Below are 288,358 nucleotides of genomic sequence, written 5' to 3' on the forward strand. Positions count from 1 at the left end.
TTAATCCTCCATGTAAATTAAAAAAAAAACATCACCATTGCGATAACACAGCATCCATCCCAACTATCCCAGTTGAAAATATCGGCAATTAAACGATGATCCCGGTCGTCCGTGCATTACATCATACATCTAGCAAATCTAGTAAATCATCACCTGTAGCCTAAAACATCCAACACCGCCAGTTTGTTATACCCAACATAGCCGTCACATTGAATATCGAGCAATGTAAACTTGTATCCTACCTTCATTTGCTTACAAATGTAATTGTTTTGAAATTTGATATTTAGAAACTTCAAACTTTCTCATCGTAGTAAACGAATGAATACTTTACACTTGTGTTTATACTTTAGCCCGAGTAGTGCTGCTCGTATATTCGATCGCGAACGCTTTACACGCTGAATTATAATGGTATGTGCATGTAAAGCCTATCTGTGTAACTAAGCGTTCGATGTAACGTGTAAAGAGCCTTTGTTTTTACCATTTCACATTATAATAATTATTCATAAATTTGAAGAGACAACCTTATACAATAACTTTGCTGGTCATATTATTTAAGTTGTATAAAATAATATGCCAGCTTTTCACCATTGCTCTGGGGGGTGTTATTCGAAGTGCGGGACTAGACAACGACATCCGTGACAAGATCTTCTATCGGTCTCTGGTGGCAGCATTGGACTCAAACGCGAAGCAGCAAGAATTTGATTGAGAATCGAATACGAAGATTGATGTAACGAAGACAAAATACCTGCTTGTCGGAGGCTCAGTCCAACTGGGAAGCAATGTATTAGTTGATGCCAACAATCTCGAGGTAGTAAAGGATTTCTGCTATCTCGGGACGGTCGTTACTTTGGACAACTACAATAGCAGCGAAATCCGGAGACGCATTGAGTAGGGGTATTGTGCATACTATGGCCTTCTCCATCTGCTGAGATCCAGAATACATTATACATTGATCCTCCCGGTAGTCCTCTATGGACACGAGTATTGGGCCATCCGAGCGGAGGAAGCAAACGCTCTGGACGTGTTTGCCGACGTATCTGCCGGATCATTTTTGGAGGTGTTTTCGAGCATGTAGTGTGTAGGAGAAGGATGAACCATAAGCTTGCTAAGCTGTACGGCGAACCGAGCAGCCTTATAATGGCGAAGGTTGGCAGGATACGATGGCTAGGGCATGTTATGTGGTTGCCAGACTCATGACCCACCTAGAAGAACGTCAGCGACCCTTAGTGCAACATGAGGCGCGGAAGATCACAGCCAACTCGAAGGCTTGATCAGGTGAAGCGAGACCTGTCGCAGATCGGGTGTTTACGTGGATGGGAGGGTTCAGCCAGGGCCTAAGCTTCATGTATATTAATTGTTGACCGGGCCATGTTACGACGAGGTGTCTTGTAGTGAGCAGGCCAACGAAAAAGAGAGATAAATTGATGTATTGAAATTAATGCACTAAATTTTTAAATGAATTGTCAAGTCAATTCAATTATTATTATTATTATTATTATTATTATTTATTTAATCTTCAACGGGCCGTATGGCCTAATTAAGATATAACAGTTCAATTGAGAAAAAAAAATACATAGCAAAAATTAGATTTACATCGCAATTTTATTTATACAAATCGCGATTTTATACAAACAAACATTGAAGAAATCTAAAAATTAGTGACCATCTTTTGGCCCCATTTGATTTTAATCTCGAAACCGTAAAGATGTTTAGAACTTATGCCTTTCTTTTGGAACTAAACGCTAGAATATGAAAAATGTAAGTGATTGTATCAGTTTGAAATAAATAGAAATAAACTAAAAGTATGAAGAATTAAACAAAGAAAAATAAAAATGCATGGGTATTATAAAAAAAGAAATATGCGGGTAAATATAACGACGATACATTTTGTAACGCTCTGTAGTCATTCGTGTTCTGCGCTACGCATGCTCAGCTGATAAGCAAACGTAAGGAAGATATCAACAAGCAGGATCCGCTTGCCTAAAATGAGTATATAGTCACTAGTAGATCCCAAGAGCTCACTGAGTGTACATCTCAAAGTAAGTTTTCAAATCAAGGTTAAACATAGCTTTTGTTGCCCGAGTGAAGTTCGTTCGGATTGCCTGTGGCCAGTTTTTTTTTATCTAGAGTAAAAAAATTGCACGAGTAGCGAGCGAGGGAATGTGTATACCCTGTCTTTCAACGATGAGATTGTAAACAAAAAGGCTGCTCCTAGTCATGAGAGACATTATTTTCGGTTGAAGTGTGTTTTGTTATCTGCTTTAGGCAATTTGGTGTAGCAAAATGATAGCGTTCGCTTGGATTGTGTGAAAGCTATCCGGAAAAAGATTTGAAGCGTGGTAGCATTTGAATGTCTATAGTTAACGTGTGATTAGAGTGTAAGTGTAATGATGTGATCATCTTTTAGCTGGAAACGGATTCGAAAAATGCTAAAAAAAGAAATCCATTTACAAATCGTTTATTTTAACACAATTTGAATCCGTTTATATGCGATTTGTATCGTTTTTCCTACCCTGCACTTGTTTAACGAATTAATTATTCATCTCTTTGAAACAACAAGTGGCTGTTTGAATATTTAAACCTTGCCATGGCAACCATGCTTGACAACCGTCCAAACAGTTTGTGAGAGTGAGTACGCGCTACACGGTAGTGAAATATGAAGAATCGTTAGTTAAAAGGTTAAGTGGTATATGTAGGCTCAATGTAATGCGCCAAAGTATTTGTCTGAATATTGTTAACGAAGAGTAGTTTTGGAATTAGTTAGTTTTGTGTAGTAAAACTAGTCTCACCTAATCAGACTAAATTAAACTGATCTGAGATTTATTCTTTGGGTTTAATAAAACCAAACAAGCTAGCAACACATTTTGCGAAAAGAAGTGTTAAAATGCACTATAAATATTTAAAACAAACAACACACACAACACGCATTATGAACGAATTTTTAGGCTGCAATTCTGAAGACTTGTATTATCCAACGGATAAGCAACGATGACCACCGCATGTATTCCATGCGAACCCGGTAACAAAAATGCAGAAATTTCTTTCCGTGACCCAGTTTGGTTCTGGATCGGAAATAGTAAGATAATGTAAACGGTTCAGAAATAACGAAAAGGAACCCAACTTTGCACAACAATGTGCGATGGCACGATGATTGATGTCAGTAGGACAGTAAAGGTAGGATGATACCGATTGCTGCAGCAGATGCTGGACACGCTGAGTGGTTAAGGCGTCCATTGTAATTTAATTGGAATGACAGATGACGCCAGAACGCTTCGCGTGAAGAATGGGAGCAAGATTGTCTTGTTTTTTTGTGGTTTTATAAATTGAAATCGCTGGGGTATGGTATGAATCGCGTCATATAATGTTGACATTTTACGTATTATTGATTTTGTTTAGTTTCGGAATCCAGATTCATTTTTGACGATGTTATTTTTCCTATATATTATTATATTCTATCGTATGTAAAAATATGTAATACAATAATGAGTGGGACGGTCTCGTGGTATAGTCGTCCATACGTACGACTTAGCAACATGCCAGAGGTGGATTCAAGCCTGGTACAGGTTGTCCTCTGTAGCAAGGACTATTCCTTACTATTCAGCAGCGTGAAACTAAATATAATAATACAATAAAAATTTTATATACACATTAATAAGATGAATCTCATGAGCAATGTTGAGACCTTGCGCCTGTTTGAATTTATCTATTGACAACTTAGTAGGGTAGCAATGATTTTTTTTTGTTAATGGTGCACTTTGCCAAAGTCGTTTACAACACTATCACACTTTTAACAGCACTTATTAAAACGAAATTAAAGACGACATAAACTCTTTGATGCATCAATAAGCCCATGCATCAAGATAAGGTTTACATTGGTGCCGTTTCAAAGATAGTAGGATGTAAATTATTAAAACTTCCTGTTTTCGTCCAGACGATTGTAATGCAGAGCTGCTAACAAGTGTGCATATAATTTGATGTTTAAATACGATCCCTTGCAGCAATAGCAAACAGATCCACTTTGGCCAGAAAGGAACGAATTTACAAGGATATTGGAGTATGATTCTTGCTGAATCGAACTATAATGCAACAACGAAGCTACATGAACAACTGCACTTTAATTGTTGTATGCTAAAGGATCTATCATGAAATCTACTTAAGAAACGTACTGAGAGGTTTTCTATTATTTTCTCGGTTCGATTTAAAAAAAAAAAAGAGATACAAAGAGCCTTGGATCCACGAAACTCAGATTACTTGTTATGTTACAAATGACAAAGGAATGACCTAGGAATGACAAAGTCATACTATGAACCATTGAAAGCAATAGAATCATCACAGTTACATCGAACGACCCTGATTGATCATGCAAAAGAGTTTAAAAACTCTGTAAGAGAATTTCTTATTCTAATTATATTCGGAACAACGGATGTCATCGGTTTAGAGTCTTGCTCCGTGTTATCCATTTGTGTGGGTCTATAAGCAAACTGACAGATAATAAATAATAGTATTTCTTTATAAATAAATTATTGGTTTCTTAGTCAACCAACATTATAAATTATATGAGGAAATGCGCTACACGATATTAAATGTAAACGGTTTTTAGCTTACAATTTCTGCGAGGGAAATTCTTCCTATGCCAATATTTACCCTCGTTCGGCAACAGATACTCATTGAAATCCAATGCAATGCAAACAAAAGATTCTATTTTGTTCCGATTCTATGTCAACAGCATCAGTACGGCGGTTCTTAGATGCTCGCTGTGTCTTTGTTTGTTCGCTCATATTGACGTGGCCAACGCAAAACTCACAGGAAGGACGCAAAAGACAGTGGATGCTAGTACATTTCATCGTACATCAAAATTGTGATGCTAGTAATTCTATAAATAGTTTCAGTTTTATATCGACTGATAAATGTTTCAGCTTTAAAGTAATTCCAATGGAATGAAATCAATATGTTTTAGCAAAACGCGAATACCGATTATACTGCTATGTACCTGACAAAAAGACAAATTCTCCTGAGATACACATTCTGGAACCTGACATCGAATTATATTGCTTTTAAGGTTTTTATCGAACCACACGTCATTCATTTGATTAAAAAAAAAAATAGATTTGTCTTCATTAAATTGTTCTTACAATAAAAAAAAAATGCACCCAAAAACGTTTGCTGATCTCATGCAGCGACAGCGGAAAGCAAGAATTCAAGGCAAGAAACGTCACACCTTACTTAATCGACACAGTTCAACAATGAACGTTAACATAAACAATGGAATACTGTACTCGATTAAACACCAGATGTTTCAGTTTTGGACCGTATTTGATGATGAAAATGAATTTGCCTACTGCGTACGTCACTGTTGGCGCACATTTAGCAAGCAATATAATTGTTCAGGGAGCAAATAAAACTCGCCTGCCGTTGCAGGTGTTTGTTTATTGAAAGTAAATTTGTATTCCTCGGCTTACCGAAGCCGTTTAAAGTAGGTGTAACATTCTTCAAAACGCCGTCTGTAAAGGTTTTTTGTTCTTCTTTTTTCGTATTCGGTATACGCATGTAACGTACATCTTTAATTTGGTGCGTAGTGTGCAATTCCTCGTGAAACGCGTGCGAGGATTGCTCCTTTTTTACATCTTACATTTACGTACTTTTTCAACCTGCTTTAGTGATCGCAAATGGACAGTGTGTAAGACGCCAGATTCCCACGTGCGCCAGTGTGTAAACGCTATTTGGCGCCAGCATCTTTCATGAACAGCATGACATCAGCATGACAGCGATGATTGATCGCACGCGACACATCACGCGCGAAATCGTGCCGAATGATTCGCTATTTCGTCATCGTCGTGGAGGATCGGATGCACTGAGCGTACTTTTTGCACCATTAGGCAATTGGAGCTCGGTGCTTCGGGCGCAGTGATGCATTTGGTGGCAGCGTTCCAGCAGCTGTGCTTGAGAGCACAATTAGCGCGCGTTTGATTCGTGTTCTGTGCTACTGTGTGCCGTTATGAATTGAAAGGCTCGCAGCATTCGTTCTCTCTTTTCGTCTACTAATAGAGATGCTTCCAAATGCCAGCTGTCGGATGGATACGAAGATTGTGTTGGCACATTAGTGAAAGGCCGTGCAAGTAAAAAAAAGCATCATGAGTATTAATCGAGCCCGATGTGTAAAACATCTCATGAGACATCTCTTTCTAACACATGTGATCTTTTATGCGCTATTTGTTACAACCCCTTGATGCACTTTGCATTGAAACAGTAATACCGTTTTTGTGACCATATATATATATATACGGCCCATTTTATGATATACAATAAAATCGACCGATACATTTTTAAATTAAATCATAATTAATTCAATCAAAAACCAGATTTAGTAGGATTTCTACGTTCGCTAACTGGAGTGACGTTTTTATGGATTCATTGTTTTGATTGGCGTTGACTGCAATAAATATACCAAACTTGTTTTCATTTATGTTGATAAATGTGTTTAAAAGCGTTATATTGTTCGTCAGTAAGACCGATTTTAGAATACTGTGTTGTTGTTTGGTGCCCCAGCTCATTTACATCGATTGACCGCATAGAAAGAGTGCAGAGATCATTTACTCGGTATATTGTCAGCAAAATGCCCGGCTACACGTCAGATACCCTACCGGACTATGAGCAAAGATGCCATCTGTTGGGTCTGGACTCATTGGAGAAACGCCGTCACATTTCCCAAATAATGTTTGTTGCTTCGCTCATATCTCATGCTGTGGATTCACAAATCATTCATTCATCCCTGCATTTCTATGTTCCAATTCGTTCCTTGCGGCTTCGTGCTCCTTTATTTGTTCCAAATCGACCCACTTCAGTCGGTTTAAATGACCCTTTATTACGTGCTGTGGGATTGTTTAATTCCTGCGCACACCTGTTTGACTATCACCTCTCCTTACCATCCTTCCGATTCATCCTCCGAGCAAATATTTAATAAGTTTAGTTAATAGGTATGTTGTTAAAAATTCAATTCAGACAGCAGTTATGCAAATAAGTAAATAAAATAAAATAAAGTATAGTAATTCGTGTGGCATAAATTAATAGCAAGCGTGGGCAAAAGACCTTAAATTTGTGTGAAAAATGCACAATTGTGACAAATTTCTCTTCATGAGATTCTGGATGTTTCATGTTTTGGCGTTTAAGTGTTCTTTAACTGAGAATCACTCCAGCGGTCACCTACTGTATTTAACAACATGCCCGATCAATTCATTTGTTGAACGCTTTTAAGTTGGCATGTGTTTAAGTGGAACGCTCGATATTTGGCAATTGAAATTTCAACTCAAAAGCATGTCTTTGTATTCAATAACCTGTTTTAAAAAAAAAAAACAAAGAAATGTGAAGGTGGAAAATGAAATGGAGGTCTAATGAATAAATGTGCCAATTAAAAATCACAAACTCAATAGTTCGCAGGCAATCCAACTTCATCCTGTTAGGTTTGACTGTATTTGAACGGGTTTGCAATGACAACGTTTAACTTTGTATGTGATGTGTAGTAGTTTTTGTATATTTTTGTATGTTATTAAATTTCATTTTAAGACCCATTCTTCTTTCATTATTTCAACGCATAAATATTGATTTTTTATTTAATTGGGGAGTGATGAAAGAATGGTACGTGTTGCACCGCATTTGCAGGTTTGCAAATAATTATCAAAAATACAAATTGGCAAAGCCAATAGAAAAATAAGGAAAACCAATGAGGAGAGTATCCATACGGACCCATTGTAAAATTGTACAATGTAATAACATTTCATGTACGAACAAAACAATAAAGCTACAACAACTACTACTACTACTACTACGTGTTGCATCGTATTCAATGTCAACTCCAACGATATTATGTGGAATGTTTTCTGTGATATTCAGCATACCAACAACAAAGTTGAGATACGATTTTACGCATTGGAAATGAAGCTTGATAATGTGGCTAGAGGAGCCACATAACATAAGCCACACAACAAGACATAAGGGACACGAAGCGAAAAAATGAATGAAACACATCGTTTTTAATTTTATTTATTGAGTTTGATATTTAATTTTACATAAAAATAAAATACAGTCGAATATCATGAAACACCACTCAAACTAAAGACTGTTCTTTCCGAGCTAACCACATGCTCATCACAAACTCATAAAAAAGTATACGAGTTATTAAGGGTTAATTGAGGATGATGATTAATAGTAGCATATGTAAGATGTAGAGACTTGCTTTCTGGTCTTATATGCGGTTTCTTATCATTCAGGGTTTGCGAAAGACTGTCGACGATAAACTTTCACTTGTAATTGGGGTTAATTTTTAGATTGCCCCTTATCAAGCAGCTGCAGCAGTCCAAAAACACAGCTGTACACTATTATTGTCACCACAAGAAAAGAATGTTTTTCTACCATCTGCAACAAAAAAAATCATTTACTTTTTTGTTTGCGAAAACTGGCAAAAAAATCAAAATACTGTCACAAACGAGCCGGTAAAAATCACCATATGTTTGATTTTCTAATTTTAGTTTATTTCCAACCCCGGAACTAACCTTTCCGTTGAGCCGTATAGACGAAACCATGTGGTGAGAACATTTTTTTGCATTTGTTTGGTTGTCGACTGTGTGTGTATTGTGTTGAATGATTTTTGCTTTTCGTTTGCCATGTGCCTCATTCTACGTTTAGAAAAAGCGACGGGTGGATGTTGTAGTTTATTTTGCAAATGGCTTCAGCCACTTCCGAGTTTTTGCCATTATGAAGCGCCAGTTGTGGTAAAGGCAGAGGGAATTGTTTATTTGTTGATTGATTGTCTCAATATCTCGGTTGAACAAAACCCAAATCGTAGAGCAAACCATTTCAGCAATCTCCGTCCACTAAATGTGTCTATCAAATGTGATGTTTGATTCTTTGCTGCCGTTTAGTTTTGCAGCATCTGTGTTGATAATTAAATGTTATGATTTATTTACGTTACTGTTGATTAGTGTTTATCCTTCCACATTCTATTCTATCAAGTTTAGTTGTCGCAGAACGCTATGTAGCAATTGAATTTTGTTCAGCGATTTTGTGCATATTGTAGTTTGTATTTAGTTTAAAAAATACGTAAATTGTGTACAAAGAATAAGAGGACTTTTAAAACTATAAGCTGATGGTTTATAATAAAATAATCCCTCTCCTAGAGTTTGTTCTGTATAATCGTATATAGTCTATAAGCACTAATTTAAGTACATTCATGTAGGATCTTCAAGATACCGATGGATTAATCAATAAACATATTAAACATATTAAACATAATCTTTAAGAAGGTATGTTTGATTTTGTTTGATTCGCTGATTTATTTTCTCAGCGATTTGTTCAAACACATTGTATTACTGACATCACGATTGCTCAGTCTGCATTCACTTTTGTCTACATTTACGCTTTAAATGGTTTTTTTTAAAATTTAGTCGTTCATAGGCAAAGTCGCATAGAGGAGATTTAATGTAAAGACACAGACGATATTAAAAGGACGTTACAATTTTTTGTTGTAGTTATTTTGTTATATATTGCATTACCTCACTTTTTAACGAAACTGTTTCGTCTTCTTTATTTTGCAAGTTGTTACTGCTCTCTAACACGCTCCGAATCCGCTTCTACCTATGGTATGTGTAAAACGGGACGATATCTTACAAATATGTAAACAAAGATTTTCCCTGCGGCATGTCTTTCGTTCTTGGTCCGATAAATTAGCGTATGCAAACAATTATCGAAGCGATATATTTTTAATCAACTTTAACGAAGCGACCAATTACTCATCTGTTGGCTGCAGAAGCCCTCGGAAGCGAAAGCCGAAAAGAAAGACATTGTGAAAAGTGGTATAGGTAGCAATGGTGTGCTGAAAGAAACGTCTACTGACAGATCGGTACTGGCGGTAATTGAGTATTTAAAACATACATCCAACACGCCAAGCCGAGTGTGAAAACATGCAACAGAAAAATGGTGGGCCACAAAACATCTACTGTAAGCTATAGTAAATATTTAAAATGTATTTGAAGGACTTTATTTTTACCACAAAGTAGTAAGAGCGATACACATTTGAAAATGCGTTTAAGATCAAATATAATAATTGCATTCTTTTTGAATGATACTCTATACTCTCGAAATGTGAGTGAAATTACACAGTTAATATTTCGCATAGCTAATACGTTGCTCATATATTCAACAATGCGTAAAAATGAGCAAAGATAAATCGTTAGCACACACGGTAAAACAAACAAATTAATCGGTTGATTTTAGGCAACACACAACTAACGGTACGAAAACAATCGAATAAGTAGCATCGGCACACAAAACGTTTTGATACCAATTCCTTTGAAGTTATAAATAATACTGATGCAAAAAGAAGGCATAACACACTATTTGTTTTCCCAGGGGGCCAATTTGGCTGCCGCTGACCGATGATCACACATATCTCACCCAGATGCGTCCAGCATGGGACTTAACTGTGGCTAGCAGCAAAAGGAACAGAGAACGACGCCAACAGGAGCAAAGAGAGCACAATTTGCTGGAGCGAGTAACTATACACTAGAGTTTTTGGAGTTTCTCATTGTTTGGTTGAAGCTTAAGATGCTCTATTCAAAACTTTCTAGCGACTGGCGGCTGGGGACAAATGTTAACAATCCTCAATAATTTATCAGTTGCAGATCAGAGCATGTAGCAGGTTGTTGCTAATGTGTCGTTACAGTATTACTGTTTGGTAGTAATCAAGGAAGGGGAAATTAGAAAAGGAACGCATGTTTAAAAACCATTCCACCACTCGTGAGCACAGTTTCGCAGTGGTGAGTAACCATGAGTTCGGGTTTGAATTAGAAAAAAATGAGTTGCACATGCATGGAAAACGAGAAACACGATAGACGGGTTTCATCCCATCTGTAAGCGGTTGGCTTTGTAGATGATTATCTTTCACGAGAAAATCCGTCTTCTGCGCTTGAGTTACTACGATCTGACCGCTGTACCGGGTTCGTGGGTAGAACGCTATTTTCAGTTGCGATCTGGGCCACCGTGAGGGCAACAGCGTTCGACGCAGTCCGTCCAATGGGATTATGAGCAGTTTCGTACACGTATGGTGTGAATCCGTGAAAAAGTGATAATTTAGTGTTTTCAACATTGCTGTTAAAAGTTCTATTGATTTTAGAACCGTTTTCGTGTTTGAATTGCATCTTCTTTAGTGGCTGTGATTTACGTGAAAATTGGGCGCTAGTGGGCATATTATTGGCATTATAAACGAAAACATTAGCATACCGACAAACGTTAAAGGAAGTGATACTTCAGTTAAGAGATGCTAGATATCAAATACAAAAAATAGGTGCAGGTGTCGAACAGTTTCCTTAATCTTTCCTACAATTCTGCTTAAAAAATGTTATTGAAAAATGGCGAATCCATAAAAAAAATACAAATTATTCTATCAAAACAGATTACTGAGACCCATAAAAAACGTTCGATTGACCCATTCAAAATGCATTATAGCTGTGTTTGTTTGTTTAGAATATTACAATGCCTAGTGTATATCTAAACAGCTAAGTAGCACGGCCTCAATTCTACAGAGTGCAATAAATGCAATACTGCATTTTTGTGATGACGGCTTTCACTTCGAAACCTCATCCAGTCACAAAACATCATATTGGGTAAGGTTTGTCAAAATTTGTCATTCAAATTTCAACAAAACATGTGTATGCGTTTATGGTAGATTCGGCGATCGGTGTACATCGTTCGTCCCTTGTGGCCAGTGTGTCAACAGCGTGTGAGAAAGACCAGAAACAAAAGTTCATTCCCTTCTTTTTTCTTCTCAGGGGAGTGAGAATTATTTTTAAACACCCAAATCCCGTATTTCAAGCACCGTTGGCAGAGGGAAGGTGGCAAACATCAGAGAATTTTGGGGCCCATTTTGACAGTGTGTGCGTTTCTTTCGTTTGTTTAACTGTACACCTAGAGACACGATCGGTTTTGCCTTTCATCGGTGCTACCCACTGTGTAATGTTTCATGGTGGCGGTATTTCATGCACTGTCTAAACTTCCTGCTTCTAGCATCTTGTTTCGGACCCTGTTAGCCTTCATTGCGGGTGTGTTCTCAAAAGAAAAAAAAATCGTCTTATTCTTGCGCTGTGTCGCGTGGCGTTAGAAGCTGGAGCATAGCGGCTCGTGCTCTCGCGTAAACTGTTTTCAGCTGTGGGAATTTATCTTCGTCGTTCGCGACAACCGAGCCGCGAAAGCGAAGCTCATATTTTATCGGCACAGCGGGAAGTTCGACATTTTGCCACGATCTCTCCCGATCTTTCCCGACCTGGTTCGTAGTACCGTTAGTTCCCAGGATTGACAGGACTCGGTCAACACAGCCCTCGGGAGGCTGAGGCTCGCATAGTTTATTTTTACCCCGGTGATCGGTCCCTTCTGCAAGTACCCATAACGTACGCAATATTGACGAGCCGTAATCCGCGCCCGCACTGCAAGATAACAAACAACAGCGCGGTGAGAAATGGACCGAAAATACAACAGCCATCGTGTAGCGAGAACCAATTTAAAGCGATGCGATGCGGGATCCCTTGGTCGGGATTGATTGCAGTGCGAACCACCGTTTGAGAGACGAGGTGCAAAATGATTGCGTGCACGATCGCGATCAATTGTGCGACGCGGTGGGGCATTCATGAGTGACATCCGTACACAGCCGAACAGACACGGTTGACATTCTACCGAAGCAAATAGGAACGAAAAAAAGTGTAAAAAATAACCCGCATTTCCCGGCTCGTGTGCTCATTTGCCCGGGAGAAAATAATTGTACATCTAGTGAAAACTGCAGTGTTCATTTCTCGTAGATCGTCCGTGTGACAGCGAGCGTATGTGCATGTATTGGGAGAAATTTTCACGAAATTTAGCAATCGTACGTACCATAGTGATGCAGTAGATAAAAAATCGACAATGCTCTAGTGCTTCCCTGTACCGGACTGGTAGTGTAAGAAAATGTGAACTACTCGGTAGATATGGTGTGAGATTTTTTTTTGTCGAGTCATATTGTACGTAGCACCGATGGTGGTAGTGAAGTGTTCGAGTTAGCTAAAAGTTTCTTACAATGAAACACGAAAGTCAGCGGTGGTGATGAGTGCAGTGCGAACCAGCGTAGAATAGTGCATGTGTAAAATTAAAGCAGAGCAGTAGAATAGATACAGCAGGCATTGGGTGAAAATTGCCATTGGCGACAGCAAGGTGTGTGCATTTCGAGCGAAAAGAAAAAGTCACACAGCCGTGAGCAAAAGTGTACCGATCTCAGTGGTAGGGAGCTGATAGTTCTGATCAGCGATCGACAAAGTTCAAAACAACAGGGGCGAAGAACGAGCAACGGTCGATAATGTCGACTACTTCGATTTCACGAGAAGAAGAGCGCAAGCCGCTCATGGAGGAGTTTTACCGTCAGCGGCGTATTCTTCTTGGCTGCACAATTCTTATCGGGGTGGCAGCCGTCATATGGATTGTGGCCATTTCTACCGATCACTGGTTCGTCGTAACAGGTGGCCAAGGTAAGCAACATGTGGGGCACTTCTTACCTGCTTATTTCCCGATTCGATTCGAAACCCAGGCGAACGTAAACATTGATACATTCGGCGGGTTTATCGTAACAAATCGTTTAAAATCAGGAGGGAAAATAATGTTAACACGCACACACATTTGAACAAAAATGCCGGGCTCGCTAGGATAACCAGATAGAGGTTCTATAAATAAAGAATACAGATTCCATAGTGAAACTCGCGGAGGGAACGGCCAGTTCTGCTGGCATGGTATGGAGTAATCAGCGCAACAACCGTATTGTACTGACTAGTGTTGTAATTTATTAATTCCAACAGCGAATGATCCCACCGCTCATTCAACGGTACGCGGTGTTTTGAAATGAAAGAAAACGCGTGCAGGGGCACCAGGCACCTCCATCGGAGATAGTATTCGTGCCGCACAATCAACCAGAAGAGTTTTACTTAACAGGAACTTTTTTTTACGTTACATTGTAAACCGTCTCGTAGCCATTGTCGTAGAATTCATGGCGGTTTCATGTTTCCTCTGAGTGGTAGAAACAAAAGTCCAACATTTTTTGAATGATTGCCAACTAGTGAAATGATGAGATTTGGCATTCGAAAGTAGAAAAGACTGGGAAGCGAATCGACCAACGAAAATTATTTTCGTATAGGTAACGAACAATGAGTTATATCGGTAAAGGACAAATTTAATATAGTTCAATGACTACATGCATTGCGTTGGCTGAGATATTACTTTTGTTAAAATTATTGTATTAATAAAACATTGTTCCTATTTTTCATATAATATACTTAATTTACCTAAAACTTATATTACGATCGTGTGTTACAAAAGAGAAAACTTGTTAGTTATAATGAATAAAGCTTTGTTGATGTGTTGAAAATGAGTTATTGCATCCTTTGCATGTGTAGGCAAATATTCTGCAAACGTGTGGTTTGTCATGCATATGGAGTTCAAAAAAGAGAACAACGCTTATAATTTTAACGGCGAGCTGAACATGTGTTACAGTGGCTGTTTCGACAGCTTGACAAAACACGAAAAGGTCGTTTAATCTTCTGCACAGACAGCTCATAATGCGCTTTGAAACATATCATAATGATAAACGAAAAATGAGGAATAACTTCTTTGCCTTTGCTTTTCGTTTTGCATCAATCATTTCAAGCATCCATCTTGTTGTAATGTAAAATGTCAAAATGTGTATCAGCTTAGATTCAGGTTCCGGAACGATTGCAATATTTGGTCAGAATAATTACATGTTCGCCCTTATGGTTATAGGGTATGCGAATGTGTTAGCTGAAAGCAATATGGTACAGAAATGATAGTAAACTGGATGTGTTTGAAAGCTGTGTAGGGAAGATCAATAGGCGTGATCAGTTTGCATAATGATGTGTGTAAAGTTTTACAGCACTTTTTCATTTCGCACAACACATTTATTGTACATAAATGCAAATGCAAATGCATGAAAACTGTGAACAGAAGAAAACCCTGTACTGCCTAGAGCAGGGATCTTCAAACTTATTACTTCGCGTGCCGCATTGCTTCGCAAATTTTGAAGGCCCTTTTTGAGGGTCAATTTTTGGTACTTTTCACAAATGCGAGATTGTTTAAATCTCATTTTGATAAGAGAATACTAGAAGAATATATGTCCAATTTCTTCAGATTTATTCTGTTGAAACTTAATTTAATAAATCTAGCATTGAAATTTTAATTGAAGTACTCAAAATAATAAGCAAGTTCATTCCACGGGCCACTTTATTGATTATTGAAGGCTGCATGCAGCCCGCAAGCCGTACGATGGAGACCTCTAACCTATCATAATATAACCATTCACTATGAATGAATCATAACTCACTCAATATAAAACGATCGAAACTATAAGCACTCATGCTTACACTTCGATAAACTGTTAAGTAAAATTTAATATCTCAAAATTGCATAGCGTAACAAATTTCCACTTTTTGTAATCGGGGCATCAAGATTTTGTAAACAAAAGCGCACATTTAATAATTGAAGTAAATCAATATTGGCTCTCCGTCTTTGCTGAAATTTAATCGATCGAATCGAACGGGCTTCCGACGAGGTGCTGAGAATAGGACAAAATTGTTTGGTACATGTTTACTTTGCGTTTCACAAGCAACAGGGAAAGTTCACTGCGTCTGAAATGGTACGGTAGGTGGCAACGCTACTGTTCGTTCATACAACGTTGTGCGTGGCTACCGTGGTACAAAATTTCGGTGTAGAGCACCAACACAGTTGTCCGCAAGCTAGCTGTTGTTCATATTATAGCTAAATCAAATCGTAGGAAAAAAGAGACGAGGTTGTATTCAAGTTTCGCTAGCCAATACTCATTACGTTGGGTGAGAACATTTTGTAAATTGGCCAGATTAAAAATAAGACCTGTTTGCAGTGCGATTAAACTGCAGAAACTTTCGACTGCCCTGTTTTGGCCGGTACGAACGGAATATGTAGATGCAACGTTCAGCGAATGTAATTAACGCGGAAGACAAACAGCCATATGTCAGGATTAAGCGGCGAGCGACTAGCTCGTGGCGGTCGTCTCGGTCAGCTGTCACATTTATGCTTCGCTTACCTTCACTCTCGTCCATCACAAATCGCTCTCCTCACACCGCTGGGATCTTTCCACCGTTAATGATAATTATCATTTGAAGTTTGAACTTGTGTTTCTCCCTGGCAGGAATTTTCATACCGGAAACGCGACGATACTTCAAAACATCACACTCGGGCCTTTGGAAGATATGCCGCTACGGTGTCATTCCGGCCGTGATGGCTCAGTCGAATGCGACACGCAACTTTACGACATTGTCATTTGTGAACGAGAATCGCATTGCAACGATGCGTTCGACTATTGCGAAAGAACCATACATCAAAGATTTCCTTAGTGCCGATTTAAAAATGGAAAACCTGACCGAGGTGGACGACACCTTCCGGAGGCAACTGTTTGCGTCGTGGATCGTGAACGATGCGGACCGATTCCACGAGCTGAAGGGTCTGTTCCACGAAATTACGGGCAAGGTGCGCCAGCAGGACACGGTGGCTGTTCAAAAGCTCAAAAACCCACCGCTGATGATGCTTGATCCGACCGATTTAAACTCGGTGCGCGAGACTCTCAAAGAGCCGGTAGCCGCCGTGCTGACCACAGTCACCATCAACTCGACGGACATCAACGTTCTAATGCCTATCACGCTGTCCGAGGCCCTGTTCGACGACTGGGAGCACCGGCCGGGAGTGATTTATTTACTTTGGAGCTTCGCCAAAGCGATGAACATCCCGCCATTCATCGTCAGCCCAAATGGCACCAAGTATATCATACGACCGCCACTTCCGCCCAAGAAAGGCCGCATTGGCAATGGATATGAGTACACCCCGTTCAGTATGTGTGACCACAATGATACAAGCTAAGGCACATTTGAGATGTTAAATTATGATTGTCGTGTTTTTATTACAGAAAAATGTAAATTCCACAACCTTTTCCCATCGGACGACGAGATTCTCCAGGATCCTGCTATCGATGACGAGCTGCTCGGTGAGTACTAAACGATGAAGTTTGATTTATTTTGAGTATGGAAGTTTTATTCCTGTAATTAACAGCACGGGAGCTGCAATGCAATATTGCACAATTTCACAAGCATTTCATTTGATAAGCGGTTTGCTGTTGCGAATGAACCGATGATATATATAAAATGCATCCTACCCCGTAAATAACTACCCACTACACCCCATTGCTACATTACAATTACAATTAACGACATTCACCTCCTTCCCATTAAAACTTAAACTGCATTTATTTACATCAACACACCGACGAATGTGATGATCATCCACATTTTGTAGAGAAAGACGAAGCTTTCTACAATCCTGAGTTCGAAACCGAAGGTACGCATCGGCCACATACAGACACACGAACAGCGCCATTTACAGCACTTAAGCTTACCGATCAAACTAAGCAGAACCTAACATACAGTAGACGTGTGGAAATGGCTTAATACATGACCATTCTATTTCCATATCACCTGTGAAAGCACATTTAAGTTAGCTGTGGAGAGTTTTCTCACAGTACAGTTGAAATTCAATTGTTGAACGCTTTTTAGTTGGCATGCTTTTTAATTAAACTTAGGTTGACAGTTCAACTGAAAAGCATGCCTTTGTATTGGAAAACAATGCAATAGTTGGTAGACAATCGAAGTTCAACCAATATGCCCATGCTGTAGATCTTCATCTGTTTGTGATATTACTGTTTGTGATGTTTAATTAGTGTAGTTTGATTATGTGCTTTCGTTTCGAGTAGCGTAAAATACCCATATGTAACTTAGAGCATAGTTATAGTAGATAGTGTTTTGTATCCCAGTGATCATATATAAAGTAGCATTTGAAGCAATCAACACGATCAAGCAATACTCTTTTATTTATCGCATTGCTCCAGGGACTACACGCGGCTTAAGAAGCCTTCAAAAACCACATTTTAAAACCTCGCAGAAAACACGAAGAAGCGTAGTATGTTAACGATGAGATAATATACCGAGACCTGTGTGTTTGACAGACAAAAAGTGCATAAAACGATTCTGCAGTTTCTGTCAGCAGCTTGCACTAGTGGGGATATCCGGAGCGTTGCATGTGTGCCGTCATAATTCATGCTAGGTTAAGCATTTCGCTTTGGCTGTTAATTTTCTCTTGCCAGTCATAAAAAACGACCGTAAAACCAAAGTACAAGAGCAGGAGGACAAGGAAACTTGTCTGCAGACTGTCTCGTCAGTGAGTTTTCACGCCGCGTGCGTGGGTTACTAAAACATTGTGCTGCATCGTTGCATCGAGATTTGTCCATAATTCAAATTTTTATCACTACATCGTGTAACGAAATACTTCGATGCGCGGTAAACAGAATGTTTTAACTTCATTGTACGCTTGCTTTACAATACAACTTGTGGTGGTTTCGTGTCAAATCTTTTTAACAGAAAATATCCACTTCACTCAAAATTGAAATGCAAATGCAATTTTATGCTCTTTGATGATTAAGTTTAATTTTGTAACAGATTTTTTTTATAGATGTACAAAACTGTCAATAATACAACGATTACGCGCGTATTTTGCAGTCAAACCTACCTTAATAGAATAACAATGGTATCGTGTATCGACTGGTCATTGGTGCATGAGTATATGTAGTAACACCATTATTGCTATTCCTATTTCCTAATAAGTGTTTCTTGTGAATGTTGAAACCACCTCCAGTTTGTAAACTGGATTGAATACACCAGCGAGTGCAATTATTGGTCGGTAAAATAAATATTGTTTTTCGTTTCGCAGACTACAGCCGGACCGAAGCATCGTTTGCTTGCATTACAGTCTTTGTGATGGTGATGGGATTCATCTTTTCGATCTACACGTTTTTAAATCCACGCTACATGTTTAAACGGTTGGCCGGTGGAATACATTTCATATCAGGTACATTGACAATACTGTAATGTAAACCGCAACGCTTAGCTATGAGTATGTAGTATGAGTTTAATCATATCCTTTGCTTTCGTTATTTGCAGCTGCGACAAGCATTGTCGTTATTCAGGTGTTGGTAGCTTCCGTGGAGTACGAAAAGGAAAACATATCCTATACCTTCCCGAAAGGTGCCAAATATAGGTAAGTAAGCGAGACCGTTATTTGCCCACTTATCGCCAAGTAGCATTTTGGTTCACAATTTTCCCTAATCAATTCACACCTTTCTTTGTGGTTTGTTCACAACAGCTATGGGTACGGATTCTATCTGGCTTGGTTCGTATTTTTATCCAATATCTACGCTGGTTTGATGTTCATGTGGTATTCAAAGAAAAGGAAAGGCAATAAAGCAGCTACCGAAGAGCTGGGTATGGCCGATGAACCCATCAACATTGGGCGATAAGCAACGAACGGCTGTCATTTTCGAGCCAAAAACCAAAGACAACGCACGAATTAGGCAGAGATTGGTTCCGAATCCCCACAAAGAAAAACGTCCTTTGCGGTAAAATAAGTGGGTTAAATAAGTCTGTCAGAAACCTTCCTGATGGTGTTTTTAACGAAGAAAAAAAAAACGAAAGAAGCATTAAGACAATGTTTTTTTTTTAATTTTATTTCGTATTTTTTGTTGATCACTTCTGTTTTCTCTATTTGTGACTGTGTCGTGCGGATACATCATGGTTTGTTTTTATGTTTACAATTAACTGTTACATTAAGTGTTACGTGAACAATAAAGATAAGAAAGGTTGTTTCAATATTTTACGCGATACAATGAAATGGATGGAAAGAAAAAGTTGAAAAATGTTTAGTTTTATATCTAAAATATTCCTTAACATTGGAGAAAATGATTTTGTAAGAAAAACATAAAATTAGAAATGAGATGGGAGATGACTCACTCTAGTTCACTGACTATCAGTTATGGCGTCACATTTATAACAAAATAAAGGTTTAGAGCCAAAACCTGCGCAATCCTCTATTTTGTGTTTTAAAAATTGTGTTCTGTTTCTTTTTAAAGGTTGGTCAGCACATGAATATTGCTATTTCCCAAAACATCATCAATATTACATCTAATGTATAAGTGATTGAATGATTGTTGACAATGTTACAATGTTAAGGTTAAACTAAGCTTAAAAACGAGTAAAAATTGGAGTTAATTGCTAAACATTATTTGTCGCATGTGCTGTTGTTCTCAAAAATGGTATTTAAAAGACATTCAGTGTCGCCGTTGATCATCATCATCGTTTATGTTGTTTTATTAGTTTACTAGTTGTATACAATAAAGTTTTGTTATTTAGAGCAGGGGTCTCCAAACTTTTCAGTTCGCGGGCCGCATTGCTTCACAATCAACCTTGTTGAGGGCCATTTTGACGCTACCTTTAGAATGTGTGGATGTTCAAATCTCGTTTGAATAAGAAAATACTAATGAAATATGTCAAATTTCTGTAGCTTTCTTTTATTTAATCTTGATTGTCATCTTTCAGAAAAAAAATCAGTTATAAAAGAAAAGAAATTTAAACTTAACCCAGTCCTCGCGGGTCGCATTAAAGGCTTTTGAGGGCCGCATGCGGCCCGCGGACCGTAGTTTGGAGACCCCTGATTTAGAGGCTAATCTGCGTTGGTTTCTTTTTTTTGCATTTGGTGTAACGTCCTTCGCGGACATATGCTGGCCTATTATATATGCTTTCGCCAGTAATTATAATGCCAGTACCACGCAGCCGGATGGCCTTGCTACGAGGGGACGATCCATCCTAGGCTAGAACCCATGACGGGAATGTTATTGAGTGGTACGATTTAACGACAGTACCAACGGGACCGCCACGAGAGATTTATATGTAAATCTTTGGTTAACTTTAACTTCTCTTCTACTTCTTTGGTACAACAACCTGTATCACCAGTGGACTTGGCTTACAGTGACTTATTGACTACCCATAACAGGATAGTCAGTCCTACGTATGGGGGCACGGTACATTTGGGGCTTGAACCCACGTTGTTAAGTCCAGTACCAGTTGACGACTGTACCGCAAAAACGGCTATGTAATTACAATCAATTTAAATTAAATGTGCTCGTGACGTGGAGCGCATAAAATCCTCTGTTGTTGTGTAAATCGTTGGTAATTCGATCGTTTGTGTTAAAAGTTGATGTAGTAGCTTTGACTGCTGATGTTCCACACCCAAATTCAATGAGAGCATGAACCATTTCAACCAAAGTAACAATAATGTTTTACTAATGTCTAATCGTTTATCAAGAGATTTGTTTAAACAGTCGTTGAAGGATTGGTAAACTAATAACACTGTGTGAGAACTTCCACTTTAGAACATCTATCGCTTTAGATCGGTGAATTGAGACTATTGTGGCACAAATAGAATGCAAGGAATCGGAGATGCGTTTGACATAAGGTGCAATAGATATGACTTAAAAACTCTTTTACTATCTTCTACTTTGAAAATGCAGATGAAACATAGCCAAAAGGTAAGGAAATAATAAGGAAAACAAATATAAAGGACGATAATTTCCAAACAATTATAACGATATTTGACTAGTGTTGTGGACAGACCGTTGCCTCATCTTGAGGGCTCACTGTTGACAGCAGGGCTGTCATCCAGGGACGTCCTCAGTGAGGATCGCGGCGCGAGAGGGAACAGTCGTCCTCTCCCCGCATTGCGTGTAATATTTTGCGATTATATTTATAATGTATCAGTGTCCGTGTAACTAATATAAACCAAAGATAGTTTAAAATACATGTTCTGTTTGTGCCGTACATCGTTTTACGTTTCATTTGTGCGGACACATCAACTAGGAGCATGTTAGCTCTGCGTTAGCTCTTCCAATATTCTTCTTCTATTTGGCGTAAACGTCCTACGCGGACATTCCAGGCCTATATAGGCTTTCGAGGCTTTATTCAATACCAACCAGCCGAATAGTCAAGTCAGTCTTTGCTGCGGGAGGATGGTCTCCATTCTAGGCTTGAACCCATGACGGGGATGTTATTGAGTCGTTCGAGTTGACGACTGTATCCCCGGAGCTCTTCCAATATACTTCATAAAAAAAGGAAAGCATGGCTTCAGGAGAGTCAATTTTGTTAAAACCATTGACGAATCTGCGCAATAGATAAATTTTAATTCTATTAACAGTTGATATTTAATCTAATTAACACTTGAATCTCGTTAAGGTATGAACGGTCAAGTTTAAGTACAATGATTATGTTTACTGAGTTTACTGTAAATAATAGGAATCTTGTTTAAAGAGGTGAGAATCAAACGTTAAATTGCACTTTGTCCACTTTAAAACGTGTCAATTATGTTTTGTCTAGTACAAGGAGTAACTCACTGGAGGCCTAATAAGCGGTGTAATTGTTAAATATACTTAAAATTAACAAATATAATTGTTCGCTGTTTGGAAACAAACGTGGTGTATTTTCCAACAACGTCAGACTAACGTCTCTCTATGCTAATTTGCATGAGATATTAGGGAACAACTTTAATTTCTAACTCTGGGATTTTTTTTATTCAGGAGGCACGGCTTTGCCGTGTTGCTTAGCTCTAGGAATTTTAATGTTGTCCTAAGTAATGGCTTAAAAATCTTTCCTGTATTGCTCTTCAAGAAAAGCTTATTGAAGGAAAACTTCAACATAAATAACGCGTGTACGATACGATGGAGTTTGTCAATATTGAAAAAATAATTTTGGAAAATATACTACTATAAACAGGTGAAATAGCCGTATACTTTTTCAAGAGAATGGATCACAAATCATGACAAAGAAATACGGAATAACAAATGTCTTAACAATTATTAGCACTATGATGACATTTTAAATTTTTGAAATGCAAATATGCCCTTTTTACTAGTAAATTTGCGGTCTTTGAATCAATTATTTCACTTTTCACGTTGTTGGTGTTATTTAATTACAAAGACTTTCACTTATCGGCTGCATTTGACTGTATATATTTTCCGATGAATCTGAGTATACTTAGTTTTGCTGTAGTTTAAATTGAATAATGCATTGTTGGAATGGTTTATCCATTGTACATATTTGAAAATAATAAGTGTTTTTTTATTATTAATCATCTGAACAATGTACACATTTATTTCAAAGACTGTTCTAAAATTGAGGTCTCAAGATGGCGAATAGGCGTCAGCCATTATAGGCAGGATAACAGATTGGCAGACGAAGACGCGAGAACGGTGGGCGGCTTCGGACACTCCTGAGACAGGCCAAAGCACAAAGCGGTTGTAGCGCCGGATAAGCAAGTAAGTTCAAACACTGTATTAATTATTGATTTTTTTTTAAATAAGCTCGTTTAGAAAAATCTGAAACAAATTATTGAGTTGGAACCATTCACTCAATTAACAATTCAGTATACGCATAATTGTTCAATAGAGTATATGCAAACTCTTGAGTAGCCAATATACTTAAATATTTGTTTTATTGATAAATTTAGATAATTTGGTTAGTGATATATGGTAAACATTAATTAGATGTAATTCAAGTGTAGCCTAATTTAACAATAAATCAATGTTCTTTCGAGTTTATTTTTTTGTTGTAATTATTGAGTTATTTTTCTCTTTTAAGACAAAAATAGAGACGGATAAATTTGATTAAAGAGTATGAATTATTTATTTGTCATGGTACTTTGTTTACAACTTAAAAGATACATTGAAAAGACTCACAGCTTGTGCCATTTAAAATCTCAATATGAATATGAGCCATCTTTATTCAAGTATCCAGAAGAAATATCAACAGTTCTGAGCCTTCAGTTTCTGTATAAACCACACCAGCTGCACAGTGAGCCATTTACATTCGGATAGTTTACTAGTTAGATGGAAATGTGGAACTTACCGTTCTTCATTTGCACGAAGAGCATTTCTTTAAAACCCTGGCGTCTCTTGGATTTCAAGCAGTAGCAACCACCAGTACAGACTGAAAAGAGACTAAGCACAAAGACCAAGAAGTATCTTTTTCTCGCGATTGTTTCAAGGGTACGAACACATAACAACCTGATTCACAACGATACGTTGTACATAATTACTCGAAGCTATCATCTGTAATATGGTTGCATCTTTCATTCAGCTGTTCCAAATGTTGATAAGAACACCACTGCGACAAGACGAGTTTCTTTAAAATGTTGAACAATTGTTAAGCAAAGAAAAGTATTAACAAACTTTAATTTTGTTTTCATTAAACGAGTAAATAAATCAGATGCATGAAGTATTGAAAGACAATCCGATAACTAGAGTTCTACAGGACTTAACATATGTTGGTAATAGTTAACTTGCACATGTGTAAATAATTAACGAAACATTGGATAATTATTCACTACCTCTTAAGCACAGCTTTACAGCATCGAATTCCCGTGAGGGGCGTGCCGTGGGATTATTCCAAAAGAGACCTAATCCATGACGGGACGCATGCTTCTGTTTGACGTGCAGATCTTGTGGAGGATGATTTAAAAATATTATTAGTATTACCCATTCAGCATGTAATTGAAATATGTCTGATTGTGAAATGTTTACTTTTGTCAAATACTGGCTGGAATCCATTAAGGCATAGATTGCTTTCAAGCCTTAATTAATCGCTTGACGCTTACTGAGTAGGTCGTCCAACTGAGTAAATGTACTCATTCTCAACATCAGATGCTGAAATAAGATAGAACAATGTAATTAAATCTGTTTCATAGTAGATCATTTGTGATTGGATAAAAATGAAACTGTAATTTAGGCTAATCGAATTTCTCTATTTTTGATAGAGTTTGTTTTTATCCCCATGAGAAAGGATTTGTTTTATTATCGCGTTCTCTTGCTCGCTACGTTTTGCCTTCGCTCTAAACGAACCTATTTTCACATTTTCCATCGTTTAACAATAGCAGCTATTTACTCAAAAGAATTTAAACGAATGACTTAAAACAAAACTAAATAAAATAATTCATTTCTTCCAGTTTTTTTTTCTATCAGAAGAACAGATCCTTTACAAAAAGTTGCATCATGTTTTTGTATAGAAATTGTACACATTTTAGCAAAATCGTGCATCATGATAATTTAATACTTTACTCTGCAAAGGTCATAGAACACAAGTCAAATGATGTTATCTTAAAAACAAGGAACTGTGGTTTGTTTCCTTTTTTAACCAAGAACTGCTGTTAAGTCATAGTTTTACGATGGTTATTTTGTATCTGTTACTACCTCCGTTGCATAAGATAAATGGTTGATTAAAGATACTACATGAGTTGCATTCATTTGTTTACCTCTCTTATTTTTTCTTCGTGAAAAACAAGAGAAAATGTAGCTACAATTTCTCATCATGGGCTTCAGTATTACAATCACACACTTCAACTCCTACGAATGAATGATGATTGCATGATGGATTTGGGCTTCCTTCATCGATCGAAGAACATACGGGCGAGTGCAGATGTAGAAATATTTATCAGTGAAGTGTAAGTAAGAAAAGGATCGTTAATATGTGTATAGCTGACGTTGATTCGGCGTTGAACCATTACTTGGAAGGATAAAACTTCCGTTGCATACAGATAATTCCGCGGCAAGGTGAGTGCAGTATTCAGATCTTGTCCTGAATGAACGGATGAGCCAATGCATGATTCAATGAAATTCTTTTAGCAGGATCAAGTGCAAACACTTTGTCTAATAAGTCTTTCAGCTGGGACACTTTCCGTATCTGGTCGTCGGGAAGATTTTGACCAGCGATCAATTCCTGTTGCAGATCCCTCGTTGGTTTGATCATTGACACTACCACGACTTTTTCCTACATAAACATATAAGAGAAAAAATGAGTCAAAGTCTAAACATTTATTTGAATATACGAAATTGTGGAAGCAGTAGGATCTGGATGATTCTTTAAAGTGATTTCATTTAACTTTGTTTACATGTGTGTACATGGCGTTCTTACGAAAATGAAAAAAAATTGAAAATATAATTAATGACCAGTCTGTTCTTGTAAACATATTTAAACATGTACTGTAATGTCGGTGCTTTTGAGGTTTGTTGAATAAAGAAAATAAAACTAACCATAGCAAAAATTATATTATTTTGTTTCAATTAAAAAGTATAAAATACCACAATTACTTCGTTATCGAAAACCTATCAAAAGTTTCATGCATTCATTGCATTTTCACAATAGTAATGAATGGAACTCTAACAAACAAAAGTAATTAATGTAACTGTAATAAATGATACGGCCAACCAGGCCGTCATTACGAGAAAAAAAAAACTGTAACAACAGGTGGAAAACGATGAATTTCAATTTTAACTGTTGTTTAAACCTAGAAAAAAAAAACTCCGTTTTACTAAATTAATAAATTTAGTTTCAAACACTTATTCTATTTGGCCTAGTTTCAAATACATTTGCAGCAAAAACGACATGATTAAGCATGTGACTTTCTTATGCGTTTGTGTCTTCTTCTTTTTTTTCTTTTTTGGCACAACAGCCGTTGTCGGTCAAGGCCTGCCTGTACCCACTAGTGAAGTGAGCTTGCGAGTTCACGACTGTACCACCAGACCGGCTCGTTTGTGTATCAGTGTAAAAATTCACAGGGTAAATAATGATTCAATGATTTAAACATTTAATGACTAAGTAACATATGTAATCATGAAATAATCGCATTAAGTAACATTTTAATTGAACTCAAGCGATAAAAAATGCTTACGTTAATATCAGCATAGTTATTAGCATTGTTCAAGATAAGTGACAAGAAAAAAGGTGTACAAAATTAGTGCAATTTCACCGCAATGCCGCATAGCATTCCCGTTTTCTATGAAATATTACCTAAAGAAATGGGAATGTTATAAAAGGACACCACATAAACATTGAAATAAAGATATAAATTTTACCGAACCACAAGTTTTTGGAATGATGTAAATAATGTTGAAAGAATTTTTAGAACAAGACAGCACTGTTACACATGAAATAAAACTAGAATATTCTTACCAATGCAGATATGAAATTACAGTCATGAGGATATATTTTGTAGCTTGGATTACATGACACTTACCCTTTCGGTGATTTTATCTATCTCGTGAGATAGAAAGTTGCAATTCTGGTCGAAATGTTGATCCTTGAATTGTCCTTTGCGAATCAGCTTGTTTGGTATTTTGCCTTTCAGATCCATGAAACATTTAAGCATTTGATTATTGGACTGGCCACTAAACAGTATCTTGCCCGTGTACAGCTCATAGATCGAACAGCCGGCCGACCACATGTCGATACCATAATCATACGTTAGGCCAAGAATAATTTCTGGTGCACGGTAGAACCGCGAAACCAAGTACGGTGTAATTTCGTTATCCGTGATCGAAGATGCTGATCCAAAATCACACAGCTTAAGCACCAAGTTGTTTTCGTTCACCAAAATGTTATCCGGTTTAATGTCGGCATGAAGAATTCCCGTCTTTTTCAACAATTTCAGAGCAAGAAGTAGCTGTTGAGTATAGCTGCGCACTGCTTTAATATGCAGGCCTACATTTTTGCCATACTTTTTCAACACCTCGCGCAGGTTCATTGACAATGGCTCAAGAACCATGCACAGATGCTTTTGGTGTAATACGAAGAGAGAGAATAGGAAAAATATATAAATATATAAAAATCGAACAATATTGTTAGTTATCTATACATACTTGCTTATGGAAAAAGTGTCTGTACAAGCGAAGACAGTGGTACCGATCGCTGGGATCAGCGTCGTTCAGTTTCTTCAATATTTCCAGTTCTCTCAAGCCCGTTTTATGCCTGCATTTCACGTGATATAAAATATATTGTTGAGTAAACAACAAAACAACTTCTACTTTACAACAACAACTACTTTTACTTACATGATCTCGTTGTTGCGAATGATTTTGACAGCAACAAAAGCGTTACCACGTGCCTGGTCCCGCGCCTTCACGACCGTACTGAACACACCTTGCCCAGTGTAGTTAGCGACCACATAGCGGTTGTCCAAGATTTCACCGATGCGTACACGATAGTAGCCTTCCGCGTCGTCCCAGTTGTCCGTGAGGGCCGGATTCTCGTGCGCCTGTTTGTTTGCCACAACTGTGCCAGGTGAGTCGAAATTCGAGTCGATGTCCTGTTCGGCAAACATGTCCCATTCGGGACGTTTAGAATTTTCTTTCGCAGAAGTTTTTGGTTCCTTACTCTGCCTGTCCAGATCTTTCGGTGGTTCGGGTGATTCTTTCGGCTTACGTTCTACCTTATCCATCAGGGCTTTCCGCTCGTTCGGTATCGGTGGGGTGAGCGATTGGTCTGTTCCGTCGCAGTCGTTATCCTCTGCGCGCTGGCTAGTAGTTTCACGGCTCTCGTTACGGGATGACGGAGCTGTGCTAATCATACTGACCTGTTTAAGCTCGGGAGGCTCCACTTCCGTCATCGTATTACTGTCTTCATTCAACACACCCAGTTTCTGAAAATATAGTATTATTAAAGATGTATATCTAGATAATGCTGTACAGATTTAAAAAAATATTTACCTTGAGCAGCGCTTCACGTTCTTTTCGTCTTTTTTCAATAATCTTTTCTTCGTCCTCCTCGTCGTCGATATCAATATCTGCGATTTCACTTTCACTGCTTGACTCTTTTTGTTGCTTTAGTCCTTCACTTAGCGAGTCTTTAAAGCGATCGTCATCTGGCTTACGGCCCTTTCCACCAGCACGGCCATCGCGCCCATTTCGCTGCATGCCACGACCGTAATCTCGAGCTCGGTCTCTATCACGGAACCGCTCGCGATCCCTTTCCCGGTCCATCCTTGTTCCACCACCTCGCATATCCCTATCTCTGCTTCTACTACGGCCGCGAAAGCGATCACGCGAACCCATTCTTATAGGTCCAAGGCGGCCACGATCGCGCTCAATCGAACGTCTTTCTCGACTTCTCTCACGGGGAGAGTATCCTCGTCGATCACGTCGTCTCTCCAGTGAACGATCTCGCTCCCGTTGACGAGCTCGAGCCCGTTCCCTGTCCCGTTCCCGTTCCCGGTCTCGTTCTCGTGCCTTTTCCCGTTCATATCGCTCTTCAGCCATACGCCGTTTGTAATTATCCTCTTCTCGATTGCGGCGGTCGTCTCTGGTTCTGGTTTCACGATCGCGATCGCGGTCCCGTTCAACTTGACGGGCACGTGCCTCCGCCGGATGTATTTGCTGGTCTTTACTTCTCTTGGTGTCGGCATCCGCGTTGTTTCCTCTTTGTCCTACGTGAACATCCTCTTTATTACCTCGTGACATGCGGTTGGTAACAATCGACGACTTTTTCCGCAGCTTGTCATCATCCGGCGTCGAGTCACCGTCAATCGTGATGACCGTTTCGTTGGTATCGACCTTCTTTTTTTTCACCGGCCGTTCTCTGGAGTTCATTTCGGCTCTTGACACTTTGCTTTGCCCGTCATCTTCCTCATCGGTTGCATACTCACCGAGGCGCGCTTGTAGCAATGCTTTCTGTCGCATTAAGTCTTCCAGATTGAGCTCATCATCCTCAATGACTGCAACGTCTGGACTAGGAGCATCTTCTACCGCGGTACCATCGCTTTCGCTTTCTACCGACACTACGTCCTCTTTACGCTTTTCCAGATTTTGCGTCAACATTTGTACCAGTTTATCAGGATCGGTTGAAATATGCCCTTTTCGTTTTTCCACTATGTCCTTGGTGCTGCCGTTGTTCTTCGAGCGCGCAACATGCTCAGCTCTTTTATGTCGCTCATCGCTATGCTCGTCGTCATCGATGGATTGTTTTGCTCGAATCGTTTGCTCTACTTTACGGGGTTCCGCCGAAGCACCGTTTTTAGCATGTTCGCCTTCGGAGCTACTCTCTTGATCATCTTCCTCCCCACGGTGCTTCCGTTTATGTTTTTTGTGTTTTTTCGGTTTGTGCTGCTTGTCCCCTTTCTCAGATTTGGATGATTTTTTGTGCCGCTTGTGTTTCTTGTGTTTGCGGGAGCTGCTGTTATGCTTTTGTTCCGACAATTTGTTATGTGGGCTCTGGTCCTCCTCGGTGTCGCTATCATCAGACGCGATGCTGCTGGAAAGTGCACAATCATGTAAATATGGACCTCTGTAAACATTCACAGCATCGAGTTTATTCACTAAACTTACATCACTTCCCGGGACGCCATTTTTAAAGATGCAAAGTTTGTTGATAAATTGTTTATTTGCTGAACACTTTCTCTACCAAATCAACCAACGCTGTGAATCGTGTACGACGTGACGTTATGACAACGAATGAACAAGCGAACTAATAGCAGATGTTGAAGAAGTCGAATTGGATGTTAACTTAGTTTTCTGTAGGAATGAGGTGGATTTGATGAATGTTATCTTTAAACACACGAGTTTGCAGAAAGGCAGAAAAATATTTATAACGAATTGGCAAGGTGCGTTCATACAGGAATCAAGCAGCCATTTTGACAGCTCACTGATTAATATTGACACATGGCGTAGTTGTACGTCAAATTGATGGCGGTCGGGTTGGACAGTTTGTACTCGAAAATATTGTTCAGTGTCAAGTGCTCGAATTTTAAAAAAGCTGGTAAAAGTGTATGTTGTTTGTTAACGATCAATACGTGTTTCTTTCCACCGGATGATCGATTCACCTGAGCTGTTGATCGTTAAAAGTATAATTCACTTCGGTGACAAAGGATTGATAAAGCAAAATAATTTAAAGACATTACTGCATTTTATAATCACTTGCCGCATATAATACAACATTTGTGGTTAACCAAACCAGATGGTGCAATGTTTTGCACATATATTTGAACATTATCCTCTTGCTGAACAATGTTCCATGTTTTCCTGCATATTTTTGGCATATGGCTTCTCTTGTCTTTACGTTAAGTAAAATAGCCTCAAACAAATTCTTCTTCTTCTTCTTCTTTTTCTTTTTCTTCTTAGGCACATCAACCGTTGTCGGTGAAGGTCTGCCTGAACCACAAATGGGCTTGACTTTCAATTATTGATTTACTCATATCCGGATAGTCAAGTCCTACGTATATGGTCAAAGTCCATCCTGGGCTTGAACCATTGACGGGTATATTGTTAAACTTGTTCGAGTTGACAACAGTACCACGCGCCGGCCTAATTGGAAACAAATTGGATCTAATAATCCATTATATCCATTATATTTATGTTATAGGAGTCATGTATTCAATCATGTTGAGCAATTATATTGTCTAGTGTTCAACATCGGAATGCAATCCTAAGTGATTTTTTTTACATTCAACTTCATGAAAATCATTAACGAACTAATTTACGTCTGAATTTTAATTTGAAATATCCAAACAGTTATCGGCTACCGTAATGATCCATTAGGGTCAGTTTGATATGTGATTGATTCAATAAGTATAGGTTTTAAAGTTTTACAAACCAATCGAGATAACTTGGTTGAAACTTGATCTTCAACCCGCTACAAGTGAATCGTTAAGGGTGGCATTAGGCAAAACACTGGATTGGGACTGTAACCGCGTCGATTATTGTTGTTCCATTAAAAAGTTGCTCGGAAGGTTTCCTCGACAAGATGCTCCCGGCGATTGCCACGAGTTCCCGACCGGTACTGTTTCGGATACGCAAAGTAAACAAACAGCCGACGGGAAGCATGGTTTGTGTCGGGTGCAAGTGCCCGTTTCTCTCGTCCTATCTCTATTGCACACGCAAAACAAAACGTTTTTTGTATCATTCATCCTTCGGATGTAAACTTTTTTTTTTTTGGCTACTATTATTATTTCGGTTTCTGGTGGATAGCAACGCTATGTGTGGTCTCCGTTTTGTTCGCTCAATGATACGAGTGGCCACGAGAGCCAGCGTACGATGAAAAGGTGAGAGATGTTTGCGCTGAGCGTTTTTATATGCACGAAAACACTCTCCCTGATAACGGAAACAGATGTTTCTTCAACGCAGATCCATTAGCAAGGGAGCTGATGGAGACGCCTAGTGGCGCACATCGAGCAATGCAGGCGAGGCGACGTTGTTTCGTTGAATTTTATCGCTTTACTCGTTTGCATAAACATTCCAACCGGTGGCAGTATCAAGCAACTGGCAAGATTTGGCGGTGAGATCACACAACGGACAGAGAGCCAAAGAGAGTTTGTGAGAGAATGCCAGGCAGCGAATTCAAACGACGTAGCACATTCGATAAATAAAACGATCCGCACGTCCGCTGGATTCATTCAGTCTTTCTGAGTCGTTGGTAGCCCACGGAAGGAATTTATATAAATATTCTGCTCCTTTTTGCGTGCGTCTACGCCACGGAAGCATAAGATTGCAGAATTGTGTGTTTCTTCGCGATTCAAAGTTTACGGCAGCTAACTTTAAAGCGGTGCTGGAGGTTCAGCAAACGGTGTACCTAACCGAACCATTCGTATAGTAAGAACGTGGTGTATCGGCGAATCGTACATTTTTGTATATCATGCTTTCTCAAATGTTGTTTGGTGCTGTGTCTAGCTTTTCGAGTGTAATAAATTAGCTAGAATAGATTGGCCGTTGAATGCCTCTCTGTAGGTCGATGTTGTGCGCGAGTATGTGAGAAAGTGTGTGCTTGTTTGGTGGTCCGGTTGGACACCGCAGTGTTTTACATATTTTGTGAGTGCCAACGATAGGGTTGAACGCCAGTGCACTGACGGGTGGTTGGGATGAGAGTGTGTTTTGAATGTATTAAAAACATGCGGGCACAATTTCGGTGGAAAACAGTACAGTACTGATTGAGATAATAAATTTGAATGCATGCTTTTCGCGTTTGCTCAGTTTATTTCGGTCAAAGCACCATATCTGTACGATGTACTTATGGGAATAGTTTTGCATAAGTTTTACCGCTAATACCACTGGAGTTACCGCACTGTTTGCGAAGGGATTTTACACAGCAGCGATCGACCAGCATACGGCAGCAGCAAGTACGTACAAAGTGGTCCCGAGCTCGTTCATCATTTTTGGAGTACACTGCGGTTTGCCCTTCGGTGGCCATCATTATACGCTGCTGACGGAGTGAAATTTTATCCAGTGCAGGTAATGCGGAGGAAAGGTTTGGCTGTAGGGCGCAAATCGTTCAAGCTTAACACGTATGCTTACCATAAAGTCACCGAGTCGTCCTCTTCAGTGTCTTGTTCGCATAATTGCTCATATGAGGCGTCCATTGATGTGGTGTTAATGGCTTCTTATTCACTCGTGTTCTAATGTTGAACTAAACGATCAATTATTATAATTAATTTTCTTTATTTTTACTTTCGTCGTTGCAAAATACCATTCTTTAAAACGATCGTTCTACGAATAGCTAATTACCAAATGATTCCATACTAGAACTATAGCATGGTTTCCACAGTTTTGTGGTACGTGACTTAAAAAAAAGCTTATTTAGTAAATGAAGCGGATCGGTTACATGCCAATGCTGGACCAATCGAGGAACGGTAGTCGGTGGCAGGAAAAAGAGTGATTACGGTGATTAAATTTCTTGTCTGCAACAGTGAGAGATGCTCAAACTGTTGTATTGATGTAACAGCTCTAAGCGTTGCGATTTAAGATCGAATTCCTACGATAAATTCCTCGCAAATTTCGTCACATTGCTCTGTTGCTGACGCTTGTTTTAAATCTACAACACAATCAACAAAGCAGCTTTCAAACTGCAAGCAGTACTTTAGCAAATTACTTGAGTGAAATCGGTGATGAAAAAGCTGACTTATAATTACGATTAATCAAATATGTATGTTAACCAACGAATTGTTAGAAAACACAGTCACTCTACCAGGAAGTGTACCTATGCGGCAATCGTTTCTTTGAATAAACGATGAAAACTCGTTGATGGAAAAGTTAATATTTTATGCCACTGTTCAGACTGCTGGCTTGAAATAAAATCACGTTCGGATACACATAGATCCATACATCCGTACGTGATTTTTGTAATATTCTTGCGCTTTTGGTAGTTTTTACATTGCAATGGTTATCCTAAGCCACAATAAAAATCAGTTTAAAGTAGGAAAGCCCATAACCATATCGATGGATATGAAATATGTATGCAAAAGAGAAGACTAGAGCGACTAACTAACAAAACATTTAAATCGTCTCAGCGACATTCGCAACGAAATATAATCGTTGGTAATTGGAAGCTTGCAGAATGCTGACATTTAATCTAGCTCACAGGACTGTAGAGTGAGTAAATATAATATAAGTTATTTGTTAATGCTGTCCAACGGAGTTAATTATGCTGCAGATTGTTACGCATGACGTGTTTAGGTTGAGATTGTACAATCACCTTTGTTGTGAACAGCGTTTGTTTACAAATAGAAAGCCTGACAAATATTTTACGCTCGGAAACTGTTGTAGAGTTCCACTGCTCGACAGGAAAAAAAACTCCATCGCGATTGAATCGCGATGGCGGGAGGGTGAGAGGATAAAAGGGCCGGAGGACGGACTCCCGGCCTCTTTTCGCGCCAGTTACTCGGAGAATAAACTAATTTTGTGATTTTTCGCCGTTAGAAATATCTACTTAATTTTCTTTGAGTACCTTTTCGCAACATTTCACAAAATTAGTTCTTCACAGTGATAAATATACAAACTTTGGATTCGTTCACCACACTGAAACGTACATAAATCTTCAACCGAAGTAATACGAACAAACGCGCGGAATAACTCGTAAATCTTTCAGTTGAAAGTATAGTGAAGACGCCGCGAACGTGCAGTGACGAGTAATCGTTTATAGTATTCTGAAGTTACGCGCGCGATACGATCGTATATAAATCTCGCCACCGGGAGTAGTGCGAATCCGCGAGTGACACAAACCGTGAAGGAACGTTGTTTCGTTGCGATGATGAACGAAAGAGCAGTACAGGACGCAAGCTGTGTGGTGGTGGAGACGCAGCAGCAGCTAGGTGAAACGTCCAGCATCTCCCCGGAGAGGCGCGTGAGCGTCGTGGAAGATGCTGCAAACAAAGACGAGTCAGCCTCGCAGCCCGCGGGACTACCCCGCGACCTGGAGGTGAGGAGGAAGCGGCTTGAGATCCGCAGGAAACAGTTTGAGCTCGAGAAGGTTCAGAAGGAGCTCGAACTGGAACTATGTGAACTGGAACTCGAGGAAGAGATTTCAGATCGAGGCAGCCATGTAAGCGATTTTGTGCGGAAAACAGAAGTCTGGATGCAAAAGACGAATGATATTGGAACAAACTTGATGGTTCATCACGATGGCGAATGCATCGGTCATTCACCTTCGACCACAGTGAAACATAACTCGGCAACAACGGGCGCTACGCAGTTAGCCGCTGAAGCAACACCAACGTCATCACGAGAGGAATGCACGATGGCGGACGCAAGCCGGTGTCATCAACCATCGTCCCCAGCGATGTCCAGCTTCCCCCCGGATTACGACCGGACCTTGGCAGAAGACCAAGCCGCTGCCATGGAACGGGAATATGCACAGTTGAGACGCGCGGTGGAAGACTCCATCAAAACGCACCGTACCAAGCACTTTGGCCAGCCAAACCAGGTTGGCGCGATGGCGATGGCGGCACCATACGGCGTCAACTCGACGTTGAAGCCGACACCCGCGAATCAAAATGCCGTAATGGGGAACCTTTTGACGCCAAGTCAAAAGGCCGCGCGGGATAGCACACCCAAGGAGCTCCCTGTGTTCTCAGGGTCTGTGGAGCAGTGGCCGCTGTTCATAGCCGTTTATGAACGATCCACCAAGGCTTGTGGTTTCACTGATGACGAAAATCTCATCCGACTCCAGCAGGCACTACGCGGACCAGCTCTAGAGTCCGTGGATCATCTACTCTTGCTACCGGATGGACTAGCGGAAGTGCTAGATATTTTACGAACGGAGTATGGTCGGCCCGATCTAATAGTGGATAGCCTGGTGGAAAAGGTGAGAAGTTTGCCTCTAATTAGAACCGATCGCCTTGAAACGTTAGCAATCTTCGGGAAGGCGGTGCGTAAGATGTGCGCCACCATAAAAGCTTCCGGACTGAAAGAGTACGACTGCAACGTGACGCTGTTGAAGGAGTTGGTAGCAAAACTGCCGGCCGAACGACGATTAGAGTGGGCCCGCCACAAGGCGAAACTATCGAAGAGAACCGTAGGAGAATTCGGTAAATGGTTCACGGAAATCGCGGTAGCGGCAAGCACTGAAGTGAATCCCTTCGAAAAACACTCGCACCACAATGATTTGTCGCGATCACTACCCGCCCGCAGGACACTAGCAAACAACCATCACGTGAATGTTCACAGCACTAGGACTTGCGACCTGTGTCACGACTCATGCCGCACACTGGTCGACTGTACCCGTTTCCGTGAGCTTACGGTGCAGGAACGCCGCGCACACGTCAATAGACATCGTTTGTGTTGCACATGTCTTGGGACACATAGAGGCACATGCTTCGTACGAACACCTTGCGGTACTGAGGGATGTCGGGCGATTCACCACAGTTTACTGCACGCTGAAGAAGAAACACCGCGGCCCATCACTTCGAAACACCATACACAGCACTCGGTTAACACTCATTTGAGCACTAGCACTCGCCACCTTTTCCGATATGTCCCGGTAATAATTCACAACCGGGAGAAAACCGTAAACACCTTCGCTTTCTTGGATGAGGGTTCATCGGCAACGTTTGTTGATCGAGAGTTGATCGAAGAGTTGGGCATGGAAGGTACTGCCCATCCACTTAGCCTAAAATGGACTGACGGCACAACTCGCAAAGAAAACGACTCGCTGATGTTGTCGCTTCATGTATCAGGCGTACACAAAGGTGCTACTACGTACGAGCTACCCACCGCGTACAGCCTAAAAAAGCTTGCGCTGCCACCACAGACGCTATCGTTTGACGAGCTTGCCAGAGAGTTTCCGTACCTGCAAGGACTCCCAATTGCTTCCTACACTAATGTTGTGCCACGTATCCTCATCGGCGTGGACAATATATATTTAGGAAAACCATCGCGGTGCGTCGAGGGTACATTCAGCGAACCAATTGCTGTAAAGTCAAGGCTCGGATGGTCGGTGTACGGTACCTGCTCTGCATCCGCGCCCGTTAAACCCGAGGTGTACAGCAATTTTCATCTGTGCACCTACAACAAAGAGGAGAATGAGATGCGAAACATCGAGGTAATTGAATACTCTCCATCTGACGCCAGCGGTATCAACGCTTCCTGCCAGTCGGTTCCTGAACGGGGTGAGGGTATAAATTGGGCGATTTGTGCCACCGAACCGCGGGAGGGTCGTCGCCAGCTGGAGGTATGTGATGCGGTGCCGTTCCCTCCAAATCGCGTGCTGGATGTAGTACCTCTACAAGGAGAAAAGACGGATCAGAGATCGCATCGGGTAGTGGACCGGATTTCCAGCCGTAAAAGGAAGGTATCTTATGTGACCCTGTTAATCCGCAGCTTTGTTGCGCTGTTCGAAATATTTTCTCGATTTTTTAAGAATGTTTTGCAGGATCGTGAAATTTCCCATATGCATCTACGCAGTTCCGATATAAACAAGGCAGCAACTGATGATAATTCATCAAGACCGATACGACCATCGTGCGATGATGTATTTGTGAATACGGACACAGCTTGGAAGAGATGGAGAGGGAGAGATAATCTTCAACACTTAGACGTAAGGTTGCGTGGTATCACCGGGAGCCAAGCATCAAAGGAAAATTTGCGCGAAAACTTACCATGGAATCCTACTAGAGAAATGTGTGAGGAACCTTTTAATATTAGCTAATCTGGACATCAACGTAACTTCGCGGCATAAGACGATCGTATGGGACATAAACAAAAGAAATAGAACCTCGTGGGTTGATAATGACAAGCGTTACGGTCAAGACAGGAAACAAACGTCAGGGAAGTGTAACGCTCAGGAGCGTTACACTGGTGGGGAGAATGTTGTGAACAGCGTTTGTTTACAAATAGAAAGCCTGACAAATATTTTACGCTCGGAAACTGTTGTAGAGTTCCACTGCTCGACAGGAAAAAAAACTCCATCGCGATTGAATCGCGATGGCGGGAGGGTGAGAGGATAAAAGGGCCGGAGGACGGACTCCCGGCCTCTTTTCGCGCCAGTTACTCGGAGAATAAACTAATTTTGTGATTTTTCGCCGTTAGAAATATCTACTTAATTTTCTTTGAGTACCTTTTCGCAACAACCTTTGTTGCCTCTGCATGGAAAACGAACGGCTACACGAGAACCAATTAAGAGGGGGTTCAAGGCAAAATGTATAGGTTTGCATAAAAGGAGCATACACGGAGCGAAAACATGCTCACATACGCACGGTGCTTCGAGTTGATTAAAAAAGAGAAAAAATAAACATTAGAAAAGTATTCTCTCTTTGCAAATAGAATTCAGGCAAATACTTTACACGAACCGTGCTGATGTGTTCGCATATAGCAAAGCAAATATTTGAGAGTTTTTATTAGAAAAGCCAGCCAAGCAAATGAAAGTAGCAGGTAGTTTGACACTGAGATAAAAACAAACAGATGTTATGTTATTATTTTGTGAAATATGGTAGTGAACGTTGTGGGTAGATGAGGCCATAAATTGAAATGATATTTATTGATTATTGCATTGAGCTTACAGCGAGTAATTATGTGTACTTTTCCGCACACACTCGTTCTTTGCATATTGTTTTTGAGCTGTGAAAGTAATAATGTTGAGAATGTTGAATAAAGCACGTGGAAGCACGTTATGGTTGATAAGAGTTCAAAGTAAGTTGGAAGCACTACGTTAAGCCAGAATTGTACATCCTTGGTGCAATCGGTTCATTGATGTGGAATTGGACTGCCAAAAGGTGAACAGTAGGTGTTACAGCGAAAGTCATTTTCGATCATGTTGTTGACGCCGTCCGAATTTATTAGTACGAAGAATTGAAAAGCTTCCGTACCAACAGATGTTCGTGGAGAACGTATCGCGTTACTAGCGAATCAGATTTATGAGCGGGCGTATGCTACCAATGTAGCTAGCTACTTGTGGGTAGACAAAACCAGGAATAATGTGTCCGACAAAGTGGATCGGTGTTAAAGCTGAGAAGGTAAACAGTTACAAAGTTTACCTTGCTGATATTTTTTATTCTCATTCATCGTGAATGCCACTACTGACAAACATTGTTTGCGTTTAAGCTTATCTAAGAAAAACGGCACTTTATGTATTTCTTTTTTGCGATGTTTCCTGAACCGAATATGGAACCGTGTGACACTTCAAGAACTTTGCATTGTTGTATTTTGAGCTGGGATACAGTATTCAACAGATATACGATTCATATGACACAAGAATGATTGTGTGGTTTTGACGTCGGTCTGTTTGAATACGTCTTGTACGGAATAAAATGTATGCATAAACTGTCACCTCTGTACTGTTTGCCCTACTGCTCCCAAGCGAAGAACATAACGTAATCTTATCGTCAAGCGTTCAGCACGGTTATTTTCCACAGGGAACAGAAAGTGTAAACAGTGTATAATGTGAAAAATGTAGCTCATTTTCACTTACTTAAAATGCATTCATCATTAAAAATTCAGCAGCTACATTTTAAAAATAAGTTAGATAATTTAACATACGCTAGTGAGGATGCTTCATTTGAAATGCATAATAATTCTTAACAAAATATAAACAGAAACATCGTAGATCACAAAACACAGAAAAGATGGAGGACATTTCTTGAAGCCTAGAACAACTGGTTGCCATTGAGGCGTGGTATCGCCTGCATGCTTTCTGATGATGTGATGGATTTTATCGCTCTTTCTTGCAGCGGATTCGCATTGATACGCATCCTGTCGAACGGCTCACAATAAGGCACCCAAAAAAGCTACACATAGGCCCAAACCACATATGGTGTTGGCGTGTTTGGGGTACACCTACCAACTCTGACCATTAAGCCGTTCTTTCCGCTAGCTGAGCGTGAAAAATGGGAAAAGCTTCATCATTTTCCGGTACGAAAGCTGTGCCAAAACCAACATTTGCCGGATATTGACTTTTGTAGCCGTATCCTTTATCAAATAATCGCCCGAAGGCCACAAGTGGTCGTCGAGCCAGAGGCGAAAGGTTGGAAGTGAGGAACGCCAATCCATAATCCCTCAACTTTGGTCAGTCCGTTGGGAAGTAGGTGATACAATTGGTCATCAACCCGCTCACATGTATCGTAATCTATCCACGAACTGTTGCTAAACCTTGTGAGGTTTACATTCGATGGTCCGATCGGTGGTTCGCCAATTACATCAATCTTTTCCGACCGATAAGATGCTGGTTGGGGTGGGTGAGATTATAATGTTTGCTTTGTGTGTAGTTTGCTTTTACTGTAGATTTGGAGTTACGAAATCTCAAGATTATGTTAGCGTGATTTTTTTTCGCGTACCTTAATAAATGTAAATACAAGCAAATTCGTATGCTTGCATGTGTACATAAATGAATATCTGTATGGCTTTGACCCAACGGTCGGTTAAAAAAATGACTTTTTTCGGATGTCGATAAATAAAACTAAGACAGAAATGGTAAATTTCCCATGGAAAGCAGTTATTCGAGCTTACCTGCTAAAAAATCTATGACTTCCGGCAGTTATTCGGAAATTTCGCCATGGCGAACGAAGATATGCGTGTAGACATGTTTTTGAGTTCTATCTTCGTTTTTTATCAACTCCTCCTCAGTTTTCGCGACCAAATTTTCGATGGGACGACCAGCTGGCGGAAGTTGGGCCGGTTCGCTATTTAGGGTACCACATCAATATTCAGCCACTTCAATTCCTCAAATGATCCCTTCGAATTGTGGGGCATTGCCAACAGCTTTTAAACCAGTGAACGTGATCTGCCCCTTGATATATATGTTCAAGTTCTCCTGGTTTGGCTAGTTGCATGTTCACTGTTTGGCTAGTTGCACCGACCACCCAGCCAAGCGAACACAGCGATGTAGTCGTCAGCAGTTCGAAACCATGCTTCGATTGTTGTCTAATAGTGCCAAGATGTTGGAGATGTCCGTTTTCAACGCGGTAGGGTGCCGTTTTTTGATCACGCACGTTTCTGAACAAAGTTGCTTCATTTTTTTGACTATCACGGTAAGAGTTCGACTGATAGATGTGTCAAAATTTGTCTGCTGACTCATGTGTTATTGATTATTGTTAGTGCATTTAACGTTTCCTAACGGCGGGGATAAGCTAGCGCCACAAAAAATTGGCAATTTTTGTCCATTATTTAAACATTAAACATTACAGGGTTTCCCACGATTTATTGGTCAGTTCCCATGATTTTTTGGTGCGTTCCCACGATTTTTTGGTCGTATCCCATAGATTTTTGGTTCGTTCCCATAATTTATTGGTATTTTCCGATTGGATATCAATACAATTGGACCAAAAAATTCTGGGAAACGACCAAAAAATCGTGGGAACGCATCAACAAAATATGGGAACCCACCAAAAATTGATGGGAACCGACCAATAAATCGTGGGAAACCCTGTATTATAATAAAATAAAATAACAGACTCGTCATGCAACATTTTGGTCAATATGAAGTAAGCATAAATGTACATTTAGTTTAAGACTTTGGATTTATAGAAATTTTACAATACATAGAATTATCCTAGGCAATGGCGTATTTAACGGTAAGCAAAGTAAGCAATTGCGGGGGGCCCCGTCAATGAGGGGCCCCGGTATCTTTAGTCCATTATCCATAAAAGTGGACAGAATATGGCACTGTATTAGTAAGGAGGGCCCCGTGGGTGATGGAGGTTGGGGCCCGCGCTAGAAGACCCCTAAACAACCCGCCCCGTCCCCGGCAGCAACAAAATGTATGTTGAAATGTTACATAATCAAAGAAGGATGCCGAGTACCCTCCGGTTATCATGTACAATTCTTACTGCTTGGGGCCCCCGACACTGTAAACTCGCTACTGATCCTAGGTACTATTATCTCAAATAAACGGATTCCCTAAAAATATGTGTAGGAATTCGACTCGAGTGATAAATAGTAGCAAACTGATAAGCTAAGATGAATGGTGTTTTTTTTCTAACGACAATTTTTGTAGCAAAGCGCTGCTACAAAAACGATGAGGTTTGAAAAATGGTAATATAAAATTAAGAATATGTAACATTCAACACATATTATCAAAAAAACTAAAATCACCAGGTAACAAATTTGCGCAATTTATTTGTTGTATTTTTGTTACAAAGGCTAATTAGGGGTTTAAGTGTCACAATCAAATGAAAAAAAAATCATGAATGGTAGTGCAAGCTCCCTTGAATTGTTGAATGCTAAGGGTTTTAATGCAAAATGATTTTTACTCCAGAAAAATGTTGAGTTTGCTGTTTTTTTTCCAAATTTATAAACGGATGTACAAATAATTTGGTTGAAAGTAATGTTTTATGAATTTAGTATTCTTATTTGTCTAAATAATCGGATTAATTATACGATTAACACTAGTGGCTATCCACAACAAATTGTTTAAAATACATTTTGCCATAAGCTAATCAAACGCAATAAGTTTGGAAACAATAGAACCAACGCTTACACAATATTGATAAAGAAAATATTAAATTGTAGTTTTAGTCGAGACAAACCTCATCATTGAGATGGATTGAGTTAATTGTGTAAGGTATCACTGTTCGTCAAAACTCTTCAATTGCTTTTCGTCTATTCTTATTGCTGTTGCCCTAAACTGTTCTCTGATAGACGTGCGAGTAATGCAAAATGATAACGAACAGCTTAAATTGATGCTTTAGTTGAAGTACTTCCAGAAATTGGTCAGCTAAGCTGTATAAGCCATCATGGAGAAGTTTCTTTGTCTTTGCGTTAAAGTGACCACTCTCGTCTGAGTAGCCCACAGACGGGCCAAAGGAAAGTAAACTTTAATCTACTTGTTGTAGTCACACAATCTAATTATTCAATTTTCTTTCTTTGGGTTCCTTCGTAGATGTTTATTTGGGGTGAAGTTCTTGACCTTCTCAGTTGAGCAATCGGACGAGGCTGATGTGTTGAATGTTATAATATTATGGACACGGTGCATAAACGATCGAAGTTCTCTTTTGAAGACGCCCTTTGAAATATTTTTTTTCTTTATTTCATAAAATCAGATCTACCTTCTAATCAGGTTCGTTAAATAAGATCCTATCAAATATAATTATCAGTGCTGTTCGATTTTGTTTACATTCCTCAAATTACTTGGGGATGCAGATAAAGCTCAATGAAAGCTGTATTTTATTGTTGTTGTATAAATCAAACTAACAATACGATAAAAATATAGAGTGCATTAAAATAAAGAAAATCCTTCTTAAACAGTAAACGTCGAACTCTGTGCTTCCTAATGTAAGTCAATGTCCTTGGTAATTGAGCAGCAACAGGGTGATGAAAACTTAATCGTTCGAAGTATTTTTTATTGACAAAAACTCAATTTAATGGTAGAGCCCATTAACTCAAAACACGATCCAAACAAAAAGCATATTTATACTGCCAGAAGTTATGGCATGATGTTGAAAGTTTTTTTTCTTCAATATTCATGAGGCTTTCCCTCCAACGACAAACTGACAACATTCGTCACGTTTCGTTAACAAATCATGACCTCGGCCTACAGCATCGCTACGACGAGATTCGGCAGTTTTTTCGACGAATTCTTTTTCGTGCCAAAGCTTACTTACTGAGGCTAAAGTGATTTTACAAACAGCATCTTCTCGCCAATGCTGACTGAAAGTGAGCTGATTGTTGAGTGGAAGCAAGTGTCCGGCAATCGATGGTATACTTCCCGCTGTCTACACCGTTCAATCATTAGCCCCATTGGCTGCGAGATAAAATTCAGATGATGCAGAATGTTTGTGATTGATGAAGAACGCAAATTGAAGGATTATTTGGTAGAAAATGGCCACGTTAGGTATTTGGTTATGGGCAGTGATTATACGGAACGCATGACTACGAACAAACTAATTCTAATAACTAATCCATGATTACAAATTCTTACGGATAAGTCAGATATTTGTTTAATTCAGTGTATTATTTATTAAAGTGAGTGTTACAATACCACAGGACCGTAATAATAAACTAAATAACTAATTAATAAAGTGTATGGCCAAACGACTGGCTTTATCACCAGACACATACGAAATACAGGTGATAAAATAACAGCAATAATAAATAACGTAGGTATCATGGCGAACAAACTACATAAGCCACACATATTGTTCAAGCGATACAAATACACCCTGTTGTATACGTTGTTTGTCAGTCGAAATTGTTTCGCACCTGCAAAAATGTGTGCTATTTTTATTAGGTTTCTTTCATGACTTGTGCATGATCCGAAATGAAGAGTTATGCTATGGTTAGGAGAGGTAACAAATGAAACAAAAAAAAAAAACAACTAGCGAGTAACCTTATACCTACCCAGACCAAACACTCCTCTATATTGCTTTCGTTCGTTGAATTAGTTGTTGATTGTTTTATTTTTATAAACGAGCAAATGCTTTTATATTTATTGAGGAAAAAATTGGAAAGATAGGAGAATATAAGTTAAGACCATCTGGTTTTTATATACACAAAGTCTGTATTGTGTGTCTCCAATAATAATTCGATTCCATGTTCATTCCATGTTCGATAGCTCAAATTTCGTGTTCATTATCGTTCATTAATTAATGACAAGAACATTTAAAACACACTTTTATTTTACAATAAAAGTTTTTATAATCTATGTATGAGCTACTGCGTCTAACATTTAGTAATTGGAATCCATGCTCTATGATTTGTTTCCTTATTTACTCCTTTGTTATTACAATATATTGTAGATTGTTTTGCATTAATGTTGTTATAATTTTATGGTTGACATGCCATTGAATGGGATTTGCCGTACAATTTAAAGTACAATCAAAATCAAAGCTAAATACAATAATTGTCTAATTATAAGTCACTGAAAGCCAAGCCCACTAGTAGTACAGACAGGACTGGGTCGAAAACGCTTGCTAGTTCCATACAAGAAGAAATGCAAAAAGATATAAATATAAATGATGATACAGATAAAAAGAAATGGTAGTAACAACAGTCAGTCTACCAAAAGTTGAATTTGCGGTATCATAGGATTCGTTGGATCATGACCAGATTTGAAGAGCTTTTGAGGAACCAAAAACGTGACAAACAATTCCAAAAATGAACATCCCAATCATTGTACAATCTTGAAGCATTATCCATTAAATACGAAGTATTTGTCAAAAAGGTATGTATGTTGGATAATTGTTGAATGCGTCAACAGTTTCCAATATCTAACGAGGACATAGCGAGTGACAGCATCAGTATAACCACTCGAAATTTGCCCATGATCCCACAAATGATTCTGGGAAAGGTACTTTCTGGAGCTTTGTTTTCGTTCGTTATCAGAACAACAAACGTTTTATAACTAAAAATAGCCTTTTCAGATCTAAGTTTGCTGGACCATTTTCATAATATTAAAAGGTTTTGCAATACAGTTTGCTGCATATTGTTATTTTCTCATACATCCCCGAAGGGAGAAGTACAACTAAAACTACAGAAGTTGTGTTGTGAACATATTTATCATGCTTCGTTCAAACAACCTTCTGGAAAAGGTACCAATTGTCACAAAAGGACTACAGCTTTATTGATTCGGGTCTAATCCCATAACTAACAATCCCAAATCCTGCCCTCATATTGTCTAATGTGAAGAAAAATAGCACAACTCCACAATAAAGGACCGGAGAGTGCAGTAATGAAACTGCTGGTGGGATCAATTTGTGCAAGAACAGTGAAAAGCAAATGAACATATAATACGGTTTGCCTGATGAACTATCTCCTAGAAAAAAGCAAATCAAGTAACCGAATTACTAATGTTAATGTAATCACCTTTCACTGATTAGTTTGTAGAAGTGCGACAACCCGACATGCTCATCCAACATGAATTTTGTTTTTACCATCTAGCAAATAAGTAATTTATCATCAGTCTATTATGCTCGACTTGGTTTATTCTCGCTAACTAGAAATTGAGCAAACTGAGTTCTTTTTTGTTACCTAGCTGTATGACATAAAACAGCGGAAGCATTATTTTGTAAACATATTTATGATACATGTAATTGATACTCCTTTTTCGAGCCTATATAAATATTTTAAGTAACGTTTGAATATTATTTAACTGCAAGTAAACATTTTACGTTCAAATAAAATACTGACGCCTATCTGAACTTTACTCAATCGTAACTAAATATTTGGGTTCGCTAATATTGACGTACGTCTTTCAGGTTCGTTTCTTTGTTGTTGATTTTGTTGCACTTATTATTTTGGAACTTGATTTTAATTCATTGTGCTCTTATTTAATAGTCAATAATTAATCTTCTTCTATATATATAAAAATCTCGTGTCACGGTGTTGTTGCGAGCAACCTCCGAGACGGCTGGATCATTTTCAACGAAACTTTGCCCACCTTATGGTGGTATGAGAATAGGTTTTAAGACATAAAAATCATTCAGATGTTACTCTAAACTTAATTTAATAATGATTTCCTAACTACCATACAAAGAGCAGGATTGTTGTTGTGTTGTATACAGCACTTTGACACTTGGTGTAAGGTGCCTGACGGTTTACACTCGATGATTGGATCCTGAGAGGATACGGGCATGATACAACTATCCCAAGTAAAAAACCAATAATGGAATATTTTAGTCTTTTCGTAATAACTCAGTTTGTCGGGCCAGCTAGTATAAAATAATAAAATGATGGCATATAAATTCTAATCATTTTTGTAAGTGAAGATTCAAACGAAAGGCCTAACTCCATGAAGCAACCGGATAAACTTTGGGGTTTCAATTATTTAGTTACGATTGAATAAGGTTCAGGTAGGCTTCAGTATTGCAGTTGGACGTCAAATGTTTACTAAAAGTTGTAAAAATATTCAATAACACCTCAACATTGTTAACATGGGCTCGAAAACGGTGTAAAAAGTGACATAAACACATCGAAATCTTGTTCTATGCAAGGGAACGAATGTACGGACGGTTTAATGCTCAATGTAACCAACGCTTAGTTTACAAACAGTCGCTAATTAAATTGTTTTTTTTTTTATGTTTACGAATCTTACAGCAACGAAACCAACATTTTTTCTGCTACGCACATACGCATAACAACCACATAGCTATGTTTTATTATTTTCGGGTACTTGCCAATATTGCAACATTCGACACAAAAACGTTGGTTTAAGCTGCTACAGAACTAAAAGTCAATGGACTCTAAATCTGCATAGGACTGTTTTCGTTTATATGTATAAGTAAGGGCACGGCAGCTTTTTGATTACTACCGCCTCTTGCAGATGTTTCCCATTTAACGTGGTCCTCAAAAATGTGGAAGAGAAATTGGGCAAAATCAAACTTTTTCTTTCCACAATGTTTCGTCATGTTTTATGCAATGTTAGCACGTGATACTAAGTTTTCTTTTATTCGTTTTTACATAAACCACATCTTTTGTAGAACTGTCTAAAAGATACAGGTTGCGTGTCATTTTTTCTCCTTGATCGGTGGAACCTAAATATTTATGTTTTGCAGGGAATCATTCTATCGTGTAGGTTGCGTGTGTTTACGGTAGGAGTTTTCGGTTTTCCAAGCTTGAGATCTTAATGTCTTCATCCACCCAGAAACCACACAAAATCCACAAGGAGGAAACTCCATTCAACCCGTTTGCAGTCGGTTTCGGTTAAAAGTTTTATCAGATCTCGTCCTTTTCCGTGAGATTCTCGGAAGTGCGTATGTTGGTGCTTTACGTCGTGGATAGCAAGATGGTGGTTAAATGGCTGGTCGAAATTCTTGTCCATCGTGTTAGGTTAACCGTTGGATGTCGATGTTTGTTCATCGTAAAAAAAGAGCTTGAAAAGGAAGCAGACTAGAAAATGGTAGCTAGACGCATGTCATTTCGATTGTCCTTGGTTGATTGTTCGGACTACAAACAGTGAAAAGCTGAAGCGTTTACGTTTCTGAAAAGGGTTGAATATGTTGCGATCTCAGATAAGTTTCTAAAGTGCTAGACAAAAACTAGTGGTCCGAGATACTTAAGCATGAACATGAGGCTGGTTTCCCTTTCTGTGCTTTTTGAAACCAATGACGTATGTTGTTTCAATTGAAAAACTTTATTTTTCTGTACGATTCAATTAAAAAGTATTCATGAATTGGGTAAGTAGTCAACAAACATTTATATTGTCTGTGAGTTGGTATGCTTTATTTCGCCCACTGCTTGTTATCTTTTGTGGGAAGCTTGTAGCCGTGGCCTTTGAACCATTTTATTGTTTATTGAAAAAATAAAAAAGTGTGTATGGACTTACAAAAAATTGTATGTCGATATTTTCATGCTTCGCTGCATGCATTTTTCATACCGTTAGGTCATTTCATTGCTTTTCAAAACTATAGATGTTATTTTTTCAGATTTTTAAAAGTGTCTTTATAACTTGTTTTAAAGGTTTTATAAGTTTTATAAAAATAATAGTTGAATTTCATTTTTGAAGTACAAAAAACAGGTTATTGTTCTGAAATTGCTAACCAAAATATGTAGAAAGATTTTTCAAAAATCTATAATACAAATTTTAGTAACGACTCACGGTGCGTTTAAGTGTGTGCTACATTACATGAGCTTTATTCAATGTTTCAGCACTTAAAAATTATTTTATTAAAGTTTCAACGGTTCAGATAATTTTGCAAATTTAGACAAGGTGATGGTATAGGAAAAAATATACAAAGAAATGTATAATAGTGACATACTTTTAAATCCTTTCTCGTTACTTCTTCATCAATTAAGATTCTTTCTAGGGATTAAATTGCACAGGGTTGACTTCATCCTGTTAAGAATGTGGTAAAAAGCGCAAATTAGATTTCATGTCATCACGATGCTTCACAAGAAATCTATGAGAGTGAAGGTGGCGAGAAAATCGTCTCGTTTGTAACCAGTGTCAGCTTTTACTGCTGTTTCTTTTTTAATAGAGTAATGCCATAGCGAATCTTGGCGACCAAATCGAACGGCAGAGCTTGAACATTTTATTTTTTCAGATCGTGCCTTTAGCCGTGATTCTGCCATTGGAGAATTTTTCAAATTGGTCTCAACATACCATCCCACGTACTCGGGGGACTGGTTTACGAGTGTTTCGTTAGGGACACAAAAACAGTGCCAAATGGTTGCCGGGTCTGGTTATATCTTTACAATCTAATTTTGTGTTTTTATTACCAACTGGAGAATGGCATTGTTTTTCTTTTGGTTTGTTTTACGCAACATTTTATCTAGACCTTAGCAACAGGAAAAGGTAAGCGTTAATTATATTAATATCTGGTACTTTTGAAGTTTCATTTATTTACATTCTTCAAAGTTCCTCGCAAGATGAGAAAAAGTGTGAAGAGAATTGCACAATAAAGAAACAGCCGGGGGGATCAGGAACAGGAGGGTGGTAAGGTGTAAGAATAAACTTTTGTTTTACTTTTTTATAAATGTAAAAGTGATGCGTTGTCCAAAGGATTCTCTAAGTCTTCTTCTTCTTCTTCTTTATCGGCGTAACAACTGCAATCGATCTAGACCTATGTCCTATATTTAAATGTAAACATGTTATCCAATAAAGTAGCATATAATCTGGTTTTTGAAGAATATATGCAACTCCAGCGAGTACTTTCACATTTGAACTGTCTCGTGAATTAAGTTTGCCTTTATAACTAAATATATTTCAAACTGAATGTGACTTAATAATGTTATTTATATGGATGACCCTTGATACTGTGGATAGTATGTTTCTTTATTTTAATTCATAAAATGTAATAACATACTTGACCAACGATCATTAATCATCCCCTTTCTGATGGTTCAATCGTAATCATTATTATCTGGAATAATACACCTGAATTTGTCTTTATCGAAAATATGTGTTCACAATCTTCCTCACTTCACTGCGATTGAGTCATTGAGCCAAGCAAAAACATAGCGTGTTTTAAATAATATAATTTACCTATTCTGAGAGAATGGTTATTACAGGCTCGAACATTGCCCTACGCCTAGTCAAGCAGCTGCTGTTATGTGTTATTATTTTCAAAAAAACTATCCTTCAAATGCGGCATATCTCAGTAACACTTTCGCAAAGCGATAAAAAATCTATCAAATCAAAAAGTATTTAAAAACGGATTAAGCGTGTAGATACATGTATAAAACATATTATTTGTTAAATAAAGCAAATATCAAACAGCAATTCATAGATCATGTTAAATAAAATATTTCTATTAACTTTTGTTGATTTGCTCAACAATTTTCAAATAGAATAATGTAATTTACAAAACCTCTGAATGGTAAAGCGTTTTCTGTCGCACACTAATCAGTGTTTAGAGAAGAATATTCCTTGAACCAGGCATTACACGAAAATTGCTCATTTGGCCCCTAAGGTCAAGGGCAAATTAAAACCGAGTTGATTATTTTAACATCGCTTGCTAGCGATTCGATGGAATGCTATCAAATTTGGATGCTCTGATCGTTCATTCCCCAAACATCTGCTGTGATGGTGAGGTGTCTGGTACTGTTCGCAAAATAGGCCGCAAGTAGAATAACGAGGCCCTGGGGTAGCTTGCATAGGATAGCTCCCATCCAGGGATTTTTTTATTTCGATAAATCCCCACAACGCTCAGTGCAGGATGGAACTTTGTGGTGTGTTTCTGTGAGTAACAAGTTTCAGCGATTCCACGACCTCTACTCTCGGTAATTGTAATTTAATCCTCTGTTTCTGTGGTGTTGTTTCTACTCAGGCAACGGACGGCCATGCTGATCGCAGTTCTAATTACCGGGAGCTTTGTTCTGTCAAATTGTGCAACTATACCGTCAACTCTAAATTGTATTCACAACGTTGCAAGGTGCAAATTTGTCGGAGCTTCCGAGCGGATACTCAATGACCATCAGCTACCCACATACCAGCTGGCGATAAGTGGGTATGACGGGAAATCGAATATCACGGTTTCATTCATAGACAGTGTGCTGGAGTACGTCCCCGAATTGGTCTTTGCATCACTTCCAAATGTTACTGATATTCAGTTAACCAGGACGCAGACATGCATTCTGCATGAGAGAGCTTTTCACGGGTTAGAGCATGTTGACGCAATTATGATAGCAGAAAATCCAATACAGGCCCTGCCGCAAACCATCTTCCATGGATTATATACGCTACGAACACTAAAGCTTATCGATATCGGCCTGACAACAGTTGCTTCCGAATGGTTTCGTGATCTAACTTTGATGGATTCCTTGATCGTGTCAAACAATCGCATAACAACGTTAGAACCCAATGTGTTTCAATATTGTCCAAACATCCGGGATTTAGATTTATCAGCTAATTTAATTGAAAGTTTGCCAGAAACGGTATTTGATTCACTAAGTGATGTGGAGTCTATAAAACTGGATAGTAATCGCTTGGAGAATGCACCAGAAAATCTGTTCTCCAACACAGGCGATCTACGAACAATAACTCTCAGTAACAATTCCCTAACACTTATTTCGCCTATTTTACTGCGAAACCTAAGCAATCTAGAGGAGCTTAACTTGCGTTGGAATCAGATAGAAGATTTTCAGCTGCTGTTTTTCCCGTCGATTCAACCATTTGCCCTAGATCTGCGAAATAATTTGCTCACTTATTTTGATCGAACCATGCTCACTGTGCTAGAAAATCTTGATGCCATATGGCTCAATAATAATCGCATTAGTGGCATCGCGCCTGATACGTTTCATGACGCGGTCAACACGACGTTGATCGAACTCAATGATAACTATCTGGAAGAGCTACCAGTGGAGCTACTGGCTGGGCTCACCCATTTGCGGGTATTTGCGGCTAGCAATAATAAAATAAAGTCAGTCCCAGAGGAGCTATTCCTTGAGAATCTGGAGGTGAAGGAGATACACCTATCAAGCAATTTGATCGAAACTTTTCCATCGAAGTTTTTCGCCGAACTTCCCATCCTAGAGGCGTTGTATCTCGACCGAAACAACCTCATAGAGATACAGGAAGATGCTTTTGTGGATTGTCCGATTCTACGTGTTATAGAATTGAGCTATAATCACCTGGTCTCAATGCCACCGCGTATTTTTCAAAAACAGCAAGAAAGCATTGAATCGCTTGAGGCCAAGGCTAACCTTTTGTCAAGTATAGAGTTTGTGAAAAACTTAAAGCATCTCAAAACCTTAAACCTTGAAGGAAACCAAGTGAGCGAGCTGCAGGGAGGAGAATTCAACGGCTCGTCCAATATAACTCATTTGATGTTGGCGTATAATCATTTGCATCGGTTGTCGAATGAAAGTTTCCAAGGTCTCTATAACCTACAGGTGTTAAACTTGTCAAATAATACAATTAACTATATCGACCCTGATACATTCGTCGGGATACGAACTCTTCATGAGCTTTATCTTAACGGAAATGATATAGCCAGCCTACCAGAAGATGTATTTGTTTCTCTGGTGGCGCTCGAGAAGCTTTCGTTGCGAGACAATGGGCTTGAACAGATTTCAGTCAGGATAATACAAAACCTACCTCGTCTAAAACACCTCGATCTATCTAACAATCCGATAGCAAACATTCCAGACCAATTTCTTCAACGGAACATGAACCTAGAACGACTGTCGTTAAACGAGGTACGCCTGCAGCGACTCAGTAAAAAAATTATACCCGAACCAAAGCTGATGAAATATATCAGCCTAGAAAGGTGCTCCATCGTAGAGATTGACCCGGAAGCATTTTGGTTGTTTGGTTCGGTGTACTCATCGGAGGTATATTTGCGCGAAAACGAGCTAACTATTCTTCCGAAAGGATTGTTCCGCACTTCTCAGATGTTGTCAGTGTTGGATTTGTCGTTCAATCGTCTCACTCATTTGAACCCGGATACTTTTGCTTCCAATAGCTCGTTGCGTGAGCTTTACCTGGAAGGTAACAATATTCGCCAGCTGGCGGCAGGAGATTTAGCCATTTTCCATAGCCTCAAGATACTGAACTTGAGAAATAACTGTATTGAATGGATTCCCGAAGGTACGTTCGAGGGGTTAGATAATTTGGAAATCCTGGATATAGGCTACAATAAGCTGACACAGCTACCGTTACATGTGTTTGCCAACCTGATCAACCTGCAAATCATTAGCCTTGGTGGAATGCTGCTGCAATCACTTGACAGGGACTTATTTATCAACCAGTCCAATCTAGAGAAGGTTTTTCTACAAGATAATATGTTGTATAAATTAGAGAACGATTTGTTTCGGAACAATGTTTTAATGACGCATTTGAGTATCGCCAACAATTCTTTCGCCAGCTTTCCATTGCACAATTATAAACAACTTAATGAATCTCTGCGTTTCCTTCACATGTCAGACAACATGATTGATTCTTTCATTGTTACACCGGCATTAACTGAGTTAAAGGCATCACGCAACAACATCTCACTCATTTTGGCAATGGCCAATGTGGAACCGTCTCTGGTTAACATCGACCTATCATCTAATCGGCTTTCTTCGATGGAACAACTCAAAGATTTTAAGCATCTGGAGTCATTAAATGTAGCTCATAATCCGCTAGTTCTGTTTGATTTTACACAACTAGGTGTGTTCTACAAGCTTAATCATTTCAACGCTTCCTCTTTGGATGTGCCATCGTTAAATCTAACAACCGATGGTATGTTGCTACCAACATTAACCAGCCTAGATTTGTCCAACAATGGGTTACTTACGGTATCGGTAGAATTTTTAAGAAGTTTTCCACGGCTTGCAAGTCTCTATCTTCAAAACAATCCCCTACGCGATTTTAATTATCAATTCTTCTTTGAAGTGTTGCCATCGTTAAGCCTTCTTGGACTAGACCCATGAAAAAGAAATAGACGAAATAGCAAGAATCTAGGATGGTATACATTGTATAGTCTGTAATCGGGACATTATAATGAACACAAAGCTGGGTTTAAATGCTATCTATTGCATAAATCGCAAATAATATGAAATAGGTTTAAAAAACAGATACATTTGAAGAGCTATTGAAAGAATACTGGGATATTTGTAAAAGATTTAAACTGACTTAAAATAAAACAAAACTGCAGAAATATATGTATGTTATTTTATGACGAACATGGTAATAAAGTTTAACAAAAAAAAACGAAGTAAGCTTTTTAAAAAAAAATGTAGTTTAGTCGGTATGACTTTAAGTCTGGCGCAAGAAACATATTATATTTTTATACCTTGTTAAAGAACGTGATGCATTTTTACTAAATCATTTTTGCCGTCTTGACGTAAACGTGGCCGTCTTAACAATACGGCCCAAGTCGTTCCTAAATAAATCAAAGGATACATTATTCTTCTTACATCCATTTTCAATCTTATTTTGTGCTGCTTTTCTAGTTGTATACATGCACAGAAAGAGTTCATTATGAAATAAGAACAATAACATTTGATTGCCATACGACAAAACAAATTAAGCAGAAATGTAAAGATAAAAACTGTATATTATAAGTATAATTGGGTTAGTTACCCGAGAAAATTCGATTAACGTCTCTTCAAAGAGATTAATCAGAGTCTTCTATGGTGGCCATAGCTTCCTCAAACCTATCTCCAGACAAAAAAAAAAAGAAATAAAGTGAGACATGCACTAAAAAAAGAAGTAGATCTTATAATGAAATAATTTCATTTCATTGTTGAAAAATTTGAACACTGTAATATTTTAGATTAATTCTAAAAAATATGGCAATTAAATGTTGTTTCAAAAGATGAAATCTTAATTGAGAGCCACGTGCATTCAAATTGTTTTTTGTTTTTATTTGTCTTTTCAAGTATATGGTTTCAAAAGCATTTCTTGCTTTTGATTTGTAAAAAGAAGCTAATGCAAAAAATCAACCTGTAGAATTTAAAAGTGCAGTATGCTCCAGAGTTCCGTTTTCTCGTGGATTCCAAGATACGCTGTTTTCAACAATTGAAACATAAATTGATAAATTCGAATGAAATATCTTGTTACTGCAGTTTTAAAAGAATGAATAACTTGGCTTATTGTACACCATCCCCTCCTTGTCCATATTTATGTTATTCTACATAAAACCGGGATGTTCGACTCAAGCAGATATTTGAGTTTCGCTAATGTCTTCGGAACGCATTAACCGCGTAATTCGAGTGGAGACTGTAATCCATTCAACATTTAAAATTGATTTCGTTTTTCAATTTACATTTTCACAAAGCGAATCTAAACATCGTGTTTGAAACTTTACAATTATCCAGCGGGAAAAAGCGAAATAAATTACGGAGGTTATAGCAATTTCTGATGCGACCAACTACAAAATGGAATGCGTAATTCTTTCCATAATGGAGTCGTGTGTATGAAGATAAAACCATAAATCTTCCTTTTTCACGAGATAGCCTTTCGCGAGGTATCTAGAAAACGCGTGCTTGGTTTATGTCTGCATGGTTTGAATTGTGTATAGGTGTTAGTAGCTTCTCGCGGCAATATTCAACAGGAAACTATGCTCACGGGAAGTAAATGCTAAACAGGAAAACGTAGTTTACTTTTGGCAAGAGAAGAATATAAAGAATCAAATATACTATAACTTAGACAATATACAGGAAATAAAACATACAAATAAAAATATATTCATATTTCACTTTCTTCACGGGATGTATACATGTATTAGCAAGCTCGAACAGGCGCATTCGTAATAAGTTTATATAGTGCAAGGTCAAACAAATAAGAAAGCTATACATATTCTATGCATCGCTTTCCCTATAGAGCTCGGTCCGGCCCACACTGGACACCAATTAGTGACAAGACATTAAACGAATACTTGGAACTGTATAAACATCATTAGACACAAATCTGTGGGCGATAAATTAGTCGCACCTGGTGGGAAGCACTTATCATGCCTAATGCCTCTAATTAAGTGGAATAAAAGGCATAATTTCTAAAATTCGACTCGAACCTATAAGAAGTTAAATATTAATGAGCCATGAAGTGTGTGTTAGTAGATTAATGGACTTTAGAATCATATATCGAATAAGAGATAAATTTTATTCAGAAGGAAGAATTGTTTGTATAAATAATTATTTTTTATTTAGACGACGGTTCTCATATTTCAATTACCAACAACGAATCTTGTATACGCGAAACTCTGAAATAAACTGCATGAAAAGTTTGAAAATAATCGAAACAAAGGAATAGCGTTAAAAGTTGCATACAATATCAGACTTTCGGTAAAACTGTTTCGGAAGGTTTAGGTGGTATGTAAAATAAAATCGTTTCTCCACCGCGAGTTGTGTGAAGTGAAAAAATTCAAATGAATTCAGTTAATCGTTTTTTAATGCAAATACAGATAAATGAATCGTATGAAAGACTGTCACTACTCTAAAGAATGAATGTGAAATCAGATAGTCACTTATAAGCTCGGGATAATAAAAAATATTTATAAAGCCTGGCTTTGAGTTATGGGGTTTCAGTTGACTCAACTTCAAATATCATGCTGCTTGTTCAAGTACCAAAGCCTATTAAACGCTTGGAATGAGAAAATATTGAAATAAATCCATCAGCTCCATCTTTCATCGCCGTCCTTTGTGTTTGATAAATACCATTCCTGTACAGCTTTTTCGACGCAAATCACGTTTGAGAATTTAACGTTACAAATTTATAAGACTGGTATTTTAATCATCTAATTTGAATGAGTGCTTGCAAAAAAGCTTGAAGACAATAGATATTTTTTAAAACTTCAAAGACACTTTTTGAAGGGTATACTATAAGGAATTCCAATCCATAAGCCAAAGAAACATGTTTGAATTTCTAGATCATGTCCACAATCCCCATCATACTTTTACAACTTGAATATTTTTATTATTATTATTATTATTATTATTATTATTATTTATTTTAATCTTCAACCGGCCGTATGGCCTAATTGAGATGTAACAGTTCAATTGAAAAAAAAAAACACATAGCAAAAACAAGATTTGGATCGCAATTCACTGCGGCCACGGCAAAAGCCGGAGACGTTCCTTGAAGCACTGAGTTGAGATGTCGAAGTCGAAGCAATCCGAGACAGTGTTGAAGACAGCCGACATGCGGAACATAGGGTCCGACCGACTAGCACTGGAACGGGGTTGAGCGAGCCGTAGAGTTTCTCTAGACCTAAGTGTTCGGGATAGTGCATAGATATCGACTCGATGCAACAAAGGCGATGAGTCGATAGAGCCATTTAGCAATCCAGCGATGAAAGAGCACTGTGAATTGCGTCTTCTAACCGAAAGAGGTTCAAGGCCTAGAAGACGGCACCGCGCAGCATACGGAGGAAGATTATTGCGATCCTGCCAGGGAAGTAGGCGTAGGAAATATCGTGTTGTTGTTGAAATTTGTGGTAAAATAGAAATATTTGTACCCTTTTGTTCATTTTAATGCTTCATCTTCATAACTTTTACATTTTTACATATCATATCTGCAGTAAAGCATCAATCCCAAATAGATCAATAACAGTTTTCTTATTAGTCGTGCAATAGGGCAAATTATGGGTTGAATTTTACGTTTCATGAGACTGATACATCCACCTTAGAGAACTTTTAGGAACAATTTACATCTTCTTTAATTGAAAAATGACGGCACCACAGGAATATTTAACTAAGAAATCTAGTAGTAATCGATAAAATTTTAAAGAAGCAAACCAAAAATCCACTCTTGTTAACTCATTGCACTTATCTTATGCACTTATGCACTAGTAAAATAATTGACAAAGGTCGCACTATATCGTATTTATTTAAATTGTCTCATCCGGACCTTATCTCCTAATCAAAGACTGACTATCAGGCCTACTTACTTACTGATCCGACGCAACAACCGCTTTGCGGTCTTGGCCCGGCCCAGAAGTGTCCGAAACCGGTTACGGTCTCGCGCCGTCGTCTGCCAGTCCGTTATCCCGGCCCCAATGGCTGATGCCTCCACGCCATCTTGCCCCCTCAATTTGGGCCTACCACGCCTCCTCTGTCCTTGTGGACGGTCTAAAAAGACTTTACGGGCTGGATGGTCCGTTTCCATGCGTACAACATGACCAGCCCACCGGAGCCTGGCGAGCTTGATACGCTGCACGACAGTGAGGTCGCCGTACATCTCATATAGCTCGTCATTATAGCGGCTCCTTCATTGTCCTTCCACACATACGGGGCCAAGTATCCTTCTGACAATCTTCCTCTCGAACATCTCCTCTCGGTTTCATCAGATTTTTACAGTGTCCATGTCTCAGAGGCGTATACTATAAAGGTACTATATAGTCCCAGCTTCCTTCGTCGCGACTGGCTCTTTGAGGTGTACTGATTTCTCAGACTGTAGAATGATCGGTTGGCAGCCAGCATCCTTGCGCGCAACTTAGCTTCCATGCTATTGTCGTTGCTGATCTTTGAGCCAAGATGGATGAATTGTGGGACGAATTGTGTTTGAAATGATTATTTAAAAAATATGCATTTAAAAATGATCAAAAAATTCAAATAACATATTTTAAGAGGGTTTACAGTAATAAACAAAAATAAATAATTTGTAGAATAGAACTTATTTCGATGGAATTTAAATTTTTATTTACCCTATTAGTGACCCCATATTTCTTTGCAACCTTTGATATGACGTTGTCCATGTGAGGGCTTTAAGTAAGTTTATCATTGAAAATTATTCCTAGATCTACTCAGATTTTTAGATACACTTTTTCTGTTTGTCTTAATTGATACAAATTTAGAGTGGATTTTGCAGTTTGGATTGGATACTAGGCAGTTTTTTTTCATATGGAGTTTGACAGTTGGTAGCTGAAATCGTGTCAACATACCATATAAAACCACGCCAAACAGTCTAAGATTTGTAGCCTAGACTATTTTAACATGATAAATATGTAAACCAACACCGATTCTTGCCAAGCTCGATCAGGTTAGTTCATGAAGGTTTTTTTTGTTTTGCTGAGGTATAAATATTTTGTCAAGAAAGGTTAGAAATTTGTAGGCACTATTTTAAAACTTATTAAAAGTAGTATTACTCATTTCAAACAGAAACAACAGAAAACAAAAAGGATTTAAAAATATAACTTTGTTTGTACCCATATGCTGAAATCCAATATGGTTTCAATAACGGCTTTAACTACTGTGGTGGATTAACGGCATGCGATATCCTAAATCCGCCACTAATTCTAATATGATTTTCGAAAATGTAAAGAATGTTCATTTGACGAAATGTACCGGTCACTTTGGGAATTCGAATATCTTTGGACACCGTACCATTCGAAACACATGCTTTACTAATAATTCGTAAATGAAGGATTTTTTCTTTACTAAAACTAAAATAACGAAACTAAAACTAAAATAAAACTGATTTCCTTGCGTAAGGGATATTAAACATCAAGAGAAAATATTTTACTCTGATTTTTTTTACAAAACTCCCAAATGATGCAAATATATTCAAATGTATGGCAACTTATGCAGCCAATCTTATTAAATATATGTAGCACACATGGACACCATTTTCTGCTGCTGTCAATATCGAATTCGCTTTTTACCTGTGAATATTTGCATCTGCTGTGAACGCGTAACATGTGACACGGAAAATTAATTGTTTTTGTTTTGCCGAAATACGTATGAGATTCAGACGATGAATTCATTCAAAAATGCGTAGGTGTTCTTATATCTTTATCATTGCCTTCTTTGAAATCTATATCGTACACGAGCTAATTAATTACAAAAATGTTCCACCATGCCAACATACCATAAACCCAGTACGACCAGTTAGTTAAAAAAATCTGATCTTTGATGGATTAAAACTTCAATATTTAACACAGTTTTTTCTGTAAATGCCGGTAAAAAAATGGTATAAAAATAGTGTATATAGTTTTATGTGTGAACGTTACGAGCGATGCAATTAATGGGCAAAAAAAAACAAAAAAATCAAATTTGAATAGATAGAATCTGTATACTGATTTAGTTAAATTAAGTTTTTAGTTATACCCTGTACATGTCCCGAGATTTCATAAATAATTATATTGTGAATCAATATGTGAAACATATTAATCTATGGTACGCCTTGGACCGGCTATTGCAAGTAGGACATTCCTTGTAGGTTATCAATGGGAAGAAGCATTTTATAATTATGTGATACCGGTCTATTCGGTTTCATATAAAACCATACATATGACATTGAAATCCCATTATAATTCCCGAGTGAATTGGTTTGATGTCTTGAATGGACAACATCATTAACCTTCTATTAAAGAGGGTCTGTATTTATGACGTTTCTCCATAATTATGGAGCTCAATAAAAACGTACAATATTGTATGGATATCATTAGGATTATTTACGGACTTTGACGTTTATTTAAATGATGCTATAAATCATGTCTTTTTACTAAACGCTTTATGGTTTTACAATTTGATGTAGGGTTAAAAATTGAATTGATACATTTTTGAATAATAACAGAATAAAAACGTGCATATTTGTTTTCTTACGAATCGTTCGATTCCAAATATTGTAAAATAATTTAATAGTGCTTCACATACAATATAGCTTCACAGTTTCACAGATTCTTATTAGCTGCATATAAGTTATTCGATACTTTCAACCATTAAGAACCATCGGGTTGCATAAATTTTCACTCTAGCTATATGTAGAATCTAGACAATCTAGAGTGTTATCACGGCAAAAGTTGGATTGACAAACGATGATGCGTACGTAGTTTAAATACATATTAAAACGACATTTTACACAATTGTCCAAGTTCTTATGAATTATTCACACATAATAAGGAATACTTGCATACCCAGAAAACACATACGTTACACATACTTTATACGTTACGTTACAAGCGAATGAAGTGGAGCGGGAAGAGCTAAAAAGTTAAAATAAAGGAGAGAACGCACTACACCGTGGCAATATTGCGAATGTGTTAAAGATGGACTATTAATTTCCAAATTTTATTTATAGTACTATTTTGAGTTGCCTCAAACACAGATTTGTGAAATCATGCGATGTTTGCAACATACAGTGTACTTAAAGTTTGTAGATGTATTATAAAAAACATTCCATAAGTATAAAGACAAAGAGAAAAGTGTATGTCAAAATAAAATGCAACATTTTGTGATTGTTGTAATCTTCCGTACTGTATAACATTTAATACAAATTTGCTTTGAAGCAGTTTTATTGAATTTAAGCGCGCTGTAACAAAGTATAGTGCTAAATGTTAAATAATTGAGACATGTTTAATGATTAGTTTATTGAATTTCAATGAAATGGTTTTAGTTTTAAATTATATGACTGTTATAACAATAATTTTTCAATTAATTATATGAATTACAACTACAATTGTTTCATGCATTTAAGTTGGAGATGATTAGTTACCTAGCACATTGATTCATTTTTCCCATGTAAATAAACAAAAAAAGTGAAATGCAAAAGCAAAAAACTATAACGAAAGTGACAAGAAGCTTATCCTGATCATATTTTATACAATAAACGAATTCAACGAATCGCAATCCAACAGCTTTCCATCATTCCACGAAAAGAATTTAAGACACCTGCAGCATGTTGTTTCATCATCGTCTTATGTCCAAAATATGAAAGCAAAACCTCTAGCCCCTATGATCTAGCCCCTATGAAAGGTGCGTAAAGCAACATTAAGCATCAGCACTCACACTTAAAGGCAACGCTTCTCTTAACACATTGATAAATTGAGTGTCGGAACTGGCAAAACATCGTATTACACACTTCTTCGAAAATAAACATTATGGCATGATCATACCATGGAAAGGGTTTGACAGCAGTTTGATATGCTGTATATAAAATTGTATACATTGCATTCACGACTAACCCCAGTGCCCAGAGCCTGCGGCGTAGGCATACGGCGAAGGCGTAATCCATGCTTACATATGTTATGCGTCCAGATCAGGTAACATAATCATCATCGTTGTAAATCGTTCTCATGTTGACAATACATCAAGCAAACTGCTGTACATGACAGTACATAAAAAGTGCAATAACGTCACAAGGTTAAGGATAGTGTTCAGATAATACTGAATATTTTGATTGGTATTCAGATTTTATTTCCTATACCCTTTTCCGCAACAATATTTTTACCGAAGGAAAATTCCTTTAGATGCTGTTGCTATGCTGTGACAAGATCCACACAATCGTTCCCATGGTCGAGAGGGAAATGACCACTTGAAATTCAGCGGCTTCAAACTAACGAGAAGAAGAATGCTTCGCTTATGTGTGTGTGTGTGTGTGTGTGTGTGTGTGTGTGTGTGTGTGTGTGTGTATGTGTATGTGTGTGTATGTGTGTGTATGTGTGTGTGTGTGTGTGGTGTGTGTGTGTGTGTGTGTGTGTGTGTGTGTGTGTGTGTGTGGTGTGTGTGTGGTGTGTGGTGTGTGTGTGTGGTGTGTGTGGTGTGTGTGTGTGTGTGTGTGTGTGTGTGTGTGTGTGTGTGTGTGTGCGTGTGTGTGCGTGTGTGTGCGTGTGTGTGTGTGTGTGTGTGTGTGTGTGTGTGTGTGTGTGTGTGTGTGTGTGTGTGTGTGTGTGTGTGTGTGTGTGTGTGTGTGTGTGTGTGTGTGTGTGTGTGTGTGTGTGTGTGTGTGTGTGTGTGTGTGTGTGTGTGTGTGTGTGTGTGTGTGTGTCCGGAGGAAATCAACAGCAGTTAGCAGTGCATTACCGTACATTTTGACTAACTTCTTTTATTTCTTTCATTTTCAGACTGAGGTTCTGAATAAAAAATGTAAGTATTTTAGACTTATTTTCGCTTGCTTATGCTTAACGGATAATTTATTCACCTTCTGAAAAACACTTGTAAATAAACCAAATAAGATTAAATGCAATGTACATATTTATCTCTTAAGCACATATATTTGTAAATATTGTAAATAGCCCTTTTCCATATTGTTTTAGTTATTTTCATAATGAAGTTTCAACAATGCACTTACCAGAATGAAACAGTTAATCAACTACTTCGTCTTGCGTGGATAAAATGAATATCAAGTAGTTCCCAATTAAATCAAGTGCTGCCTAACCCCACGCTCATTGATAGTAGTTGGAGGTTAATTTTAAAAGCAATAAGCACCCGAGTGGGTCATTAGTACAAAAGGCGCAATCTAGTTTCATAATAAAACAGCCTTATTTACACACACTTGAATGAGCGAGACTTCTAAGGAGACATTTATTACACGAGTCAGCCTGCGATCCAGTTGCTAAACATTTTGGATGTTTGCCTGCTATTCCGATGCAAAGTACTGATAGGCTAGATCAGATACGCGATAGGCTCCGTTACCACACGTGTTGGTCGTGTCATCCAGGTCAAGTGTAAAGATTGCTACACCGCCCAGTGAGCTATCGAGTACATAGGTGAACTTCTGCACCAACGTGTCCTCCGTTTCGATTCCAATCCAACTTTTTCCCTTGAAGTAATAGGTTGTAGCCGTAACGCTATCGCTAGCGGAATTGTATTCACCAGCGATATTGCAAAATTCGTAACGAGCGATAAGTCCTGGGCGTTTTGTATTGAAACCTGCCTCGCCAGGTCCAGTGCTACGAGCGCCTACCGCACGCTGATCCTCGCTTGCCAGGACGTATGTGCGACCGAAAGTGGCTACCACGAGGTTCACTTTATTCCGGCGAGCACCAGCCGCCAGCCAAGATGTTACCGTTGAGTTCTAGGATAAGCATGATTAGTGGTTCAGGGAGCAAATGAACCATGAAAATTAAAAACAAAAAGTATAGTACCGACTTTAAATATTTAAAACATTGAATACTTACCACACTGACAGCATTGAATGGTGTACTCGAGAATAATGGTGCCAAATTTGCGACAGTATTAGCAGTGTTGGTCGTGAAATTATAAGCATGAAGATTTATCATATCAGCATACCTACACCAGGGTAAAGAACGTTTGTTTTGTCAGCTGTTTTATTTCTCGTAAGATTTTGTTGAAACATTTTTTTTCGTTCCAATTGGCATTTAGTCGGATCATCTCCGTTACGCACCAAAGCTACTTACAAGCTTAGCGAAGTGATATCGTACGCATCAGCGAATTGTGCCGAAACGGACACGGACAGTTGCTTGTTAATCATGTACAATCTCGAACGTAGCCTGTTGACAAACCTTGCCAAAGTACTCTGGAAAAAAAATGAAATGATGGCGCACCAAATTAGATTACATTGGGTGGGTGTTTTGATACTTCTCCCACATCCCTATAAGACAAGACAAGATCGGCGCTCTTTCAGCACGCCACCCAAATTGGCCTCCTATACCTTATCGAAATCAATGTTACGTCTGTCTATTTCCACGCCATCGAAGTTGTACTGTTCCAAAAAAATAGCGATACTGTTCACTAACTTTTTGCACCGTCCTGCAATGGCCTGCGTTGGTGGGAGGTGAGCAGGAAATAAACAAATGAAAAAGTTTTTTGTCAGATTTATGTTCACCTCTGCTCTTCTCTGTTCGCCCATTCATGAGGGATGCTAGTTCATGCATGACGAAATGGAAAACACGTGCTTAAATTTAATACAGCAATTGCAATACATTACGTTGGTCAAGTTTTTGCCACCGTCACGATCTGAACTCAGCAGCACGTACAGTTTTACATTTTTGGTCCTGCGTATGTTCTGAAACTCGTCAAATCCAGCTAGAGACAAATGAGGAAGAAATCAGTATAAGGAAGAATAAACGAGTGAGATACTTCTGAGTGTGTCGTTTAAATCTCGATATTACATGCTGTGTCGTAGTTGCTCAATATGCGAATATCGCCTTGCGCCGTTACACCAACCCCATCATAGACGTAATGAGTGCAACTTGTAGGACTGATGTTTTTGGGAAACGTTGCTGACACGTAGTTTGCTGCTCGGCTGTCGTAATAGCATACGATATCTGTAAAGATGTAAGGTAAAACAAAAGCCAGCAATAGCATAATTTCTTTACCGTGTGCCAGTCACGGCGTCTGATAAATTGATGCTAATCAGCATCGACTGGCACGTCTAACGCCAATCATCTGGACATCTCTTAATAATCATCTTATGCTCTCTTGATCCCATCGCTCGCCTGTCATTAAACATTTAATGGGCTCATTAGTACTAATCTTCTCGAACATTTCAGTTTTGCTTCCATTATCATATCCCACGACGTTTGCACCGTTCGACAATTACAGAAAATACCTCTAGATCTTGTTATATGAAAATCACCTGTGTCTATTCATTCTATTATTTAGCCATATTATGGAGCATACAACTAACACTTGGGATCATCATTACTTTGCAGTCAATTGAACTGAATTGTCCCATCAAATCAGTACTATTTACATTTGTCTTTTAACTATCATTGAATTGATGCTTAATTTGAACTTCTCGATGGTTTGACGAATAAAGCATTAACCAACTTGATGAATACTTGAATACACTCACTTTTTGTTGCACCTATTGTAATGCTAATCAAAACTAGGAATACAACGCTGCACAACATTTTCACTGCCAATAGTATTTGTCCGTATTCTTCGAGAGGCCTCAAACGACTAACGCTTATCACGCAGATTTATGGGCGAGAAAATCTTTCAAGCATGTGATGCTGCTTATGGCTTTCCTACCAGGCGATGCAACAATCTTTCCATCTTTATTGACACAGTCTGTTCATTGTTTGTTGAACGAACACGACACTCTTGAGACATTTTTCTGGAAAAAGAAATTATCAACATTAGGCAAAATTGATAGAAAAATGTCATCATTTATGGCAGATATGCCCTATATAATGCAGTGAGGGGTTAAATAAATTATAAACATCCACCTACACACACGTGTAAGCCGAAAAAAACAGGCAAACCCAAAGAAATATTTCATCGTATGCCTTTCACATGTTCAAAATGCAACAGAAAAAAAGCATTTCCCTTTGAAATTTACATCTGTATCCCTGGTTTTATAAAGAATATCTGTAAAATAAACAGCAAAATTATGACCAAACCATAAAAACCAAACGAACTACGAGCCACCTAAAACATGGAAATGCCATAATGTTGCTTGCATTTTTTACAAGTAGTGTTTTACCACTTTAAAAAGTTTTCAGTTGGCAAATTTGCTGCCGTAGTCAGTATAAATAACCCTTTTCTGCAGGCGAAAAAACCCAAGAACGATGAAAGTCTGTTAAGACTTTTGTCATTTTTTCTTCAAAATTTATTGTAGTTACTTAACTACGGAACTTTTTCTGGTAATCCTTTTCTATGTCTTCCTATCTTTTTATTGAGTGCTCACAATATATGTATATATGATTTTCCTGTTCCTCGTTGTTATCTTAGTTTTTGGTTATACCTTATTTATTGTTTTTTGTTTAAGTCCAACTGATGAAGAAACAGTTTTGATTAAGCAAATATAAGAAAATAATGAACTAATATTTAAGCGTTATAAACTAAACCATGCGTGTTGTTATGTTTTTCTAGGAATAAAGTTATTTGTAGTATGGACAAATAAACGTGTTTCTTTTTTTCCGAATAGAAAAATGTATTTCCAAATCGAACTGAGTGGATTGGATGAGTGGGGGTTATAACCCAGTGGTGAGACTGAAAGTCGAAGGGGAATCAGTTGTGTACAAAGCAAAAGTAAACGTGACATATGGGACTGGCACAGTGATACTTTGAGCTTTTTGTTGTTGTTGTAAAAGTAAGCTTTTTCCTAAGCGACTGTAATCAATTTTCGAATAGGTTCTCTCAGCTGTTCAATTGCTAATGAGTAAAAAAAGATAAAACCCATTGGCAATTTACCTATTGAAACGTTTGTCAATAGAACAATAAAATCGCTTCAATTTTGAGATACTTTTAAAGGCTTTATAAAAGGAATAATATATCTTTGGTAATCGATTATGGCATAGAGATTATCTAGCTGACTACGAGTGCATGGAAACACGCTAATTGGCAACGTGATATACATCTATGAAATATTGATTACATTTTGCTTCTTTCCTAAACCCATCTTCGAAAAAAAAGAATACGAAATAAAAGCATTGTGTCGTATTGCACATGCAAAAAATCAAACGGTTTAGATATTGAACAAAAACAAAAGCTTGGTACATGCACATTCCCATAGATCCATTATTATACATTTGTTGTAGTTTTTTTATTCCATTATTTTAGATCAATTCGATTCGCTGCCAGCAAAATAAATAAAAAAGGGTAATACAATTTTACAGTGATTTAAATTTTTAACGATAATTTGCTTCTTCTTCTTCTTTGGCACAACAACCGCTGTCGGTCAAGGCCTGCCTGTACCCACTAGTGAAGTGAGCTTGGCTTTCAGTGACTTATTGTTACCATAGCAGGATAGTCAGTCCTACGTATGGGGGCACGGTCTATTCGGGACTTGAACCCATGACGGGCATGTTTTTACGATAATTTGCTACAGCTATCAAACTTCTAAATAATTTGTCTAGTTCCAGCGGTTTAAGTTAGGCATGCTATATGACTGCTATGAGTAAACCATATATAGCCACATCATCTAAACGATACTATATGTCTTTAGCCTTCGGTTGTTGCGCCAAATGGGTAGAAGAAGAAACTAATCGTAATTTGAATAAATCGCTACCAGCAATCAAACCATCTGTCGAGAGCAGTATGGACCGATAAGATTATCTAGCTATAAATTTTGTTTGACAACATTCGAAAGTTGCTAGCATTTGATAAAATTATATAAATTTATTATAATATATAAAGCAAGTGGATTATAGAATGCGATTCGTGTGCTTGCTCTACGGTTGTGGTCTAATATGGCCCGGTTGTCACCCGATGTGTGAGTGTTTTTAGTCCATGACTGCATCGTTTCATTTTCAAATGTACATGATATCCGACAGGTTCATTATAATTTTCACTGAGGTTGCTGAACACTTGTCCCTAATGACAAACATAACAAGCAATAACTATCAAGACGAAAAAAAATAATGACAAACAAACATTTTTTTGCTCAGATATGCTTTCCACCACATTCTTCTGTTATAGAATGTATGTGTTATTATTGTCTATTGCACTTCGGAAGCATGTGCGATCAAATGCAACAGTAGTTATAAAAATCATAAAACAATACATGTAAAAAAAGTTACAGTGTTACAGTTACAGTGTGATATAATGAAGAAGCATTTGCGATATATATATATATATATATATATATATATATATATATATATATATATATATATATATATATATATATATATATATATATATATATATATATATATATATATATATATATATATATATATATATATATATATATATATATATATATATATATATATATATATACAGGGTATAATTCTAAAAAAAGAGTCATAAACATGTGAAGTAGGAGAAAATTCTAAATAGTGATAAAACAAATCATAAGCCTTCGACATAACTACTAGCTATGCTCTTCCTGTAATAGTGATACATATGTTGTCACTCAAATACAGTATTGTTATTCTTCTTTTTGGAACCGAAACTGATCGGGACGGTACGTTTGGGACTCGATGCTGACCTGTCCTATAGGAGCATAATCTAAAAAATCTGTCAAAAAGACGGCCCCAATAAAATCCTCAGCCGGTCAACGCTAACATGATCTGTTCTTTACGCACGGATTCAAACGAATAATTATTGCATTCTTTAAACTTATAAGTATCCCTGCTGATATAAACTAATTCCCCAAGATAAATTGTTTGAGCTAGCGATCAAGAGATATAATGATTGATTTATTTGAACTAAAATTTAATATAGCTTCAATATATAACCGGCGCTCAGGGAGGCTGTGCCTAAAGAACATTCAAAGAGCTTTAATGCTGCCAATGAACCAATGAAGCCAGAACAGGCACACATAAAAAAGGGATCGTGCGATTTGACAAAGTATCCTATACAAACAAAAAACACCAATAACCCTACATTCGTTTCATAACCTTAGCTGTGTGCTCAACTTTGGAGAAACCATGGCTGAACTTTGTAATTGGGTGGTCAAAGTTTGATCATCGTGCCTTTTACTAAGATATCGAAGCATAGCAGTGTAAATTGATGTGTGTCAGGAACTGGGTGCCACCACTGCTCCACGTGTTACAGGTGTATGTTGGCTTGCAAAGCGTAGGTTCTTTCGTGTAATGATTAGTAACTGTGTAACTTGCAGAATGTAAATGATGGAAAAAGTCGAACGCATTCTGTTGGTGCGAGCCAAGTGCAAAAACGTGATGAAAATAGTAAGTTTATGAGACAGTATGTGTACCGTAGCTGATTTGTGTGTTGATGTTTTACTAATTACTAATTAAGCTGTGCTAATAATATTATTCGTAATGTTTTCTTTTACTAGCTACCTTTACTCTGTTGTAACTTTTGAAATCAACAAAATTTCATACATTTCAATGTGATAATTCGTGTGTTCCACTGCCTCGTCGTACACCACTTCAATTGCATGATGACTTGTCTTTTGAAATTCTCAGTTATTGGATAAAATATATGTCCCTCTTTTTCAATGTACCAATCAGCCCACGATGCCCCGTATAAAATTGTTATATTCTATGTATCCTTATATCCCAGATTGAATGAACACAAAATTACGGAACCTTTTCCCACAGGCAACCGGTGTTGGACGTTTAGCAATGGTGTTTCAATGGTTTCGATGTACTTAGGCAGTAGTTTATTTGGTTCATTAATATCATCAAAATTGTTTTGCTCCGACAAACTTTCTTACAGGGCATCTCCTTCAAATATGATGAATGTAACATTAAATGTTGAAAGGTATGTATGCATAAAAACATATCTAAACGAATCTTCAGATGGGATACAACAACCACAAGAATTCATAGACATAGATGCCACCATGAATATTTGCAGCCATAAATTACTAGAATTTTGAGCCTGTAAATCATATTTGAATACCGTTTCTTCAGATGAGTAGTTAGTAATATGGTGTATTAATAAAAAATTTTTTAATGATTTTCCATTACATTATATGATGCAATTACCACCCAACCCACAATAATTGATAGTTTTATCATCTTAATTTTTATGGGAAATCAGTCAATCGTTGGATTGTATTAATAATTGAATCTGTTTTAATTTTTATTTGCGTAATGGAATTTGAATGGAATCTTAAAAATCAACCGTCATTAAAAATAATGCACTTGTTTTTAATGAGGTCGGATTGTTGATTGCTGAAAAAGTGTTGCACAATGCAATGCATAAATTCCAGTTCAATGAGCATTATACCGCTTAATTAAAATTTACGAATGAATTACTTGTACTCTGTGTAAGTTAACTGCATGCACTAAGAGCTGATGAAATCGTGGGCTTCACAAACATTTAATCAGTTAACTTCTGCTATCAGAATTTGCAATTGACTAGCACGAATTCAGACTGTGAAACTGAAAAACAAATCTGTGTTAGTGAAAAATTTTGCTTTTGAATTTAGAAAGATTTATAATGCCATGTTGTTATTAAAAATGGACTTGTCTTAAAGATAAATATTGCTTATAATTGTTGTTACATAACTTAACTTAATAATAAATGAAATCTACACAATATACATATATCAAGGCATTTATAGGATATGTATAAAATATAAAGCAGTATTTAAAGGTCATACGAGGCATACACCCATAATTTCCTATCACGTTGCGAAAAACATCACACGCATCTTTTTTTTTAAGAATGACTCAATCGTATTGGTAATAAGATCAAGAAGATGAAGATTTTTTTAATGTTTTTATACAACATAAATAAAACCAAAAATAATTTGAAATAATTGTTTTCCTACTCCAAACTTAATGCTACCTTAAATTTAATAACTGAAGTTTGAAAGTAATTTTAACTTTTTTTTACGAAAAGTTTGGACAAAATACGAGCGTTGTTTGTATTGGTTACATATCAGTCTGCCCTTTCATCGTAATGTGTCTTGATGGATGAAACACTTTCACCTCAGTCCCAATTTCATCAAGTAGAAGTTACAGACTATGGGAGAAGTAATTGGACTTTACGTTTACTTTTGCGAAGATGCACACCATATATGGTAGAAGACGCGATACGGTTAACCCATGACGGGTGTTGCGGTCCTTAAGTAAGTAAACCGTGATACAATGTTTGCCAACGGGTTGTGGTTTTTCTGAATAATTCACAACATTCCATTGATGGTATTCGCAATGTCCGTCCGGAATATAGCACTGTCAATTGCCTTCACCAAAAATGACTAATTTGCAGTTATTAAATCACTTTAGGTATGATTTAAGGTTTACTCAGCAACATCAAACGTGTCGGAGGGGCAAGTTTTGCACAAAACCACAAATTTGCCATACTCATGCGTGTTATCCCTTGACAAAGGCACCGTTGAGATACTGTTCAAAGGTAGAGCTGAACTAATTGTTTTGATGTTGACAGAAGTGAACATTTAAAGTGTTTCCCAGAGTGTCAAATATACATCACTTAATGATTATTAATGTTTGGTACCATTGCTTTTGGCTTTCGTAGATAAGGAGCTTTGGTTTAGACTCAGTTTTTTTTTGGTAAATTTCTATCACATTATGGTGATTAGCAAAACTTTCTGATAACTCGGGATGCAGTAGATTAACATGATTAAGTAATGCTTTTGAAGCAAATTGTTAGAAGGATTAATGGAGCATGCAAATTTAATCACCTCTGTTCCTTACTATTCAATAAGCGAAGCAGGGCATTTATCCCTCAAAACAAAGCTTTGCAAACTTCAGTAACTTACAAATTGACAAATAATTCAGTATGATATCAACGAGCCATATGTTTTAAAAAATGTGTTACCAGTTTTATTGGTAATATTTTTTCAGTTTAATGAAAATAATAACCATATTGTCATATAAATGAAATACTGGTTAATATTTATAAAAAGTAAGGTATGGCACAACAATAACGAACAAATATTTTAAACACGTTTAATTTGCCAAAAGTAGTTGCAAAGAGTTATGAAAACACAAGCACCGTAATATAGTCAATCAAATCGATGGACTTCACAACATACACACCATGCGCTCAAATCTCGAATTGAACGAGCTTCCCTTAGCTGCCATAAGCTCAATGAAGCAGAAAAAACGATCACATAGTGATGTCCAGATAGTTTTATAAACGAATCAATATTTATGATTATCAGTACATTTCAATTTTGCTATTATGAAATCAAATAATGAATATTATTGTTTTGATGAAATGAATGATCTAGAAAGTGCAATAGATATAAGAGTTTTTAGTTCTTAAAGAATGAAACAATTGAATTGTTACGTGAAATTAGCCATTCCAAGTGTTATTTGTGTAACATTGAATATTCTCCAAACGAATGTATTTTGCAGGAATAACAGGGTATTTTATCTCGTTGATGAGATGGTACTTGTCACACATCTGTTTCACACACTATAACCACAGACGTTGAATCGTTGACTTGTTTCAACTTGCTTGAATACACCGCCCTCAAAAATATCTTTCGAGAGGCATTTGGTTTCGCACGATGGTAGGCTATAAAAATTCTGCACATCGTCCATGATGAAAGCTAGAGCCATTCGGTTGTTGTCGTTGTCCCAATAGCATACCTTGCATATTTCCAGGTAAAACCGTTCGGCGACTATTTATGACCAAAATCTAAAACATTTTTTTAGCATCTTGTATCTGGCATCTAAACGAATGCTATCACTATGAAGATTTGTGTCCCTGTTCACCCACTTAACTAAAATCTATCTGATCATTTTGCACTCAATGTTTATAGCATATTCAATGTTTATAAAGCTGAAAAAATATTAATGTACCTAAATAAAAAATATGATTTAATTTTTTTTTGTAAAAAATCAGATTTTTTCAATAATGAGCAATGAAGTTTACAACAATACCTTTGCAGAAGTCTTTACCGTACGGTGGTAGCCGTTGCTATTGAATAAAAACTTGGCCTATGCTTGCACTGATTTCATATCCATATTAACAACCATATGTTATTGTAGGATTGCAAATATTTATGAGAGCTTCGACTATTGCTACGACATGTAAAATCAAAACATTCCAATCTGATACTCTCTTGATAAATTTAGTTTAGTTTATTTATTGACTTTATAGGTTTATTTGTATTAATTTGAAGAGAAAATATCGTATGAAACCTCTAGACATCTTATGATGCATAACCTTATTGATAATCTAGCTTAAAACGAGAAAAAACCATCATACAATATAACTAATTAACGGACTTTCAATTTTTTACTCCTTTTGTTGCTTACTCTTTTAACTAATTTGGATTTATATGATTATAATGTTTTCTTTGGAAATATGTTACAAATTTGGATTTTGTTGTTGGTACTTGGGGTAAAACTCTTTCAGCCGCTCTTAGTTAGATGAAGTTGTTATGGAACATTTTAACGTTACCTTTAGCCAATCGGCGAACATTTAAAGATTGGTTTTATAAGAAAATATAAACTTAAAATTTAAATCGTATGAAAGTTGACAAGCGGAATTGCCAAGCCGGAATTGAAAGTTTATTGGTTTCTGAAAATGATGATCCGTAATGATGACAAAACAATTATTTTAGCCTTTTAAAATAATGTTAATAGATGGTAGAAAGGTACATTGAATAATACACAGAATAATTATATTTTTGTTCTGCTTTCACAGGTCTGTTTAAAACATAGAAGTTAATGTTAGGAAAGTTCCAAGTTAAAATGGTAGCCTGCTATTTAAAATTATTATGTTACTCATTTAATTTTATACATTTTAGTCTACAGACTGCTGTGTGGTTATGAATTCATATGAAAGTCTCGAAACATTTCTTTTGTAAAACAATTCTTTACCAAAAGAAAAATAAAAGCATAATGAGAATAATAACATAATTAAGCGCGATTAAGCGCATAACGAAATAAGCACAATAGAACATGAATTATCTCGTATGATAGACATTTGGGTTCCCTACACATGCTTTTCTACATTTTTTTACTTTAAACTTTACAGAAAAGATATTCTGTAAAAGGAATGGTCCCATGGTACAGTCGTCAACTCGAACGACTCAATAACATGGCCGTCATAGGTTCAAACCTAGAATGGGAACTGTTCCCCCTTAGCAAGGATGGACTATCCGGTTGCGTGGTAATGAATTAATTCTCGAAAGCCTGTATAGGCCGGCATGTCCGCGTAGAACTTAACGCCAAATAGAAGAAGAATAAGAAAAAGAAAAGATATTCTATGTAGAAAAACCATAACCTTTACATGACAGTAATCAAAGTAAAGTATCTTACTTTTTACCCAAAGCAAACTTGAATAATGTATAGGTACTATACAAAATGTATAGGCCTACCCATGTAGGCAATTGTAGGTTTAAGGGGTACAAGTCGAATTATAATGTTTTTTTTAAATGATTTTTAACATTCTCTAGTGTAAAACATGTCCAGGATTTTCATGAATTTCAAGTCTTTTCGAATTTTCAATCAAAATATATTAAGGGATAAAAGTGCAAAAACTATCTAGACATGCGGATGTAGTACAACGTGTATTTTTTGTCGTAGACATTACAAACACAGTATTGATAAATGCCTGGTAATGAAATAATATTTAAATATTTTACACGGCCGTACAAAGCAAAAAATCAATAACTTAGCATTTGTTCCAAATCAATAAAAATACAAATACAATTGTTGTGTTGATGAAATTATCCAATCATTCGAGAAATGTTAAACATGCCTAATAAGAAATATGTTATTTACGGTTTAGTGTTTAAACGTAATACACTTTTGATAGATAATTTTAACATTATGTAAGCTTAGCATTTTAATTCAGTATTGTGACAATTTCGTTGGCATGAGTTGGGAGGTGAAATTGCAGATAAAAGTTTTGGCTTGTAGTTTCTTAACGTTCATTTTTTTAAGTTTGAAAAACCGTAAATAACTGCTCGAATGGACGAAACTGACAGCATCCGATTATTCGTGGCCTCCGGATAACGCGCATGCGTGTTGTAATGTCAGTCTGCAAATTTGACGCATTTTTCAATATGGCGGTGTTGAAACAAAAGTGAACTTTGTCGGGAAAGAAGCGCGGCATAAATTTTCCTTTACTTTCTACGAAAAGTGCTTCAAATATTGTGTTTTTGCTTCGTTGCAGGTGCAAAAGTGAAGTTTTGCACAAGAAACTTTAACAAAACTGTTTGTTAAGCCGTATTGATATCGTCCGCTTCGAGTGTTCTTACTGCGTTTGTTTGTAAACGCGTCTGTTTTTGATGTACATTCGCTACAAAAACGCAAAATTCAACATGTACAACAATTCTAACGGCAGCGTCGAGAATTCAGACTCGACCGCCAACGCTAATAAAGAAGATAGCGCTCACGCCGAAAGTGAAAGAGAGGTGATAAAGGTGGATAAATTGCATGATGCTGAAGGCAAGGAAGATTTCAGTGAAGAAGTGGAGCATGAAGAGGAAGAAGAAACGTTAGACCAATCTCAAGGTGACGCGGTGGAGACTGAGGAAATTATTACAGAAACGTTGGAAAAGGGCGCCGAAGATGCAGAGCATTTGGAAGAAGCTGAAGGTGACCAAGTGGAAGAAGATAATGTGGAACAACTGGAAGAAGTTGACGATGCAACCGGTGCAAAACCGTCAAATGTTAAACAGACGCATCAAGAACTGTCCGATGCGGAGGATGATAAGAAGATCACTATCGAGATTTTAAAAAGCGAGCCTAAAGAAAAGTTGGACACCACGGCAAACGTTTCCCGTGAAGAAAAATCCACCGTCGTCCTGGATATGTGCCGGGTGTGTATGGGTACCGAAGAGCTGTCAGATATTTTCCAATTCGATGGGCCTGTCCGTGTGAGCGATATCATAATGAAGGTTTGCACTAACATTCGTATCACGGCCCGAGATCATCTGCCGCACAAAATATGTGAACATTGTCTGGGACAGGTGCGTATCGTGAACGAATTCAAGAATCGATGTGAAGCGTCAGATAAAGAATTGAGGAAGAATTTGAAGAGAAGTACTAACAAAAGTCGCCGACAAAGCGAAGTAATTGTGGTTAATTGCCCAATGTCCGACTCGGATAAAGACGACGAAGAACCAGTCGATGATGACGAATATAAGGTGTCACAATCGGAGGTAGAATCGGAACCGGCCACATCGGATGACAGCTTTTCGCCACCCAACAAACGGAAACGCACTCCGAAACGAAGGGTCGGTCGTCCTCCCGGCAGAGGTAGACCGGGACGCAAGCCCAAGAACATGGTCGTTAGTACGCCAAAGTTTGGAGTGAAACGTGGTCCGGGTAGGCCTCCTAAGTATCCAAAAACATCTAGCCTGACAAACATTGTGTACATAGAAGCACCGGAAGACAGCTCCAGTTCAGGCGAGGAAGCAGAAGTGACACCTAAACGACGAAAGCGGGGAGACAATCCGTGCCCCAAATGTGACGAGGTACTTCCCAGTCAGCTTGCTCTCAAACAGCACTTGAAAACACATCCCGGCGATCGGTTCGATTGCGACCGATGTGCTCTTTTCTTCAGAACGGAAAAGGCGCTATCGAATCACATTGAGCGCCACAAAAAAGCGGATAAAATTCGGGAAGAAAAGCGAAAGGAGCGTGAACAACGCATCGAGCAGCGATCTAGATACACGCCAAAATCTTCGGATGCTGAGAAATCCAAATTGATCAGCCCACAAGGTTCGGCAACTGCGGAAAAGAAGAAAAAATCCGAGCCGTCGGCTGCCAGTAGCGGCAGAGATCTGTTCAAGTGCGTAGCACCTTTGACGTCCACCTATTGGAGTGATAGTTTCTCCGATTAATTACCCGTTTCGTTGTGCGAATAAATCATCGATTTTGACAGCGATTGGCCAGCGAATGAGGTAAGATTGTTTTGTTTTTACTATGTGTGATAATAAGATAAACACATACATTATTGATTTGATAGAATATTTCTTCATTTTTTTTTTGTAATTTATAATTTCTATTTTGTCGTAGACCATCAGTAAGCTAGTTTATAAAACGTTTTTTTTGAGCTCAACTTCTAATGGATTTATTTGTTCTTTTTTCAGGATCAGAACGTAATTTTAGTATATTGTGGAAATATATAAGGATTTTAGTCGTTATTCTTTAGTCTATTGTTCGTGCGATATCTTTCATTGAATGGTGCAAGATAATACAGAGCAAACTGTATTATGCACTATTTGCTGCAATATTTGATCATAAATTAGCTATACATTCGTTTAGCAACACTGTTAAAAATTAAAGTTTTTACACTAAAAAAATCAGTTTTTTAAACATAACAGTTTTTCTGTCTGATACATTTCATTCTAATAAAGAAACCAATCAAACTATACATTATAAAACGAGAGAAAATAATGAGTCAATCACATTAAAAAAAGAGATTTATTGGGTTTTTTCATGTTTGAGTTTTAATCCTGATTAAAAAAAAGTTGTATAAAACTAGACGGTTTTAGGGATGTAACACTAAGAGGAAGGATTTTTAATAGTAAAGTAAGTAAAACTTTCAAAAAGAAAGTTTGATCCTAAGGCAGATAAGAATAATAACTTCGAGAATGCTGCAGAAAATATAGCATAAAGTAAGAACAATTGTATTTTATATTCTTTTTGACGTTAGTACTTTTGATACATAATAAAACTGATTTTAATAATAGGATAAGGATTCAAAAGAGACACATATAAAAAGCTCTAATTTTGTTAACCGTCTATTTTTTAATGCAGGCTGCGTTTGTTCACAAAATTTTCAATTCAAATGCACGATTTGTGATCAGAGAAATGCAAATTGTTGTGAAGTGTCATACTACTATTACATTTGAAAAAGAAATATATGATACCACAATAAATCAAAAGTAAGAACCTATTTTGATTTAACACAAAAATACAGCAAATGGCATCGAACAAATAAGTAAGCTTATATTGATGAAAATGGTTTAAAAAAATTCATGTTTGATTTGCTATGTGTAATAAAATGCTTACAAGTCATTACTGATTGTATTCTTTCTGTTGCTTCTGTATCGTATGTAGAAAATTGGAAAGAAAAATAAACACACTTCCTTACTACTACACCCCATCAAGTTTAGTATCTAGGATAACAAGCTAACAGCAGACACACTTATTGTTGTTTTCCTATCATCTAACGTTGTGCTATTCTACATTGGTCGTCATTTACAAGGGTTAAAAATGTTTCTGACCTCGACAGGTTGATTGGTCTATCGTCAAGCAACTCATCCTAACAAATATTATTTTACCCGGTATGTTGATGGCAACAAATCTTCAAGGTTGTGCCGGTACGCAACATCAATTGGGGTTAAGATCATCATGGGTCCTATCTGCGGACTTCTGGTTCATTTGTTGCTCATTCTTGTAAGTTTCCATCGATAGGAGATGAGCGTTAAACGCTTCTGCCTACTCACAAATTACCTAAATAATGGCATTCTTGCAAACTTCAGATAAAAGTAAAAAGTACAATCAGAGAAATGCTCAAAATGCATTTTGTAACAGAATTTTATCGAATACGTTGCTCAGTGCTGTTCGTTTTTTGTTTGAGCTACTTGAGTTATGTTGTTTGGTTATTTTTTACAGACATTGGATTGATGTACCCTCTTTGGCTCTTAAAACAATCTGAAGTATAATTACCTATACATACCTATTCATTCCTATATTAAATATGTGCCTATTTTATACAACTTTGAAAACTAATTCCTCCTTGCAATTATTAAAATGCAATTGTAGTTTATCACTAGGACAATTTTCTCATTTATGGGTGATAATTTGTCGATCAATCTATTGTTGAGATTGGGTCCGTTTTAGATTCAATGAGTTTTAACCATGACTTACCATTAAATTTCCTGTGACTGACTAAATTAAAAAATCTTGCGTTATCCTTAAGTGCGCAAGCGATATTTGGCGTTCTTTACAGGGTTTCCCACGATTTATTGGTCAGTTCCCATGATTTTTTGGTGCGTTCCCACGATTTTTTGGTCGTATCCCATAGATTTTTGGTTCGTTCCCATAATTTATTGGTATTTTCCGATTGGATATCAATACAATTGGACCAAAAAATTCTGCGAAACGACCGAAAAATCGTGGGAACGCACCAACAAAATATGGGAACCCACCAAAAATTGATGGGAACCGACCAATAAATCGTGGGAAACCCTGTATTGCAAAATGTCGTTGCTTACTAACCGAAAAATTTGTGTTGAAGGTCAGGGAGATTATAGTAAGCCACTTTCCCAAACTCTATCGAAGAGGAACGATAATTGCCGTTGCCTAGATAAAACGCCATTACAATACAGCGCCTACCACAACTATATGGACAGCCGTTTTTCGCGATTTGCGGAAAATCCATGAGAGATAGATAAAAACAGTGAATGTATGAGTTGTGCAGAATACTATTTTACATCTTTGTATATTTTTTTCATTTTTTTTAACTCGTTTTGACACGACTTATGACGAAAAAACAAATTTATGGTCGTACCATAACTATAAAGACACTTCGAAAAACAGGTTTTATGTGCTAACTAACGCATTTAAAAATTGTTCAAAAATATAAATAACATATTCTAGAAAGGTTTTAAAGAAATATATTTTTGGACGATTTTTAAAAAGTGTTTTTATAACTTATTTTACGGTTTTATAAATTTTATAAGAGTTATTATCAAAATATATTTTTTAAATATAAAAAAAATCACTAACATATTTTTTTCGCCTGTAATTATAGTTTTAAAAATGCAAACCAAAATGTGTAAAAAGATTTTCAAAAATTAGTTTGAAACTGCTATGAGAACCTTATCAATTTTGTGAACAACGGTTCAAAACTGATCCGATCACACAAAAGCGACACAAAAACCTCACAAACGATTTTTAGCAGAATCTAAATATTTGCTGCTGTTACATACATAGTTGAGGAACGTAATCCTAGCCCGATATTTTTTTCCTCCCACCACTCACTTCACCATACTCTTATAAAACTTATAAAACCTTAAAATAAGTTATAAAAATACTTTTTAAAAATCGTTAAAAAATATATTTCTTTAATATCTTTCTAGAATATGTTATTTATATTTTTGAACAATTTTTAAATGCGTTAGTTAGCGCATAAAACCTGTTTTTCGAAGTGTCTTTATAGTTATGGTACGACCATAAATTTGTTTTTTCGTCATAAGTCGTGTCAAAACGAGTTAAAAAAATGAAAAAAATATACAAAGATGTAAAATAGTATTCTGCACAACTCATACATTCACTGTTTTTATCTATCTCTTATGGATTTTCCGCAAATCGCGAAAAACGGCTGTCCATATAGTTGTGGTAGGCGCTGTATATACAAAGCCGGTCGTGGTACAGTCGTCAACACGTACGATTTAACAACATGACCGTCATGGGTTCTAGCACTGAATGGACCGTGCCGCCTGGACGTAGGACTGACTATCCTGCTATGGGGAGAATCAATAAGTTACTGAAAGCCAAACTCACAAGTGGCACAGACACAAGCCTTGACCGACAACGGTTGTTGAGCCAAAAGAAGAAGAAGCATGTATGTAATCCCCCACTGCATGTATGTAATTAACCTTCGAAACTTATTAGTTATTTATTTGGCTCTACAATTGTTGTGCAATCTATACCTGCTGCGTGTGTCTGAAGCTGCCAATCTCAAGCCTTCGTCTATCTGAACGTTATCCTGGCCTTAATCGCGAAAGCTTCCACTTCATCTGGTAATTTTATCTTGGGCCTACTTTACACTATGGCCTTTTGGACGGTCAAAAGGACTTTACGAGCAGAATCGTACAGTTCCGCGAGTATAAAATGATCAGCTCACCGGAGCCTGACGAGCTAAATACGTTGCACGACAGTATTAACATCGTATTAGCTCATCATTGTAGTTGTTCCTTGATTGTCCTTCCTCACATACGTGGACCAAAATTCATAAGCATCTTCCTCTCAGAGGGATATTGACTCAGAGGGATACGTCAGATTTGGACTGTTTCCATGTCTCTGAGGTATATGTTATATTGTAGTTTTGGTACTTTAACTATTTTCAGCTTCATAATATTCACCACTGGTTCTTTGGGGAGGTGTGCTTCCTTAGGCTGTCGCAACAAGGATGGAGATCTGATTAGTAACCAGCCAGAGGTCCTATCACGGTGGGCTCTGTACTTTGATGAACTACTAAATGACCAGTTCAACGAACAGCTAGTGGGCTCCACTAGCAGATAGTGTAATGCTAGTGACACATAGCATTGAGGAAACACAAAAGGCTATCCGTCTGCTGAAAAATAACAAGGCATCCGGAACCGACGGAATCGCAGCTGAACTGGTCAAGAATGGAGGTGTACGACTAGAAAACGAGATTCATCAAATCGTTACTGAGGTGTGGGATAGCGAATCGATGCCTTGTGATTGGAATTTCGGCATCATCTACCCCATATACAAGAAGGGAGACAGGTTGAACTGCAACAACTACTGGGAGATTACAGTGTTGAATACCGCCTATAAAATATTCTCCATAATCCTTCAGGATCGTCTTGTCCTGCACGATGATGAGATAATCGGAAACTATCAAAGAAGATTCCGAAACGGAAAATCAACCACTGATCAGATCATCACCATGCGGCAGATCTTGGAGAAGATGGCTGAATACAGACACGACACATACCATCTCTTCATTGACTTCAAAGCCGCATATGATAGCACAGCCAGGGTAAAACTGTACGATGCTATCAACTCTTTTGGAATTCCGGACAAACTGAAAAGGTTGGTTAGAATGACTATGACCAATATCACTTAGCAGGTATAGGTTGATGGAAAGTTCGCAGGGCCTCTTCTTACCTGCAAAGGTCTGCGCCTGGAGGACGAGCTTGCCTGTCCCCTATTCAACTTGGCGTTAGGGAGGACCAGCCGCAACTCGAGGGTGGAGACTACGCGAACCATCTTTTATAAGTTAACCCAGATCCTGGCATGCGCTGGTGATATAGACATCATTGGTCTATGGCTTTCCTAAGGCAAAATCCTAACAAGGGATCAAGTAAGCGACAAAAAACCTTGGATTGCTTATAAACAAGGCAAATTAAAACCTAGGGTGGAAAAATTAACGACCATACCAACAACAAATCCAAACTTACAAAGGCGTAACGTATAGGTAGGTGAACGCACTTTTGAAATCGTCCCATAATTCACTTATCTTAGGTCAAAGGTCAGCAACGACAATAGCGCGGAAGCTAAGTTACGCAAGAATGTTGGCTACCAACCAGTTCTTCTGTAATGGGTTTGGCGATAGTTACAGTCGCCATGTAATATGTTCGGTTATAGATATGGTACATAGTGTACATGAGCCGAAGTGGAATAACACTTTGTTCGAAGCGGACTTTTCGGACACTTGATCGTCCAGGCGATCATAGAAACCCAGAAGGGGTTTCCCTTACTGGAAACATTGGAGTTTAGAAGCCTTACCTTGGGTAGGGGGACATTACTAAACTCTTGAAATAATTTGGAAGGCGAAGTATTAGGAAGCGTAACGTCCTATCTTGGCAGTCCGAACAAATCTGACTTACCACGGTCGGAATTGGTTTTATTTATACTCAATGGGTTTCGTACATTTTGGTTTTGGAATGTGTTTTTGTCCTAATTAAAGGTTATTGATATGAGGTGCGATTCATACTTTGTATTGAAGTGAGGTGTCTGTCAATTTGTGCCTATGCTGCGCTTTTAGTGTTTTTACAAAGGTTCTGGAAAGTTTCAACTGTTTTAGCCAAGGAACGAGTGCGTTGGTCGATCTTTGCCTACGCAGCGCTTTTAGCGTTAAGTTGCTATGCGTTCTCAGTTTGTCTATTTTGCTTCAGTAACGCTTGAATTGCTTTGGTTGCGCGTTTCGATTGTTTTCGATAAATGTGTCTCAATTGTTTTTTCTATGAACGGTATGGTCTGGGTGTGTTGCTATGGTGTGGATTGATTTGCTGATGTGTTATAATGAACGTATTGCAATGGTGTGATTTGGCTTTCCGAGGTGTGTTACAATGAGTCTATAGTTGATAGTGTGGTTTATAATAAGTTCTGTTTAGCAGATATACTACACTTCTACAGCTTGAGAAATCAGTTCACCTCAAAGAACCAGTCGCAACGGACGAAGCTGTATAGTGTACAGTGTATAAACTGTATAGCTGTATAGCTGTATAGACTATATAGCACTTATACAGTACCGGTAATCCCATACGCCTCTGAGACTTGGACACTGACCAAATCTCTCGAAACCCTCTTAGTTGCTTTGGAGAGGAAGATGCTCAGAAGGATTCTTGGTCCTGTATGTGTGAAAGGACAATGAAGGAGTCGATAAAACGACGATGTCTAAAATATCGTGCAGAATATTGACAGACGAAAGCGCCTTGAGCGGTTTCGGACACTCCTGAGGCAGGCCAAGACCGCAAAGCGGTTGTAGCGCCGAATAAGTAAGTAGGTAAGTAGCTTCCTCAGGCGAACGGCTAATGGTTCAAAATTACTGGTTTTATTTGTAGGTGGGAAAAATTACCGTATGGGAATTAATCAATTTTAGTTGGAACATTAACCACAGAAATGAAAATATTAAAAGGTAGTAAATAATACAATTTCTTGTATGATGTATGTGAAAAGAATAATCCAGAGTGAATAAAACAATATTGACCATTTTATAGTTACACAAGTATCTGAAGATTATCTTAAATTAAAAGCAACAATTACATGCCAATTTTGAGAGTTTTCAAAATCAAAATCCATGTCAAGTCATGCTTTAATACTGTTTATTAACATTTGAATTTTACAGCTTGCTCCATTGAATCAAACACGATATCAGCGTGAAACGTGTATAGACATAAGTATTTAGGTAATTTGATACGTACTCGAAAAGCTGGGCACGGCCACTTATCATTAAACTTTTATGTGAATGAAACGATTCCCACCAACACTGCAGGTAGTTGATATCGTTGAATTGGTAGCACTTTATGCTTTACTGCAATAGATTTAACGATGATGGCGGTTTATCAATCCGTCTAATGAGGGTTTGCTGCATACATCTCTTTACATGGGTCGGTATTTTATGTGCAGCTAATGTATTAAAGTGCGAGCAGAGATAGCGTGAAGTTCATTTTATTGAAATGCATGTTTATGGGTTTCATTTGTCTATCATTTGATAAATAAAAAACCTCATTTCTACTTTGTGTCATAGTGATCAAAATAGAAGAAAAATCAATTTTTTATTTTCACTTTCACGAAATCTCTTTATACATCTTTTATTTGATCATTGATGTATTTCATCGTTAGACGTTTTTCTTTACATCTCAGTAACACAGAATATAATGCTATTAGTTTCAGTTATAGTCTTTCACATAACATGGTGGACTTGGCTTTGCAAATATATTTGCCGCGGCCCACATCCAATGAGAGCATACATTTTTTGACTTAGTTCAAAGTTTTTGATAAAAATATGTTTTAATCTTATACTAGACATGCCTGTTGAAAATGTAATATTAATGGGGACAAAAATGCACAAAATATATAATAATAAGCTTTTCTTTTTTAAAATATATTCTTTCGCGAACTACCTCTGTTAATGCCAAGGGCCACAATTTTTATTTTTATATTTTATATATTTTTATAGAGACTGAGCCGGTTGGCATCATTCGCTTCTTAGGACCACAAGTGGTCCGCGGACCGGTTGGAGACCACTGCCCTAGAACGTTACAATTGATACAAGTAAAGTATCAATTCCCGTGCGAAACAGTCCGTAAAGTTTCAAAAACTGTTTGAACAGTAATATGAAATATTTTGTATGAGATTCAAAGCATATAAAATCGATCGTAATTCGATCTCTTCTTATGGAAATTTTTTGGAGAGTAAGCCCAACTTCTGTTTTTGAAATGACAAAACTGTGTTATTGTTATATTTCTTTTCATTTCAAAACTAATTCAAAAATAAGTAAGGTCAGACTGCCTAACAGGTTATATAGTTTTCGTTGTGTTACCCAAATTTAAAATACATAAAATCAGCGTTAGAGATTGGATTGAATGTTGCTATTTAAATAGCTTTTTATAAACGCAGCCTACAGGTTACTGTTACATTGTCATCTATTGATGCTCATTATGCACCACACATGGTGCAAATACAAGGATTTTGTTTCCTTTCCGCTTTACCGAGAACTGATGACTTTTTCGGTGGGGCTCGGTAACCATCTGTTATGTATACGGTCGTTTTTCGTATTCCATTTAAATTGTCCCCACCCATGCGCACTGAGCTGTGGATAAAATTAAAATTAAGGTTTTTAGTTGGAACAATCAAAGATATTGATTAAATTATGCGATAAGCATTTTAATAAAAAACATACCTCAAAAAAGTTGTCTAAATTCGTTGACTCTTTCACGCACTCTGTGTATCTCTGTCGCTTTCTTTCTTTCTTGTTTTAGCCTGCTCACGTCGTCGTGACATGGCCCGATCAACAATAATTCTTCAGGATGCTCATTCCCTCGCTACTGCCTCCCATCCATGTAGACACCCGATCTCCGACAGGTTTTGCTTCACCTGATCTAGCCAATAAACTCGCTGTACTCCTCTGTGTTGTGTCGAACTGGGGGTCGAAGACCTTCTTGGTGGAGCTTAAGTCCGGCATCCTCATAACATGCCTGAGCCATCGTATCCAGTCGGCCTTCGCCATCGTCAGGATCTCCTCCTCATACGGGGGTTTTTATTGATGTTGAACCAACTGTTACAATGAAACCATAATAAAATTTTGATGAAATTGCGCCAAAAATTTCGTCGACAATTTGCTTCCATCTTGATTGTGGGTGAAATGGCTCAGAACCTTAGAACAGAACCGTAATTTTTTTACGAACCGATAAATAAACTATGTTCCATAACCTTCCACATGTCCTCCATGAACGTTGTCCAGCGTTCATCTCCATCATAGTACATAAATTGAGGAAATCTCACCATAACCGGAACAGTTTCCATTCAATTGAGCTTTTAAAATACATACACCACTGCTTGGTTCTTCGAAGGAATGGCGAAAAACCTGTACAAAAGGTAAAACTGAACGACAATTTTCTGTTTCCTTTTATTGTGTGTCACGCATGGATGCATTCAGACAGTCTTCGGGTTAAACGACAACAGCCAAAGAACTTGTGTTTTCTTCGTGACGTGTCTTACCATGCGACGTTAACATTCGAGGCGCCACAATACATTTTTATTTCTTGAACGCTGGTATGCAATCTAACCAGCTGGTGCAAGGTTGGTTTTTGTTATTGGCAACTCCATATGCGAAAACATTACTGTTCCCTCAATATCAAGGTTAGAATCTCACAGTACTTTGCGAAATATGTGATATTTTTGCTACCTAAGAGACACTCATAAATGTATTATTTAAGTAACATTTTCAATTATATTCTATCACATTTGCAAGGCGCCCAAATAGTTGTGATTTTTTCCTACGCACAAACCGTCGAAAATGCATTTTTTACAATCACATAAAATAATAAAAACTAAACTTTGTATTGACATGGCATGTTGTTTAGATAGTTTATATTTACTTTCCTGCAATGTGCGCTCCCTTCATCCAAAATCAACAGAAATTTTCATACCAAGCACGACGAAAGAAGCGGAATAGGCATGCATAAATAGCTGGGCTGGGACGAGAGTTTCACTTGTTGGCGTGCAAAGTAAATTGTATCATGGCAAAAGGAAAAGCGTTGCTTCAGGTTTCCATGCGAACTATTCACGAACGATCTAAGGTTCAATTGCATGTCGCGTATTGAACGCAGGGCGGAATCCGTTTGATGTTTGTTATTTCATGTAAAACGGTCCTTATCGAAAAGGTGTGCTTCGAAAATAGGAAAACATATATACACATAGTTGCTTACCTTCAATTTCGGAAAAACGAAATTGATTTTCTTGTAAAGTTTCCTTTCGTGTTTTTTTTTTGTACAATTAAAAATGCAATTTAGAAACGCTGTTCATATGAAATGAGAAAGCATGTTTTGGAGCAGTATTTAGCGGTTTAACACATCACAGGTCGTGGCTACCAATTTGATACAAACTTACTGATCCTCTACTGTTCCATTTAGTGTGTGATAATAAGCTACGAAGCTACGGAGATTGCTGTAGGCAATTATACTTAGGTTCATGACATCTAATACATATCCTTGAAACATGTGAAAATAATGCGTCGCTCAAACACGCCCAGAGCGTGTGCATCGCTCATTCAGATGGCCCAGACTCCCGATAAAGCACCACCGGGCGAAATAATGTGCAAATCAATTTCTTTTGTAATGCAATAAGTTATAATAAGCAATAATAATGAAATAAGAACTTTAAAAAAATACTACAACATCTCCGTCGTCATGCAATTTGAAGTAAAATGCTCATTATTTACTTAGATTAGCGTATTGCTTTCCATCTACGTTAACTGTTTTATAGGTAGTTTAAAGCTAATCAATGAATCGATTCGTATTATAATCTCGTACATTTTTCTTGTGCTACAAAGTATGGTAAAATTTGTGAAACCAAATCGCGTGAAATTGTTATCAGAATACATAAAAAAATCAATTTATATCGCCAATGAAAATCTGTATTACTCTTCGAATTTTCAAATCGTTTTCCAATTATCCTAGTGTTTGACACGCTCCCTCTTTCAGAATTGAATTCACACTCTCTCTCTATGCGGTATTTCAATCGTTACAATTTCATTTCTTTTCAATTCGTTTGAAATGGTGGCTCCCTTGCTGGCTTATTATAGGGAGCTTTAAATGCATAGACTAAAACCCTCAAATTCCAGCATCCTGTGAGTTGATTGTGTGGGTCCCAGCTTTAATCCAGCACTTTGAAGCCAATTGAATTGAGTTGACCGAGCGCCAAGTTTATTATGGTTCTGCCAATTTCATTTCTTCTTTTCACCACTCGTTATTCAAACCCACAATCAAGCGTTGTTAAGAAGTGTTTTTTTGTATTTGCATTGCACGCTCGGATTAGCTATGAATACGAAAGGGCATGTCAATACGATTGCTTCCGAAAAAGAGGATTTTAGCTGGCTGTCAAAAGTACTTCCTAACAGCAGAGCCAAACTTGTGCTAATCGGGTTCGCTGAAATCAACCACTGGGTTTCTTGACCCATTTCAAAACGGATATAGTAACAGTGAAAGAAATCTATGTTCTATCCTGCTCCTGGCTCAGCACATATTCCCAACGGTCCGCTGATACGCGAATGAAAGTTATTCCCCTGGTGAGGGTTTTACTAACAGTTTGTTTCATTATAATCCTGTTTCCCATCGTGGTCTCATATGATTGTGATACTCGTTCAACCGAACCACGGTGCATACGGGATGGGTTTCTTTGCAGAAAATGGATTCAGACCTCGGGAACGGTTGGTACGATCTAACGCCGCCTGGCGGCGTTGATTGATCCTGGCAGTATGGAGCACCAGTGTGTGGAGGAACGTGTCTTAGAATGGTTGCACTACATCTACAGCAACGATTCCGCCAGGGCTATCGTGCTGAACGCCGCCGAGTTTAAACAACGGTTACTCTACATCCTCGCGACCCGATTCAACATGGACGAAACCGGAGCCAGTTACTATCTGCATGCGTTCGAGTATCAGAACATAACCGAGCACAACATCACCGAGGAGCATGTGAACGACTTCCTGCGAAGGGTGTTCCAATCCCTGAACTTCCTAAACCGTACGATTCCGGACCATGCCGACGTGGACGAGGTGGAAGCGACCAACTGTAGCGATTATTGTAAAGGGGCCGTTCGGGAAATACTGCTCGAGTACAAATTGCTACATGGCTACATTTCACTTGTGGTAAGTTGCTGATTATTTTCCTTTTGCTAATACATTTCTACGTCACCTAGTGAACTAAACCCGTCAATGTTTGTGCCAAACTATCCATACTATTGAAGACGTATCGGACTATCGTTTAACCTGGGCTACCTGTGGGGGAAAATGGGTTTGTTTAATAACATCAAATGAACATTGAAGCATGATACCCGATTTAACGATTGATCTAAGTTATTTTATTCGTGGAATGAAATTATCCTGGAACTACATCCTAATGTTTTTCATTAAACGAATATACTATGTAATTGGCTTCAGTTGGCACCATCCCAAAGCTCATTGCCATCTGGCCATGGCCAAACGAATCTACATATGGTGAAAACGCTAGCAAACAGATTTGCATTATAAGACAAGAGACCCACGCGGTTCCCTTTTCCATATGCTTTTGAGATCCGAGGGAAATGTGCTGAGCTCCTATCCCTGCCAAAAGCACTTGATGTATTGCCCTCCAGATAGTTCACAGATCTTGCCTTTATGATTACTTCTCTGGTAATCCATATTCCACTGGGGGGGGGGGGGGGGGGGGGGGGAAAGCAGCGAGCAATTTTGTATCCGAGCTGATGTTTACCTCTCTTCTCATCTAGTCCTCACAAGTTGTGTGTTTGTGAACATAGATACAAGAAAACACTATTGCATCTTTGGGTCTTAATATCAATTCTCATTTAGTTTACGTGTTAATTGCTCTTTAACATAATATATCTTTGCTTAGATCTTTGCAATAGTTCGTTACATTTTAGAATATTCCATGCTCTTTATTTGTTTATTTGAAAATGCATATGAAAATAAAATTCATGGTTGATATTGTATGTAAAGAATAATTAGTACTGCAAAACTCATCTTTAAATAAAAAAAGAAATTTACAAAGAAAATCAAAATAATCCTACCAGTAGACGGCTTGATCAACATTACATGCAGTAACATAAGTCTTTCTGTCATACGTGTCATACAAAGTTCACCTGCACTCTTGGGAAATAAAAACACGTGTGCTAAGGAACGCCTGTCTGGAAAGCAGCTTTTCTTTTCCGTATTTTTAGCCCTCGGGATGGTTAGCAAAAGTAAAATCTCATGCCGCCCGTTTCTGTAGAAGCCAAACACTTTAGCTTTCCATCCACACACACACACACACACACACACACACACACACACACACACACACTTTAGCATAAAACGCTCGCTATTCTTTCGCACACATTAAACAAGGATGATGTGCTTTTCGTTGGCTAATATTTGTCCCACGATAATTTCGGAACAGAATTTGTTTTTTGTATAGGTATAATTCAACCACGGTAGAAATTCATTCAATTTCATCTGTGTGTGTGCATGGTGCAAAACAAAGCTTCCTACAAATCAAGGCCGATAAAACTTCAGAAGTAAACTTTATTTCCAACGCAATTACTGTGCAACTTTTTTGTCATGCGACGACGGAGGTAATACAAATTGCGCTTGCGGTGGGGGTGGGTGATTTTCATCTAAATTATCATCAGCCGCAACAATGGTGCATTTATGCTACCAACACATCGGACGCTCATGGAATTTGGTTCGACATTTGCGGGTACAATTATTTCCGAAGCGTTAATGTTGTGGTCAGATAGTATTTAAGATCGGTGTGATATGTTGACCTATTTTTAAATAATGATACAGGATGCTTGTATTCCGAGTGTGTGGTTTGAGAAACGAAATAATTTTAAATGCTTATCAATTTTCATATGCATACTTTTGGTTGCCATTTTTTCAGATATGTTTCTTTGGCACAATAGCCAATATACTCAACATTGTAGTGCTGACTAGGAAGGATATGACCAAAGTGCCGATTAATCGTATTCTAAAATGGCTTTCCGTGACAGACATGTTTGTAATGCTCGAGTACATCCCGTTCGCATTTTATATGTATCTTATTCTTCCAGGTGAGTAATTATATTAAAAAAAAAACGATCTTTATATATATATATATATATATATATATATATATATATATATATATATATATATATATATATATATATATATATATATATATATATATATATATATATATATATATATATATATATATATATATATATATATCAGTCAACCGAGCACGAATAAAGTTAATTTTCAACGCAATCAAGCGTTTTGATTCGTTAGATTCTCTTTATGCTTTGTATATGTGAGTATATGTATGTAAAATGTGACGTTTCTTAAATCATGTTTTAAAGGAGTCTTTCACGTTTCAACTGCAACCTATTACATATTTTAAGAGATCTAATGGTTTGGCTCGAATATATGTAGGGTGTGACGAAACCTCATAAAACGACGTGAGTAGGATTAATGTTAATCGCTCGGAAAACCTGTCTAGAGTGCTGCCTAACAAACGCTTTTCTTTGTTTCGGTTCAATGCGCCTCCCTTTTCTAGGTAGATACGCATTTCGATTCATCTTAACACATTACACTTATGCTTATCAACAAAACAAACCGTATCCCTAAGGGCAAAGCTTTAGAATCCTTCATGATACAGCTTTTTGGAGAACATTTTTATACATGTCAGTGTATTGTTGACAACTTTACATTTTACTCCCATGTGCTTCAGAAATATACATTTCAATGAAAAGACGAGAGAACAGATATTTAGTAATGCTCGTTTTTTAACCAGCACAGTTGTCTCTTACAACAGCTGTCCTGGTGTTATTTCCCTATATTGATTTACAATTTTACACATAGCGACACATGGCAAATGAATTGGAAACATGACAATGATAAATGAATGAAATATAATGTATTTTGTATGTTACAGCTTGACAACATGCCCGTCATGATTTGAAATCTTGAATGAATAGAGCGAATTATATCATAGAATTATAGATAGTTAAACTGTGTATATGTTCAGTGGCAACATCAATCCGTTTATGAAAAAAAAAACTACTTTGTCCATGGAATTTGGCTAACAAATATTTCAGCTACAACAATTTCGTAGATTCAGATCTTAAGGGCGACCTAGATTTTCTAAGTTTGTCAAGCAAAATAAGACAAAAAAATAAGAAAGTTAAGACGATACATTTAAAGGATAGTGAAATCCATGCCAAATTCTTTGCTCTTCTAATCTAATGTCCAGATATTATAAATATAAAAGGTGAATGATGCTCAACAATGAAAAGCAACAGATGTCTGATGCCCATAGGGCTCATTTCCTGTAACGGGCTCATGTTACGTTCCTTAGCTGTGGCGATTATAACTTTCCAGCTCTATGAGTGCTGTTGTTTCCGTTGAAAGCTATTATTATGATATGCTTGTCATGTTCTTTCTACTGAATCGTTCCGAACAGTAGATTAGTGTGGTGAAGAAAATGCCTCGGGTCTGCCTCGAGGAATATGGTTCTTGCAAGCATGAAGAAAATATCGAAAACGATGAAACATCTGTCGAGTTTGATGAATTAATTATCTCATCCCATGGTTTTAGATGTAGATTTTTCTCATTAAAGTGAGCCTGCAAGAAAAAGTCTCAAAGAATAAAAGATGATTTCCGAGAAAACTTTCTTCTCTTTTCATTGTATTTTTGCTAAAGACAACTACATCAGTTAATCATATTACAACAAGCGTAATTAGGAACGCTATGTACAACAAATAAGTAAACTACAGAACAAAATAATTCAAGTCAACCTTTTACAAATTATGGCAAAATTTTTTATTGCAATTTATTCAAAATTCACCCAAAGTTACTCATTTTTGAAATATATAGGATATAAGATTATTAGGAATATAGTATATAAGATTAGGAATAAGATTATTGGGATTAAGAGATATCCTCGCCAATGAAGCGAGTCACAATCGTAGGATCTTTTATGTATGATGGGAAAATACGCTATGCGCATTGACCAAATTATCTAAATAGTAAAGCCCAAATATTTTTGTAGATCACCTGTTTTCAAGTAAAATATAGTTACTTTCACATAAATGTATATTGAGTTTTAATTGGTTAGATTACATTAAAGAACAATAAATTAACAATGTTATTTGAATGTATTTTTTTTCTTTCAAGTTTAAAAAACATAATTTTCTCTTTCTTTTCCGCAGATCGTCGAGACTATCCATATTCTTGGGCCGTTTATCTAATGTTTCACATGCATTTTACTCAAATATTACATACGATCTCAATACTGTTAACAGTTACGCTAGCAATTTGGAGATACATTGCAATCAAGTAAGTTAATTACCAGAATTAATTACTCATTCCATTATTCATGACCAGGAATAACATAAACCAGTCGCATGGATCTACACGTGTTGATAAAAGTCTTCATCGTCTCTGCAGGGTGTCCAAAACTCTATCAAAAAGCTTGTTTACCTTTTATTCACGCAGTATCACAGTCTTAGCTCAAGCGATACTTTTTTGCGACGTGGTAGGTAGCCATCAAGTTTGGGCTATTTTTACACGAACATCAAAGGCTTATACTAGTGATTCACTCTTTAGAGAGCATTAAAAAAGGTCGAAAGCTGTAGGCAATTGATTATTTCTTTAATGTAATTTTTCCTCAATTGACCGCAAACCGCCAGAAATTTTCTGGCATAAACATACAATAAATATTTTTTTTTTTTTATTCAGGAGTAACGGTCCAAAAAGGCCGTATTGCTACATACAATAAATATGTACGTGACCCTTTTCTCAACTTAACCAATTTTCTGAAAATATGTTTTGAGATTGATTCTAAACTGTATCGCGACAGAGGTACGAAAGTGTTTCGGAATCTTCCGGAAGCAACAAAGATGAAAGGGGCACCATTTGCTACAAAATTTTTGAATCATGTTTGACGCCCTACTTCTCAAAAGCTCTCACCATAAAATCGTTTCACACCGAGCGAATGAGGCTAATTGATGTCATCCCTTTCTTGGAATAGCATGCGCCTGTACTGGCCTGGTAATAGCAGTTAGCAGCATCATCTGCGGACGGCGCTTTACATTCCTTTTCCAGTTTTGAGATGATAATACATATTGTGCCATAAGAAATAGCGGTGAAGCAAAAAGCAACTAATGGTGTTGTTAAGAACAGTATTATGCTGCTCGTTAAAGCAGTTATTGTAGCTTAGAGATGCTGCTCGGCGTAAGAACAAAACACCTGATGCACGTTGCTGATGGCCAGTAGCTGGCTTAGTCATTGTCATTTGCAGATGCCCAATTGTTTTGCTCGTATGGTGCAACTGAGATCTATGGATATAATGGTACATGGATACAAGGGTTATATGTTACAAAATCATCTAACATCTTTTTACCTTACTCTAAATGTGCTCCTGTTTGTTATGAATTAATTAAAATCAAATAAAAAAAACAGTTAGTATTATTCCGAGTGTTCATAGCGTGATCAACACTAGGTTTACGGAACCCGTCAATTTGACGGAATTTAAACTTTGAAGTGAAATACTAAAAATACCTTTAGTTTAATGTTGATTTTTAATGTTCGTAAATTTATCATAATATACTAAGAGTTTGTAGCATAAGCTTAATTTTCATAACTTTCAAAGATTTTCAGATTCATATGTGATATACCTATCTCTACGGAACCCGTCAAATTGACGGATGGGTTAATCAACTTTTAGTTTATTTAGTTGAATTGTAACTTTTTTCAATAAAAGTTAATGTAGGAATGAGGGAGAACGATTAACCACTTATTACTATACATAACATCTTGACAAATGATATAAATAAAGTGGTCTCAAATGGAACTCCTGATCAACTTATTCATCGCGTTTTTCGAAACTTCCGCGGACATCTTAAAAAATGTGGCATCGAAAAGATGTCGGTTCATGTGTTCGCTGAAACAATAACGTCTATTACAATAAATTAGCATTGTGCAGACATTTATTTATTAAAAAAAAAACAAAACAAGTAAAATGATTTTTAATTTTAATAAAACAATTTTTTTCATGATTTTAACAAATCTAAAACTGTATTTTTATCCACCTTTCAAATTGACGAGTGTCCGTAGAAATAGGTATTTAAGAGACGCCTGTAAACCTAGTGTTAAAAACGAACCACTCGATGTTGTATGTTTCCATTTGGCATGAAACAAAGAATTTTAAACTACGAACACGGACCCAGTCTTAGTTTATAAAGAAGTGTATTCTACTGAAGCCGGTCTCGTAGTACAGTCGTCAACTCATACGACTTTAACAACAAGCCTGTCATGGGCTCAAGCCCCAAATGGACTGTGCCGCCATACGTAGGACTTGACTATCCTGATATGGGGGGATCAATAAGTCACTGAAAGCCAAGCCCACAAGTAGTGGTACAGACAGAGACAGGCCTTGACCGACATCGGTTGTTGAGCCAAAAGGAGAAGTATTCTACTGAAACATAAATAATCTTGGCTCTCATCGAACATCGAAGATCGGCGTACATCTCACATCGTATGTTAAGATCGCCCATACTTAATCCGCTCGCGAATGTTACGCATTTTTAACGTTGTTCGTTTACCATTATCCATAAATTTAACCTTCAATAGAAACCTAAGCTAAACCGTGATATCTCTATTCTTGTTCAAACAATGCTCTAATTTTCCAACCAATTTTATTCGATTGTTATCATCTTCTTTCTTTCAATGCCAGGCATCCACACGGTTCGCTCGCTATTTATGCTCAATCAAACTACGGGCAGGCTATAGCATTGTGCTACATCTTGGCGCCAATCCTGTGCTTTCCGACGTACTTTGTCTTTACAATACGACAGACATTCGTTTTCGACGGCGACACCCAGATGATACTGTTCCATTTGGATACGGATGAAAATACAATTGTCTATCGGTAAGCTGCACTCTAATTATAAACTGAACTGTCGTGAATCTTTCTTTCTACAGCATTTGAGGACTTTCATACCATTTCATGCTTTACCCGTACAGATACAATTTCTGGATCCATTCGGTAATTATCAAGCTGCTTCCATGCACCATCCTAACCGTCATCAGCTGCGTACTTATACAGGTACTTTGGAAGGCAAGCAAACGGCGCTTGAAATTGAAGCAAGGGGGAAATTATTCGAAAAATGGAGCTTCCTCCGTCACGCCACAAAGTGGAGGTGGAAGCAGTGGAGTTTTACCTCCGATTAGCAATGGAAATCGGTAAGTATGATAGTAAGGGCAGGTGATAAATCTGAGAAACAAACTTTTCGTAAACATTTTGTTATGCTGTAATAAAAATGCATAGTTTCTTTAGGTACACCATGAAGTGCTGGCAATGGTACAAATTAACTAACGAAAGGCAATGTAGCGCTAGTCCAAAATCTGAAAGGTTAAACTTGATGGTTTTGGCATCAAGTACTTTTCAACAGCTGGAAAAAGTATTTCGCTGTTCAAAAATTCTTTGATCAACTTTTTGCTAGTTAATGAGGTATGCTTTGTTCCTTGTAACTCGGCAACGGTTCGTTTGAGTTCAGCTATAGTTTTTTATTTCTTTTCAAAAATGTTCCTTTCATAAAGAAACTAACTTTGGTGTCTAGACTCGTTCTTTGAACAAAATTTGAATCATTTAGTCAACAAAACATCTATCTTTTGTCCCTTTTGTAAACAAGTATTTGTAGCTCGGGCCGGTCTGGTGGTACAGTCGTCAATGCCCGTCATGGGTTCAAGCCCCGAATAGACCGTGCCCCCATACGTAGGACTGACTATCCTTCGATGGTAACAATAAGTCTCTGAAAACTGAAACGAAAACTCACTTCATTGGTGGGTACAAGGCAGGCCTTGACCGACAGCGGTTGTTGTGCCAAAGAAGAAAAATAAGATTTGTAGCTAAATGAGTCACACAAATCTGAATACTGTACATATTTCTTCATCACATTTTGTAAGCTACAGGGAAAAATTATCAAAAAATACCTTTTTTACAGAAGAAGGTAAAATATGGGGTAAAATACCTGAGCATTCACATTCGAGCGATTTGGCTTAATGAATGTTTCCGCCGAATTGAACCAATAATTGAACCTTAAATTTTTGCTTAGCTTGAATCATTATTCGACCGTATATACAGAGTTTTTAAGCCGGTATCGTGATACATCAGTCAATTCACATGACTTAACAACATGCCCGTCATGGGCTCAAGCCCCAAATGGACCGTGCCGCCATACGTAGGGTTGACAATCCTGCTATGGGGGCAGGACTATCAATTAGTCACTGAAAGCCAAGCCCACAAATGGTACAGGCAGGCCTTGATCGACATCGGTTGTAGAGCCAAAAGAAAAATAATATACAGGGTTTTACTTGATTTCGCAAGCGCAACAACGTTGAACGCAACTGCAGCATTTGACAGGACAAGCGCATCAGTTGTTTTCAGAACGTCATCATGCTTAACGCAACCTTCGCACTTGATATCATAGGCGCGGTACACAAAATCACAATACCAGTGTTGTAGCTTCAAGTAAGTATTCAACTACATGTGTTTAAACGGATTCAGGTCAATGGAAAGCTTGAAAAATTGTTTGTTTACAAGATTTAGAGAAAAAAATTGACAATAATTTTCCACGTGAATTATAAGGGACGAAAACTTCTCCTAACTTTGTTCTTTCGGGTTTCAGATGTGTGGAGTACTTTGAAAACGTTTATAGGCGGTGGTTAAATTATTGCTTTAAGCCGCAAAACCCTTTGTGATATTGTGTAAGGCGCTTGTAACATAAAGTGCGAGGGTAGCCTTAAGCATGATAACGTTCCGTAAACAACTGATGCTGTTGTTCTGTCAATTGCTGCGGTTCCGTTAAATGTTGCTACGCTTGCAAAATCAAGAAAAAAATTATATCTGTAGTATCGTTAATACAATCTTGTGAATAATCAAAACCCTCGATTAGTTTGAATACATTTCATTCAAACATTTTTTTTTGCGAGCTTAATTTTGAATTTGATAATCTTTAAGAACTATTAACACTGAAGGATACTATTTTAAGCGTTCACTTTTGGCTCTTGGTGTCTGTGATAATACACTTGGAATACTCTGTTCAGTAGTTTAAATTGAAACACGTTTTATTTAATTCAATTAGATTTTCAATACACATACAGTGTCGGACAAATCAATAGAACCACTTATCAATTTATTATTCACTTATCATATTTCATGACTTAAAGTGAATAAATCTTTACCAAACTTTCATGAAAGCACTTTTCGGATGTTGACTTAAAGTCTGCTTTGAAAGTTTGTTGAAAAGTTAACAAACAAAAAAGTTATTATAAGAAATATTAAAAAAAACCCAAAAATCATGCGACAAAAAAATTGGACCAGTATATATTTTTTTTTATTTTCACCATTTATCATTATTAAATAACAGCTTTTTTAATTCCGGTTTTTAATTCGCAATGTGGCCAGGCCATACATTTGAAAAACTAAAGAAAATAACAAAACAGCCTTATCCTGGGCTAACTTGGTAGCATTTAATATTTTGTTGCATGCCTTTTGTTCCGGATGACAGCTCGCATCCTTTTAGGCTTGGACTCCACCAAACTTTTACAAGTCGATGGCGGAATGCTGTACCAAGCATTCTCTATATGCTTCCACAGTTTCTTATTAGTTCGAGAACCTGCCGGAGGAAGCTTAGCTTTAACAATCTTCCACAGGTTCTCGATCGGATTCAGGTCAGGCGATTGTGCAGGCCAATTCATGACGTCAATTTTTTGATCAACAAGCCATTTTTTAACTGCTTTTGCAGTATGTTTTGGATCGTTGTCATGCATGAATGGCCATTTCAATGGCATCTCCCACTCTGCATGAGGCAACATGACAGTTTGGATGATGTTTAAGTATCGGTGTACCAACACCGTGATATCTTTTATCCAAAAGATAGGACCGACACCGTACCAAGAGAAACATGCCCAAACCATTATGTTGCCTCCGCCGTGCTTCACGGTTTTTAAAGTGTACTGTGGCCGGTAGGCGGTATTCTTTGGACGACGCACAAAGCGTTTCCCATCCGAACCTACCAAGTTCACTTTGGACTCGTCCGACCACAGTACATTTCGCCACTTGTTCAGGTTTTCACCTGCCCAGTCGTAGTGCTCTCGAGCAAACTGCAACCGGGCTTGAACGTGGCACCGTCGAAGCAACGGAACTTTGCGGGGATTCCGACCGACCAGGTTGTTTTCAAATAGGCGATGCTGCACTGTCCGATCACTTACGGAAAGTTGCAGCTCGTCCCTAATTGCCCTGGCCGACTTGAAAGGATCAGCCTTGCACAATCGCGTCATCCGAGCATCATCCCTAGCGGATGTCTTGCGTTGCCGACCCGTTGGTATTTTCGTGCCCGTGCTATGCAGCGCGTTATACTCGAATGTTTTGGATCGGCCAAGTATTTCCGCGATTTTACGCTGGGAGTACCCAGCAGCGGACAAACGTTTGATATCTAAACGCTGTTGTTGTGTGGAGTGTGCACTACGGCCCATCGTTGGAATTCCTTCAATCAAGCGCTTGAAGTAGTGTACCCAAAAATACACGAGCTAATTGATCGTGTGAAGTGTTCTAGGCAACGGCTTAGAACACAGTTTAAGCGATCCTGCGCTGTGACGCGCTTTTATACCCATAGACGAAGGTACTCACCACTATTTCGTCTCTCAGTGCAAAGGGAGCTCAAAACCATCAAGCGAGTGCCGTAATATTCTCGCATTAGTAAATTAGATCATGTTAATTAAAGACACAGCGAATTTCCACTGCGCTAAGCGTTTCTACAAAAAAATGTATACGCATTAGTTCACTAATTTAAGTTAAGTTATTCGACAACTCAATAACATCAAAAACTGTTATTTAATAATAATAAATGATAATTATTTTAAAATTTTCTGAATTGGTCCTATAATTTTGGCACATGATTTTTGTTTCTTAACTTTTTACCAAACTTTAAAAACATTCTTAAAGTAAACAATCTAATAGTGCTTTCATGAAAGTTTCATAAAGATTGATTCACTTTAAGTCATGAAATATGATAAGTGAATAATAAATTGATAAGTAGTCCTATTGATATGTCCGACACTGTAAGAAGATACACAGGACAACATAAGATAAGAGAGCGCAATTCTAATTAGCAAATAGTTTTGTTTTTGTTCTCTTGACTTGTTTTGGTATGGCGGTTTGAAACGTTCCTCTTTAATGCTTTCATGAGTCACATGCATATCAGCACTAAATATTTTACGTAAAGGAAAAAATCTATTTGTACGCTTTGGTAATAATTTGTTAATTTTTCACATATCTTAGTATTAAAATTAGTTGCCTAACATCTTTTTTTCCATGGCCCAGCCCCCCGCGAACGGATCGTCGGGCAGATCGCACAACCACTCTGTTAGTGGCGGTGCTACTGCTTTTTCTCTTCACCGAATTTCCCCAGGGCATTCTGGGGCTAATGAGTGGTATACTGGAAAAGTGTTTCTTCCGCCGCTGCTACGGCCTTTTCGGCGAGGTGATGGACCTGCTCGCCTTAATCAATGCTGCCATCGGATTCGTGCTGTACGGGCTTATGTCGAAACAGTTCCGGACGAGCTTCAAGTCGGTTTTTTTCAAAACTCCAACCCATAGGGCCGAGATTACACGCATGACCGGCATCACAACCACCTGTGTCTGATCGTGTCACACCCGCCCCATGCACTTTCCCTTCCGTAATGTTCCCACCAAGCTTGAGTGATCGATGGGTTGCCAAGCACCTTCACCTTTCTGTCATAGTTGCCCTTTGTAGGGCCAGAGCTTTCGTGACACTTCTGTACAGCTGGACGGTGCAAAGGTTATCGCTAGGTTCAATTGCTAAACGAATTTTGTAGGTTAGGTCTGCGGAAAATTACCATCCTACAAGTAACGAAGTGCACAATGCAGTATTTGCAACACAAGCGACTGCTGCAATAATAGCCGATTGCAGTATTCATAGACGTAGAATACCTAGAAAATGAACCTGTTGTAGAGCTATTTTTACTGCTAAATGGGCTAGACGAAAAAAAATCAGCATAAAGTAACCATGGTTGCTATTTACTAGCCATGGGTTGGAGTTGTGATTTTATCAAAAACCAAAACACAAAACGAACAAGAAAATACGACTAAGGTGTATATAATACTCGTTAAATTGAACACAGGGCTTCCCCCTGTTGGTAAGAAATATAAAAAGGAATAACATGCGTAGAAAACAGCGATAGAACATGTACAGCACTAAGGTTAAATTAATTCATCAGATTAAACTACATATTCATCGGTTCATAGAGCGATACTCGTTTTTCATGCTCAGAAAAAATGTAAAGGGAACCATTTTTTTTAAAGAGAAATAAAAGTCTATATTGATAATCGTATTGAAACCTGATCAGCATGCAGCGTAGTGAATTGCGATTAACATTTTAAGTTCGAGTCTCCCGGGAATCGAGTTGGCTCGAGGATGGTTTCAATCTGAAAGTTGTAGCAATTATTTATCAATCGTCAAAACCCACCGTTACAATGCGAACCAACTTCACATCGAGAAAAGGAGCTGACGTTGCTCGGTGTGTAGAAATGTTTGCTTCGTGCAGGCTCACTGTTGAATGTAATATCCTGTGCAAGGTCCACTGAGCCCCAAACCTTCTTTAGGATATTCGTCGCATGTGGCCCGAATACACCATTACGGTTATTATGTTGATTTAAGGAAACTGCTGGAAGGAAAAGGTTATGCGACCCGCCACACTTTTAGCTTTGCGTTTAGATCGTAACGATTCTGGACCAAAGTAATGTGAGACCGGTATACTTATGTGCGCGCACTTCGAAACCCGTAGCATCGTTCCATTTCAATTATTTTCTGTATTAAGTTACGAGAATAATGTTTATTATCATTTTTTTAATTCAAAGTAATTGCTACAACTTCAGAAACTTAACGATAAGAATCCGTGATAATTGATCTATTACTCATCGAAGTATATATTCAAATATCATTCAAGTTACATATAGCTTTGAAAGGTTGAAATGACCTAATGTCAATCGTACAAAAACAGAAACCAAATTGTCACGTAACTATCAAGAATTTGTTTAACTAGTTGCGTACGTTGTAGGACCAAATGCAAAGCGGCACAACAATGGCATAAGAAATGTAAAAGGCACATCCAAATGCAAAAAATGAATGGATGTGCTTGTTAGAGCTTATGTAATGTGTAAACCTAGAAACTAAGCAAAACAAAAAAAAAAGAAAATAATCAAGAGAAATCCTAACAAAAATCGATTCCAATTAGTGAAAAACGAATTTAAAACGACGAACGTATTTTGCATTTAACAGAGTAGTGCGATTTTGTGACAAATATAGTCAAAATATAAACGAAGATACTAGGGAATGTGGTGTACGAAGGAATAAGAGTCACTGTATTTTGAATTGTAGCTGCCAAGATGTGGCGTAAAGAGGCGTAAAATTATTTATACATTCAAGGAACTATTGTTTGATTATATTTTGTATAGAACATGATGACAAACTAATTATTTTGTCTCCGATTATAATTCGTGGTAGGGTGTGTTATTTCCAATAGATTCGCTATAATTTAACTTTTGGTTTTGTTCGCTATTATGATTTTGTATCGTTTGATAAATGTTGTGTATAGAACGCTGCCTCGTCTTGTGGGTTCACCGGTGACAGCATGGCTAAAATAAAACATTAATAAAACGGCGTTAAATAAAACTCTTATACAGGGGCGGATTACGCACTATGCAAACTTAGCGGCTACATGGGGCCCCGTGTTCTCGAGGGGCCCCTAAAAAGGAACCTACTCTTTAAGTTAAATTGCTACTCAATCTTTTTCTGGTCGACAATCTTTGATGCAACCAACTATTCGACACTTCAACCAGACCTAATTCGTTTGACCGCTTAGGACCTCCACTTGTCTTAATCCGCCACTGCGCTAATACGCAAAGATATCCAGAATGGTATGATCGTGCATATGCATACATAATCTAAATACATAAATAACAGCAGAATATTGCACTGTTGTTTCAGCATGAAAAAACAACACATTTTAACGACGTTTTGTCTTTGCGCAACATGCCACGAAGATGAAATTTCGAGAGTCAAAAACATCACGCCTCAGATTCGGATTATTATCATCACCATCTCAGCAGATCATCATCACTTAGTGTTCATCATTTATTTATACGACGCGTACTGCGTTGTTTGTTTTCTGTTCTTATCTAACGTCAGTTTGTCTTCATTATACTGCATGCAACATTATATCTAGGACTAGTGTAACTGAAAAAAAAAACTACACGCCCAGTGGTGAAAGCTCCGCCAACGAAAGACGGGATAAAACAAAACAGTCCATCAGAAGCAGTTCAAGCTAGACGTTAAAATTATGCAACAACACAACGAGTTGACACTGCTGTCTAGATTTCAAGGAATCTGAGCTGGGCTATCCTTGGAATAATAGCGTGAAAGCATTAGCTTAAAAAAAAAAACAAGATAATAAAGTTCCAGCCATCAGTGGACCCTCCATTGCTAATCCTTTCAAGAAGTCTACATCTTTTCCTTTGTTGCAATGCACATCAGGGTAAATCACCGTCGGAGCCATCCTCTTCGACAGCACCCTCATTCCGCGCGTCCGCCAATCCACCACTGCACATGTTGACAACAGTTTCATCCTGCATCCGGTGATCCTTCTCGGTACGGTCAAGACCCCCGGTGTGCCCTCCTGTGTCTGGTGCGGCAGGAGCATGAATCTGCCCACCAGCAGCCACCGTAAGAGCTCCGTTAAGTCGGTCGGCCATTTTTAGGTACTGTGAATGAAAAGGGGTAAGCAATGATAATGGATAAGACCAAACCCAGAGCAGACGATGACATGAGGTCAGCAAAATAAAGAAAAAAATATTATGCGACGCACGGGTAAAAGAAAAAAAAATACTTCGCACAAAAACGACCACAATAAAACGCAGGCTCACTCGCCACGTAAGTGTGCCAAATTTTTCCTTTTCCTTCTGTTTAACGCGCTTCAAAGTGAATCATGGTTGTCGTTTAGTACCCCAGCATGCAATCAGTGTAATCATACTTGCCTCACGATGGACCGTAATGTGTTGAGTCATGTCGAGAAAGTTGCTCAGATACAGCACAGATTGGTCCGATTTTCCGACTTCGTAACAATAGAGTGCGAAGTTAAGATAGATTAGCGGGTTCTTGACGGCGTCCGGAAGCATGGTTGACTTCTCCAGCGAAAGGTAAGCGTTTCCGGGATCATTTAAATGCCGCAGACAAGCTGTAGTAGCGCGATGGCAGGGTAGAAAAGTTTTATCGAGGGTTTTATTTATTGATGTACTCTGGCGTTCGTTCTTAGAAAACATGATTTGAAACTCACTTCCCAACAACATGTAGCACTCGGCATGCTCTGGCCGTAGACTTATCGCAGCAGCTAGCGTTTGAAAGGCACTCACGTATTGTTGGGCTGTAATTTAAGTTCAGTAATGGGTAAGAGGGAAAAAAAACACAGACTTCCTTTCTCCAGCAATATCCTTTCTAGTTTTGGAGCCTACCTGTTACCAACACCAGTCCAAGATTGTAAAGCGCGTTAAAGTTCAACGGCGAAACCCAGGTTGCTTTCCTAAGGCATGAAATTGCCTGCGTAAAAATATGAAAAGTTTATTGAATGAAGGTTATAACTGTTCCAGTAATAAGTTTTGCTGTAGGAGTAGTAATGACAGCAACTTACAGCAATAAATTTCTGCTTCTTGAAAAAGCATAAACCGATATTACTCCAAACTTCCGAGCTTTCGTCTGTTAAGTTCGATATTCGTTTATACTTATTAAGTGCACCGTCAATGTCATTTTTGGACTGCAAAATATTTTAATATTAATTAATTTGCTTGCAATCCGAAAATATGCATAGAGTAAGAAAATATTTTATAAATCCCAGGCTGTAAACAAAGCAGTAAATTGTGCGTCGAATATTAAATGACAAACTTTAACAGCGTTAAAAAAGTTAAGGACATTGTTGAACCATGTTGTTGACCCGTATGCACCAGTTTTAAAGCTATTCACTCCGGTAAACTGAGTGCTAGTAAACTTATGAAACCATAACATTATGCTTGACCAGGAATTTATACTTGAAGGACTTTGCGACGGTGAACGTTCATAATCTACGTTTTGTTCGGTTGCCAAGCCTTAGATCGTAACCACGCAACTTAAGGACTGGTTCTATGAAATAAACGTCATATCTGAATCAAAACGGGCTTTGTTTCAGTTGAAAAACATATGGCTTCATTGGTAAATGGCTGCTTGCTTGTTTGAAATTTGAAAAATGTTATCTCAAAAAAGTTTTTTACCATAAAGATTTTACATAATTGAGAAGCGAATAGCTAACTTAGCTTGTAATATCACTACAAAACTACCAAACTGTAAACAGTTTTTTAAGTGTTGTAATTATTATAAAATCTAAGTTTATTATAAGTTTATATAAGTCCAGATAAGTTGATACATTTTTTATACAGAATGTTATTGTTCCTAAACTTTAGTATTTGCAGCAAATAAACCAGTACAGTCTTTGCCCGAGTTACGAGACACTCTTGATACGCAAATTTGAGTTACACAATTTTTTAATATGTTAAATCAGTACAATTTTCTCCAACAATTTCCAAATGTAAAATAAATTAAATTATCGTTGATTGTTTGAAGAAAAAAAAAAGACACTAAAAAGACAGAAATAATATAATCTTTTATACGATTTATATTAAAAATGTAATTTAGTGCATAAAAGCAACAAATTTAATCAAAATCAACCATGTATGAACAATAGTTTAGCTGACTTACGTGACATTTGACTTACGCGAAAATCCGAGTTACGCGAATGTCTTCGAGACGCATTATTCGCGTAACTCGGGGAAAGGCTGTACCTATCTATGATGGTTTGGTCCAATAGACTAGTGGTCAATAAAAATATAAAAGAAACAAGTAAAATTCTACGAAAATATCCAAGTTGAGCGAAATATTCAAAGGGACATCAAAATTAGAAAGAGCCACAAGCAAATCGTTAGCCGTACATTTCCGAACATTAGACAATTGATAAACACTAAATAGATTATTGCGACTAGAGCTTTGCAAGCGTGACAACAACAAATTTTCTTATTGCGTTTAATAGAAAAGCATTGACCTACATACTTGTAATATTGATCCCAATGCTAGTAGGGCGCTTGTATGCTTGGAATCGGTTGCCGTTGCATCAAGTAATTTTTCGAACGCCCGCTGGTACTCGTTGATTTTTAAGTACAGTATACCTATCTGCGTCATCAAGGATACGTCATCTTGCGTTATTCTGGAAGAAGTAAGCAAAGCAAATAAAGCCGTAAACCGCAACCAAACTAGTTTAAAAAAAGCCTTCGAACTTACTGCAAACAATTTTCTATCATTTCTATCGCTTTGATGCTGTCTCCTTCTTCGATGTAAATTTCGGCCAAAATCTTATAGCTTTCTACGTGCTTACCGCAAGTGACGGCTTGCTTGAGATATTCCTTTGCCTCACCGACACCCGCCTTTGGCTGTCCGAAATTTTTGTAATACATCTCACCAATGTGATGATAGATTTCGTGGTCAGGTCGTTCAAGTAGAGTTTCCGCTTTCAAAAATACTTCCAAAGCATTGCGAAATTTCCCCATCGAATATCTCCAGGCAGCAGGGAATAGAAAAAATAAACATTAAAGCCATAATGCATGTTTTTACATATTTGGTTTTCAATATGCGCCTTTTCGACACTCACAGTGTTTTGGCGAGTTCCTTGTAGTTTTCTAATTCATTTTTGTTCAGCGCAATCGCTTGTTGAAAGCAGTGCACGGCTTCGGTTGAGTTGTTTTCCTCTCGCAAAATAAGGCCCTTCATGTAGTATAAGTACTGCTTGTCGTAGCAAATGCTCAGCTGACGGTCAATCAATTTTTTGCACTGCTCAAAATGCTTCCTGGTATACAAACCGTGTATCAGCCAGTTCATGTGGCGATTTGTTACACTTTGAGGTTTCATTGCTGGAAGGCAAATAGTGACACAGTTTTTTGTTCAGTTTTGAGAATTCGTTACGGTATAGTACCTCCGTGTCATTCTTTTGCATAAAACTACTGTTTGGTTATGTTTTTGTAGATTGGAAGAAATGTGTTACCAAACAGCACTTACCTGCCTGTGAAGAAAGTTGCTTGTTAGTTGACACACTCATGGTTCCTTCGTGCGCTCGTCCGTTACAGTACACATAACGTTCCGTCATCTTCCTTTGCCTGCCAAAACGCTTGAATTGGTTTTGTTTGTATTCTTTTCTGAAAACAATCGTGGACAGCACAAAGCATCGCCAGGTGTCAATTGCAACTGATGGCAAATTTGTTTTGGTAGTGAATTTGGAATTTGTTTGGATACGTTGCCCCTAGCGACCACGTTGCGCAATGGCGGTATGAATGGTGACGTATCGTTCCACACCAGTAATGCTTTTAAAGAACGTATTCGAGTAATATACTGGTGCAAGTATGTTTTCCTTGTTTATTATTTTACTTGTTTATTTTTTCCTTGTTTATAATCTTATATTTCACACAGGATCCCCTCTCGATTCTGGCATTTGCATCTCGTCAATTGTGCTTCCGAACCATTATCATACGCAATGCAACTCCCCGCGATGGCCTTCTGAAAAATATAACATTTTCTTCGTTCCAGATACAACGGCGTTGTTCTTCCAAGTTTTAGACGATTTCTAGTTTTAACAGATTTTGCAGTTTTCAGTCAGAAAAGATGTCCTTATCGTATAGTTTTGCTGAAAGTGATTGGTTTTGCTACTTAATTAATTACATCATTTCTCTTTTTTTTAAATATTTTTAAAATACAAAAAAGTTATTATCACCATAAGTTTAATTATAAGATAAAATTAATAACATTTAAACCCTTTGACAGACGGAGTTTGATTTTAGAACCAGAATGGCAAAAAGTTAATAAAAGAAAATAATATTGGCCCATTCTGCAAACCGTTGCTTTAAACATAATATGATGAGCAAAATATGTCATTATCATTGTTTTATCTCCTTTCCGCTCCCCCCACGTGACGATTGAATCGAAACGGAGAGTCAAACCACAGTCTCACTCAGGCAAATCATTTAATGGGTTAATGATAGATTTTTTTGCAGATCTGCTTGAAGATATCTACCAACCTTACCTTCCGGCTGCCGAACTATCCGATAGTAAGGACTAACTACATATCCGGCTACGTGGGACTAAATAAGTCACGAAAGCTTGTATAGGCCGGCATGGCCGCGAATAAGAAGAAGAAATAGAATAAAAAAAGATAAATAATAAATATAACTGCTTTCAAGTATGCATCAGATGAGAAAAAAATCTGAGCTAACCTAGAATAGACAGGATGTAATTGAATGAACTTGGACAATATAATCGAAAAGTTACTAAAGTATACATATTGTAAACTTTGATCAATGCTTTATGAAGAAATATGTTTAATCTTGTTCTAGACATGCCAGTTTAAAATTAAATCTTAAATGTGGGGAAAATTCATTACATTTATTGTTGTAAGCTTTTATTAAAAAAATAAATTATTTTGTGGACCAAGTTTTTTCATGCTACGGACTATAAGGGGCTAATGGAAAAAATAAACTAGAGAACTCTCGTTAACTTTCATAGAATCACAGCTCTGTACAAATGTAGGGCAACTACTATTTGATCATCTGATCAATTCCACTGTTGTTCGTTTACTTTCACTAAGAATAAATTATTTTACGTTTTCGCTTAACGTTCTTTTGTTATAGTTTTCCGTGTACATTAACATGAACATGTTCGTTGCGTTGTGTCTTAACATATAAATATTATTTACAATATTTTTTTAATTTTATAGAAAATAGTTTCTGCCAGTAAAATTACCAGAGAATTTTGTTCTAATTAGAAAAGATTTCTTCCAGGTTTATAATACTATTAAAGGTTGGTTTTAAAAAAGAAAGATAAAACTTTTTTTTATCCAGTGTTGTATAACTGTCAATAAGACTTATTAAAAATTAAGTAAGTAACGTTTATATCATAATAAAAGCCGATTGATCGTAGGTTTATTGTCACCTCTATGAATGAAAAATCCCATGCTATTTGTTATTTGTTTATTTTCTTCAACGGACCACCGGAATTCACAGCCCTCTCGAAGCATTAAATACTATACATAATATTTAACATTTTCAGCGTCGGTAATAGCATATATGAGCCAGTAAACATAATTTGACACCTCTTTCGATCGAAATCTAACCTCGAAGGCTAAAAAAAAGCAACTTTGTTCAGAAGCGCGCGTGATCAAATAACGACGCTCCATCACGGCGAGAACGGACATCGTGCGGCAGGTTTTGAAAGTCGTATAAGTCCGTTCCGGTAATTTCAAAATGTTGGCACTATTAAACAACAATCGGAGCATCGATGGACAGCTCGGTACCGAACGAATGACGATTCTAAGCAACAAGAAGCTTCCAAGTAAGGCGTCATGCATCAATTACGTAACGAAAAAAGGGCAAATTTTCAGCTTTGCTTGAGAGATCCGGCGAATGACCGGCCCTGATGATGTGTGGCTCACCGATTGCTAGGCACTCCCGTGCTGCAACATACCTGTTCGTCAAGAGAACATGAACTGTAACTGCTGGTATGTGCAGATTAAGACCACCGCGCTTTGGTGGTAGTGCCAGCTGATGAAGTGGAATCCGGATTCGTCCATTGCCATGCCATAGAAAAGAACCAATAACACTAGTGACCTTTGCCATTTCCAATGCTCTGGCGCCACAAACTGACACCACGTACCACAGCTTCGGTAGCAGGAAGGTTTGGTTGAGAAGGTATACCTTCTGCACATGAGAGATTTAATTCTCTCATACGATGCAGCCACACTAGAGATCTAAAGTGCTGGATTACGACGTCCCAATTCTGTCCCATGTCGTCTCGGATATTATTCTAAAATAAAATTCCGAGCAGTCGAAGCCGTTGAACAGTGTGAGACAGTGTCGACGTTGAGACGAGCACCACAGACACTTGCAAATGCCTCAAATAGTTCTTGCACACGCTTGATTTTGTTAGGAGGTGTCACCACAGAGATGGCGTCAGCATATGCGTTGACCAGGTCATCCTGGCCGCAGCAAATGCCTTCAAGTCTTGTGATGAGCGGTTGAAGGTAAAGGATGAAAAGGTGCATGGAAAGAGGGTCATCATGTCGAACAGAACGTTGGATCAGGAAGGAAGGAGAGAGGTGACCATTAATGAGGATGCGGGATGCGGACCGCTCACCAATAGTTTTCAAAAGCCCTTCCAACCTCGGATTGAATCCCAAAGAGAGCATGGTTTTGAAAAGAAAATTCCTATTGACGCGATCAAAATCATGCGAAAGGTCAAAGGAGATGAGCTTATCACACTTTCGTTTCCTCTGCAAATCAATCACTCTTTGCTTAACGGAAAGAACAGCTTGAAAAATGTTGCGTGGTTTATTAAAACGATGATGCCATCAAGTCTGTGTTTGACCATCTGCGACAGAAGCTTGTAATCTGCATTAAGGAGTGATATAGGTCGAAATGCAGACATGGTACAGCCTCCTCCCCTTCTCCTAACCAGCACTATGACCCCGTCCACGAAACTTTCAGGAATCTCTCCTAAGAGGGCCTCATTAAGAACTTAAAAAGAAGCTCTCTATTTATGATGCTGAATGCACGATGATAAAACTCGTTTGGAATTCCACCCGGGCCAGGGGACTTTCTGGAAGGTTATTTTTTAATTGCATCGAAAAGCTCACCATAAGTAAACTCGTCCATGCAATTTTTGTTGCCTTCGTTGTCCTCGGGAATAACGCGTGTGCTTGTGAATGTTGTTCCTGTGGTTGTTGTGAATGTGTCGGTTGTTGTGTAAAGATTTCTGAAAAAGCCCTCAAAATGAACATTTATATCCTTTAGCTCAGTTAAGGACGATCCGGCATTGACCGTCGGCTTGTCGATCACCGTTCGCCTCCTCTTTTGCTCCCCTATCTGAAAGACCGACATACTCTTTCCGCATACGCGAGTTTCATGAATGCGGGTGAAGTCCTCGGAAAAACGTCTCTGAAGAAGAAGCATTTGTCCTTTTATATGATTTATATTCACTAACTCGTTAGGGTCAGTGACATATCGATTATAGGCGGACTTCAACCCCCTGTAGAGCAGTTCATGATGCAATCGAAAACTTTGATACCGTTCATTCGTTTTCCCACGGAACAACGACTTTATTTTAGGCTTCGCGAGCTCAACCCACCACTGCATCCACGAGTTGTAATTTCTACGCTGTCTGATCCAATAATTCCTCTTGCATCCGAACTCCTCCAGGTTTGCGTAAGTTAATACATGTGGCCTCAGTTGCCAATAGCCATAGCTATGCGAACGGAAGGCAAACACGAACGATAAGCGCCTTATCATCGGAAAAGGACAAGACATGCATACTGGTCGCTCTTAACTGTGTTTTAAGTGAAGAGGAGACATAACAACGATCGATACGTGAACCCGAACCACTTGTGACATAAGAAAACTCTACTGAGTTACCTCTGAGAAGCTCTTAGCTGTCACACATGCCCATGCTGCTTACGGCGTTTTGTAAAGAAAGGCTGAAATTTTTCGCCTCGTTACATCTTTTGGCTGTAACACGCAATTAAAGTCACCCGTGAGAATAACATGGTCACATGCATTCCGCAGATAGAAAGGTAACGTTTGCCCGAAAAAATCCACCCTTTCCGCTCTCTGCTGACAGCCCGAAGGAGCGTAAACATTGCACAGGGTGGCATTGTTCTCGAATCGAAGGCAAATCAGACGAGAGTCTAAGCTGCGTTCGACATAGGAAAATTTTAAATGTTGACGTAAAGCGAGCGCCGTACTCCTCCCCGTCACATAAACATTGCAAGATATACGAAATAAAACATTATATTTTTCAAAAAGAAAAGGAAAGGGAAAGGAAAAAGCTAATTTTGTCCCATGCAGCAATCAAATTCAAAAAAGATTCTATTCATCGTATCCTCAGCGCGGTTTGCAATGTTCTTGCATCACCATCATCAGAAGCGTTTTTCATCCAGCCATTTTCCTAGTCCTTCATAAATTTGTCAATTTTTCCAGAAATGTTTCTTTGCCTTTAGATGTTGTATCATGTAGTATCATAACATGTGATGTTTTATATGTCTTACGAATTACGAACAAAATCGGTAATGTTTGCAGAAGTTTCAGTTGCATTTTTATTGTATTTATACAATTACAACCAACGATAGACTCTGACGAAAAAACGGCTGACCGCATCATCTGCATCTCCAATTGGTTTGAAAGGAATTGCGTTTGAAAGGAATTGGGTTGGTATTAGATCTGTTTACAGCATTACAGATCAATCTCGTGCCTTTTGATTCGAACCTCCTGTTTAACTTCCCCTCTCCCTCATGTAACAAATCGTGACGTTTGACGATATCCCCCTCGCCCTATCATCGTTACGTTATTGATGGATGACGCCTAAGCTCAAGAGGAAGACCGAAGGAAAAAAAGCTACATCGCTGCGTTGCGCTGGTCGGGAGGCCAGTGTAACCGGCCAAATAGCGAAAAAATACCTGGTAAACTTGAACATGCATCTCAGGAAGCAGCAATATCTGCTTCTACTATCTGTCTACTGGAATCGGAGCTGCAGGCAATGGCACCACAACTTGAAGTGACCATGTGAAGAGATGGAGAGGAATGGAAGATGGAATATCGATGAGGTATCAGCGAACCGGCTCAACATACCCCTGCTGTTCGTCCCATCGGGTACAAACTAAAACTCAAAAACATGTCCACACGCATGTCTTCGTCCGCCATGCCGTATTTTCTGGATAACTGCCCGAAGGCAGCTGGTAAAAGCGTAGCTTTTTATTTAGGAAGTAATTATTGAATTTCAAGCTTTCATGGGAAATTTACCAAAAGCAGTAGTCTGTCGTAGTTTTTTGATAACCATCCAAGTCCATTTTGTAATGTAAACGTAAAAGTAATAAAATACATTAAAAATGCTCCAGTCCCATGGCTTCTGAGCTCTCTCCGATGATAACAGAGATAAACAACAACACCATAAGAACGTCACTTATTCGTCGTGAGAATTACCATGGCACCGATTGATGTCGGTTTGGTAACATAAATAATCAGCTGATTATATAAGGTTGGGTGCCTAATTTATTTGCGCTAAGACGGCGCGAGGAGAATAGAAGAAGAATGCAGAATGAAGTAGAGCATAGAGGCGAGAACGTATCATCCATGGCAGTGGTCTTCATCCTGTAGTTCGCGGACCACTTAGCGTGAAAAGGCTTGGTCCGAAAAATGAATCCTTTTTTTTACAAAAGCTTATAACAATACGCTTATCCATTCCCACAATCAAGATTAAATTTTTATCAGTCATGTCTAGAGTAAGATTATACATATTTGGTCATAAAGCTTGGAACAAAATCTACAACATACTACTGTGTCCGAAAAATAAAGCGACTTTGCGTTTTTTTCTTAAATGATTTTGTTACTAGGCCAAACGCAGGTCATCATCCCCTTCCGATGCAATGCACCTCTTCCACCTCTCTCTCCACTGCTCGAAGCAGGTGGAAAACGCGGATGCTGGGATGTCCTTTATTTCCACCGTCGCTGAGACTTATATCTCCTCGATAGTGTCAAAACGGTGTTCCCGAAGCGGCCGTTTTTGCTTGTTGAACAGTCAAAAGTCGGTTGGTGCCAAATCTGGCGAATACGGCTGTTGCGGAACAATTTGGGTGCCAGTTGTTGGGAAAAACTCCCTCAAAAAGATGGCCGTATGGAAGGGCGCATTATCGTGGTGCAAAAACTAGCTGTTGTTTTTCCACAAATCCGGCCGCTTTTGCCGGATGGAGGTCAGCAACATCCGTATTATACTTAAATAGTACTCTTTGTTCACCGTTTGGCCCTCCGGAAGTTGTTCCGTGTGAACCACCCCACGGTAATCAAAGAATACCGTTAGCATCACCTTGATTTTCGACCGGCTTTGGCACGACTTCTTGCGCCTCGACTCGTTCGGGGAACGGTACTAGCTCCACTGGTAAATCCACGTTTCGTTGCTAGTTATAATCGACTTCAGCTTTCCAGCGCAGTTTGCCAGCATCGTTTTAAAGACTTCGACGCGATTCCGCTTTTCGAGCAGTTCAATCATTTCGGCACCAGGCGAGACTTCACCCGCTTCAACCCCAAAACATCTTTCATGATGGTGTTGACCGAGGCTTTGGAAATCCCAACACTTTCTGAAAGGTCTCGTATCGTCAAACGACGAAAAAAAATGTCACTCCTAGCCGGGTTGATGTTGTGACTTGAAACGTGGCAGATCTGTCAAGAACATACATATTGACATACAAAAAATAAAAAAAACAAGGGGATTCTTTTAGCGCGGGAAATTTGTCATCCAATGTCAGCTTACTTTTCGGACACAGTAGTATATGCTTTCAATATATGGTGGATCGCGATGAATGTATTTACAAAGCCAAGTAGTCTATGAACCTAAAACTGTTGGAGAGCACTGATCGTATGTATTAGGCATGGGCAAAACGATTCTTTTCACCGAACGCGAACGAACTAGTTCGCTCACCAAAAAGAACCGAACGCTAACGACGATTCTTTCGTTCTTTGTTTCATGAGGTTTTTATTCACAAAGAACGCTCGTTATCTTTTTCATTTACCCCACATAGACGCATACTGTAGCCAAAGAAGTACTCATTCTGCGGTTGAAACCAATCATTTAAAAACATTAAACACTCGGCTGTCTGGTCAACACAATCCATCGCAAAACCGACCAAAAACTAGCATGTAAAAAACTAATACGAGCAAAAATGTCTCCTGCATATATTGTACCCCATGTCTTATACACATTTAAGGATTCTATTTAAAAAAAACTACTTAAATATGGATCAACATGATGAGCGCAATCAATTCAGTTCAGTTAGTTCGCGAACAATGACTAATCCGTTTGAACGGGCTCGATCTATTGAATTGTATAGGTATAATTTCCATACCAACAGAACACAGATCGAACACAAATGAGCCAGTTCGAACGCGTTTGATGAATTCAGTCGTATAGATACGATTTCCACACCAACAGCACACGTATCGAACACTAACGGATCAGATCGAACGCGTTCGATGAATTCAGTCGTATAGATACGATTTCCACACCAACAGCACACGTATCGAACACTGCTAGACAAATTCGACGGCGTTCGAGGAATTTAGTTGTATGGGTACGCTTTCAACACCAACAGGGTACATTTTGATCTCTGACGACCCGTTCGCACGGTGCGAGAAAGAGCGAGAAAGCAATATGATTTTGCACGTTTCATTACCACATTTATGTGTGCCGTCGAACACTGAACGGAACGTTCGAACGCGTTCGGTGTAGTCAGTTTCTTCCAAAAGTCCTGGTCGTTCTTTTTGTTAAGAACCTCGTTCGTTCGTGCACTTTACCGAACTGTTCGAACGGTGCGATTCTCGTTCATTTTACACATGCCTAGTATGTATCGTCGTAATGTAAGCCGGTCTCATGGTACAGTCGTCAACTCGTACGACTTAACAACATGCCCGTCATGGGTTCAAGCCCCAAATAGACCGTGCCGCCATACGTAGGACTGACTATCCTGCTATGGGGGGAAATCAATAAGTCACTGAAAGCCAACCCCAAAAGTGTGTTGGCAGGCCTTGACCGGCATCGGTTGTTGAGCCAAAGAAGAAGAAGAAGAAGTATGTATCGTATGAATGAGAGTACTGTATTGTGTTTTCTGTCACAGTGAGTCAAACACAGGGGTTTATTTTGAAAGATCAACTTATTTGGTGTGTATTGTGTAAAACGTATACTTAGTGTTTAGTTCAGTTTTTTAGCAAACCTCAGGTATTCTCCGATATACGCTATACTCGATATACGCGATTTCGTTATATGCGATTTATTAAATTTGACAACGCTCTAAGCAAATTGTATTGATTTCACACATCAATTGTAAAATACTAAATAAATTCATTTTTCGTGGAATCATAAAAACCATTTTCAAAGGTACAAAATTGTAACACTCAGTTGAAAATAGATCAATTAGATAATTGAGTGGCAAAAACCTACTGCCTAAAGCAAAATTATGCAAAAAATAGCTATAATTTGACTGAAAACCGCGAAATTCGACTCACGCTTATATTCGAGGTATGCTATTGCCTGCCGTCCGCATTAAAAGCGTATATCGGGGTATACCTGTATAATGGTTTCAAAACACCAACAAGTGAAAATTTGGCATTTTTAAGGCTTGAATAACAATCAGATTAGGCATGAACTGTTTCATCTCAATGTAAGTGCCGTCTACCGGATAATCAAATAATACGAAGCACGGTTGTTCCAAAAAATAAGCAGGGCTAAAAACGGAGTTTCCGGACTACAGCGGTGATCAAAGCGGAAAAGGAACGCCACCAGGCAGCTATCAAGTGCAAAGGCGAAAGATTTATAAAACTTAAAAAGGCGAAAATTTTAAGTGAAATGAAAGATTAGAACTAATAGATGTTTTTTAAACCGAATCCAAGGAGAATCAGGAAATCAAATTGGTTAAAATTTTATTACATAACTAAAGTTTGGTAACTGTTCGGTTACTTTGTTTGCAATAGACTACGTGCGAGAACTCATCGCGCAATTGTCGTGGATATTTTTTTACGCAGAAAACTGTGCTCTTCTTGCATCCACTGAAATAGCAAATGCACTCACAGAAAAGTTTGCCGCCCCCAACATTATAACGACTATGAACAGCCCCTATGATACCAGAGCAATAAACAGCACCGCTTGGCTTAGCGATGAGCAATATGGTTTGCCTCCAGAAGATTGAACAACTATTGGAAAGGTTGGAGATGCTATTAGGCAGCCTCTGAACGTGAAGCTTTCGACTTCGATGAAATGTTCAACGCTCCTGTGGATCATCTACGTCAAAGAGTCTACCTCCTTGTAAGTAACTTAAACGGCTGCCCTTAACTACAGCATTTCCTTCAAACATATTAGTGCGCTAAGGTCATTCATGACCTTGAGACAAATAAAAATCTAACCTTGCCATCCAGCTATCTTTCCATTACTCAGATCCCTATGACTGATCGACTGGAGACTTTGTGTCCATCAATCCATCAATTTTTACCCCAGGTTAGTTATTTGATTTATTTTTTACATTTAATTTTTAATTTAAAAAAAAAGTCCACTACTGTGATTATGCTTGACATTGAGAAAGCATTCCATGATACTGTGAGATTCCGTGTGGTTATTTACAAACTCGTTTCCGGCTTCCTCTCTACCTGTTAAGAATGTTTGACCACTATCTGCGCCATTGCACCATTATAATTTGTTGTATGTACATTAAGTTTTCATAGGTTTACTTACACACAACAATTACAAATATGTTAAAGGTTCCGACGCGATAGACGAACATCGCCAACATTAATACTGGGCAACACATCGGAAACCGTCATACCGGGTTCGTACACATTCCGATGCCGTGTTCACAGTTTGACATATGGACCCGGGAGGCCAAGGGATCGATCTGAGATTTGATCGCCATTGAAGATCGTCATTCACGTTCTGGATGCCACAATCCTCTTTACGTAATGATGTGCCGTGAATTCAATGCTGTGTATCTTACATTCGATCCAGCAATGTCGCGCACTGAGTTCCTGAATGGTATTCGTCATACATGCTAGCTTCTTGTGTTACTCTGTGCATTTAGGTTAAGCCTTGAAGTGTAATTTCGTTTGAAAGGGACGATAAGGCTACAGCATAAGCAAAACAATAACTATAAACAAAACCAAAATCTATTCTGTCTATTGGCAAAACCGTTTTAAACAGGAAACGTCGTCTCAATATTGCTTAAGTGTAAGTTTACATTTAACAAGACAAGTTGTAGTATAAGACGAACCAAAAATAAAAAGTTCATTAAAATTTGACGCATGTAGTGTCGTCAATTTCACTACCGCGATACCGGGCTCGTAAAATTCATCAACACTAATTAACAGAGTAGGGGGTCGAAAGAGCTAAAAGAAATCCGATACTCAGTGATAGTTAGCATTGCTCGATGAGTATTCTGTCAGGCACGTCAGAGCACTATCACCCAATGTTAGCGTGCTCTAGCTGTTGACGCCTTACGGTTGACAATTCGAGTAATGAGTGCTTAAAGGATATGACAACTCAGGATAAAAATAAGAAAAAATAGAAGAATAGTGAATTGGGCAGGGAATAAACATTGCCACTTGAAACCTCGGCGAGATAACACGATATTATTAATCATTGAGAAGGCGTCACCACCAGCAACGATCTGATCAATGCGCAGAACAGCGTCATGAAATGACCACAGAGCTGGCGCGTCTTGTTGACAACCAGTTCAAATAGACGAATTCTTCTGGAAATTACTTGAGCAAGTTGTTCTTCGAGCGAGAGTCTAGCATCTAGAAATAAACCTAGAATTTATCGAGGTTCTGGTGTCAGCGTATAATTAAACAGTGCTTGAGAACGTGAACGGCTAAAGATAAAGGTCACACGATTATCGAAATAACCTGTTAAGGCACGGAAATTAAAGATAGTCGGTAGATTTTAGTATCATCCTCGTTATGATGACCATCACATCATTTAAGGTAAGTCGGAAGAAGCTCTAATCGACCTGAAACACTTCACTGAAGTTGTCGTGTAGTATATTATAGTAAAGTAAATTATAACAAATGATAATTGTAAGGTGGCCCACCAATACGATTTGCTTACAAATGTGTGGGTAACATTCAAAGAGGTTGCTCATCTCTGCTGTAATTAAATAATCAATAAAATGTTAACTAATTAAGCAATACGGCCGAAGCCGTTCTTTCTGAATAAAACAAAAAGTTTACTAATGAAGGCAGAAGAAAACATCATATAGCTGTAGGATATTTTTATTAGTGGTATCTCACTTTTTGATTGACTTTTGTCACTACAGGTTGCATAACATTAAAGTTTATCGTTTCTTGTTATTTCTATTTCTATGCTACTGGTTTGCATACCTCACAGTAACATACTTTATTTTACTTTTGACAACAAAACATACTTTAATAGAGTACATAATAAATGATTGCTTTGCATAATACGAAAAGGCTTCTTAGTTACTAATATTTCAAGTTATTGAAATATGAAATAGGTAGGAAGGTACATTAATTGTAAAAAAATCAAAATCTCTGAAATTCCTTAAATTTATTCTAATATGAAATTAAGTTTGAAATTGAAGTTATTTGGAGCTATGGAGTTAACAAATTTGAAGTAAAAGTTGAACAACATTTCATCCATGTACCAATTTGAACTCAATTATAATGGAAAACGCAATCATGCATATGAACGATATACCTAACATGTGCGAATAGTGGTTGATTGTTCTACATTAACATCAATTTTAACCCTTAAATGGATCTAAAATACCTCATTAACTAGAAAAGGTGTAACGGGACAAACAATGGTCCAATAAATTGGCTCAGCAAAACATGGTTTTTCTTCTGCTCCAGAAAGTTCTTGATTGTAGAAATCGGTCAACAAACAATCATGATTGTCGGTGCTAGAAAAAGGTTCAGTACACTACAAGACTTCTATCTCTCGTAAAGGTATCATAGATCAGTGCATTTCACTTGTTTTACTTTCGTAGTGGAAGGTGTATAGCATAATATAAGAGAATAATATTCATGTTGTTTAGACACCACACATGACACTTTTACTTTACCCATTAATTGTTCTACTGTTTACGCGCTACTGGATTACTGGAACGCGCCCTACTCTTTCTTGGTTGTAATTATATCCTTTGTTTTAGAGTTGTGTTTAAAAAAATCGTAGACATGTACTGCCAGAAATGACATTCAGTTCTACACATGATCAATACATGAATGGTTTTTTTTATCATTGTTTTGCAGTTCAGTTTACTTGGTAATAACAATTAATATTGCTACGAATATCAGCTATGGCGCGTATATTTGTGTTATCTGCTTTTGATAGCGTAAAACATGTGGTTCATCTTACTTGCTAATGCTTAACATCTGCTTCTTATTCAGTTTTATTTTATCATTAAAATGCTCCACTATTGCTACTTTTACTACCAATAACATCTTTATATTTTATCGCCTACAACACTGTAGGAAAGCATTCGGAAACGATTTGTTTTTAGAATCAATCGACTCAGTACCTTCACTACAGCGATACATACACTGCTACTTGCAAGGAAACATCGAACGGTGAAAGTACGTACTGGTTGCATGTTTATGCTTCTTCTTCTTCTTCTGTTGGTTGAATCAAATCTTCTAGGAATGACTCAAAATACATCTCACGGCCTTTTATGAGCTTTCGGTACGATATGATAAATCAATGAAAAGATGATTTTTCTGTCTAGCCATTCATTGCGCTTTCACAAGAAAATTACCCTTTTAACGCTTATGCCAAAAAAGCTCTTTCAACATTTTATGAACTTTCAGTGCTATTTGCATGAATGAAGCTTTTGAAAGATTATGGGAGCTTTTCGGAAGATACTTTTTAGGTACGACGTCTGCGCACTAGGTGCAGAAGGCAAAACTAAAATTCTATGATTTTTGCTCTGGAATGTAATCAGAATTGTCCTCACTGTTCTAAAAACACTGTTGTGAACGATTGTACTAACCATTTAAAATAAATACGTCCGCTGTATCACGCATAAAATGAATTATTGAAAAATCAATCCTGCAATACCTACGGCAATATATAAGTATCCATTACATTATTTTCAATCGGCTAGGACATCTGCAAAGAAGAAAATAAGAGCAATTATAGTTTTCTTCAAAATGTTTTTGATAATTGAAAAAGTGTTTAGGTTGTGAAAAGTTATAGCTATAAACTTAACCTTCTAAATACTTTCAAATATATGATAGAAAGGTTATGAAACTACTTACGCAAGGCAGTAAAACGAAGCGTCTTAAGCAAGCTGTAGATGTCTAGATTATGGAAGCAGAACTGGTAAAAGTTTGGAAAGATGTGCTAGACATGCTTAAAGATTGGGCGACTAAGGCTATAGTTTCTAGAAATGTCTTGAAGAAAACTACATTGTTAAAGCAGATACAACATTTTAAAAATAAATGAGGGTTACTCAATCTACTAATCACAGTTTGGGAAAAGTTAAGAAACGGCGAATGAAACAACCGAAAACATGTAAAATTATGAAATAGGTAGACATGTTTTCGTACGTTTTGCCAAATCTATCTACTAAAAAAAAAAGAAGTAGAATTCAAATTACTATAAGTTCTAATGAATTTGGTAAAAAGTGAGAAATATTCTAATAGCTAACGAAAGCTAGCGAAGTTTACCGAATTCAACCAAACGAATAATTTAGAACTAGTATGATTCAATTATTTCTGTCAATTCATCGCATACCATTCACCATTAGTCCATCTCTGCTTACGTATTTATAGAAAAATACTAAATTAAAAGAGTCATGTATTTAATTGTTTACTTAGCTTCAAAAGAATGAAGCGTTATAAATAAAATTGGATAAAAATATTCCAACGTTGAAAAAGTTTGGCGCCGAGTAAATTCATAGTTTCGATATTCTTTGTACAGAGGGTTTCCGCCCTAAGCACATCAATAAATGTTCTCATTTGAACTCACTTCTTAGCTTATAGAAAGCAGCGAAAAACTTAAAGCAAATTATTTGCTACCAGAATTATTGTTTAGTTTGCGGAACACAACAGGAAATTTGCGCATATATATAACCACACATCTTACCCCCAAATCAAGGTAGCGAAACAAAATGCCCACATCAACTTTCTTGTTACTGCATTAAACAGGATCGCGACATGGGATTGCGTCGACATTGTTGATTAAATACAGCTACCTCGTGGTTAAGATTATCGATCGAACGAGACATACGTCTACGTACGTGGTACTGTTCATTTTCTGGACTTGACTGCCGACGTCTTGAGTGGCAACTAAGCGTGCCAAATGTACAGTGCCGAAACAATGCCTGTAAGTCGGTCTCGGTAGAGGATAGTTTTAGCTGACCGCCGAACGGTTCGCCCGAATAACCACTTGTATCACCCGTCGGTACCGAGTGTTGCTTCTTCAGTAGTAATACCTCACGCAATAGATCGGGCTGGTGTCGGTGATGGTGCTGGTAGTAATGATGCTGTTGATGATGGTTCGGTTGGTTGTATTGGGTGTTGGTGGAAGAAGTTGAGGAGTACAGACTAGAACAGTTCCATGCATCTACTGAAAGCGATAGAGGACGCGATGCGTGAAAGAGGGCCAGTTTCTTGGACATACCTGCGCGTTCCTCCTGGAACTCATCCTCATCAGACGAATCAATTCGATCCTCAACGAGTGACGATTGGCGAGAGAGTGACTATAAGGGGGAAAATATAAGAATGGTTCGTAAAATGTGTGATTGTTTGATTAGTAACAAGTATATTACTTACCGCATTAAGTCTGCGCCTGGGAGGCGATCGTTTATTCCAAAGAGCCTCAAGCTGATCAAAGTGCTGGGATTGTGCGAGTGCTGCCTGCTCCGGTCCAAGAGTAGCTTGCGATTCAACATTCTTAGCTTCGGCCAGCTTTGAAATTTCTTCCATGCTGGCGGACACTGAGAACCGTCGTTTGAGACGCTCGTCAACCTGAGCCATCATAACCGAGGATGTGAGGTGAGCATACTTCTTCTGCCATGTGTATGTATCTAGCGATACCTCCTTCTTGAGCAGACGACGAGCAGGACGCTTTGGTCCGGCCGGTCGAAGGTCCTCAACATCTCGTGCCGGAGCCGAATAGGTCGGAAGCTTTATGTAGCTGGCCGGCGAGTTGTGGAGGCAGATGATGGGTAGACAAGAATTATCCACCAGCTGCACGACGATTCGAGAACATTCGATACTTATATCGAAACGAGTGAACTGCACGTGTAACTGCAGAGAGGTCAATGCTAAACCGCGTTTCGTTTCCCATACGATAAGTGTCTTATCGTCACTTCCGGATACAGCCGTAGTGCCATCAGCCGACACTTTAACGCAAGTCACGGGCCCAAGGTGACCAGCTAGCGTATGTATTTCCTCACCAGTGTGAATATCCCAGATAATTAGATTCGAGTCCTTTGATCCTGATATCACCTGGCTCTTGTTGGTAACTGACACGGCAACGCAAGTAACTGCATCCGTATGTCCGACTAGAACCTGTGCCAGTTTACCTCCCGTGGCCTGCCACACCTTAAGTGACATGTCCCTTGATCCAGTTATGACGTATAGTGAGTCGGCTGTGATGATAAAGCAGGTAATCTCGTCCGAATGTGACACTGTATACTTTTCATCTTCACGCGTCAAGGACCAGATACGCAGACTAGAGTCTCCGTTAGTGCACACTGCAAACTTCATATTGTTTGTCACGGATAGACACTTGTGCGGACCCTGAACACTTTGCAGAATCATACCTGAGTCGGATATCCATACGTACAACAAACCATCCCGATCGGCAGATATAATACGTCTTGCATCCATCATGAAAGTCACAGAACTGATCGCGGTACAGTGGCCTTTGAAGGTTGCAGTCACTGTACCCAGCCCTAAGCTCCAAACGTTCACAGTTTTGTCCTCTGAGCCAGAAGCGACCAATTCACAGTTTGGTGCAAAACTCACACATGTTACCGTTGCTGAGTGACCCTCCAGTATACTGGTCAGTTCTGGTGAATTCAGCTGCCAAATCTGAACACATCGACTAGACGCTACAGCTGCCATTGTAGAATCACGCGAGACATCGAAGCAGATCACTGGACTCGAAGTTGATTGTAAAGCCAACCGGTTTCGATGAAACTTTTTAAGTGTTTTCTTCTTCTTTGGATAGAAATTGACAATGGAATCTTCGTTGCGAAATGAATAGAACGTGATTTTGTTACCACCTGCCGTAATAAGGTAGTCGTCCTTCTCCATTACATACACCGCTGTAACGGCGCCAGGGTTCGGGGGCAGTGAACGAATCACACGTCCCGAATGCATGTCAAATATCAGTGCTCTTGTGTCCTCACCTCCAACGATCGCTCGCTGACTGTCCATAGCTATACAAAGAGCTCGTACCTATGAAATTAAAAAAAGATCTAATAAAACAGTTGACACAACAAACACACACTTTAATACCATATGCTGTCATTTTTTTAAATGAACGATTTGATGCAAGTCTTTGTTTGAATGAGTGTATCTGTAGGGTAAGCATATCTACAGTGGTGGTAGTACCAAAAGTCGTGGTTTTGCACAAAAAAGCACTCCATACGATAATCTGAGAGTAATTTAGTTATCAATGTTATCTGAAGATCTTAATTAAGTTCTCTGATCTTTTACAGAGGGTCTTAAAGTTAAAAGTGGCTATTCCGTTACATAGTGACAGATACATCTATTATATTGTGAAATGTGTCAACATTATCCCAAAATCCGGAGGATTTCATAACGAAACTCATATTTTTGCTAACGCTTTAATTGACAACACAACAACGCAATTATTATTGGTTTGACGTAGCTTTCATGAAATGTTATTGATTTACTAAAATCCATTGCCTTTTGACACTAATATCGCATTTTTCTGTGTTTTTCACCATAGTGCCATTATAGGTACACAAAACAGGCATGTTCCTATAGAGGTTATAGTCATAAAATCTGTAAAAACAGGACATTTATGTTTTTTTTTCAGGATATTTTTAACATGACGTATTGATTTAAGAAAAATAAGCAATGGAAATGAGTTTTCTGTAAGTAATTTACCAAAAAACGGACCACCACTATATGAACACAATACGACGACTATAGGAAACATACCACCATTATAGGTATAACGAAGCAGGCCCAATAATACAGCGCCTACCACAACTATATGGACAGTAGTTTTTCGCGATATAGAGAAAATAGCCAAGCTCACTTAACTAGTGGGTACAGACAGGCCTTGACCGACATCGGTTGTTGTGCCAAAGAAGAAGAAGAAAATACGTAAGAGATAGAAAAAAACTGGTGAATGTATGAGTTGTGCAGAATACTGTAACACATATTCGAATAATTTTTCAAATTTTCAAATTTCAAAATTAAAAAAATGTAAAACCTTTGTAAAATATGTTATTTATATTTTTCAACGATTTTGAAATGCATTAGTTAGCCCAAAACCCTGGTTTTGCGATGTTTCTTTATAGTTTTGGTGCGACCAAAAAATTATTTTTTCGTAATAAGTCGTGTAAAAACGTATAAAAAACTTAGAACTTAGATTATTGTATTATTAGGATTAGAGAGAGAGAGAGAGAGAGAGAGAGAGAGAGAGAGAGAGAGAGAGAGAGAGAGAATATTGCATTCGTCTGCATTTCTTCCAAAACATTTACGAGCACCTTTGCAGCGGTATATGAGAACATCGATGCTGAAGCGGGTGGTGGGAGGAAAAATATATCAGGCTATGATTATATCCCTTCACTAATATTCCTTAAACCTGAGAATTTAATTTTATCCGTTTATCTTAACTGTTTACGTGTTTCAATACAATTTTCTCTTTAAGTTTGGACTTTGATCAAAACTTTGCTCTAATGCATTTAACTTAGGTTATTAATATACTTTAACGAATGAATTAATATACTTGATCGGACACTCCTGAGGCAGGCCAAGACCGCAAAGCGGTTGTAGAGCCGTATTAGTAAGTAAGTATTAATATACTTAACGTTGGTCTGATACATTCAGTATACTAATTAAGAATACATTTTAATATTATCTATAACATATGTTCAATCTTAAGAAATATTCCAGAAAAAAAAAAAATATTTATTTAAAATCAATGTGGCACCGAGGCTTAACAGTTACGAACCACTGAATAACAGGGCAGTTGCTTTAGCCTTTGCTTTTTGGAATGTTCACCTCTTTTTGCATGATTCTCCCGAATTAAATGCATTCCAAAAATTAAAGCTAATGTTTTGCACAAAAAAGCTACGAATCAGAGCAACCAACATTATCTGCAAAGCAATCAAACAGGAATCAAACGCATAATCCTCATGAACATGCCATAATCACCCTTACCACATCAGCCACGGAGCTTAGAAAACGCAAGCTGATCCCTTTGGGTTTGTGGTAAACAGTGTGGCTTATGGAATGGTTCATCCTTTCCAGAAGCAATCAGTTGAATAATTCAATCCGATGCTCTTTTCTTATAACATCTAAAGTCCAAACCACACGCTAAGCTCACTTCAACCAACGTCATCCCAGAACAACGACCCTCTCACTCATCATTGTGTTGAGTTGAAACGTGCTGTACGTAACAGCTACCTATCAGTACATTATGCCTAAAGGTAACAAGCTTTAAGAATGTTATGTAGCAGATAGAAGCCGCTATCGGTGCAACATGTTTTACATTTTATTATTACCTTTGCCTTTACCTTTATGGCTTGAGAGAAACTCAGCGTCAATCGTAAAAATCACCAACCAACTATTTTTTACGATAGTGTAAAGCACTTTACTTTTGCCTGAGCAAATATCTTTCTCTTATATGTTCCCATATGTTCACACTTCCCAGTTCTATAAAAGATAGAAAGCTTTTAAATCCCCAATCCTTCAACACATTTTCTGTTTCGCAGGAAACGCAATCGTGCACTTTAGCATCAGTGAAAAGATACAATATTTGCAATCACATAGCCAAATGGTACCGCTGAAGCGTCACGGCATTGTGCTCTTTAATATCATTCACGTTGCGGTGGATTTCTTTTCGGTGACTCCATATTGAGTTTTTCTTCCATAAACAAAAAGCTTTTCGTTTGCCTTTCCTGCACACATACAATTAAGGGAATCCTTATGCTCTCGCTCGTTAGAAGTTAATAAATTCAGTGGTAAGTAAGGGCGAAATGGAAAACCCCACGAAACAAAACCAACGAACCGTACACCGCTCATAGATATGTTGCTGCTGCTGTGGGGTTTTCGCTCAGGCCCGTAAAAACATTGCCCACAGTTCTTGTTTGGCCTGACTGCTTTTTCTTCCCCCTTAAACTGCCTGCCTCCCGCACACGCCGTTGTTCAAAGACTGTCTTTCTCACGCCTTTTTGTCAACGCTACGCACCACGAAATAACATTTAAATCCGATTCCGACCTGGCTGCGTACGATGCCTGTTTGCATGATGGCTGGGGATTGCGATTCGTCTTCACGTCCTCTTTCCTGTGAATCCAGCCACTTCCGACAAACAACATTCATCCATCCATCTTCCCGACCTTTTGAGCATGAACCGAAACGATGCTCCCAAAGCACGGATACGCCACTCGTCAATGCGAGAACCATCGATCATCATGGAAAAGTGTCACTGTCTGCCCGCGCTCATGATCTCCTTCCGCTGATGTTTTCCGCTGTATTCTGTCAACCCGTTTACTTTTCTGGATACAATGGTGGTGATGTGAGGGAAAAAGCGCCACACGTTATTCATAGCTTTTGATGGGATTACGCAACATGAACAGTACCAACATCTTACACCAATGATCATCGCGAGAGGCACCCGGTGCTAGGGTAGACAATAGAACACACGGAAGCACAGTGCGGAGGAAGATTTCCGATTATTTTTAGCCGTTCGGCTTGGAATGCCATTGCTGCATTCCACAGGCGGTGTCGGCGTGAGGCGCTGGCTTGAGATGAAGAATTGATTTCTCATTTATACCGGAACCGGAATAACCGCATCCGACACCGGAATGCCATCGTCATTGAGCTTTCACCTCTCCGATGTGCTTATAATCGTAAATATTTATTAGGTGCACTGAGAAGCGAATGACGTGGCATGTTAGTCTCAACCATTCCAAAGAACGCGGAGTAAAATGTTAATCAAACGCCCTGCAACATGGGAATGCGGAGAAGAAGTATACTATTTTTTCGTTCATTGGATACGAACTATTGCGTTAACTCGGTACGCTAAACAAAAAAATCGTTTGATTGTAGTACATTATCCGAAGCATGCTATAAGATCCTTCACGCGTCGTCGCTTGACGATTGCGAGATTTTTCTTTACTTTGTGACTGAATCTTTTTTCCATTTCTGTGTTACACATAAGTTCCCATCGAAACACATAGCCCACGTAGCCATGGAGCTGGAATCGTGTAAATATTTGTTCACATGTGTACGAATTCGAACAGATTTTTTCAGTAAAAGGAAAGAGAGTTCTGATAGCTATGAATGATGGTTTTGGCACAAGCTTACAACATACTGAAGATGCTGTGCAACATATTTTTTTAAAGGATTTTAAGGAAATCTTATGGCAGATTCTATTTCAATGATTTCTTCTTCATATTTTTAGTTGAATATTGCGAAAAGATTAAAATTCTTTAACAGTTTCCCGCTACTTCTTTGCGAACCGTGCTTAATGTCCTGGCACTGGTGCGGCTTGGTCTACCTTTTTAACATTTTGCTTTAGATCACACACTTGAAGAGCGCAAACTTTTCCACGTAGTTTCCGTTTATGGGATTAGTACCATCAGTAAGCTGCTTACCTTCGATTTGTGTCCTTTCAAGGCGTGAAGCTCCGTACCCGTGGTCAGCGAGCGTAGATACAAACCATTGTCGGCGCAATGTGCCAGCATGAATGTCTATGGAAGTAGGCACAAAAGCAATAAAAATGTAAGGGATGACATCCTTCGTGAAGTTGGCATCGCATAAGCAACTGCCTTGTTTCCGGCAATCGAGACATTCCGTTTGTGTTGTTAACTTACCGAATCGCACGAAATCTGCATATTGAGAATGGGCTGCGACATCTGGATGCAGTTGAGTAGTGTAAAGTTTTCCAGAGACCACAGACATACCGTTGCATCGTGACTGGATGAAACGAGGACTTCACTGGGGTAGCTCATATGCAGTGCTGACACAGGTCCACGGTGATGATCAAATTTGGTTACCTAATATTACACCACCCGAATGATGACTTATCAATATACTGTTTGCGAGCGTTTTTGGACAGTAAAGTAATCAAAACTATATTTCATTCATATCTTACCAGTTTTCCTGTTTCCAAAAGTGCAACTATAATACTGGAATCATCACTTCCGCTTATGACGTACTTGTTGTCCAATGCCAAAGTAGCACATAATGCCGGAGCAATGTGTTCACTAGAGTAAATAGGGGAAAACATAGCTAGATGAACATTCATATAGAATTCTCTACACAAATTATCATGAAAATAAATTATCAAAATGCAAACAAACTCATAAAACATAAATGCCGTTTTTTCCACGTGAGCTCTTTCTGAAACAAAGCTTTATAAACCACATGACACAACTGCCAGGTCTCTATTTTCAAACCATTTTCATTGGTGTAATCGAAATTTGAGCTTCGCATCGCATAGCGATGTAAAATTACCATTTCTCTTCTCAGCTATGTTAATTGAAAACTTAATATTCACTTTACTACAAAAGGCTGGGGTGTAAAAGTATACCATCTGCAGAAGAAAGCTTAGTATAGTATTTGCTTGTAGAGAAAATAGAACAAGAGCGATAACAACGGCTTATCAATGCAAATGGAACTTTGGCTTGTGCTGACAGCGAGTAACCGCTCATCCGACATGTCAGCAGATGATGTCGCCGGAACAGAATGCAGAGTGTGCTACAAGCTCTTTTGGTTTCGGTCAAGGCGAAGGACATTCGTTTTGCGAAAATGCTCGACTGCTCGTAATGAACAGTGTGGACTCATTCATGGACGAACTAGATTTTTATTTGCTTTCTCTTCTACTGCCTTTGCCATTCGATATGTTCTTGGCTTGTGAGTTAATCCTTTTGAAACCATTGCCGGCATATGCAAATGGAAGGAAACAGTGTCATCATTTGCAACACAAATAAACGATAGACGAAATATTGCTCGTCAGATGGTTGATTATTCCACAAGGACACATGTTACATGAGCTTCTTGTAAAGTCTGTAAATTAATACAACTCGCATTATTTAAATCACATATGTAATTGTTGGGAATCAGATAATAAAACGAATGGATTTTTTTAGTATTGCGCTTATTCTAACTCTATCTTCTCTCTCTCTTTTTTTCTCTCTTTCTCTCTCTAAATACTGAGAGTGAAATTTTTTGCCTTCGCCACTATTTTCATCAAATATCGTGCTGATTTAATTTATCGTCGCGCATATTAACATCCTTCTTTACATAATCCACCCAAAGTATTTAATGTAAAGCGATGCTGGATAACTGATCAGAGAACGATTGATCGATTTTCGTACCCTAACGAGAAAACAATATCGCTCGGTATCACTTCACGGTTGTCGCGTATCGGGTGTAATTCAATCATGCGATACGAAAAGCGATTGTTTTTTCACACTGTTTTCTCTCTTTTTGCTTAAAAAATAAAAACAAAATTTGCGCAACAGTTGAAACACATGGTTTGCCAATAATGTAACAAACGACAAGTAGAGAGGAAAATGGGTGAAAATGATACACCGCTTTTTGTGGGGGTTTTCTGTGGCACTTTTAAAGATGGATTAGGCTTACGTGGAAACAAATTTTTATATTTTTCTATGCGTGTAAAATAAGGTGTGCCCGGTTGAAAGGAGTCAAGCCATGATGATTAAGCATCATGTTAGGAACACATTAATTTCCCGAATTTCACGTGTTTGTGCATGTGTGTTGGTTTCCTTTTCAGATTTCGACATCAACCATCGTAGTGGCTTTAAAGAGCGGCGTCAGGAAGGAAGATGTGATAAGTTGTGATGCTAATGGTAGAGAAGATACATTGTACGCATGAACGATGGAACGGATGAAAGCTGTGTTTTCATTTGCATATCGACCTCAAAGGAAGTGTACCGTTTTGCTGCCGTAAGCAGCAATGTCTTTCACTTTTTGCTTTGCGTTATGTTTAGGCTTGAGGGTGGGTCCAAACTCCACTTCAGGATAAATGTTGTGTGCTACAGCTGAAAATCATTACCCTGTTTTACCAACACGTACTTATTGTGTTCTTGTCCGACATGTGGTGCAACTTTTTGACCACAGAGTAAAATATTTCTGCACTGGAACATAAAAAGGTTTGCCACCGAGACACTATGCAAATGTTTAGCTAACTGCTGATAGTATCGAGTTTCAAGAACTTGGCCAGCTGAGCAGCTGACAAAACCTATAAATGAATGTTTAGTACCACTTGGCACGATGCAACCAGTATGAACATGCAAAATTGTAGCATTACCGTAATCTCAACTTCATTGCCAGGGTTTTCATGTCCCAAACGATAACGGATGTGTCTTCGGACGCTGTGACCAGATACTGCGACAGGACTTTCATGTACGTAATCGGACCGCTATGACCTGTTAGAGAGAAAAAAAGAATCAGGATAGAAAGGGCGATAGAAGAAATCGAAGAAAGGGAGATGGCGATAGCAGGCGTACGTGATGGTCAACACAAACTTAAACACAGAGCATGTAGGTACAAACCGGACATGATACGAGCCGATCCTGACATAATACGACATTAGTGATTGTGGCAGACAACAATGTGTCATGCATAAGATCGTAACTGCTAGCTTGGTAATACACTTGGTTGGAATGATTGGAAAATAAATCGTGCATGGTAACCATTCCACTTATGTGCAGATACAACTACGGCATACGAAGGCAGTTTGACAAATTCTGTCGCACCGTCATGAGATTGTTTCAGAAAAAGAAATTGAATTAACATAATCCTTAACAAAAGAATGGTAGATGAAATTATAAACTAAGGAATAGTAGATGAAATTGATATACAATTGGGGTAAATTTAACATTTAAGTATTATTATGTGATTTCAGTAAAAAATAGTATTTTGATGGATATGATTACAATCAACTTAAATTAATTTCTTTATTCAACCTAAACGTGTCTTATAATTAAGATAGAGATTTAGAATAAAAAATAGCTACAATATAAAGATAACAAAATCTTTCAAATGTCTGCACCTTTTTCCGTTCAATCTAGTAAGCTTTAGATAAAATAAAACTAAGAACATCATAGTTGATACAATAGGTGATCGCTAACTGGATGTGTTTTACTGGAGTTTTTTTACTAGAAGTTCGCTAACTGGAGTGATTCTCAGTTAAAAAAACACAATAATGTCAAAACATTCAACTTCCAGAATCTTACGAAGAGAAATTCATAGCAATTGTGCCTTTTGTCACAAATTTAACCTTTCAGTTAGCTGTCACCTGATGTATAAGCTTACAAAAAAAAAATCTTGGTAATGCTTAAGTTATTTGTTAATACCATTGTTAAAATTGCATAAAGTTCTCTTTAGTTATATTTGTAATGTCGTTTATCGAGTATCATAAAAATGTGTTCTAGATGTTATTAATTTTAGTCATCTTTATCTTCATCATGAATTTTAAATCGCAATTTGTCGGTTAGGTCGAAGAACATTTATCAAATATTACACAATTACAATTTTTACAGTCAAAGTGGAGGATTTTAAATGTATTCAGAATATAATTAATCCATCCAATTATCAATAAAGAAGTTGAAAGAGAAAATCTAGAAAAGAAACAAACACAAACAAACCTACAAAGGGCAGATTATCCCATTCAGTTCACTCTACAACTCCATTGACCGGACCAACGAATGAATCTTTGATTAAAATCCTCACGGACATTTTCCTAAGTCCGTTTAAAGGGCAGCAAAAAGTACTGAGAAACGTAGCTCCATTATGATCTTTCTACTTTCTTTTATAACTTTCAACAAACACAAACAAAATGATAAGGCAAGGATGAAATATGCATTTTTCCTGTTTCTTAATCTTTATAAGAGGCATAAGAAATCAGCAACGTTTTTCAGTGAGTCAACAAAGACTCTTTTTGCTGTGGGACAGTTGATGAAAACATCAAACCGAATGTTTTGTTTATATTTTTTGTAAATTTTTCGCATTGATATCCCAGAATTTTTTATAGAATGGTAAACCAGTTCAGTATTAGAAAAATGGTTAGGTTTAGAGTCCTTGAAATCATGTCATATTTGATGCAATAGATGCGATAGAAACCCAAAGATTTAAATACCATAGCTAAATGAATTGATTCAATATGAGCAGAATGAAAAAAACCTTTTTTAAGTGCCAAAAATGGGACGCCAAGATATCATAACTGTAAACGAATAAAAGTAAACTAACCAAATAATATTACATACCTTTAAATGTATGAACTAAGCTGTTACTCATGATATGCCACAGCTGGGGATCTCCGACTTTTGGAGACAATATCAGGTGTTGTTTGGACGGCGAAACTTCGATGCATCGCACTGGACCTGGTCCAGGAACTGTAATGCAGCGAATTTGACTGGGTAGGGGAACTGGAAGCCAACCAGTCAACGGAACAAGCAATGGCACGGTATAGCCATCACACCATGCTGTTGCTGATTGCACAGTTACACTTAGCAGGGCTTGTGGCCCCTCGTGAGCTGACACAGATTTTAGCCATGAAATCAACTGTAAATATATTTTTTTTCAGCATGAAGACCGCAACAAATGTGGCGAGTTTTGTCAAAATTCCAGTTCCGTTCAACGGTTCAATTCTTACCTGGGCCCCCAGTTGCATTGGGTCACGGGTCAGAACATCACTTGACTTCCGAATTGTGTAATACACCAGCTCGATATCTCTGTCTAGGATGTAACATCGGACGTGTTCAATCAGGCAGCGCAGATAACTGATAGACACTGTTTGTACCTGTTTACCAACAAATTGAAAAAAAAAGAATATTCAAAGAGAAAATTATTATTACATTCTTTCATTCCGCTCTCTAATGTGCCAAATACTCACGGCAGCCAGTAAAAAGTCAAAGTTGCACACAGCAATTTCCTTCAGCTTTTTCGTGTCCTCTGATTTGATTAGGTGGTGCCAGGCTTCCTCTACATGCCGTATGCTGTACGAAATATCAGGCCCTAGATTTAGCACTTGCGTTACATTGTCATCTTGTTGTGTTTGCATACCTTTAAAAGGATTAATTTTGGAAGAGATTTAAATAATATAATGATGTTAAAATCATTCTGATTAAAAATAATAATCATAACATGTAGTTTTAAATTTAAATTGTGTTGTGCCGAATGATATAAGCAAATAAATTGTGACCTATCTTATTATCAATAGTTAGTTTCACAAATGGTTTAAGCATTCAAATAGGTGCAAAGCTTGACTTTCATGTATTTATGATACAAAAAATGATATACGAGAGCCTTGCGCATTATAAAAAAGCCACCATCTTTATGCATCGAGCGTCAAATAGTAAAGAACATAGCACATAGGTGACAAATAAAGGTGTCCTTTTACACTTTCTATTCACACTATATCACGAACGAGCTACGATGCGAATCCCTACGCTAAAAACGAAGACATGCTCCATCGTCCTCAATTACGACCCGACATTCAACCGACGGAGAAAAACGGAACGTTGCGTGTTTTATTATTTCTTCTCTTCGTCATTAAAAGGGGCACAAATAACAAGAAGTCATGCTGAACCGAGTATTTGGCTGTCGGATACCGTCAGTATCATTGCACGGTCACCGTCTTTTAATGTCAGCTCAATTCAAATTGGCCGCTGGTAGTACGCTGCTTTAGTACGTTTTATGCTGTTCTGTAATTAAGGCGCCGCTGGTCGACTTGTACTCTGTTACTCCGTTACGTCCTTCACCCTGGTGTTTTTGATTACGTGTAACAGCCCAAAGGAAGCATGCTGTTTGATCCCATTATTCTATCTCGTGCATGATAACATTTAAGCCAGGGATACAATTTGATCCCTTGGGTGTGACATTGAAAATGCTTTGTAATTTGATTTCGTAGCACATGTTACATAAACTTACATTTTCATTATTGGGTTAGATGAAAGCCGTGCGTTATACTACTGTATACGACTGCAGACTATGACTTAGTGCTAGAGAAACACAAAATATAAGGATAGACTTTATCCCATGATTGTGCCATTTCATTTCACAAAGGCACAAATTTTGCTACAAAAAGATTCAACTAAAGTATATTATTCAAATTGAATTAAAATTTTGAAGTTATTCAGCTTTCATTCTAAAGCTCTTCTATATAATAGTAGCAAGCAGTTAAAAAGCCATTAATACGGGCCATACCCCACAATTCCGAGGCAGAAATAAAAATTCAATTAATATCAATTTACAATTTCACACCTTTAGCAAATCTCGTAACAGGTTGCTGAAACACAATAGGTTCACCTTGCATGCCCAGCATAATGAATGCAAAGCGGCCAAGAAGGGACACATAAATCCTCTTCTAACAATACCATTCAAACCCCTTTAGTTGAAGCCACCCTGTTGGTGCAAAGTTCCAGAAGTTTGCTGCGTTGGCCGGCCTAGGGCAAATGTTGCTGAGTACCCGAGATAAAAAGTGTGCCTTTGTGGAAAAGTTTTCTTATGCCATTGTTTCTATGCTATTGTTACTTCAATTGTATGGTTCATAAAACGAAAAAATCTCTACCTTTGCCGGGAACTTGCCCAAGTGGGGCAAGTGAGTATAAAGCAATTGTCGAAGTTCTCTCGTCATAATAAAAAAAATCTGTGGAAGTGTTTTATTGTGCTGGCTATTGATAGTGTACGTATGTTATTCGCTCTTCAATTATTTTAAAACGCATGTAGCAACGAAAAAGATGCAGCTATAATTGATGTTGAAGAATTCCGTAATAGTGATATTAAAAACAAATAAATAAAGTACAATTAACAATTTATTGGGCTACATAGCATGTTAAAGATAAATGTGTTGTTGTTACTAACAAAAACTAAAATTAAAATGCAAAAAAGAAAATGTCAAGCTATTTTTTATAAAACTGCACAATTGTAATGAACATATTGGCTCGAATATAAGTATTTAAAAAATGATAGCTATTGAATAGCTATCAATATTTAATGGTTGATATATGTATATTGATGGAATGAAACGAACTTTTTGAAATTAACTGTTGCCGCAATACTATGCATTTACTTGTTTCATTTATTCATCATTTTCATCAGAAAATAAGCACGAAGAAAATTATTTCGACATGAGTTCATTCGACGCCCATTGCGGCATTTGTTCGACACTCAAGATTACACTATGGTTATTACGGCATCACTAAACACGCTGTAGGAAGTTGAAATTAGCGCTATTGATTTTTCATTTAACAATAAAGAGCTCTCGAACGACAACCAATTAGCCATCTAAGCATCCCCTGCTGAGGGTGTACCATTCCATTTAAAATCATGCTGCAACAGTAAAGGTACTAGTGTTACACTTCCAATACGATGGCGACAGTGGTCTCTCTCTCTCTATCTCTCTCTCTCTATCTCTCTCTCTCTCTCTCTCTCTCTCTCTCTGTCCCTGAAATAGCAGTCAGTATTTTTCGTTTCCTTTTCATTCGTAAAACAATGCATTGGTGCCATGTCCGGCACAACCTAGTCACTGGCCGCATTCAATACCATCAAGTACGTCGAGTGGTACTTACTCGATTTTCTGCTGTGCTGTTCGGTCGACATGTCCTCGCTATCGTCACCGTCCGGGGGAAAGAACAGATTCACCAGCTCCGAGTGAATGGAACGGGTAATGTCCGGTGTCATGTAGCGAACTCTGGTTATCTCCGAACATATGCTGTGCCGCCAGACGATCAACAGCTTACCGGACATAAGCTTCTCCCGTAGTATGAGTTCTGAAAATGTTAGAAATGGTTCACTAGGTAAGAACACTTCCAAAAAGGAGGACACAAATCATACGTACTCATTTGATTGCGTATTGTACGAAAGGTAGAAAAGTTGAAGTCTCCTTCATTGCTTTTGATGACCAGATCCGCGTCTTGCGTTGGCATTAGCAACTCTAGCAACTCCGTCTCGGTTAACCCATACTCCGAGCACGTGATATAGATGGCTAGGCGACTGAAGCCCTTCACGCCAAACTGCTGCTCCATCGCATCGAACAAACCGTTTACAAGTTGTGCGAATGTAGGTAATTCGTCTGGTTGCGCCTCGGTACAGGAAGGTGCCACAGCCCAGTGTTTAATTTTTGTTTCATTTTGCTCCAACGACAGGTCGAAAAAATAGTCTGCACACTTAAAACGCTCCTTCTGCATTGGTGTCAACCGGAGTGACTCGATCGGCACAGTGGTAGATACGACCAGAAATACGTTCCAAGGGAGACTTATGGGAAGCCAAGACAACGCAGCCACAATATCGCAGTCCAGCGGGTTCAGTCGGTGAAGATCATCGATGAACAGAAAGAGTATCTCGTTGTGCAGGTCTTCGCAGTGCTTTAGCAAATTTTGAAACCAGTTATTAATATAGAGTGGATCAAACGATGCATCCTTGGGCAAGTAGCCTTCGGGGATGTTTAAGATGATGGCCAGCTGTTGACAGATGACGCGCAGCAATTCCAAATTGTACGCTGATCGGGGAGTAGCAGAAGCGTATCGTATCACCCGGTGTACTTTAGTATGCTCGAACCATCCTGTCAGTTCGGTGTAGATACGAGACAGTAGAGTACTCTTACCGCTACCGTGTCCACCGTGAATGAAGTACGGCGGATGCCGGCTGCCCGAACGGAAGTTCATCTGCACATTTTGTTTTATCCGCTCCGGAACTTTCGACGAGATGTACTTATTTGCACTCAGGTGCTCATTTAAATACATTAAATGTGTTGAGTGCTCGTGGAAAATTTCCTGATGAAATATCACAAGAACGTTCATGCAAAGGAGAACAAAAAACTCATAAAAACGTTTCAAAAGAGTGGCGGCCCGGCAGGAAGAAGCTTAGGAATCTTGTATAAGCTGATATAATAATGCGGTTATTGTTAGGCTAAAGAAGTTCGTGATTCACAAATTATCATTGAAAACTATACCAATCGATATTTTTCAGTTCATTTATATGGATAAACACTAACACAAAGAGTTCCTAACCATTCGAAACATAGTTAAATTGAAAGATGACCCCACAAGAAATGTAATTCAGATATGTACATAAATTGAACCAACTATATAATCTGCAGACACGACAGCTGCTATAAATTTACGTTTAAAAATCTGGTTCTACGTCAACGAGATTATGAAACACATGACAAATTGTATTCATCTCTAAGGGTGGAAGAGTTCATGTTTGCAACACAATACCAACATTGGTAATCAAAATATTTAGGCAAATAAGAAAATATTGATTGCAAACTGTAAATATTTGTGATTTACAGTAAATGTATTCAAATGCTTCTGCTGTTTCGCATGCTAACATGTTTGAGCAAAACACGATAATCGATGACGCTTCACGTCCAAAAGTTTCAAGTAGCGATAGAATTCATGCCATTATTTCCGGATTAGCGAACATATGTACTCAAATGTACTCCTTGCGTAAATATACTGTTTTTTTTTTGCTGTACCTTATGTTCCTGCCAACTCACCTGTACAGTTTTCTTACGTCCTTTGCCCCCGTTTGGATCCTTGGCCAAGTCCTGATCGATGGAAGCCTTCATCATTTCGAACATTTTGTTCTTGAAGCTAGTCAAGTACAGATCGTGACGCTCGAGCTCGGGGTCGATTCCATTTTCCGCCCAATCAACGCTGTACGTTCGTAAAATCAGTAATGAAAACATCGTTCCAAATGGTAGGTTACGCCATTTGCCATATAATCGGCCGATGGATGAAGAAGGTTGGGGGAAATGAAAGAATAAAACAAACAAACCGGTTACCAAATGAATATTCATGTCTTTTTTCTTAAATCCCTTGTTAGGCCGAAATTGTAGAGGAACTCGTGGTGCGCATGAGTTTCAGTTGACTCAATGGCTCATATCACTCGAAAAATTCGGGTCGGAATTGAATGAGGGAAAACAGGTGGTATGCGGCCGATACTGATTTCCTATATTCCCTATGATAGGTAGACTTACGTTAATGTTTGGTGGTTGCTGGCAGGTAATGCTTCTTTGAGGTTGGTTTCCAGCTGCTTCACTTCCGTGCTTGTATTCGAACCCAAGTGTCCGTCTTCTTCGAGCTCGGTGGAATCGTTCTCTGGCTGGTTTTTCCAACGGCGGAAAAGTGTCAAAATGCGTCCCGACGAACACGCTAAGCGCAGCGACAAACACAAACGGTAGTGGCACAGCAAACGTTGGGAAAATGAGCATGGAAAAAATAAGATGGATGAACGGTTAATGGTGTGCAACACAACGGTGCTGATTATCTATTTATTTAGGTCGATTCCGTTCTAGCCGGTACGGTTTCGGAAACAAAAAAAGAATCCTGAAATATAGTGAAGGTATAAATGTGCTCCTTCGAGACTATTTTGTGTAGGATAGCTAGAACTGATAGGGAAAGACTATACCGTCGACTGGCAAAGTGGCGAATGTTATCGGGACATGCAATCTGCTCATTAAAGAGCTCTGGAAAGCTGTTCACTTTTTATTCAAACATTAAATGTGGTCGATTTGCTGGATAAGAATCGGGCAAACGATCATTCTAGTAAATACAAATAAATTAAAATAATTGATAAATTTAATGAATACGAAGATATTTACGTTTATTAATAAATGAATCCCCCCCCCCGCACCCTCTTAAATCGTTAGATTCATTTGAAATATGTTATAGTGGATCTGGTTTTTTTTCTCGATAAAAGTATTAAATCATGCATTTATTTCAAGGACTTCAATGTATAAGCCTTTAAGAAAATCGTAATCAATAGCTCGGTGTTTGCCGTATCTATGTTCTTCCAGTCCGCCATATATATGTGAAATGAAGCATAATCAAACGTTAGTGAACGTTTATCGATTACCGATTGTGAAGACAAAGGAGGTCGTCAGAGCCACCGCTCCACCACCGTTTGCAGTTATCAATTACAGAATCCGGCTGGACAAATCAAGAGCACTGACAATATCTGATCGGCAAACAAAACAAACAATCTCGATAATGAACGCTAAGTGGACACGTTCCGTGCATTGGGAAATGACAACTGATTTCCATTACTCTCTATTAACCTGGTTACGTGATGGGAAAGCTTGATTGAATGATAATCCGCTACAATATGTTCAAGGTGAAATATATATTGGAAGGTCAGCCGGTTTGAATATTCATAAGCCCTGAAGAGTGAACATAATTTAATTTAGTTTTAACAGATTATTCACAAATTCCTCGAGGTTGCATTCAACACGTTTCTATTTAATAGTATAAAATAAATCACGATCTTCAAAAAGGAAAATTTTTACGTTGTACGTTGACACCGGCACCCTCAGGTACGTTTCTACAGGCAGCCATTGCGTCTAACAGATGAGACACGAGGAAAGCAATTGACAGCAAAACTTCCAAAACTCTATTGAACCACTGAATGGTCCCAAAACTCCTTCCTCGCTCGACAAAAACCACAACACAGAACCGTACATCGTTGACATCCCTGCTCGAACAATCCACTTACCTAAACCCTTTTCAATTTCCCGTGCGATAGCTCTGGTTTTCAGTCGTTTCAGATTATCACAGAATTGTTCCCCGTCCAATCCATCTCCGGCTGATGTTTCTTTGGCCTCAGCAGCGCGAAGCACTTCGTCTATTTTTCGTTCTAGCATCTCGCGTAACTGCTGTGCCTCTGTCACCCATTCTGCCCTATCCAGTGTCCTGCAAGCGGAAGTAATAGAAAGAACGCGTGGTATAAAGGTAAGTAGAGCGGACTTTGCTAGAAGATTGAAAAACAGATTACGTCACTATCGATACAAAGATATTGTGATGGTTAGGTGAGGAGCTGATGCGCGTCCTCGGGAAGGGAAAATAGGTCTTAAAATGAAGGGACAGTCAATCGAAAACGCTAACTGATTTGATCTGAGGTAATAATTTTGATAAAGTGGTTCCACTTCGCTTTACAGCCACAAACGGGACTCATAATTCAAAAACTCCTACTCTTCACAAAAAAATGCCTTGAACTGTGCTGGAGACGGAATGCCGGGAGCAGCATAATTTCCATGGGAAATTGTTGACGTAGCTTAGCTAATTAAATGTTTCGCATTCTATTGCGATGCGGGCCAGAATGAGGAAGAAAATCGCATCGAAAGCATTAAACGAACTGGCAGATGGAACAATATCAAGTATCTGACAAGACCAGAAAGGAGCGGTTCCCTTTCAATCACTAAAAGCAGGCAAACGACATTTAGTAAATTTGCTCTTTCCGAGCAAACTAGGCAATGTGCGTCTGTATAGGATAAATTGGTGCTATTGACTTTTCGTAATGAATTTATTCCCTAGGAAAATGGTTTCCTCTTGAAAGCACTTGTGTATGCTAGGCTACACAAGTTTCGCACAAAATATGCGATATTTAATAACTAATTAGATTTTTCAGGGAATTTATCAATTAAATTATCATAGAATATATTAACATTTTGTTTTATGAAATTATTACTTTATGCTTGTGTTAAGAAATCAATTGTCTGCCAGAAGAATAAATGAATGCCTCATCCAAAACATGACTAAGATAAACACTGATGATTGATAACGGTCGCCGGTGTCCTTCGATCATTAAAATATAGTCTATCGTTTCCGAAGCCATCGTCCGATTCCAATCAGCAATAAAAATAATCAATTCATCATCTGGTACTTTATGTCTCTTTTCGATACCCGAGGGTGCACAACGACCAAAAATCGAACCATAAGGCCAAGGAAATTGAAATGGCATCCTACCCACCTGTAGTTCGTGGCGAGCCAGTAGCATCCTTCTCCATGCTGGGGGTCTTCTGGCTGATGAACGTTCGTCTTCGGGCATGTAGTGCTGTACCACTTCCGCATACACTGAACTTCGTCGTCGGTGGATAGCTTAGAAATGGCCGTAAATATGCTGGAGTCGAGTTTTGTTGGCAGTAAAAAATTGCCCAAACGTGATCCCAGCAGTACCTGTTAGTATGGGCGATGTTGCGGGAAAAACGAAAACGTCGATGCAGTAGAACAACGATGAAAAACGAAAAAAAGGAAAAAGTAGTGAAACAAACGTTAGTTAAACCGGAAACACCAATCACTCAACGTTGATAATCGGAAACCGAAGCTAACTCATGACTCCTCATAACATCCCCTCGGGAAGGAAAAGAATGGATGCGCTACGGTAGGAATTGATAACCTTGCAGCAGGTTTACACCAACCGTTTACAATTCTTCATTTCCTTTCGTATTGTATGGCTGGGTTTTCAATCAATTGATATTGAATTGTTTTATGGTTAAATTGAATTGTTTTGAATAAATCCAGAATAGGGAGGGAACACGTTTCCACGTGTGTACTTTTTTTTGTTAATTCTATTGTTTTTATGAGAGTAGTTTAAGACAGTGTACAATGTGTTGCATATTTTAATGTGTAAATCTTTTTCATCAAAACGGTAAGGCAAGCTTCGTACATATAATATCGCGTTAAAACGTAGTAAGATATTAATGTTTTATACAATATACAATTTTTTGTTTCGAAATGGAAGCAATACATAAACATTTTCAACGATTATTTTAACCATTTATGTTCACTTTATGTTTATTATTTAACTCTTTTAAGTAAACAAAATCTCTTTTTACACAAGTTTTATATTTGTTAAACATATCTTGTACAAATGCCAATATTTATTCTTTGAAAAAATCTTGTGATGCGAGATCCAAGAAAAGTAAACTCTTAAATGTAAATTTATCAGATTTGTGCGTTGCTAATGTCACAGTGAACATTAATCATTGTTATTATAGCGTATTCATTTCGGCTCGCATCCATTTCTTTCAATTTAACAGCCTCCAAGCAGGTGCACGATGATGGTGCAGTTTTCTTCCCAGTTTCACTTTGCAAGTTCATCGTTTCAAAGTGAAACGGGCAAGATATTGTAATGCACACGGCATCAAGGTAGACGTAAAGCACACTTTGCTGACAAATCAATTCAATCGCTTGGATAAAACACGGTGAAATAACTATCAATCCTCTTTCAATGAAAACATTCAAAATACCAGCACCGTTCATTAGATTCCACCATTAGATTTTGTTTCGCAACGGTGAGACGCTACCTCAACTGAGCCGGCAGCAATCACTGTTATTGATGTAGAAACTTACGATTAGAAATACACTTTTCGAGACGCAATGGCATGTTTCTATTTCCTCCAGGTGATCATCTAGCACGTACGGATCTAGGTCTACTATTGTTAGCCCATCACTACCGGTTCCGAAGTGGATGTCAACTATTTCAATCTACAACCATCGACAAACGCAGTGCAGCGGAAGAGAAGACATGTGCAAATGTGTTATTGGTTGAAGTAGCCGGAATAGTTTAGCAATGCATTCAAAGGCTTTTCATTTACCTCTAGTTGTCGGTCGTCATACAAGGCTTGAAGATCTGGACCAATAATTTCCAGCAGCAGACGACGTTCCTCTTTGAAGTCTGTAACGAATCAGCAGTAAACCAGTTTTGATTGAAATGAAATGAAAACCAGTGTAATCGCAAATGTTGTTCCATTGGTTTCAACTCGACTCAAATACGGTGAATAGAGGAATTGTTTTTGATTGGATATTTTTAAGCATTCAAAAGTACCATTTCATAGTCCTTACATCGAACAAAAAGATGGTTATCAAACTTACCATCCTTTAGACTTGCTATATAAATCTTAATTATCCTAGGAGACGGGAGCTTCGTGTGTTCATTGTGATGTCCTCTTAGAGCGTTAAACACTGCTTCCTCTATCGCTGTCGCCATATTGATAGCATTTGGTTGCTAATCTTTTGACTTACGGAATCCTCACATAAACTATGCCACAGATTGCTCTAGAGGTAAGAATGATGTTTGCTACTCCTCGGCGATTTTAGTTTCTTCAGCGTTTCCAATTTTAGCTTTCAATTATGATTTCTTCGTAATCAACGTTATGAAAATTACATCCACATATTTTCTCCGCATCCTCATTCGGCTTTATCTTACTAACGATGTCCACCGCCTGTGACGGTATTGCTTCTTCTGCTGTCGATGTTCTGCAAATAGAAGTGAATAAATAAAGACACTAGAAAGCGGAAGTAAATAAAACATGCAATGGAAACTGATAAACGTTTACTGCATGACTAGGCGACATCAATAATATTTGTTGTGCACTATCTTTTGATGATCATTTCCGGGAAGAAATTGTCTAGATGTCGCTAGGCAGAGGAAGACCAAAGGCACGAACAAACGCACCTTAAATCCCTTTATCTTCTTCGATTGTTTACGTCAAATATGCCTTATAATTTAATTGAACAGCATTTTTATTTGTTGTTATTTACAAGCTTTGTTTTTGATGACTTGGAATATCTAATTTGAGCAAAATATGGTCCAAAGATATAGTTATTTTACTACAGTTTCCACTAGCCACTTGGATGGCAATTTCAAGTACTGTGTAATCGATCGGTAATAGGGGCAGTTCCATGGTATTGTCATCAACTCGTACTACTCAATAATATGTCCTTCGTGGATTCAAGCCTTGTACTGTCCTGTCGTAGCAAGAACTAACTATTCGGCTGCGTAAGTGCTACTAAAGCCGGCATGGCCGAAAAGAAGATATATCAAAGTTTCCACTTACCACTGAGGTGGCAATTTGAAAGACTGTAGATTCGAAAATCACATGCCAGATAGATGTGAGCACAGTTAAAATGAGCGTTGAAATGTATACACATTGCTAACAAAAGATCTCTGTATGATTCTGCTAAATGTGTTGTACACATTTTTCTATTTGCCGTGAAGACCTACACAGGTCATGCTTTTTATGCTGGCTTTTATAACCTTTTAAGACTTATTTAGTATTACGAGGTCAGGATAGTTAGTCCTTGTTGTGGGGGCACGGATCGTATGAGGCTTGAACCAACGACGGGCATGTTGTTGAGTCGTGCAAGCTGATTGATAATAATATTATTAACGTCTTTTTTTAATAGTTTTCTTTATGTTAACTGTTATGTTTTTATGTTATGTAAATGTTTATTTATGATAGCAAACAAGTAAACTTTGTGGGTGTGGGAACTAGCCCTCGTTACTTCATTCCGTTAAACCATCCAGTCCTTAAATCTGACCCTAGAAAATACCTCGATGGCTGTGCAAGTCGCTTGTTCAGATTTTTTCTTGCGTTTATGAAGAAATTCAAAATGTTTGTGTAGGGTATCGAAATTCATCACGTCTTTGACAGGCACCCGGCTATGATAAATGAATTATATGACAAGAACATTTACAGTGTGCCTTGCTCGATTTATTGCGATTCATTTTTTAGTTCAATGCACTAACAAACATTTTGTGTTACACTGAAGAAAGTGTGATGACAATGTGAGTCTGTTTTTTAGCCCTCAAAATAAAAAAAAAGTTATGATGATTTGCTTTTATCACAATGAAAACATACAGACAGTTGCATATCAGTTAATGCATAACCAACAAACATTGCTTCCGAAAACTGGTTCGATTTTGTTATTGCAATGGGTTTTATTATTATCCTCATGTGTTTTGGAAGTTATTTAAGTTTAGGAACAAAAGACATCAGTTTTAAAAGTGTAGAAGTACTTTAAAATAATATAAGATAATATAAGTAGTGCCCTTTCATACACATGCAATTATTTTTTGTTTGACAATGCCATGAATGCAATGCCCGAATTTTGTTTGAGTCAAAATATATTATCCATAAACGATTTTAGTCTAAATTAATCAGCCAAACTCGATCAAATTCGGGAGCGATAGTAGCGATTATCAAAATGACACACAATTTTGGTTTTCTTGGATGTTTTTTGAACATTTGGCCATTTTGAGCATATCTGAGGTAGATATTCATAAAATGAAAGATGAGATGGAAATAAATTAAAGCAATCGTTGTATCTAAGCAATTTCAACTATCGTTCCTTTTTGATCGGGTTTGAGAAAGTAGCTAAATATCTGAAAAAATCTCATAAACTGTCAAATTATGCCTAAGCTCATTTGGAAGAGTGAAACACTGTAATCTTTCCCCAAAATGAGTAAGTCTATTTACTCCACTGATACTCCTTATAAATGGAAAAATATCGTCTAGCAAGCATCACAGTTTGCATTGTTAGTACAGTTTTGTTTAGCGAACGCTAATTTTGTTAGGATTAAAACAGATGTGAAAAAAGAGCAGCATGGGCAAAAGTAATGTTATTTAAGATTGGCTACAAAAAAGATCACCTTGTTCTAGCACTGTTTTGACGCTGAAGCTGATTATTTTACTTCTTACATAGAACTATCTTCTTCTTCTTCTTGTGGCACAACAACCACTGCCGGTCAAGGCCTGCTTGTACCCACTAGCGAAGTGGGCTTGGCTTTCAGTGACTTATTATTACCGTAGCAGGTAGTCAGTCCTACGCAGTGTTGTTAATTGTCGACATTTTTAAATATATTCGCAGTAAGCGGCTGCCAACTGCTTGATTGTGCATTTACCGATACTTAGCCATTAGACCACTTGATATTTTCACTCAATCAACCAGAAAAATGATGTTCACTTAGGGGGCGTCCATAAATTACGTAACGCTCAAAGGGGGGGGGGTCTCTGTAGCGTTACGGTTTGTTACATAGGGGAGAGGGGGGGTTCACATTCTGTTACGTAACGTAATACAATCCTATCACTGGTCACTGACAAATGATCGCCCACCTGGGTAAATTTTGCACTTTTATTTCTTTATATCTTTTGATAGGGAATACGAACTTGACATTTATAAAATACCAAAACAGAGGTTTGACAGAAAATTGCCATGAAAAAATCCACCGTGTAATACAGGTTTAAGAGCAGTGTGTCTCAGGTAAAGACTGTAGTTTTCAATCTTACTGTCAACAAAATTCAAACAGTTACATGTCATTCTACACTAAACGCATCGACCTGTATATTATTGTTGGTAAACAACAGTCGTGCGGTGCTGTCAATCAGGATTAGTTGGATAATTCGGCTGCCTCGATCATCCGGAAAAAAATAGTGTGATTCAAACGTTCGCATTCCTTGACGACGGATCGTCCGCGACGTTTGTCGAACACGATCTCGTTCACGAGCTTGGACTGGAAGGGCAACATCGACCCTTGTGTCTTAAATGGACGGGCGGTACTCGACGAGAAGAGCCAGAAGACCAGACCAAATTAAGGGGGGGGGGTGTTCGATCATGCGTTAGGTAATTTTGGAAGGGGGGTCTCCTCCAACGTTACGTTTTGTTACGATAGGGGGGGAGGGGGTCGAAAAATCCCAATTTCAGCGTTACGTAATTTATGGATGGCCCCTTACAGGAGTATAGAAATTCCCTCGAAAACATGAAAAAAGACCCATTTTGGATGAAGATCTAGTTCACTTGAGGTACAGCAAAATCAAAAAATCAAATGAATGTAGCATAAAAATATCATCGTGTCGAATGATATTTTTTTTCGTGATTGTCGAATGAAAACGATGCCGTGATTGTCGAATCTAGTATGCGACGCTTCAAAAGGTATCATTTTGTAAAATTTTATGTCGACGACAATCACCTTTCGCAACAATGGTCTTACGTATGGGAGCACGGTCTATTCGGAACTTGAAACCATGACGGGCATGTTGTTAAGTCGTTCGAGTTGACGACTGTACCACCAGACCAGCCAATTATTAATTAAGTAATAATAGTTAAATAATAAGTTAAATAATAATTAATAATTCAACATTAAGTAATAATAATAGTAATAATTAGAACTATCAGTTGTTCTAATTATAGCGCTAATACTATAAAGCAAAGCAAGTGGGGGAAATGTCCATGCTAAGCAATCATTTTCACTTGAATTTCGCACAAAACATAATTATTCTTAGTTTATTATATATGTCCACCATTTATCTATGTATTTAAAAAACATTTAAATTTTATTCACACTCTAGATTGCGCTCTGCTGTGTTTCTATTCGTTGCTAGCGTGCATTTTGCCTTCCTTTTCTCTATTGCTGTTTATCATACTCTCTCCACGCTGGATTTGGCGCGATGTGCTTGAAATGATCCACAATCTCTCTAAGATGTAGTCTCTTCAACAACTATTTCTTCAAGGTGAATATTTTGACGGTCCCATCATATTCCATAAATTTTATGTCTCTTAAAGTTGAAGAACTCTCTATTTGAACATTCTATAACCGCGCGGCTACATGAGGTGAAATATACAGCGAAATGAACAATTTGACAGGTGAAATATCTGACAGGTACAGCTAAAGGGTTTGGGGAGACACAACATCCGCTTTAGAAATTCTATTAAAAATAATATCTTCTTAAGCAGAACATTCCCTAATTGGAAGAAATTATGAACTGTTGACTGAAATTTGACGAAGTACTCGATGTTGAAGTTATTTAATTCATTTAATTACTGTTTTGTGCACGTTATTTGTTTACATTGAACATCAGCAGATTGATGTGATGCTTTATCCGTCAGATATTTCGCCTGTCAAATAGTTCATTTCGCTGTATATTTCACCTCATGTAGCCTCACGATAAGGTGCATACGCGATTAGGCAGCCGAAATTCTCTAAGATAAATTTCTGAACAACAGTTCACAAAAATATTGGTCCAAGGATGCCCGGTTTTTCGGTGGTTTCTTGAAACCTTCATAGAAACTTCAATAAACTTCGGCTAAAAATGACAAATGATAGAATACGTGTTTAAGCGAGATTCGGGTTTGGAAAAACTGAGATATCAGTAAATTGGAAGATTTTCGGATATCGCTAATATTTTTTTATAACCTAAAACTGTTGCATCGGTTTTGATAGCATGTAAAAATAATACACAACGCCGGTAACATCGATTTATTCTGGATAGAAATATTTAACAGCTACAGCTCTTAGCCCAAGTTTAATTTTTACAAACATCATAATTCATCACAAACTGTAATATGAACATGTAAATATGAACAAATAAGAAAATATTTCGTAAATGATTTTGTTCCTGAATGTGGAATATTTGCTGCATTAATACCAGTATTTGACCAAACTACAGTCAGTCCAAAAAGTATTCGTCTAGCTGAATATTTTACATAAAAAGGCTAATTATGGTCGCAATACGTATGGGGCGATAAAAGTAATGATGAGGTTTGATAAAGGGACCATCAATACACACGTTTTGCTAAAAAATAAGCATTTGAATAGTGCAATAGCAACCAAAATAGACACAGTAGACGTGAATTAAATTTATTATTATCAATCTATTAGTGACTTCCTTCTAGAATAATGCATTTCTGTTGTTTCAATTGCACTTCAAGCGGTCAGAGAGGCACTATAGGCGCGGAAGTTAAATGAATGGAGAATCGAAAGCGAAAATCGTATCTTAATCCTATGCATAACCTATCCTACCCATTTTTGAAGGTTACAAAATGTGTGGGAAGAATCGTTTCTTAATTTGATCAGAGTTTGGCCATTTTTCTGACACTAATAGTGTGCCAAACTGCCATGTAAGCAGCCATTCTTGACGGCTAATCTAGCGAAAGAAGTGGTTTAATGTCCAAAAAATCAAATTTTACCACGGAATCAATTGCATTTTGTGATGGCCAATATGATCAGGAAAAGAAATTGGTCACATTTGGTTGAGGGATCATGCTGCATTTCATCGTAGCTGGTCATGTAATAGTTTGAATGAGTGAGTTGTTACAAACATGTTTTATTTGAATAATACCATACATAGAAAGTGGCCAAATCTGTTAAGGTGCATGAAATAATTCAGGAATTTATTTCAAATTAGGCTTTACTAACATATTAACACATGTTTAAATCCCCAAGGTCATACGGCCGACGTCTACCATAGCGAAAACAGTCTACTAAGATGCAACATCAAAATCTCGTGTAACGGTAGCATCATGGAGTCATGATACTAGGGCTCAGTGAGGTAAGGTGAGCTAGAAAAATGATTTAAAATGATAGGAGACGAGGTGGAAAAACATATTAATGCAGTTTTTAAGTACTTTGAGTCCCAGTTCTGAGAAATTTTACTTAAAATGTATCACATGTTTCAAGCACAGTCGAGCTGGAGAACATACAAGGCATTGTCATTTGCCCGAAACGCCAAACTAGCTGAAACCAAACTGATGAAAATGAATTAGTAGACTCTCAATATGATATCAGTTGCCATTTTTTCAATGGAACATGGGCACGCAGTCCGGAAATGCAATATTTCTTCCAGAGAATAATTGGAACAAGTTTTTTAGGATAAGTGGATCAAAAATACGCCTTTTTTAAGGTTCAAATGAGTTCTTGCGTTGTGCAAGAGGTCACTAATAGTCATAAATGCAATAGGAAACAAGATCAGGACATTTTTTCATTCCATAACCTTTGTTTTCATACGCATATTATGCCAAAAGTCTGATGGACGAATGCTTTTTGCGTGCCCATCAAACGACTTTTTTTAGTTTTTTATGTATTTTGGTTGCTTTTGCACTATTTAAATGCTTATTGTTTAGCAAAACGTGTGTATTGATGGTCCCTTCATCAAACCCCATGATTACTTTTATTACTTTTATACGTATTGCGGCCATAATTCGCCTTTTTCTGTAAAATATTCAGCGAAAACGAATACTTTTTGGACTGACTGTATGTTTCCCTTGAACGATGTAAACAACATGACGGATGGCAGATCGATTACCGAATCTCGGCAAACACACAAATTAACCCGAGATCTCAGTCATTTTAACATTTGAGACCGGTGCATTGTTAAAGTACGAACTTGGCAAACCATTTTGCCATTTTATTTTATTCGTAAAGCACATTGTAGGCAATCGTGAAATTTAACTGAAATATCAGTATAATCAAGTAAGTGGGCTATAACTGATTGATTTCGGCTCTGATTTTAACCGAGCTCGCGAAATTTTACTTACACGTTTCATTCGACGAACGTAAATCTTTTGAAACTGTGCCTGTTAGCATAATTGTGAGGACAAATACAACATAAAACCTCACCAAACGCCATATGTCAAAAGAAGCTGCATATTTTGCCCCACGTGAAGCATATCTATACTTTTTGTTATATTAATATAAAATTATGCATTGAATTGCCTTGCTTTTTTGAGATATGTTTTTTAGAAATTTCGTATAACTTCCACACATCTAAAGCCATGCTTTAAAGTTTATTATCAAAATAGTATAAATTACACAGTATAGCTAACATCACATATAACTTCGTTATTTTTTAATTTTTTAACGAAGTTATGTGTGATGTTAGATATACTGTGTAATTGGTTCGTCTATTACCCATTATTATTCGCATAATAATATTCCCAGTTCTGTAGTCTCTGTAATCTTTTCATTTATATTTCACTAGTCAAGAATAATTTTGTTGCTCAAAAGTCGATATGTGGAGAAATTAAAGACTTATAAAGTTTTATTTTGCTAATTTGGCTCAAGCCATTCTTAAGAACACAATACTTTTTAACAACACTTCTTCATGTCTCCTTTTATGTTTAGCGATTGGCTGAGTGCACTTCCCCTGTGAAAAATGGCTATGGCTTTTTTCTTCTTAGTATTCAGTTTCAATTTTTAAATCGCAGTCACTCTTCTTAAGATGTAAGATCTGTTTAGAGATTTTCAGAAGTTAGGCCGGGATTACTAAGCGACACAAAAATGACCGTTCCATCTGACAACATGTTAACATTGCAGTAATGAAGTTTTTTTAATATCATTTATGTACTTATATATTGGGCGCACTGCACTACTTTGAGGGATCCCAAGCGTATTTCCTACCGGGCTTGAGCACCTATCGCCAAAAGACATTCTTTGAGTTCTATCTCTAATGTACCTTTAAAGTTATCGTAGTTCGTTGTTTAACATACCATGGCATTTAAGAGATTTTATGAAGAGCTTTCTGTAAATAGAAGTCTAGAATGTGTTTTAAACATGTTTCTAGAAAACACTTCTTACTTACAAGATCAATCATTATTTATATAATTTTGTTTAAAATGTATTTTATGTATTTAATATGTTTAAAACTAAAATAGAAATGGGTAATTGTATCGATATCCAAAAAATGTGTATATATTGAATTCAATCTTCTCAAAATCAAGAAAACTACCACCCATTTTTAGTATTCATATTTCGTATCATATTATGTTGCTAGTCGCTAGTGTCAGAAATGTTAGGAGATATTTAAAGGTCATTAAATTTGCATAAGCGAGGGTCGAGCACGTGGTGTATGTGAATTTAGTATTGCACTCTGTAACAGCTATAAATTTTGCGAAATACGCTAGCTTCGTCATGGAAGGAACCATATGGGACCCTTGCAACCTTGTTATCGACCAAAACTTATTTCTCCCAAACGAATATAGCATTCCGGTTTGCATGAACCACATGCAAACACTATAAGTAAACGGTAGTCTGTCGGTCTACGCTCAGCCGTTCAGTGCAACTACGCTTTCTCCCTAAATATTCACTTTCCTCGAGGAAAATATGTTGTTATCTTTAAAGCTGATGTTCTCAGAAGTGAATGTTTCAATTCTTGCACCAGATAAAGAGAGTACATTTATTTCTTTCTTGAATTGATCTCTTGATAATTGATATGCACCAGATAAAGAGAGTACATTTATTTATTTCTTGAATTGATCTCTTTCAAAACGCCAATTACTCTTAATCCGATGCAACTGCTTCCTTTATTTCCATCGCAAATTCTAAATCTGCAAATAATAATTTGAATCGTGCGTCAAAGCAACCACAGAACATTTTTGAATATACTAATTCAATATGCTATATCATTCAAGGTGTTTAAAAACAATAATTTTAGTATACAGCACAATACAGCTAGGTGTGGTTTCATACACGCTCTTTAGTCCGCGCTGACTGAGCATTACCGAGTACAGTGCTCTTAATGCTACTGGGATGAGTGTGGAACGGAAGTTAAATAAAATCGAGCAACACTCGCCAGATCGTCAGAATGCATACCAAAAATCCTATAGTAATGCAAAAAACTTACAGCAAAGCAAATTCCTAGAGCGCAAAGCAACACGTTGTTGTGTGGCTTTTTGCCTGGTTGGGTTTGAATGATTGAAAAATTCTTCAACTTTCTTAGTTATTAAACTACACAGCAAGTGTTTTGTTCCTTATTACAATTTGCTAATGGAAGAAAAATTGTCACGAAACTTTACTCGGGGTTTTTATATCCACAATGGACTTTGAGGCAGGATTAAAAGATTTTTGTATTTTTTTTTTTAAAGAAATCAACATGATCGTTTGTTAAAACATTAAAATACTGTAATTTTGCATAACTGTATTAATCTACTGCTTAAATGTTAAGATTTACCAATGCCTTTTTAAAACCATTATCAGTATTTTACAGTATCTATTCTCAGTATGTAGATTTATTGGGTTATGAGCTTTAATTTTTTTTATTAAGCTACACTAACAACGACAAGAATTCGTTATTCGGTTAGTTATTCGGAATTGCATCGGCCCTTGGAGCAGTACATTTTTTAATCTCAAATGATTTTTGTTGTTCTTAAAACACTCTCAACCATACTGATTTTTTTTAATAAGTAGATAACACAGAATTAAACTTTAAAGCACAGCGGTTTTACTTCCAAATTACTTCAAATTCTTAGATTCTAGCAGTCCAAACGAGTATTTGATGTGGGCTCGGTTTGAGTTTTACTGCTTGCTTTTTCTTTTGGTAATATTCTACCCTTCCTCTAGTGGATCTGGATGAAGATTTCTAGCTAACTCCTGAGAGCTGATTCATCATCCAGCTCAGATCGGCCTAGTTTCAAGGCGACGCGGCACTGTTTGCGCTTCATTTATCAACCGCTCAACAAAAGAATGCAACCGGAAAAGCGTCCGATGACTTTGCAGAAAAAGACCAAAAAAGGATCTTGACGGTCAACTAAATGACAGTGGATTTGAACAGTAAACAGTTGAAAAAAAAAAGGAATTCTCTAAGGGGTTAAGCAATGGTAGAAGACGAACAAAGGGTGCCGCAAACGGCGACATTCTAGACATTTCGTTCAACTTTTGCCAAACAGTGACTATGGAAGAAAACATAAGAAACTACGACAAATAAGAAGTTTTTATCACACTGCCACGGTTCGGTGCTTCAAAAGGAAGTGAATCGTGTCCGATCACCAGCTATGCTCTTAAATGGCGGGAGTTGAGTGACGAAGTAAAGTTATTTTCTTTACTTGTCTCTTTTCTGTTGAATAATAACTTGATATCATGTTGTCGCAGTGTTTCTTGTCCTACATAAATAAATTAAGCTTTGAATAGTATTGGAAAGAAGCCCAAAATTTGTAATTTTCATTTATGCGGTCCTGTATTCGCGTTGTGACATACTTGATAACATTGAGTTTTCTTTTTCCTTGTTGTTTTCTAGAAATGTAATTACCAGCGAAACGGATTATTCCCTAGGCAATCGTCTTAGTGATCGGTAAATGAAAATGCCAAATTAACAAAGGTAGATGGAGTTATTTAATGCCTGTGGTCTACCTAATTATGTTGAATATCTTTGTTGTTGGGTAATAATTTAAAAGATTGCATGTTATTTGCTTTTTTTGAAGATTGTGTTTTTCTACCAAAAAGCTAGAATTTAAATTGACAAAATCAAATCTGTATCAGTGGTGAAAAATTTCTTAGTGCATACAGCTCCAGTACATTTGACAGTCCATACAGCTCAAGCACATTTGATATGATGGGATTTAATTATGCTACCATAAAAACGTATTAATTAACTGGTTCTAAAAATGACTATCTTGTTCCTAACGTGAAGCCTTGAATTATTGTAGTGTACTTTATTACAAACTTTACAATACAGAAATTAAGACGCTTTAAGAATCTCAGTGAAAAAAAATAGTAAATATAGGTAGTGTAGTTAAATATATTTTTATTTAAATGTGTACACAATGCCCATGTGCCCGCAAACACTTAAATGATATGTACATAAACGCACCTGATGCTCAGATCTAACACGCCAACAATAAAAGCGCTATCGTATCATTAATGTTTAAAATTCATGTTCTCCTTCGACACATAAATATTCCCAGGGGGAGATGTAGTATTTTCTAATACATCGTAGCGGGGTTGTATGATGATAATAAAGGGAGTTTATGATCATGAAAATAGTTTAAAATTCTAAGAATGGGTAGAAATAATTGAAAAATAGTAAAAACATTATACTAAAATGAACTGAAAACTACATTTTTTGTAATCCTGCTTCTTTTAAAACCGGGTAAATATTGAACAACCAGCATTCGTATATGAATCCATTTAATAAAACAGGAAACCTGTGAACTAGTCAAAACGCTTATTTTATTATAATTTTGTTATTTCCATCTATTCCAACATTTGTCGTATCTCATTGACTATGTGGATGCAGATTACCTGGATGAGTTTTCTTTGATAATACGTGCAATCAGGCCAACATCAAAAGTTTTTGTATTGCGTGTGTCCCAAGAAAGACAAATAAAATTTATCTTATTCCAGAAAAAATGAAGGCGTCAAGAGATTTATTGCTTGTAAATTTATTAGCACTATTCTATCTACTTTTGTTCGTTTCTGTGTCTAACATGAAAAAATCATCAGTATCGTGCAGAACAATTCAAACGCTTTTGATGCAGTGTTTGGAAAAATCGATATCAAAGACAACTGAAACGTTAGTTTTGTCTGTGTATTTATAGTTTATTTAGAATATTTATTAATTTATTTATTTGATTTTTTTAAACGGCAAACTGTATCATTTCGATTCATAAAATGAGATAAAATAAATTTTTTAATGTAAATTGACACGAATTTTCATTAACTAATTTTAATAACAGTAGAAACAATTTTACTTTCTTGTTTCGCACCTACCAACCATTCCACATTGTTTTCACTCATTAATTTTACATCATGTTGAATATTTATGCAAACTATTTTCAACCATGATGAACATCTTAAAATACAATCCTGGATATATTTTATTTAATTTCAATAATGTTTTATATTCATGTTGGGTTTGTGCATCGATTTGGTTTAATTTGGCCCAATCGCGTAAAGATAATTAACCTAAATGGCCGATAAAATTCTGGCCAAGTCGTAACGAACCTACGGCACAGTTTTATTGCTCACCATTTAATGCCAAGCGCAGATTGGAACAAAATCGACAATACCAAACACCCGTCCACAATGAAAGCAAAACACGATTCATTACAGCTGTCTTAAGCAGCATCATTATTCGCAGCAACGAGGTCATCGAAGGCTCTAGGGAAGACGTTACGACAAATGATCGATCCAGCCACGGATCTAGATTAATAATTACCTCGTACTACTCAATGATACCAGTTAATCCATCTTCGTATCGCTTGGCTGTATTTTTATGCGAAAAGACAGTATACTTGTTCACTGGAAAAGTATTTTTCGAAAGCAATACATTATACATAGAATTAGGTTGCAGAGCTGAGTTAGTTAGTATAGACAAAATGGTTGAATGTGGCAAAGCTTATAGAAAATATAAAATGTGTAAATTAAAGAGCAGAAAAGTTAATCATGGTAGCACCATAAAATATGATTTTTTTCTGGTCGCAAAACACTGCTGCGACTTCCGGAATCCCCTTAAGTACCACAAACACGTCCAATCGTAATTAAGAGCAGTAAAGCCAAAAGAACGTTGGGTGTGATTAATAATTATAACCAGCTAACTGGTTTGTTAACGGCCCTAAACAAAACCCTTGGAAATCAGTTTTCATGCGACGGCGAGCAAAAACAATTTCTTCACTGGTGATAAATTAATTTCGTTCGTCATTGCTTACAATTTACGAACCCAGTGCCTAGGTCCCGTTCGCTCATAATACGGAAGCCTCTGCGAACCCTAACGCAATTATGACGACCTACCATTCCCTCATGTTTTACGCTCGTTAACGCCTCGTCAAAAATGCGCTGCTGGTAACAACAAAAAAAGGGACCGCAATGGTTGGCTTAGGTAAATATTTAAACACTATCCTCCAATGAACCCTGCGAGGCACCCCCTACCCTGATAATCTTCACTTATCGGCCTTCCCTGCGATAGAGACCTTTGCCTAGAGCACAGCAAACGATTCTAATGCTTGTGGACACACGTCTGCGAATGTGTTAGAGACCAAATAATGTAACAGTCTCACACGAGGCAAGCAAGCAAACAAAACGTAAAAAATCAACATACAGGATGAAGAATATGTTGTTTCAGATGAAAGGCATCGAGTTGCGGTTACAGTGTAATAGCAAGAACGTGTTTAATGTAATGCAGTAGCAAAACAATTTTTATACACTCCAGAAAACACAGGTTTGCTACAAGGCCGGTCGATGTCGATTATCTTTCAGACCGTCATCCCGTAGCAAGACCGTGTAGGTCGCTACACCAAAAAGAAATAGCAATAACAGTAAACTAAAAATTTCACAAAAATTATATACCTGAATTTTAAGGTGAAACAATTTGTGTTGTTGTGTTGTGTTGTTTTACAGAACGCATTTATATAAAGTGTTTCTGTTATTATTTTTTCGTGATAATATCAACATAATTGGAATCATTACATCTATTGAGCAAATATGTGTGATCAAGCAAAACCATATACAAGAATATCACCAAGGTAACACCAACACCATGATGTGTACGTACAGTGTACATTGATAATGTATCGACCATATCCGTCCATGGCTTTGTACTGTACACCATGTGGGTGCGTGGTTTGGTAGATTTTACCAGATAAAATTTGTGAATAATCGATAAGACTTCGATTTAGATGGACGAAAACATCTCTGAGTATCAATGAAAACAGTTTCTCTTTTTGAATTTCCTAACATGTTAATAATGTTAATAATTGTGCACAAATTCCAGCCTCTCACTTTAACGGCAATTTAACACGCTTAACACGCACCTATGCAAGCTAACCCTTTTATATTCATGTCGGTGCAGCAGCTCGTCGTTAATGTTATAGATACTGTTTGCTTTTGTCACTACAGCTGATTTGCCACAGCTGTCAAGTTTAATAGTAATTTAATTGAAAGCATATGGAGTGGTATGGTGCTTCTTAGATTATGATGGAGGCGCTTGGTGATTCGTACTCTTGATGCAGTGGTTCGATACCAGTAGCAAGAAGCCAACTGCTCGTTAAAGTTTCCTAGCAAATGTCACTTACATATTTAATTATGCGACGCTTAGCAAACGGCATTGCCAAGTCATACAATAAAGAATAGTTCATTGTTCGTTTTGTGATGATCATTTGTTAGTACGTTTTAGTGCACATTCCAGTATAGTTTTAGTCATATTTATCAAACAGATTAGTTCTGTATAAGTTGAAGTGTTACACATTCTACAACATGATGTCAGTTTGTAATTTCATTTAGTCAAGTTATATACTCGTAAAATCTAGGATTCGCTTGTTTCCAGTAGAAGGGGAAGAGGTGAAAGGTTTTTGACAATAAAGATGAGTGCTGTTTGATCAAAGATATTAAAGCAATGTTTTAATGTATCGAATCAAATTAAATATTAAAATTATAAATAGCTCATTTTCAAACTATTGAATTTTAAAATCCGATGACATTATTTAAACTTCTTTGTACTATTTTACTATCCTTCAAAATATCAATCCAATAAATCGTTACCCGTTATGTAAAAACTTGATTCTGTATCTGTGATATGTATTACATTATATTATCAACGCGATAGTTACATTATTGTTCAATTTCTTAATGCTACTTACGTTTAATAATCAAATATATAATAATGCACCATACAGCACAACATGTTTAGTCATTTCATAAAAAAATGCTACGAAAATATCGAAACACAATGTAATTGAAATTAAGAAAAAATATAATTCTATTATGTTATGCTGTATCGTGGGTATTTTTGAAATATCAATATTCCAAATTACCTACCATCAAATTAATAGACCAAAGTGACACATATTGAAAGAAAAGAAAAAACAAGTATATTTATTACACTTGATGAAGTTTAAAAACCTAACAGATGACTAACGGTAAGGTGTTATATAATATTAAGCGTATCATTTCATTATATCCTATATTGTACTCAATCATTGCTTCAAACATAGTTAATTTTTAGAGTGCTCGTGCCGTAAAGGACGCCATGGTCGATTGTTCTGGGGTTTCTTTTCGAAAAGATAATTTATAACGATTTTTATTGGTTTGTGTTGGTATCTGCTAGACTTTTTTTCCAAAATAAAGCCAATTTCATTACAATTGAAAAATTTGTATGGTCAGCACAAATAAGATTTCCATAAATTGGTTGGCATCAAATCACTTGCACACCACATCTGTAGTCAAAGAAACTCCTCGAAGCAGCAGTAATTGGCAGGGAAAACTCTCGCCTTCATGAACAAGTATATTCAAAAATGCGCGCAAGAAACACTCGTCAATATACCACACACTTTTGCATACAAAACTTTTCCACCTGGCAATAGTGTTACAGGGTTTTCCAAGTCAGTTTCGAATGTATAAATTGTTATTCAACGCGTGCAAAATGTTCTTCCACATCGATATGACATTTCATCTCCATCATCCAACACGACTTTCAGCTAGATTGAGTTTGACAGTTCTTTGTTATGTTTTGAAAATCGTGTGTTGAAACTGAAATTTTATTTTGATACAAATAAACCATTTGACAGCTGTTGAAAAACATCGTGGATGCGGTCAATAACAATGTTTACATTCGAACCTGACTTGGAAAACCCTGTATATTAAATCATGCTTAGTATCAAAGCTCTTATTGAAAATCAAAGAAATGTTCCATGCTAATCGAGCATGATCCTGATTTGACATCGGACCCCACAAATCTACCAGGAACACAAATGATATTGCTCTTTATGCGAGATTTTACCTGTTAAGAGAAGTATTCGTCGAGCTTTTAGATTTGGATGTATTTCCATATCTACTTATTGGCATAACGACCTACACGGTCCTGCTGACCTTTTACAAGCTTTCGAGACCTATGAATTACAACGCAGATGGAGATTAATTATCGCAGTCAATCCTTGCTACGGGGACTGGTCTATATAAGGCTTGAACCCACGACGAAAATTTTGTTTAATAATAAAATTGAAAAATTATTGCAATTATGTTCATGATATTTCATATCATTATAGTACTGTGCAAGGAATTCCGTATACGCAACTTTTACTGACATTACGCCTCCACCTTTTTGAATTCTGTTTATAAACAAATGCAAACTCAACCGCCGAAACAGCACGTTGTGTGATAGACATATTTCCAAGACAAACTGGAGCTGGAAGAACGATAGGTGATGTTAAACATGAATGAGCAACCTTAAATCAACAAACTCCGGCCGCTGTGGTTTATTTAAACAGTTTCAAGGGCATTTAATAATAGACCAACTAACTTTATGGTAACAAAATCTAAACAATGCATTGATTACATTCGGCAAAGATTATCATCTCAAGCACAAATTACCTACTTGTTTAAAATATATAGGCACACATGTTAATTTATTGAACTCCAATAAGACTTACCATATTAATGAAAAAGTATTCCAAAATGATGATTATGATTTAGTTTCATACACCGAATACACGAAAACGTCTTAAAATAAAATTGATGAACTGTATAATTGAATCATGGAACTAAATTATTAACAACAGAATTCTTTTCAATTGAATGCATCCATATCAACAACATAACTATGAACAATAAGAAGGTACCTATTGGAAGACACTTAACATTTACACTCATATAAATCATATTAACAAACATGCGGGTAGCAATGGATCAATTAGAATATAAAGATTGAACACATACATATTTTGTTAGATCAAACATAACTTTTCTAGAACTGTTGTTTTATGCTTAAGTTGATAACTCGTATTATGAAATCTTCAACCTTCATTATTATATTATTTTCATGGTATTCACTTCCACTTAATTGGACATTGTTGCAAATCACATATCACCATAAATATATTTTACATAGAATCAGCATCTATAAACTGTAAAAATGTGCACGTCACTTGCTTTACTAAAAACCGATAAAAAATAGCTGCCACAAACACAGAGGTAAATTACTGAAAAGGACAAAAACCCATAATCCAGTTTTTGTTACTTGAACGTATAACTGAGCTGAGCGAAACCTAGATGTTTGTTTTTTTTCATTTTTCTTTCTTCCGATGAGATCAGCCTTTTTGTACACAGAATCAGATGCGGTTAACTGCACGTGAATCGCTTCTATTTTTCAAAAGAAGCTTAGTGCAAGCAATATAGCTGCCAATCACGTGTAGTTAAATAATTATGAACATACACTAAAACTACTGGGAACACTCATTAACTCAACACTTATAGCTGCATATAAATATTTCAGGTATAAAAATACTCTCACAAGAACCATATATACACACTCACATTTTTTAAATCATTCATATACACTGACGTACAAGTTTTAAAAACCAAAAAAAAAAATACCTATCACACTAACCACAGAAGTATAGACCTCAGTTTTTGGAGCTGTGGGAAAACACCCCAACCAACCTAAAATCAACCACACTGACGGAAAGCTTATCTCAAACTGACCTGCTCTCACGAAAAACCGATACCGATACCAACCTGTTACAGCAAGCTTAGCAGCATCGGCTGTGTGTGCAGCTATCTCGTTTGTGCGATAGGAACAGCAGCAGAATAAGAGTGAGAAAACTTACACGATTCGACTGAATAGATGAGCAAAGTATAGTAGAATTACATTTGCCGAGAGTTGAAGAATTTCGAGAGCATCAAACGAAAGAGAATTTTCAAAACAAGAGAGCCTCACGCATGAGCTCGAGGATACTCCAAATTGGAGCATATGCTCTCGCAAGAAACAAACGTACTCGCCATGAAACTTTCTAGCTTCCGTCTCTTTCACAGTAGATGTGTACGTTACTTTTTAGGTGAAAGCTTTTTTCAAGGTGTTGTTCAATAGGTTTGTTAAGTTTAAAACGATCATCAGATTCAAATGTCCATATTTTTCGCTGCGCGGTTGTTAGAAAGATTAATTAACAAGGTATCATAATTGTTTATGTCACTAGCTTTATTAATGGAGTTCCACTAACATAAAATAAATAAATTAACTAATTAGTAGTTTAAAAAAATAAAAATATAATAATACTATTCACTTTCATATGCCATTGGACAAACTAACTCGTAACGTACATTGTTATTAACAATTAGTAAAAAAAATAAAACATTGAGTTTTTTTTAGAAAAAAACTTTTATTTAAGGCAAAAACAAGAAACTACAAGATGTTTTGTGTAATTTAATTCATACGACCAATATTTAAAACGATTATCTGTTTTCACACCCCAGAGAATGCCAGCTAACATTGAACAAGACAATTTCACTGCAGCTTACCACTCTGTTTACTTTCAACCACCTTTTCAGTTTATCTCCTCTACACTCAACCTTGCGTAATTTGTGTTGACTCAAATACACCACCACTTTACCGACAACTTTGAAGAAGGTGCACCCGCGAAAGTCTGCTCGATAGTGAGACATAAACAGATGCAGGCCTCCACCAGCATACCACATGCACTGCTCATTACACGGTGGTATAATACTGTAGGTAAAACAAAAGCAACCTCCCAAGTATGTTTACATTACAAACTGCCTCCTCCAGCAACGCGTAGCGGAATTTGGGGCAAGTGTGCCATACGGGGCAAGAGTGCCACCAAGCATTTTTCCTTAAAAACTTTAATTTAATGATCAATTGTGTATACAGTTGGTTGCTTTCCAATGACTAGGTATTCTGAGCCTAATTTCATATAGACCAATCGATATTTCCCATTGTTTTAAACTGATTTATATTGAGTTTCAAAAGTGAGCAGAATATTATAATTTTTTAATCCAACCAAATAAGCTCTCAAAAATCGTGCGAACAATCAACCGAGAAAATATTTACACCACCGTATACACCACGACAGCTGAGAAAACGTCAAATTTTTTGTGGGGTTAGTTGAAAAAAAATTTTCTTTTTGTCACTGAAAAATTCAATTTCAAAAAAGTTACAACTTTTGGGGCAAGTGTGCCATCTCTGTTTGGGGCAAGTGTGCCACCATCTTTCATAGGCGCGAGCTGTCAAAAATGTAAACATTGTTGTAGCGTGCTGCAGAATGGTGCGCTATTGTGAGCGGATTCCACCCCAGAAAAACAGAACAGTAACAAACCATATTGTGGTACAGTTGGTGGTCAAAAAGGGTTCATTGAGGACTAAATACATGTAGGAATACATATACTAGTGGTATAAACGTAATAATTTCCAATTATCTAAGAAACACGGTTATTTTAACCAGGTGGCCGTCTTGCCCCATACGAGTGGCACACTTGCCCCATAGCCCAAAAAACAACGTCTTTTTGGACCCTTTTTAAAACGCTTCAAAAACTGTTTTGTTTGCACTTTTTTCAAGCGAAACTCATTTATAAGTGAGGAAATAGATGTAAAATGGTTATGAGATTTAAATCGGCTTTTGAAAAATACGTTTTAGTGAGTTATAACTTGAAATGCTTAAGGTGGCACACTTGCCCCAAGTTCCGCTACGTTGCATCATTTTCTGTGCTCAGATTTTTACCATTTAGAAGTTGTACACAAAGTTCACTAGCACGTTTGAGTCTCTCAGTTTTTCTTTGCTATGCTATTAACAATGCCAAGTGCTACGAGTCGCATATCATGCGGTTGGCACACACTCAATCTAAACAACCCAATGTCATCTTCTTAGCAGTATCAAGCTTACATCTAATTAACCATATTTCAACAGAATGATAACTCTTGGCTGAACTAAGACTGGGTGAACTAAGACGGTTATACTTTTAACTCCAAGTACGAATATGACACATTTGATAAAACATTTTCATTACATAATTTCGATCAACATCATCGAATTTTAATATTTGAAACTTTATTTATTATTTTAGATATACTCATCAGTCTTGAAATATCATGCTGTGGATGTTGTAAAGAAGTCTCCTCGAACCCACACACATCTTAAGCAACTATTTTGCAAATATTTACATATTCTACTCGTAAATCGTTTAACCATGCAGTCAAGTAAGAAAGCATGGAATGTTTGTGTGTTTGTGCGATTTTAATGACGTTCCTCGCACTTTTATACTTGCGCTTGCACATTGCTTGCGCATTACAAGTGTGAGTATTTTCCACTTCGTGGATTTTACTTCTTCGTATGGGGTATATTTAGATCCCAGGTATTGGAGAACGAAATAAGAGTGTTTTCTTTAAACATTATTTGTTTTATCCCAATGAAATAAAACTAAACAGCAGTAGTTGTACGAATCCCAATAAACATGGCACACATGATTGACACAATCAAATATACTCCTTCTTCTTATTATTCATGCATATAATGCATACAATATGCCTAATGCATATGGGCTTTCTTCCACATGGAAGAGAAACGATAATTATACCCATGATGGGTTTGTTATTAAATTGCACTTTTAACGATGTATTATGGAATCTGTTATCAATTTAAAAAAGGTTTTTTTTGTACTTCAATTACCTTTTTTTCAATTCCCCTCAAGTTTTTCATAACAGCTTTACAAAACATTTCGATACATACTTGTTTATAAGTTTTGCGGAATGGGCATCACATTTCAACTAGATATTTCATATGTTTTCAGGTCAAATGTGTTGTAGCTGACCCATAGCACTGTTACAACTAAACGGTAATAAAACACACACTCACACAGTTGGTCTAAATTTAGTACCACGAAGATGCTAGATTTAATTGATTGAATATGATACAATTTCCTTTCCAATTTCCGGTTCGTCTAGCGTAGAACGGATGAAACGTGACGTGTCCCGCATGAATATTCCTGGAATGCTTCACCTTCGACTAGGCCAACTTTTAGCTTCCGAGTTGGAAACTCTCGTCCCAGCAGGTTACCACGCTACTGTTTTCCACACGATGCCTTACCTACACTGACAGTAAATCGATTTGAAGCTGAACGGCAATATAAATTATGAGCAGCATTTCTCCAGTTGCTCAAGTTTTCCTAGTCCTAGCAGCAGACTCGCTTAATCGACGCCCCAACGGTTTGCAATAAAGCATCCTGTTTATGAAATGGGAAAACCGAGAATTAAATGAAGCGCACGATTAATCTCTATCGCTGCGTAAAACTCAAACAGAAAATCTACCATCTAAGGTCTTTTTCACCAATATCACTACACTTTCCAGCATGTTTTCCAAACCAGAATAAAACATGTTTTCGTTTTATTATTCCCTATGTCTCTATTTAGGCTTAATAAAGCTTCCTTGTTTATGTTGATGTATTTCTTTTATTTTCTATTACTTTCTGGATCGCTAAGCTTATTAAGTAGAGATAATCTAGCGTAGGAGATAGGTGATATCAGCTATTAATGTAGAATCCAGAGCACTACATGAAAACATTAGGGAATGTTTAAATCAATTGTTTTTTCACCAATGAAATAATATAATAATATCCTAGCAACAAAATTCGCGTTTCTGTTCACATTGCACTATAAACGAAGAGCCATTTCATACAAAATTTTGGCTCTGCTCTGCTCAGCGCTTAAGGCAATAAGACAGTTGATTGGTTTGGCGGAAATTAAATCACATCGACGCTTGGTGCCGCAAAAGTATAAAAATTACTTTGATAACACGATATTATAGAAGTTTCGAATTTCTTCCATCCGATTTCTAGATTATTGCGAAAATAGAACTTTATCACGCATTTCATCGTTCACCTTCGCTCAACACCATACAAACAAAAATTAACTTAACAGACAGAATAAAGCCTGGGGTGGTTCTTCGTAACGAGATGTTTGCGATCCATAACGGAAGACGGAAACGGAAAAGGCACAATTATTTCCACGGAAACATGATCAAATCACAACGAGACAGTTCCAACACATTCTTCCGCAAACACATTTCAATAAGTTTTTACAAAATAGCTCAAACTCTTTCATTGTCAGCTGGAAACTGAAGTGAGAATAAAATACCTTGTTGATAACATTTATTTTTTACGGTTTGGATTGTGAAGATAAATCTTCGAGAATCGACAGGTTGTGTTGGAGTTTTGCAATATATTTCCCTCTAATTATTTTCATTTCTCTTAATAAATTACAATTTTAATTAGTCAAACCTCTGTATTACTCACTTTACTAAAGCAAACTTTCTACATTTGTGAAAAAAAGATTCCGATAAATTTTAGTTGAATCATTGCAAAATATCATAAAACTACAACGGTATTTTGATTTATATTACGAACAGTTTCGACTTCATGTTTCATATAACGGAAAAAAGATTTAAAATAAAGTTTACTTCGAATTACGGTCAGAACTAAAAATGTGTTTAAATGAACTTTAGAACACTGATGTTTTCGTGTTGATAACTACTACCACAATAAATTCCAATGTATTTAAATGCACTTATACGCGATTAATAGCAATTATCGAAGAAATAACACTAGCGTGGGTTATTTACGAGGGTACTGTGGCATCAGGGCCTACTAGGGTTCAGACACATTTTTAATTTATTATAGTACATCATGGCAAAATTCTAAAATAAAAATATGAGTATGTCCAGGGACTGAATATGAAGATATACAATAAAAACATGCTGAATGTCCTGAATTTGAAGCTGTCCGTAATTTGAATCATAACGGTACAATTCTGTTTCGATCGATTCAAAAGGATAGCATATTACAATTATATAATTTGGAAATTGTTAATATATTAATTTAAAACATTTGATGCATGCAAAACTCTTTTACATAAAATGTGTATAAATATAAATTATATAAAAATGAATTATTTTAATTGTTGAGTCCTCATTCCACTAGATAGTGCTATTTATATAAAAATATGTATGGTATGACATTGAAATAAATAAATCAAACCTACTATCGACCATATTAAACATAAGAGCTTAATTCACATATTTTGTTCGTATTGAAACATGAACCTCATGTGTGAAATTAATTAGACATTCTTTTTTTAGTGCCATTTACAATTGGGCTTACAGGACACATTTTTATAATCTACTTTTACAAAAAAATATTCTAGCCATTGCCATGGTCAGCATGTTTAAAGTATGTCCCAACGCACTTCTTGATTTTGATGAGTTTTTTGAATACTAGTATTCATGCTTATATCATGGGTAAAATAATGCTTCATAGGCGCAAACTAAAAAGAAAGCTCAAGTTTGGGTGAAAATCTTCTCACGCGGAAAAAAATTGCGTCCCTTTCTGCTTAAAACCCTCCATAGATGTAGGGTACTTGATCCAATCATGCCTTACCGTGATGGAGCACACTCCAGCACTTCCCATACCGCACACTCCAACCAAGGAAGCGAGGCTTCAAGTACCTCAAAAACTGATCCGCATGATGAGCCACAGAATCGTTACAGCTAACGTCATAAAAGGCTGCCTAGCCACGGTCCAGGCCACCATCCCCGAGTCCTCCGTTTTTACCATCCTCAGTCGGATAGAAAACGATGGGCAGAACAGATACTAAATTATTCATATTGAACCGTTACGAAGGAAATCCATTAAGCTGAACTGAAACACCACTGTACCGTAACGGGATCTTTCACTCTAACAGATAAGGTACAAAAAGCGCATACCGGAATGAACGGGCACAGAATAGGTCTGATTGGACGTGAGAATCGATACAGGCAGTATCCTATTTCCGACTGAGAGCATCATTTTCACGAAGGTAAATTTCACAGAACTTCGATGCACCCGTCTGTTTGCAACCGGGTTGAAACATGGTAGAAATGAACAACAGTTTTGGTACCACAGGTACATATCAATTTCCTGGTATACGTATGCAATGATCCCTTGTGAGGAACAATTATTTTTTGATTAATCATAAAATTAAATACATTGCGCAAAATTAAAATAGGTATACCAGATTTTTTTGCAATAATTGTTTATTTTCCTTAAATTATTTTTTTGTTTCAAAATGTTACAATAACTTGTTTTACACAATTTAAACATTTTAATATATTTAATATATTGATAGGATATATGTCAATTATGCTAAAATATTTCTAAAAACAGGCGCGAAATAAAAAATGTACCAGTTTGACTTTTGAAAAATTTTGTATTGTAGCATATCAAATACATAATGAACATTCTAGGAATGAAAATACATGTTATTGATACAAATTATTTCAATTAATCGCGAAATATATTCTAAATGCTCTCAAATGACGGGCCCGTCTAGCATGCCTGTGCTGTTTTTTTTAATCTGATTTCATAAAATATAACAAGCAAGTGTAACCAAACTGTGTTTCATCGGGAGTAACAGCTGGACAGCATTGCAGTGGTCAAGTCGGCAGCATAATATAATAAGAGATTATCTAAAATCTATCGCTAAGAAATACAATACATGCTTATAACGACATTTTTATGCTTAAAAAAAGTGTCTAGGCCTATTTGTGTGTCGAACTGTTTTATCTAGATAATTTCAAGTATTTTGGTAGTCAATATTTGCAAACAAAAACATGAGTGTGCTATTTTCATTTCTCGCAGTGTATGTGATGAACAAATGGTGAATGGGACATTGACACATTTTAATAAGGAACATTTCCAGTAGTTGATGAGTGTTAAATTAATGTGACATTCTAATTTGAGAATCAATTGGTAATGCAATGTAGCGACTAATGCAGTGTTTAAATAAAAATGTATTCATTTAGAATTGATTTTCCTCAATTTAAATTTGATGTAATTTCATTTAATGATTCACAATCTCTTTAATCTCCTGCATATTTACAACTAAATTAATAACTAATAATTATAATATTAACAATAACCAAAAACAAGTTATTCAGAGAATACAATCCAACCGATGGGTATCTTGTATTATTAATGTTACTAGGAGCTTTCACGATACTAGCCAGCTGTTTTATATGAAGTTCAACAGTTGGCTTCATACAGTTCATATCAACACTCCCTACAAAATCACACGCAAAACTACCCTCACATTTTCGTATTTGATTGTTTCATCCTGAAAAATATGTAAACAAATGCCGATTCATTGAAGGCTGGATAAGGGCATTATGGATTTAATTTTTAATTAAAACATGTTTAAAACATGTTTCAAACGATATTTTGAAATGTAATAAAGTATTAGGGTAAACGTACCTATAATGGTGGTAGTACCAATAGTGGTGGTATTGCACTAAAATGCATTGTATACGATAAATTAAAAGTAATGTTACATTGATATGTTCTCTGGCCTTTAACAAAGGGTTTAAAAGTTATATGGGGCCATTCCGTTATTTAATGTCCTAAAAATCCATTATTTTGTGAAATGTGTAAACATTTTTCCAAAAATCCTTAGGATTTCATAACGAAACTCATATCTTTGTTAACGTTCTAAATGAAAACATAACAACGCAATTGTTAGTTTTTTTACATACAAATGATATTGTTTTATTAAAATTTATTGCCTTTTGACCTTATTTACGTATTTTTAAGTGGTTTTACGATAGTGTCATTATAGGTACGCAAAATAGGCATGTTCCTACAGTGGTGTTTGTTATAAAATCAATAACAGACATGACATTTTAGATTTTTTTCGATGATATTTTTGACATGTCGTACTGGTTTTCATAAAAATAACCAACAAAAATGAGTTATTTGTGAGTAATTTACCAAAAAAAAAGGCCAAAATTCGCTTATCTGGTTGAGTGGAAAATCGATCTCAAATGAAGCTTTCTCTTCCGAGTGTGGGTTGTCACCCTGTCATCGTGTTATACAGTACTTTAGTCAATATTTTCATCAACCAAATTCATAAATTTTTTATGATCAAATTATGTAAGAAATCGAAATTATGGCATCAAGTCTTGCTATTCTTACGAAAACAGCCTCGAAACTATATTTCATTGATATTATACATTGTTTTTGAGGCATCTTTGTTTACCACCACTATAGGAACACAATACGACGACTAAAGGAACCATACCACCATTATAGGTACAACGAAGCAGTCACAAAAATATGTATTTTTTCGTAAATTTGATGTGTTTCATGGTAAAAATGGTTGCGATTGTGAAGATAAAACATATTCCAATTGCTATGTGTTAAAATATGAATGAATTTACCTTCCTGACACTTTAAATCCATTATAACACATCTGAACCACTACAAATTGCACCACTATTGGTACATTTACCCTATAACTCATTTCTTCTTCTTCTTCTATTTTGGCGTGAAAGAGTGTATGCTCCTATGTTTGTTGAAACCGATGTTTAAAATCCCATATTTAGAGGTTTCCTTCTTGATTTCAAGACGTGGACTATCCAGAATTATATGTCTGATTCCTCATTTCAAACAGAAATAAAGAAAACAAAACCATTTTCAACTGGAATTTTGTTTGAACACAAATGCTGCAAATATAATATGGCGGAGCGTAATTGTTAAATGGATGTAACCTGGATAATGAATATTACTCCAATGACTGGTAAAACTTTCTGCTCGTCAGCTGGAAAAATAATAAGCCTGACTATTACTCTTCTTCTTCTTCTATTTGGCGTAACGTACTACGCGGCCATCTTTTTGGTCTATACAGGCTTTCGAGACTTAATTCATTATCACGCAGCCGGATAGTCAATCCTTGCTATGGGGGGACGGTCCATTCTAGGCTTAAACCCTTGACGGGCATGTTATTCAGTCGTTCGAGTTGGCGACTGTACCACGGGACCGCCCCCACTATTAATATTAGTATTATAATTCCATTATTACTGCTTTTAGAGCATAAACGAGCATCACATGTTATGATGATATTCTTGGTGGTAATTTGTTAAAAATGTTTTATGAAACTGATCAAAACTCAATCGATCCAATCCATTCTGTTTCGATAGTCGATCATATTATAAATCTGTTTTACTCTCATTTTATGATGTATTGTTTTATTTAGTTATACGGCATGATCGAGCAATTAACTGTTTAAAACATTATTTTTAAATGTTTAACAATCCAACGATAATAATACCACCGTTAATTTTTTGTTAGTTATCATCTCAGCAAGATTGAAAGGATACCTTTTTGTATTGTATTTGTAAATTTCATCAAGGCACAAGAAATGAATACTTGCCTGATGCCAAACATGGATACATTGCCAAACATGGAGAACGGAAACATAAAAAAATACTATTTCTTTCCATATGCTTTACTTTGCTCAAATTTCCGGCCGACCAAAAGTTAGGGAACATTCATACCATTGGTATATAAACACACTTTATTTACTAGCTGAAACGAAGACCCAACGGCAAGATACAGTATAGGCTTTGTGAAACAAGTCGAGCCCAACGGCCGGTGACCATAACTTACAGGTAAACATAGTCGCACCCTAGCATATGAGTATTAGCTGTGTTGCTGGAACGTGTTGCATGAACAAATATTTCCTTTTCGCACCCTATCTGTCAACCCCTCCCGTTAGCCGGTCGGGGGAAGTTAGAAATGTTTAGTATCTCTAGATGATGCTTAAGCACTCCCGAGGGATCAACAAAATTTTGAGCCATTTCTCTATTCCTTTCTACTGTTTTGCTACGCATCGTAAAGAGCAATGAAGTGAATGAAACAAACCTCACGAGGTGAAGTGTTTTTCTTGTTTAACAAACACGTGATAAAAATTCATTATGCAAAATTTATTACGTGTGCAAATTAGAAAGGATATTTAGCTTATGTTTTACAAAAATACCATGTTCTTGCAGATAATGTTTTATCCAAGCTAAATGTATTATTGTGGGAGTAATAATTTGAAATGGAAAGCTGGTCCCGAGGCAAATTTATCAAGTGGGTCATGGGTAAGAGCCACGCACTCCCATTTGAAGGCCTGCTGGAAATCCTTCTATTAATACACTAATCGGTACAAGATAGCCAAGCCCTTTGGCTTAGGCAGGCAATCATTGTCTACTGTTTTTGCCTCAAATAAGAAGATGAATGTTGTTAAATAACTGGTGTACTCATACCTCAAATCATGCAACGAAACACTTTAATAAAAACTCGCTTAAACCATTATAATATACCCCTATTAACAATTAATAAATAATAAAAATAAATAAATAATAAATAATATTCAATAATTTTTAGCTATAGCTTTCATCAAGGTTCCGACGCATATACATAATTGCTACTGTCGCTGCAATGACTTTCATTTTCATTTCGCACAACATTATTTACGCACGGCAAAGTTCAAAGAGCTGAGCTATGCTGTTAAATAACTGCGTATTCACAAGTTCACAACTTGTTTATAACACACTCCAAATCGTGAAAGTGAGCAAAGTTTCCCATTTGAACAGATACATCCCCGAAATGAGCAACGCGACCCGAAACTTTTCAGAGAGGAAGTTGCCAAATTAATCACGTAATCAAAAGACACACACCGACCAACAGCGACACACGATATAGGGCCTGGATCGAAAACACATTTAAACAACAACAGCACAACACATACATCATTGCCTTGCGGACGGCCTTGGTCTCGCTACCGGCTGCTCCAGGAGGAGGTTTGATGAGATTACCTTAAATTTTAATGCCAAAGAAGCAACACGGTCAAAGTTTTATCGTACAAGGACGTAACAATCGGCGATGAAAACGCGCGTTCGAGCTTCCGCTTCTTTTCCCAATTCTCTGTCAGGGAACGTACAGCGGCACCTGCGTCACGTGCGCTATCGAATTCAGCACGAGCCAACCCATCTTGGTTCGTTCTCATTACACACCGGTCGGCTTTGGGCCTATTTGCGACGTTTGTGTCGCTTTTGGAAATGAATTAAATTATACAATTACCAGTTACCACATCTTGTGCTCCGATTTTGCCGCCTCTCGCATAAGAACGAGGGCGTTTTACACGACGACAAACCGGAAAATGAACACCCCGCACATAATACCGGGCAAACTGTTTACGCGGTGTTTCTGATGTTCATGCTACGAAAAAAATTCTTTTCCCTTCATTAAAGCACAATTTCTGCTGCGAAAAAATGCTCGTATATTGTTTGAGTTGTTACTGTTCCTTAATTTTATGAATTTGAAAATAATTTAATCGTTTCCATATTTGTGCCATTATGGAAACTCGAGGATAAGGATTTTGTTAGATTCAAACAGAAATACCTCAAAATCTGAACACAAGAGAAAAAAAATTGTTAGAAGTGCATTTGAATGAAGTACAAAATGTGAATTTATACAAGATTTATTAATTCTGGGTTAACAAATAAACAAAAAAATAAAACTTTTACGATAACGTCTGCATTCAAACCATATTTTGTTAAACGCAATAAAAATGTAGCTAAAATGAAGGAAGAAACATTACAATCCGGATTATAATAACATGTGATTCTACTACCTTTTCCAACCCAGTTGATAGGAATGCTCGTTACAATTTCGTATATTTTCGTGTTTTTTTTTCTTTCTAGAATGGTGCACCGTCTACAAAATACCTGTTTTCTGACCCACAAAGCACCGCAAGAAGTTAGCTCAAATCATAACACGCGTATTGGTACCGAGCAAGCTTGCCTTGATTATGTTTATACCTGATGCTAAACTTGGTCGTGTTTTGTAAACCTGGTAGTGGATGTTTACTCGATGTCAGACAACAATCGATGTGACACTCGATTTTTTGTCCGCTGTGCATGGTTTGTCCATACTTATTTATTTGAGAATGTTACTCCTCGGTTATTAAATTTGATAAGTTCATAGGATATAGTGAAACACTAATCCTTTATAAATATTTTTAGTGTTTTGGTATAAGATGCCTACATAAGAAATTAATACTTTTTGTTATTAAAATTATAATCCTCCTTTCATATAACTTTTCGATCTATTAATTAAACCTTCAGCCTTATCTTTTTGTTTTGTGGTCCATGATTATTTGTCGTACAACGTAATGAAATGTTCGTCATGGTGTTACTCAGCTGAAACTAATAATAAAGGCCATATTGCTCAAACAAGAAATCTGTAAGTTATGCCGTGAGTGTAAGGCCGTGAAGATTCTTTCTGTCAGCTAATTGTTGCGTTGTACTCTTAAGTCTATAAAGACCGAAAACACACACATATATATATATATATATATATATATATATATATATATATATATATATATATATATATATATATATATATATATATATATATATATATATATATATATATATATATATATATATATATATATATATATATATATATATATATATATATATATATATATATATATAAACACATTCATCGGATGCGGTCATGTGAAAGCAGCATCTCTATCCGTAGTTCTAGTTTTGTTCGGTTGAGTGCATTCCATCTTATCCCATGAGTTTCGGATCCCTTCTCAACTCCCTAATTCGTTCGACTACACCTTCATTACAGACGAATTGACATACCGATTGAGAAAAATTTCAAAAATACTTCAGTAAGGTGCGGAACATTCAGTCAAATAAAATACACATAAACACTTGAGCATATAGCCAGCATCTAAGCATATGACGTTGTGCCATTCGGTCCCTTTTCGTTCTGCAAACCAACAAAAAAGTGAAAATCTAACGTGTGGAAGCATTGAAAAATGAAAGTGACACAAAAATATTGCTTCCTTAGTTTTTACCTGTTATTGGTATCAAAATCGATAATGGTACACCCATTTCACTTTTGACTCCATCACATTTCTCCTCCTTTTTTTATTTACCCATACCGGTTCGCGTTGACTATTGAACCCTAACTGATTACATTTTTCCATTTATTAAAGTTATTGTATGTTCTATAGGGGCAAAAATTACCAAAGCAAACAGTATATGCACTGTTGTTTGCAACATTGTTCCAATACATTTTCACATTGAACTGATTTGCTGAATGCCATTTTTAAGGCCGAAGCAAATTCAATATCATTTTAAAAGTAAAATAAACTAAGACCGCGTGAACAAGGCATTAAAGGCACCAAGACTCCTCGTATGATAAATCCTAGCCCAAATACAAACATGTCATCGGAATTCAACGATGCATTAGAGTTATTCGATTTCTGTTTGTCCACGTCAGCGTTTAAGGAAAGATTGCGGTTGCGTGATGTGTAACGTATACGTCTAATGTATGTGTAAATTATGAATAATATAAAGAATTAGACCAATAGGTCCATCTGTTTAATAAATAAATATAAATATAAATATAAACAAACGGCTCCACGTTAAAGTGACTCTGAAAATGTATTTATTCTTTTTTATTTTACTGTTTCACCTCGATCGAGTGTAATGTGAAGGCAAATCTCAGTTACAAAACACATTTTGTATTGAATTTTAGTATTTGTATTTTTTATGAAATATGATAATAAATATTGATTCTATCATTGAAATATTAAAAATAAAAAATTGTGTAAAATATTATTTTACTAAAATTACGTTTCTTTTTTTGTACCAGATATTATTCATACAGCATAACCTGAGCTTTATCGAAAACTGATGTTTAAACACGAAAAAACACGATATTTCTCTCGACCTGTCAAAAGATTGCAAGCAAATATTTTTGTAATCCATCTAGCGATGGATAGTTTGAATTTCTCGAAAAAGATTCGTCACAGGCTGCTAGACTCCCCCTACCTAAGTGAAAAACTGTGTTTGACAAATATGTTCTAGCAGAATATGCCGTGTTTGAACGTAACTAGGGTAAGTGTACCAATTATGGCCATAGCAAACAAAAATTTAGCTTCTTCTTCTATTTGGCGTAACGTCCTACGCGGACATCTTTTTGGTCTATACAGGCTTTCGAGACTTAATTCATCACCACGTAGCCGGATAGTCAATCCTTGCTACGGGGGGACGGTCCATTCTAGGATTGAACCCATGACGGGCGTGACTGTACCACGGGATCGCACCCAATAATTTTGCTGTAGGGTAAGTGTACCAATTGTGGCTATGTCACCAATTATGGCTATAACGAACAATATTTTGGCTCTAAAACAGTCAATTTGCGTTTTGAAACCACGGTAGTATTTTTTATTTCAAATATGATCATTTTAAAACATTTGTGCTTCATTAGTTCCATGCTGGCCACATCCGTTTCTTAAATATCACCCTTTTAAAATGTGTTGCCAAGATGTTTGACATCTCTTACCATTTTGCTAAGGGGAATACCGTTGAGTAATAAGGAATATTTAGTATTAGAGACCAGTATTTCTTCGAAAAAACAACATCATTTTACAAAATATTAGTTATTTAATCACTTCACTTCAAATTTTTCTGACATTTCATCGAAAAAGGGCGTAATTTTCCATAGTCCACAATTGGTACAACTAAACATCGGGGTACCAATTATCGCAGCATGCTATGAATGCATTTTTCAATACTGTCAGTTTGGTCACAAAGCTAGCTAACAAGTGTTGCAATTTCTTTGTTCGTGTCGGTTTTCCGTAAAATTTGTATAATTTGCTAAACAATCAACAGGTATGTAGAGTTTAGATTGAAAAGAAAACGTTTGTTCAATTTATGTGTTGTTTTTTTAGAATGGCTCCATCACGTAATTCGAAAACGTACACCGAAGATGCGATTAGCGACTGTATTAAGTCTATTAATGCCGGTAAAACATTGTATGCTGCCTGTAAGGAATTTGGTATCCCAATGTCCACCATCCGTTACAGAATAAGTGGTAATTGGAGAAATAAGTTTAAACCGGGTCCACAGTCTGTACTATCAGCAGATGACGAACAAAACATTGCTGACTGGTTGAACGAAATGCAGGATCGTGGATTTCCAGTCACTCGAAGAGTTTTGCTCTTTAAGTTAAAAGAATTTCTAGAAGCTAATCCAGATCGAGTGATTCCTTTTCGTAACAACAAACCGGGTAAGAAGCGTATGAGTCAGTGTTTAAATACCAATAATTCACAATATCTCCTCACTTCAGGTCGCAAATGGTTACGCGGCTTTATGCGGCGCAACAACAGTTTTTCCTTCCGTATGCCCGAAGCTTTGTCTAGTGCTAGTAGCCGAGTTAGTGAGAAAGATATCCGCGGATGGTTTAATTTGATAGATGGTTGGCTAACTGAGAATGGAATGCGAGAAATATTGAATGATCTAGCTAGAATTTTTAACGCAGACGAAACCTCATTTTTCCTTCATCCAAAATCAAAAGAGGTTATTGCTCGTACTGGTTCCCGCAATGTTTACGAAGCAGAGCAAGCTGCTGCCAAACATAATGTAACAGTTATGTTTGCATTCGGAGCAAATGGCATTATTGTACATCCACATGTGATACTGCCAGGCAAACGTTTGCGGCAAGAGGTAGTGCAAAGTTTTCCTTCCGAATGGGGTCTTGGTCAAAGCGAACGCGGTTGGATGGATTCTCCTAATTTTAAAGGATTTATTCATAAAATATTTCACCCTTTTGTCATCAAACAAGGGGTGAAATTTCCTATAATATTATTTGTTGATGGCCATGCATCGCACAATGCACTAGAAGTAGCCGATCTCTGCAAATCACTGGGCATAATATTGATATGCCTATATCCTAATACCACACATATTACACAGCCCGCAGACGTGGCTATATTTAAGCCATTAAAAAATGAATGGAAGCGTGCACTAGAAGCTTGGAGATTGAAAAATCAAGGTTGTGCTCTTAACATCTTGCACTTTGGGCCAGTTTTATGTGAGGCTATTGAAAAAGGAATTCAAAAGCCATCGATTATCAATGGTTTTCGGGCATGCGGATTGCATCCATTTGATGCTAATGCGGTAGACTATTCCAAGTGCATCGCCAAGACAGCAGCTGCTTTTAAAGTTGAACATTCTGAAGTTGATGACTCTTGCGAAGCTCTTCATACATCAATTATGGATCCAAATAGCACAGCTAGCCAGGAAGATAGCGGTGAGGACAACATCAAAATAAGCATAGAACGTATAATTGAGGCATACGACCTGATTGGTGTTGATATGAGATCTAAAATCGAAGGAGACGTGAACCTCTTGTCTCGTGAAGAACGTGTCATTCGATTTTTTTTCAGAGAATTTGTTCGTCCTCATGTTGTATTCGATCAACAAAGATCTCCAATGAATAGCTTTGAGACCAATTCTACGGACATCGATGTAAGCAAATGTGAAATTGTTCACATTGAAGACAGTGAAATGTTGCCAAATATATTGCCTTTAAATGAATCTTTTCGATGAACCACGAACTGGCAATATTATGTTAGAAAAGCCTAAGGATTTCGAGCATGGTAAGTAAAAAAAACTAACGTTTGCAAAAAAAAAATTGCCAAACGAACTATAGAACATTTTCCCAACTGATATTAATTTTGTAATTACGGTGGAGATAGACATCTTGGACGGTCATAATACTACACTTAGCCTGCCCGATATATTAACTCTACCGCCAACGCCGCGTCGTAGTATTAAACATCGAAATTACAAAACAAAATTTTCACCCCGTACTAACGGCTGGAGAGCGTACGGAGGCAATCCGACAGAAAAAAGAACAAAAAGAGAAAGAGGAGCAACTAAGAAAAAGAAAGGCTGAAGAACGCCGAGAAGCCAAAGAAAAAAGAGAAGAAGCAAAACGGGCAAAATTGGAGGAACGCGGAAAACATAAGAAAGGAGGAAAACCAAAAAAATCAAAGCAAAACAAAAACCGGAACTAGTTATGATAAGCAATTAATTAATTTGACTTCTACATAGATTATAGATTATGATATTTTTGGTTCTTGTGTGTAGAATTAAGACTACCTAATTGCCACTAAAAAAATCTTTTACTCTTGAATAAAAAAATTTTATGGTTTATTGAAATGAATGAAATTATTTAAATTTATTTATTTAAATGAAAAAACTTCTTTATTTCATATTTGCGATCAAATTCAACTGAAATTGTGTTAAATTTCTAATTTTGTCATGGTTGGATAATATAATGAAAATGATTTTTCCTACTAAGATTTAAGATTTATGGTTTATATCCATCATAGGAACCCTTATGGCGAATTGCTAGGAACACTATAGCCATAATGGGTACCTAAAGATGCAATTGTTATTCAATTTTTTTCCCGATTTCTATGAACATTGAGTCAAAATAAAAAATATCCACTTGTTCTACACATTTAAGGCTTCCAGAAAATTATCAGTTTTTTGCAATGCACCTCATAAATTATTTTTACCGCAGTAAAATCGGTATCTTGATGACATATTACATCCATAATTGGTACTGTTAGAAACTGGCGCTCTAACCAAAAATAAGAGAACAAAGTGAATTTGATAGGTAAGCACTGAGGGTGCACCAAAAAATTAGTTTTTTTCTTTATTCTCCGTTATCTTCGCTCTTGGGTGTTTTTATCGCAATTATCCCATTTTGCGCGGTTTTCTCCCTTTTTATGCCTATGTCCATACACAAAACATCGCCTTAGCTGACAGTTTGTTGGAACCTTATAACAGTTTCCAACAGGTACACTTACCCTAAAACAGTAAATTTACATTCTGCAACCATGGACGGATTTTGTAATTAAAATATTAACATTAAAAAAAAAATTATGTGAAAAAACACCATTATGGTGCAAAATGCTAGCTATTTAACGACTTTACAACAAAATTTAACATTAAAAAATTTAACAAAAAATTAACTATTAACGAAATAAAATTATTAAAATTAAAATTAAACATTTCATCAAAAATATGCCTTTTTCCATTTGTTTTTCCATTTTCATAATTGGAACAACTTAACAACGATGTACCAATTATCGCACTTGAGCAAGTGTACCAATTATGGCCATAGCACCAATCATGCCATAAGGAGCACTTTTTATTGTATAAAACAATCTATTTCATTTTAAAACGTTCGAAAGTATTTTAATATTAAATATATGTTAGGTAGGTTAGATTCTAAAACAAAATTGGTTAGTTTTTTGTGAATTTTTCCCACGCTACTACTCATCATTAAAACAAAATCGAAAAATCCAGCAATTATTGCACAGAAAACATTAATGAGGAAAGCTTTAGAGTCGAACCCATTATCGCAAGGAAAATTTGTAAAACATAATTACATTAAATGCTTTGAATTCAAATAAACTACTACTACTACTAATATTAAATATAAACTGTATTATGGACATGGACTATATTTTTTATTAGTTATTCCAGTTTGAAAATGAGTCCTCAGAAGAACATTCCTTAGCGTTTTGCGAAGACCCTGGCGGTTTAATCTTGGTGACTTTTAAAGCTTTTATTCAAATATTCTGGGCCGTTCTGGTTGTACAGTCGTCAACTCGTACGCAGGCCTTGACCGACAGCGGTTGTCGTGCCAAAGAAGAAGAAGAATCAAATATTCTACTTATAAAAACTTATTTTTGGCAATCATTACTAAAAACTTCACGTATTGATGTTAAAATATATAATTTTTTTAAAATAAATTTCACCTTTGTACATAATAGACACAACTATACTTCTTCTTCTATTTGGTGTTACGTTTTAACCGAGCATGCCAGCCTATAGAAACTTTTGATACTTAGCCGAATAGTCAATCCTTGCTACAGGGGAAAGGTCCATTCTTCGCTTGAACCCATTATGGGCAAGTTATTGAGTCGTACGAGTTGACTACTGTACCACGGAACTGCTTCAAAATACATTTGCTACGGCGCACATCTAATAGAGGACTTACATTGTTTAGACATAGTTAAATATAATAATCCAAAAATATGTAACGGAGTATCGTAATGAGCGTTTTTTTTTAATTCTAAATTTTCGCGAAACACTTCTGTAAACGCCACGGACCACAGGTTGGAAACCACTGTTATAGGGTACTAATTACCGCAGGAGATTATCAAATCTATACCAAAGGCTAACATATACATCAAAATGCGCAATTAAAGTTGTTAACCTACAACAACAATTCAACGTTTGATCCATGTTAAAGTGAATTAAATAAACCAAAAGAACTAAATGAAATAAAAAGCTACTGTCAAATTTATCGCAATGTAACAAGAAGCTAGAACAAGAAAGCCATTTCTTCTAAAGACATGTGGGTTGTCGATTTGGTCAGAAAAACTTTTTCTTTCACACCAAATCTCTGACTTGAGGTGTCGGCGTTCCGATTAGACCATCGCGACTTTGATCAATGCATGTGGTTTAAACGACCTTTTGTATTGTGTTGTACGTAGCGTGCGTGCCAAAATTTTAAGAGTGCGCGGAGAGTGTAAATGGGTTTGTGGGTGTGGGGGAGTGAGATACAGAGACAAATTTCGCTGCACATTAACACATATATTCTCACTGCACGGGTTGAACTGCGAAAACTCAGTTCTGAGAGAATATACTCGAGCGCTCGCGCATGACTGCAAGCAAGCGCGGTATAGAGGACAGAGGGAGAAAAACGAGTATTTTGCTCCAAGCTTTCTACTTTTGTTCCGTTGGGTAAAAGCGCGACCCAAGCTCCCGACCACGCTGGTTTTCGCTGGTCTTTTCGGGGATAATTCGTTAACGAATGATCCCCGAAAATATCAACGCAATACAGACCATTTTCGAGGATAGTGAACACACGTGTAGGATAATCCCATGCAAAAAAGAACTAAAAATAGAAATGAACATTCGGATTCACTCCCTCCCCTCATGTTCCAATTCACGCTCATGCTTCATCCTTGATGCTTCCAACCACATCGCTAGTTCTACTACAAATTACTTTGCAAGTTGCACCACCATATCATTATTCATTATCGTGCTATTTGCTGGTTTTGTTGCATGAAGAGGTAATGATACTAAACGAATTAAAAATAAAATAAAATAAAATAATAAAAATAACAGATTGTCTATTGAACACGCTATTGATTGAACACGCTCTTCTAACAATGAGTAAGAGGGTCTGAAGTTACCCTGTTGCGAGGGTTCAACATTCCGAGGGTTCAGTAGTATCATCTGCTCAAAATGTTATGGTATTTTCAATGATCTTTATTTTTTATTCATACTGTTTTTTATTGCAGTGTAATTCGTCAAAAAGATCGCTAATTCAATTTTTGTGGATTTATACAAAATAAAATGTACAAATTCAGGTGTTTACCTGTTAAACATTGCGAGGGTTGCAAGTAGTATCATCTGCTCGAAATCTTAAGGTATGTGGAATAATATTTATATTTATTCCTAGTTTTTTTTATATTTTTTTTGCGGTGTTATTTGTCGAAAAGATCCCATTATCAATTTTTGTGGATTTTTTCAAAAAGAAATATCGAAATTTAGGTGTTTAGTACGTTACAATTTGCACTGTTATACCCCGTCAAACATTGCGAGGGTTGCGAGTAATATCACCTGCTCGAAATCTTAAGGTATTTGAAATAATATTTATATTATATTCATAAATTATTTTTTTTGCTGTGTTATTCGTCTAAAAGATCACTGTTTCTATTTTTGTGGATTTTTGCAAAATAAAATGTCTGAATTTAGTAATTCAGTGTGCTACAATTTGCACTGTTATACCTGATCTCGTGTTGCTATAATTATAACTGCTAAAACTACCCGTCAAACATTGCGAGGGTTGAAAGTGGTATCATCTGTTCGAAATCTTAAGGTATTTTAGGAAATATTTAATATTTATTGACAAATTATTTTTTGCTGTGTTGTTCGTCGAAAAGATCACTTTTCGATGTATTCTGGATTTTTGCAAAATAAAATCTCAAAATTTAGGCGTTTACGCCTAAGCTATAATTTGCAATGTTATACCTGCTCTTGGGGTGCTATAATTATAACTGCTAAAACTAGGAGTGAAAAAACTACCAAGGCTCGCAAGCTCTTTAATGCGAGGGCTCTGGGGCGGTGAACTTGTATGGCGTGCGAGCCCTCGCAAATCGCTGTCAATTGCATGGCGGGTAGGGGTGAAAAAACAGCCTAGGCTCGCAAGCTCTTTAATGCGAGGGCTCTGGGGCTGTGAACTTCTATGGCGTGCGAGCCCTCGCGCGCCCTCGCAAATCGCTGTCAATTGCATGGCGGGACCTGCTCTCAGGGTGCTATAATTATAGTTGCTAAAACTAGAGGTGAAAAAACTGCATAAGCTCTTTACTGCGAGGGCTCTGGGGCTGTGAACTTGTACGGCGTGCGAACCCTCGCGTGCCCTCACTAATAGCAGTTAATTGCATGGTGGGACTGGAGTTGGATGTTTTCAAAATAAAATAAAACTTTAAATCATCAGTGAAAACAATAAAAATGTTATTGAACTCAAGTCGACCATGGTACCAAAATTACACCATTACCATTTGGCAATAACTACTTCATGAACATGAATCTTTCAGTTTTAAACCTTTCAAATTAAGCACAATGAGCAAAGAGATGTGTAAAAGGTCATCGATGCGTGTAGTTTTAGCAGTTATAATTATAGCACGCCGAGAGGAGATATAACATTGCAAATTATAGCTTACTAAACGCCTTAACTTTAACATTTTATTTTGCAAAAATCCAAAAACAATTGAAAAGTGATCTTTTCGACAAATAACACAGCAAAAAAAAATAATGCGTGAATAAAAAATTAATATTTTTAAATCTATCTTAAGATTTCGAGCAGATGATACCACTTGCAACCCTCGCAATGTTTGACGGGTAGTTTTAACAGTTTTAATTATAGCACCCCAAGAGCAGGCATAACAGTGTAGCGATATGTAGCATACTAAACACATGAACTTTGAAATCCAAAAAAGTTGGAAAAGTGATCTTTTCGATAAATGACACAACAAAAAAATAATTTGTGAATAAATATTAAATATTTTTTTCAATATCTTAAGATTTCGAGCAGATGATACCACTTGCAACCCTCGCAATATTTGACTCGGTGATATCATCTGCTCGAAATCTTAATTTATTTTTTATTCAAAATTGTTTTGCTGTGTTATTTGTCAAAAAGATCACTTTTTCAATTTTTTGTATTTTTGCAAAATAAAATCTCAAAATTTAGGCGTTTTGTAAAATATAATTTGCAATGCCCGCCATGCAATTGACAGCGATGTGCGAGGGCGCGCGAGGGCTCGCACGCCATACAAGTTCACCGCCCCAGAGCCCTCGCATTAAAGAGCTTGCGAGCCTTGGTAGTTTTTTCACTCCTAGTTTTAGCAGTTATAATTATAGCACCCCAAGAGCAGGTATAACATTGCAAATTATAGCTTAGGCGTAAACGCCTAAATTTTGAGATTTTATTTTGCAAAAATCCAGAATACATTGAAAAGTGATCTTTTCGACGAACAACACAGCAAAAAAATAATTTGTCAATAAATATTAAATATTTCTAAAAATATCTTAAGATTTCGAGCAGATGATACCACTTGCAACCCTCGCGATGTTTGACGGGAACGCAAAGCAATTCCCTCAAGAAAAAGACGTGCTCGTGCTTCGGGTGTCTGTGTGCATAAAACGGTCCCTACCTGAGGGACGCGTCCTTGTGTTTCGTGTGAGAGTGTCCCACAGACCCACGCAAACAATGAGACCCCAAATTTTGAGTGATTCAGGCCGAGGGGTATGAGGAAGCATGAGGAAGCAAGGAGAAACGCGCTGCGATGAGAGTTCGCATTCTGTTTTACACGCGCGCTTCACTAACACCAATACAAATATCGTGCTTTGACGAGCTGTCTGTGAATGTGTGTGTCTTCTTTCAGCGAGCTCAACAACTTGGAGCTGCTCGTCACATCGTGTTGTCTCGCTTACACTACAGCATCGAACCATCGCTTCGTGTGTTCCCCCTCCTACGCGTACAAAACCACCAGTACAGCGCGACGCTTTGTCGGAGATGGTTGTGCGCGTATTGTTCTAATTCCCGCGCGCAGTGTTTGTGCGCTGATGCACTGTGTATTATGGTGAAGTGTGCAGTGAACAAACAATGTGCACAGACGCACATGCAGTGCGTGGATCGACAGGTAAGAATTTGCTGAACAGAGGCAACGCAGCTTGTGGACATGTTTCCCGCAGCCTGGCTCGACCCGGTACTTTACAGTATGACGCCATTGGTGAGTATGAAGGATTCTAAATGTGTTGTAAAAGTGTACTTTATGTTTCAATAAAGTGTTTAATGTAATGAAAAATGACCGTGTTTGTGTTTGTTGTTAGAATAAGTGCGTATTTGCGATCGTGGCAATGCATGAAAGAAAACGAGAAACGAAAGAAACAAATATCTTTGGATGTGTTGGTAGCATGACTGGAACACTTTGAGAACTGCAGAGCGCACCGTGCGTTCTGGGTGGGGAGGGCGAGGGCTCGCGCGAGGGTGTAACTCATTCCTCCAAGAGTAACTGCTACCCGTCCGGCAAAATGAGTGTATTTTTTGAGTATTTTGAGTACCGTCCTCCGTTAGCAGTTACTCTTGGAGGAATGAGTTACACCCTCGCGCGAGCCCTCCCCCTCCCCACCCGGAACGCACGGTGCGCTCTGCAGTTCTCAATGTGTTCGTGTTCTTTCCAGTCATGCTACCAACACATCCAAAGATATTTGTTTCTTTCGTTTCTCGTTTTCTTTCATGCATTGCCACGATCGCAAATACGCACTTATTCTAACAACAAACACAAACACGGTCATTTTTTATTTCATTAAACACTTTATTGAAACATAAATTACACTGTTGCGACGATCGCTTCTGCAAAGGGCTGAATTACGATTTTAAAACTCGAAAACCAAGTTTTATATAGCGAGACTTGTTTATTTTTTCTACACTTTAAAAACGTCTTGGCTTCTCCTTTGCGAATGAATCGTTAAGTATTTTGAGCGCGCTTTAATTGGTTTGACCCTTTTTGACCCTTTTTGACCCTAGCCGCGATTTGTCCCTTTTTTGGTGAGCTGGTTGGTTTCTTCTATCCGAGTTCCCTCTCTTTTCCTCGATCTATTCTCCTCGATCTCTCTATACGCCATCTAGTGGTATCTGATGGCACTTATCAATATTCGAAATCATAGATGTTCGAATAATTCGAACATCAACAATCCGCTGTCAGTTAAGGCCGTACCAACAATAACATCCATTCCAACATTCCCCACCGCGTGAACACATCTGCCTGCACGTTGTTGCTGTTCACTCATATCTTACTAGTTTGCAGTGGTATTTTCGGATTATTACGCTCATCTATGTTTTCCCCTTCTTTCACTTCAACATCGATCAACGCCAGTTTCACTGTTGGACGTTTTAATACCTTCCCTGTAGTTGTACGTACTAGTGCTTGTCTTACTGTGCCATCCGTGCCCGGGTATGTCTCTTGCACGATTGCTCTCAGCCATTCCTTCCTTGCACCCTCTGTGATGAAAACCAGGTCTCCTGGTTTTAGTTGTCTACAGGCTCAAATCATTAAACGTAAAATGCAACATGAGTTAGAACCACTACAATCCGAAGAACTTCAACGCGCTGAAAAGTTTCTGATAAAGCTAGCACAAAGCGATTGTTTTGGAAAAGAGCTCGAAGTCCTCCAGAAAGCAGTAGGGGACGAAAACAAACAAGTGGTCGGAAAATCAAGCAATCAAGCCTCTGTACAGCATTGACCCGTTTATAAATGACTGCGGGATTTTACGAGTAGATGGGCGAACCGCGAACGCGAGCAATATTCCTTACGACGCTAGATTTCCAATCATCTTACCCTCATCACACCTTACGACATAACTGCTCCTGCAACACTACCACGTGCAATATGGGTATGCAAATCGGGAAACCGTGGTAAATGAAGTTCGACAGCGGTACAACATTCCATTCTTAAGAGCAGCGGTTGATAGAGTGAGGAAAACATGCCAATACTGCAAAATAAAAAAGTGTAAGTCACAAAATCCTCGAATGGCTCCGCTACCGGAGCAACGACTTACCCCCTTCTTGCGCCCATTCACAAACGTAGGAGTTGACTATTTGGGGCCAATAGGGGCGTAGGAGTTGACAATTTGGGGTGGGGTGTTGGCACGATATCGACCTCGTGCGAGAGAATGTTGACATATATCGAGCTATCTTGATAATAGCTCGAATAAGTCGCAATAAATCCCTCAGATGGTGCTATGACATACAGACAAGGACGAAAATACGAGACAGCTAGATCTCCAACATTAGGGCCAATTAGGAGAAAGTTCATCTACGGTCAACTTTAGGGCAAGCAAGGTCAAGGAGATGATCGAGTATAGTGCCGCCATCGTAAAAGGGACAGTAGCAAACATACACTGAAAGAAGAAAGACTATTTTTTGAACTGTGCAGCGAAAACCCTATAAGCGAGAGCCAGTTGCAAGAAAGTCTGCAAAGCTACCGAAAATAAACGGATTGTTACCAGGCGTAACAACATACACTTTCACAACACATTTAGAATCCTTCATACTCACGAATGGCGTCATACTGTAAAGTACCGGGTCGAGCCAGGCTGCGGGAAACTTGTCGACAATCTGCGTTGCCTCTGTTCAGGAAATTCTTGCCTGTCGATGCATGCACTGCATGTGCGTCTGTGTACACTGTTTATTCACTTCACACTTTACTAAAACACACCGGCGCACGAGACTTTGAACGAAATGCGCACCAGCGCACAAACACTGCGCGCGGGACTTAGAACAACACGCCCACAACCATCTCCGGCAAAGCGTCGGTTTTGCACGCGTAGGAGGGGGGACATACGGAGCGATGGTTCGATGATGTAGTGTAAGCGAGACAACACAATGTGACGAGCAGATCCAAGTTGTAGAGCTCGCTGAAAGAAGACACACACATTCACAGACGGCTCGTCAAAGCACGATATTTGTATTGGTGTTAGTGAATCGTGCGTGTAAAACAGAATGCGAACTCTCATAGCAACGCGTTTCACCTTGCTTCCTCAAGCTTCCTCATACCCCTCGGCCTGAATCACTCAAAATTTGGGGTCTCATTGTTTGCGTGGTTGTGCTCGCTGAAAGAAGACACACACATTCACAGACGGCTCGTCGAAGCACGGTATTTGTATTGGTGTTAGTGAAGCGCGATTGTAAAACAGAATGCGAACTCTCATCGCAGCGCGTTTCTCCTTGCTTCCTCAAGCTTCTTCATACCCCTCGGCCTGAATCACTCAAAATTTGGGATCTTATTGTTTGCGTGGTGTTGTTTCATGCTTTGTGAGTATGTGTAAGTGTTAGCATGGCTAGAACAACACTACCCAAGGATGCAAAAACCGACGGCGGCCTGTGTAATCTGAGCTCTCTACAAAGCTCTCCACGAAGCTCTCGTTTGCAGGCTTGTCGAGAGCTTCGCCACAGGCGCCCGAACCATCCGTCACGCACACATCTAAACGTTCTGGTTTCGTCAGCCGCTCACGCATACCAATGTGTTTGCTCCACCCCCTTTTTCAGATTGCTTATAGAAATGATGAAGCTGTTCACATTTGCTTTATGCACACATTCGCATGCTGTTTATTGAATAATGTATCTCTCCCTTCCCACATGTGTTTTGGCATACTCCCGCTGTGTAGACGGCAGAACGCTTTCCCCCGTTACCGTTCTTCCTCCTCTCGTTCTTCCTTCCTCCTACCGCGCTCGGGGCACCATCCGTGCGGCGCGTGTTCAGCTGACTTCAGTTTAGTGATGACGTCATGAATAGGAGCTGCGCGTGTTGAACCGGCTTCTGTTGAGTAATGACGTCCTCACCGGTAGCTCAATGAAGCAATAATGAATGTAAGTAGTATGTATTATTATGGAGAGTTTATCGCATATGATTAGATCAAAACTTACCTTAATATTTTAAAAATGGAAAACGTTTTCTTTGCGTCGCTCACTTTGAAGATTGTTGACGAGGCTAGCAGTTGATAAATAGCGCATACATCTGTAACTTTTTAGACGCAAAGGGTTAGTTGAATGTACCTGCACAAGCACACAGCAAGAAACTTACCTCAACAATTTGCTAGGATAAATCATTCCATAACTGAAGAAGAAGGAACACGGCACAAAACGTAGACGAGCATAGTACGTCGCACAAGAAATCGCACCTCACTTCAGTACATCCTTCCATAGGGAAAGTTCTGGACAGACTGAGGATGCCTAACACCCGGATGAGCGCGATAGCAGAAAAATCATGGTGGATCGAGAGAGATGGGTAGAATCGGTGCTGCGATATCCACTGGTAAATGCATGTGTGTGTGACGAACGAAAGACTTCAAACCCCGCTTCCCCAGTATTTCATCCATAATTTTTCGTCACACGCACACACCTCTACACGGGCGGCGGTTTGCCGTCCAAAATCTAGAGAGAGAAGATAGGGCCTCTCGCTTTGGCACACAGAAAAATCTCTCAACAACTTCGGCTCTGCTACTTGGGTACCTAAGTGCGTTGAATCCAAATTCCGTTGAATTTCGCAAACCCGCCGTCGGCAGAAACAAGCGTACGCGTGGATTAAACAACGCTACCCTTCTGGCTAAGAGATTGAAAAAGTGTGCGACTTTCAGGCGAGGGGCATGTAGAAGCATGGGGAGACGGTTGGAAATACGCGGAATTACGCGGAGGTGCGAACGTGTTTTGGTTTCTACACAGTTTTTGCACTCACACAATTACACATGTGTGAATGTGTGCGTTCACTTTCAGCCTGCGCGCTCAGTTTGGTTTTCTCGCAGCGGCATGCGGGTATCGGTGTCTTGCTCGCACTAGTGCAGCGAGTGTTCCTCTGTGCGCTCTTTCTTGCCACCACACGAAATCGTCAGTTCAACTTAAGCGTTCGCCGTGAAAGGCCGCGCGCGTGTCCCGGGCGATCAAAGTTTCGCTAAGTGTTGAAGTGTTGTGCACATTGAAATGAACCCAGCTAGCAAAGCCGAAGGCCTTTGTATGGGAGCCATCGCGCTCATCAAGGCTCACTTAGTCGCTCGCATAAAGCAAAATGTGCGCAAAGGCGAAAAAACCCGAAAGCGCTTCGTGTGGCCCTCTCTCGTGTTTCTAGTTTTATTCTCTCTCGCATGTCATCACTCTCTCCCCGACAGACAAAGAGAACGAAATTTTAAGGAGAAGGGTAGGTAGAAACACGCGGTGGGGTTCCGTCCAAAGATCGGATCCGAAGTCCGTTGTTTGGGAATGAAAATTAAAAATGGCGGATGGAGCGCTACCACGGAGATAATGCGCTCTCTTGCTTGCCTTTAAAATACACGAGGCGCTCTCGCTGTAAAGAACGCTCGCTCGCGCTGTTTCATCGTATTTTTTTCATACCCCTTCCCGTTTCTTTCGGCTTGCGCTGCGATGAACTGGTATCCCCTCCCACTTGATTCCAGCGAATTGCGCTGCGCTGGACTGACACACCCTCCCGCTCGTTTCTTTCGTAGCGCGCTGTGCGCATCCCTCCACACGGACTTGGTGCACCCGAATCAAAACAAAAACTTGAATACATCAAACTCGGTTTATATTTTATCACTTTTGTTGCAAATAAAAGCACATTTCAACATATAGCTTCACATAATCTTGCTACAAACCACACACATATTTTATATTGAAAAAATCGTCTTATTTAAAATAGCCGTCTAACTGCATGAATACCTTTGTTGCTGTTCAATGCTGTAAAAAAAATATTGAAATAAAGCAGCGCAAATCACACATTTAAGATAAATGGTGAAAGAAAAGCGCAGCTTCATTTCAATGTGCACAACACTTCAACACTTAGCGAATCTTCGATTGCACGGGACTTAGGCTAACACGCGCGCGGCCTTTCACGGCGAACGCTTGAGCTGAACTGACGATTTCGTGTGGTGGCAAGAAAGGGAGCGAGACACCGATAGCCACATGCCGCTGCGAGAAAACCAAACTGAGCGCGCAGGCTGAAAGTGAACGCACACATTCACACATGTGTAATTGTGTGAGTGCAAACACTGTGTAGAAACCAAAACACACTCGCGCCTCCGCGTAATTCCGCGTATTTCCAACCGTCTCCCCATGCTTCTACATGCCCCTCGCCTGAAAGTCGCACACTTTTTCATTCTCATTGCTAGTAGGGTCCCAGTTTTTCGGATTGAAATGAGAATTCACTCTCTTGATTTGGTTGCGGCAGTCTAGCTGTTTCACACTCTTTATTCTCTTCTTTTTGCAATTCCTACAAGAGGAATCACACATGTGTTCTCTCATACTTACATACACACACACGGTGGTTGGAAGCCTGGCGCGACTGTTTCCAATTCTGTCTTTTCTTCTTCCCTTTTCACACCGCGCTGGCGCCCATGGTGGCGCGCGTGTTCAGCCTGCTTGGTTCAGGAAAGGTGTTGTATGAAGGCTTTTGATGAAAATACACAATTAATAGACACACTTTGTTAAAAAGATTACACTTGATTTGAAGATGTGACAAAATTACCTTTGTGCTTGAGGATCAATTGAACCTTGAACGCCTGTGCACACAGTGTCGCAATTTGAAGAGATTTGGAGAACAGCTAGCGGTAGCAGCACACATCAGAAACTTGTAAAGTGCAATGTTTTATTTAGAATAAATGTCATATAGCACTAGACACTTAGAAAAGGGCACTTACCGAAACAATAAAATGATAAAAATTCGTCCTCCGATGAAGCAAAAAGAACTCCGCGGATGGTGCAGTACGGGAAAGTGTTTTACGCTGGAAAAATAGTTCACGCAGCACACAAACACACACTCTCATGTCCATGGTTCAGAGCACTCTGAAGTCGCTCTTTGGCTTGGATGGAAAAAAGCAAACACCCAGACGAGTGCGATGGAAGAAAATGACTTGTGTTCAATACCCTCTCAACAATCTCAGAGAGAGTTTGTATGGAAACCGCCACAGCTTCTTCTCTGCTTAAACTCTGCTTGTTGGTATAAGCAGAACTCAGAGAAGAAGCTTTAAATGAACCGGCGCTCAGTGACGTCACGGATCGCACTGAATCCCATCCAAAGAATTTTATGTTCCACCCTGATCGAGGCATCACCACACTCGCTGTCAAAATTAAATTAAAACGAAACTCTTTTGTTTACTTTTTATTGAAAGATAGCCGCGTCGCTTTTGTGCATGTTAAAATAAAATTCAGAACTGTAGAAAACTTTTACGAAGAAACGTTTTGTTTGTGTTTGCTGATAACCTGTAAGTATATAAATAAAGGATCAAAATGCGTAAAATTTAGATCGGTGTACAACTAATAAACCTTCATTTTTCAGCTGAAATTAGATGAACTTTTAGCAATGCAATGTCCAACATCCAATTCAGCCTTTGGATACTGTTGCAGTTATAGTGCAAGAGGATGAAGCAGATGGGTTTGTCTTTGCCAAAATTAGTAACAAAAACGAGCTAGCCAAATTTGAGGCGGATTTGATGTTGACGGAGCGTTTTTCTTTCATAAAAACGTGGCTTCTTAAACAACTTAAGTCCGTAGGAAGCATACCAAGGATGCATGAAGCCCTGTACATAATTTTTAATAGAGTTTTTTTAATGGAGTGCTCGTGGAGTGGACTAAGAGTAGGACGTAAAAAACAAAAGTAGAATTTAGGACAAATGTAAATATATTACGATTATTTAAGGAAATTGGAAATATACAGGACATAGCAGAGTTAGAAAAAAATTTTAGCAAGAAGCTCCGTAACGCTGGTTCTGCTGCCCAAAGAACCGGGGTCATTAAAAGCGTCAGTCGAGGGAAGTTTACAAAAAAGAAGAAAGAGGAAAAAAAATCTGAAACTTTGTAAATATTGTAAATAATATGAATTATAGATTTAGTAGTTTTAATATAAATTTTAGTTATTTGTTTTCAAAGAAGACATATTTTTTGAATTAAATAATTTTATGAATTAGTATAAGTAAGTTGCTAATGTTTTCATTACTGTGGAAGTTGAATGAATTGGAAAATCACTAGTTTTATAAAAAAAAGTCTTACATGCTCTTTTTGTGACTTTAATGGATTGAAGAATGTTGAAACGTAATAAGAGCTTAACATTAAAAGTCATATTTCCACTTCCGAAAACACGAAACTGTTAACAAACTGTCAGTGTCGCAAATAAAAGTAAAATTTACTAAAGAACTATGCGACAGTTAATCCAAAATGCAGAAAAGGTTGTAACAAGCGTCGACTGTGACTGACTGAAAAATGCTGATTTGTTAAGTATGTTAGGATAATTAATTAGCACGATGCGATGCATCACACTTCAATTTAGTTTAAAATTATTTCCAGAAGTGGAACTTAATAAAGTTTATGCTTACTACCTAAATCAGTTTTATTACACACCGGGCATGAGAGAAGGGACTATAAATTTTCCCCGCCAGAATAAAGTCAGTTTTCGCGGTAAAGTTGATGTCTGGTTACCTAAAAAAGTAAAATAAAAAAAATCTAAATTAAACACAAACATTTGCCGTGCGATTTCTTAAATGTTAAGAATTAAGTCATTTTTAAAACTTATGAATGTCACATCAATTTGTTCCACGCAAGTCCTTTGACTTTAATTATAAACATTAACTTACAGTACTCGTTATCAATCCATCTTTCCTCTACTGTCGTTATACTTCATGTTAAAAAAGTTTCCTGGAACATAAAAATGAACCCCACGAGCATATTTAAACTGTTTAATAATAATTCCCTTTCTTATAAATAAAATGTCTCTTGCACCTTGTTTAATGTTAATGTATCCCTGTGTTAATTTATTTTATCCCGCCAGGCATTGAAACATCCCAATTACTTTCCTTTACAATCCCCTTTCCGATTTGCCATGTGCCACCATCCGCCCGAGTAGTTGCAAACTAGTCCGTGTATCGTAGCTTGGCTGGCACATGTTAACACTCTGCACGACAAGGACGTGTCGGAATAGGAGTTGAATGGGAGAGCCTCTAGTATCCCTCAAAGGGGCTTCGGATCCCATCCCTTTGCAGAGCATGTTAGTGTATTAGTTTGTTAGTCGAAATGGGTAGAATCCAAATAGACAACAAAATTAAACAATTAAAGAATTAAAACAACCATCACTCATATCCTTCCATAAAAATCCTGCTTCCATGATCACGAGGACACAGTAGCTCTTAATTAGAGATCTAAACGCCTCACTAGTACAAGACTTGCGGAAACGCGGGCATTACAGTGCATGGGGCCCCGCATGGCAAACATAAAGCTATGTACCAACAATGGTCATTGGCTCCCCATAAAAATCTGCTATTCTAATACTATCTAATATACTACTTAACCTAACCGTGTTAATATACTAATCTAGCCTAACCATGTTATTAAAAAAAACCTTAACAAATGACCATTGTGAGCTTTATAATGCACAAAGCGGTAAAAGTGGTCGGCCCAAGTTAAATCGGGCAACAAAGATCCAGTATAGTGATGGAAACACATCGTATGCGATCATATAAATTAAAAAAGGAATAGAACTTAAAATATAGGCAATAATAAATTAATAAAAATGTTAATCAGAAAACAGGACAGTTAGTAACGGGTTACATGAAATATGTTAGTTGATATAGTTAGTTTATTGAAAAGTATGAAGAAGGGGAGTTAAGGAGTTTAGACTGGAAGATAGTTGCGGATCAGGATGTTTAAAGGAAGTAGAGGGTAGGCGAAGTGCAACAAATTTGCACTTGATCGCATAATGTGGTATTTCCACCGACCTGGACGGACCATTTTCATCTATCTTATAGATGTGTAGGTCGGTAGACGATAACTGATCACCGTCTACCGACGCACTAAACTGTTCCGTCCAGGTTTCATACTGGATTCCAATTGCAGTGTACAACAGCGAAGAAATCCTCTTCGCCTCTAAAAATTTTATAATGCCATTTTCGGTGGTTAAAAACCATTGATCCTTAAAGTTTGGCAGTAGGACAAAATCGCCGGTTACGTGTATACCGGCACCATTGCCCTTCAACCGGGGGTATGTTTGAGTAACACGATTGGTATATATGCGGAATTGATATGATATGCGGAATATTCAGGAACCGCTCCAAACATGTTAACATCTCCTGACACGTGCAGGAGATTGTGGACGTTGCTGGTCATATGGGCTCGACCACAATACTGCGGAAAGTTCTTTACAAAGTTGTTGTTGCGTGCGAAGTGCATGCAGAATAAAAATAAAAAAATAAAAGTGAAAAGACAGAAGATCGGTGAATTTCCACGAAACGCCAGCCGCACGCCCCGATGAACGTCGCTACCAGCACGCGCAGCACCGGTACCGTCTACACAAAGCGTGATCGACAAGGAGTTTCTGGAATCGCCGGTGCAAACAGATGTCGCCGGGAGTGACAATGGAAACCGGGAGCGCTATGGGAGTTGGGGACAAACGGGAATGGGAGTGGGAGGAAAGGCGTAGAATTTTGGGTTAGTATCGTGCAGAAAAATTGTGAATTTTTTCGTATATAAAGGCGGCTCAAGCTGGAGCCAAATCAGATTCGAACGATAAGCCAAAGCGTTAAGAGCTTCATTTCAGAACATCCGAAATAATCCGAATCTCTCAAGAAACTATCCCCCTTTCTGTTGCATAGACTCCCGAGGCGCACTAGCTGAAAGGCTTGGAGAATTCCCCGTCGTAGCCGTAGGAGCCGGAACCTTCGCCCGGCGGAGCCCCTCGGCCGCAACAGTTGTATAAGAACTTTTCCGCAAGAGGCCAAAGATGCTTGTGTGCCGTTAAATTAAAAATCGTCACACTGCAAAAGTAGCACAAGAAGTGATTGAATGCATCAGAAGACATAAAATCCTTCAAGACCGCAACACTAATATGAAGAAGGAAGGACCGAAATTCGGTGGCCTTCCAAAAATGGCGATAGCGGAAGGATCGCATAGGGCGATTCATTTCCGAAGGAAGCCGTGTCCTTATAAAAAAGTATTCACGGCTTCCTTTGAAAAGTGGGGTGACCACTTTTCAAAATTTTCAAAAATTCCCTCATATAACCCTAGAACAAGCTTTAGGGTCACCCCGCGATCAAACTGATGGAGACCTTCGTATGGAACACCGTCGATCATATTAAAATTTTTAAGCTTTTCTAATGGTGATCGCCATGGTTTGTGGTGGTCTTTGTCTATTCGTCGTTTAAAGCCGACGTCCGTACGCAGTTCGGCGTCCACGGATTCAAAAATCATTTTGTGCTCCGAGTTGAGGTGTACCCCTACACAAGTACACTTTAAGCACCCATGCGCTGCATTAAAGTAAACTGTACCTGGAAAGAAACAAAACATAAAATAAAAAAATATTCTAAATTTTCATAACAATAGTGCTTTGCATACCTTTAGCAAATGCCCACGCTGGAGAATCGGCGACAAATGCGCTTGGTAATAAGCGTACCACTTTGTCGCCAAACCGCAAGCCTGTTTCTTGGAGTCTATTAAAGTCCCCCACTAGTGGGCCTAAGAACTCTTCCACCAGCCCCGGTTTAGTTTGTCTGCAAAATAGCCTGACAAGCATTACCGGAGCCTCAGGCAAACTTTCCACCTATATTAGAATTGGCCACAATTGCTTAGTGGAACTCTTAAATAGGGGAAGCCCGTCGATCGACATTTGTATTTTTAAAGTGTCGTGTTCGGGAATGGTATTTCTGTAAGAAAGGAAAAAAATAAATTAGGAACACTATGCAACCCAATAAATAAAAATTTATAAGCACTTACCTAAAATAGTTGCGTAGGACCGTCTCAATCCCCTGGTACCAAAATTCACCGCTCGAGATCGTTTGTACTTCCAAACCGACCTCGGTGGGGGTTTTGAGGAATGTCCGCGCATCTTTTGGAACGTCTAAATGATACAAATTCCGCAAGACCGCCTAAAGTAAATTGAGCGTCGTTCGCGGCACGTTTTTAACAATAGCCCATGTTCTCAGGCCTTCAATGGGTGATAATTTACCCATGAAGGCCCAGGCTTTCTCCCAACACGCTGTGATATCTTCATCATCACTGTCACGATCGGTATCCCCGTGATCACTATCTGAATCTGAAAAAATAGCTGTAAAAGGGTTAGTACTATCTAACTCACCGTCACCTTCAAGTAAATTGTTGTTAGTTGGATAGATGTTAGGCAAGTTGAAACCATCGCCAGAAGTACTGCTACTATATACATTTTTTTCACCTGAAAAGGCAAGACAAAAACACAATGTAATTAGTGTTGTGTGATGTTAACAGTCCTGGAAATATTTAAGAACTACTATTATAATTTCCCCTTTTGCAGTAATAAAAGAAAACATCAACATCATACTTAACAAAAAAGCTGACTCTATTGCACCTATAGCTGATTTACCCATCTTTTACCTTTAACGAACTTGATGATTAACACGAAGAACACTTAAAGTTATAATGGTATTGCGGGCAATACGGCGTTTTTCAACCGTTCCTACTGAATAAAAAAAGCATACCCTAAGGTATTTGAGATGGACCATGCTCAGCATATTCTTCTACAAATAATTCTCTCCAATACAAAAAAAAGCCATCGTTTCTGATCTCCTTATGCTTATCACTATGATTGTTTACTATCCATCTGATCCCAAATACAGCCCCCAAACAGTGAGTGGCCAAACAGCGGGTGTTGCCAAAGCAGTTGTGACAGTCGAACTAGACCACCACGATCAGCCAGGTTAAAGCCGCTCCCCAATATTGAGCGAATGAAAGCGAGTGACACCGCCAGAAGAAGTGGCCAGTTGCGATCAATAATCGGGAGAAATAGCACGGGATTTTTTTAACGCGCGTGTGCGCTAGAGTAACACGCATACTTTTGCCGGATTAAGGCAAGGAGCGAGATTAACGCGAGTCTTTTATTTTATCACTGATGCGTTGTTAAAGAAACCGTCAATATTTGGTCGCAAATTTCTACAGCGGGTATATCAACTAACATAGCAAATAAATGGGCAAACGTAGCCCAAATTCATTTCGCTAGATACGAGGCAGTCTGCTCGTGCCGAACGCTTACTCGACAATGCATATGCTGTACTTGTTTGGCACGTGGCGAAGCCGCCAACTGCATCACTTCAAGATCAAGAACGCGCACCTAAGGTAAGTTGGAGAAAACCGACAATCGGTCCGAGCCAGACGCTGTCCGGCAGGCCCGGCATGATGCGAAAAGGGCTCTACACATGGCAATGATGGCGAGACTTCGGCAACGGCATCGCCAGAACCGTCAGGAAAAGCGGAAGAGATTGACGGAGCAGACACTGACAGCGGGGAGTCTGGGCATCCTTAGTTGGATATCCCTTCCCCTATCGTGTACGGCGGTTTGTCCGTAGAAGAGGAAATGGCAGCTACAGATGCGAATGCGGCCTCCCGCTAGTCAATTTTTTAAGGAGTCAAAAGGATACGCTCCAACGGGCTCGAACAATTTTTCTCTCTAGACCCTTCGAGGGGCTTAGGAAAAAGCACAGGAAGAGAATCAGGAAAAAATAAAAATTTGAAGTAACAAACAACCTTTTTGTAAAACAAAGATACACCTGCCTTGACCGCACCGTTCACTACACCGTACATCTGACACTTTGCTGGTGCTAGCCAAAAATTGTTAGATTTCCCAGCTCTATCAGATGCAATGGACTTAGCAGTAACAGTCTACAATTGTACATCTACAATTTGTAAAATTCAATCTTTTCGGTGCCCCAAGAACGGACGGGATTTGGCTTATTACTACTGAAGCGACCCTTTTTGTTTCTTGTCGCTTCCAATGACATAATACCACCGACGACACGTGCTTCGCGTGCTGTCCAAAGGCGAACGTAGAACCCGCAGCCAACAATATACGGTCAACATAGTTACCTCATAGCGTGGGGTTCAACGCACACCTAAAACCAGGCTGACCACCAATGACCGAACTGACAGAACGGCACCGACAGTGGAACGATCGATCACTTGATGCCTTCCCCGCCGAATGATCCGCCCGAGCTTCGAACCCCCACCAACCCAATTTGCTGACGACGATGTACACCTCATGGCACAACCCGAACCAGAACCCGCCACACCCCCTCGTCCGTGTCACAAACAATTAGCACATAATAAAAGCGCGATCGAGAGTTCGATCGTGGCTATACTTCGCTTAAATTTCAGACCTCACTTTCCTTCGAAGTTCCTGTGCTCGAAAGAATTCACGCCCGCTACACTACGCTGAAGTGCTGCGGGATACATTTAGTGCTCGTAATTACCGAGGCATGCTGCGGTTGCGCTAAGGGTTTCGCGCTGCTATTGTATGGGCCACTTCTCATGCGGTCGAAACGTTCAACCACCGCCAATCTGGTTGAGTATGTCTGCCTCTGCCACAGGACCAGATCGACGCGGTGTATCAAAGCTGCTTTCAACATCGTTACGTAAGTCTTGCTGCTTAACAAGCTTTACGTGCTCGGACTATCCGGGCAGCTGTTGGTTTGGTTTCATTCCAATCTTGCCATATATGATCGCGTTTAAATGAGATGCTTCTCTATACGCGGACGATGATAAACTATTCCTTCCAATCCGCGACCAGACAGATCAACTCCGGCCACAGGTCTCACTAAGCGCTTGCCATTCCTAATGCTTTTAGAATGGTCTTAAGAAGTGCGTCGAGAAGTGTGTTTTTGTTTCGTTTGCGAGAAAGCGGTGGCTCTTTGTGTATGACTACGCGTCACGTAATGCTCCTTCATGAAAAGTTTATCTTCTACCACATTGAACTAAAACAAATATCACGCGTAATCGCTGACTGATTTCCTCCGCTCACACAATTTCATTTCATGTTTCCACAAAAATATTCCTCTCATGCTCCAAATATGAATATTTCATAACACAAGCCCACCGATGACATGCTTGCGCTAAAAGCTTGTACACTAACAAACTGCTCTTCCTAACGCCGATTCAAACGGCAGTATATGGCCTCCAAGTTGTATCGTAGCATTAATCACAACCTAAAATACATAACAAATACTATATTCGTTTAATTAACTAACCATTTGAGGTAGATGGCATTGGAATAATTTCGGTCGATGTATAAGATTTGGGTTGTGTCCATTCTGCCTCCGTTTGGCGCTCGTACTTCTCCAGATAACGCTTGCGTTTTCGCGAAATATTTGTATCCTGGCTCAAAGACATGATCAAAGTTGGAAGTTATATAAATTGCTCAAATCGTTAGACGTTAGAGATAATGCTGAAAATGCACAAAAAATCACTACACGACGCTGCACAGTTTGACAATTGTTTACACAATTTTTTGTTCACCATCACACATTCACTTGACATGTCAAAAAATTGCAAGCCCCAAAGCGGCGATCAAAAAGGGGGGTCGGAGGGGAGAGAAGGTGATGAGATCGAAGTGGTACGAAATGACCGTTGCAAAACCGCACGTTCGGAACGCTAAGTCCCAGAAGAGGGAGATCGAACTACGAATGTGACAGAGAGCGCATGAGAAAATGAGAGAATTTGAGTGCCATTGCCGGGAGGGTAGGGATGGGTAGAATCAAACACACGAAGTGTGCAGGAGAATTCTCTTCGTGTGGCAAGAGAGAATTGACTAGCACCCTGATGAGCGAGAACGCAACAAACGTTGTAGAATGTAGAAATGAGATAGGAATAGTGAGCGAAGGCAGTTTTTGGACATGAGGGGGTTGAAGCTGCGAAAAAAAAGCTTCGGTTGCTACTTGGGAAGCTGCGCTTGTCTTTCATCATTTATCTTAATCGTGTGATTTGCGCTGCTTTATTTCAATGTTTTTTTTTTTTTTGAACATCAACAACGGTATCCATGCAATTAGGCGACTATTTTAAATACGACGATTTTTTCAATATAAAATATGTGTGTGGTTTGTAGCAAGATTGTGTGAAGCTATATGTTGAAATGTGCTTTTATTTGCAACAAAAGTGATAAAATATAAACCAAGTTTATGTGTTCAAGTTTTTGTTTTGATTCGGGTGCACCAAGTCCGAATGAAGGGAAGCGCACAGCGTGCTACGAAAGAAACAAGTGGGAGGGGGTGTCAGTCCAGCACAGCGCAATTCGCTGGAATCAAGTGGGAGGGGGTGCCACTTCAGCGCAGCGCAAGCCGAAAGAAACGGGAAGGAAGGGGTATGAAAAAAATACGATGAAACAGCGCGAGCGAGCGTTCTTTACAGCGAGAGCGCCTCGTGTATTTTAAAGGCAAGCAAGAGAGCGCACTATCTCCGTGGTAGCGCTCCATCCGCCATTTTTAATTTTCATTCCAAAACAACGGACTTCGGATCCGATCTTTGGACGGAACCCCACCGCGTGTTTCTACCTACCCCTCGCCTTAAAATTTCGATCTCTTTCGGCCGTATCGGGCAGCTCGTTCGTTCCCGGGAACGTTCGCCGCGACGCTCATTTTCACTTATTTCATAGCTTTTTTTGATCAAAAATTAGAAAACCGTCTAGTTTTTGTTCTGCCCAATCTAGACGGTTGTAATCTAGGTACAACCCTGTTCACTCATGAGCGACGAACGAGCTCCCCGATACGGCCGTTTGTCTGTCGGGTAAAGACTCTAGTGATTCAAGTTCCGTGAATTTTGAATACCGCCCGCTGCATTGCGGTTGTGTATTGTTGTTATTGGTGGGTGTTAGCATTTATTAATTTGTGTGTGGTCTTGAGACGCTGTGGGAGAAGCTGGATTGGGATTTAAAGTGTTATCGGTGTATTGATGGTTTATTTTATTTCGTGCCGCTGCTGATGAGACCATTCGATGCCCCTGCCAATTGAGGGTGAAGAAGCCTATTTAAAACAAGCGTAGGAGAACATCTAACACTGTTGCGGCAGCAACGGGTAGGTTTGAGGCGATTATTGAATTGCAACGGCTGAGTTGATGAATTTTAAATTGCAACGAAATGTTTCATTTGCAACGGCTAAGTTTGGATAGAAATTCGAAGCTATTGTAACTTATCGTATGAGAACGAGATCGCTGGCCTAAATAAACATACAATTTGGGAACGGCCCGTTTCTTGAGCTCATCGATAAGCATAAGCCACTCGAACAACGTGTAGGGTAATAAAAATATTTTAGAGCTGGTGCATTCGGTAGGCAGACAGAAATTAGGAGAAAAATGCATGAAGGACGAAAACATGCATATGTGCATGTAACGAATTCTTTCAGTTATCAACCCAAAACGCGGAGGTCATAAAATTTCAAGTTAGTTTAGGATCAATCTAGAATGCGTGGAATTGAAGTATAAACAAAACACCATACGAAAACATAAAGATTATAAACAAACCGTTGCATGCACCAGCCAAAAAGGGCCACGGTACTTTCACACACTGGCACCAATACAATTAAACAACGTGTACGGACACGTTCAGCACCTTCAAAAATGTTAGTATATAAGAACCAATTTTGTCAAATAAACGTTAGATCTAATTTAGAAACTGAACGGAAAACGTCTCGATTTTCTTTGAACGTCTTGGCCTTTCCTAGGTTTTTCTTTAGGTCTCATCCGGGTCCCATCCGAAAAGTTATTGAATGAATTGTGCCACTTTCGAAGCATAGGTTCCCACAAACCGCGAATACTAGCCGAAGGTTTAATGTACAATTTATTTTGGTAACTCCTTTCGGGCAGAAACCCATCTTTATATACATTTGTTTTCGGTTGGATCTCAGGACACTGAAGGCCTTTCCTTCGCGTGGCCTGGCCCGAGTTCCGCCGTCAACAAACACTAACCTAATATTTTTTAATTTGAACATGTTTGATGCTTCAACGACCTTCTATGCATCATGTAGCACAGTGTATAGTGGTTATAATATTTTTTTTAATTTGCCGAAATCTGTCTCGAGTTTTTGGGTCTCGACACACACACATGCACACAGCGCGGGGAAAGTGACCGTTCACTCTATCATGCCGCGATCCCCCACCCCGCCCGGCGCTTTGGATGAGGATGCGATACAAGAAAGCTGAACCAGCCGTTCTACCGATACGGTAGCCGTAATCGATCATGCGTGGAGGGGGGGGGGGGGAGTGCGTGCTTGCGTTCGCGCTTTCGTGGGTGCGTGCTTGCGTTTGCGCTTTCGTGGGTGCCTGCCCGCGTACACGCATGTGTGCGTGTGTGTGTGCGTGCGTGCGTGCTCGCGTGCGTGTGTGTGTTTGTCTGTGTGTGTGTGTGTGTGTGTGTGTGTGTGTGTGTGTGTGTGTGTGTGTGTGTGTGTGTGTGTGTGTGTGTGTGTGTGTGTGTGTGTGTGTGTGTGTGTGTGTGGTGTGTGTGTGGTGTGTGTGTGTGTGTGTGTGTGTGTGTGTGTGTGTGTGTGTGTGTGTGTGTGTGTGTGTGTGTGCGCGTGTGGAAACCCCAAAACTATTTGATTCTGATGCGTATATTTTCATCCGCTGCGGCTACAAAGTCCATGCATTTTAGATTTCGCTACCTGAGAGACAACACAACTATCGGATTGGCACCACGATCTTTGCATTCGGTTCTGCTGTTGGGGGTGTTAAAAAGGCACACGATTGAAGCAAACGTGCATGTGATATGTAGCAAATTTCTTTCGCGCATATGGTGCTGCACCTGCCCGTCCAGAATCTGGCGGCTTGTTGGTTTGGAGAAGTTATCATGACGCCGATTGACCGGCATTGCCTTGGAATGGGTTCGGATCGGTAGGTTCATGTTTTAGTCGAGTGAATTCCGTGCATTTATCGCGCCACAGCCGGCAGCACCAAAGTCAAAACAAAAACCTTCCCCGAGTGTGGACTACTATGCTAAGTTCTTCTTCTTATTATTATTATCATTATTATTGGCGTAATAGTCTACGCGATCATGCCGGCCTTTTCATGACTTGAGTACCACGTACCCGGATAGTCAGCCCTTGCTACGGCGGACGGTTCATTCGCGGTTAGAACCCACGGCGGGCATGCTGTTAAGATGTGCGGAATGATGACGGTGCAGCGGGACCGCTCCTATCCAGCGGGCAACTTGCATACTGCCACACTGTCTCCTGCCCGATGCATACGCTGCAGGCAGGAAGAAGGATGCACCTCCACAACAAAAAAACACCGTCATGAACCAGCGGCGGATCTAACGGTAGACGGACTAGGCGGTCGCCGAATATCGCTAGTCTGTAGTATGCCGTATGTCTACAAGTGGACAGAGTATTAGCGACAAGGGCCGCCGGAAAGATGGTCGTTGGGGCCCCGTGGCTCGAGAACCTTCTGCACTCCCCCCCCCCTCCCCCACTGGCAACAATTTTAGGACATGTGACCGGTGATCGTAGGGTTTCCATCGCCAATCCCCCCCCCCCCGCCGGCAATTTAAGTATAATGTTCAATCTCATAACAGCCGTATGCCAGTACCCCCTCCTCCCGGTCATCAGCTACCATTTACAGGGGTCTCAACTCGTCTTTCCGCCTAGGGCACCCCCGATTCCCCCACTCCGCCACTGTCATGAACACCTTCCTTCGATCGATCATAACATTCCGAAAGAAAGCACATTTGGCGACAGTTTTGGCATACCCACGCACACTCACACCCTTGCGCAGACGGCTCAGCATAACTGTGCAATCTACACCATACGAAAGCAAAAAAGCTTAGTGTAACAAAGTTATGCTTAATGCTTAACACGTTCAGCACGATGGCAGGCCCCAGGGACTGCCAGTGAACTTTCCAGTATACCGGTTCCACAATCAGCTTGCGTTCTAGATGCCGGCGGAACGGTAAGCTCATGAAAATCAGCGCCGGACTGAACGTGTTAATGCGGATTAGGATTCTGCGCGTTGCACAGCAAACCCTCCTGCGTAAACTAGCGATTCCTTAGTCATTTTTATATTGCAGCGATTAAACTCATTGCGCTTTTTTAGTTTGATTTGTGAAAATGCAACTACATCGCCGCAATGTTTGTTAACGGCATTTTTAGGCGCCGCAACAGCTCGCGAGCATTGACCACACGCGAGAAAGAGATGGCGCTATGGAGGGAAAAAGCACGGACGACGGCTGACAGCGATTGGCCGTCTGACGCACCAACACATCCAAACCTTCGACAGCGCGCTCAGGCGAGGGGAATGAGGCGGAGCCAGGGACGGGCAGCTCGACGAGCTGCTCGACAAATTTGCCGTTGGAGAGAAAAGGAAGGCATGATCAAATTCTCAGAACGCCATGACGCCTTCCGTCGCTTTGCACAGCGGGCGCGTTCTGTGTAAGTGTGAACAAGCGTGAGCGTGGCTTTGACAACGCTTTCCGGGTAAAGTGTAAATAGCTTCATCGAAAGGCTTACGTACCAAGATGGGTGGGCTAGATCACACTCCGAAAAGATCCCAGGATGAAGCTACCGACGCTAAGGTCAGCACCAACATCCTAGAGGAAGCCAAAGAAGACCCAACAAAGGTGACTAAACCGCAGCTAAAGGTTTTTGCAAGGAAGCTCGATGTTCCTCAAGTAGCCTTAAGAAACTCTATTTGAAGTGTTTTAAAGCCGTTAAAAATCAAATAGAGTTTCTTAAGGGAATATGACATTTGCTTGCGTTACAGCATAACGACATGTTCCGTTACCTTTTTTTTTTACTCAGGCCAATATAACTGACAGTGTTATTCAAATTTTATCAACACTATGTAGTTTCTGTATAGTTTAAGCAGCATTTAAAAACTATTTTATTATTAACATTAATTTAATTAGGTGCACTGATTTTAATTGCGAAACATTTCATTACTTCAATTACATTTTTAATATTTGACTTCAGTGTTTCTTTACTTGATATTATAATTAAAAAGGAAATAAAAAAATTGTTTAATTTGAATGAAGATTTTCGACGTATGAGTACATCGCATACCATTTTCCAAACTAAAAATATATTATCTTTAAAATCATTAAATTATTTGTTTAAATTAATTTGCTCTTAATGAAAATACTTTTCGAGACATACTGTACATGCTGCGAATTTTACAGCTTGTAATTTGTGTATTATCAAGCTTATCCAACAGGTTAGTGTATTTTTATCACCATTCTCATTGTATTAACTATATTTTTAATATTTCGTCGCTATTTCCCGAATTTTCTCACAGTTATTAAACACGATGGTAGAGTTCCGCCCGCTCCATCAAATACAGAGAATGGCGCCGTCCAATATTGTCCCTGCCTCGCGGTCGAGCACTACCGTCAGCACTCTACTAGCCGCAACAAAACATGCACCCCTCGTCAAACATTTCCATCATCTCGACGGTGATCAACAGCTGTACGCCGGCCGCCTAAAGCCACCGGGATAACCTTGCTCTCTAGTGCGATACTGACGAACCTGCAGCGCAAGAGCACGCAAGCGTTTGGTGACGGCGGCTGTGAAATGATGGTGCACCTCGGTAAATATGGTGCACGAGAAGAATTTTTCCCGCAAAAGGCATCTGTTTGGGCGGTGAAATCGAACGACGCCTACGGAGACAGTAACAACAACAACCATCCGGACAGGAGGGGGATCTCAGTCGGTTATATAAAAACAGCATCAAGGTGCACCAGATCGTGAAACACGGGCCGTCCAGTACGACACAGGCCTTATCGGCAGATGGCATGGGAATGCCGCGTACAATAAGGCCGCACTGTGGCGTCCCGCGCTGTAGCGCTCTTTTACGCACCGAAGTTAAGCTGTCCTCACCGAGCCGGATCATGGATGACTGTGACAAATATCCCGCCGTAGGATCCAATCAATATGTTGGATATTTATTATAATAAATTCAAATTTCATTAATTTATTTCATGAAAAAATGAGAAAGGTAGAGTTAATCTTTATCTAGACCGGTTGGCCATTAAAAAAAGATTTTTATTTTAGATCAACAGGATCACTCCTGACTAAAGCTAAACCATGAACTATATCTGGATGATTCTAGACTTCGACTTTCTAAACCTAACAAGCTAAAGTTCTAACTAGGCCGCTGGTTGCTGGCTGCATTAGTCCGTTCTCACGATCGGTCTGCGTGTCGCATTTCTTGCGCATGTCGCCATTGTCCGCTCGTGACCGGTGTAGCGTTACATCTTCGTCTGCTCGTAGCCGGTGTGGAATGCCAGCTTGCAGTCTGGTTTCTAGCGGGTCGGTCTAACTGTAGCTTAACGAAGAAATAGAAACATGATGACTAAAACAGTAAAAAATATAATGCCATCCTTGTCGAATTTTCGTTAATTTTGACCCTTTCGTTAAAAATACCGGTTAAATTTTAAAATTTAACGAAACATTGTCGAAGCCAGGAAAGCGTTACGCAGTGTTTTACCTGGTATTACTGCTGTATGGAAAGCTAAAAGTAATACTTTTAGGCATACTTTTAATGGTTTCTTAACAAGATTGTGCTGCTTGGGTCATTACCAAGAATACTTCGCCGTACATCGTGAAATCTTGGAATCGATTCCGTTATCAAAACTCGATGAGCAAAATGAGATGCTAATGGTATTCGATGTTCTACACACCGAAGCCATGAACAGAATCGAGCAGCTATCTGAAGCGCGGTCACAGCCTGTGGTCCCAGCAGATAGCACTGTTACGCAGTAATTCATAGTGCAACAAAAACCACTGCGAGCACCTATTCCCAGTTTCGACGGAAGGGTGGAAATCTGGCCAAAGTTCCAGGCGATGTTTGAGGACATTGCGCCTGATCGGGAACGAAAGTCGATAAAGGAGTGGATAATTTAGTCGATTGGTTAGCAAAATTCCAATGTTATCCAATTGCGTTTCTCAATCAGAAACTTCGTTAACCGATCGGTTTGGCAGTGGAGTGGAATGGTGTTTGCCGCCAAAGCAACGTGGTTATTAAGTCGAGCAGTGGGATATGCAGTTGAAAACTTCATATAAAAATATTGTTTAGAAAATATAAATTTACCTGTTTTTTATATACAATCAAACACATAAATTTAGGTTTATAACAGATATCTAGTATGTATGAAAATAAGAAACCTACAAAAGAAATCCTTTTCTGCTAATCCTTCTCTTTTATTCAACCTTCTTTATGGCCTTATAGCTTGTTAGAATCGGTTTCAACATGTAAATACAACGAGATTGAGATGACCAGTAGGATCAATGGGTACAAGAAAGTATAAGCCACTCATATCCGTTGAAGCGGCGAGTTCCCGTCGGAATCGTTTGCGTTGGCTTGCACATATCGAAGATGTTGTGCCTACTTGTACCTTCCGGACTATCTCCAAAAACTCGGGGTCGCATATGGATGGATACAGCCCGGGAAGGTTCGGATTGCCTCACACATCGCAAAGTTCTACCCTCGTGACAAACACGTCACCCAATGAATTTTTTTGTACGGTCATTTAAACCAATATGTACACTTGAATAGCATCTATATTGAATCACATAGATTAAAATTTTTACATCATCGTAAACATCATCGTATTTATGGAAGCACAATGGAGGAGCCAATATAATGACGAGCTTTACGAAATGTACGGCAACCACATTGTCGTATCAAGCCCGCCAGGCTTCAGTGGACAGGGCATGTTAAACACATGGAAACAATAGCGTTGTTAAACGATCCAGATGTTGAGCGGGGTGAGGGGGGTTCTTCAATTTGCTTTGAATCAAATACTCTTTAATTTTTTTTCTTGGAGGGGGCGGGTGGGTGTTGGTCGGGATCCCTCGTTTAAAGACCCCCTATGAGTCCCTTCGTCCATGGCGCCTCTATCGTTCAAGGAGGCCCGCGATGAGACTACTGTACACACCATATATGCTGGAATCCACGAGGCATCCCGCGGCGACTCAGTCCGCTTACCGTTAAAACCGCCATTGCGGAGGGGGCGTAGTAGGTTTTTAATTTAAGTGACCAGATGACTTGGAGGCTTCAGCCATTAAGGCCAGGATAATTGACTAGCGAGGGTGAGAGATCGTGAGCGGTTTCGGACACTCCTTATTGCACGGAATAATTAAACTGCGTTGTTTCTATATATTTTTGCACGAGAGCATAAAAAACGGACATTCACAGATCCATCGTTCGCGGTGGCTGGAGTTGATAAGCGCACGTGGAACATGGTACAGAACAAGGGTCAGCGAAGGCGGCAAGTTCAGAAAGGATTCAAACCTCGTCCTCCAGTTCATACGATTTTGTTTCATCTTGACTTGTTCAGGCAACCGCCCGTTTTACAGTTTTCCCGGATTGTTTGAATAGGCCTGCAGTCAGTACTGTCTAAGGCCACTTCTGGTGTGGATTCTTTACTAGATGGTCCGTAAATAAGCCAAATTTACTATTTTATTCATTCCGCAAAACAACACCTCTAAATGTAAACAAAAGTGTGATTGACAGATAGGCAAAACCAATGGCTACTCGAATCGGAAAGAGTTATCCATCAGCGGAGAAATTTTCGACCGGTGGAAAATAAATTCAACCGGTGGATTCGAGCATATTTACCGATCGGATAAATTTTATCGACTTTCGTTGGCGATCAGGCCCATTGTTGCTAAAGGCAATGACTCCGATGGCATGAAGCTACATCATCTGGATAAAGCTTTGGTTGGAGATGCTTCTGGTTAGATCACAGCGAAGATGATCCAGGGCAACAATTTCGAGCAAACGTGGAAACAGCTGAAGTCCCAGTTCGAGAATCTCCGAGTCATTGACATACATCTGGCTGGTCTCCTGGATTTGAAACCTGTTCTGAAAGGGAACCACTAACAGCTGTTGGAGCTCGTGAAAACAGTTCAACGGCACGTTGGGGGTTTGGAGTATCAGGACATCAAGGTCGACAACCTCCGTGGCAATCGCATAGCAACCGGGTTGAACGCGCAACATTTTCCATACAATCAGCAGTGTTGCGTGTTCTTCGCGCCAACTTTGCCTGTATTTTCAATGAGCCAAGCAATTTTATCCCCCTCATACACGCGATGAATACTAAAGCACGCTGGTCGTGGCAACACGTTCACCGCATACACACACCCCGGTACCAAAATCCATGCGATTTTTCTCTAAGGCCCGTGGCAGCGCTCATCCGATGCAATATTATCGGCCGAGATTTATATGGTATTTGACAGATAACGTCGGACGTGCGATGTCGTCGTACGACGGAATCAAATTTTTTGATTCCGTCGGATCGTCGCATCCGATTTTATCTGTCAATATAATCATGCAGGTTATGTAAGAACAATATGAAATTATTTTTTTTATAATGATTAAACCATTCCAATCATTCAAATTTTCGCAATATGAGCCGAAATAGCGTTTGACAGAAACGTCCGATAAAATCGCATCGGATGAGCGTTGCCACCGCCCTAACGGATTGAATAAATGGCGCCCCGCAGGACAATTGCATGGCAATCGGATTGAACGTGCAACGTTTTCCATACAATCCACCATGTTTGCGTGTTCTTCGCGCCAACATTGCCTGTATTTTCAATGAGCCAAGCGATTTTACTCCCCTCCTACATGCGTTGAATCCTAAAGCACGCTTGTAGCGGCAACGTTCACCGCATACACACACATCACCAAACTCAGGGTACGACACCTTCCCTGTTGCTATTCTGAACTCAGACAAAATTTGTGTTTCTACAATTACTGTTCAAAAAAGTAGCAGTACCTAGGATCTGAACCACAACCAACCAAATATCAAAATATTATGTTCTGCTAATGATATTGGACTAAATTTAATTGCACTACATTAAGTTTTTACATATTTTAGGCACGATATCGACCACATGCGTTCTAGACAGAATTATTGTTTGTAAACATCTATCTGTCAAGATCAGCTAGATGAAGTACCCACTTGTCGGCGTACTAGAAACACCGAAAGGGACAACAGGATTAGCTTGTGCGACAGCTAGTTCTCCTAGAATAGGACCAATCAGGAAGCGGTTCAACCAGGGTCAAGTTCGCACAGCTGATCGAGAACAGTGCGCCATCGCTAACCGCAAATTAGTTGCAAACTAGAACACGGAAAGAAAGCACCAATTTTAAAACTGATTGAATAAACAACAGTTTGTAAAATTATCTTTACCGTTTGCGACTCAATTAATCGAGTGCTACACACGTAGCAACACATATCTTTCGTAAAAGTTCATCAGAATATGAAAACGTCGATACAATTTGTAATGAATAACTTAAATTTTAAGATTTTGGCGCATACAATTATGACGCACGCTGTGTGTGCTTACTAGTGTTGGGAATTTCGTTAAAAAAAAGGAACGGAACGGAACTAGTTCTTTTTTCAAAAAGAACGGAACGTGAACCTGGGGTGCAAATGAACCGACCCAGAGCTTAGAAGCAAAACTGTCATCCGGGGGGGGGGGGGGGGGTGTTACTTGAGACAGGATATGAAAAGGCGTTTCTTAAATCATCATTCTGAAATCACCAAATCCAGATGGGTTCAACCTGATGTCCAGGAAGCTGTACCAGCTGTGCTAATATAAAGCATGCATTTATTATCTAGCATTTTTAAACTTTTTAGATACGACGACCATTTTCGGTCAAAGCCTTTCTGTACCACTAATAGGCTTGGCTATCAGTAACTGAAATGCCCATAGCAGGATAATCATCCCAGCGTATTGGGGCACGATCCCTTCGAGGCTTTTACACATGCCGATGTTATTGAGTGGTAGGAGTTGACGATTGTATCACGAGATTGACTAATTATTTGAATTTCACTTACTACTTAGAACAAATAGTTTTTTTTTCACATAAATCGTTTACAACATCACGGCACTCAAACGGTTGTCGAATGGAACAGAATGCTTCGAATCGAATGGCTAAATATTGGAATCATGCCGAATGCCAAGATCAAGCGGATATCGTGGCATAAAAAATAAATACATTTTATTTTTCGTTGTTCATAATCGCATATTATAATACATCTCTTCCAACCCGTTCTGCCATATGAGTACAGATTTAAATTTTATAATAATTATTTGTCTGGTTAGGATAAGCTAAATTATAACAAAAAGTATAATAGATGTTACAAATTGCACCATAACACCAAATAACATTTTTGGTCTCGCTTATCACGATTTTTATAAACGATATGCGACGAAGTGCGATGAATATTCCTGTGAGCATGGGAGAGTGCACAGGCAAAACATACTGTGTGCGAGAAAGAGTGAACAGTTACAGGGTTTCTCAAGCCAGCTCTACATCGTGACACTATTTTTCGAACACGTTAAGCGATTGTCAACATCGTACATACAATTCGAATCCGTAAACTCTTTTCGATTTGGTAACACTAGGTTTTGAACGCGTAAAATCCCAACTCGAATCTGGAAAATGTATAATGGATGACAAGACAGCCAACGGGTCTCCTTGTGTACGTTAGTTATTTTTTGGTTTTTCAAGAAGATAAAAATCTTCGAAAAATACCTGTATGTGTATGAAAAAATGTACTCAGGAAAAGAAAGAGAAAAATAAAAAAACTATAGAAAATATGTTGAACGAAGTTCTAAGTATGTCTGAACTCATTGCAATCCGGAGAAAGCGAGGGGGGGGGGGGGGCTCTTAAAATGTAGTACACATGTATGCAACATGTATCGTGTCGCCGCGACGATGTATCTCGCTCAATCCGTCAAGCCTGAAAAGTGCTTCTATCGGATCATCTAATCGGGCGCCATTTAATCAATCTGTTAGAGAAAAATCGCATGGATTTTGGTACCGGGGAAATTATCTGGTTTGCTATTAACAAAGATCATCACTTCACGGCTGGACGAACAAACTGTTCAGCTGTGGGAACGAACACAGGAACATGGAAAGATTCCCGACTTTAACCAAACGCTATAGTTCTTGCGAGGCGAATGTCAGGTTCTAGAACGGTTCCAGAGTCGGCCCCAAGCAACTTCCGCGAACCAAGGAAGCTCTAAACCATCATGTCCAAAATTCACAAGTCAAAATACAAATTTTGATAAAGGAAGAGGATAGGAAACTTCAACGAATATTATGGCGAGAAAACGAAAACGAACCTGTCAAGGTATACGAGCTTCAAACAGTAACCTACGGCACAGCATGTGCTCCATACATGGCCATCAGAACGCTGAGAAAGGTGTTTGAAGATCATGAAAATGAGTTTCCTAAGGCACAAGAGTGGCGTGATGATTTTTACGTTGACGACCTTATCAGCGGAGCCAACAATGTCGAGCAGGCTAAGGAGATAGCTAAACAAGTGTCAGCGATGCTGAATAAGCAGTGGCGGATCTAACGGTAGGCGGACTAGGCGGTCGCCATTATAGTATGCCGTATGGACAGAGTATTAGCGACAAGGGCCCCCGAAAGAATGGCCGTTGGGGCCCCGAGGCTGGCGAATCATTTGCACCTAGGTTTGCGTTATATTGAAAGTCGACTTAAACAATGCAAGCAAGAGAGAGGAAGTGCGTTAACGACTGAGGAACTATACTGAGCAGAAAGAGCCATTTGTCGAGAAGTACAAACCGAACATTTTCCAGAAGAGATCAAATTGTTAAAGAAAGGCGAATTGGTCGCCTGGCGTTCAGTACCTGCAACACTTAGTCCATATATGGATGAAACTGGTTTGATTCGAGTAGGTGGTAGACTGGGACGATCTACATTAAATGCGAATACTAAACACCCAATTGTTTTACCGAGGGGTTGTCAGTTAGCCACATTATTGGTAGAATGCTTCCATAAAAGATATTTACATGCGGCGCCTCAATTGTTAGCAACTACGTTAAGGCAAAGATTTTGGTTAATTAAGGCTAGATCCAGTATAAGAAAGGTTACAAGACAGTGGGTGCAGTGTTTTCGAACTAAACCACCATCAGGTGTAACACAACCAATGTCAGATTTGCCAACATCACGTGTGACAGAGGCTAGGCCATTTGCAATTTCCGGTATAGACTACTGCGGTCCATTTTATGTGAAGAGTAATCAACGCAAATCAGTACCAACCAAGGCATTTGTCGCCGTATTTGTGTGTTTTGTTACACGAGCAATTCATCTCGAGCTAGTTTCAGATTTTAGCACGTAAGCATTTTTAGCAGCCTTAAGAAGATTTTTAGCTAGAAGAGGGTTGGTAACAGAGATGAATTCGGATAATGGGACAAATTTTAAGGGAGCTGCTAATGAACTTCGTAAACTACATGATCTATTTAAGTCTGTACAATTTCAGGAGAGTGTGCAATCATGGAGTAGTCAGCAAGGCATCAATTGGAAGTTTATACCCCCTCACGCTCCACATTTTGGGGGCATTTGGGAGGCAGCTGTGCGATCTATGAAATTTCACCTTCGACGTGTGATCGAAGATTCTCCCATGACGTACGAAGATCTCTTAACGGTTCTAGTTGAGATCGAAGGATGTCTCAATTCACGGCCTCTAACGTCGCTATCAGATGATCCTGCGGATATGGAAGTGCTCACGCCAGGACACTTCCTTACGGGGTCAAATATTCAGCAAATTGCGGAGATTGATGTTAGCGATATTCCTGATAATAGACTTAATCATTGGCGTGCGGTGCAAAAGTGGGTACAACATTTTTGGTTACGGTGGAGAAAAGAATACCTTCAGCAGTTACAGGTTAGAACAAAATGGCACGGGCCAGCTGTCAAGATTAGTCCTGGGATGATGGTGCTTATAAGGGAGGATAATGTGCCCCCTGGCAAATGGCCGTTAGGAAGAATTACAGTAGTACATCCAGCAGAAGACGGGGTAGTAAGAGTGGTAACTATCAAAACGGCACAAGCAGAAAGGGTAAAACGACCTGTTGCTAAAATTTGTATTTTGCCATTTAATGCTAAGGGCATAGAAGAAGGTAGTGATATAAGATAGACTAATTAGAATGTTATGATTAAATTGTATTGAATTGATGGGCGCGATAAAATTAGAATTTTATGGTGGTCGGGATGTTCACGCCTAGAGCGTAGCCTAAGCATGTATATAGTAGTGTTAGTGATACGATTAGGATGAAATAGGATAATGTAGGAATAATTGTAAAATAAAGTTTAGTCTAAGCCCACAAGCCGTCTCAGCAACATCGTTTATTTCAGGTATTGAACAAAACTGTTCCAAATTGTCACCACCATTTCCCATTCCAATGCTGAGGCCAGTGGCGGATTTAACGGTACGCGGACTGAGCGGCCGCGGGGGGCCCCGTCAATTTAGGGGCCCCGTGAATGGTAATTCCAGCATATGCAAAAATGTGTACAGTAGCCTCATCGAAAACTTCTGTGCCCTCATGGACGAAGAGACTCATACTTGGTGTTTAAAAATGATCTAGAGCTATCGCTTGATATTTTTTTTATTATATCGTTTCCTAGACTTGAAAAAGAGATCAAGTATAATTATTCGTTGTTAGGCAGTGTGTTAGATCGTCATCAGGAAGTTTGTGATCTAGTTTACACTGTACTCTAGTTTAAATTTCCATTTACACGTTGACAACACTGTTAACAAGGCATATAAGATGCTAGGTTTAATCTTTCGACAATTCCGTGAATGTAATGATGTCTTATGTCTTAAGTCGTTGTTTACTGGTGTGCTCTTGCATGGAATATTGCTCAATTCTTTGGTTACCGAATTGTACTACGATGATTAACACAATAGAGGCAATAAAACGGAAGTTTACAAGACTTGCCTTAAAAGGCGACCAATTCGGAGGACTTAGAACCATACCAAATTATCGCTCGCGTTGCCTTCTGCTTGGCCTATAGAAGCTCAAACACCGTTTTAAGGTAAAACAGTGTGTATTTGTTGCTAAAGTATTCGTCTAAAAACGAATTAGACCTTTTTTTATTCTAGAATAGCAACATCTACGTGCCATCGAGACCTCTTCGCTCTCATAACTTGCTTGTTGGTGAGAGCAGACATACCTTATATGGATACAATGAGCCGTTACTAGCTATGTCAAGGCAATTCAATACACGGTCCTATCACTTTGATTTAATTCAAAGACCAACATTTAAAGAGAATATTTTACTAATTTGCAGTTTTGGCGACACCAGATTAAGGCAGATGTTAGGGGAATAAGTCAGGGATTAGGTGTTAAATAATTAGTAATAATAAATTAATAAATTAAATTATTGATTAATAAATAAATTAATAACCTATCCGAGTAGTTCAGGGAACCCCCCCCCCCCCCCCCCCCGGCAGCAAACCATCACGCTGAGTTTAAAACAAAGCCAAGTGTAATACCCTCCCTCACCCTCGCTCGACACCAACAGGGGGCCTCAACTTCTTTTACCGCTTAGGGCCCCCGATACCCTAAATCCGCCACTGGCTGAGGCTGAACGACGCTTCTCGTCTTCCAAATTGGTGATGACAGAAAAAAGTTCATGCATGTCAGAAGAACTCTTCAACCATCGAAAAAAACATGCAATTGGAATTGAATGCAATTTTTCCACAATGATATAGAAAAGTTTATTCCACCAAAGGAATTATGATTAAAAGCAAAACTGGCTAGGCAGACATACAACGAAAAAATTGAAAAAGAAGAACAAGAAAAGAAGAATGCAGATTTACGATTGAGCATCAAGAAAAAGGAAGTTGAAGAACAGACAAATGTAGTTAAAAAGAAACGTGAAGCAAGTGAGGAGTTAACTAATATTATAACCTTCTTCTTCTTTTGGCTCAACAACCGTTGCCGGTCAAGGCCTGCCTGTACCACACTACTTGTGGGTTTGGCTTTCAGTGACTTATTGATCCCCCCATAGCAGGATAGTCAGTCCTACGTATGGCGGCACGGTCCATTTGGGGCTTGAACCCATGACGGGCATGTTGTTAAGTCGTGCGAGTTGACGACTGTACTACGAGTCCGGCTTATTATAATATTATAACCACTCAGTTGAAAAAACTGGAAAATGACAACCCTAAGTGGCTTGTTTAAAAATAATGGAGGAACAACGTGAAAAGTTACTGAGTGAAGAGGCAGATTCGCAGAAAAAACTAGTTGAATTGAAGGAAGATTATTGATGCAATTAGTATTGAGTAAAGTAGCACCATTCAGTGTGCTGTGCGCACACGCACTTTGCCCTAAGTATGCTGTGCGCACTGTGCGCACAGTGCGCATTTCGTACCAGTGCGGCTGTGCTAGCACAGTGCAAGCACTTTCGCACAGTGCGCTCTCCGAGCACAGTGCGGCTGTGCTAGCACAGTGCTAGCACTTTTCGCACAATGCGCACACTTCGCACAGTGCGCACTCTTCGCACAGTGCGCTCTCTCAGCACATTGCGCTCTCTCAGCACAATGCGTTCTCTCAGTAAGTCTGCATGCAGTGTGTGTTGCCTTGCAGTGTGTTCAGAGAGCGCACTGTGCAAAGTGTGCGAATTGTGCGAAAAGTGCTAGCACTTCCGCACTGTGCTAGCACTTCCGCACTGTGCTAGCACTTCAAGCACTGTGCTGTGCTGTGCGCAGAGTTTGACTTTTGGCGCGGATTTAAATTTTGGCGCGGATTTCAAAAGCCTGGTGCGGATTCCGCGGTTTTTAAATTGAGACTTCTGTAACAGCCCTGCCACTACCGGCCGATATCTTTCTTGCCGATCCTGAATTTCATACGCCTCATCGCCAAATCGACATGTTACTGGGTGTGTCCCATTTCATGCGTATTCTCAAGTCAAATAGAATGCAGCTACGAGAATTTGCCTGACCCTCAAGAGACTCATCTCGGATGGGTTGTTGCTGGAGAGTTCTCATCTGGACCTCATCTGGAGTTGCGTCGAGGACGAGTCGACCAATCAGCAGAGCTTCATCACTACCACTTCTACGCTTTCCGAGACCACGAATAAATTTTGGGTAGTTGAAGACATCGGAGAAGTTGAAGACATTAAATCGATGACTCTAAAGCTCTTGTTCATTGCCATGAAGTCAAGGAAGAATCCGACGAACCGAACAAGGCTCGCTACTGCCTACCTCACCATACTGTCCTACGTCCATCGAGCTCCAGTACGAAGCTGCGAGTGGTCTTCGACGTAACCGCCAAGGCTACAACATCCGATGGAGCTCTCAACCAATCCTTAATGGTGGGTTCAACCGTGCAAAACGACATATTTCATCCTCGTCCGTTTCCGGAAACACTTTATTGTGTTCACAGCTGATATATCGATGATGTATCGGCAGATCAAGGTCATCTCCGACCACTCGTGTTTTCAACGCATCTTCTGGCGTATTCATCCGGCACTTCCTCTTCGCTTCTTAGAGTTGACTTTCCTTGCGACTCGATACCTACTGCAGTTGAGCATCGACGAAGCGACATCGTATCCGAAGGCAGTCAACATCATCCAAGACGACTGTTCTTTTTTTTCGCAAGTGTGAGTTCAAAGCGAACGGTTGTGCTAGCCGACAAGAGAATAAAAACGGACACAAACGGAACAAAATATGGGGGACCGAGTGCAAAAGTGTTTGGAAGCCGCATTAGGAGATCGACCAAAAATTGTGTCGTGAAGAGACGGTCGTCTTTTAGTATTAGTGAAAAGCAAACCCCAGGCTGATAAACTAGCGAAATACAACCTAAACCTAGGCAATACAAAGGTTTACGAGTATGAAACCTTCAATACATCGAAAGGTGTAATAAACTGTGATGCAGTAATGGCGACGACAGAACAGGAGATTGTAGAGGGACTGAAAGCAGATAAAAAGTAAAGGAGGCTTACATCGTCAAGCAAAAAGATAAGGACGGCAAATACATTAACACAAGAACAGCAATACTAACGTTCAACACAACAGTATCACCAAGACGTGTGAACGTTGGATATTACTACGATGTGTTGATAGAACAATACTACCCGAAACCGATGAGGTGTATGACATGCCTCCGGTTAGGACACAAAAAATAGCACTGCCGGAGAACAAAGAAATGCGCAAAATGCGCCGAGGAATACCATGAAAACTGAAATGGTGTCGAATGGTGTATGGAATGTGGATAAAACCATTGCACGTTAGACAAAAATTGTCCAGTATATTTAGATGACGTCGAAATTTAAAAAATACAAACAAAAAATAGACTAACCATCAGAGAAGCGAGAGAAATGAGAAGAGCGCAAGTACCAGCAGTACCCATAAACAATCATTAACAAAAAAAAATAGAAAATATAAAAATTTTGCAAAATAATGCACAAAACTTACGATGTTGCGAGGATGAACTTAGAGAATTCTTAATAAAGGTAAATTTTTTAATAGCATGTCATCAAGAGACTTAAGCCATGTAAACTAATAAGAATAACGAAAAAGGAAAAAAATGGATTCAATATAGTAAGACAAGATAGAGAGGATGAATATGGCGAATCATGCATAATTATTTAAAAAAATCAAATTTAGAAGAATACCAGAATAACAGAGCTCCAAATTTATGCAGTTAGCCGGAATAAAACTAACCGAGTTGAATATTAATATAATTTCAATTTATGCCTCGAAGAAAGCAACGATATGTGAATATGAAGAAATGATAAAACAAATAACGAAATTCGTCAAAAAGACGATAATTGCAGGAGACTTTAACAGCCATCATTCATATTGTGGTGATGAAAAAATAGACAGCTGGGGAAACACCTTATTAAAAGGAATTGAAGCCTCATGTTTAACATTACTAAAAAACGAAACAAACACAAATATACCTAGTGACACAACTAAACGAAGAACAGCAATAGATCTAACAATAATAACACAAGATATATATGTCGACACACAAAACAAAATTAGGCCAAAACATTGGAAATAGCCAGCACCGAATAATAGAAATAAGCCCCAACAAAAGAACAACAGAAGAAAAAACAATAGGATCCAACAAATCAAAAATTCTAGAACAAATTAGCCGAATAAACAGTAAAACACCACAAACAATAAAACAACTAACAAAACAAATCCAAACCATTATTTAAAAAAATCGACACAGGGTGAAACACAAACCAAAATCATGGTGCAATAAAGAAATTAAAAATGTATGGAAACAGAAAACTAATGCAAGAAAATCCTTCAACAATTATAGAACCATTGAATCCATAATTGAATTATATAAAACATCAGCCAAATTGAAGTAAGAGAATTGTAAAAGTAAAAGAAAATACATAGAAAATACAATACAAATGATAAACGAAGATACATCTAACAAAGAACTGTGAGAAATTGTTAAAAAAATTAACTACAAAGAGGAAAGTACGAAAGAAGAAAACATTATCCATAGTAATGAGGAAAACGCAAAAAAACTACTGGAAATAAATTTCGAGAAGAACAAAGGACTAAAACTGGAAACATTCAATATACCAGAATTTATCAACGAGGAAACTGTTATAGAGGTAGAAGACTGGGACAATATAAACAGCAAAAAATCAGCACCAAGGGATGACAAAATCACATATGAAATGCTAAAACATCTAAACACAAAAGAAATAAATAATTTCATATGGGAAATAAATGAAATGTGGCAAAGAGGCAAAATAAAAAAAATACAAACAAATAAAAGCAATAGCAATCCCACAACCTGGAAAAGATATACAACAAACAGGAAACTACAGAATCACCTCTCTTCTACAAACAACAATAAAAGTAAGCAACACAGCAATACTAAAAAAATAAACAGGTACCTCACAACTAACAAGATACTACCTGACACCTCTTTTGGATTTAGGAAAAAAATGGTCGATACAATTGTGTACCAACTATGTCTGTAATCAAATTACAATGAACAAAAAAAAAGTAAGGCCAATAATTTAAGGACAGGCATAAAATTTATTGATCTAGTAAATGCATATAACACGGGGAAAAGCAGTATATTAATAAAAAACTTAATAGAAGTGAATATGCCTAGTCTAATCATTTACTGGATATAGATTTCTTAAGAAATAGCACTATCGAAATGACAAGCGACGGAAAAAAATCGTAAAATTAGTGACGGATGGTCTCCCACAAGGATACGTAATGTCTCCAACACTATTCAACACATATACAAGAGAGCTACACCAAAGAATAAATAACAAAAACACCAAAACTAATACAATACGCTGATGATTTCATAATACTGGCAGCTGGGTGCAATGGCGAAATATTAAAAAGTAATTTAGAACAATGTATGCGACAATTTATGATAGGAAAAGAACAACTATGCTTAAAAATAAACCTCTCAAAGGCAAAAATAATGGTGATGGGGAAAAACAACAATAATATAGACATAAGTATAAACAATACTCCAAAAGAACAAGTGAACACATACAAATACCTGAGAACTATACTAGGCAAGAACCTTAACATCAAGAAACACCTAGAGTACCTAAAAAATAAGGCAACAGAAAGACTGAACATTTTCAAAATCATCTGCGTCAATAGAAATAGCATAGCCCCACATAAAGCAATAACCGTCTATAGAGCAACAACAAGAAGCATCTTGAAAAGGGGATCATTATATACCAGCAACAATAATAAAATAAACAGTAACCAACTAAACTCCACAACACACATAGCACAGAGAAGCATATCAGGATGTACTAAAACAACCCCAACAAATTCCCTACACGCCATTAATGCAGAAGTGCCTCTATAAATTAGAAGGAAATATGTTGCTAGCGATTCTACGTGCTTTCACGTTTTGCCCGATAGCTAGAAAACAAATGAAAAAACTAGGAGAAATGAAACAAACGAGAAAAAAATGACTAGTCAAGAAAAAAATTACGGGGAACACATAGAGCCGATAAAAATAATATCAACAACCAAAGAAAATGACACATCGGAGTACATGAAAATTAATACAAGCTTAAAACAAGAAATAGAGAAAAAAGATACAAACAAAATAAAGACAAAACAAATTACACTCAGAAAAATAGAACAAATTACGAAGGACAGACCAACTATTTACACGGATGGAAGTGCCATAGAAGGGAAATAGGAATAGGAATCCTATTACAAGACAAAAAAATACAGATGGTATCACAGTTACAAAACAAAAAATATAGCGGCAATCACAGCAATAAAAAAATAGAGGTGGAAATATGGTGGATACCCGCACATGTCGGAATAAGCGGAAATGAATGGGCCAATAAACTAGCAAAGGAAGGCACAATAAGTGATCTTGTTATTAACAAAAAAATAAGATACACCGATGGTTTCATAAAACTAAAAGAGCAGATGTTAAAAGAAACCAAACACTGGTACGAAAAGAGCAATCATAAGGGAAAAAAATGAAGTAAGAGAATTGTAAAAGTAAAAGAAAATACATAGAAAATACAATACAAATGATAAACGAAGATACATCTAACAAAGAACTGTGAGAAATTGTTAAAAAAATTAACTACAAAGAGGAAAGTACGAAAGAAGAAAACATTATCCATAGTAATGAGGAAAACGCAAAAAAACTACTGGAAATAAATTTCGAGAAGAACAAAGGACTAAAACTGGAAACATTCAATATACCAGAATTTATCAACGAGGAAACTGTTATAGAGGAAGAAGACTGGGACAATATAAACAGCAAAAAATCAGCACCAAGGGATGACAAAATCACATATGAAATGCTAAAACATCTAAACACAAAAGAAATAAATAATTTCATATGGGAAATAAATGAAATGTGGCAAAGAGGCAAAATAAAAAAAATACAAACAAATAAAAGCAATAGCAATCCCACAACCTGGAAAAGATATACAACAAACAGGAAACTACAGAATCACCTCTCTTCTACAAACAACAATAAAAGTAAGCAACACAGCAATACTAAAAAAATAAACAGGTACCTCACAACTAACAAGATACTACCTGACACCTCTCTTGGATTTAGGAAAAAATGGTCGATACAATTGTGTACCAACTATGTCTGTAATCAAATTACAATGAACAAAAAAAAAGTAAGGCCAATAATTTAAGGACAGGCATAAAATTTATTGATCTAGTAAATGCATATAACACGGGGAAAATCAGTATATTAATAAAAAACTTAATAGAAGTGAATATGCCTAGTCTAATCATTTACTGGACAGAGATTTCTTAAGAAATAGCACTATCGAAATGACAAGCAACGGAAAAAAATCGTAAAATTAGTGACGGATGGTCTCCCACAAGGATACGTAATGTCTCCAACACTATTCAACACATATACAAGAGAGCTACACCAAAGAATAAATAACAAAAAACACCAAAACTAATACAATACGCTGATGATTTCATAATACTGGCAGCTGGGTGCAATGGCGAAATATTAAAAAGTAATTTAGAACAAAGTATGCGACAAATCAAAACAGTTGATGTAAATATGTCAAACTACAAGGACGATTACAACGTAGCTCCTGACGGGAAGCGGTTTTCTCGAACGGCGGTGCCGCCTGCCGGTGCGTTTCGTGGGGGTACATGGGCGGTTTCTGGGTGGACAGGCACGTTGCTGGGTGGACCCCGTGGAGGCCTGTGACTTGGTTTTGACGGATGGGATAGCGTGCGGCGGTGCGATGGGGCCGGGGCTCTTTCCCCCGGTCTTCCCGGGGCCGTGAGACACCGGGGCCCTGCGGGGCTGCCCCCAGGACAATCGCATGGCAATCGGATTGAACGCGCAACATTTTCCATACAATCCGCAGTGTTGCGTTTTCTTCGCGCCAACTTTGCCTGTATTTTCAATGAGCCAAGCGATTTTACTCCCCTCCTACATGCGTTGAATCCTAAAGCACGCTTGTAGCGGCAACGTTCACCGCATACACACACACATCTCCACACTCAGCGTACGACATCTTCCCTGTTGCTGTTCTGGACTCAGACAAAATTTGTGTTTCTACAGTTATTGTTCAAAAAAGTAGTAGCTCCTAGGATCCGAATTTACAAACAAATATGAAAATGTTATGTTCTGCTAATGATATTGCACTAAATTTAATTGCACTACATTAAGTTTTTCAATATCTTCCGTAAAAAATCGTCAGAGTATGAAAACGTCGTTACAATTTGTCATGAATAACTTAAATTTTAAGATTTTGGCGCATAAAATTATGACGCGCGCTGTGCATGTGCCTGCTGAATTCTTATATCTGTTCGCTTCTACACATGTGTGCATTACCGCTGTCATCCAGTTGAAAACTTTGTTGTGATTCGTATTAGTGTTGATATTTTTGTTATCAAAGGAACCTTTGATTTGCAATTTAGATGATCAAATAGTATAGATTTATCATTTCATGAGCAACATAATACCGCCAGTACCTCAGTGTTGTGATCTAACGAGTATTTAATAATTGAAATAAACTATATTTACGTTATTGTGTTATACTTGCTGTTTTGAGCAATACGCTTGCTGTAAATTTGAATTCGGTAAGTAACAGGCTTAATTTTGAATGGTTAATGTGTTTATAATGTAAAACGATAAAGTTACTGGGTGTGTTCATGTTTTTTTAGGTAAACAAGTGACTTCAAGATATTCTATTGTCCATGCCCAATCCCACCCAACTTGCCCCACCAGGGATTTGCGAGTCTACGCCAGGGAACTGCGTTCAGTCCGAGAGTCCGGCAGTGATCCAAAATACCAAAAAGGTACACGCGGAAATATTCGTGACTGAATATAGAATGTAACTTGTACGTGTTTCCATGGCTGCTAGGATCCCACGTCCGGAATTATGTGTTGTGCTCACTTGAGTTGACTGCTTTTTCCATAGTTGGCGGCATCTGATATCTGTATGTCGCTGATCTTCGTTGCTGCTTCGCTCCACGATGGATGTGGATACGGGTGTCCTTGCTTGCTGGGTAGATTGGTATGAGTTCCACAAACTGCAATGCGTTCATACCAATTTCCCACGCCAATTGCTGACTTACGCTGTACCAGTCTGAGCAATCTGCAGCACTCCAGAAGCACTCCTGGCAGTCCCCGTACCGCACAGGTGGTGCGTAGCATAACGCCGAATCGGTGGCTGCTGCCAGCAGGTGAGAACGATTCATGTGAACGACACGATCACTCTACTGACGGTGATAGAGACTACTTCCGGAGATAGCTTTAAACTTGAACAACAGAACCAAACCATAACCCTTACTTTGCACGATGGCATTTCAGCTGACAGTGTCCATGCGGATGGCGGATGTGTAACGCCACAGCCATCGGGCAGTGTTTATACCGAGCGTTAATGCTGTCGAACGATATGGCCGTTATACCCGTGTTGATAATACACAAGATTAAGTGATAGGAAAATCACACGCCGCGTAGGGCGTACCGGTCATTGGACATTGACATTGTTATGAATCCTATTCCTCTTGGTACAGGTGAATGAATATACGTCGCTGAAGTATTTTTGCAAGTGTGTCTAGCATTCATAGCACCAAAGCTAATATTTTCGAAAGGTTATCTAGGCTTGGGGAGCAATATCATTTGTTGTCGGTTTTAATACGGTGCAAATGACCGCTCCAAAGACGAGATTACCAGGTATTCCTGTTTCGATACTATCGTCGTAGCATGTTGAATTATTTTCAATGTTTTGGGGCTTTTTACGTTGCCATCTCAGCAGGCAGCTCAGTGCCAACCGTTACAGGCATCATATAATTGCTCGCCGACGAGAGCTTTCTCCACCTTTGCCCTCAGCTATGTTGATGAATTGGAAACATGAAACTGTTAGCGCATGCTAACTTAAATGACCTTCTCGATCACGCGGTTTTCATTAAAATGATGTTCCGCTGCCTCCTTTTACCCAGGTAATGGCGCACAGGGATTTCTGGTGCGCACGTTATAGCATGTGCGTTGAAGTATTTCACTACAAGCATCGGCAAGCACCTCAAATATCCTTCTCAGCTGTATCTCTCTCCCTCTCTCGGATATCAATGCTGCGAATTCCAATATGGAACGAGTCCAAGTTACAAAGGGTCGTTTTCTACCTGCTGCTAACGCATCGGTCGGGCTGTCGACTGTCATGTGAATTATGCCGTGATCGATACGACTGGGGCTGTTGCGCACGCACCTGATTTTCATCGAGCCCTTGCATCTCAAACTTTGTCATCCCGTGGTTGGACCTCGGGGATCTGAGCACAGGGCATTGGTGTGAAAAAGTACATGAAATTAAATTGTAACTATGAATACGAATTATGTAGTTGAATTTTCGTTAACAGTGTTGTTTAAACAATGTATGTGAAAAAGAGTTCGAATGAATGCCCTGTGCAGTTCATATTTATTTTTAAAATTATTATTCAGGCTGTTGAACATTAAAAGATACTTCCCTTTCTTTATGAGAAAGAACTTTCTTTATGAGAAAGGACTTTCTTTAGTTTTACAAAATGTACAAATACGTTTGAGAAACTCCCTCGTGAGTTTTTAAAAGATATGTTTATTTTTCGGCAGCGAAACACAGACTAATTTGCTAGGTTTTATGTTTCGGCGCTGCTTGGTGTTCTTCGCCTACCGGTCACGTTACAACCAACATGCCGTAATCATGTTCATCCCGCCTGCATGGTGTCATCTGCATACCGGACGGTCCATTCGATCAATACGGCACCGCACATGGAGCTTACGTTCGTGATCTGCACCGATTGTCGTAAGAACCCGCTTCCGTTGGTTGGTACACGATACCGCGTGTGGAGCGCACCAAGCACTTTGTCTAGCACCTTTGTACATATCTGAACATTGTTTGATTTACTATAAAGGTAGGGTAATTGTACCAGTATTGGGCTGGCCACAGCAGCAGTTTAACTAAAACTGCTCATAAACTTACAATTTCAATATTGTTTGATGAAAATGTTCTTATTTTGCTTTATAAACTACTGTAATACTACTGTATCCCCAGTATGTCAAGTTACAAATGCTTTTTTTATATATAGCAAAACGTGGTACAGTCCTCAGGTGGCAAAACTTTAAAAAACTCGTCGTGAGTTCAAGCATGGACCGGTCCCTTGTGTCAAGAATTGAATATCCGTCTGCATGGTACTAATAAGCCTAGAAGCCCGGTACAGCCCTGCCCTTAGGTCGTTACGCCAAATAACAGCAATTTCATAAGTATATTATGGTTCAATACACCACGGATCCTGTCGAACACCCGGAAAATGTAAAGCTCTTAAAATGTTATTAGATTTTATGTTAAATACGTTATGCACAAAATGATGTTATGCATCGCATTTTTGCACACATTCGCGTATTTTATTACCCTGTCGAAACCTGTCAAAACTAAAAAATTATACTGTTAACCTGGTAGATTTGTACAAAGTCTACCATTTCTTAAATATAAAGAGTAAACATAAACATAACTCATAAACATACCTGCTAAACAAATAAAACTTACTCTTATCTTACAAAAAAGGCTTATTAATACCTGGAAAACTAAGAAAATTTTACAGGCATACGAAACCATAAAAAACGCAGGTAACTTTTACAACAGCTAGAACACGAACCTGTGCATAAAAACCCCAGGCAATTAAATGGTTCGTATGTTGTGCAAAGGTAAATTTACATACCTTTCCATACTTCGGGTTGTATAAATTTTGCTCCGAATACAGCATGTCCCTCATTCGCAAGTACGTTGTTGTTTGTGTGACATCTCTGTTCTAATTCGGAGCTCTGCCATTGTGTCTCGTGTATTTCTTGAAAAGTGTAAGATCCATTAGTGATGGAAGATATTCCATATTCTCAACAACTTAAAAGAACCGGAAAACTTTATAAAGATGCTGATGCTAAGGCAAAAGTATCAAGATTGGATACCCAGTCTAGTGCAACGCATAGTGAAACGCAAATTGATCTGAGGAATCAGCCTTCAACGTCCTCTGCATTACCTTTTACTGCAGCTGATATATTACCAAATCAAGCAAACATAGACGCAAGTATCAATTTACCAATCATAAGCGATTGTGATTCTGAAGGAGACAATCAAAACATCGACATTAACGAGGATGAGGATATTAAAAATTTGGACATCAACGAGGCTGATGAAAATGAAGCCATTAACACCAACGAAGAGCAAGAGGTCGACGAAACAGATGAAATCGAAATAGAAAATCTGGATCTTCAAGAATGCTTAAAAATCTGGTCATTGGTTTCCAATATAGACCATAAATCGCTCCGGTTTCTGCTGAGAATTTTACGTACAAACTGTGATGCTTCTCTTCCTAAAGATCCTCGTACATTACTAAAAACTCCAAAGAAACCTGCAGAAATTACAAACATCACTGGAGGGCAGCTGTGGTACCAAGGAATAAAGACATGCCTCATCAAAAAGTTTCGGTAAGTTCAATACAAATGGAATCGCAATTTCAAATATTAATTTATTTTTGTCTTTTTTTCTTTAACAGCACCGGCAACCTTGATGACAATATTTCAACACTAAGCCTGAAAGTGTTTATTGATGGATTACCACTTCATAAGAGCACCAACCTGGAGTTTTCGCCAATCTTGGCGAGCATCGACGAACTCCCAAACGAAGCGCCGATGAAAGTGGGTATTTACTGTGGATTGAAGCATCCACAAAACATAGATGAATATTTACGGCAACTTGTAGATGAATTGAAAGAATTGACTACCAGTGGTATTGTCATACAAAACCGTTTAATAAATATCAACCTGCTTTACTTCATCGCTGACACTCCTGCTAGAGCTCTGCTAAAAGGTAAATTTACAATTACACTATTACACAGCTATAAGTTAAGCTATAACGCTCTTTTTCATTTATTTTCAGGAGTTGTGAATTTTAACGGATTGCAAGGATGCATTAAATGCACATGTCAAGGAAAGAAGAAAAACCACAGAACTATTTTTAGAGGAGTTTCTGCCGAGCCACGAACAAACAAAGTATTTCGAGATGGCGATTATATGCCAGAGCATCAAAGAGAACTAACGCCTCTATTGGAACTCAAATGCTTAGATATGATTAAACAATTTATTGTGGCTGACGAATTGCATCTAATTCACCATGGAGTCTTCAAAAACCTAATTAAGAGATGGAGGGATGGAGAGCGTGGAGTTTTACCCAAATGGTCTGATCAACAATGTGAGATAATTTCATCAAAATTAGCCGACATCCAGCTTCCAACCGAAATTCATAGACAGCTACGTCATTTGCGATTTTTGGATAAATGGAAAGCAACCGAGTTCAGATCATTCCTTCACTACGGCAGCATTGTTGTTTTGCGTGATAATGTGCCAGAAGAGCAGTATTCCCATTTCATGTTACTATTTTATTCGATAACTCTGCTATCTTCAAAATCGTACGAAGCGCATTGGCCAAAAGCAGGAAATATGCTAAATCGTTTTGTTTTGGATTACGAAACAAATTACGGACCATACGGTCTAACGAGCAATGTACACAATCTTCAGCACGTTCTAGAAGATGTCAAAAACTATGGCCCTCTTCCATTAATATCAACATACCCGTTTGAAAATGAAATACGTCTTTTGAAGCTGCTGTTAAGGAGTGGAGTTAACTGTTTACAACAAGTGATAAACCGTTTGGCAGAATTAGATGAACTTGACAACCGACACAAAAATACAGAGAAAAATATGAAATATCCATGCGTTAAACACCACTGTGATAAGAGGACAGCTCATATACGTCAAGGATTGACGTTACAGCTAGGAGATAGAAACGGATGGTTTTTAACGAAGGATAACCATGTGGTTAGATTTGAATCAGCAGTTGAACGTGCATCAACAGTGGTTATCAAAGGAAAGAAGCTTCTTACTAGCGAAGAATACTTTTATAAGCCAATAAGTTCCTTCCTTTTAAACATATCGAAGGGTAACATGAATGCGTTATCATCATTTTCTGATGAGTTTTTCCCTCAAAGTATTAAGTGTAAGTTAGTAGCTATCAAAACAGGGTCAGAAGAGTTTGTGTACATTCCATTACTTCACACTTTATCGATTTGAGTAGACAAATAAAAATGGTAAAAGTAAAGTACAACTGTATGGTTTTTTTTTTATTTTCGTTAATATTTCACATAAGTTTCATTACTCATATAACTAAACATATTGTTAATTTAGTAAATTCTTGTTGTCCTATATCAACTATATATCACCTTGTTTTCATCTGTGTATCACATTCGAATATGTTTTCTTTATCGTCTCTTTTCTGACCTGGCAACCTTTGGAAAATACTTAAATAATAGTATAATTCCCAAGTCTTATTTAACTAAACGACATTCATGTCATAAAAAAAATCTATATCTTTCGTTTAACATTATGAGGAGTAGTAGTTCGTTTTACAAGAATATTTACACGATTGCTAGCATGTCTAAATTTTTGACCCAAGTATTCAGAAACGAACTGTTCCGTTGGCTGTTCGAACATTATGCCAGCAATATCAACAAACAATTTTTTAATATTTGTGTAGGTTGAAAATGCAATTTTTTTCTCGCCCTTATTTGTTCTACCGGACCACGTGATTTCAGTAACAAATTTTCTATCAAGCAATTTGTCGATTGCTTGATGGATTTGATACTTAGAATTCCCTTTCTTAATCGAACTATGCAGTGTATTAAATATTTGATCTCTATATGCCCCGTTAGTCTCCCCTAGCTGTCTTTCAAATTCGTTTAATGTGGCCAGATCCTTTATGGGCTTAAAGTTAAACACATTTGAGCTACCGCGTTCAGAAAGTTCACGTCTATCATGGATTGCGTCTAAAATATAGTCTAGTTTAGTATGGATGAGATCTACACCACGTTTTGTTATAGCATTGCTGCACTGAACGGGGTGGTTGTTCGAAGTACTACTGGAAGCGGTATTCTGTTGCTGTGGTTTTGAAGAATGTGTAGAAATTTCAGGTAACGGGAGAACGTTAGTGAGGTTGTCGATAGAATCTACAAAAAAATATGTTTTATTGGTTTGACTATGTATTTAATAACAAAACTCACCAAAATAATCTTCGAACGAGTTATTTCGCGATCTTGGTAGAAACTGCAAATGAGATCCGGACATAGAAGATGCTGTAACAATATTGTTATTTTAAAATCTTGATAGTTGTTAACACCTGTTAAGTATAGAACATACCGCTTAAAACAGGAATACTTTGTTCTGGCTCTATTTCTACTGTTGATGATTGATTGCGTTGATTTACTTCTTGACGGTTTGCGGGAGATCGAGATGTGCCGGGTTTCGTGAGTATTGTAGGTTGTTGTGTCAAATTTGGTTGTGCCTGAGATGATCTCCATGGACTTTCCTTGATATAAGATAAAATGGTCGTGGTCGTATGGTCGTGCGCGCCCCGTTGGTCATGCAGAATACAGTGTTTTTGCGGGGTGGTGCTCGGGGGGTGCGTCCTCCTGCGAGACTGCCTTGGCTCTGCCTGGGAGTCGTGTGGTGGGTCGGGGGTGTTGGCAGCAGTATCGTGGCGTGAGAGCCGCTCCTGGGGGATGACGACAGAATTTGAAGATGGTACATGAACAAACCTGAAAATAAAAACCATATGGCAGAGTCTGTCAGGTTAAAAGAGTAAGCTGCGTTTGGAGATCATATGAAGTGTGAGATACTGTACTTCAGATCTCTAAGCACAGCTTAAGGCTAGTTTCTAGCCAGAGTGGGTATGACTCTGATTATGTCCCAAGCTCCCGAAATAGAGACTGAATGCATAGAAGTATACAACCTCGCTCATAGATGAAGAAGAAGAAGAAGAAGAAGAAGTAGAAGAGACGGCTGTTACGTCGACGACATCCTATCCAGAGCCAGCACTGTGGCTGAAGCAATTGAGTGTCAGACCCAGATCCACAGGTTACTCAATTCCGCTGGGTTCCCAGTTTACAAGTGAAGTTCGAACTCTCCAAAGCTTCTGAAACACGTCCCCGAAACTGACCGTGAGGAACTGGTAACTCTCAGCGACGAAACTGAAGGTGTCTTGAAGACACTCGGATTGACGTGGAATCCACACCGAGACGAATTTGCATTCGTCGTTGGCTAGTTTATGGAACATTCCAATCCACCAACCAAGCGATCCGTTCTTTACGAGATATACAAACTATTTGACCCGATTGGCTTGCTCTCGCCAGTCATTTTCGTTGCGAAGCTTATTTTGTAGAAGATTTGGTTGACTGGACTCCCATGGGACACCAGCCTAGAAGGAGAGCTGCTGCAAGAGTGACTGCAGTTTCGTACATCCCTAAAGAACGTGAATAGCATTAAAATACCGAGGTGTGTTGTGCTTCCTAACCACAATGCTGTTTCAATGAAGAAGTGCACGGTTTTTCTGATGCATCCAAAAGAGCCTACGGAGCAGCGTTGTATCTTCGCTGCATCTTTCCTAATTGAACTGAAAGTCTTCGTTTGCTTTGCAGCAAATCGAAGGTTGCACCAGTGAAACCAGTAACCATTCCACGCATGGAATTGCTAGGAGCCGATCTTCTCGCAAGGATGATCTCCTAGGTAGGATCTCCGCAACATCATTCTCTGGACTGACAGCCAGATTGTCCTTGTTTGGCTGAAGAAACCACTTGCAAACATGCAAGTGTTTGTGCAAAATCGAAGTGAAAAAATTCGCAACCTTACCGAACGGCTAGACGTACAATGGAAGTACATTTCAACGAAGGAAAATCCAGCTGACATCGTGTCTCGGGGTCTTCTGCCAGAAACCTTGAAGACAACCAGCCTCTGGCGGATGGGTCCGACGTTCCTCCAGAGAATCGATTACGACGTAGAGATTCTGGAAGATCTTCCTGACGAAATAATTCCAGAATTGATGATAAGTCCCACCTCTTACCCTAACACAGGTTTAAGAAGGATGAAAGTATCTATAAGATAATTCTACTCTAATAGTTGTTATGAAATAAAAAAACGAGCAAGTGGTAGCTTCGGAAAACTCTCAGAGGAACCGTCCGAGTCATACACACACCCAAGATGACCAACATAGTTTCATCAAGAAAAAACGAGTCACACTTCATCGAATAAAATGGTATTCCCTAGCATCCTTTACGTAGTGCGCCAAGAACCAATAAATGGATCCTGCGCACCTCTTATCAGTAGGTGCATGCGACATGCATATGGCCAGTTCCACTAGTGCCAACCGCTGACTCCAGGGTCTCTGGCACCAATGGCTGGCTCCAGGGCACTACCTAAAGAGTCCAGGGCACTATTGAGAGTGCCGCCCGTCGTTGCAGCGCTGGTTATTCAGCATGAGGCTCTTGCTGACGAAATCCACAGAGTAAAGGCTAATGAGCCGTGTAAGCGGAATCAAGCTCTGCATCCGTTCATCATCGACGAGTGTTACGTACGACCTCATTGTGAAGTAAAAGCATATATGCGGATGTAGCGAAGTAAACACTTCAAGTTAAAACAAAGTTCAAGTAAACACATACCAAGCAAAACACGCCTGTTGGAATCTCGCGTTGGAATTCCAACTACCTGTCATAAACGGGTCGTTTAAAACGAGCGTAGGCGTGAAACGAACAGGGCACGAAGCGTAACATAAAATAGGGTTTAAAAAGGACAAGACAGGAACGAACCCTTTTCTAAACCAACCGCGGAAAACCGACAAATTTTTTGGCGCGTAATATTATTATAATAAATCGTTTTGGCAAGAAATTTAATCCGCCTTGGTTTTAGTTCCCAACAACGCCTCAAGCTATAGCGCGCGCTTCAGAAACGCAACAAACATAAACATGTAGTCAACCGTTCTCACGGTTCAAACGAGGAAGTAACTTTACGCAATTCATAAACCATAGGTACATGTCGCATTAAGTATAAGTAAAACTTGTTATCAAAATAGTCATAGTTACAGTTAGCTGACCTATATTCGGTCTAAATAGCATAGCAACTAAGAGATGAAAACCTAAATAAAGAAGCGCATTCGAACACAAACCTCAGAATCGCTGGTTTCTTTATAGTCGGAGGCACTCTCCGGTCGACCAAGGAAAAATATACCCGACTCGGTGTAAAGCACCGATGTTGGGCGCTGCGACGGCGCAACACATCCGCCAGCAGCATTAACGAGATTCTGCGAATCGGAGAAAGACTCCAGAATTCCAATCTACCACTGTCCAGTAAAAATCAAATCTTGCTACCAAAGCATCCCATCACCGATCTCATCATCCTGACGTTTCACCAAGAGCTCATGCATTTGGGTCTCTTCGGACTCCTAACGGCTCCTAAGTTTTGGCTGCTAGATGGACGATCATCAGTTCGTAAGATCACCCGTGTCCGTTGTTTCTGATTGAAGCCTCGTTCCAGCCAGTTGATGGGCATTCTGGCGTCATGTCGAGTGACTCAAGAAAACAGAAAAACGAGAAAACTTCGAGAAAACAGGAATAGACTACGCTGGTCCGGTATGGGTCAAGGAGAGCTGATACAAATCTCGCCTTGTGAAAGCTGACATTACTGTCTTTGGCTGCATGGAAACGAAGGCGGTGCACTGGGGGTTAGCCCCGGACATGTCGAGCGAGACTTTCCTTGCTCCATTTCATCGATTTACCAGTCGACGCAGCTTGAGCAAGGAAATATTTTCGGACAATGGATGTAATTTCAAGGGGGCTAGTTTGGAACTACTTGAGCAGTACCAACTAATCCGAAAACGAACAACCGTCAACGAGATCGAGAAATATTGTCAGCCAAAGGAGATCGTGTGGCATTTCATCCCTCCCGAAGCTCCAAATTTTAGAGGTCTTTGAGAGGCAGCCATCAAAAGCACTAAGTACCATCTAAAACGAACGCTCAAGGACGCTAAACTGACATTCGAGGAGTTCGCAACGGTCTTGACTCAACTGGAAGCTATCCTAAATTCGCGACCGCTTATTAGGTTTACGATCTCCGCTGATCCCTCAGATCCAGAAATCATCACGCCCGACCATTTTCTTGTTGGTCGTCCTCTGATTGCTACCCCCGAGCTAAGCTACGATAGTAGTCCGATGAATCGACATGCAACAACTGAGGGAGCAGTTTTGGAAGCGGTGGAGAAAGAACTATCTTCAGAGCCTGCAACCGCGCAGCAAGAATCAACAAAAACTTCCAAACATTTGCCCTGGAATGATCGTGTTAGTTGAGGAAAGAGATTTGCCTTCGCAGACCTGGAAGCTGGGCAAAATCGTTAACATATACCCGGGACCTATATCGTGAACATATACCCGGGGTATATAGACAGCCTCGTACGAGCTGTGGACGCTAAAATCGACGGAGCGATTTATCGACGAGTCGTATCCCGAATCTCCATTTTGCCGATCGAAGACAACTGCAAACATGATTGCAGTGCTTCAGAGGATTCTTCCCAGCCCGGGGGTGCATGTTCGCGCCCAAACGGTTTGGTCCAACAGTGAACCAGTTGCAGCGCGTGTGAAACACGTAGCTGAAGAGAGAGATGTTCTAGACAAGTAACGGTTCTAGAACTTTTTGCATTTCTCTCGTACGCTATCGAATTAGCTCTCATACACCCACACATGTGAATTCTTAATAATTCTCTCGCATGCGCGACCGGTTAAAAGCGTGAGCCAACGCAGAGAGGGTCGTTGTTGGTTTAGAACTATCAAAGCAGACAGATATGCAGAAAAAATAAACACAACCAAAAAAAAAGCCAATCCCGTTTGATACCCTATTCCTAGTGTTCAAGGAGAGAAAATCGGTCTTCCTTCAGACTAAAGCCTCTACAAGCTTCAGCTCTTTTCCATCGGTTGCTTTCCGCGAGGTGGAGGCCTCTACAAGCCTCCACTCTTTATCTTCTTTTCATTCTTCTTCTCTTCTTCTTCTTCTTCTTCTATTGGGGCAGTGCACTCAGAGTGCAGACCACTGCCCAAAACATGACTTGAAGGTCGTCATTGAAGACCTTAATGCTCAGATCGGACAGGAGGAGGCATATAAACCAACGATTGGAAACTTTAGCGTCCACCAGCTGACAAATGATAACGGCCTCGGGCTGATAAATTTTGCCTCCTCCAAGCACATGAGCATCCGCAGCACCTTCTACCAGCAAGCACACCGCCATAGCAACACCTGGTGACACCGAAGGATGATTCAAAGTCCCAAATCGACCACGTTCTGATTGACGGATGGCACTTCTCGGATATTATCGACGTTAAAACGTATAGAGGCGCAAACATCGACTCGGACCATTTCCTGGTCATGGTGAAGCTGCGCCAGACACTCTCTGTGGTTAACAACCAACGGAATTAGGCCACCCCAAGGCTCAACCTGGATCGGATATATTGTGCTGATGTGGCGGAGGGGTATGCGACAGCGCTCGGGGAAGCGCTAGTGGCCGACTACAACATCGCCGCGAAGCCCCTCGCAGACCACTGGCGTATGGTGGAACGAGCCATCAGCACTGCAGCCGACCACAAGATCGGCCGCTTACCACGCAGAAAGAATAAGGAATGGTTCGACGAAGAGTGCAGACGAGCACTATCCGAGAAGAATGCAGCGCGCGCCCGCATGCTACGGCATGAAACCCGTCAGAACGTGGAGACACGACAGACGACTGAGAAAACAGCAAACCTTGCTCTTCCAGGCCAAGCAGCGCCGTTTTGAAGAGTCAGGCGAACAGCTGCTGGGGCAGCTTTTTCAGTCGGGGGACATCCGCTTGTTCTACAGGAGATTGAAGGAGACAAGGAGCAGGGATGCTCCTAAAACCACAATGTGCCGGGATGCGGAAGGAAATCTCCTGACGGACGAGCGGGAGGTGATCGAAAGGTGGAAGTGCTACTACGAAGGACATCTGAATGGAGCAGAGGCAGGAGAGGCTGGAGCACGTGGCAGAACGAGGCAACCACCACAGCAGAAGCACAGCAGTAACAACAGCGACAGCATCGGCGCAGACGACGAGGTACCCCCGCCATCTCTGGATGAGATTGCCAGCGCCATCAAGCAGCATAAGAGCAATACGTCTCCCGGCAGCGATGGACTGGCGGCCGAGCTCTTCAAGATGGGGCCGGAGAGCCTTACCGTCGAAATGAATCGGCTGATCGAGAAAGTCTGGAACAGGAGGAACTACCGGAGGAATGGAAGCTGGGTGTTATTTACCCAGTCTACAAATAGGGCGACAGGCTGGATTGTGCAAATTTCCGAGCCATCACAGTCCTGAATGCCGCCTACAAGATCCTGTTCCAAATCTTGTTCTGCAGACTTGCGCCCCTTGCTGCAAATTTCGTCGGCAGCTACCAAGCTGGGTTTGTTGGAGGCAAATCCACCACCGACCAAATTTTCACTCTACGGCAGATCCTCCAGAAGTGCTGAGAGCGCCAGATCCCAACGCACTACCTGTTCATCGACTTCAAGGCGGCCTACAACACCATAGACCGGAAGGAGCTATGGAGCATCATGCAGCGATACACTTGCACTTCTCTGAGAAGTTGATTCGGCTGTTAGCGGCCACCATAAACGGGGTGCAGTGCAAGGTGAGAGTATCGAACTTGACGTCGGAATCGTTTGAATCTCACAGAGGTCAAGGTGACGGACTCTTCTGTCAGATCTTCAACATCGCCCTCGAAGGTGTCATTCGAGGCGTGGGGCCAGACAACGACATCCGTGGCACGATCCTCTACCGATCTCTCCAATTTCTTGGCTTCGCGGATGACATCGACATCATCGGCAGGACAACAGCGAAGGTGTATGAGGCGTACACCCGACTCAAACGCGAAGCAGCAAGATTTGGATTGAGAATCAATGCGACGAAGACGAAGTACCTGCTTGCCAGTGACTCAGACAATCTGGGAAGAAGTGTATTAGCCCCGGTACCAATATCCATGCGATTTTGGTCTCATCGGGCTCCATCTGGGCGCCCGTTAAAATAATCCTTTAGAAGCTCCAATTGGGCTGAATACGAGAACCGTCGCGGTGGCGTGATACATGTTGCATGCATGTTTACTACATTTTAAGAGCCCCCCCCTCGCTTTCTTTCGGATTGCTATGAGTTCAGACACTCTTAGAACTTCGTTCAACATATTTTATTTTATTTTTCACTTTATTTTCCTTAGCACATTCTTTCATACACACACACCCTCTCCCCTGGTATTTTTCGAAGATTTTTTTCTTCTTGAAAAACCAAATTAAAAAAAAAACACACACACACCTCCTTCTCCCCATGGTGTTTTTCGCAAGGTGATTCCGTAGGAGATTGCGAAACAGCAAAAACACACACACACACACACACACACACACACACACACACACACACACACACACACACACACACACACCTAACCCTCCCTCTCTCTTGGTGTTTTCGTAAGGTGATTCCGTAGGAGCTCGTTAACCTTTGTTTCTATGACCAAAAATACACCCTCATCTTTATGACCACCTACCCGGGTAGGTAATACATTTTATAAGGGAATTTGTAATTTTATTGGTCAAAAATTTCTTGTTTAACTTATTCTATGCAGCTATAATAACAATACTTGTTTTCATGTTATAAATTTATGAAGTATGGCTTTCAGTTACATAAATTGAATGCAAAGCAATTAGTTCAACTGACACTAATACACCGCCATGTCTTCCCGACTGTCGGGGCAATCATTTATTCTATGTGACTTTAGAAGAATATTAAGGGCTAGAAAACTTTTGGAATGGATTCTATAAATATAACTACATGCATTGCTATACATATCATTACAAAATTAGCGACTAATCGAAACCAAAATCCTTTATTGTATGTATTACCTACTCAGGTAGGTGGTTATAGAAGTAAGGGGTAAAAGTTGATTTTATTTTTTAAAGCACATTTAAAAAAAGTTATAACGTCCGGACTAATATCGCTTACTGTGCACTCAACCCAAACCCCAAACGCAGCGGTATATACGCATTGTATTTTGACCGTTGGAGCACCCGGTGTGCTAGATGAACTGTCATAGAATAAAGCTCTCTTCTTGGCGCGACATTGAACTGAACAGACGTAAGCCACTAACTTCTGTGTTTAACTAATTGTGTGCTCTTCCGAATTGTGATAAATCATATTAAAACGGCCAATTAACCTTCCGCCACCCGTAAAACGCTTGGTCGTTACAGATGAAGTGCATTTTTCAATTTAACTGAGGTGAAAAAACTAAAAAAATCAATTAACAATTCTTTTCATTATTTTTGGTACTTTTTGCATGGGGATCCGGTTACCTGCGTTTATGCTTTCTTCTGCTATTTAAATCATTTTTTAAGTTAAAATATCGCATTCGTACAATGACATGTATTTTTGCTAAACATCTGATTAATTCTAATGGTAATTCAGGAATTTGGATTTAAATTTCATTTGCTAGATTAGTTACAATTCCAGAATTTTTATGCAAAATTCCATCCGGATGCATCTTGACAAATATCATTTCCATTTTGTGACCATAGTTAACAAATGAACTTGATGGTTCAAATAAACCTGCTACGGACAAGTGACGAACAAATGTGGGTGGCTGACAATAACTGTGATCTTCAGCAATATTTTTGGTTTGTGTTCCTAAATCCAAGTCAGGAAATTTGTCATGATACTTTTTGGCAATATAACCGAATATATATCTCAAACCGTCTTTTTCTTGGTCAGACTGCGCAAGGTCTTCAGTACTGGAGATACTAATGATGTTGCTGTTATCATTATCATTGCCCTGGTTCATATTACTAAACCGGATATTCTTCGAGATTTGATCGACAAACGAAACAAAGTTGAGATGACTCCGGTTTTCAAGTTGACAGAGAACCATTACCACCTCTGTATCACAAGGCAAAGATTGCCTAGTGCCTACCGAAGTGAATATAGTAGCTGAAATAAATTATTCTACCTCTTGGTCGCTGTTATTATAGACGTCATTCTCCCCAAGAGGTAATACAGATTCATTTTTTGTTTTCGTAACGTTGGTGGTATGATTATTCAACATTGTTGTAGACTTTCCCAATATCATCAAACTAATTATATAAATAAAACACAATGGGGAGGAATGATCGTAGACACCTCCAGTTTGACGAATTTGAGAGAAGAAATTCTCAAGTACATCTTGATTTAGCTGTAACAGAATAAAAATAATAAATTAGATAAGGTTGAATTGAATTAGATAACTAAATAACGTTGAAAATTTACCTTATACGTCGAAATGAACTTAACTCCATGCTTGATTTTTATGTCGTCGAATAGGAGCATTGATGTAAATTCTTGTAAATTCATCTTTCCTATAGCTCTATTGTTTTCAACATAGTCGAACATTGTATGTAGCGCTAGGTTTTGCTCTTCGTTTCCTATATACGACTTTTTATAATCTGGCTTTGCAAAGGGTGAATAAGAGTTGGAAACACTAAACCAAGAATCAACTGCTTCTATGAATGATGACAACTCTTCTGCTTCTGGGTTATTATGAAAATACCATCTTAAAGATTTAGCAGTGGTAGAGGATTGCAGCTCAGCAGCTTTTCTAACATTTTGTCTTTCTTGTGGTGACATGGATACATGGTTCTCTGTCAACTTGAAAACCGGAGTCATCTCAACTTTGTTTCGTTTGTCGATCAAATCTCGAAGAATATCCGGTTTAATTGACTTACTTTTATACATAAATCCACAATCCAATAACCAATTCCTTGTTAATTTATGTTAATGGTAAAAATATAGCCTGTTGTAATCATGAGCAACTAAATCTTTTCAGCATCCTGTTGAAGTGTGATGGAAACGCAAAGTGGAAATACCGAGTGGACTGTTTTACCAAATGAAAAGACGTGTGTTCGCTTGTACGCTTAATGCAGGAATGATCTTTATTCAGAGTTCAATCGTGTGTGTGGTGTGCAAAGTGTGGCCCGATTGGCAATCATTCGGTGTTGCCTGATAGGCACTTGTTGCATCAAGCCGAGAAGCTCAACACATCCAATGTTTGATTGGCAATTATTGCTCACTATTACAACGACAATTATGTTTCTTTCGTGTAATCTTTCAATAATTTTCAGGATAATATATCTAGTCATCTGCTGATCAAATCCTATAAAAATTGGTTGTTTCCAATTTTTAGAAAGACCATCACCACTTGGGTGTAATTATGCGGACCCATTATTTCATCTGCTGCTGGGTCATACTCTAGTATTTTGCAGACTTTCATCTCGTCAAAACTCAACACACATTCACACTCACACGAATTAAAACTATCGGCTAAATTCCCTACAAAAACTAGCATATCCTCAAGCATTCATATCAAGGGCACATCCTCAAAGATGTGCATATCTCTGAAGAGTTGAAATGGATGGCAAGCAATATTTCAAATCAATGTATACGCTCATTGCATGCAATAAGCTCGCTTGCTAAAATACCTTAAAGTTAAAGCCTTACTTATCTCAACTGTTGTCCATGGGACATGCTTCCTTTCTTTAGTTATTAATGCTATTTGATTAACAGATAATGCATCTTTTAAAGCATTTTCCATTCTCTCTGTGAATTGCGTAGGTGAAAATAAAGATTCCTACATCTTGTCTATTTCCTTATTTAATCTTTTAATTTCTCGTTTGTCTTGCAACGCTTTTTTGCTTGCTGCTTCGAGTTGCTTGGAAAGAAACTCATTAACTTGATGAAGTTGTTCACATTTCATTGTCTTTTCTTTCAGCACATTTTTTAACTCTATGATTTCTGCATACTGATTGCACGACTTACATGATTCATCGTATATGAAATCATTGACATGAACCGCTCGGATATGTTTTTCAATTTGGTGTTGTTCGAATGGTATTTCGTTTTCTTTATTTACTTCCTTTTTAATTATTGACGCAATAGCTGTAGAGAAGCGCAATGTAACAGAGGGTTGTTTATATAAAAAAATGTTTTATATAACTGTTGAAAGAAGATTTTAAGCACTCCTCTATTTTAGTTAAATGGAATATTTGCCATTTTATAGCCTTTTTTCAAAATGATTTGAACAAATTGCATGGTCTTTTTATGGCAGCCAATTCTCTCCTCTTTTACAAAATTGTATCCAAGCATATTTCAAACAAGGGTCCGATGGAAAATTGTGGAATAATACATCCAGTTTCCGTTGTTTTCGGTAGTATCTTGTATTTTGGCAAAAGGATGCTGAACAGGCATTCGAGGAAGACATTCTCCTGCTGAAATTGCTTTAAAACATGTAATATTAATGGTTTTGTATTACATTGACCCAAATTATAGTTTATAGTTTATAGGTTTTATAGTTTGGTTAACTTACCTGTAACACACACGCAATCACAAAAACACACCAATAAGAAGTAGACAACAGTAGCAGAATGTGAAAACTATTCTCGTTTACAATTTATAGAATGTATACACAGTGAAAACTATGCTGGCTCAACCTACAATCTCAGTTCTCTCGTGTCATTTGTAAAGAGCAGACGTATTCATGCGAGAAACCAAAACAATTTAAAGTCAACTAAGTTCAAGTACAACTAGGATGAACAGTGCAGAAAGAAGATGGGAGAATACGCTTCGTATTAGCTTTGCTGATATTGAAGTAAAACCATCGAAAGAAGAGATCTATGATCTAATCGTCAAGATGGTTCTCCCGACGGACAATCTAATCCGAACTCACCTACACTTCATTCGGAGCACGGTGTATCTACAAATGGGTACACTAAAGCAAGCGTAAGTGGTAGTGGAGAGGAATAAAGGGAACACGGGAGGAAGTGAGGAAACGTGTTCAAACCATTTGACATCGAGGTGGAGGATGGTGCGATCGATGTTTTCCTTCAGGACCTGCCCTAATACATAACCGACGATGAAGTTCGAGCAGAGATGGCTAAGTACGGGGAGATACTTAGCGTACGCGAGCTACGACATCCGGAAGGAAGCCGGCTTGCTGGTATCCTAATGGGATCACGGGCAGTGCGCGTGATACGCAAACTACCGATAGCTTCATACATCACGATCAAAGGAGAGGTGACATGTGTAACTTATCGCGAGCAAGTCCGCACCTGTGCGCATTGTCAGCTGCCAGCACATCATGGTGTGGGTTATGCAGTCAATAGGATGGAAAGAGCAGCACAGAATTCATATGCGGATGCGCTTAAATCACCTGTTTCCAAACACACAACAAAAAATACACACAACAACACAACCCATCGGTGCCTCATGTTAACCTTCAACAAAGGCTTGAAAAGGTTACTCAATAAAACACACAAGGGATTATAAAACCAACAAACGTGCCACAGGGCGCTACACAAACCGCGGCTTCAGCACAACACACACACACACACACACACACACACACACACACACACACACACACACACACACACACACACACACACACACACACACACACACACACACACACACACACACACACACACACACACACACACACACACACACACAACACACACACACACACACACACACACACACACACACACACACACACACACACACACACACACACACACACACACACACACACACACACACCACACACACACACACACGAACCGATAGTTCTTCTAATAAAAACAATACAAAAAAACGCAGGCGAAGACATGGAAATAGATCAAGCAGCGAACAGTGAGGAGGTAATAATCTTCAAAACGCCGCTCGATATCCCATCCGATCCTCTCTCAGAACCGACAGAAGAGAATAACACTGGCTCAAAGCGACCCATAGATGATAGTCCGGAGCGTGATGCATCTTCTTCTTCTCAGAGCTCGCAAACCAAAAGTAAACCCGGACGCCCACTCAAACATCCTAAAGCGATGTAAGTACCATTTATATGTAAATCCACGGATATATATATATATATATATATATATATATATATATATATATATATATATATATATATATATATATATATATATATATATATTCGAGTGTGGTGAGGAGCGGGTGAAGATACAAAACAAACAACATCATTGACAAGGGATCACCCTGCCTTACGGATCGTCGGATAGGAAATGATCGGGAGAGGTGTCCATTTACTAGTAACCGTGATGAGGATTGATTTCCAATAATCGTTAAAAGTTCTATTAATTTTGCGTTGAATCCCAAGGAGGCCATCGTTGTCCAAAGGAACCTCCTATCTACACGGTCAAATGCTTGAGTGAGATCGAAAGAGACGAGTTTGACTCTCATTCTCTTTCTCTTGAAGTCTATTATTTTTTCTTTGATAGCAAGAACAGCTTCAAAAATATTATGCGGTTTGTTATTACATTTTTGTGATGGTGAAATGATGTGCCATGTTTCAATTATTCCCTGCATACGTATTTTAAACATTCTTGAGAGAAGTTTGTAGTCAAAATTTAATAAAGAAATTGGACGAAAATTTGGAGGCCCACTGTATTATATCGAAAGTGCGATTATAAAACTCCTTTGGAATCCCATCGGGACCAGGAGATTTAGGTGAAGCTGATTTTTTTATTGCAAAGAGGACTTCATGCATGTTAAAATCATTCATGGAACCCCTGTTTTCAACACAATCGTCTGGTATGACGATGATAACTTGACTGCTGGAGAAATTGTTACTTGGTGATTCCGTGTGTTGTACTGATAGGTTATTTTGAGTGTCAGGTGTCCTCTCAACGTATAATTCAGAATATTTTCTGTGCATGTAGTTTTTAATCTCCTCCACTGATTCTAAGCTTATGCCTTCGTCTGTTTGGAAACTGGTTATGATGTTTTGTCTCTTCATCCGCTCCTGCAGATGAAATGTGGAGACACTTTCTCCATCAATAAATGTTTCATTTATAGGTGTAAAATGATGCGAAAAACGTCTTTGTAGAGCAAGAATTTTTCCTTTCAATAAATTTATATTCTTTAGTGTAATGGCTAATCCTGCCTAACACATTAGGTCACTCACCGACGACAGGCAAGGGTCTTCGTGTGATGTGTGAGTGTAGGAGGTCGGGTCTCTCGGGAGAATGAGAGGGCATCAAGCGGGAACCGAGCGGCAGTCGGGCACTCGGTACGGGCAGGCGGAAGGGCAAAGATATTATTAGCGAATACACGGGATTTACCTACATCTTAAGCTTAAACCCTTTCCGCGTTGTTGGCCGTTGTTAAGTAGCGCAACATATCGCAACATTTAGTTCATCTGGTTGTTGTAAATATTTTTCGTAGGATAAGCTCAGCTGTTTTTGAAAAACATTTCGATGCAAGTGAAAGTCATTGTATGTTTCATTAGTTTTCCATCGAAGATTTTATTTTGGGTTTGGCACATTCTACCCACCATTTTATCCATGTGTTGTAAAATCTCTTTTGCCTTGTCCACCTTTCCCATTGAATTTTAAATTCTTCTAGGACTTAGAAAGTTAGAAAGTATGTGAGCACGAAGTTTAATATGTTTAATATGTTTAATATGTTTATTGATTAATCCATCGGGATCTTGAAGATCCTACATGAATGTTCTTAAATTAGTGCTTATAGACTATGTAAGGTACATAAATCGATAGGGGAGAACTGGTGCACAAGAAAAGAAAATGTATTTTTAAAATAAAATTATTACGTAAGTTGTGTCCTCAGTCTTTCTCTAAAAACATTCTGTGGTATGTTGAAATCAAATAAATCAAAGTTATTTATGAAAGTTCGACACATAGCTGACATAGGATCAGACTGGCCAAAAAGAGTTCTATAACGAGGGACGGATATGAATTGACGTGTACGTAGATTCCTAGATGGCGCGTTAAATTCTATCGTAGCTAATAGAGTAGGAGAATCAATATGGTGGTAGTCCCGATAAAAAAAGGCATTTAACTATCTCACGGCGCTTTTTCAACGACTGAATCCCTAAAAGCAGACACCGGGAATGGTATGACGGTAACACATCACCCTGTCGCCATGGTAAGAGTCTTACAGCATATCCACTCGCTTTTCTTTGGATGGCCTCGATTCGATTACTCCATTGTTCGGTACAGGGGTCGCTAACAATACTGCCATATTCTAACACTGATCGAACGTAGGCACAGTTAATGGTTTTTATGGTCATAGGATTACGGAAACCTTGCGTTGATCGAATAATCCAACCCAGTAGTTGGTTCCCTCTGGACACTATATTCTCTAGGTGATCGTTAAATGTTAAACGTGTGTCGAGAATGATACCAAGGTGGCGCAATGTATCGGTGCGTTCAACGGATATGTTGCCCTACATCGTTTATATAAACAATGAAGAGCAGCGGGCCCAAATTGCTGCCTTGAGGCACCCCTGAGGTGCACCAAGCACCTCTCTGGATGTATGATCGTTTACCTTGATCTTGTATGAGGGTTCTGTGAGGTAGGAATTAGTGTTGGCCGTTCCGGTCCGAACCTAGTAAAAAGTTCCGTTCTTTATGTAGGCCGTTCCGTTCCGATCCTTTATACAAAATCGTTCCGTTCCGTTCATTCCGTTCTTTCCGTTCATTCCGTTCCGTTCCGTTCATTCCGTTCATTCCGTTCCGTTCCGTTCATTTCGTTCATTTCGTTCTTTCCGTTCATTCCGTTCATTCCGTTCCGTTCAATTCGTTCTTTCCGTTCACTCCGTTCCGGTCTTTGCCGCTTCAATATTGTTAGCAAGGTGATATCGTTCGTGCGTTCCGTTCTTTAAAAAAACCGGCTTTGTCCGGCTGTTGCTTACTGCATGCAAGATAACTGTTCACTCTTTCTCGCACACAGTATGTGTTGCCTGTGCACTCTCCCATGCTCACAGGAATATTCATCGCACTTCGTCGCGTATCGTTTATAAAAATCGTGATAAGCGAGACCAAAAATGTTATTTGGTGTTATGGTGCATTTGTAACATCTATTATACTTTTTGTTATAATTTAGCTTATCCTAACCAGACAAATAATTATTATAAAATTTAAATCTGTACTCATATGGCAGAACGGGTTGGAAGAGATGTATTATAATATGCGATTATGAACAACGAAAAATAAAATGTATTTATTTTTTATGCCACGATATCCGCGCTTGATCTTGGCACTCGGCATGATTCCAATATTTAGCCATTCGATTCGAAGCATTCTGTTCCATTCGACAACCGTTCGAGTGCCGTGATGTTGTAAACGATTTATGTGAAAAAAAAAAACTATTTGTTCTAAGTAGTAAGTGAAATTCAAATAATTAGTCAATCTCGTGATACAATCGTCAACTCCTACCACTCAATAACATCGGCATGTGTAAAAGCCTAGAATGGAACGTGCCCCCATACGCTGGAATGATTATCCTGCTATGGGCATTTAAGTTACTGATAGCCAAGCCTATTAGTGGTACAGGAAGGCTTTGACCGAAAATGGTCGTCGCATCAAAAAAGTTAAAAAATGCTAGATAATAAATGCATGCTTTATATTAGCACAGCTGGTACAGCTTACTGGACATAGGTTGAACCCATCTGGATTTGGTGATTTCAGAATGATGATTTAAGAAACGCCTTTTCATATCCTGTCTCCAAAATTTTCGGGGATGTCGGAGAAGGTACCTTTCGATTAAAGATATATATTGCTACTATCTTGATATATATATATATATATATATATATATATATATATATATATATATATATATATATATATATATATATATATATATATAGATATATATATATATATATATATATATTATATATATATATATATATATATATATATATATATATATATATATATATATATATATATATATATATATATATATATATATATATATATTACGAGTACAGGCTTATCATCCTCAAACGTGTCAAAAAGAAAGCCATTAGTCGACAACGTTTTATGAGAAGTAATATCACTAGGGAAAATCGTAACAACGCGATACATGAATACCGTCAGTATAACCGATCAAGATAGTAGCAATATATATCTTTAATCGAAAGGTACCTTCTCCGACATCCCCGAAAATTTTGGAGACAGGATATGAAAAGGCGTTTCTTAAATCATCATTCTGAAATCACCAAATCCAGATGGGTTCAACCTATGTCCAGTAAGCTGTACCAGCTGTGCTAATATAAAGCATGCATTTATTATCTAGCATTTTTTAACTTTTTTGATGCGACGACCATTTTCGGTCAAAGCCTTCCTGTACCACTAATAGGCTTGGCTATCAGTAACTTAAATGCCCATAGCAGGATAATCATCCCAGCGTATGGGGGCACGTTCCATTCTAGGCTTTTACACATGCCGATGTTATTGAGTGGTAGGAGTTGACGATTGTATCACGAGATTGACTAATTATTTGAATTTCACTTACTACTTAGAACAAATAGTTTTTTTTTTCACATAAATCGTTTACAACATCACGGCACTCGAACGGTTGTCGAATGGAACAGAATGCTTCGAATCGAATGGCTAAATATTGGAATCATGCCGAGTGCCAAGATCAAGCGCGGATATCGTGGCATAAAAAATAAATACATTTTATTTTTCGTTGTTCATAATCGCATATTATAATACATCTCTTCCAACCCGTTCTGCCATATGAGTACAGATTTAAATTTTATAATAATTATTTGTCTGGTTAGGATAAGCTAAATTATAACAAAAAGTATAATAGATGTTACAAATTGCACCATAACACCAAATAACATTTTTGGTCTCGCTTATCACGATTTTTATAAACGATACGCGACGAAGTGCGATGAATATTCCTGTGAGCATGGGAGAGTGCACAGGCAACACATACTGTGTGCGAGAAAGAGTGAACAGTTATCTTGCATGCAGTAAGCAACAGCCGGACAAAGCCGGTTTTTTTAAAGAACGGAACGCACGAACGATATCACCTTGCTAACAATATTGAAGCGGCAAAGACCGGAACGGAGTGAACGGAAAGAACGAATTGAACGGAACGGAATGAACGGAATGAACGGAAAGAACGAAATGAACGAAATGAACGGAACGGAACGGAATGAACGGAATGAACGGAACGGAACGGAATGAACGGAAAGAACGGAATGAACGGAACGGAACGATTTTGTATAAAGGATCGGAACGGAACGGCCTACATAAAGAACGGAACTTTTTTACTAGGTTCGGACCGGAACGGCCAACACTAATTCCTACCTCACAGAACCCTCATACAAGATCAAGGTAAACGATCATACATCCAGAGAGGTGCTTGGTGCACCTCAGGGGTGCCTCAAGGCAGCAATTTGGGCCCGCTGCTCTTCATTGTTTATATAAACGATGTAGGGCAACATATCCGTTGAACGCACCGATACATTGCGCCACCTTGGTATCATTCTCGACACACGTTTAACATTTAACGATCACCTAGAGAATATAGTGTCCAGAGGGAACCAACTACTGGGTTGGATTATTCGATCAACGCAAGGTTTCCGTAATCCTATGACCATAAAAACCATTAACTGTGCCTACGTTCGATCAGTGTTAGAATATGGCAGTATTGTTAGCGACCCCTGTACCGAACAATGGAGTAATCGAATCGAGGCCATCCAAAGAAAAGCGAGTGGATATGCTGTAAGACTCTTACCATGGCGACAGGGTGATGTGTTACCGTCATACCATTCCCGGTGTCTGCTTTTAGGGATTCAGTCGTTGAAAAAGCGCCGTGAGATAGTTAAATGCCTTTTTATATCGGGACTACCACCATATTGATTCTCCTACTCTATTAGCTACGATAGAATTTAACGCGCCATCTAGGAATCTACGTACACGTCAATTCATATCCGTCCCTCGTTATAGAACTCTTTTTGGCCAGTCTGATCCTATGTCAGCTATGTGTCGAACTTTCATAAATAACTTTGATTTATTTGATTTCAACATACCACAGAATGTTTTTAGAGAAAGACTGAGGACACAACTTACGTAATAATTTTATTTTAAAAATACATTTTCTTTTCTTGTGCACCAGTTCTCCCCTATCGATTTATGTACCTTACATAGTCTATAAGCACTAATTTAAGAACATTCATGTAGGATCTTCAAGATCCCGATGGATTAATCAATAAACATATTAAACATATTAAACATATTAAACTTCGTGCTCACATACTTTCTAACTTTCTAAGTCCTAGAAGAATTTAAAATTCAATGGGAAAGGTGGACAAGGCAAAAGAGATTTTACAACACATGGATAAAATGGTGGGTAGAATGTGCCAAACCCAAAATAAAATCTTCGATGGAAAACTAATGAAACATACAATGACTTTCACTTGCATCGAAATGTTTTTCAAAAACAGCTGAGCTTATCCTACGAAAAATATTTACAACAACCAGATGAACTAAATGTTGCGATATGTTGCGCTACTTAACAACGGCCAACAACGCGGAAAGGGTTTAAGCTTAAGATGTAGGTAAATCCCGTGTATTCGCTAATAATATCTTTGCCCTTCCGCCTGCCCGTACCGAGTGCCCGACTGCCGCTCGGTTCCCGCTTGATGCCCTCTCATTCTCCCGAGAGACCCGACCTCCTACACTCACACATCACACGAAGACCCTTGCCTGTCGTCGGTGAGTGACCTAATGTGTTAGGCAGGATTAGCCATTACACTAAAGAATATAAATTTATTGAAAGGAAAAATTCTTGCTCTACAAAGACGTTTTTCGCATCATTTTACACCTATAAATGAAACATTTATTGATGGAGAAAGTGTCTCCACATTTCATCTGCAGGAGCGGATGAAGAGACAAAACATCATAACCAGTTTCCAAACAGACGAAGGCATAAGCTTAGAATCAGTGGAGGAGATTAAAAACTACATGCACAGAAAATATTCTGAATTATACGTTGAGAGGACACCTGACACTCAAAATAACCTATCAGTACAACACACGGAATCACCAAGTAACAATTTCTCCAGCAGTCAAGTTATCATCGTCATACCAGACGATTGTGTTGAAAACAGGGGTTCCATGAATGATTTTAACATGCATGAAGTCCTCTTTGCAATAAAAAAATCAGCTTCACCTAAATCTCCTGGTCCCGATGGGATTCCAAAGGAGTTTTATAATCGCACTTTCGATATAATACAGTGGGCCTCCAAATTTTCGTCCAATTTCTTTATTAAATTTTGACTACAAACTTCTCTCAAGAATGTTTAAAATACGTATGCAGGGAATAATTGAAACATGGCACATCATTTCACCATCACAAAAATGTAATAACAAACCGCATAATATTTTTGAAGCTGTTCTTGCTATCAAAGAAAAATAATAGACTTCAAGAGAAAGAGAATGAGAGTCAAACTCGTCTCTTTCGATCTCACTCAAGCATTTGACCGTGTAGATAGGAGGTTCCTTTGGACAACGATGGCCTCCTTGGGATTCAACGCAAAATTAATAGAACTTTTAACGATTATTGGAAATCAATCCTCATCACGGTTACTAGTAAATGGACACCTCTCCCGATCATTTCCTATCCGACGATCCGTAAGGCAGGGTGATCCCTTGTCAATGATGTTGTTTGTTTTGTATCTTCACCCGCTCCTCACCACACTCGAATATATATATATATATATATATATATATATATATATATATATATATATATATATATATATATATATATATATATATATATATATATATATATATATATACATATATATATATATATATATATATATATATATATATATATATATATATATATATATATATATATATATATATATATATATATATATATATATATATATTTATATGGTTTACTTTTGGTTTGCGAGCTCTGAGAAGAAGAAGATGCATCACGCTCCGGACTATCATCTATGGGTCGCTTTGAGCCAGTGTTATTCTCTTCTGTCGGTTCTGAGAGAGGATCGGATGGGATATCGAGCGGCGTTTTGAAGATTATTACCTCCTCACTGTTCGCTGCTTGATCTATTTCCATGTCTTCGCCTGCGTTTTTTTGTATTGTTTTTATTAGAAGAACTATCGGTTCGTGTGTGTGTGTGTGTGTGTGTGTGTGTGTGTGTGTGTGTGTGTGTGTGTGTGTGTGTGTGTGTGTGTGTGTGTGTGTGTGTGTGTGTGTGTGTGTGTGTGTGTGTGTGTGTTGTGCTGAAGCCGCGGTTTGTGTAGCGCCCTGTGGCACGTTTGTTGGTTTTATAATCCCTTGTGTGTTTTATTGAGTAACCTTTTCAAGCTTTGTTGAAGGTTAACATGAGGCACCGATGGGTTGTGTTGTTTTGTGTATTTTTGTTGTGTGTTTGGAAACAGGTGATTTAAGCGCATCCGCATATGAATTCTGTGCTGCTCTTTCCATCCTATTGACTGCATAACCCACACCATGATGTGCTGGCAGCTGACAATGCGCACAGGTGCGGACTTGCTCGCGATAAGTTACACATGTCACCTCTCCTTTGATCGTGATGTATGAAGCTATCGGTAGTTTGCGTATCACGCGCACTGCCCGTGATCCCATTAGGATACCAGCAAGCCGGCTTCCTTCCGGATGTCGTAGCTCGCGTACGCTAAGTATCTCCCCGTACTTAGCCATCTCTGCTCGAACTTCATCGTCGGTTATGTATTAGGGCAGGTCCTGAAGGAAAACATCGATCGCACCATCCTCCACCTCGATGTCAAATGGTTTGAACACGTTTCCTCACTTCCTCCCGTGTTCCCTTTATTCCTCTCCACTACCACTTACGCTTGCTTTAGTGTACCCATTTGTAGATACACCGTGCTCCGAATGAAGTGTAGGTGAGTTCGGATTAGATTGTCCGTCGGGAGAACCATCTTGACGATTAGATCATAGATCTCTTCTTTCGATGGTTTTACTTCAATATCAGCAAAGCTAATACGAAGCGTATTCTCCCATCTTCTTTCTGCACTGTTCATCCTAGTTGTACTTGAACTTAGTTGACTTTAAATTGTTTTGGTTTCTCGCATGAATACGTCTGCTCTTTACAAATGACACGAGAGAACTGAGATTGTAGGTTGAGCCAGCATAGTTTTCACTGTGTATACATTCTATAAATTGTAAACGAGAATAGTTTTCACATTCTGCTACTGTTGTCTACTTCTTATTGGTGTGTTTTTGTGATTGCGTGTGTGTTACAGGTAAGTTAACCAAACTATAAAACCTATAAACTATAAACTATAATTTGGGTCAATGTAATACAAAACCATTAATATTACATGTTTTAAAGCAATTTCAGCAGGAGAATGTCTTCCTCGAATGCCTGTTCAGCATCCTTTTGCCAAAATACAAGATACTACCGAAAACAACGGAAACTGGATGTATTATTCCACAATTTTCCATCGGACCCTTGTTTGAAATATGCTTGGATACAATTTTGTAAAAGAGGAGAGAATTGGCTGCCATAAAAAGACCATGCAATTTGTTCAAATCATTTTGAAAAAAGGCTATAAAATGGCAAATATTCCATTTAACTAAAATAGAGGAGTGCTTAAAATCTTCTTTCAACAGTTATATAAAACATTTTTTTATATAAACAACCCTCTGTTACATTGCGCTTCTCTACAGCTATTGCGTCAATAATTAAAAAGGAAGTAAATAAAGAAAACGAAATACCATTCGAACAACACCAAATTGAAAAACATATCCGAGCGGTTCATGTCAATGATTTCATATACGATGAATCATGTAAGTCGTGCAATCAGTATGCAGAAATCATAGAGTTAAAAAATGTGCTGAAAGAAAAGACAATGAAATGTGAACAACTTCATCAAGTTAATGAGTTTCTTTCCAAGCAACTCGAAGCAGCAAGCAAAAAAGCGTTGCAAGACAAACGAGAAATTAAAAGATTAAATAAGGAAATAGACAAGATGTAGGAATCTTTATTTTCACCTACGCAATTCACAGAGAGAATGGAAAATGCTTTAAAAGATGCATTATCTGTTAATCAAATAGCATTAATAACTAAAGAAAGGAAGCATGTCCCATGGACAACAGTTGAGATAAGTAAGGCTTTAACTTTAAGGTATTTTAGCAAGCGAGCTTATTGCATGCAATGAGCGTATACATTGATTTGAAATATTGCTTGCCATCCATTTCAACTCTTCAGAGATATGCACATCCTTGAGGATGTGCCCTTGATATGAATGCTTGAGGATATGCTAGTTTTTGTAGGGAATTTAGCCGATAGTTTTAATTCGTGTGAGTGTGAATGTGTGTTGAGTTTTGACGAGATGAAAGTCTGCAAAATACTAGAGTATGACCCAGCAGCAGATGAAATAATGGGTCCGCATAATTACACCCAAGTGGTGATGGTCTTTCTAAAAATTGGAAACAACCAATTTTTATAGGATTTGATCAGCAGATGACTAGATATATTATCCTGAAAATTATTGAAAGATTACACGAAAGAAACATAATTGTCGTTGTAATAGTGAGCAATAATTGCCAATCAAACATTGGATGTGTTGAGCTTCTCGGCTTGATGCAACAAGTGCCTATCAGGCAACACCGAATGATTGCCAATCGGGCCACACTTTGCACACCACACACACGATTGAACTCTGAATAAAGATCATTCCTGCATTAAGCGTACAAGCGAACACACGTCTTTTCATTTGGTAAAACAGTCCACTCGGTATTTCCACTTTGCGTTTCCATCACACTTCAACAGGATGCTGAAAAGATTTAGTTGCTCATGATTACAACAGGCTATATTTTTACCATTAACATAAATTAACAAGGAATTGGTTATTGGATTGTGGATTTATGTATAAAAGTAAGTCAATTAAACCGGATATTCTTCGAGATTTGATCGACAAACGAAACAAAGTTGAGATGACTCCGGTTTTCAAGTTGACAGAGAACCATGTATCCATGTCACCACAAGAAAGACAAAATGTTAGAAAAGCTGCTGAGCTGCAATCCTCTACCACTGCTAAATCTTTAAGATGGTATTTTCATAATAACCCAGAAGCAGAAGAGTTGTCATCATTCATAGAAGCAGTTGATTCTTGGTTTAGTGTTTCCAACTCTTATTCACCCTTTGCAAAGCCAGATTATAAAAAGTCGTATATAGGAAACGAAGAGCAAAACCTAGCGCTACATACAATGTTCGACTATGTTGAAAACAATAGAGCTATAGGAAAGATGAATTTACAAGAATTTACATCAATGCTCCTATTCGACGACATAAAAATCAAGCATGGAGTTAAGTTCATTTCGACGTATAAGGTAAATTTTCAACGTTATTTAGTTATCTAATTCAATTCAACCTTATCTAATTTATTATTTTTATTCTGTTACAGCTAAATCAAGATGTACTTGAGAATTTCTTCTCTCAAATTCGTCAAACTGGAGGTGTCTACGATCATTCCTCCCCATTGTGTTTTATTTATATAATTAGTTTGATGATATTGGGAAAGTCTACAACAATGTTGAATAATCATACCACCAACGTTACGAAAACAAAAAATGAATCTGTATTACCTCTTGGGGAGAATGACGTCTATAATAACAGCGACCAAGAGGTAGAATAATTTATTTCAGCTACTATATTCACTTCGGTAGGCACTAGGCAATCTTTGCCTTGTGATACAGAGGTGGTAATGGTTCTCTGTCAACTTGAAAACCGGAGTCATCTCAACTTTGTTTCGTTTGTCGATCAAATCTCGAAGAATATCCGGTTTAGTAATATGAACCAGGGCAATGATAATGATAACAGCAACATCATTAGTATCTCCAGTACTGAAGACCTTGCGCAGTCTGACCAAGAAAAAGACGGTTTGAGATATATATTCGGTTATATTGCCAAAAAGTATCATGACAAATTTCCTGACTTGGATTTAGGAACACAAACCAAAAATATTGCTGAAGATCACAGTTATTGTCAGCCACCCACATTTGTTCGTCACTTGTCCGTAGCAGGTTTATTTGAACCATCAAGTTCATTTGTTAACTATGGTCACAAAATGGAAATGATATTTGTCAAGATGCATCCGGATGGAATTTTGCATAAAAATTCTGGAATTGTAACTAATCTAGCAAATGAAATTTAAATCCAAATTCCTGAATTACCATTAGAATTAATCAGATGTTTAGCAAAAATACATGTCATTGTACGAATGCGATATTTTAACTTAAAAAATGATTTAAATAGCAGAAGAAAGCATAAACGCAGGTAACCGGATCCCCATGCAAAAAGTACCAAAAATAATGAAAAGAATTGTTAATTGATTTTTTTAGTTTTTCACCTCAGTTAAATTGAAAAATGCACTTCATCTGTAACGACCAAGCGTTTTACGGGTGGCGGAAGGTTAATTGGCCGTTTTAATATGATTTATCACAATTCGGAAGAGCACACAATTAGTTAAACACAGAAGTTAGTGGCTTACGTCTGTTCAGTTCAATGTCGCGCCAAGAAGAGAGCTTTATTCTATGACAGTTCATCTAGCACACCCGGTGCTCCAGCGGTCAAGGTATAACGCGTTTATACCGCTGCGTTCGGGGTTCAGGTTGAGTGCACAGTGGGCGAAATTAATCTGGACGTTACATCACAAATATCATTTTCATATTGTGACCATGATGAACATAAAAACATGATGGAGCATATAATTTGAGAATCATTACCTTTCAAAAATGTTCAAAATTACTATTTATTGGCACCTATTGAGCACAATTGTAATAATACTGAATTTTACAATAGAGTTTATAGTAGCCAGTTGCTTTTTATCGAATTTCACAATCGATTATTTAACAACTTACGTATATTTTGAGATACACGCATTGATTCTTAACCAGGTGCGATAGCATTTAGTCAAGGGTTCAACATGAAAATCTAGAATAATACGTTGCTTGCCAAGGATTGGTTGTGTGGTTTAAAAAAAGCAGCTATTGTAGCCTGTATTGTAAAACTGTGTTTTAATGATTTTTTCTCGTATACAGCAGATAAAATTTCTTTTTTTTTTTGCTGAAGAATATGTCGATTACCGTTATGCTATATTTGCTTTCGATCATTGAAAAACTAAGTGTTTTATTACATAAATGCAATCATGCAACATCATCTTATTTGAATTCAACAGGCATAATACATCCATGGTTTTGCTAAATCCCTATAAAAGCCATATCATCACCAGGGATTCCTTGCTACAGATTTAATTTTTATGCATTTCTATAAGACAATTGTTTATAACTACAGTAGGTGACCGCTAACTGGATGCTTTTTAACTGGAGTGCTTTTTAACTGGAGGTTCGCTAACTGGATTACTCTCAGTTAAAGAACACTCAAACGTCAAAACATAAAACATCCGGAATCTCACGCAGTGCACATTAACGTAGGTCTATAAAACATATGATGGATTTACAACTTCTATTGATACAAAAAAGTTGTAGTTTTTGTTTTCTTTTAAATTCGTTATTTATTATGCATTATTTACAGCCAGATTGCTTTTGTTCATATATTATTAAATTAATATCACATCCAGTTGTGAATCGCTTAAATCTTAAATATTTACATTTAAATTTACTATACATTTACACTACAAAATTCGCTTTTTAAATTCCTGTTCGATAAGCTTTGTTTTTAAAGCCTTAAGGCGACCTATTTCTATGGCATCATTATGGAGAAAGTTTTGTAAATATTCTATACATTTTAGTGATTTCGAAAATTGCAGGTCGGGTGAAAGATTTTCTTTATCACTTGTTGATAAGTCCAACGAAGTATCGTTGGAACCTTCATCTGAAACAACATCAGAAACAGCAGATGATATATTGACACCCAGCACCGAGTCGATAATTTCATCATCGCTGTATACCATGCTTGTATGCCAGTCGGGATTATTGTTATCGTCGTATACATGTTCTTCTATCCATGATGATATTTCCTTACTTGATGTCGTGGTGCCTATCTCATTGTCCATAGCCTTTACAAGAGCTATTAGATCAGCTCGTTGATCGTCCAACTCTTCATCGGGAGTCTTTTCGTTGCCAGGGAAATCGCCAATCAATTTCATCCACGAATTTTCAATCGTTGAAGTTTTAACATCCTCCCATGCTGCTGCCAAAAAACACAATAACATGTGCTAAAAAATCGTTGATATGGCTTGCAACTGTGGCCTATTTGTTTGTAAACACTTTTTCATAAAACTGTCAAACGCAAGCTAAACATGGCAACCGGATATACCCGGGTATTTTTAACTTTAAACTGAAATTAATGTGATATTAGTTTTAAACGCTGTGGAACACCAGTTTTGTTTCGGTTGAGGAGTTCAATATATTTAATGTATCTCTTTCGGAGTTCAGGAAGCGACTAGCACTGTACATTTATACATGAGTTCAATGAGAGGTGCGCTCACCTCGCGTGTATTGACAGCAACGTCAGGTTGCGTCATTGGTATTACCAAGGTTATTAGACTCTATACAGGTTACGACAAAAGCCCGTTTTGACCTATTTCCAATAAAAAATGAATGAAAATTTTGACAGACAAATTGGAATGGTTTGTTTACAATTGGACTGGTTTGTTTACAATTTGTCTGGATTGCAATCATGCAATGGTATAGTGTTTGGTGTTCAATATTGTAAGTTTTAATTTATTTAATTATTTGTAATTTTATAATTACTAATTTTATGATTAATTAACATATGTGACAAGGGAGAAATCGAGTAAGTGAGAATCCAAGACATGAGCTCATCGCGTGTTGGCCAACATTGGAACCTGGCAGGCACGGAAACATGGAGACATGTCCTTCCATTTGTCAATAGGTGCTCTCTGGACATGGCTTTTTCTGGGAGTACTTATATATCAAGGGTTTCACGTCGTCCCCGGACTGCCCGTGGTGTGTCGGTGTACCAGAGGATGCAGAACATGTGATGTTCGAGTGTCCCAGTTTTGCTGGTGTCCAACAGAAGCTGCTTGGCGAGGGTGGCCCAGATTTGGTTCGGCAAATAACTGTGGAATTGCAGCGTTCCTGGGATGCGGAAAGGGCCAATTGCGCAGCCGAGGACATGGCTCACCACGAGGCCGAACTGGAGGAAATTACGGCACATAGAGCGGTGGTGGTTGCCGCTCGTAATGATTGGCGTAATTCGAGACGTAGAGAGCAGCGCAGTGCAGCGTGCGCGGGAAAGAGAGGAACGCCGGGGCGGACGGTCCCCTTCCCCTCCACCGTCACCATCTACCGCTTCCCGACATGAGGCGAATCGGGTAAGAATGCGTCTGTACCGACAGCGACACCAGTCAACGAAAATGCTGGGGCGATTGTTCGACGAAAAGGTACGGCCTGAATACTGCATCGGAGGAAGACGATGACGGCCGAGTAATTGAGGGAAGCTCAGATCGACCTTCTGTTGAGGAGCCCCGCAATGGGCTAAATGCGGCAGAGTTGGTCGCAGCGATAGAGGCCGACGTGGCCTCCCGTTAGTGTGTCGCTAGTATTACGAGGAAAACTATAAGGAAGGCTGACATCTGGCAGAAAGGGAGATGTTCGCTAGAATGAGTTGCAAACGAAGAACAGTTGGAAAAAATTAACTTAATAACAATATAATTAAATGGTGCAAAGCAGGGGAAAGAGAGGCTCATTATGAGCAAACAACAATCCCTTTCCAAGATCCTCATCAATGATTCTGTGAAATATATTCACTAAAGTACTGGATTGTGATATTAACTTGTGTAAATTTGATGAGAATGAAAAGAATGTTCCTTAATCGCCGGTCTGTTTGCAACTGTGTATTCGTTTGTCCTATAGTTCATTACATAATTCATTACAAAGTTCATTCGTGTAGCTCGAGCAGTTCATTTCGTGCAGTCCTAATTAGTCAAGTAGTTCTATCTATATCCTATGGTTTAGTTCCTTCTAATTCCTGCGTGTTTTCCTATTTGAATTCATATTTGAAATATTAATAATAACCCAAAATCCAACATTACCGGCCACCAAAGAAGGAACTTCTTTAAAATTCAAGACTAATTGAAAAATGAAAATAATAAGCAAACTGCTAACCAAGCGTAGAGCGAACGCGTTGATTCTAGCTTCCGTTCCGTATGTACGTGTGTGTATGTGTGTATGTACGTATCCTGTTCTGCTATCACTGACAAGTGTCAAACGTAAACAAGTGCGGAATAAAGTGTGGTGTGTACAAAAACAATGTAGTGTAGTTCACGGCAGTTTACGTTACTCAGTGCCAGTGTCTCCTTTCTTCTCCAAATTGTTGAGTACGTCGGGTTTGGTAGAATTGCCAAACGATTAGCTGCGCGTACGATTTGTTTTCCGGCAGCTGTGCGCAGTGTAACCACGCGAACAACTCCGTCCTTGCCTGGGTGAACTGCAACGATGCGACCCATCGGCCACGAGGTAGGATGCATGTTGTCTTCCTTGATGATCACAAGCTGGTTTTCTTGCAGTGACACCGATTGCCCGTTGCAATGTTTGGCTCGCGCTTGCAGTTGTTGCAGATACTCCGGATACCATCTAGCCCAAATGTTTTGCATGTGTTTCTGCACCAACTGGTACTCTTTCAATCGATTGTCTGGCGTTCCGGTGTGATCGACGTCTGGTACCGCTTGCATGTTAGAGCCGATGAGAAAGTGTCCCGGCGTCAACGGTTCTAAATCAGAAGGCTCATCAGATAAAGGCGTTAATGGTCGAGAATTTAAACATTGTTCCACTTGTGCCAGCAGGGTAAGCATATTCTCCTGTGTTATGCTTTTCGTTCCAATGGTTCTTATTATGTGTTTTTTAGCTGCCTTCACCGCTGCCTCCCATAAACCTCCGAAGTGTGGTGCCCGTGGAGGGATAAATTTCCATTGGATTTCGTTCGTCGCGCACCAATTGAAAATAGTAATACGATAGTTCTCATCGCATTTGAGCATTTTGTAAATGCGGTTCAGCTCGTGCGATGCTCCCTTAAATGTAGTGGCATTATCTGAGTGTAGCTCACTAATTTGTCCGCGACGTGCAACTAAACGGCGTAGTGCATTTAAAAATGATGTGGTGGTGAGATCGGCTACGAGTTCAATATGAACGGCTCTTGTAGAAAAGCATACAAATATCGCAATATATGCCTTGATTGGACTCTTGTTGCGTATGGTTGCCTTTAGGTATATTGGTCCACAATAGTCTACCCCGCATACCGAAAAAGGCCTCGTTGGAGTGACTCTTGACGTTGGTAGATCAGCAATGCTTTGTTTGACGAGGGTAGGTTTAGCTTTAAAACAAGAGTGACAACTGTGGTAGACCGATTTGCACAAATTGCGACCTCCTATGAGCCAAAATCGTTGGCGTAGCGTTGTAAGAAGCATTTGAGGCCCGGTGTGTAACTTCTTTAGATGCAGTGAAACTGCCAGTAGTGCTGATAATGGATGCTTTGCAGATAATATAATGGGATGCTTAGTTGAATCTGCCAGCTGTGCGTTGCTGAGCCGGCCACCAATGCGTAGGATACCCTGACTATCGATGAACGGTGATAGCCATTTCAGTTTAGACTGTTTAGGGATCTCTTTGCTTTTTTGTAGATAATGTCTTTCTTCGGAAAACGAGTCTAATTGTGACAAATAGCACAATTTCAATTCTGACTGTGTGAGCTCTTCGACCGTGAGTAGTGGAACAGATTTAGCATTTGATTTAGTTTGCTGGCGGTGTTTTATGTTATGAATGAAGCGCAGGCAATATGCAACAACCCGTTGAAGCTTGTGGTAAACCGAATACCGTGAAAACAATCCGTTGCGAAACTCGCAGATTGTTGATGTTGTTGCAATCCGTGATGCCAACCTCTCCTCTTCCGCGTTCGCTGACTCATTTAGTGATGGTGGATCTTGTGGCCATTCTTCCATGCCTCGCGATAACCAATGTGGCCCGTGCCACCAGCGCTCACACACTAATAGTTTTTCCGGCGTCAGACCGCGCGAAATATCATCAGCTGGATTATCGATGCCAGGAACATGTTTCCAGCACTGTATGTTAGCTGTCTGTTGTATTTTAGCGACCCTATTCGCTATGATTGGGGGCAGAGTTTAGCCAGTGTAGTACCGTCATAGAGTCCGTCCAGCAGATAGTAGTAGCAGAAATTTTAAGTGATTGTTGCACCTTCTGATGAAGGACTGTTGCCAATCGTGCTGCACACAATTCCAATCAAGCGATCGAATGTGAATTAGATAAAGCTACCACCTTTGATTTGGCCGTTAGCAATCGAACACTGACTCCCTTTATGCTTTCAGCAAGAATATAGCAACAAGCACCATATGCTAATTGTGAAGCGTCTGCGAATATATGTATTTGCACGTTTGTAGCTGTGCATTGGGAAATATAACGTGGAATGCGTATATCACGGAGTGATCCCAAGGTTGAATGAAATTTTAACCATTCACGTTGTAGGTGCGATGGTAGCTCGCTATCCCAGTCAAATGACTTTCCATCCTTCTTTAGCGCCCATAACTGTTGCATAAACATTTTCGCAATGATGATAATAGGACCAAGCAAGCCGAGAGGGTCGAAAATTTTAGCAATGTAGGATAAAACTAGCCTTTTGGTAATTATGGTTGTGATAGGAGGCATATCAATACGGAACCGAAACGTGTCTGCTGTTGGTTCCCAAACGATGCCAAGTGTGGATACATGGTTTGATTCTTGCCACTCATGCGTTGGTTGGATTGCTATGTCTTCGGCAGGAATGTTTACTAGTGCTTCTGACCGATTCGATGCCCATTTTTTTAGTGAGAATCCGGCTGATTCCAACATTTGTGAAATTTGTGTGCGCATTTCAATGGCTTCGTTAATGTCGTTTGATCCCGTTAACAAATCATCCACATAAAAATCATTTAAAGCACCGTTTACAGCTTGTGGGTATGTGTCGCTGTTATCGATAGCAATCTGCCGTAGAGTTCTAGTTGCCAAAAATGGAGCAGATGCTGTACCGTACGTGACTGTGTGTAGCTCGAAGGTGGATATCTCGTCTGTAGGACTCTCTCTGTATCGGATACGTAGCAGGTTTCTATCGTCAGGATGATGTAGAATTTGACGGTACATTTTCTCCACGTCGGCAGTCAGGGCGATGGAATGTGAACGGAACCGAAGAATGACGGAGAAAAGATCGTCCTGAACGACTGGACCGACCAACAGCTTGTCATTCAACGAATAGCCGCTGGACGTCTTGCACGACGCGTCAAAAACGACCCGAACCTTCGTTGTAGTACTCGACTCCTTTACCACGGCATGATGAGGAAGGTAATAATGCTGAGTCGAATCGTCTACCGGACCGGTAAGTCTCTTCATGTGACCCAACTGTTCATATTCCCGCATGAACTTAACATATTCGTCTCTCATTGTAGGATTATTCACAAACGACGTTCCATACAACGGAGTCTACGATCGGCTGTTGCTTTAGATTCCCCTAAAACGACATTTGGATTAGGATTAAAAGGGAAACTAACAACATACCTTCCCGCTGAATTGCGAACGGTTGTCGATGAGAAGTGTTTCTCGCAGGCATCCTCTTCGACCGATAGCACAGGATCCTCGGCTATGGTTTCGCTTTCCCAAAAGCGCTGCAAAATTTCCTCCAAGGGGATGTCGTGTGTTGCGAGATGGCACACCCGCGGACCACTTGATGAGTGCTGCGTGTTGCCGGATACCACCCAGCCGAAGTGCGTCTCCACCAGCCACGGTTTGCCTCTGCCAATAGAGCGCTTGCGACCGGTGTGAAGCTTCCAGAAAGTATCGCCTCCGATGACGATGTCGATATGCCCAGGCAAATTAAAGTTGGTGTCAGCTAATGCCACGTCCGGCATTTTCCACGATGAGATGTCCGTAGGTGAAGTGGGGATGTGAGCTGATGGCGTTTCCAATACCAGAAAAGCCATCTCCGTAGCAAAGGATTGAGTTTTCGACTGCACCGTTGCGACGATCGAACCCTTCACTTGCTGTACTGCATTTCCAATGCCCGATACAGCGACGTTAACCTTGTTGCGACTGGTCAACAATTTCCGAGCGAACTCATCGGATATGAAATTCGACATGGAACCGGAGTCGAGTAAGGCGCTTGCCTCGAAAATATTGCCGTAATCGTCCTTGACCTGGACGTTTGCTGTTTCCAAGAAAACTTTGTCGTCGTCCGAATGTGCTGCCATTGTGACCGTTCTAGGTGGCGTGTGATGCAGGAGAGTGTGATGGCGTTCACGACACGTACGACACGAATAGTCAGATTTGCACGCTCTGACTTGATGTGTGCTGCTTAGGCAGTTCCAGCACAACCGCTTCGATGAGACGACGTCCCGTCGATGCTAAACCTCCTTGCCGATGAAAACTGGACAGCTGCGTAATGGATGATCTTCTGCGCACTCTAACGGACACTTGGGCTGCTGAATCGAACCAGATGAAACAGCAGGAGTAGGGCACGATGCAGCTGCATTTTCGACGAACCTCCGTTGCACTGCGTGACGATGAATGCCGGCCACCTTAATGCCACTAGCGCTTTGATCACTCACAAAGTTGTTGGTCGATTTAAGGATCTGGATTCTATCTTGCACGAACGCAATCTTATCCTTGTACTTATCCTTGGTGAAGTGCACGGAGTGTTTTTCCCTAGCTAATAACGTTTCACGATCCAGTTTCATGAGGAGCATGTTGGATAGTGGTGTGTCCCATGAATCGACCGGTTCCTTGAGCTTCACCAGTCCGTTGACGAAACGGGTGAACTCATCCACCAAGTGGGTTAGCTTGTCCACGCACACCGATTGCACTCCGGGAAGATAGTGCAATTTACGATAATACTCACGTATTAGCAGACGAGAATTATCGTACCGTTTTAAAAGTGCTGCCCACGTCACTGAATAATTGTCTGCCGTTAGAGGTGTGTGTTCGAAGGGTAATGCTGCATCCCCCTTGAGCGAAGAAAGCAGGTATTGCAGTTTGGCGATAGACGGTAGCTCGGCAGAAGCGTCGATCATGGCTATAAACCGATCACGGAACGAGAGCCATTTTGTGTGGTCTCCATCGAACGTTGGCAGCTCAATTTTTGGCAGGCGTAGGTTTGGCGCGTGAGGTCGACCAAACGCAAGCGTAGATGATGCCAAACCTGTCGTCTCGTTAAGGGAACCTTCTTCCTTCGGTTGATGCTCTCGAAGAAAGGATTTCAGCTTGCGGCAGCGTTCCTCGATGTCGATCCTTTCCATGATGCAAGCTTCGATCATTGTGTCACTGTCGTCGAGCTCTTCCAGTTTGGAAACAGCGGCGAAGAACCCTTCCTTCTTCTTCTTCTTCTTTTGGCTCAACAACCGTTGCCGGTCAAGGCCTGCCTGCACCACTTGTGGGTTTTGGCTTTCAGTGACTAATTGATTTCCCCCCATAGCAGGATAGTCAGTCCTACGTATGGCGGCACGGTCTATTTGGGGCTTGAACCCATGACGGGCATGTTGTTAAGTCGCACGAGTTGACGACTGTACTACGAGACCTGCCAAACCCTTCCTTATGTTTCTCTAAATCCTCTAACGCCTCTGGAATCTGCTTGGCATCATCGGTAGAGTATTCTGCCTGGAACCGTTCCAGCGACTTTATATTTTCCACGGCGATCCTCTTCTTCAGCTGCACTGCCTTGATTTTCTTTTCCATTTTCCGGAACTCAGATATCACACACAAACACGATGGCGCGAAATTCGAATGATGGCGCGAAAACGACCGTTGCCCTTGATGCGGGGCGAAATGCGATGGCAGGAAAATGTCACGTAATGACTTGCACTCTTGAAGCCGTAAAAACCGTTGTTCACTCTTGATGCGGAATGAACTGAATTTACACTCACTAAATCACGGATCCGGTTCGAAGGACCAAAAATGTGAAATATATTCACTAAAGTACTGGATTGTGATATTAACTTGTGTAAATTTGATGAGAATGAAATCCTTAATCGCCGGTCTGTTTGCAACTGTGTATTCGTTTGTCCTATAGTTCATTACATAATTCATTACAAAGTTCATTCGTGTAGCTCGAGCAGTTCATTTCGTGCAGTCCTAATTAGTCAAGTAGTTCTATCTATATCCTATGGTTTAGTTCCTTCTAATTCCTGCGTGTTTTCCTATTTGAATTCATATTTGAAATATTAATAATAACCCAAAATCCAACAGATTCCGACCCACAAGTGGAGCAGTTGTGCTAGATCGGAATCGGAAACAAATCCGACCCGAGGAAGTAAGGACTTCGAGTTGACTCTAATGATTAGTAGTTGTAAGAAAGCATAAGCGACTCCGACCCGTTGGTGCAGCGAGTTTGGGTAAGATGAAAGTAGGTTCAATATCCGATCCGTTCTCGCTGTACCAATCTATTTGTACGTTTCAGATTGACCCGCACGACTCCGGGATGCTTCGGATTGCTCCAACCCGCTGAGTTGCAGTTGCCCCGCCTTTCGTTGTAACAATAATAATTAAAAAATAAACTTCAAATTTATTAGTGTTTTTCGGAAGCATTTATCAAATACGATTTCCCTCTATAAGGTTGACAAAGTGTAATTTTCATAACATTCGTCACAACAATTTACGCAAACACAAAATATTATATAAATAAACACTATGTACAAAACATGTTGATACTCTTACTGTACGGCCGCACACCAGCCACACCGTGCACCCCTACCGAGAGCACCTAATTGATCAACCTTTGAACACACTCTCTTGTCTGCCGTGCAATGCACTCGCCTCACACAAATGTGGTGATTTGTCAACAATGATGATGTGGTACCCGCCACAAATGCTTCAAAACATCCTTTTCGCTCTGATATTGACTCGAGCATACATGAAATGGACCCCCGCCGTTGTTTAACACTAGCAGCTGCCGGTACGACATTTATCGCTCGTCTTTTTGCAATTGCACTTAAATTAAGCTGCACCCCAGGCGGCATGAATCCTCGACCCCCACTGGAACAAGACTGCAGCCGGTACAGCACGAACATTCGTTTCCTATGAACCGGAATTAGAACAGGAGCAGCATAGACGATCACCCTGAACCCGACGATTGTGGCGAATCGGAATGGAGCCTTGCCGCTTCCCACACATCGCAGTACGGTCGCGTTCAGGACTGCATAATTTCTCACCCTTTTTAACAATGCTGCTGCTAGACGGCATAAACCCTCGTCCCCAGAAGCAGTGACTGCAATTTCAAACCTGGAGAACTAACGGTACTAGGTAAACAATGGGATGATATCCTTGGCAAATCAGCAGAACTTACTCAGCATTGAACAGGACAGCAAAGAAGTCGTATTCTATTAACGATGGAACGTGGTAGGATGATGAAAACTTGAATCGTTAATTTCAGCTGCTGCAGTCTTATAAATGTTGTTTATTCCAACCATCAGCTGACCGGCGTCGATTTTGACAGACAAATTGTAACCAAGGTTTACAAAATGGTGACCCTCTCAATCGCTCTGTCGTAACCAGTATAGAGTCTAATAACCTTGGGTATTACTGACGGACATTGTATATCCCAACACCCCCGCTCAATGTTCGGAACTTACTAACCCCAAATTCGTTCGGTGTTTTTGAAAAACAGATAGAGGCAAACCTTTCGTCATTATATCAGCGATCTTATCACCAGTAGGAATATACGTTACCAATACTTGACCCCGCTGAATTTCTTCATGTACGAATCGATGCCTTACGTCGACATGCTTTAGACGACCACTGTCTCGCTCATCCTCGACCACTCGAATGGTTGATTGATTGTCCTCGTGGTAAACAACCGGTAGCTCCGGTTCTTTCTCCAGATCCCGCAACAGCTACACAAGCCATTTTCCATGACAAACAGCCACACTTAACGCCACTAGTTCCGCCTCAGTTGACGATAACGCAATCGTCGACTGTTTCCTTGTCAACCAGCTTACAGATGCACTGCATACTCGGAACAGATATCCCGTCAGCGAGCGTCGATCCGTCGGATCATTCGCCCAATCCGCATCAGCAAACGCCTCGATGACTGGCGCAGAATCTTTCGCACGAAAAACGAGCCCATACTCAAGCGTACCCTTGATGTATCGGAGTACTCTCTTTGCATGCTTTCAGTGTACCTCCGTAGGACAACTCTGGAACTGGCTAAGATAGCTAACGGACGCAGTGGCGCGTTAAACGGTGGGCGGACTGGGCGGCCGCCAGGGCCCCCGGCGATCTAGGGGGCCCCGTCATTGTGGATGTTCGACTTCGTATCGAATCTTCCCCCCCCCCCCCTGGATGGGACTTTTACCATCTAGTTCAAAAAGACTTATTTTTAATTAATTCATTTTTCCCATCGCTTCACTCACTATATTTTGTCGAGGGCCCCGAACTGCAGAAAACCGGGGCCCCATACTACTCAAAGCAGCACATTAAATGTTCTAAGAAATCTGCCGATACTTGCACCAAAGTCGCAAGCGAAGAACGCTGCGACACGCGCGCACAGCTCAAATCAATACCTCATCATCGTTGGCTCAAAGTATTGGGCAGAGCGAGAAACCGTCAATTTTTGCTGGTGTGGGTGGCCTGTGCACGAGACACCCAAACCCAAAACCACGCAGAGCAACTTGCTGCTAAAATGGAATGCACAGAACGCTGCGCTTAACTACCACCGAAAACCCGTTACACAACACAAGCATACAACACACCCAAACAAAAATTTAAAGGCCCCTACACAAAATCTCGTAGCCCGAGAAATTAGCAGGAAAAATTGACACCAAGCTCGCGTCGCTTTAAAAAGCCTACGAAAGTCGTTTGGTCTACAGTGCTTCAGTGGGTTGAGGTTTCTTTCGAGAAATGGTTAAATCGATGTCATTGTGTGCGCTCTTGGCTGGGATGAACTGTCCTGTTCTTATATACGGGGCCCCTGCTACCGCTTTGCGATTGTGTGCCGAAAGCAGACAGCTGTTTCACACGAAAAATGGTATTCACATTCCTGGCCTGGTATAGTGGATTGTGTGTGTCTTTTAATGCTAAAACTAAAATTTTCATTCTGATCCTAATCGAACACATCAAGTTTGTGGACCGAAGAGAAGGGGAAATGGGAAAGGTTTCAGTTAGAAGGAAGGGGGGAAGGGTATAAAAATACTCAAGGAACCTATGGACCATGTTCATTTATACAGGCGGTCCCCGAGATACACGGTACCTCTTATACGCGGATTCAGAGATACGCGGTTTCCTAAATTTGACAGTTCTTTGAGCAAATTGTATTGATTTGACACATCTATTGTAAAATGCCACATAATTTCTGTTTTGATCGGATGTTAAAAACTATTTCAAAAGGTTTGAAACTGTTATTTCATTCAGAATCATATCAAATAATTGATTAAGTGGCTAAAACCACTCCCTAGTTGCAAATTAACACGAAAATTAGTGATATTTTGGCTAGAAATCACGAGATTCGACTTACGCGGAAATTCGAGATACGCGGTTTTTTGCGGCCGTTTTCGGTCCCCATTAACCGTGTATCTCGGGGACCGCCTGTATATGGTTTTTATCGACTATTTCAATTTTTGCGAATACAACAAGACCAAAAACCGTTACAGCTGCATCTACATACAGCCATATACAGCCATAATATGAAGAACAATCTCCATTGCCTCGGCCATTTGGGGGCCCCGTTGATGATCCCGTCGATTGAGGGGCCCCTTCCATTTGGTGTTGTCAACCCAATATACCCCCATTTTCCCTCCGGGTGTTATGTTTACAATCAGATTTACTATTACTACCAGACCTATCAGAAGCATATTTATTTTATTAATCAGAAGCATTTTACTATCAGAAGCAGAAAACATTTGCCTTTTTAACATATGTAATATTTTTACCTTAGTTGGAAGCGCAGAACGTTGCGATACATGCCCACAGCTCAAAACAATATCATCATTTCATCATCGTTGGCCCAAAACGTTGGATCGAATGCATTGAACGCTACGCACGAGTTGGGTAAAGCGAAAATCCGTTACAATAGCTGCCTCACGCAAACTACATGCACATACGACATTAAAAGGCTCCGAAACCGATCTCAACACAACGGTTCGTAGCCGTAGAAAAATGCAAGAAAAATTGTCTGACACCAAGCACGCTCTTTTTATCTGTTGATGTTTCATTCAAGAATCGATTCCGATGTCGATGTGTGCGCTTTTTAATTTGGCTTGTGTCTATGTTATCTCGCAAAAACTAAGAACTCGTGCCCCGGCTAACCTTTGGGGCCTTAGTCAAAATTGTGGACTGGACGAAGTGATGGTAGAAAGGCAAGCTGTTGAAGGGTTTGGGTCAAAATTGGAAGGGTCGACGGAAAGGAAATATCGATATGAATGATCGCGTAAAATTTGAACTAATTAAGCTGTCTGCAGCGGTCGGCAAAGTTCGGCCCGCCACAATATGCAGTCAGGTCCGGTGTGAAAATATTGGCGCGATTTTGAAAGATAGGAAGATCCTATTCATTAAAAATTAACTGAACATATTTTAATATGACAATTCATATCGTTGAACTCTTCCAAATTTGATCACCATAACATGGATTGTCGGACCAATCAATATGGTCAAATTTGAGGAGAAATTAGAAAATAGAAACGAATAATTCCATAAAAACCTGACTGTTGATTTTACGAGAACAATGATTACACACTATTGCTTTTTAAGGATGCAACGATTTTCTAGGAGTATTTTTTAAGGAAATGCGCTATCATTTTGTCTGACCTGGCTGAAAAATCTTTACAATCAATTTTAGTAATTGTAAGTTAATAAAACGAATTTGAAACTTGCTTGGATGATATAATAATTTAAGAAAAACAACAATATAACCAATCGCATTGTTTAATATCATAAACCAGTTATTTTGTGTATTAACTGTAATAATATAATAAAGTATGTGTAAAAAAAAATGCATTCTCCTTGCCGTCAACGCTCGATCATTTCGAAAGCAGCTTATCTAAAGCAGTGTCCTCCAACCTGAGGTCCGCGGATCAATTTAGACAAACATACTGCAATACAGGGTATTTCCAGTTACTTTCGAATGAAAATATTGTTTTCCCGCGTGCAAGAAGTTATCGCTCTGACCGATTGAAAATGAAGTGGCCGTAATTCGAAGCAAGACGGTACTTCAGTATTCATTGTAAAGGTAAACACCAACGTAAAAGCAAAATTTGTTTTCATGTTATGCTCACGATCACCATTTTAAATCAAATCGTCCGTACTATGAAAAACGAGCTGGAAACTGTAAAGTAGGAAAGAAAATATCGTTTAGAACCACCGTTCTTGTCAATAAAAGACAAACGTAACTAGCTTAGCGAAAACGATAACTTTCCGACCTTTAACTTCTTTTGAGTATAAATAAAACCAACTCCGATCATGGCAGGTCAGATTTTTTCGGATTGTCAGGATAGGACTAAGCCCATCCATCATCTATCGACTTCTCATTTAAGGAGTTTACTTATGTCCTCCTACCCAAGGTAAGCCCTCTAAACTCCAACGTCCTAAAGGTTTATATGATCGCCTAGACGATCAAGTGTCGAAAGTCCGCTTCGAAACAGTATCCACAGTACCCAAAATTTGAACATACCACAAAGCCTTTCTGATATTACTGATTGTTTAGTCATTGATATCGATTAAAAATTGGCGAAAAAAAGTATAGAAATTGGGGTTTTTATTGATGCGCAGGATGGCAGTCCATTCTGCTCATATTCATTTCTGTTTCATAAAGTTTTATACAGATGTGAACTGTATTTTGTCGAAACAAGTTTGTTGATTTGGTATGCACTCACGGTAATCATGAAATTTCAGCAAGAACAGCAAAGTGGTGTGAAGATTTTTCTCAACCAAAACGTTAATTCCGCAAGCCGAATATGCACCTAAAATTTTATCGGGGTGTCTGTAAGTAACCGCTTACCCAAATCAAATTTTTGTCCATCACGAGCAAGCGGGCATCGCATTATATTTTCTTTTGAGGCTCAAACTGACTTACATGTCGTTTTGACAGAATAAATAAATGCATTTTCAGTAATTTGTTTTACAAATATTCAGTGAAACGACAAAACCATGTATTACTCAATAACTTTCAGTAAAAAATGTTACTGCAGCAAACTTAGAAAATTTGCAGTGCATGATTCGTACACCATTTAACAACCCCCCCCCCCCCCCCCCCATGGATTTGGTAAAGGGGCCCGTCTACCATAACGCCTAGGGCCTCGGAGAGGCTAGACCCGCCACTGAACGGACGCGCACAAATCTGACCTCGATGTCAGCATTACGTACATAAGACAACCAATCAGCTGTCTGTATGGCTTGTCTGTACGCTCAGCATCTTCACCTTTCTTCAGCCGAAGATGACACTCCATCGGTGTTGAGACTGCCTTGCACTCATGCATATTGAAACGCAGAAGTAAATTCTCTAGAACATTTCGCTGACTTATCCGGAGACATTTTCCTTCCACATCGCGTTCAATTCTCATGCCAAGGAATGTTTTAACCTCTCCAATGTCTGACATTTCAAACTCTTTCGAGAGAGATGGCTTCACTGCCTTGACCGCATTAAACTGATGACCAACAACGAGCAGATCATCCACATAAAGCACTAAGATCACTTTATTGTTCCCAGATCCCTTTATGTATAGGCACATGTCACTCACACTTCTACGAAATCCTAGTTTCTCGACATAACTGTGAAACCTTGCATTCCAAGCTCTCGAAGCGTGTTTCAACCCATATGAAACGACTAACTACTTTCTTTTTAAAATTAAACCAATTATTAAATTATTTTTATTTGGTATTACGCCAAACCAACTAAAAACTTTATTGCACGAGCCAAAACCACCACCAAACCACCTGATAACCGTTACCAAAGTGCCGCGTCTTTTTTTCGCCATCGCGCCGCAAAACCGCTCGATCATCGTACCGCTTCGTCCGATCGCTCGCTCTCTCGGTTTTTTGGTTCGCTCGTTCTCCTCTCGCAACTATCCGCAATATTTATTCTCACGGCCGCCCCTTTAGCCGCAGCTACACGTAGCCTTATCGAAAACGGATCGTAGCGGGCAAGGTCGCTACATGTCATTACACTTTTTTTTTCGAAAGCAAGAAAATTTGCATATGTGCCTTCTATTTCAAGCCTGCTGCCTGCATATTATCAATTCGTTCAATTATCCTACCACTTCCGTCGCATAAACGTGTACCGTGCACCAGCAATCGCTTTGTCTCTTATAAAGGATTTCTTGCTTCTTGGCTTATTAGCATCTCTCGCAACCTAAGTATACGGATCGAACAACCTGCTTCGCTGTGCTTATTGTTTCGTCTTATTGTTTTAGGTGCTGTCTAATAATTTGCCGTGTGCTCGTTCAATCCTCTGCTAAGAGCAACCTCTGGGGGAGCATTTGATCAACTCTGTCCTATCAACTTCATCCGCTCAACCGCACCAGATCAACCTTTTAATTGAACATCGAATATTATGCCGCTATGCCATCAATTCGCTTGCTTGCTTTTCGCTTCCATCCGTGCGTGTAGCGTTCTACCCGTGCGTGTAAAGTGTATGTGTGTGTGTACAGTGGTGATGTGTGATGTGTGCCTCAAAGTGTTAGCCTGCTTAACGTTTTTTTTTTTTTTTTTTTTTTTTTTTTTTTTTTTTTTTTTTTTTTTTTTTTTTTTTTTCGAAATCCTTATTCACTAATTTTACAATTTTTTTTCTTATGGATATGCATAAAAATTAATATAATAAGCTTATAAATTGATAACATCCTAATTTTAAACCCGTTCAGCTAAATTTGCATTATTATAAAAATGTTGATGCATATCCATTTACATTATTTTTCTTACCCTAATTTTTACTTTTGCTCAAAGTAGCCCTAGCTATGCCCTATTCTCAATCTGCTCCGTTTTCCCTAATCTGCCTAATCTAAACTTAACCCTAGTGCAGGGCATTTCCTCCTTTTGCACGTGCCTTATCCCGGGCAGACTCGGTATTTTTTTTTTATCTATTCTATTTTTTTTTATTTTTTTTTTTATTCATTAAACCTCTTCAACCTGTTGTTGTGGACCTTCTCTAGCCTTTTCCCATTTCTTATTACACATGTCTGATCGCTTGGTATTTCCACCACCTCATACGGTCCTCTCCAAATACCTTGCAACTTTTGCCCTACACCCGTTTGATTGTTCCGGACCAGCACCATTTCCCCCCACATGGGTTGCCACTCATTAGCGTTCTGGTCGTACTTTTCTTTTCTTTTGTGTTTCGATTGTATAAGATTTTCCCTAGCAATCAAGTGCATCTCTTTTAGTTTTGTTTGCATTTCTTCACAAAAATCGGAGTACAATCTTTTCCTCTCGTTTTGATTATAAATTGATGTGGGCAATCTAGCTTTCCTCCCGAAAACCAACTCATATGGAGTGTACCCTGTCGAAGTGTTTATACACGTATTGTATTCCATAGCGAAATATGGTAATACTTTATCCCAAGATTTATAATTTTTCCCGACAAATTGTCTTAAATATATTTTTAATTCTCTATTGGCTCTTTCAACTATATTTCCTTGAGGGTGGTATGCAGAAGTATTGATTTTTTTAATTTTTAGTAGTTTACATACATCTTTCATGACCTGGCTCATAAAATTTGTGCCCTGGTCTGTTACTAATTCTATAGGAACCCCTACAAGGCAAATAACCTCCTCTACAAAGGCTTTGGCTACTGTTGTTGCCTCTTGATTTCCCATGGGTGTTACAATAAGATATCTGGAGAGATCATCTTGGATAACCAATCCATATTTGTTTCCTTTCTCCGATTCTGGTAAAATCACAATATCCATGTATACTTTTTCAAAAGGATATTTTGAGGTGGTTGTGATTTGCATAGGAATTTTGTTGCATCTTCCTATCTTATTGAGCTGGCACGATTTACAACTTCTTACGTACCCTTCGATATCCTTGTCCATCCCCTTCCAAAAGAATAAGTCCTTAATCCTTCTTTTCATTCTTCTGGTTCCTAAGTGGCCTCCTAATGGAGCATCGTGAAACTCCTGAAGAACGGTGTTAATTTCAGATCTTTCTATTTCCACTTTATCATCACCTGGTGTGTAATTTTGAAATTTTAATTTTGCTTTTTCTTTTAAATTGTTCAATTTGTCCCTCCTCTGTTTTTCTTGTTCGCTTGTTTCCCTTTCTAAATCCATTTTCATTAAATCTTCCCAGTGATTTGCCTGTTTGGTATCCATCATAGTTTGCCCACCGATACTTTCCTCTATTTCGTTATTTGAAATAAGGGTTTTCTTGATTTGTTGGCGTGTGATGACTGCTACCGTTTTAATTTGTCCATCTTCTTGTATTTCCCTCAGTTTAATTTGAGGAAGCCTTGATAAAAAATCGGCAACCACATTCTCCTTCCCTTTTCTATACCTTATTTCACATTCTAATCCCTGGAGCCTTAATCGCAATCGTGATAAAATTGGAGAATTTTCTTTGAGTCTCCATATTGACACTAGTGGTCTATGATCAGTGTATATGATAAACTTCTGTCCATAGACATAATGTTTAAAGTGCTCTACGGCCCACACGATCGCCAAGAGCTCCTTCTCGATTGGGTGGTATCGTTTCTCTGCTCCCACAAGAGTTTTGCTAGCATAAGAAATTGGCCTTTCAATGGTTTTCTCATTTGAAAGGACTGCTCCGAGAGCGTAATCACTAGCATCAGTGGTGATTACAAAAACATCATTATAGTTAGGACGTAATAATAAAGGCTCAGAAGTAAGAAGTTGTTTTAATTTTTCAAATGCTTGCTGACAGCCTTCATTCCAAACAAAATTTGTATTTTTCTTTAATAATTCATGCAATGGTTTGCGAATATTGGAAACGTTTGGAAGAAATTTCCCATAAAAATTAATGGTTCCCAAAAACGAACGTAGCTCCTTGAGAGTTTTTGGTATCGGCATATTTAAGATAGATTTAACATTAGCTAATGTAGGTTTAATCCCTTCCTCATTTATAGTGTGGCCCAAATAGTTTATTTGTTTATGAAGAATTTTACATTTTGATGGTTCAATCTTGAGGTTGTGCTGTTTTAATCCGTTTAGAACTTTCTCCAAATTGAGATTATGTTCCTCTTCTGATTCCCCAAACACTACAATATCGTCCAAGTACACGAATGCCTTAACGGGTTGTATAGCGTAAAGAACAGTGTTCATAAGTTTCTGAAAAGTTGAAGGACTATTTTTCAAACCCATTGGCATTCTTAAAAACTCATAATGTCCTTTAGACGTTGAAAATGCTGTTTTCGCAGCGTCTTTACGTGCTATCGGTATTTGGAAAAACCCGGATTTTAGATCAATTGTGGAAAAATATTTACTTTGGCCAATGTTATCCATTATATCATCTATCCGAGGAATTGGATAAATGAAAGGCTTTGTAATTAAATTAAGAGCTCGAAAATCAACAACAATCCGGTATTTTCGTTCCCCATCAACATCAGATTTTTTCGGTATGCACATCACGGGAGCATTCCAAGGGCTCTTACTAGGTCTTATAATTTGTTGCTTTAACATTTCCTCTATATGTAACTCCATAATCGTATTTAATGCTGCCGGAAATCTATATTGGCGTTTGTAAATGGGAATATTAGAGTTTGTTTCTATTTCATGTGAAGCTGCATCTGTATATGTTAAATTATCCCCTGGCAAATAAAATATATTTTTAAAATCATTAATGATATTTTTTATATCTTTCGCTGTAGTCTGTTCTAAATGATCAAGACTAATTTTTCTCAACAATTCCACATATCTTTCAGAACCTATCAGTTGTATTTCCTTACTTGTTTCAACTACATCACAATCTATTTCTTGTTTCTCAATATGTGGAAGTAGTTCGAAATCTTCTGGTGGGGAAGCTAAATCGCATTCAATGCTATCAATTGGTAATTTTTCAATATTACTTTCATTGACCTCTCCGTTAACTGGACTTTTTAAGGATATGCTTTGAAAGTATTTATCGACTTTTACTGTGTATTGCTTTAGAAATTCTGCCCCCAAAATTCCTGGGACATTAAGTGTTTTAATTATATAAAATTTTATTGGGTATGTTGACCTACCAATATGTAAGTTAATTAGAATTGAACCTACTGTGTCGGATACTATTCCATCAAAACTAGCAAATTTTATATTATCATTATAATCTATTGAAGATGCCCCAAGCTCTTTTGCCAATTCCAAACTTAGAAAGTTAAAGCAGGCTCCAGTATCAATTAAATAATAAATTTCTTTTGCTCCCATACATTTCGATAAAATTTTGGCCATTAATTTACCGTCTTTAATATAATCGATATTAAGCAATTCACTCTCTTCTACAAAATCGCTACATAAACCGTTATCATATTTATTCTGATGTTCTTGACATGAACCGAAGAAGAATATATTATTTTGGTTTGTAGGAACACTAGTGTTTTTATTAAGATTGACTAGTGTTCCTTGTTTTAGTTTTTTTTATTCACAGTCGGATTATCGGATTGTTGATGATTGTGTGAGCTGTTAGAGTTATTGTAGAGGTTGTTTTGAGAAGGCCCTTGTGTAAAATTATTTTGAGGTATTGTGTTTTGTGTGTTATTGTTTCTATATGGTGTAAAGTATCTTCTCGGGCGTGAATAATTGTTATTAAAATTAGGAGGATTAGTATTATATGTTGTACTGTTGTGTTGGGGTATCCCAAAATTATTAAAATGTGAATGGTTTAAGCTACTGTTACCATTATCGCAGCGTTTTCTACTATCAGTGCTACAATCTACATTAGGAGCAGTTTGGTTATTTGGATAGGTGTAATTATAGCTGTTTTGGCACGGGTTCATGGAACTCTCATTGTTGTAAGTTTCGAAAAATTGCGTGCGGTTTAATCTTTCCTCGATCTTTCGGATATGTTCGATTTGCACTACCTCTTCCTGGAGATATTCCAAAAGTTCATCAAACTGAGATGCTTATTGGTTCTCGCAAGAGTTTTTAATTCCGGGTTCTTTAAACCAGCCAAGAAATGTATTTTTAAGTTTTTAAGTGCGTATGAATCTTCCGTATTTGCTCTATCGTTATTAATAATATGTTCTTTAAGTTTCATCACTCTTTCTTTGTATATGGAAAAAGGTTCATTGACCTCTTGTTGCAGCGTCTCGACTTGCTGGAAAATGGCTTCCAAGCTAAACTTTTCTCCAAACACTTTTATCAGATTCATTTTAACACTGTTCCACGAATCATCCAAATTCGATTAAAAGAACCCGCAGCCTCTCCCTTCAATTTGAACATTACCGTTCGTATAAGGTCTTCTTCTGATTCCCCTTCAGGAATTTGTTTCGCAAAATACTCTATTTGATATAGAAAACCGTCCAGATCTTTTGCTGTTCCGTGATATTCCGGAATGTAAAGCATTGCTTTCTCTATCGGAAATTCGTACGCCATACTTGAAATTGTACCGTTTAACGCTCTCTCGATTTCGACACTTTGGTTAAGAAGCTCTGCTTTGAGGATCTGGAGGCGTTCTTTATAACTATATTCCTGATTCATACAGGATTCGCTAACAGTTGTGGAGTTTAAGTTGTATGTAGGTTGGAATGCACAAATATTAGTTAAGCTACCTGTATTAATTTGAATTGCTCTATTTCTAAGTGCTAACACCCTATTGTTCATCACCTTACGCCCGAAAATAAAATGAAGGATTTGGGAATAAATTACAAAGAGAAAGATCGTACAAACTATCTTAACTATTTATGTATTTTTTTCTAATTATATTTAAAACGAATTAATAAAAGATTCAAAAGAACTTATGTGTAGTATTATTCACTATAATTTAATATCACTCACTATAACGCTGCTATTTTCCGCCACCACTTACCCAAAAAAAATTTCACCAGCTACTCCCGTTTTTTGCACACCAGTCAGAAATGTTACCTGCGCTAAAAATTTTGCGCTTTTCCGCTGTCACCACATGAAACGACTAACTACTTTCTTTTTAAAATTAAACCAATTATTAAATTATTTTTATTTGGTATTACGCCAAACCAACTAAAAACTTTATTGCACGAGCCAAAACCACCACCAAACCACCTGATAACCGTTACCAAAGTGCCGCGTCTTTTTTTCGCCATCGCGCCGCAAAACCGCTCGATCATCGTACCGCTTCGTCCGATCGCTCGCTCTCTCGGTTTTTTGGTTCGCTCGTTCTCCTCTCGCAACTATCCGCAATATTTATTCTCACGGCCGCCCCTTTAGCCGCAGCTACACGTAGCCTTATCGAAAACGGATCGTAGCGGGCAAGGTCGCTACACATACAATGATCGGTTCAACCGACACACAAGATTACTGTCAATGTCAACTCCTTCTGGTGGTGTCATGTAAATCTCTTCCTCCAAATGTCCATTGAGGAAAGCAGTTTTAACGTCCATTTGATGAACCACCATTCATAAATCATTTACGATGGCTAAAACTACTCTCACGGTATCCAAACGCGCTACTGGAGAATAAGTTTCAGCGTAATCGAAACCATGTTTCTGGCTGAAACCACGCGCTACTAATCGAGCTTTGAATCGATCTTCATTTTTAGATTCCCCGCGCTTTACTTTGAACACCCACTTGCAAGTGATTGATATTCGACCATGTGGTAGCTTCTCAAGGGTCCACGTGTGATTTCTGGTAAGAGAATCCATTTCCTCGAGGATTGCAGCTTTCCACTTTTCCCAATCTGCGGACGATTTCGCTTCCGTAAGCGAAGTCGGTACATGATCCACATAGCTTGATGCATTGAATGCAAAGCCTGTGTAGTTCATGTTGTAATCTTTACGCCATGCAGGTGTCTTCCGTTTTCGTTTGCTAAGAACTTTAGGCGATTTCACTTCGACATTATCTTCACCATCACCAATACAATTACAGAAACTTTCTTCGTAAACGTTTTCAGCCAGGGTTTTATCAGGATCGTCGGCATTTTCTATCGGTTGTTGGGAGACAACATCATCTTCAACATCACTATCACTGATAGGTCCGTCCCAAACCGTACGAATAAGAAATTCGTCACTGTTGCCGTTTGACCGCGAGGATGTTAACAATTCACTCAAATTCGAATTTTGTACAAAATTGACGTCCCGCGCAACAACGATTTTCTTCTCCTCCAAATGCCATACACGATATCCACAAGAGGCATACCCGATAAAAACACTTTTCCACGATTTTGTTGTATCGAGCTTCCTTTTTTGCTCTTTTGGTACATGCACAAACACAACACTACCGAAGGTACGCAAATTACTTACATTTGGTTTACGATTTTCCCAAACTTCGAATGGTGTCGTTAGATTACCCAGTGCACTAGCCGGACTGCGATTTACCAAATATGCTGCTGTTTGAAGGAGCCCGAAACTCTTTAACAACGCCACTGTCACTAATCATAGAACGAACCTTCTCTACTAATGTACGGTTCATTCTTTCACTCACACCATTCTGCTCCGGAGAATATGGAATAGTCCATTCGATTTGAATTCCCTTCACCTTGCAAAAGTTTTTGAATTCACGTCTACGTATTCCCCGCCGTTATCACAACGTAATCGCGATATACACTGACCGAACTTAGCTGTAACAAAAGCTTCGTATTCCATGAATCGATCCAACAATTCAACCTTTGTGATAATGGGATAATCAACCGTAAAACGACTAAAATCGTCAACAAAACTAACGAAATATCGTTCACCATGAATTCCCACCTGTGGAACTGGTCCACACACATCTGAGTGTATCAGCTCGAGAACACGTTTTGATCTTCTGATTTCACTATTAGAAAACGGTTTCCGCGTTTGTTTTCTTTCGTGACACGCTTCACACACAAACTCATTTCCCGGATTCTTCACATTTGTTTCCATACCATCCACCATTCCTTTGGAGATGATATTTCTCAAATTCTTAGCACTTAAATGGCCATAGCGTCGATGCCACAGCTCTAATTCTTTAGGCACAAGACCACATGAATAGAAACCCACACTATTGTTATCAAATTCTCGATAAAGCACTAGTTCGTACAATTTACCGCGGCGTTCACCTTTGGCAACGATGCCAGAATCGTTTTCTATTGTAACAATTCCATTTGCAAACAACACTGTCAATCCAGCAGTTTTCACTTTTCTCACAGACAATAAGTTCACTCGCGCTTCGGGAATGTAAGAACGTCTTTCAATGTTATTCCCGTTGATTCACCGTTTTCCGAAAAAGCAAACAACCTCACATCGCCACACTCCTTTGCAACAATAGTTTCGCCTTCTTTTGCTACTGATATGTGCATAAGTTGCTTCATGGGAACAAGCCTTTCGAAAAGCGACCGATAATTCGACATGTGTTCAGATGATCCGGAGTCGACAATCCAACTTGCTTCCACGAATTCCACAGCGTCGCCACCAAAGAAACACACAACACTTTTCACCAAGTGCGCATTATTTCCTTTCAGCACTTTTTGTTTGTCTTTTTCTGGACAATGGTTACTTCGGAAAAAATCGAGCCATAGTAGTTTGACGCGTTTTTGCTCGTGATGTGGACGGAAGAGTAGGTGAAGTGAGAGTGCGATTCATATCGGTTGGTGAGTGTTCAGCTTGTGTCTGCGAAGGTTCACGGATAAGTGCAGGTGAGTAAGGATTGTTGTGTTGGATGCGAGACTGTTGTGGTAACGGTGAGAGCTGAGTGCAGAGCTGTGGCACTACCGGAGAATGTTGAGTGCGGGATTGTTGCGGTAGTGATTTGTAAGTGTTCGTGTGATGTGTGCGTGATTGAAGAGATCGCGGCGGGAGCGACATGAACTCACGCACACCGAGCCCGGCCGGCCAAGAGGCTGCGTTAAGCGCCTTGCTACGAAGGACAGCGGGGATCCTGACCTTGAATATTATCGCACTCAGGGAGTTAGGAACCGTTCCAGCTTTTAATAGGCTAAAAGCGATTACGTCTGGGGTGTCCAGCTGCGAACTCACCATCGAGATAACTTGTTCAGTGGTGACGGATGCAGCCAGTCTTGATAAGTGCAGCCACAAGCAATCAGTTTTTGGTATTTGTGACACAGTTGGTATAGGAGCTGAGGAAGTATTGGTGCCTGTTATAATAGGTGGTAGTGAAGGTCGATCGATCCGGTGAGTGTTGTTGGTATTTGTGATGTTTGAGATTGCTGCACTGTCAACAAACATGGTATCCGAGGATGCAACTACTTCGCGGAATAATCTCCGTCTTTTTCCGTTAGGAAGTGCATCCGGGGGAAATTGGTTGCAGTGCTGGAAGGATGCTGATTGGGACGCGGCGAATCCGGCAAAGCCATCACGAATCTCTTGCACTACCGGTGGGACTAAGCTGGACTTCATTGCTTCAACGGCAGCTGTGAGGGCGGCTTGAAAGCCAACTTGCATACCTGTACCCTTAAACACTTTGCTTCGCGGATTACCAATCGCATTAGTACACGCAATGCAACTCCAGTGCAGCGAAGGCATCCTTTTCACTTCGTCGATCACTGATATGAGCACTTTTGTGCACGCCAGATGGTAAGTACCCTCACAATACAGGCACGTAATTGAGCCTTCAACCGGGCCCAGTGCTTCAGAACATGCATGACACACGTCCTCCATTTTAGATGCAAGCTGCGGATGAAAGTGGAAGGAGCCACGAATAGAAGCCGAAAATATCGTGAACACAGTAGCTATCGTCAGGAAAGCAATACTAGGATAGCGGGAACTGCACTTATGGACTCAGCAAAACTAGAATCAGTTAGAACGAAAACCGATTACACGGATAAAATCGTGGATAAATTCGAAGCGTTAGCAGTAAACACACTAAGTTGGCAGCTGTCAGACTTACACTCTGCATAAGTCAGACTTTTGGTGCATAAGTTGTAATTTTAAACAGCCTGTAAATATTTTATTTTGAATTTTTTTAAACTTTACCACGTAAATTGGCAACCAGCATACCCGGGTATTTCATACATTTTGTATGGAGAATGACGTTTCTCTTCTTCCTCTTTTCGTATTGTGCTTATTTTAGAGTCAAATTCAAGCGATTCCAAATTTCAATTTGACCATTATTTTTAAAATGAAGTGAAAAAAAACTTAATGAATAAATGAAATAGAAGATAATATATGGTCAGCATTAGTGATTGCCGGGTCGACCCGAACCTATCGGGTCGGAGCCATCCGTAAGCGACCCGGAGTCGTTCGGGCCGAACCGAAAGGTACAAGTAGGTTCAGTGGGTGCAACGACTCCGGTAAATGCGAGAAAGCATAAGCGACTCCGACCCGTTGGTGCAACGAGTTCGGGTCGGGTCGGGTCACGGTAGGTTCAGTTTGACCCGAGGGTGCAGCGAGTTCGGGTCGACCCGATAGATCAGTAGATGCGAGAAAGCATAAGCGGCTCCGACCCGTTGGTTCAGCGAGTTCGGGTCGGGTTGGGGCACGGTAGGTTCAGTTTGACCCGAGGGTGCAGCGAGTTCGGGTCGACCCGATAGATTCAGTAGGCGAGACGATTCCGGTTTGTTAAACAAATGCAAAAGTTTAATACGTTGGGTGTTAACTTATTTGAATTAAATAAAAAATGTTTAAGAGCCATGATAGTGTTTTACAGCCAGTTTAATATTTGAAGATAAGTTCTTAAATGAAACATGAAATTACTTCAGAAATACATGACTTCAGAAATACCCTTTTTTATTAACAAAGTTATTAATTTTGTTTTAAAAAATCATCTATTATCGACGTAATCATTACTTTTAATATATTTAAGTTCACATTTGTATTATAAGTTTTAAAGTACAATTCTAGAATATAAGTACAATTTTGTTTCGATTATAAATTTTGATGAATGGCATTTCGTTTAATTTCTTGAGCAACAGTTTGTTTATCTTTTCGGTAATAATATTTGCTGCTTCAGAAAATACACGTTCGCATGGCACTGATGTAGCTCGTATGCACAATGTTTTTTTTTACAATTTCGGACAACTGTGGATATAAATAATGTTTATTTTTCCACCTGCTAAGTGGATCATCCATATTATGCATTGCCTCTTCTTGTAGGTAGCGATCTATTTCGTGAGCAGTAGTTGCTCCTTGATCTCTTGTAGATGATTCTGTGTCAATTTCTAAATCGCGAGTTAAGTGTATGGGTTTCGGATACACTAATAAGAACGTCTGTTCTGGTTGGATTCTACTTACAGATTGATCTTTATTAGAAACGCTCGCTTAGATTTAACCTATCAATCCTATGTACTTTGCATGCATATAAGCAAAATAGTATTGCTAAATAGTATTGGTGTTAACTCCTCCCAGCTTAAAAGAACGATGCCCACATCGTAAGGAATCATATGATGAAACTATAACATTACAGGCATATAACCAAACAAAAACAGAGATGGGAGAAACATTTAATGCATAGAGCCGATGTATGAAATGCCAGGGTGTTCGTCCATAATCTCGATGAAAAACTCCTGTTTGGAGTTGGGTTCTCATGGTTTACCATCCCTTTTTTGCAATCTTTCTTAGATGTTCTACCTGCATCTGATATCAAGCACGAAATAATGCTTTTTTTTTACATACGTTGCAAAATTGTCAGGTGATTGGCATTATAACCATATTGTATTATCCACCATAGAAACATTACAGTTTCACGGATATTTTGTGTTTGAACGATAGTGGCCTTTTTCATAGTTTTCAATTCTCACTCAAATCTGAATTCACAAGTGTTATATGTTAGCAATGCTCACTCAAAATATAAAGCCTTTTATGGGACGAGAGCATGGGAGTTTAACGTGAAGCTGTAAGATAGTTTTAAATTTCTGTTTCACATATTCAGCTGGTTTGAGTTATTTAATTTCTCTTTTTTATAACAAATTCTTCCACATTACTATTTATTAGTTAGATATTGTATCTAACTACTAGTAGCCTGTGCAATACATGAAAATGTATATGATCAATGGTGCATAATTATTTAAATTTCAAAATTGCTAATTTCAGAACTCTTTTCTTCAAAAGAGACAAAAATAAGGTTTCACATGCATCATTTCATGGATCAACTCAACTCTAAACTATCTCACAATTTTCAAATCATTTTTGTGAATTTTTCTATTTTCTTCAAGGTTTACTGTACTATTATTTACCTTAACAACTGTTTTCTTTTTAAATCTGGGTTTGTGCTTTAATCTAGCTTTTGTTTTTTCATAAATAGGTTTGTTTTCTGCTATTTGTATCACCTTTCGTGATGTATTGTGATACTTTAAGTCCTGTGATTGTTTTTGAATAAGATTTTGATAAACTGTTTCTATTATTTTAGATGAGTCTATGGAAGGTAAGATAATTTCTTGAGGTGTGTATTTTGTGGAGGAGTGAATGGTATTATTGTATTTTTGAACTGATATCTGTATTATATCAGGTGGTGATAACGTCGGGTTTTCCATCTTTGAGATTCGATAAATCTCTAAAATGGTTGAATGAAACCGTTCTATAATACCGTTGATTTCACTGTGACCAACAGGTGTGACATAGGTAGAAATTTCAAGAGATAGGAAAAAAGTTTTCAATTCACGACTGCTGAAGGTCTTTTCACCGTCTAAGACTAGTATTTTTGGAGGATGGTATTTTGTAATCAATTCTTTAATAATAGGAACTACATCTATAGCAGCACGTGTTGGAGTCAATTTAATTTGAGCAAACTTAGAAAACTTATCTATATAAGTTATGAAATGATAATTTTCTATAAAGAAAATATCTATATGTGTAATTTCAAATGGTTTATGAGGAATAGGAGTTTTTTGTAAAGGGTAAGATACAGGCTTTCTATCGTATTTATTTATGTGACAAATTTCACATTTTTTTATAAATTCAATAATTTTTTTTCTAATTTGAGGAAAATAGAATCTTCGAAGAATCTGGCTTTTATTTTCTTCGGCACATCTATGAGCTCTAAAATGCTCTTTTTTATTAAATTGTACTGCTCCTCCTCATCTTCTATATCTTCTAATATTTTTTGAGAAAAACGAATTTTTAAAAGTCTTTGATTCCCAAAATGGGTCCTATAGACTTCTTGAATTTGACCCATAATAGCTTCAGTAGTAAATAGGCCATTTATTTTGGGGTGATCGAAGTTTTCTTGCAAAATTTTAAGAATAGAAGCTTCGTTAATATTACTGATGGAAATAGTAATTCTTTTATAAGTATTAAACAAAATTTTAGTTTCAATATTATCAGGGCCCATTTTTAAAATAATTTGTTGTTTAAATACGTTAATTGGAGCTTCTGTAGCAATAATAAAAAAATCGTCAGAAGTATCTGCTGAGTGTTGCGTACCTGTCATCGAAAATGCAATTCTACTTAGAGCATCCGCAACTACATTATTTTTACCGGGCCTATACATTAGTTCATAGTCGTGCTCTTCCAAATAGCTTTTCCATCGTTTCAGCTTTGCATTAGAATTTTTCGATGACAGTGCAAAAGTTAAAGGTTGGTGATCGGTAATGATTTTAAAGGTGGCTCCATACAAATAGTTTCTGAAAGTTTTAAGTGCCCAGAAAATCGCCAACATTTCTTTTTCTGGTACAGAGTATTTTTCTTCCGCCTTTGATAAGGTACGTGAGGCAAAATGAATTGGTAGATCTTTTCCATCTTCATCCTGTGATAACACAGCGCCAATAGCAAAGTCGGATGCGTCTGTGGCCAAAACAAAAGGTTTTTTATAATCAGGATAAATAAGTATATCCTCTGATGAAAGTATTTTTTTCATCTTATGGAAACATTCTATTTCATTTTTTCCCAATTCTATTTTTTTGTTGGATGATGGACTCTCCTCTCCCCTTAAGAGGTTTGTAAGAGGTTTTGCAATTTTTGCAAAATCTTTTACAAATCGCCTGTAATAACCCATCATCCCCAAAAATCCTCTTAGCTCTTTTAAGGTTTTTGGAATAGGGTAATTGCTTACTACTTCTATTTTTTTAATGTTTGGTTTTATACCATTGGATCCAATTACGTAGCCTAAAAATTCAATTTCAGAGTGCAAAAACTCTGATTTGTCGAGTTGAACTTTTAAGTTTGCTTCATTTAATAGTTTCAAAATTTTATCTAAATTAATTAAATGATCAGTTAAGTTTTTTCCAAAAATAATAACGTCATCCATATAAACATAACAAGTTTTACCAATTTCTTCTCGAAGGACGTCATCAATTACCCTTTGAAATATGGAAGGACCGTTTTTAAGCCCAAATGGCATTCTAACAAATTCATATTTGCCGTTGTTGATAGCAAATGCCGTTTTTTCTATGTCACTCGGTCTCATTTTTATTTGATAAAAGCCAGAGGCTAGATCTAGTGTCGTAAAAAGAGTGTGTCCTTTCAGTTGATCAATTACATAGTTGATTTCAGGCATGGGATATCGATCAGCTATTGTTTTTTGATTTAGCTTGCGATAGTCGATCACCATGCGAAATTTTTTTTCTCCAGAAGCGTCTGATTTTTTTGGAACGACCCATACAGGTGCCGTCCAGGCAGAGTGCGAAGGTCTGATAATACCATTATCCAGCAATTCTGTAATCTGTTTATTGACCTCTTTGGTATAAGCTGCTGGATAAGGATATACCTTTTGGTGTATTGGTATATCGTCAGTGGTGTTTATACAACACTCAACTCTAGTAGTGCATGTAAGTTTTAATTTGGGCTCATAGAAAACAGACATATTTGAATCTAACACTTTTTTAAGTTTAGTTTGTTCAAAGTTATTTAAGTGATTTAATCTAAATGAAGAATTGGATGACTGTGATGAAGAGGTATAAAAATTTAATGGTATTTGTAATGTTTGAGAAAAATTATGTAATTTAAGTACCCGTTTTTCTAAATCGATACTTGCATTTAAGTTATACAAAATATCTGTTCCAATTATCCCTACAAAAAAATGATGAAAAGAATGTAACATAAATGTACAAATGTAATTAATTTTAGGATAGAAAAAATTTAAATCGATAGCTGATTTCAATTGAAATTTACCACAAGCACTGGCTATATTTTTTAAAGGTATTCCAAATGGTTTAGCTGTTTCGCAAGATTCTGCAATTTCAGGATTAATAAAACTAACGTTTGCACCTGTATCGATAAGGAATGGAAATTCTCCTTTTCTATTTTTAATAACAATGTATGGGAGAACAGGTTCTACCATACATTGTTCATTCCTAAAAAATGGTTCGGTTGCTCTTGTGTATTAATATCTTTACCAGGTGCTTGGTAATTAGGCAAATATGTCCTCTCGTGGGTATGAGTAAGGGGAGTTTCTCTTTCTAACGGATGAATTTGCTGATTAAAATGTGATGGTGATAATGGGCTATTAGTGTATTGATTATATAATGTATTCGGATATGTGTTAGTAACCTGGTTATAATGAGCATTAGTGTGCTGTGTAGGATTAGAGACGTACTGGTGTGGGATCGTGTTAGTTGGTTGGTAGACTTCGGTAGTAGAATTCGAATCGCTGTATTGGACAAAATTATTGCTTGAATTTGGGTTATGTATTGCATTTGAATAAGTATGTGTGGAATGATTATTGTATGCAATAGGGTTAGCTGAAGTATATCGGCTTCTAATACTTTCATCTACCTCCTAGGGTACGGGTAGATCTCGTCGCATTTGATGGCTTCTGTTAGTATTTGTGTTACCGATCTGGTTTGGATTATAGTGATTGTTAAATGGTTGCCGGCGAGGTAACGGTACCGGGGGTTTTTGAACTTGAAAATTACCACGTGGAGTGGTAACCGGCAAAAATGGTACCGATAGTTCTTTTGGTTTGGGAATCGGAATAGAAGTATTGTTCATTCTATTGCCACTACTGTATGATCTACAATCCATATTTTCATACTCTAAGCAAAACTGATAAGCTTTTGCTAATGACGTAGGGCTAGCAGTTTTAAGCAAAATTGACAAAGGCTTGTCCAAGCCTCGAATGAAAGCATCTAATGCTTTTTCTCTAAAAAAATCGATATGAACACTTGCGTTATTTTTATAACTATCCTGTGTCTGCACTTGTGTTACCAAAGATGCTAATAGTTCGTTAACCCTGCCATAGTATGAATTTAATGGTTCACTTTTTCCTCTTTTAACGGTAGTCAGCTCAAAATCTAATGTTTTTAAGTCTCGTTTATCGCAATAATATAATAACAACGTTTCTTTAATCTCTGACCATTTTGAGGTAATATTGTTAGAATTTAAGACGTCGGCAGCCTGGCCGCAAATTTTACGTCGGATTGTTTTTTGGATCAACTCATACATTAAAGAAGTTTCTCCTACTCGACACCGTTCGCAAAGATTCATGATGCTTTCTACATCATCTATCCAGTTATTCAATTCGTTTGGTTGCCCATCGAAATTGCGAAGATCTCTCACAAAATCGGGCACCTTACCGAGCTCCAGAATATTTGGAGCCGGTTGAACAAAACTCTGGCTGCCGTTGAACATTTTTTCACTTCGACACTGTCACTTTGCACCACACACTTTGAATACTTACAAAATAATACTCACACAGACACTATTGTTGCTTACCAACGCTGATTTTCGTCGTGCTCCGTCGGTGATGCTCCGTTGTAACTCGTTGGTGATACTCCGTTCGGGGGAAGGTTAGGCAGCTGGTGGAGGGGAATCCTTTTTACCGGTCCGGTTACTAGGGGTCTCGTACAGCGATCGGGTGATAACCACAGTGTCCCAAGCTTCGCTTCGCTCTTTTGCAGTAGTGGCTCTTTGGACCACTGTTTCAGAGAGTATTGCTCTCTGAGATTTGTGAAGACTTTTTTTTTCCTGTTCTTAGCTTATCTCTTCCCGTCTAGGGCTCTCCTGATTCGGGCGCCAGTTAAG

General features: G+C 38.6%; 9 protein-coding genes, 1 long non-coding RNA gene and 1 pseudogene across 45 annotated transcripts; 5 read left to right on the forward strand and 6 right to left on the reverse strand.

Annotated features, from left to right (window-relative positions):
* The first annotated feature begins 2,017 nt into the window (after positions 1 to 2,017).
* Positions 2,018 to 19,801, forward strand: LOC121593485. 11 transcript variants are annotated; one of them, XM_041915846.1, is made up of 7 exons: positions 2,018 to 2,039; positions 12,840 to 13,538; positions 16,241 to 16,936; positions 17,012 to 17,089; positions 18,865 to 19,002; positions 19,095 to 19,191; positions 19,297 to 19,801. In XM_041915846.1, exons 2-7 carry the CDS (start codon positions 13,370 to 13,372, stop codon positions 19,448 to 19,450), a joined length of 1,332 nt encoding a protein of 443 aa, XP_041771780.1. In that variant the 5' UTR covers positions 2,018 to 2,039; positions 12,840 to 13,369; the 3' UTR covers positions 19,451 to 19,801. The 11 variants fall into 11 exon arrangements, with proteins under 11 accessions (XP_041771780.1, XP_041771776.1, XP_041771786.1 ...); XM_041915842.1 differs by lacking the exon at positions 2,018 to 2,039 and adding an exon at positions 10,988 to 11,090; XM_041915841.1 differs by lacking the exon at positions 2,018 to 2,039 and adding an exon at positions 10,996 to 11,095.
* A 3,852-nt stretch (positions 19,802 to 23,653) lies between these two features.
* LOC121594001 (serine/threonine-protein kinase PRP4 homolog) lies at positions 23,654 to 30,611 on the reverse strand. 5 transcript variants are annotated; one of them, XR_006004881.1, is made up of 9 exons: positions 30,128 to 30,611; positions 28,514 to 30,053; positions 27,860 to 28,446; positions 27,668 to 27,776; positions 27,046 to 27,582; positions 25,537 to 25,799; positions 25,285 to 25,414; positions 24,557 to 24,679; positions 23,654 to 24,474 (listed from the first exon to the last, which is right to left on the reverse strand). XR_006004881.1 is itself a non-coding variant. In XM_041916831.1 (6 exons), the coding sequence occupies exons 1-6, from the start codon at positions 30,145 to 30,147 to the stop codon at positions 25,596 to 25,598; spliced, it is 2,997 nt and encodes a 998-aa protein (XP_041772765.1). In that variant the 5' UTR covers positions 30,148 to 30,611; the 3' UTR covers positions 24,686 to 25,595. The 5 variants fall into 5 exon arrangements, 1 of the variants encoding a protein (XP_041772765.1); XR_006004880.1 differs by having other exon boundaries at positions 23,655 to 24,158; positions 24,364 to 24,474; positions 25,285 to 25,799; XR_006004882.1 differs by having other exon boundaries at positions 25,285 to 25,799; positions 28,514 to 30,050.
* A 1,845-nt stretch (positions 30,612 to 32,456) lies between these two features.
* On the forward strand, positions 32,457 to 101,964 carry LOC121594004 (G-protein coupled receptor dmsr-1). Of its 3 annotated transcripts, XM_041916836.1 has the most exons (9): positions 32,979 to 33,022; positions 62,638 to 62,659; positions 69,617 to 69,661; positions 88,231 to 88,696; positions 90,465 to 90,633; positions 92,779 to 92,905; positions 95,304 to 95,498; positions 95,594 to 95,812; positions 99,954 to 101,964. In XM_041916836.1, the coding sequence occupies exons 4-9, from the start codon at positions 88,304 to 88,306 to the stop codon at positions 100,273 to 100,275; spliced, it is 1,425 nt and encodes a 474-aa protein (XP_041772770.1). In that variant the 5' UTR covers positions 32,979 to 33,022; positions 62,638 to 62,659; positions 69,617 to 69,661; positions 88,231 to 88,303; the 3' UTR covers positions 100,276 to 101,964. The 3 variants fall into 3 exon arrangements, with proteins under 3 accessions (XP_041772769.1, XP_041772770.1, XP_041772771.1); XM_041916835.1 differs by lacking the exon at positions 69,617 to 69,661 and having other exon boundaries at positions 32,457 to 33,022; XM_041916837.1 differs by lacking the exons at positions 32,979 to 33,022; positions 62,638 to 62,659; positions 69,617 to 69,661 and adding an exon at positions 81,523 to 82,018.
* Positions 50,402 to 54,014, forward strand: LOC121594000 (protein artichoke-like). The gene is made up of 2 exons (XM_041916830.1): positions 50,402 to 50,609; positions 50,698 to 54,014. The coding sequence occupies exons 1-2, from the start codon at positions 50,587 to 50,589 to the stop codon at positions 53,783 to 53,785; spliced, it is 3,111 nt and encodes a 1,036-aa protein (XP_041772764.1). The 5' UTR covers positions 50,402 to 50,586; the 3' UTR covers positions 53,786 to 54,014.
* On the reverse strand, positions 63,069 to 65,558 carry LOC121594005 (chitotriosidase-1-like). The gene is made up of 7 exons (XM_041916838.1): positions 65,334 to 65,558; positions 64,648 to 64,803; positions 64,464 to 64,561; positions 64,188 to 64,295; positions 63,934 to 64,052; positions 63,694 to 63,805; positions 63,069 to 63,590 (listed from the first exon to the last, which is right to left on the reverse strand). The coding sequence occupies exons 1-7, from the start codon at positions 65,389 to 65,391 to the stop codon at positions 63,153 to 63,155; spliced, it is 1,089 nt and encodes a 362-aa protein (XP_041772772.1). The 5' UTR covers positions 65,392 to 65,558; the 3' UTR covers positions 63,069 to 63,152.
* On the forward strand, positions 74,858 to 77,865 carry LOC121594002. Its single transcript, XM_041916833.1, has 2 exons — positions 74,858 to 76,742; positions 76,932 to 77,865. Exon 1 carries the CDS (start codon positions 75,123 to 75,125, stop codon positions 76,680 to 76,682), a length of 1,560 nt encoding a protein of 519 aa, XP_041772767.1. The 5' UTR covers positions 74,858 to 75,122; the 3' UTR covers positions 76,683 to 76,742; positions 76,932 to 77,865.
* A 180-nt stretch (positions 101,965 to 102,144) lies between the features above and the next one.
* Positions 102,145 to 107,914, reverse strand: LOC121594003 (Bardet-Biedl syndrome 4 protein homolog). The gene is made up of 10 exons (XM_041916834.1): positions 107,798 to 107,914; positions 106,780 to 107,401; positions 106,376 to 106,634; positions 106,009 to 106,281; positions 105,781 to 105,934; positions 104,336 to 104,458; positions 104,160 to 104,244; positions 103,985 to 104,071; positions 103,686 to 103,885; positions 102,145 to 103,412 (listed from the first exon to the last, which is right to left on the reverse strand). Exons 2-10 carry the CDS (start codon positions 106,865 to 106,867, stop codon positions 103,182 to 103,184), a joined length of 1,500 nt encoding a protein of 499 aa, XP_041772768.1. The 5' UTR covers positions 106,868 to 107,401; positions 107,798 to 107,914; the 3' UTR covers positions 102,145 to 103,181.
* Positions 107,915 to 118,546: 10,632 nt separating this feature from the next.
* Positions 118,547 to 161,009, reverse strand: LOC121591918. Of its 20 annotated transcripts, none has more exons than XR_006004578.1 (22): positions 160,852 to 161,004; positions 160,255 to 160,517; positions 159,969 to 160,170; positions 143,151 to 143,534; positions 142,874 to 142,953; positions 142,629 to 142,763; positions 141,247 to 141,452; positions 139,993 to 140,189; positions 138,479 to 138,653; positions 137,996 to 138,155; positions 136,334 to 137,267; positions 136,065 to 136,265; positions 133,388 to 133,557; positions 133,148 to 133,294; positions 132,759 to 133,056; positions 130,802 to 130,919; positions 128,621 to 128,732; positions 128,340 to 128,522; positions 128,121 to 128,216; positions 122,085 to 123,719; positions 120,567 to 122,011; positions 118,547 to 120,417 (listed from the first exon to the last, which is right to left on the reverse strand). XR_006004578.1 is itself a non-coding variant. In XM_041912999.1 (22 exons), the coding sequence occupies exons 4-22, from the start codon at positions 143,263 to 143,265 to the stop codon at positions 120,401 to 120,403; spliced, it is 5,058 nt and encodes a 1,685-aa protein (XP_041768933.1). In that variant the 5' UTR covers positions 143,266 to 143,534; positions 159,969 to 160,170; positions 160,255 to 160,517; positions 160,852 to 161,003; the 3' UTR covers positions 118,547 to 120,400. The 20 variants fall into 20 exon arrangements, 1 of the variants encoding a protein (XP_041768933.1); XR_006004585.1 differs by having other exon boundaries at positions 160,255 to 160,442; positions 160,912 to 161,003; XR_006004583.1 differs by having other exon boundaries at positions 160,912 to 161,003.
* A 62,096-nt stretch (positions 161,010 to 223,105) lies between these two features.
* Positions 223,106 to 224,239, forward strand: LOC121593499. Its single transcript, XR_006004785.1, has 3 exons — positions 223,106 to 223,279; positions 223,364 to 223,540; positions 223,621 to 224,239. It is a non-coding gene; the product is annotated as an uncharacterized LOC121593499 (long non-coding RNA).
* A 36,574-nt stretch (positions 224,240 to 260,813) lies between these two features.
* Positions 260,814 to 262,694, reverse strand: LOC121591471 (annotated as a pseudogene).
* A 153-nt stretch (positions 262,695 to 262,847) lies between these two features.
* On the reverse strand, positions 262,848 to 263,756 carry LOC121591472. The gene has a single exon (XM_041911984.1). It carries the CDS (start codon positions 263,754 to 263,756, stop codon positions 262,848 to 262,850), a length of 909 nt encoding a protein of 302 aa, XP_041767918.1.
* Between the last annotated feature and the right edge of the window lie 24,602 nt (positions 263,757 to 288,358).

This window comes from Anopheles merus, chromosome 2L (assembly GCF_017562075.2).
Source record: "Anopheles merus strain MAF chromosome 2L, AmerM5.1, whole genome shotgun sequence".
Classification (NCBI taxonomy): Eukaryota; Metazoa; Arthropoda; class Insecta; order Diptera; family Culicidae; genus Anopheles; species Anopheles merus.

Excerpts from the sequence above, each read along its gene's own strand:
- LOC121593485 (XM_041915846.1), top strand. The coding sequence starts at position 13,370 with ATGTCGACTACTTCGATTTCACGAGAAGAAGAGCGCAAGCCGCTCATG. Across the intron at positions 16,937-17,011 it reads ATATGAGTACACCCCGTTCA|AAAAATGTAAATTCCACAAC; the intron begins GTATGTGTGACC and ends TTTTTATTACAG. Across the intron at positions 17,090-18,864 it reads TATCGATGACGAGCTGCTCG|ACTACAGCCGGACCGAAGCA; the intron begins GTGAGTACTAAA and ends TTCGTTTCGCAG.
- LOC121594001 (XM_041916831.1), bottom strand. The coding sequence starts at position 30,147 with ATGGCGTCCCGGGAAGTGAT. Across the intron at positions 28,447-28,513 it reads AACGTGAAGCGCTGCTCAAG|AAACTGGGTGTGTTGAATGA; the intron begins GTAAATATTTTT and ends CTATATTTTCAG. Across the intron at positions 25,800-27,045 it reads TAGATAAAATCACCGAAAGG|GAAAAAGTCGTGGTAGTGTC; the intron begins GTAAGTGTCATG and ends ATGTTTATGTAG.
- LOC121594000 (XM_041916830.1), top strand. The coding sequence starts at position 50,587 with ATGGAACTTTGTGGTGTGTTTCT. Across the intron at positions 50,610-50,697 it reads GAACTTTGTGGTGTGTTTCT|GCAACGGACGGCCATGCTGA; the intron begins GTGAGTAACAAG and ends GTTTCTACTCAG.
- LOC121594005 (XM_041916838.1), bottom strand. The coding sequence starts at position 65,391 with ATGTTGTGCAGCGTTGTATTCCTAGTTTTGATTAGCATTACAATAGGT. Across the intron at positions 64,296-64,463 it reads GTGGCAAAAACTTGACCAAC|GCCATTGCAGGACGGTGCAA; the intron begins GTAATGTATTGC and ends CCACCAACGCAG. Across the intron at positions 63,806-63,933 it reads GATATCACTTCGCTAAGCTT|GTATGCTGATATGATAAATC; the intron begins GTAAGTAGCTTT and ends ACCCTGGTGTAG.
- LOC121594002 (XM_041916833.1), top strand. The coding sequence starts at position 75,123 with ATGTACATTCGCTACAAAAACGCAAAATTCAACATGTACAACAATTCT.
- LOC121594004 (XM_041916835.1), top strand. The coding sequence starts at position 88,304 with ATGGAGCACCAGTGTGTGGAGGAACGTGTCTTAGAATGGTTGCACTAC. Across the intron at positions 90,634-92,778 it reads TATGTATCTTATTCTTCCAG|ATCGTCGAGACTATCCATAT; the intron begins GTGAGTAATTAT and ends TCTTTTCCGCAG. Across the intron at positions 95,813-99,953 it reads CCGATTAGCAATGGAAATCG|CCCCCCGCGAACGGATCGTC; the intron begins GTAAGTATGATA and ends TCCATGGCCCAG.
- LOC121594003 (XM_041916834.1), bottom strand. The coding sequence starts at position 106,867 with ATGACGGAACGTTATGTGTACTGTAACGGACGAGCGCACGAAGGAACC. Across the intron at positions 105,935-106,008 it reads ATGATAGAAAATTGTTTGCA|AATAACGCAAGATGACGTAT; the intron begins GTAAGTTCGAAG and ends TACTTCTTCCAG. Across the intron at positions 104,245-104,335 it reads AGAAGCAGAAATTTATTGCT|GCAATTTCATGCCTTAGGAA; the intron begins GTAAGTTGCTGT and ends ATTTTTACGCAG.
- LOC121591918 (XM_041912999.1), bottom strand. The coding sequence starts at position 143,265 with ATGGCGACAGCGATAGAGGAAGCAGTGTTTAACGCTCTAAGAGGACAT. Across the intron at positions 141,453-142,628 it reads CGAAAAGTGTATTTCTAATC|GTACTGCTGGGATCACGTTT; the intron begins GTAAGTTTCTAC and ends CCATACTAACAG. Across the intron at positions 133,558-136,064 it reads ACAGCACAGCAGAAAATCGA|GTATGCAAACACAACAAGAT; the intron begins GTAAGTACCACT and ends ATCCTTTTAAAG.
- LOC121591472 (XM_041911984.1), bottom strand. The coding sequence starts at position 263,756 with ATGATCGAAGCTTGCATCATGGAAAGGATCGACATCGAGGAACGCTGC.